The 288358-nt window shown below is 45.5% G+C and overlaps 12 protein-coding genes across 16 annotated transcripts; 5 read left to right on the top strand and 7 right to left on the bottom strand.

The window, feature by feature from the left end:
* Nucleotides 1-17971: 17971 nt before the first annotated feature.
* LOC136953713 (complexin-1) lies at nucleotides 17972-52137 on the top strand. Its single transcript, XM_067247111.1, has 4 exons — nucleotides 17972-18162; nucleotides 18991-19106; nucleotides 44831-45012; nucleotides 47920-52137. Exons 2-4 carry the CDS (start codon nucleotides 19076-19078, stop codon nucleotides 48115-48117), a joined length of 411 nt encoding a protein of 136 aa, XP_067103212.1. The 5' UTR covers nucleotides 17972-18162; nucleotides 18991-19075; the 3' UTR covers nucleotides 48118-52137.
* Nucleotides 52138-97733: 45596 nt separating this feature from the next.
* LOC136954359 (polycomb group RING finger protein 3) lies at nucleotides 97734-107708 on the bottom strand. 2 transcript variants are annotated; one of them, XM_067247972.1, is made up of 9 exons: nucleotides 107694-107708; nucleotides 107288-107405; nucleotides 106406-106502; nucleotides 104557-104612; nucleotides 104040-104150; nucleotides 102293-102381; nucleotides 100052-100189; nucleotides 98361-98441; nucleotides 97734-98231 (listed from the first exon to the last, which is right to left on the bottom strand). In XM_067247972.1, exons 1-9 carry the CDS (start codon nucleotides 107706-107708, stop codon nucleotides 98184-98186), a joined length of 753 nt encoding a protein of 250 aa, XP_067104073.1. In that variant the 3' UTR covers nucleotides 97734-98183. The 2 variants fall into 2 exon arrangements, with proteins under 2 accessions (XP_067104073.1, XP_067104074.1); XM_067247973.1 differs by lacking the exon at nucleotides 107694-107708 and having other exon boundaries at nucleotides 107288-107417.
* A 9338-nt stretch (nucleotides 107709-117046) lies between these two features.
* Nucleotides 117047-125078, top strand: LOC136954111 (solute carrier family 49 member A3-like). The gene is made up of 10 exons (XM_067247657.1): nucleotides 117047-117326; nucleotides 119369-119527; nucleotides 120369-120591; nucleotides 121106-121182; nucleotides 121286-121423; nucleotides 122090-122206; nucleotides 122366-122518; nucleotides 122953-123110; nucleotides 123464-123576; nucleotides 123946-125078. The coding sequence occupies exons 1-10, from the start codon at nucleotides 117180-117182 to the stop codon at nucleotides 124371-124373; spliced, it is 1713 nt and encodes a 570-aa protein (XP_067103758.1). The 5' UTR covers nucleotides 117047-117179; the 3' UTR covers nucleotides 124374-125078.
* Nucleotides 125079-125088: 10 nt separating this feature from the next.
* Nucleotides 125089-135279, bottom strand: LOC136954110 (nuclear cap-binding protein subunit 1). 2 transcript variants are annotated; one of them, XM_067247655.1, is made up of 23 exons: nucleotides 135128-135279; nucleotides 134337-134425; nucleotides 134107-134207; nucleotides 133861-134017; nucleotides 133584-133691; nucleotides 133288-133409; nucleotides 133097-133166; nucleotides 132526-132741; nucleotides 132238-132335; nucleotides 131785-131848; nucleotides 131520-131630; nucleotides 131016-131080; nucleotides 130671-130733; nucleotides 130477-130551; nucleotides 130168-130271; nucleotides 129920-130042; nucleotides 129593-129695; nucleotides 129289-129382; nucleotides 128945-129048; nucleotides 127928-128045; nucleotides 126410-126550; nucleotides 126092-126205; nucleotides 125089-125736 (listed from the first exon to the last, which is right to left on the bottom strand). In XM_067247655.1, the coding sequence occupies exons 1-23, from the start codon at nucleotides 135159-135161 to the stop codon at nucleotides 125623-125625; spliced, it is 2388 nt and encodes a 795-aa protein (XP_067103756.1). In that variant the 5' UTR covers nucleotides 135162-135279; the 3' UTR covers nucleotides 125089-125622. The 2 variants fall into 2 exon arrangements, with proteins under 2 accessions (XP_067103756.1, XP_067103757.1); XM_067247656.1 differs by lacking the exon at nucleotides 135128-135279 and having other exon boundaries at nucleotides 134321-134405.
* A 547-nt stretch (nucleotides 135280-135826) lies between these two features.
* On the top strand, nucleotides 135827-141997 carry bbs7 (Bardet-Biedl syndrome 7). Its single transcript, XM_067247379.1, has 19 exons — nucleotides 135827-135896; nucleotides 136120-136185; nucleotides 136289-136351; nucleotides 136470-136645; nucleotides 136847-137033; nucleotides 137142-137214; nucleotides 137312-137425; nucleotides 137661-137791; nucleotides 138372-138456; nucleotides 138610-138712; nucleotides 139329-139521; nucleotides 139737-139811; nucleotides 139921-139989; nucleotides 140143-140282; nucleotides 140612-140776; nucleotides 140983-141092; nucleotides 141200-141303; nucleotides 141511-141634; nucleotides 141761-141997. The coding sequence occupies exons 1-19, from the start codon at nucleotides 135861-135863 to the stop codon at nucleotides 141892-141894; spliced, it is 2148 nt and encodes a 715-aa protein (XP_067103480.1). The 5' UTR covers nucleotides 135827-135860; the 3' UTR covers nucleotides 141895-141997.
* A 479-nt stretch (nucleotides 141998-142476) lies between these two features.
* ccna2 (cyclin A2) lies at nucleotides 142477-146408 on the top strand. Its single transcript, XM_067247380.1, has 8 exons — nucleotides 142477-143045; nucleotides 143504-143738; nucleotides 143892-143998; nucleotides 144132-144355; nucleotides 144525-144729; nucleotides 144897-145010; nucleotides 145387-145520; nucleotides 145673-146408. Exons 1-8 carry the CDS (start codon nucleotides 142830-142832, stop codon nucleotides 145722-145724), a joined length of 1287 nt encoding a protein of 428 aa, XP_067103481.1. The 5' UTR covers nucleotides 142477-142829; the 3' UTR covers nucleotides 145725-146408.
* Nucleotides 146409-151411: 5003 nt separating this feature from the next.
* On the top strand, nucleotides 151412-160410 carry anxa5a (annexin A5a). The gene is made up of 12 exons (XM_067247303.1): nucleotides 151412-151486; nucleotides 154275-154359; nucleotides 155019-155113; nucleotides 155924-156037; nucleotides 156674-156764; nucleotides 157551-157630; nucleotides 157912-157962; nucleotides 158785-158878; nucleotides 159045-159140; nucleotides 159405-159463; nucleotides 159599-159721; nucleotides 160168-160410. The coding sequence occupies exons 1-12, from the start codon at nucleotides 151412-151414 to the stop codon at nucleotides 160225-160227; spliced, it is 1023 nt and encodes a 340-aa protein (XP_067103404.1). The 3' UTR covers nucleotides 160228-160410.
* Nucleotides 160411-164592: 4182 nt separating this feature from the next.
* On the bottom strand, nucleotides 164593-165367 carry fgfbp1a (fibroblast growth factor binding protein 1a). Its single transcript, XM_067248328.1, has one exon. It carries the CDS (start codon nucleotides 165365-165367, stop codon nucleotides 164708-164710), a length of 660 nt encoding a protein of 219 aa, XP_067104429.1. The 3' UTR covers nucleotides 164593-164707.
* A 2770-nt stretch (nucleotides 165368-168137) lies between these two features.
* On the bottom strand, nucleotides 168138-170059 carry fgfbp2a (fibroblast growth factor binding protein 2a). The gene is made up of 2 exons (XM_067247989.1): nucleotides 168954-170059; nucleotides 168138-168810 (listed from the first exon to the last, which is right to left on the bottom strand). The coding sequence occupies exon 1, from the start codon at nucleotides 170057-170059 to the stop codon at nucleotides 168962-168964; it is 1098 nt and encodes a 365-aa protein (XP_067104090.1). The 3' UTR covers nucleotides 168138-168810; nucleotides 168954-168961.
* A 1729-nt stretch (nucleotides 170060-171788) lies between these two features.
* Nucleotides 171789-216095, bottom strand: prom1a (prominin 1a). Of its 2 annotated transcripts, XM_067247771.1 has the most exons (28): nucleotides 215731-216095; nucleotides 203418-203476; nucleotides 198250-198455; nucleotides 189455-189575; nucleotides 189195-189258; nucleotides 188718-188807; nucleotides 187775-188004; nucleotides 187463-187537; nucleotides 187168-187231; nucleotides 186829-186988; nucleotides 186416-186568; nucleotides 186142-186265; nucleotides 185875-185978; nucleotides 184823-184907; nucleotides 183708-183854; nucleotides 182990-183061; nucleotides 182139-182231; nucleotides 181562-181579; nucleotides 180721-180774; nucleotides 180498-180578; nucleotides 180333-180401; nucleotides 179365-179454; nucleotides 177139-177254; nucleotides 176360-176383; nucleotides 175808-175876; nucleotides 174138-174234; nucleotides 173435-173467; nucleotides 171789-173326 (listed from the first exon to the last, which is right to left on the bottom strand). In XM_067247771.1, the coding sequence occupies exons 1-26, from the start codon at nucleotides 215954-215956 to the stop codon at nucleotides 174165-174167; spliced, it is 2664 nt and encodes an 887-aa protein (XP_067103872.1). In that variant the 5' UTR covers nucleotides 215957-216095; the 3' UTR covers nucleotides 171789-173326; nucleotides 173435-173467; nucleotides 174138-174164. The 2 variants fall into 2 exon arrangements, with proteins under 2 accessions (XP_067103872.1, XP_067103873.1); XM_067247772.1 differs by lacking the exons at nucleotides 171789-173326; nucleotides 173435-173467; nucleotides 174138-174234; ... (1 more) ...; nucleotides 176360-176383; nucleotides 181562-181579 and having other exon boundaries at nucleotides 177135-177254.
* Nucleotides 216096-217765: 1670 nt separating this feature from the next.
* On the bottom strand, nucleotides 217766-236227 carry tapt1a (transmembrane anterior posterior transformation 1a). The gene is made up of 14 exons (XM_067247106.1): nucleotides 236038-236227; nucleotides 234512-234642; nucleotides 232607-232725; nucleotides 227827-227989; nucleotides 227156-227291; nucleotides 226809-226906; nucleotides 226560-226629; nucleotides 225593-225673; nucleotides 225143-225252; nucleotides 224137-224196; nucleotides 223912-223980; nucleotides 223536-223612; nucleotides 222308-222480; nucleotides 217766-219936 (listed from the first exon to the last, which is right to left on the bottom strand). The coding sequence occupies exons 1-14, from the start codon at nucleotides 236225-236227 to the stop codon at nucleotides 219620-219622; spliced, it is 1794 nt and encodes a 597-aa protein (XP_067103207.1). The 3' UTR covers nucleotides 217766-219619.
* Nucleotides 236228-237036: 809 nt separating this feature from the next.
* Nucleotides 237037-281441, bottom strand: ldb2a (LIM domain binding 2a). 2 transcript variants are annotated; one of them, XM_067247422.1, is made up of 9 exons: nucleotides 281261-281441; nucleotides 270194-270296; nucleotides 254724-254896; nucleotides 250370-250492; nucleotides 247680-247763; nucleotides 245891-246014; nucleotides 243539-243592; nucleotides 242585-242718; nucleotides 237037-239039 (listed from the first exon to the last, which is right to left on the bottom strand). In XM_067247422.1, exons 1-9 carry the CDS (start codon nucleotides 281390-281392, stop codon nucleotides 238809-238811), a joined length of 1158 nt encoding a protein of 385 aa, XP_067103523.1. In that variant the 5' UTR covers nucleotides 281393-281441; the 3' UTR covers nucleotides 237037-238808. The 2 variants fall into 2 exon arrangements, with proteins under 2 accessions (XP_067103523.1, XP_067103524.1); XM_067247423.1 differs by having other exon boundaries at nucleotides 242591-242718.
* Nucleotides 281442-288358: the final 6917 nt, after the last annotated feature.

The raw sequence follows: 288358 nt of genomic DNA, 5'->3' as shown, positions 1-288358 counted from the left end.
CGGGCTTGAACTCCACACTCCCCTAACAACACCTGACAGCGTCCTTGACCTCCTAAATGGGACACCCATTCTGCTTTCTTAGAAACAATTCCGCCTTTCGTTCTCTTTTTATCACACACGGTAGTGCCGTAAAACAGTTCATAGAAGCAAAGCGTAATGGTTGTCAAAACATCTGTAATATCTCTTTGCCAACCTTTAAGATTAACGGTGTGTAAAATCTTGATAATCTTGTAAAAAGAATATACCAAACATATTGAAGATAAATTCATGCAAATATGTTCTGCGGTACACATCCACATATAATTCATCAGATGAAGTACTAAATTAAAACTAGAATCTGACTGTAATTCTGACTTCCTCGCTATAACAAGCTAGACAACAGCCTCTAGAGCTTTCTGTGTAACTTATTCAATGCAGTTTAGTAATCAGCAGCACCACCTCAAACCCACACAGCCTTCTCCGCCGCCGACACCTGTGAGCAGAGTGAGAGAGAAGCCTGTACCTGTGAGCAGAGTGAGAGAGAAGGCTGTACCTGTGAGTGGAGTGAGAGAAAAGGCCGTACCCAACAAGCCTCTTACCTACCGGCTGCCGATGCGGAGAGGCATTCTTGTCTCTGCTCCCTACCCACACACACACACAGTCCTTGTCCCTGTCTCCCAGCCACACACACACACACACACACAGTCCTTGTCCCTGTCTCCCAGCCACACACACACACAGTCCTTGTCCCTGTCTCCCAGCCACACACACACACAGTCCTTGTCCCTGTCTCCCAGCCACACACACACACAGTCCTTGTCCCTGTCTCCCAGCCACACACACACACACACACACACACACACACACACACACACACAGTCCTTGTCCCTGTCTCCCAGCCACACACACACACAGTCCTTGTCCCTGTCTCCCAGCCACACACACACACACAGTCCTTGTCCCTGTCTCCCTGCCACACATAATAACAGCATGTCCCTCCACAGCCCTCCTCCCCCCCTCTCTCTTTGAGACAGTGTCTCCTCCAGTAGGTCTCACACCAGGGTCTTCACCTTACTGCTGTGTGGACGCGTACAAAAACTAAACCAAACCGACACCCTCCACCTCCCCCTCCACGCGGACATGTCGAAGGCTGATGTTTCGGGATCGTTTCTCTGCAGGCGGCCCCGTCACGCGAGGGAGGTGCTGGGGAGAGATCCCAGTGGTGGAGCCGCAGATCCTGGAGGGTCGAGCTGAGAGGGGCCATCTTGAGACATGAGTGGAGAGATGAGAGGAGCACCTCTTCTGACGCCTGGATGGAGGAATTCCTCTGGGAGCAGACAGAACATGGATGAATGGATTGGAAGACGAGTCTTCACACTGAAAAGTGTTTGAATGCATTACGGACGATATGGACGTTCCCCGATTAACTCCAACCTCTGATAACACCAGTGGCGAAAATCTGCTATCAACTTTGGGGGGGACAATTATATGAAATTTTCTCAAGAGCAATTTCTGAGGGGGACACCAAAATTACAGCTGTAACACATAGCACAGTAAAATGTGCCATTGTGTCCATAATCAGCTAAGCGCTTTCATTGCGTATAAGTAATATGATTGAAATTACATATTTATGTTTACAGTGATTTATTGGGGGGAACAAATCATATTTTTCCCAGGATGGGGGGGGGGTCGTGTCCCCCCTGTCCCCCCCGGGATTTCTGCCTATGGATAACACCTCCGAAGACTTCATAAGTGTTGTGTGATTTGGCTTTTCTCTCTTTGGGAGATTTTCATTAGCTTTTCTGAGGATTTAGGTTGCTTAGTGGGTGCTGATATGTGGGCATAGTGTGGGTCAGATGGCTGAGTGGTTAGGGAATCGGGCTATTAATTAGAAGGTTGCCGGTTCGATTACAGGCCGTGCAAAATGACATTGTGTCCTTGGGCAAGGCACTTCACCCTACTTGCCTCGGGGGGAATGTCCCTGTACTTACTGTAAGTCGCTCTGGATAAGAGCGTCTGCTAAATGACTAAATGTAACTGCATCTGTGAAGCCCTCTGTGTCATTGCTTGTATATAGGGTTATAAAAATAAAATGTGATTGATTTGATTGAGATATGTTTTACTGTTACATTTTAGAAAAGCAATAATATAAAAATATCTACATGGTCGAACACAGGAATACCCTAATGTTAAAGCCTCTTGTTCTTTCAGGATAAAAAATAACTATATTTGTCCTAACTTCTTGCCACTGAATACTGTTGATACAAAAACTGAAATCGATTTTGCACACCATTCTTGGTTTTGGTTTTCATCAGTGAAGACAAAACGTTACAAAAGCCTTTTCACCATCGGTCCAAGACAAAGTATAGAACCGAGTGACACTGTAAAATCGACTAAATAATGGTTTATTCACCACTAGCAGGCCTGTGTGCTTGTTTGTGATCATTCTTATCTGAGCAGGGCCCTGCTTCCTAGGCATCAGATAGGCTACGGGAGCTCGTTTTCTTCTTATTCTTATCGGCTCTTCTCATAGCAGGAAGAATCTGTTATCTTTAAATCAGATATCTGTTCTGGTCCATCTCAACCGATGTGTCATACCTCAGAACGGTGCCGTGCTGCAGGAAGATAAAAAAAGGTAATGTTGTTTCGGTTTCAAGGGCTTCGCACACTCGACGAGTGTTTTCTGGAGCGGCTACATCAAAGCCATATAACATGCTGTCGAAATGGAAAGGGTTAAACCCTTCATACCGTACACACTTTGCTACACATGACAATCGCTCGAGAGTTATGGTTGCACACACGGCGAGTGATTCCAGACACATGCGTTCAGAGTGGAATCTCAAGCTACGCAAGTAGGCAGATTTATGACACGTCCTCTCGCACGTTGCTGTGTCTGTATGCGAGTAATTGTGTTTACTCTGCACCTGTGCTGTATTTCACACCGATACACGGTTAGCACAAGCACCACATGGTCTCCCTTCATCCCTTTGATATGTTAGGGAGATTTTGTCTTTCTCACCTGGAACGGTGAGACAACCAGTTTAGGTTCAGTTTTGTTTTTAAATATAGAACATGCCTAGAAATAATACAGGCCTAGACTACCACATCTGATGCATATCTTCAGATTAACAGGGAAAGATTATCCATAGGAAATAATAATTGTCACGGCCCTTGTTGTTTTTGGTTTTGCCCTGCCCTAGTGTTTCCCTGTGTCTGTCATTGTCTTCACCTGTGTCTCGTTGGGTTAGGGTTCTCTAGTGTGGTTTCAGTTCTCGTTTGTCTCATCATGTCCACCTATGTCTTGTTTGGTTCTGTGTATTTGTGTCCAGTATTTGTCTTGTCTTTGCCCTTTTTACTGTGATTATCTGTTTCCCCATTATTAATAAATCCCTTGTTTTGAAATCAGCCTGCCGACTTCTCCTGTGTTTGGGTCCACCATCTCCCCCACCCACACTCCTCGTAACAATAATATACAAATGTATCCAAAATGACGAAAGGCATTACCAAAGACTATCCAGAAATGATGAGTGAATACGTAAAAATGAAAACCAAGACGCACTTGTTCCGGGAGTATAACGGGACTTAGGAATGCTTGGCTGGACCGGATGTTAGTTTCCTCCAGGATCACAATGACTCGTATTGAGAGACTTGTTGCTCTTGTTGGTTAGTTGTAACGGTTTTTAAATTCTTGTACTCGCTGTGAAATATTTTTACTGTTGATGTGTACTGTGTACTGTCTGCTAAATGCATAAATGTAAATAAAAGCGTATACAGCATCTCACCCTCACAAAGGACTGGCATGCACTGTGCGACATTCCTCTTGGTTTTTATTTATGAGACAGGTTATTATTCCCTGTGTTCCTCCAGGCAGGATAGACGGAACCCCCACGCAGAGAAACCCAGGGGACAGGAGACCCTGGAGGCTTAGTTCACCTCCACACAACACCACCTCCGGGAGCCGCAACCTCCCACACGTCCATCCTGAAAGCTCCCATCTCCGCTTAATGTCTGCAGTAATGCCGAACACACACATACAAACAAACACACACATGTGCAATCACACGCACACATACAGGGACACACACATACACAGCGTCTATACACACACGCGCGCACACAGACACGCACAATTGAGAACTGCAAAGACGGCAGTCGCCTCACACAGATTCCATTTAATCTCACCAACTTTAGCAACAGTTGGGGGATTTAAACTGCAGCAATAAGAGAATCAGAGCAGCACTTTCCTGGGATTTCTCCTTGTTTGGCATGCAACTGTACTCCCCCACATCACCTCAATCACAGGAGCTTCCTTGGTTAGGATACATCAAAACACATTTGACAGTTCGACTTGTCTTTGTAAAACTACACTGGCTTCAATGCCAACCATAAAAATAACATGCATTCCGGGCCACATTCTGTATTGTGTGGTAACATTACTGTGTCAGAGAAATAGAAAATGATGACACAAAAATTATAAACTATTTGTATAGATTTAAATATACAGAATTACAGTGATACATTTAGATTTAGCAGATGCTCTTATCCAGAGCGACTTACAGTAAGTACAGGGACATTCTCCCTGAGGCAAGTAGGATGAAGTGTCTTGCCCAAGGACACAACGTTATTTGGAACAGCCGGGAATCGAACCAACAACCTTCTGATTAATAGCCCGACTCCCTAACCGCTCAGCCATCTGACCCCTCCAGCGAAGCAATAATCATTTATAGTGATTCTCCATGCAATTCCTTCTCCAAAGAACTGTCCAAGCATTCTAGATTGCTGTCCAAGCATTCTGGATTGCCTCGCTAAGTCTCCTATCATTTTTATCAATTTTCTCCATCTGTCATTTCCCTCCTCCATGTTCCTCCTCCTTTCACAGCCCTCGCCAGTGACCCACCCCGCAGCGAACCTCCCCGTCAGAAACTACACCAGGAATTGCTGTCTGTCTGTCTGACGATCCTCTGCAGCAGATCCTGCTGTCCTCCAAGATAGTGACGGGTTCATGCTGCTCACTAGAGAGGCCGTCAGCCTTGCTCTGGTGACCGCTGACTGAACATAATACAGTGTATTGTATTTCGGGAACGTCCCTGCTGTTGCAGAGTAGGAGAGGAGAACAGCAGTGGATGGCGTGTGCGGCAGTCAGCACAAGTGACTATGAAGTAGGGTAATATCTCAGAGTGTAATGAGGCTTTCTCCTCTCTCTCCGGGCCACCCATGGGCATCTGTGAGGAGAGAGGACTAACGTTTACAAAGTGCAGTGAATACATGGAGAGCAGCTTCGTAGCAACCTGTGTTTATCGCTACATCACAGAGGAGTTGAGGAAGTGAGAATCACAGCAGCCATCTTGTCTGGTCAGAAGCAGAACTTACTGAAGTGAAGATGTACCTTAGTGGTTTCACTATCCAGCTGCTTCATGTGGAGGGTTTTGGCATAACTTGTAGTAGATATTCATGGGTTTCGGTTGGCACTGAGAGTTTCAGAAGAACTGCAGTCTAACAAGAAAACACTTTAGAATGCAAATTAGAGCATGCCAGATTGTAAACTAGTATAGCTTTTCTGTTTTTATACAATTTGGACAAACAAAGCCCTCTGTCGCTACATACTTGTTGGTTGTTGTTCAAGTTAAACAGAACAAAAACACCATTACGAAATACAGTACATTGGATTATGAATTAAAGAAGTGCTTAAACCTGTCAGATATTAAAAACTTGAGTATTCTTGTTATTTTCCAGGGAAAATAGCACAGCAGAACAATAATGAAATGCATTGCATTACAGTATATGCTAAAAACTGACAATTTCCCATACCATGAATAGTAACTACTAGGGGTGGGAATCTTTTGGTACCTCATGATTCGATTCAAATCGATTCTTATGATCACGAATCGATTAAAAATCGATTAACGATTTTTTGCGATTTTGAAAAAAAACAAAAAAAACATTTGTGAATCGGTAGAAAGACTGAATCGCGATTCAAATGTGAATCGATTTTTTCCCCCACCCCTAATAACTACACAGCATCAGTCTCCTTCTTCAGGTAACCTGAGGGAGTGGATAGCTCAGGGATGGAGTATTTCACAATTCAAAATCAACCCCATCTATTAGATAAAATTGGATACACACAACCAATCAGAGCATCATAATGTCTTCTTAGTTTCTTATGAAAATGCCTCAACGGTGCTCTTCTGCACAGTCATCGTGTTAAACCCTCCCCATATCAAATAAACGGTTGTGATTGGCCAAGTTCATTCCAGGCCAGGTGGAAGTCTGGTTGAACGGGAGGATGGCCAGACCCATCTGCCAGAGCAAATAAAACATGAGCTACCAGTTTCGTCTGGTTCCCAGGGTAATAAAGGGGCAGTCCAAGGTTGAGTTACCAAAACAAGATCAATGTTAACATCCAATTACCCCTGGAAAGCCCAGCCTCTAACATACAAAGTTTCACTTGTACAACTACACAGCAGTCCTTTTCAATGTATTATGTTACGACTTCGGGTATTGCTACATGGTAGTTTATGTACTTGATATAATGTGTTGCTCAAATATCTTCCTGTTTGATCAATTTCCCACAGTTCATCTATGAGTCTGTGCAGTGAGATACATCTACACCCCCAACGTTTAAATGCAGAAGAAAGGAGGATGACAACCAACCAGAAAATGCTGCCCCCTGCCAGATAATTGACCCTTTGATAAGCACTGAACCTAGGACCAGCGTGAAGACTAATGACTAAATAAGCAGGCCCCAAAGCCCATTGAAAGCATTGTGTTTACTTCACAGCTGCAGTTCTCCCAGGTCTTATAGTTCACACTGCCCCTATGGTGGAGCAGGATGCTGTGTATGTTTGGCTACCTGGATTTCAAGTTTCAAGTTCTTTATGGTCAGGTGCACAGAACAACACAATGTCAGACTGGGCACTGAAATTCTTGGGACAAGTAAACCCAAGCAACCTGGCATAACATAACATATAAGTACTAAGAACATAGATGACATCTATGATAAGCTAAAATAGAATATAAATAAAATAATAATAAACCTCCTAAATATACAAAATAGTATGCGATATACAATATAATATACTAGACCTCTAATACACATAATGACCTATACCAACCTTATAGACCTAACTAACCTAAGACAAGACCTATACTAACCTAAGACAAGTGGGGTAAGTTAGTGCAATAGTGCAATAATTTGGCAGCTCTGTGATCCGGGCAGGGGGGGGGGGGGGGCTGCCCGGCGCGAGAGACGAAGGAGAAGATGGGGGTCAGATGGCTGAGCGGTTAGGGAGTCAGGCTATTAATCATAAGGTTGCCGGTTCGATTCCCGGCGTGAGAAATTACATTGTGTCCTTGGGCAAGGCACTTCACCCTACTTTCCTCGGGGGAGAATGTCCCTGTACTTACTGGAAGTCGCTCTGGATAAGAGCGTCTGCTAAATGTGAATGTAAGAAGATACACGTGTTTAAGAAAGAAGTCTTTATTGGTGAGAAAGTCCAGGCGGTGGACATTGCTCTGTGGTTACAGCTATGACTTCAGAACAAGAGGTTGCAGGTTTACATCCCGCCTGCACTGTACATCACCTTGGATGCAAGTGTCTGCCAAACTAATCCATCACAGCAGTGGTCTTCAACCCTGGTCCTCTTGGCCCACTGATTCTGATTCTGTCCTGTATGTTTTAGATGTCTCCCTGCTCCAACACACCTGATTCAAAAGACTCATTCATTTTAATCAGGTGTAGGTTGAATCAGGTGTTCTGGAGCAGGGAAACAATTTACATTTAGTCATTTAGCAGACGCTCTTATCCAGAGCGACTTACAGTAAGTACAGGGACATTCCCCCAAGGCAAGTAGGGTGAAGTGTCTTGCCCAAGGACACAGCGTCAGTTGGCATGACCGGGAAACGAACTGGCAACCTTCGGATTACTAGCCCGATTCCCTCACCGCTCAGCCACCTGACTCTCCATTTAAACACATAGGACAGTGGGCCCTGAGGACCAGGACTGAAGACCACTGTGTTACAGGATGATCGGGCCTCAAAAGACCAACACCTTGTTTCAGACACAAAGGGAGAGCCCAGTAGACCAAGCCCACAGAATTATTAGTTTTAATACAACATATTCAAAAAATTTATGATCGACTAATAAGATAAGCTTGGAAAATCTGAGGGTTTTATAGTGTTGAGATGAACCCACATGAATTGTCCTCATGCATATTGGATTCCTTATCTTGCCCACATCGAGCCTCATCCACCTTTTCCTTCCAATTACGACTTTATATTCTGAGAAATAAACCTTTACACGGTGAAGAAGTATATTTCTTTGAACTGCCAATGAGTAATAGGTCCCATTGCTCATAACCTGTATTCAATCTGCTTTTTTACCAAGAACTGAAGGAATGTGTCAATCATGGACTATTCATTATGCATGCCTACAGAAGTACAAAAGGAAAGAGAAATTATGTTAAATATATGTATTTACATTTAAAACATACCACGCTGTGTGTATGTGCATAGGCATGTCGTTTAAGGATAGCTCTATGCCGAAAACATCATAACAAATATCATAACAACATGAAAATGACATGCTTATCTCTTGCCTGCGAGCTATGTAGTCTGCGAGCCAACATCATACGCAATTCTAAATACTGTACTGCGATATTAATACGGATTTTTACCAAACTAAACTCATAGACCTACGTGTTGCCACTGAAGACCTGCTGGTTGGTATCTATTCTCCTCAAGATTTGTTTTTGGCTCGAGAGATTTACATACAGAATTTGGTATAATGAGACGTAGGTGTTCCATCTGCTTCTCATCTTTCCAACACTCTCGTGCAATTTGGCAGGATAATTGATCTACAAAGAAGGCGCTCCGCGCACGTGCCTCCGCTGTCGCGCGCGAAAGGATTTACGAAACCATTCGCAGTCCATCAGCAGAACCGTAATATGTGCACTTTAGGAAGGGCTTGGCAGAGAGGAGGGAGATGTTTATCATGCGTGTCACGAAGAGAATGACTGAGATCGTCTGGATATCACTGTCTGTAAGGGCTTTTTTGAAGCTATTGTTGTTTTAGACCTTTAGCCCGTTTCTGGAATAAAATTGTATTTTCACTTGTCTCTGGGGTCAGATGGCTGAGCGGTTAGGGAGTCTGGGTATTAATCAGAAGGTTGCCGGTTTGATTCTCGGCCGTGACAAAGGACGTGTGTCCTTTGGCAAGGCCCTTCACCCTACTTGCCTCGGGGAGAATGTCCCTGTACTTACTGTAAGTCGCTCTGGATAAGAACGTCACTAAATGTAAATTTCTCTGTAGATCTGTGTTATTTATCCTAGTTACCTATCATTGATGAAATGGCTCTGGCTAGAATCAATAGGATTTTTCTGAGGATACACAGGTACAGTTGTAAAACCAAAAGCTGTTTTGAAAGACCTTTTTGAGAGCCAGTGTACATTTAGACTTTGACAAAATTAGAAATTTCAAGGAATCCCAAACTATGCACCAGCCTTGCTCCACATAAATGAGGTGTGGGTGTAGCACAGTGCTACAGCCCAGACTGCAGATCAAGAGGCCACAGGTTCAAACCTTATAACTGTTGGATGAAATCGTCTAATTACAAAGCACCTTGTTTTAACCTATGGGTAAGTCCTATTGCTTGTTAACTGTAAATCAGAATTGACCTCAGAGTGGATTCTGAGGTGGGAGCTTTTGGTTATTCTTCAGAAGAACTGACCCAGAAAGTACATGGAACAACTGCCTCATGTTTTAATTATGAGAGGATACTTTAAAGTGGAAAAGGTACTCACACAACAAATAAAGAGATTTGGTTTTGGAGATGAATCAACCCTGAGCTTCTTAACCAGGGATAGGGTTATAATTCTTTCTTTTCTTACACCATCAGGCTCCCACTTGAGTCAGAAACTGTATTTTGTATTCAAATGAGTCTTGTGAGTGCTTGGGTCTGTGTGGTGAATTAAGACAAGTGCCAATAGAGCGGGCTCGCCTGTAGCAATCTCTCTCTGCATTCAAAGACCCACCGCAGTAATGCTGCAATCTTGACTTGCCATTGCTCATCTGGAGATTTGGGAACGCGCATCACATGAATATCAATGTTTAAAACACCAGGACCAATACTCATATTTAACACGGAGCAACACAGTCCAGATTATCTGCTCCATGCCATGCAGAAATAGATACACAACAACCTTGAAATACATGTCACATATAGTGTGATATGTACACAGCAGTGATGCCTTTATTCAGAATGTGTGTTTGTTCTGTCATATTCAGAATGTGTGTTTGTTCTGTCATATTCAGAATGTGTGTTTGTTCTGTCGCATTTAAGGAAAAAAACTGCTCAACACTGAGCTTCAGCCTGGCCGCATGTTTTCCCAAGATGTGACCTTTTTTGATGGACTGTCTCATGTCCTTGTCTCAGGTAATATGATATGTATTCACCCAAGCGTCACTAAGACTTCCTGAATGAAGAAGCTTGCTTTCACACGAAGATTGCTTTGCTGCAAACACTCATTGGCAGAAATATAGTCTCACCATTTCAAAGACTCCCTGTATTATTGTTGGGTCTTTTTTGTGCTTGATTTACCATGACAACAATATTAGTTTTTTTTCTGTGTGTCATTGCAATTTACAAGGTGATTTTAGTTGATCGTTGAAATAGTGATGTGTTCTGAACAGTTCAGCAATAAACTATATTGACAGGAAATGTTCTAATTTCAGTGGCTAAAACTGGCCTTTGCAAGACACTGGTACAGTTTAAGGAAGAAAGTCTGTATTGCTGTTGATAATCTACCACCAAGGGCAGCATCGGTTTCATATTATCATATCTAGCATGGATGACGAGACAAAATGGTAAGTAATTTATGTGATATCTCAAAGGCCTATCTTAAAATAAATTAGGTTCACAGGAAGTAGAATTGGCCATGCACAATTTTTTTGATGAGGCCTTGTGAATTGCATCTCTTTTTGAGACGCAATGCATGATGTAGGCTATATCTTTATCAAATGTGTGTAAAATTGCAGTAGGCACCTCAGTAACCTTGGAAGTAGTGACTTCCTTCATTAGGAAGAGACATCCTTTCCAACAGCTCGGACATAAAAAACAATTAATCAGAAATGAGGGCGAAACTTCATTTCACCACTCACATTTGAAGATAGTAATTAGGCCTACCAGTTAAACACAAACCACAAACACTGAACGGGAAAGATTTACTGAAAGCAATAGGTTTGTTTTATTGTGATTGATTCGTTTCTTATGATAATGTATTGTTTTGCCACGGCTGGAGGGCACCTGAGAGGCCGTCTCCAGCGCTCCTGCGAAACTCATTACGAGCCTCTGGGTCGTGAGGGTCCCCATCACACAGCGCTTATTTGATTTGGGGAGAAGGGCGAGATCATGTTATGTCTTCTAATGAGAGGAAAGCGCAGCGCCGGGAGCCAGCCGAGACAAGAAGGCGATTAAATACGACTGTACTTATTCAGAAATGTAGTTTTGTTTTGAGTGTAACACAAAAATAAACCAATTGCGGGTCCATAAACAAATGTTTAGTTTGTTTATTGGGTCGGGTCGGCCCTGCCTGCTGTGTTTCATTCATTGTGAAATGTGTGATTTCACATGTTGTTTACCCTTGATGAAAATTGAGATCAGTCCAACCTTTAACATTTTACACCTATCAGGGGATGATAATTACTGCTTGTGTGCTGTAAGTTAGCCTGTCACAGACCTCATTTACAACAGAGGATTTGAACCTGAGGTACTACATGGAGGAGGAATAATGTCCCCTATCAGGGAGGGTTAGTGGCCTCAGAAAGAGAGATCGTGAAGCCAGGTTAAAGAGACAGGGAATGGAGAATTGGACGTGACTTTGCAGTAAACAAAATTTTGCGCAATTTATGGCCTTACGGCCTCAATAGCTATTATAGCTGCTATTCTCACCAGCTAGAAAATGAACGTGCTGTGTGTTTTATGAACTGTAAAGTAAAGGTTTCATATTAATGATGATTCTAATGTGAGATCGGTGTTCAACAGGGTTGGCCTCTGTGAGTGTATGGGTGCCAGGGCAGGTTTTCATCTGGTTGAGGTCATGTGTAAACGTGCTCTAAATTTCACCCCAAAGCTGCCATTCCCTCTGTGGTTGGTCAGATGTTTAAGATTTTGGTCAAATGTGTGATAATTAAATATTAATATTTTCTAAAATTAAAATTGCATGAGGCCACAGCACGGAAAATCTCTGTTTCCGATTGATCACTTTAATCAAGGTTGTGGCCTGGAGTGGAAAGTCTTAGCGTGTTACTGTTAACTGAATGATGCATTGATTTTAATTCCAGGGAGGTGTGTGCGTGTGTGTTTGTAATCAATCCTAAACACAGAGCTGAAAGTAATACAACCCCTTGTATCCATGGACACATGCAGGCCAGATATCGAGTTATAAAACACTCATCTCACAATATAACTAAGCTTGATAATAAACCTTTCGCTTAATACAAATAACAGCTACACTATTAGACCTCACTGAATTCGACTGCTGCAAACAGATTTAAGCAGATATGCATCTTGAGAGAGGTTACTGAGGAGGTAAGCTCAGGCAATCAGTAGATTTGATTAGAGCCTTTTAGTTTTGGAGTTGGAGCGTCTTTAGAATCACAAACGGAAGGAGACTTTTGAATGTTCTTTGGCTAGCCAATCTGATAATATAATAACAGTATCCAATTATTTCAAACCTGGAAAGGGTTTATCACACTGTAATGACCAAGGAATTACATTTAAAAGTCCACTAGTTCCTCTCCTCATGTACAAACAATAACATGTAATTTTATATATTCGTTCCTTTTTAGTGTCTCAGCAATCACTAGAATGCAGGTGATGAAAAGCTGTGCCACACATCCTACAATCAGACTCCCTTCTTCCACATCCTGAGCACAGGAAGGAGAGGAGGGTGGGGAAGAGGAGAGGAGGGAGAGGAGGGTGTGGAGAGGAGAGGTGTGTGGGGAGGGGAGGGGAGGGGAGAAGAGAGGAGGGAGAGAAGGGTGGGGAGGGGAGGATGGAAGAGAGGAAGGAGAGGAGGGTGGGGAGGGGAGGAGGGAAGAGGAATGTCGGGAAGGGGAGAAGAGGTGAGGGAAGAGAAGGGAGGGGGGGGATGGGAGGGGAGGAGGGAAGAGGAGGGGGATGAGGGAAGAGGAGGGTGGGGGTAAGGAGGGAGGATGAGGGGTAGGAGGGAGAAAGGGGGGAGAGGGAGGAGGAGGGAAGAGCGTGCAGGAGAAAGGGGGAGGGGAGAGACTCAGGATTTAATATCAGTCTGTGCTCTACAGTGACTGATGACTTGCCAAGTTCAAAACAGTAGGGTCCTTTACAGACACTCCCACCAAGCAAATTAAACAATACCAATCTTGCTTTCTCTTCCCAAGACAAGGAGTCAATTACACACAACACTTACACTTCTAACAAACACAGGCCCCTCCGTCTCTTACTCTTTCCACCCTCTCCAGAGAGAACCAGACAGCTTGTCAGATTATACAAGTTTACAGCTATTCAGTTTATAAGTAAAAATGTCATCAATGGAGGAAAAAAATTGTTAGGATATCTCTTTGTAGTTCTGTTCTGTCTAGAACAATAAAATGATCTGTTGGTTATCTAACAAGGAGAATGAAAGGTATTTTGTTGGATATTAAAGAACCTGGAGTTTGTATTTTATATGTTAGTGCCTTGAGTCTGTTTACTACAAGGTCAATGCTCAAAACTCTGTATGAATCATATTGACAAAAGTTTTCCGAAGTGCGTAGTAATAATGTTTTATGAATGTTCTCCAATGCATACACTACTACAGTTCTTACTGAATTCTACGGACATTTCCTTGCTCTGATCATAAGAAATATCATAAACATCTGCTGCACAATCACAGCTGCATCTTTGACGTACCCCAAATCCAGTCCTTGTTTTTCTGTGATTCATCTTAACAACCCGTTCCTCTCCCCAGAGCACAACTTCAAATTACCGTTCATTGTCCAGAAAAAAACCTCCGGTGCCACAAAAACCAGATGAGAGAAGAGACAAGAAGTAGTCCCCGATGCCATCTCACACACAGGCCCAGTCCATATCCATACACAGATACGTCATCACATCCACACACAAACATATCATCACATCCTGCCAGGACTCGATGAGGAAGGGGGCTGGTTGTGGCACGAGGATCTTTGTTTTGCTGTGTTACCCAGAAATAATGCGAGAGGAGCCTGGGGAGGGCGAGGGGAGAGCTGGGAATGAGAACGGCAGACCTCTGGGAGACAGGCAGGTGGGTCGTTGGCAGCACCGCCGTCACGAGCGTGGGAGCCCGTCGAAGCAGAGTTTGGGAACGACTGACTGCATGTGTGTCCTTGAACAATGGGACCATGGAACAGCTAATTTAATGGCCTCAGCTTTGAGCGGTTCACAAAAGAATATTTCACAATGTGGAGTTCGGGGGAACCGAAGTGTCGTTTTTATATCCCATTTAAGTGAGCATCCTCTAATCAGAGTGGTGACGGTGTTACGTAATGAATTCATGCGCAGCATCAGTGTGTTTCTCCAGAGCCCCATTAACAAGTAGCAGTGAACTAATCATGGGAGCAATGATAGGAAAGGGCATGTTGTGACTCACTGTCTGAGAGCAGCCTGTCTGCGTGCATGTGTGTGTACGTGCATACGTGTGTGTCTGTGCGTGGATGAGTGTGTGCGCGTGTGTGTGTGTGTACCCTACACAGCCCTTTTGGCCAATGGGAGTTCCAGGATAATTGACCATGATAATCGGAGTGTCCCGTCATTACTCTTCCCACCTAGACTCCCTGCCACGGCGCTCCCCAACTCTCCTGCAAAGCCAGGAGCTTAATGACCCCTAACTGCTAAAAGAACACTTGTACAACTTACATGTCTACAGTAGCTATAGTACGCCGGCACCAAACACTGCCAATGTGGCAGTTAATGGCAGCCATTCAGTCTGATGCTAACCGTAACCAAGACAGTAGATCTGGATTTGACAAAATGAACTATTTAAGCTAACTCTTGATCATGGTTTCCAGTAAGATCCACGTTTGACTTTTAATGAAGTGCGGTTTAACTTTTCAGTTGAGGTATCCACTGTATCTGATATTTCGATGAAGTCATTTGGGTGTCACATCACCACACGATTACTTTCTCATTAAACTGATAACCCAAATCTCCCATGAACAACTTCAAGGTATATTATTTAATACTGAAAATTCAATAATTATAAGCGCACATCGAAAAGCCCCTTAAGCCTATAAGTGCAACTTCAATAAAATGCTGTTACACCAAAGGGACAGGCACTTCCGGGACGATGCTTCAGTAATTATCCAAGTTAGATATTAGACAGGTTGATATTAGACTTCATTGACACTCCTTGCACTGTACAATGCTGTTCAGCTGTTCAGTCATTTTGCAGACGCTCTTATCCAGAGCGACTTACAGTAAGTACAGGGACATTCCCCCGAGGCAAGTAGGGTGAAGTGCCTTGCCCAAGGACACAACGTCATTTTGCACAGCCGGGAATCGAACCGGTAACCTTCAGATTACTAGCCCGACTCCCTAACCACTCAGCCACCTGACTCCTCCTCCAATGCAACTGCATTCCTTAATGAGTTTGAGTGCTACAGAGAAATTAATTTTACAATTGTGAATTCCCGGATTCAAGAATTTCTGCAAAAAATAATTTACAAATGTCAGCACCTTGAGTGCATTTTAACGTCTGGGTGAATCACACTAGGAACCAAATTCAAATTCAGGCACAGAGGTGCAATCATGGAAAAGATTATGCAATTGTTCTACTCACAAAATGTTTATCCAAAGAAACTTTTATACCCACCCCCCCCTCCAGCACCCCTGCCCCCTCCACCCCCCCTGCCCCCCCCCCGCCAGCACCCCTGCCCCCCTCCCTGCCCCCTCCACCCCCCCTGCCCCCCCCGCCAGCACCCCTGCCCCCCCCCACCAGCACCCCTGCCCCCCTCCCTGCCCCCCGCCAGCACCCCTGCCCCCCCCGCCAGCACCCCTGCCCCCCTCCCTTGGCCTGACGGCTCCCCTCTGGAAACATGACCCCCGAATCTCTAATATGTCTACAGCTCCATAGCTGAAATGTTCAACCATCTCAGGCCAACTGCTCCAAGTTTCACCCATATTAGTTGTCTGCATTTATATCGTAAACTGCTGAACACCATTCCTTCTAGCGCTTTGAGGAAAAGATTTGGGTTGGTCCCTTTGTCCGAATGTCGAATCAAATTCACTTGATGAATGGGAATCAATATTAATTCTGGATCAATCTCAAGGGAGTCTTAGAGGTGATACATAGGTGACCTGAATGGACCTCATGTCAATCAGCAGTTTTGAGATTGAATCAACTACAAATCCCTAAACTGTGCTGAGTAAGGAACAGACCTTGAATCAACCGAAATTCAGTAGTAAACGTGGTTTCTTTTTTTATGATAAAATAGAGTTAAATTGCATCAGTATTGAGCTCTCTGTATGTTCTGTGGACTTAACAGTGAAGTTTTACTTATTTCAATCACAGTAAAACAAAAGCAATATGGCTGTTTGGTATATTTTTTCTTTATCTTCTCTTTTCAAGTCATAGGGCTTTGGAAAAGCCTCTGCAGGGACGTTCGGGGTACGTCTAATTACCTGTTTTTTGGCAAGCCTGTTCAATCCATTGTTATTGTAATTCTTCAAATGAAGCGAGTGAGAGCGATAAAAAAAACGTGAGAGGATTAAAAATTCCTTACACGCGCCCTAATTTCAGGAAAGGCGTCAGTCTATTACTGACTGAATACAGAAGGCCTTCGAAAAAGATGAAATTTACATATGCAAATACTTTAAAAAAAATGATGCTGCCTGTATTCACACAGTTCTTTAATTAGGTTATGGCTAGTTCATGGACTGCAGTACAAAGCGGCTACTTTACAAAATTAGAGTTGAATATCGTCGTGCAATTGGATATTTGGAATCCCTCCTTTAGACCTCCTCCTGACCTGAAGGAGATCGTAGTATGTTGGATTTTCTCTCTTTGAGCGAAAACGTTGACTTCAAACTGCCAAACACCCGATCAAAAAACGCAGCACATTTATGTAATTAAGAAAAAAAATAAAATAGTTATCCTGATTCAGTTCCAAAGCATGAAACATTAACCCGTTTGTTTTGCCCTTCACACTGTCTGTGTGTGGGGGCCTGATTTCACGTGGGCGCGCGAGAGTACATCCGCAGATAACGGTTTTCTGCTTTTCCACATTCAGTGGGTGGAGAAAAAGAAAAACAGAAAATGCCAGGTTTTGAACTACAGCAAGAAACATCACCCACGTCGATCTGTAATCCATGCTATTACCAACGTTTAGTCTTTGAAGCGTGCGTCATCTGCTCTGGCATGAATGCAAAAATATTTGAAACAAGCTTTAGAGTTTTGTATATTAGGCTACTTCATTGTCATGGCACCGCGTTGATTGGTCGCGGATAGGCTGGGAGTGTATCTGTGTGTGTGTGTGTGTGTGTTTGTGTGCGTGTGCGGCACTCAACAAACGATCCATTACACCAAAACAAGCCTACGCATTTTAGACAGCACATACCCAACACTCATAAAAGAAAACACATTGGGAGGTTTGGTGATCCTATTTAGGGTGGCTCCATAAACGAGTTGGTTCCCCTTTAAAGCAACACATGATCAAACCTACACATAGTAAAACATTTAGACCTGGTGAGAGACATAACATAGGCTAATTAAAAGGTTGGACGTGGTTAAGAAGGTTAAATACAGTCTAATGAGTGTTTGCTACATGACCTCGCGCAAACTAGTCTTGAACGTAGCCTAGTCCATTGCAACGAAAGGGGCGGGTGCATAACGATTGACCGACGTAAATAATTGATCGGTCTCTTTCGGTCTGAACGTGGGACGTTTCAGATAGGACCAGCACTCCATGTGATTCATTGAGTTCGTTCATCATCAGCCGCTGCAGTTCCCTTCCTAAACACTCATACAGCTACTGTGCACGAAGAACCAAGGACGTCCTTTCTTGCCTGGAAGCTGGAGGTGCTAGGAGCGAGCATTTAACAGCCTATCACAATCTTCCATTTTATGACAATTTCATTTTCGAAGATCAGTAAATAATCGTATTTGAAAAAAAAGATTCCAATCGCCAGAAAGGTAATTATGAATGCATGAAGACAATGCTTGCTGAACGGTTTACCCGGTTAACGGATGAGAAGGGAGCTATCCACAAGCTATGGTGCTGAAATCAGGCTTTGATCGAACAAGGAAGTGGTTTGAATCACCGATATCATTTGCACGGGGGTTTCACTATCAAGTACGCATTATATAATCGGATAAATGATACTATGATGGATATTTAAAAGCACGTTTGTGAAATTCATAAAAAGACACAGATTTGTGTAAATACCACTGTCATCAAAGGACACTGGTTTCTTACTAAGCTCATGTGCGATCGTTACACTTGGGATGGGTCATAAAACAACAGTACCAATTTCCCGTGTAAGAAAATTGAAAGTTTTTGTGTTCGTTTGGTATTTTTATATTCACCCTTAAATCATTGCATCTGGGGGGAATTGAAGACCTCCACGAGTATGAATAGTTGGGGACTGGTTTAAGTTATAGTGAGCGTATTTCAGCCTGGCATGAGCAACACGCTGGATTATAAACATCACACTCGAGTGAACTCAATGTTCTGAAAGTGAGTGCGATGGTTTCTTTTTGGTAAACTGGCTTCGACCCTGAAAGGATAGGTCTGCATGCTCGCAGTGTCCTATAAGCCTGCGTTTAGCCTGCGTGAATCTATTGACCTTGGTGTCCTTCATTTGGTCCTTTGTACCGTTATCGGTAGCCTTTTCCGTTGACAACCTCTCTGCAGTCGTCACCGTATGGGATTGTCCTTGTCTCTAACATGCAGTGATATGTAGTTTATGTTTAAAAGTTCGGTTGAGTAACAAGTTCCTACATTTCCATTTTCTTCCATAGATCTGGCCTTAAAGGACTATTTATTCTGTTCTACCTGCATGTAATATCGTGAGGATAAAGAAGGCAGGAACTAATAGCCATCATCATGAATTTTGTTATGAAGCAAGCGTTGGGAGGTAAGTGCCTTTTTTTCCGTCGATCGGCGACATGCGATTTAGAGTGAGGAGGTTGGTCAATTGGTGTGGAAAGCCCCTGGTCCAGCTGTTTGACTATTCGATTGCTTGTTGTCAAAAAATAAAAAAATAAAATTGAAATCCACATGTTATCTATATTTTGACTTGGAACTCCAGTGTCCAAGCCTCTACTATAGTTCCGTGTGGTTGCATGGTCAGACAGTTTGCGCATTTTCGCGTCTGCAGGGAATCTCTGTACACAAGGTTCAAAGCGCTGGGCCAACATAGCTGTTAACGTGAACCAGTTGCTGATATGTAACATATGTTGAATTATTAAAGGATATTCTGTTCAAGACAAACCATTTTCCACATTAGTTAAAAAAAATAACGTTATTGCCTTACTCATACACAAAAGTGCTGTCATTAGGAAATGCACTTCTCAGCACAATAGAATTTATGCACATAACAGCTAAATTAATTTCTTAATTGATTGTGGCAACGAGGCCAAACAATAGTATTTTAGGTGAACAGAACATATTCATTTGATATAATAATGGATACCATTGCCGTTTAAGGTGACTTATTGCCTAGGTGGCTTGTGTAGCTAGATGTCTCCAGTCTAGGTGGGCTCCAGTGACAGGAACCTTTGATAAATCCTCCAGAAGCCCTATCAGACTGAAGCTGCTCCACCATTAAAATATGAGCTAGCGTGGCATCCTCTTACACAACCCTTCATCATCAGTGTTCTCCGTCACCAGGGTGACCCCGTCACCAGGATGACCCCCTGGTCAGGCCTGTGGTGTTAGGTGAGAGAGATAGTCATGCTTCAGGAAGAGAATGAGGAAGGAAGGGAGGAGGGAGATTTGCTTCATCCAGCCAGGTGATGTCAGGGGAGGTGGGGGTGGGAGGGTGGGGGTTGGTAGTGGATCGGTGCCCCCCCAACTTCCCGGTCCAAGACACATCTCCATCGATCGAAGAAAATGACTGGAATTCACTGAGCTGCGCGTGAAGGGATTTTACGCTTGGAAAAACTGAGTGGTGTCAAGGTCCTCACCTTCAGCTGTTTCTGAAGACAAGTTTTGTTGTGTCGCCCCGGAATGGTTTCTCTGGGTAGTTGATGAAGTTTCTCTGCACCAGCCCCCCCCTTCCCCCTAAAGAGCCCCCCCCCCCCCCCCCCCCCCCACGCACTGTCACTGGACCCTGTCGTAGCATCACCATACAGCAAGGTCGTGCCTATGTGGTGTGTGGTAGACAGGGCTGTGTGTGGTAGACAGGGGTGTGTTTTGCGTGTTTGTGGTAAACAGGGGTGTGTGTGGTAAACAGGGGTGTGTGTGGTAAACAGGTGTGTGTTTTGCGTGTGTGTGGTAGACATGGGTGTGTGTTGCGTTTGTGCAACACCGAGTCTCATGTTACGGACAGCGTGAGGGGAGAACACAAACTCTCCAATCCTGGAGTGTTTGAATGTGGTCCGATGAGTGCCCTGGCGTACCGTAGGTCAAAATAGAACTGCGCGCTCTGCTTATTACAAAAGGGGCCGTTTACCGTGCATTACATCACCAAAACTGCTCATACAAAGACAAATGACACCCCACACATCCCTCTACCCCCCTCCCCCTCCCATCCTGCTACTCCCAGCCTTCCAGACCGGTCCACTCCAGAGCCGGGCAGAAGATACAAAAACAGAAAGATTGATCTTTAAACCGGGTTTTATATCATCTGGGTCGATGTGGCTGTAAATGCTCTGTGCCCTCTCAGGGCATCTCTCCTCCTCGGAGGTGGAGAGACCCCGCGTCCGTGACTGAAACCTGAGGATGAGACGACCAAGTCGTTGGGGATATTCCCGGCAGGGGTGAGGCAGAGGGTGGGGGAGGATGGGGGAGAGTGGGGATTTAGAAAAAAAGACCTTTGCCAGTATTAGGTAATAAAGTCAGGGCTGAGCTGGAATGATGAAGGGGACATTAGGCCCGTGTTAAATCATCCTGGGGCTCAAGGTCACCTCAGAGGGGAGGGAGACACCGAGAGCCCCAATCTTGGAGTAATCAGGGGGGTTAGCCAGAGGCCTGCCGAGGGACTAGAATGCACAGGGAGATTGTGTGTGTGTGGGGTGGTTATGTAGACACACACACCACATACACACGCACATTGACACAACAGCGTACCCATTCCCTTCCCCAATCGGTTACATCAATAGTCCTGCATGACCTCTCCTCTCCCTCCTCTTCTTTCCCTCCTCTCCTTTCCCTCCTCTCCTCTCCCTCCTCTCCTTTCCCTCCTCTCCTCTCCCTCCTCTCCTCTCCCTCCTCTCCTTTCCCTCCTCTCCTCTCCTTTCCCTCCTCTCCTCACCCTCCTCTCCTTTCCCTCCTCTCCTCTCCCTCCTCTCTTCTCCTCCCTCTCCTCCCTTTTCCCTCCCTCCCTCCCTCTCCTCTTCTCTCCCTCCTCTCTCTTCTCCCCCCTCCCTCTTCCCTCCCTCTCTATCCTTTCCTCTCTCTGCTTAGACAGGATGAAGGGCTGAGGGCACAGAACCAGCCTAGTTAGCCCAGTGGGCTAAAGGCTTGGTCCAGCAACAGTTGCTGGTTTAACTCCCTGGCTGGGAACTAAGCAGGCTTCGACTGGATTGTTTTTCACATCATAGCTTGACTTCTGGTTAGAAGCTTAGTCCACACATGCTGCTCATGTGCAATGTGGGAAGTGTTGAGGAACAGAAGGGATAATTCTGAAAGGAAGTTGACCATTCAACATGCAAAACAACTGTAATATTGCACTGTGAGCAGGAGCTCTAGACCCAGTCTGGTCTCTCCCTGGACATGTCTAGACTGTAGACTTAAAGAAGAAAGGAAAAAGCAGAGTATACATGTTTGATTCAGAGTATCGATATCAACAGGCTCCTGTTCTCTGCCGTGGAACAGAATCGAATCAAAATCAGATCACATTTTATTTGCATAGCCCTTTTTGTGAAACCCAGAGGGTTTCACAGATGCCAGGAGATCGGCTCATGTAACCAATCCAGACCCTCGAGAAAGACAAGGACAAACTGTCTCCAGAACAGAAGTGTGAGGGAGAGAGAGAGAGATAGAGACGTGTCATACACCAACACCATTCCAGGACGGCGGTGTGGCAGTTTCTGGACCAGAGCATCCATGTGTTGACATATGAGTCCCGTGGGCCTCCCTGCTGTACTGCTGAGATGCTAAAGGACTCGGAAACTGATGGATGGGCATAGCTCAGTGGTGGAGAGTTTTAAAGCAGATCAAGAGGTTGCAGGTTCGAACCCTCCCCCCCCCATAGCCTGTTCTACACTTCGACACAAGCGCCTGACGATTAAATATCTTATTTTCACTGTAAAAAACAACAACGCTGCCTTAACACCTTCGTTTTGCTGCTAAATGATCCAAAATGTAAAGCGCATACAGTCTAGCGTGCGTGATAACATGATGGTGATGATGCAGAAGGAAGGAGATAGTGCATTGCCCAAGGACACAACAGAACGCACGGCCAGGAATCGAACCGGCAACCTTTTGATTAATAGCCCGATTACCTAACCGCTCAACAATCTGACTCCCTGATTGATTGATCAGTCCTCAGCTCAGTACGGAACCAGCGGAGCTAAGGCGGGGCAAAGGCGGGGCTAAGGCGGAGCTAAGGTGGGGCTAAGGCGGTGCTAAGGCGGAGCTAAGGCGGAGCTAAGGCGGGGCCAAGGCGAGGCTAAGGCGGAGCTAAGCGGCTGTACCAGACTGCTCTAGACCGGCCCAGAGGTGAGAGGAGGAGAGGGCCGTCTGAACATGATCGATGTATTGGTGGGTGTCCATCAATCCCTCGACGTCTGTCCTTGCTGCCGTCCCTGAAGGAGACAGCGTGAGGCTGTGTGTGACGGTGTAATCATGATAGATTGAGGAGGCCCAAGCCGGGTCTTGGGGCTGTTCTTGGATGTGATTGGCCTGTGAGGTTGGTGACTAGAGACTACATTTACATTTACATTTAGTCATTTAGCAGACGCTCTTATCCAGAGCGACTTACAGTAAGTACACGGACATTCCCCCGAGGCAAGTAGGGTGAAGTGCCTTGCCCAAGGACACAATGTCAGTTGGCATGACCGGGAATCGTACTGGCACTGTTGAGATCCTCTGGTACCCATTCCCAGATCCTCTGGTGGACATTCTTAGACTAACTGGCTCATCTGGTTCCCTGTGATGGAAACTGTGAAACCATGAAAGCCTTGGGAGTAAAACATTGTTTGTGTTTTAGAGCTTTTCACTGTGGATCAGGGTCGTTTCAATCCAGTTTGTCCATTGAATTTGGCACTGTGTGTTGTTTTGTACCAGTGCCACAGTCTTGCTTCCTCACAAAGAAATCCTAGTTTCAAATCAAGTTGGACTTTCGAATCAGTTTGATCTAAAATAAATGTTTAGGAACACTGGCATAATTTAAGGCTATCATTTTAACATATGAATGATGTGAGGAAGTCTCAAAATCAACATGTAAAAAGCACAATCATAATAGCATTATAATAACCACCATCAGCATCAACGATAAACAAATAAACAGCACACACGCTCGCACGCACGCACACACACAGACACAAACACAGACAAACACACGCTAAAACCACATCACAGGGCTTTTGCCCAGTCATCTGTGCAACCAAATTAATTGTTATTTGTATTCAGGTTTTTTTATATATTTTTTTACCACAAGTACAAAAAAAACACATTTGGCTCCGTCAGACTAATTATGTTTCCAAGTGGCTTCTCTTCTCCTCTCTGGCTTCGAGGGGGGGCCTGGAATCCAAACAGTCGACCTGAGGCTGCGGGGAGCCAGGCGTGTATTACAGCACGCAAGCGCTACCACTCACTGATTCATGCATCGGCCTACAAATGGCTAATGGCTCACACTGAGATGGGCTGTTGTTGTTTTTAAACTGTATTTTCTCTGCCTTTATCAGCTTTTATTATTGACATGACTATTATGGAGAGACGGGAAACTCATTCCGATTCGAAGCCAGGCACCTTGTGTTAGAAATGAGCTCTAATGGTACGCGCTCTCACCAAGGGAGCTCCCGGGACGCCCCCGGACTGTTGTTTCAACGGTAACGGTCGACCAGGAAGTGTGTGGTGGGAGGACGTCACACTCCAATGAACAGGCTCCCTTGACAAGCTGCTGCTTGTCACAGTTCTTGATTGTGGTGTGTGCGTCTCAGGCGAATAAAACGGCACGCACACACACACACACACGTAGAAACACACCCACACACAGACATACACACACTCAGAAATTACACACAAACGCATATTTACACAGACAACAAACGCCGCCGTCCCTCCTACAGTAAACCTGCAGCATCGTCTGCCAGTGTTGACTGTCTGGCTCTCCTCCCCGGGACAGGCAGGATGTGTAGGGGGGTCAGAGGTCAGGGCCCAGACAGATCCCGCCCAGCCAGACCTAGAGTCCTCACCAGGGCCTGCTGCTTGTCCTCGGCCCAGCCCACCAGACAGATCCCGCCCAGCCAGACCTAGAGTCCTCACCAGGGCCTGCTGCTTGTCCTCGGCCCAGCCCACCAGACAGATCCCGCCCAGCCAGACCTAGAGTCCTCACCAGGGCCTGCTGCTTGTCCTCGGCCCAGCCCACCAGACAGATCCCGCCCAGCCAGACCTAGAGTCCTCACCAGGGCCTGCTGCTTGTCCTCGGCCCAGCCCACCAGACAGATCCCGCCCAGCCAGACCTAGAGTCCTCACCAGGGCCTGCTGCTTGTCCTCGGCCCAGCCCACCAGACAGATCCCGCCCAGCCAGACCTAGAGTCCTCACCAGGGCCTGCTGCTTGTCCTCGGCCCAGCCCACCAGACAGATCCCGCCCAGCCAGACCTAGAGTCCTCACCAGGGCCTGCTGCTTGTCCTCGGCCCAGCCCACCAGACAGATCCCGCCCAGCCAGACCTAGAGTCCTCACCAGGGCCTGCTGCTTGTCCTCGGCCCAGCCCACCAGACAGATCCCGCCCAGCCAGACCTAGAGTCCTCACCAGGGCCTGCTGCTTGTCCTCGGCCTAGCCCACCAGACAGATCCCGCCCAGCCAGACCTAGAGTCCTCACCAGGGCCTGCTGCTTGTCCTCGGCCCAGCCCACCAGACAGATCCCGCCCAGCCAGACCTAGAGTCCTCACCAGGGCCTGCTGCGTGTCCTCGGCCCAGCCCACCAGACAGATCCCGCCCAGCCAGACCTAGAGTCCTCACCAGGGCCTGCTGCTTGTCCTCGGCCCAGCCCACCAGACAGATCCCGCCCAGCCAGACCTAGAGTCCTCACCAGGGCCTGCTGCTTGTCCTCGGCCCAGCCCACCAGACAGATCCCGCCCAGCCAGACCTAGAGTCCTCACCAGGGCCTGCTGCTTGTCCTCGGCCCAGCCCACCAGACAGATCCCGCCCAGCCAGACCTAGAGTCCTCACCAGGGCCTGCTGCTTGTCCTCGGCCCAGCCCACCAGACAGATCCCGCCCAGCCAGACCTAGAGTCCTCACCAGGGCCTGCTGCTTGTCCTCGGCCCAGCCAACCAGGCAGAGCCAGGGCTTCCTGGCGTCGGCCAGCGGGGATCACCAGAGAGCTCCAGACCCCTCGCTGCCATCCTGAGAGCCCTGGTGCATCAGGGAGTCAGATGGCTGAGCGGTTAAGGAATCGGGCTAGTAATAAGAAGGTTGTCAGATCGATTCCCGGCCGTGCAAAAATTACGTTTTGTCCTTGGGCAAGGCACTTCACCCTACTTGCCTCGGGGGAATGTCCCTGTACTTACTGTAAGTCGCTCTGGATAAGAGCGTCTGCTAAATGACTAAATGTAAATGTATTGCAGACCACAGACTCTCTCATGCACCATACGTGCATGCACACACACCATACGCGCACATACACACACACGTGCATGCACACATACACACATCCCATATGCACACTCATGCACATGGACACACACACAAATACACCATACGCATACAGGCATACACACACACTATACACGCACACTCACAGACACACCCCAGACACATTACATTTCCATTTCCATTTAGTCATTTAAGTCATTCCCCGAGGCAAGTAGGGTGAGGTGCCTTGCCCAAGGACACAACGTCATTTTTCACGGCCGGGAATCAAACCAGCAACCTTCGGATTACTAGCCCAATTCCCTAACCGCTCAGCCACCTGACTCCCAGCCACATTACTCCCAAACATAACACCATGTGGTCTTTCTCCCGGCTGCAGTGAAAGAGCCTCGGGAGAGTGACTCATTTGTTTGGCTTGGTAGTTTGCAGTGATGCAAGCTTGCTTTGTCATCCGTATTTCCTTACTCAGGGGAGTCAGATGGCTGAGCGGTGAGGGAGTCGGGCTAGTAATCTGAAGGTTGCCAGTTCGATTCCCGGCCGTGTCAGTTGACGTTGTGTCCTTGGGCAAGGCACTTCACCCTACTTGCCTCAGGGGGAATGTCCCTGTACTTACTGTAAGTCGCTCTGGATAAGAGCGTCTGCTAAATGACTAAATGGAAATGTAAATGTACTCATGGCAATTTAGCATCTAATGGTTCAGTTTAACGTAGGAGATGGTGTTCTGGTGACGTTCAGAGTCTGGGACAGACATATGATCCGACAGCCATGTTGTGTTTGGGTAAGAAACACACATAACAGTAGTGGTTCTGTATGTTGTAGTGTTGCTATGAACACAATATATGATATCAGTGCATCAAATAAAATGTTATTTGTGTAGACCGTTTTACGAGCAATGTCACAGAGGGCTAGGGTACAGGGTGAGACTTTAGTCAATTGTGCGCTTAAAAAGACTAATTACTAGGTGAATACTGCGCATTGGAATATTAATTGGTTACAAACGCCTCGGATTCTGCCATGATTCCAAAAGGAACCACTGTGAATGTCAAATATAGACTTGTGACGTTGACTCTTGGATAACCACGAATTTTCCGCTCAGGGTTTCCAACGCGGCAGGCAGCCGTACCCTAGCCCTTCCAGGGACAGGAGTGCGTCATCTTCTGGCAGGGTTGAAAGGTTCGAGGTCCAGGACCGTGCTGGGTCTCCTTGACCGGCATCCAAGATGGCCGCCACCCCTCGTGTGTCATCTTGGCAGAGGAGGCCTTATCTACCACGGCCAGGTTTAAACCGACCGATACAGCATTCATGAGACCGCCTCCCTTAAGGTTCTCTGGGAGGTCTCTCTGTGGTTCTTCCCCGGCCACCGCCCCCCCTGCCTCCCCCCCGCCTCCCACCTCCCCACCTCCACCTGCTCTCTCTGTGTCCTAGAACAAACACAGAGGCTAATCAGGTCCTCCAGGACTCAACTACAGGTCTACTAAATGATCTCTCTCTGTTTGGTGAGCTAGGCTGTTTATCATGTGTACTTGTGTCTGGTTGGATTGTGTGTGTGTGTGTGTGTACACGTCTGCATGTGGGCTATGCACACACATCCTTGCCTTACTTGTGTGTGAGTGCACAAATGTGTAATTATCTGTAACAGTGAGACATAGGGAGTGTGTGTGTGTTTGTGTGAGTAGGGGGTGGATTTGTGTGAAATATAGTGCAAGGTAAACGTGAAGCGCTTTTGGATCCCTGTCGTAGAGCGATAGACCCCACGCTAGTTCTTCCATATAGGAGGGCCTGTGTTATCACCCTCTTCACACGCTGGTGGTACTGGCAGTTGATATGGCAGGGCTTCAGCAACAGCTCATGTATATTTCACCCAACAGAAACAATCAAATGACCATTCAGGGATGGCCGTTTAATGTAAATGTACCTGGCCGTCAAAAGCTGCCGTAGGAGTGGACCCTGGAGGGGGTCCCAAGAGGGTCAAAACATCTACTATTCAATTAGCTCAGTAATCCATTCAGTGGAGTATAGCTCTAAGCGTCATTAGATTACGTGCAAGTCTGCATGTTATTCAGAAGGGTAGGTTTGTTTTCAAACGTGGGTGGGACATCTCTTTCTAATAAAAGACGATGCCTAATAATGAAGCCTCCTCCTCCACCCTTTTGTAACTCCACGTGGTGGATTGTTCCTTTTCCCAGTCGAAGACGGGCACGGGCGGAGCCCCCTCGCTGGGTGTCTGTTTGCCGAGCGGGCCTTTGGCCGCTCCGCTCCACCGACTTGCAGAGTGGGACATGAGGGACATGTGGGGCTGGCTGGGTGGTGCTGGAGGGGGCAGAGCGATGCTCTGGACTCTGCTGGTGATGTAGAGGACTGTCACGCGCGCCATCTGTCCTAGAGAGTGTCCTCCAATCGGGCGGGGTAGAAACTGGCCTGGATCGTCACGGAACGAGGATCAAAGGGGGATGAATTTAGCTCAGTGATGGAGGGGTTTGACTGCGGATTGAGAGGTTGCAGGTTCAATTACCCCTCGTGGCGTGTCTGAAAATGTCTGCAAAACGAACACTATTTTGTTGTTGTTGCGTTGCGATCGTCCTCTGCTGCAGCGACAGCTGGAAGAAGTGAGGAAGGAGTGATGTTTCTGTCCGGCGGCTGAGGAGCCGGTAGGTTGAGAGCAGGATCGTCCAGAAAGCTCTGATATTTTGTTTTGTCAGGTTAAACGCTACCCCCCCCCCCCCTCCCCCCCCCCGGCACTGAGTCATCCTATGATTCATCTACCCTCAGAGTAAAGATATAAGTGGGTCGGGCTGGGAGTCAAAACTCCACAACTTGCAGGTCTGTCTCTTCCAGTCGTGGTATGCGGGTTATAATGGTGTGGTATCGCAGCCCTTCTGGCCACAGCATCTGTAGCCTGTTTACGTTCCGGGCAAATATGATTATGCTGCGATAAACAATTCAGAAACCCCACTGTGTTCTTTTACTGAATGTGAAAATATGAAAATGAGTCCTTCTGCTCTCCATGGCTCATCCACACCGAGTCTAATATGCCCTTCAACAAATCTGCTCTCATAATTCATAAGCTGTATGGGTGAGGGAGAGAGGCAGTTATTTACTGAGGATGTTATTTATAAAATATTGTTTCACTCATCGACGGTTCTGCCTGCCTTGTGGGACTCACAGACACGTTCGTGTGCAGGCTTGCACTTCACCTTAAATGATTGTTTTTGGTGTTTACCTAGCCAGATTGTGTAGAGAATGTCGACCAGTAAAATAATAAGTCATATTGTCTAAGCCTAGATAGTCCCCAGATTTTTGGGTTGGAAAAAGTTATTTTCCAATTTACGCTAGGTATGGACAAGTTGATTGCTTTGTGTGTGTGCAATAACATTGTCCAATTTTCAACTAAAGTTCCCTTGCTGCTACAGTATACTACTCTTTGCCCTTTAAACCTGAATAACGGAGACACATGAAGCTGGGTTTGCGACTTTGCGATTGGTGCCTTTGTCAACAGACACACTTGAGAGCCCTGGGTGAGTCAGAAAAGACAGCCGTGGGCAGTCGAGAACCAATGTGCTGACCTCTGAAAGCCTGATGAATTCCCTGAAGCTCTCTGCCTAAAAGCCTTGCCAGAGGTGGAGGAAAAAACAAGTTCAAACCATCACTGCAGCTGTAGGGGGTCAAGGTTTAGTTACTTTTTATAACCTCATTTGCAATGCATGCAGGGTATGGCTGACTGACTGGTTTTACAGGAATAATTTGGCAAATCTCTACTGAATGTGAAGGGAAATGTCACTTTGAAGTCTTTTGATATGTAGGCCTTGTTGCATTATTTTGCAGCGGAAAAAAGCTTACGTTATTAGCATAATATTATTAACGTATGTGCAAAAGAAATAAATTAAAAAACAAATAGGTTGACAAAATCCCTGCTGGCTGATTTCTGGTAATGGGTAAACACAGTCTAAGCTGCCATTGCAAAGGGAGATACTTCTCAAAAACACAGAACAGCCAGAGGACACAATAGAGCTCTAATTAGTTTGCAGATGTGAATTAGGAGGCAAATGCCACACTTGCCACAATTTGGGGACTTTTAATTGTGCCAGTGGCTTGGGAAGAAAGTGGTTGGAATTGGCCACTTAGCTCCATGTCCCTTGCTAATCACGAACAGCCGGCCAAACAAACCCGTCAGTTTTCGCCTAGTTTGGAGATGTCCTTCTCTGAACAATAGTGAATCAGATCACCACATCAAATGGATTATAAATTGCGGGGCTAACCTCAGACACACGTCATCCTCTTTTTCAAACACTAGGATCACGAGAAGATGAGCGAACCTCAAGTTCAAGTCTTTTATTGTCAGATGCACAGAACAATACAAAGTCAGACTGGGAACTGAAATTTGTAGGACAAGACAACACAAAGCAACCTGGCATAACGTAACATAAGTACTCAGAACATAAATGACACCTATGATAAGCAAAAATATAATAAACCTCCTAAATATACAAAATAATATACAATACAGTATACTAAACCTCTAATACACATAATAACCTACACTAACCTTAGACCTATACTAACCTAAAGACAAGAACCTCCGGCGCCATGGCAATAAGGCGTGGAGGACACAGCAGAGTGGAGAGTGTTTCGTTGTTTGGATTTGTTTGGTGGCGTCACGAGCGCAGATCAAAAACAGCACTCTCGTTGGAAGAACTTTCTAGATGGCGTAATCTCATTGCACTAAGCCTCTCTTTCCAGTCCTCGAGCAGTTGTGGGATTTTGTTACATTTACATTTAGTCATTTAGCAGACGCTCTTATCCAGAGCGACTTACAGTAATTACAGGGACATTCCCCTCAGAGGCAAGTAGGGTGAAGTGCCTTGCCCAAGGACACAACATCATTTGGGCACGGCCGGTAATCGAACCAGCGACCTTCTGATTACTAGCCCGATTCTTTAACCGCTCAGCCACCTGACCCCCCCATGGATCAGTCTTGTGTATGATTTTGAATAATTTCTATGGACTGATTACAAAATATAAACACCCTTTATTTTGGAAACATATTCAGAATGTCAGCAACGAAAAGAATCGTGTCTAACGCAAAAACAACCTGTGGGTCAGAGGACTTTTTCATGTCCCCGTTAGATAACTTTAATGACACGAACAAGGAAATTAGCCCACAGTGGTCTAACTGACCACCTAATAAGGGACATGTAGCCTTCACTAACAACCATCTCAACTCATAGAAGGTTCCAGACAGTGGTTTGTAAAGATCTGACAGGTTCCAATAGGAACCTCGACTTACAGCGGATGTGATGAGAGACAGGCACCTGGTTGAAAGGTCATCTGTTCCTAAAGGACCTCCCACCAGATATCTTTTGAGACAAAACTGACCTGGATAACTGTCACTTCACAACAGGTCACTCAATCGATAGCGACTGCGTGCCGGTATCGTTGTTATTTGGTGCCCAGTAAACAGTGACTGACTGTAGAGAAGCACTGACAGGGCAGCTAGCCGCTCGACTGAAACACAGGCCCCGGGCTTTTGTCCAGTACGACAATGGCTCAGCTGTATCTCCGTGATCCGCAACCAGGACAAAGAGACACTCCCCTATGGCCAAATGAGCTGGAAGAAAAAGCCTTTTGTGTTTTAGTTGAATGTGGTGACGTATCCATGTATGTTGGGGATGAGCTCACATGCACTGTACTGTACAACACCTCGGAGGAGGCATAAAGGGTTGTGTGGGTGATGTGTGTAATGTGCGGATTTCATATTGACGTGAAACGGTTTGGAATGGGCAGGGGACAATTTCATTGTACATTGTGGGCTAGGTTGCTGTTTGACAAATGTCAAATATACACAATTTTTTATTTTACAATAGGCAAATTTACATCTCAAATAAATACATTTATAGTATGGTTATCCATAAATGCATGAGCGGGTTTTGCACAGTAGCACATGACCATATAGAGTTAGAAAGCAGTATTGATTGCCAATACTATGACCAATACCATGTGGCTACTAAGAAGCAGTGGATCAATCTTGGCACGCTCCACAGATTACAGATTACATTTTCAAGACGTGTCATTTCAGCCCACAGGGATTCTCTCAAGCAATGGATCAGAGTCAGGGTGACTCTCAGACTTTCATTACAGCTGTCCAATTGCTGCTAATGCAGACATAACAACCTAATGACACCAAATGGGGGCAAAAATGAAGAAAGTCTGTGCTTCACAGATAAATGGCTCCCACAAGAGATATTGCTGTTCACCTCGCTCTCGACTTATTTTAGATTTAGCACCTGTGTGAGTTGATCTACATTCAACAAGTTACATAAAGTATGTCAGAGTTTTTATGTGTTATGTTCCATAGGGAATAATTCAGAATTCACAACAGCGCTGGCTCAAGCACTGAACCTAAAGAGTCGTTTGTGTTATTTATCTTGTTTTTCGCTTTCCATTTTGGTGGTAATGAGTCTCCTGAATGCTACAGATGATGAATGATACAATTACATCTCAAGAAACTGTGTTCGTTATTAAGAACCAGACATATTTCAAGCCACAGAGAAAAATGAGTCAGGTTTGATTAAAACGGTAAAACACACAGGAAAGGAAGAATCCTAAAATGAGGAATACACAGCAGAATAATTTGATTACTGAAAATATTGTGCCTCCTCACCTTGGGGTAGAATTGGGGTTTAAACATAAGTCATTTGGTCTTTCGTTGTGCTTTGTGCAAACATACAGTACTGTATTAACTAACAAGTGTGAGAAAAATAGTTTCACAGGATTTGGGGTAAACATTTTTATTTTACTTTGAAGTGCAGTAGTGATGGTGATGTAAATCTTAAACCACTAATTACCTGCCTGGGAGTGTTGATTAATTCCTGTGTGCTCAGTGACTGTGACAACAACATCCTCCTGTGCTACGTTTCACTGCAAAAAAAAACCTCAAAGAAAAACAAAAGAACAGACAGAACAGCTACTTATGCGATGTTAAATGTGCACCAACTTCAGCCCAATCTTTGAGATCTCTCAGGAGTTTTTCCTTGTCTTCCCTGAGGGTTTAGGTTGGTTACAGGTGCTGGTCTGTGGGCATTTGTGAAGCCCTCTGTGACATTGCTTGTAAAAAAGGTAACAAATTGTAACAAATTTTGATTTGAGATGCAACTGTGCAGAATCTGTCCCTATGTAAGCCACACAGGGACCTGTAGCTGGAGGCCAGGGTGAGGCGAGGCCTTCTGCTTCTCATCTCTGCCGTTTAGCACCAGCTGAGATGAGCGTCACGCTCCTCTGATAGGAGATAACTCCACATCTGACACCTTCCCTCTTCACACTCGCCTGCGTTACACCAGACTCACAAAACCTCCCAGGGTCAGAGGGACCCGCCCCCCCCGCCCCCCCCCCCCCCCCCCCCCCCCCCACGCCCCCCCCCCCCCCCCCCCCCGCCCCCCCGGAAGGATGAGAGGTTAATTTTCCAAGCGAGCAACTCCTGTCAGATGCATTAAAGTAATGATACATAAAAGCCAAGCGGAGAGAGGGCATTGTTTTTATGTACTCCGCAAGCTGCGAGCGCGTTTCTCTGAGTGAGAGGATGTCGTGAGTCACCCGGCAACAGACGCTGCTGCCTGCCATCCCAGAGTGCGGCGCGGACATCCAGCTCGACAGAGCGCCCGAGTGGCGGCTAGCGTAGCTGGCACGGACTCTGAGAGGAGTTGACCAGGGCGCGTGACGATGAGTAGAAGGAGTGTGGGTGACGAGGGAACACCTGATGCTCACTTCAGGAGAGAGCCAGGCCTCCACAGAGACGCCTGCTGCACGACGAGCTAAAAATCTGTCATGGCCGCGACCGTCCTGCCACTTTCACATCAAAGTCTTTGCAATTTTCTCTCTCTCGAAAAACACACAGAGTGTCAATTTCAGGGCACTCTTGTCGCAAGGATGCCTGACTCTTCAGATGCCTCTGACTTTAATGCTACACTTTTTGTTCTGTACTTGTGATGTCAATATTCTCCCTGTTTGTTGCTGACTGTTGCTTTCATGTCTTTCTTTGAATTCAGGCTCAGTCTAAGACCCATCCATGATATAACACCTCTTTGTTCTGCGCCTATTTATACCTCCAGTATCCCAGCTGCCCCAGCCTTCACTGCCTCCCATGATACACATTAATTGCTTGAGGACTCAGGAAGGTGTTTCGATAAGGTGGAACATAAATAGAGCCCACAGATCTAGATACTGTCAGTACCTCTTTGTCTGCAGGACAAGGTCAGCCACACACACACACACACACCTGAGTCAGCATCTTTAAAGCCACCGTCCTTCTCTGAGTTCTTTCTCTGTCATCTCTGGGGCCAGTCGCAGTTCGGTCTAGGCCTGACTTGGGGGATTTTGCTTTTGACATTTAGAGCTGGACGTCCTCCCAGCTATGGCGAACTGAATGCGGCTCCCAAATGACCTTAATACAGAGCTTCCCTCTCTCAGAGAAACACTTCAAAGCACCCGGGGAGATTATTGGCGTGGCGTTATTGGCGTCTACTGAAGGGGAGGGGGGAAAGCTCAAATGGTAGCTGTTAGCCGTTTTGGGGAAATATGTAGAGAATCGTTGAGGCTAACTTATAAATGGGAGAAAAATATGCTGTAAATCTTCAAGTTAGTAGTTGTTCAAAATATATGTTTAACACTTTCACAGCGACATAATCATGAATGTTTTCTGACGTTTAAAACTAATCTTCCTGCTATTGATGTTTGAAGAACAGTAGGCCTATGTAGTATGCTTCAGAGGATTATTTAGGCCATGTACTTTTTTAAGCGGAGGACATAAAAGGTTATGTTGCATAATATCTCACCAATATCTCATAGTGTCTCACTTTTATAGAGTCACGTCACAGTTCTGAAGGAGACAGACATGAAGGATGGTAGCAAAGTAGCCTATCCTTCAGACTCGGGAGAAATGAGTCATGAGTAAAACAGAGAAACGAAAGTCAGTAAGACCCACTGCCACGGATAAAAACTAAACTGGAAGGTAAAAAACATCTTCATGGATAGATTACTGATACATAATGTTAATCCACATATTTTTACGGAGAGAATTTTGTGGATCTCTGGAGACTTTGCTCGCAGACATGCAGCAACCTTTCAGGTTCCGAGATGATACACTCAGTGCATGCTGTGAAAGGGATCGGCATAAATTGGATTTTCATATATCACACACTTAGCCTCTCCCCATCCCCCCCCCCCCCACACACACACAGAAACCCACCCCATGAATGACAGAAGAGGGCGAATCCATCTCATGTTTATATAATGGTGTTAGTTTTTCTTAGAGAGATCAGATTGCCCTGTGCGATCGCTGACATTTGTGGCGTTGGCAAAGAGACGGTGATTAGTCAAAGACGGAGCCACTAGGGTCGGTCCACAGATTCATTTGGAATAATTCTCCAAAAGCTAATGGAGGCACGGGCGTTAACTGCCAGGATGGAATCACAGCGCCTGACGACTCGGCAGAGGCGGGAGGTGAAACCGGGGCTCGGGGCTGAGCCGAGGCTGAGAGGGGAGGAAGGGGCTCGGGGCTGAGCCGAGGCTGAGAGGGGAGGAAGGGGCTCGGGGCTGAGCCGAGGCTGAGAGGGGAGGAAGGGGCTCGGGGCTGAGCCGAGGCTGAGAGGGGAGGAAGGGGCTCGGGGCTGAGCCGGGGCTGAGAGGGGAGGAAGGGGCTCGGGGCTGAGCCGAGGCTGAGAGGGGAGGAAGGGGCTCGGGGCTGAGCCGAGGCTGAGAGGAGAGGAAGGGGCTCGGGGCTGAGCCGAGGCTGAGAGGGGAGGAAGGGGCTCGGGGCTGAGCCGGGGCTGAGAGGGGAGGAAGGGGCTCGGGGCTGAGCCGAGGCTGAGAGGGGAGGAAGGGGCTCGGGGCTGAGCCGAGGCTGAGAGGGGAGGAAGGGGCTCGGGGCTGAGCCGAGGCTGAGAGGGGAGGAAGGGGCTCGGGGCTGAGCCGAGGCTGAGAGGGGAGAGGAAGGGGCTCGGGGCTAAGCCGAGGCTGAGAGGGGAGGAAGGGGCTCGGGGCTGAGCCGAGGCTGAGAGGGGAGGAAGGGGCTCGGGGCTGAGCCGAGGCTGAGAGGGGAGGAAGGGGCTCGGGGCTGAGCCGAGGCTGAGAGGAGAGGAAGGGGCTCGGGGCTGAGCCGAGGCTGAGAGGGGAGAGGAAGGGGCTCGGGGCTGAGCCGAGGCTGAGAGGGGAGGAAGGGGCTCGGGGCTGAGCCGAGGCTGAGAGGGGAGAGGAAGGGGCTCGGGGCTGAGCCGAGGCTGAGAGGAGAGGAAGGGGCTCGGGGCTGAGCCGAGGCTGAGAGGGGAGGAAGGGGCTCGGGGCTGAGCCGAGGCTGAGAGGAGAGGAAGGGGCTCGGGGCTGAGCCGAGGCTGAGAGGGGAGGAAGGGGCTCGGGGCTGAGCCGAGGCTGAGAGGGGAGGAAGGGGCTCGGGGCTGAGCCGAGGCTGAGAGGGGAGGAAGGGGCTCGGGGCTGAGCCGAGGCTGAGAGGGGAGAGGAAGGGGCTCGGGGCTGAGCCGAGGCTGAGAGGAGAGGAAGGGGCTCGGGGCTGAGCCGAGGCTGAGAGGGGAGAGGAAGGGGCTCGGGGCTGAGCCGAGGCTGAGAGGGGAGGAAGGGGCTCGGGGCTGAGCCGAGGCTGAGAGGGGAGGAAGGGGCTCGGGGCTGAGCCGAGGCTGAGAGGGGAGGAAGGGGCTCGGGGCTGAGCCGAGGCTGAGAGGGGAGGAAGGGGCTCGGGGCTGAGCCGAGGCTGAGAGGAGAGGAAGGGGCTCGGGGCTGAGCCGAGGCTGAGAGGAGAGGAAGGGGCTCGGGGCTGAGCCGAGGCTGAGAGGGGAGGAAGGGGCTCGGGGCTGAGCCGAGGCTGAGAGGGGAGGAAGGGGCTCGGGGCTGAGCCGAGGCTGAGAGGGGAGGAAGGGGCTCGGGGCTGAGCCGAGGCTGAGAGGAGAGGAAGGGGCTCGGGGCTGAGCCGAGGCTGAGAGGGGAGGAAGGGGCTCGGGGCTGAGCCGAGGCTGAGAGGGGAGGAAGGGGCTCGGGGCTGAGCCGAGGCTGAGAGGAGAGAGGAAGGGGCGTGGGTCTGGGGGCTTAGTATTCAACGTGCGTTGTATTGAAAAATCCATACCCTGAGAGGATCCTGGAATGGTGTTCTTCAATAGGCTACTTATGATAATGCCTGTTGCCCTAGGAGATGGGTGCACTCCTATAGTTCCCCCAGAGGCCAGAAGGTTGAATTCAAGAGGGACGACAAGCTTGGCGATCTTATTGCGGGAAAGAGGACGAATTTATTTTAATAACTGAATACATTTTCATAAATATAATAGAATACAATTTACACCTATATATGGCCAGTTGAATTTATCATATATTTTACTTATCTTTCATCTCTGCATCAAATCGGGGTAATATTATGATTGATGCATTCATCTGTGTATGAGTTTTAACCTTAGACTTAACAAAAACAATGAGGTTTTGGTATTTATAGTTACTCCTTAAGGAAAGGCTGAGAAGAGACTCAAAAAGCCAACTATTAGGCTGAGAGCGGTAGGCCTATACAGTAGTGATGGGATAACTCCCTGAACTGCTGAACTGGAATGAGACCAGTACCAGCCCTCTCACTCATGCAGAAAATATAATTACAACAAATGCCAATCTAAAATGGATGACTCCGGACCACTGCTCCGCGCTGCCAAAATCCCTTTTGAAAGTCCACAGGCCGACATCTGAACGTGTTTCGGCTTTATATGCAAATTCTCATTTCTGACTGCTGAAAGTCGTCGTCAATGAGGAAGGTATTTCTGGGTGTTTCTAAGGAGGCTGCTGCAAGCGAGTCGGCACAATGTTTCTCACCTGAACGGTTACAAAGCTACAGCCAGGGGCGTCGTTAGACCCTTTTTACTGGGGCACGTGCCCCAGTATAAATCTCCTGTGCCCCAGTAAAATCTTAAGTTTTAGTTTTAGCAATTTACTTTATTAGTCAGTGCATTCATTTAGATTGATAATCTCTGAAAAAATAAACGCAGTATCCCAATAAACGCTTGTAAAAGTGTTTAACCGAAAACACAAACTAATGCACGCAGAATTCCATGTCAGCTCGCTCTTCTGAGCTTGCCAAATAGCCACTGCAGCACACACACAGAAGTCCAGGTGTCAGACTCGGCACACAAGTCAGAATTGAGGTAGTCTAAGAAAACATTAAAAACTAAAGATAGTTTCTAAATGACAGGCCTACCGATCATCTTATTTTGACTAAAACATAAAAGGAGGGGAAAGAACAGGTGATATTACATCATCTGTTCTTGATCTGGATAAAGACATTTACATTTAGCAGACGCTCTTATCCAGAGCGACTTACATTAAGTACAGGGACATTCCCCCGAGGCAAGTAGGGTGAAGTGCCTTGCCCAAAGACACAACGTCATTGGCCTGGTGAGGATTCGAACCGGCAACCTTCGGATTACTAGACTGATTCCCTAACCGCTCAGCCACCTGACTCCCTTAGACCCTGCTCTCTACTACTCAACATCAAAATAACATAAATGTCTTTGTGATTATTTCTTGCCTCTGTGTTGCGTAAGATTGTTTTCTGTAGTCCTCACTTTGAAACCTTTAATGATTTCTACATTCCATCCAAATGCCACACCTTTGGGAAATGTATGAAATGAGATAACGAATTTAACTGTTAATTGCTAGCCTAAACTTGTCAGCTTTTTAAAGTGGTAACTTGAACAGGTAGCCTACTGATTTGGAGGTGTCTCTTCCTGAGGTGTTATAACACTGATTTGAAAAGAAAGAAAAGAAAGGGTAAGATTATTAGTTCCTTAATGGATGTGGACTGTGTTTTTGTGGAAAAACCTTAGCATTATCAGCGTTTTTCTGTTGATGGAACAACAATTTATATACACAACTCCAACACACGGAAATTATTATAAAGTGCGGAACAATTTGTAAGATAGCTGAACGACCGCGTTAACAAGCTAATGCATAAATTGTTTTGCATGAGCAGTTCTAATTGGCTGCATTTTATAATTGTCAACTGGGTTTGGGATTGAGAGGGTTACAGATATAATGCAAATATAATAGCTTTATTTCACTTGCAACCTTTTTGAACCACCTACAGTTATATTGCAGTTTGGATAGGTGTGTCAGATCATACCAGAAACAGATATTAGAGTTCACACTCCACACTAAAGACCTTCTCTCAAAGCTCTCAAAAAGGTATCCTGGATTTGACCCGGCACGACCATCGTTTTGATCTCGTTCTCTGTAGAGTGTCTGCTTCATCCTCTATGCTGTGGGGGTTGGTTCCGTAGCTGTGTAACCCCCTGCGTCTCCAGGGTGACTGGTTACCCGGCGACACGAGTGTAATGGATTATGAAGGTTGGCAACGGCCCTCGATGATCCCTGTCAGGTGACCAAGTGAACCATCCCTGGCGTGGTTCGCTCAGCTGAAGGCCACGCTGCTCTGGAAGAGGCGAAGGGGTTATGAGAGATGAACTCTAGTTAAAGGAAGATAGCATTACCTCCAGTGCGACGACTGTGGCCAGAAATACACGACTGTCCCTGTGACTTTGTGGAGGGCGATGTAAATCTGGGTTCGGGTTGTATTGATGAGGTGACAAAAGGCCGTCAGTGCCCTGTGTTGACGGCTAAGAGACGTTTGATGGGTCCTTGGTTGTGGTGCTACTGAGGGTGAAAGCCACAGCGCTGCACTGGTCATCTAAGGCCTTGCGGCTGTTTTTCGGTGATAAGGCGGTTGATGAGGGATAAAACGTTACATTTATGTGCTTCCGGCCTCCCTTTTCTTTCTACTCCAGGAGATGAACTATATCACGCGGCCATACCTCACCTTAGCTCCCATGCTCTGGTCTCCTGTTTGTAAAAAAAATAATAAATAAAACCCTGGTCTCATTTCCAGCCTGGCAAGTCAAAAATCCTCAACCATAAAGACACTCTTTCACTCATTTATTCCCTTCCCCGTTGCGATAGATGTACAATTCCAGATAGAACCATTAGTTACTCACTGCAAGGTGTGGAGGCAGAGTCAGTGCATCATCGCAGCTGGAAGAGAAAGAACCGGAAAGAGTCCGAGAACGGGAAATTGCTTTAAGGAATTTAAGATAGGAAATGAATCTGGCTCTTCCAATCTAAATGGTAAATCAACTTCATCCACTGCAGTTTTTTTTCATTTTCATCCATGCAGCTGCTAAACCCACAACCACATACAGTCTGAGCTGATGTTGAAGTCAGCTGTACACCTTCCTATAGAGCACAGTTTCATTTACAGGGACGGTTGATCAAAATGACTTGATTACAGGATCTCGCATTTGTGACATCATCTTAAACTGCTCGTGTAACTGAGTTGGATTGGTTTAACTCACTCAGTGAAAAACAGACCACCCACACCTTCTAAGCGCTAGCTTTTTGGTGACACAGGTGGTTTACACACAGCCTTTGCAGAGGGTGTAGTCGATTTATGCGTGGAGCCAGCGGACCCAGGTTTGAATCCTAGTGTGGGAGGACACAGCAAGAAACCATGCCGATGGGTGCCGTGACGACCGTTATCACACACGTGCCATGACCAGCAATATTAGCCAGGTCGACCTGTCTGACACCTCCAACCCTGTCTGACAACACCAAGTCAGATAACGCCTGCAGATATCTCACTTCAGGTTGTCATTTCTATACAGATTTGTCTACTACTTTTTCACAACTCCATTTCCAGTTTATTTGCTTGCTAGCAAAACAAGCCCCTTCCTCCCCCCTCCTCCTCTCTTCCATCTAGCATGTATTGTCTTTCCATCACAATGAACAGAGGCTCAATCTTTCAAAGCTATTTTTCGAGAGCATGTCGGCCCTCCTGCTTGGCCTGAGGGGGGAGGTTAATGGTGATGGGAGGGCTCGGCGTGGAGGGGGGCCCTGGTGGTGGTGGTGGTGCTGGCTGGGCCTAGCTGCTGGCTGGGCCTAGCCCTGGGACAGGTGGAGGCCTGAGACAGATGGAGGAGAAGAGGCTTGCTCTCCAGGGCCTGCTGCTTGCTCGCTCTGGCTGGGGCAACGTGACTCTCCCCGCCGCTGGTCCCGCTCTCCTGCAGCCTGGGACAGGCAGCCTTCTCTCTCTCTCTGTCGCTCTCTCTCTCTGTCATTCTCTCTCTGTCGCTCTCTCTCTGTCGCTCTCTCTCTGTCGTTCTCTCTCTGTCGTTCTCTCTCTGTCGCTCTCTCTCTGTCGCTCTCTCTCTGTCGCTCTTGATCTCTCTCTCTTTCTCTCTCTATTGCTCTCTCGATCTCTCTCTTTCTCTCTATATTGCTCTCTATCTCGATCTCTCTCTTTCTCTCTCTCTCTTTCTCTATATTTCTCTCGATCTCTCTTCTCTCTTCTCGCTCTCTCTCGATCTCTCTCTCTCTTTCTGACAACAATCTCTCTGTTGCTTTCTTCCTCCTCTCTCCCCCTCCCTTGCTATTTATGACTCTCAGCACTCTCTTTCTCCCTTTCTCACACACACACAAACAGATACAAAGACATCCCCAAACATTCAGGACCAGCATTCTGCCAGTAATGGTACATTTTGTTCTTTTTCACCTACAGTAGACCACATCCACACACCCACACACTGTCACCTACTCTAGAAAAAGAATGCAGTTGCTCACTAAAACATGCACACAAACTGAAGTAGGCCATCCTCCTTTCCTTCACTCACTGACACATTAAAATTCCACTGAAAGATTTTACGTAACACTGCAAACTTTAAGCTACCCCAAGCAGAAAAAGATTAGGCTGCACTTCAACCTTATTTAAATGTAAGAGTATTAAATTACAGCAACATAAATTCATTGTATTTATTTGTTTTTACACAGTGGGAAGTGTACTTAAAATTTACTGATTTTATATTCACATTTTGACAACTTTAACACAGGGCTGTACATTTTATCAAAAGTTTAGCGTGAGATTTTTAATCTGTATAATTCGAGATAACCATCATCTCAGTATGAGATCGAGTCTTCCCGATTCTTTCTTTCCTCATCACCTTGCGCCATCGCGTCTAAAATTAACCCTCGGGCCGGAACTGACTTTATTTCGTTCTGTTCACGCTGTTAGCAACGTCCTAGCACCGACTGAGACTCTGGGGTCTAAGCAAAACCACTGGAGCGGTTCCTTTAGCATTCAAACGATACAGCTGGCAGCGATCAGTAACGCAAGACTTCAGGGACGGTTGGTGTGTCATGCTGCCTGCTAAGCACCAACTTTGTCACAATCAGACGAGCTAATTAGCCTCGAGAGCGGAGATTAGCCATGCGACGTACCGGGAGAAACACAACAGAATGTGCGCTAGACGGAAAGTGATTCAGAAATAAATATCAGATCATTTTACCCATACTATATGGAGGACATATGTTTAGATGCAGATGGTGTAATCAATACAATAGCCTATGCAGGCATCCCAAGTCTCCCGGAAGTTCCGGGGGGGGGGGGGGGGGGGGGTTGAGAGACACCTCTCTGAAATGAGTCTGCAGGTTGGGATGTCTGGCCTATTGAAAACAAGCATCTAACTAGCAAGTATCTATCTAAATGGGTTTTTCTGCATTATTATTTTTTCAGATCTCCAGCAGACATCTTCTTAACATTTCATTTGTATTAATTGCAGCATAATAGTGTTTGACAAGATGTAACTTCTCTGTGGGTTTGCAGTGGAATTCTTGTTCTGAAAAATGTCTGCTCTTATTCTGTAAAAACAAAATGAATGTGTGTCTCTGCAAAAATTAGCCCCAGGCCCTCAGCAACCATGGATAGATTGACAAGCGATGTCCACTGGTTCAAGATTTGCTGCAGGGAAAACACTGACAGTGCCAACTACTCTGTAAAGAGTTAAGACAGCTTGATTATTTAGACAGGAAAATACTTTATTCACGGTGAGATTTTTTTAAAATAAATGCAGACTGAGTGAATGATTTCCTTGTTACATTGACATATTTTGACATAAGATTTACCGTAAAGTCATCATCTTATCTATAGTTAAAGACAGCAATCACACTGCACACACATGTAGATTTAAATCTGAACAGGTTAAAGTGGAAATTCCATCAATTTGTCCAGTTTTTTCATCCACTCTAAAGCCTTATGCACTGCCAAAAGGGTAAAGCCCATGGATGCTGAATATCGCATCAATACACTGACACTGAGCAGTGCTGACAAGGCAGACACAGGAAACCTCAGAGTCCAACACTGTGAGATGCCAACATAACCAAGCACACGAGCTGTGTTTATTAATTAGCCGAGCCCAGTTCACGATGAGCAGAGATCTCCCCCCCAAAACAGGAAGTCGAGGATCAGCCAGCTGCCCCAAGGTCATGGCAGCCTCCTATCAGCTCATGGTCGGAGGCAGATGGCCGTGTCTTTGGGTTTCTCCTCTGGAGAGTGTCGCAGTCTGGCTCGCTGGAACCGTGCGCAGATTGGCAAAAGATGGAAGCCGTTAATGGCGAGAGAGGAAGGCTTGCAGTCGGTGAGAGAGAGAGGATGGGCGGGTTCTGAGTGAACACCAGGCCGTTGGGGAGACACAGTCCTCATTAAAATCAATTTCCGTCGAGTTGGGGCAGAGAGGAGTGTCACGGAGCCGCGGTGTGGGTTTGCTGGAGCGGACGAGGCCGCTGGTGTGACTCCAGCGCGTGAAGGAAAAGGAGGGAAAACTTTTGAAGGGAAAAGTCGCTTCTCTTACTCTGTCTTACCAGCGGACATGCTTGGTGGCAGACCTCAGTGTAGTGTGAACGCTCTCTGGAGACGCCACCTTCGTAAACATACTTCCTCTCCAGCAAAGTTTTGTACTTGCTGTTTTGTAGTGAAAGCTGTCTGGAAGCTCACAGTTGACTGAGTTCTACTTTAAATAGGAGTCAGGTGGCTGAGCGGTTAGGGAATTGGGCTAGTAATCAGAAGGTTGCTGGTTCGATTCCGGCCGTGCAAAATGTGTCAGAACTGAACCTTCGCATTATAATGCCGTTAAGATCACCACTCCTTCAGACTTAAACAACCATCAGTGTGATACGATGGCCGCAAACTCCTCCATTATTCCTTCCAGCCTCGTAACTCTATTTCAGTCCACTGCATGTCTCAACTGTCAAATGAGAATATTTATCTCCAACAGAGGAAATGACTAGATACAGTATAAGATTGCTTTGCAGAATACTGCCCCACCATACCCCCTTAAGCCCCCATCTTCCCCATAATCCCCGTCCCAATACCCCAACACCCCAGAAGCCAGTCCATATATTTCCCAGTCCAATGGATGTGCTGTTGACTAAGACGTGCCTGCTGCTGTAGTCTACCTGCTCTGTCTCTGGCATGTGAAGTTAAGCTCAGCCGGGCTAAGGGATCAATGGCAGCAGGAACGATCTAATAAGTTTATTATCAACCATCTACAAATCCTGCATGCGCTATAGAACTCTAAACCACAACAAAGCCCTTTGTTCTCACGTCTTGATCCCACTGGCCAGTTAGAACGTTGTTGAGCACGTCATAAAAGCTTCTGTCCAAGTTAGCAAGGGGCCTAGCACGCTAATGCAAGCCACCCATTAGGGGGATTTAATGATGCTTTTCCAGCAGGCTCTGTGATCCAGGGCTGTATCTGTGTCACTCACCTCTGCTTCTCTCCCATCGTATGATACTCTGGCTCGGGTTCAGTCTGATGCTTTGTGTTCTGCAACTTCAGAGGGGTTATTATTTGCGTAGCGCCGCGGATGAAGAGGCACAACACAAATGAAACACTTCTGTGAATGTGTATCTATCATCACCGGCTGATTGAATTCCGTCCGATCATTTCCCCCCCCCCACAACAGAGTCTGCGAATGTCTGAATCTTGACTTATGTTCTTGTTGTTGTCGCTTGTCTCAACAGGGGCCACCAAAGACATGGGTAAGATGCTGGGTGGAGAGGAGAAGGAGGACAAAGACCCAGACGCCGAGAAGAAAGAGGAGGAGAGACAGGAAGCGCTGAAACAACAGGAGGAGGAGAGGAAGGCCAAATATGCAAAAATGGAAGCGGAGAGAGAAAATGTCAGACAGGGGATCAGGGACAAGGTAAACATACTATGATGTGGATGATGAATCTGATGTACTGTTTATACCCGCGATCCGGTTGGCCCGTTTGGCACCGACGTGACTCATCGTGACACAAACTCGTAGTTTGCCTGTGTGCCAGCTAACCAACTATGCAGCACGTGAGAATATAAACTTTCTACTTTAGGGAGTATTTTACTTTGATGTTGGTTTGAAGGTATATTTGAGGCAGTGCAGCAGTTGGATACATCCTGATGGTATCTATTTACCTTTAATCCCATGTGGGAAACTTGTTTGAGAAAACTTGCAGTTTTTTGAAGCGTTGAGTTTTTGTTTTTATGGTTTGACTTGTCCCCACTGCAAAAAGCCGTGTTTTTGGGGAAGTGAGGTTGAATCCTCCTTGAGGATGCCCGTTTCGGGGGGCAGGAGACAGGAATGACAGCAAAGCTGTGGGGAGCACTTGCTGATAGAAACAGGAGACAGCAGAGAGGCCAGACACTGTCTGGGCCTGGCTGTCTTCCCTTCAGCCGACGCCAGCTTATGTTAGCACAACCCAGAAAGAGGGTTGAGTTTTAACATGAAGGGTGTTGAGGAAAGGAGGAGGAGGGATGAATGAGTCAGATGGCTGAGCGGTGAGGGAATCAGGCTAGTAATCCGAAGGTTGCCAGTTCGATTCCCGGTCATGCCAACTGACGTTGTGTCCTTGGGCAAGGCACTTCACCCTACTTGCCTCGGGGGAATGTCCCTGTCCCTGCTAAATGACTAAATGTAAATGTAAATCAGTGGTCATCCTCCACGCATACTGACCTGGTTCTGCATATATTTAACAGCTATGCAACTCCACCAGACTGCCTCCTATGCAAGCTACCAATATTACATTCATATTTGACAATCTAATTATATTTACAGATGCCCTTAGTCAAAGTAACATACAGCTATACAACCGTGACCTTGTGATGTACAGACAAATTCCCTACCAATGAGCTATACCCCTCACCCCTCAGGTGTTTGTTTTCCAACAAGACTTAACAGAGCTTGATGTACATCAATCAGTCTGTACTACTGATGATCTGGTGTTTGGGGTTACAAGTGTGTGGAGCAGCGCAAGATTGACCCATAAGAGATAGAACTCAACCTCAACTTCCTAGTTTGAGGCAAATCACTCCCTATGCAAAGAGGTCATGTTGTGAGCCGGGAGAGGAGGAAGGATCATCTCTCTGGTGGAGATGAAGCTGTCGTGAGGCTCTCTTGCTGCAGGATTTATACGAAACGTGACTGCTTCCCTGTTGACCTGTTCTGTGCGAGCTGTGATCCTGACTGTGGTGAGCTGAGACAGTCTCTGTTGGGTTTTCGTGAGTAGCAGTCTGTGATGCTCAAAAGAAACTACGAGAAATGGATCCCCTCGTTGCTCAAGCCTCAAAGAGATTCTCTTATTTCCTGAGAGGACCATCTTCTAAAATATCAAAAAGTAACTCAAGGTTGATTTGGCTGTGAAGTTTAATACTGATAGTCAGCCATTAGATATTTTAATGGAAGACGATTTTGTATCAGTAGCGGTTGTCGCTTGTTATTATAGTGCAGGGTTTCCCGCAGCACTTTTCAGTTAAGGCCGCCTGTGTTCTCCCTTCCATTCCAAACCATGACCAACGCCAGTCTCCCTTCTCTGCAGAATGCATTGTGATTTTGCGCCCCCCCCCCCCCCCCCCACCTCCCACCCCCCCACTCCGCCCTGCCACCTTAACTAACACATTTTCTGCGGGAAACCCTGTAGTGGATACCAACATGTCTATGTAGGGAGTCAAATGGCTGAGCGGTGAGGGAGTCGGGCTAGTAATCTGAAGGTTGCCAGTTCGATTCCCGGTCATGCCAACTGACGTTGTGTCCTTGGGGAAGGCACTTCACCCTACTTGCCTCGGGGGGAATGTCCCTGTACTTACTGTAAGTCGCTCTGGATAAGAGCGTCTGCTAAATGACTAAATGTAAATGTAAATGTCTGACTCCTGCCACTGAACCCAGAGACATACACATACACGTATGCACTCACAATTACACACATGAATACCCCCACCCACACAGACACAAACTAAACTCATAAATCACATACGGTAGCGTATCCTCACTCGCTAAAAGTGCCAAGTACTGCCATCCTTAAAGATATTTATTGGTCCATAATCATGTCCTTTATACTTAGGAGGGCAGCAAAGGGGTAACGGGAGAGTCTGACTCATTTTCTGTGTACCCTCCCCTGAATTCAGCCAGACTAAACAGACAGATCCAAAATGGTCATCTTGCTTTTGAAACTGAGACTTTTATTCATGAAGAAATGAGGCCACAAGGTCTGTGTTGTACTTGGCTAACGTCTGGCTTTGTCAAGAGAGCCAGCAGGCTGTCTGCCAGGCTATTGTTACATGAAGTATCTTGGCTGGCCAAATTGCACCATTTCAGGGCAGTTAAACCTTCACACCCTTGTATATTTACAGAATAATCAATGGAAAAGACCACACACACCTCACACACACACACACACACACCTCACACACACACACCTCACACACATTCCTCACACCTTACACAACCTCCCCAAACACTCTGTGTTGCAGTACTGGTGTGTCCTGTCTGAGCTTGTGTCACTGTGTTGCAGTACTGGTGTGTCCTGTCTGAGCTTGTGTCACTGTGTTGCAGTACTGGTGTGTCCTGTCTGAGCTTGTGTCACTGTGTTGCAGTACTGGTGTGTCCTGTCTGAGCTTGTGTCACTGTGTTGCAGTACTGGTGTGTCCTGTCTGAGCTTGTGTCACTGTGTTGCAGTACTGGTGTGTCCTGTCTGAGCTTGTGTCACTGTGTTGCAGTACTGGTGTGTCCTGTCTGAGCTTGTGTCTCAGTGTTGCAGTACTGGTGTGTCCTGTCTGAGCTTGTGTCTCTGTGTTGCAGTATGGCATCAAGAAGAAGGAGGAGAAGGAGGCGGAGGCCCAAGCAGCCATGGAGCAGGCGTCGGAGGGAAGCCTCACGCGCGCCAAGAAAGCCGTCCCCGCCGGCTGTGGGGACGAGGAGGAGGAAGAGGAGAGCATAGTGGACACGGTGATGAAGTTCCTCCCCGGCTCTCTGGTCGACATGTTCAACAAGAAGTAACCGTGTCGAGATCGTTCACCTCTTACTGTAACGTGATTCCAACTCCTCACCCCGCCTTCTCACCCATGCCCCCCCCCCCTCCCAACTCCACCCTTCCTCCAATCACGATTCTATGTATGGATCTGGGCAGCGTGTTGTAGGATTCGTCTTTGAGTTGATCTTTCGGGTCAATGTAGTTGTTACATTAATCACGTCTAGGGTGAGGCACCGTTGTTGGATGTGACAGGTTAAACCAGAAGCCAGAAGATTCTTTTCTGTAACATCTTCATCGACCGAGTGCCTCGACTCAAAGATAGATCTTACGTCAGGTTATCAAGACCTCCAGGTCTTAGGATGTGATCTGATGTGATCAGATGAATCATTAACAACACTTTTTGTTTGTAAATAGCCTCTGGTAAAAAAAGAAAAGACAACAAAAAAAGCTTCATCTATGTGAGTAAACTATACAGTATATGACTAAGAGTATAAGCCATATTTTTAACTCTAAAGAAATTCTCCAAATCATATCAAAATTTAATTGAATTATATTATGTTCGTGAAAATATTGATATATATATACACACACATGTAGATAAATATACATTTTTAATTGTTGTCCATTATGGGACTTACATTCATGTACTGTAGTGTCATAGATTCAATTGTGAAATATGACCACTAGTAAGAGTATCAACATTGTTAGCTAGAAAGGAAATTGATACTTCATTCGACACAAGATGTTTCTCAAGCATGCAGTTGTTAATTTTTGTGAAGTACAGATCATAAACAAATATCCGCCTATTTGTTATGGTGAAGTGAAATACATGAATATTTGAGGCAATAACTCTGGATTTCATAATTTATTCCATCAACTCACAACCATGTACAGTGGGGCTATACATGAATAAGTGTCATAACCGTTCTTCCATGAGATAATAGATGTCCTCAACAAACAAACTAAAACTATCGTCACAAAACAATTGGACAACATTTCTAACATCCTGTTATACTGTAATGATTCACAAGCTATTCCTGTGCTTTTCCAGACCTTTGAATGGCTGTGTGTCTTGGTCCCTGCTGAAGGATCAGAGATGACCCAGCAGACCGACTCAATCGGACGTAGAGGGCTATGTATTTTCTCTTACCATTTCCATATTTGTAAATATTTCTTATTTTTGATCTTTCGCAAACACAACTATGTTGTGAACACGCGTGTGTAAACAGACAGTGACAATGGTGCAATATATTGTAAATGAAGTTGTGCTGTGTCCGTTGATAAACACAGGGGAAAACACCTGGATCAGCAAGAGCAGACAATCTTCACTGTTATGTGTTCCAAGCTTATGTTGTAGTGTGCGCGAGTCAATGTAAAGACACGGCATTGTCTATCTAGTTACAGTGAAGCCTTTGTTAGTCAGAAGTGTTTGAGAAAAACGTTGATGTGGAGGTGAAGAGATGGAAATTGAGTATTTGTTTAATGTATTCGGTCGCACGTTTTATATAAAACAAACTAGTGTGGGTCCTTGTGGAATAGAAATACGATGTTAGTTTTACATGGGAAAACACAAGACAGAAGCGCAGTTGTTTGTCATGTTGTGATATAGAAAAATATGCAGCGCAAGACAGGAATCGGACTTTGAAACCATGTTTTTTCTATCTGCATTCCAGAAAAACAGATAGTTAGACTGTGGGGAACTGGGATTCTTCATGGATATTTACGTGTGCCTCTTTTCCCAAGGGTTCAATGCACTTGTGTGCGATGGAGGTCTTAGTAAAGACAAGCTACAGTGTGAAGATCCAGTATCAGGATCTGCATTCTAAAATGCTAGTCTCTTAACTGTTCCTCATTAAAAGCGTGTTTTTTTGGTTCTTTCAGCCGTGGCTTATTGGAACATTCCAAATATTTCAGACATTCCATTTGACTTTGCTCTGTCTACGACATCACTGTAGCGATAATGCCTTTGTTGCTAGTAGCCGAGGATGTGGTTTGATGATGTACTACTGGGGACAAAGTTTATAATGGCCTATTTAGGCTACAGAAGATACGTGACCAAGTAAATGTTAATAGCTATCTAGCCTGCCATGTAAAGAAAAGAACCTCGTTAAATTTAAGGATGAGCGAAAAGCGTTACCCAGTAGTTTGCTAACTAGATTTTTTTTATATAGTCTACGGAATTTATCCATAGCAAGCTGTAAAAAAAAAAAAAAAAAAAACCTTGACATTGATGCGATAGTAAAACTTATCTTTAATCGCACAGTTTTGATTCGCACAGAAGCAAGAAACAAACTAAAACATTAACGTACAATCTAACGGCTTTCAGAACATTCCTCGTTTGCTTACAAAGCACTAACATTTGCTGTTTCGCAAATGCTATTAAAAAAGATTACTGCCAGAGTTTGTATTAGAGTTGTGATGAAGCTAATTGTATGTAATGTAGCTGCGAAGTTTGCCTTTAGAAACCTGTCATTTTGGACTTGTGAGCTGATAGGAAATATAAAAGGATTCAGCATGACTAGCAAGCTCAACCCTTTCTGCCAACCGCCTGCCATGTTTCTGAATGTTTGTAGGCCGCATTACTGAGAGGCCGTTTATACAGCACATTAATCGTGATTTTTATGTGTACTTGTAAACTGCCTTCTTCAATCTCCACTTTATTAATGTGCAACTACAGACAGTAAAGACCAATACTTGTTGATCACTTATCCCTTAATCATTGGCACATTGACATAAACAGCATTCCAAACTATCTAATTTATTCATTTTTATTCTATTAAACCAAAGAATAGACTTTATACTTTCATTTAACTCATGTTTTGTTTATTTGAAATTCTCAGGTATTCTAGTTTCCCTTTCTTCCCTTCCCAAATCGATTTTTTCCCCCAAAGAAATTCCTAATGTAGTAAGAAAGCCATGGACCACATTCTAGTTGGGTCCAATTTTGTCATATTTATAATTCATAGTTGCCAAGCACACATCCTCTTTATTGTTTAGATGATTCATGATACCGTTGGTTCTGGATGATCTGATCTGCCCCATTTTTATACAAAGCTAGGTTACTGCCCAATGGTTCAATAGCACGTCCCAACAACACAAAGTTGCCAAATATTCTTCTTAGGTAGCTTGTGTAGCATCCTCTCTACCTGACTCAGATCACCACTGGTCAGCCACAGAATAGCTCAAAACAAACGATTATCCGCACAGCTTCAGATTCACTACTGTCACCAAAAGCAAAAATGTGTCCTCATTCAAGTTCATAAATACTGCCCACTTATTGCACATAAACGTCTTACTGGCAGCTGCTTAAACAAACTACAGCATGTGAATTCGTTTTGCATTCAAACAAATGCCATATCAGAAAGGCTAATTGTTGTCCAAGTCGCATTGTCTTTCAAGGTATACCCCCATTTATAAGAATTCACCATGGAACCATTGGTAAAAACTGCCTGACAAATTTGCCACTTAGAAATATTCCTTTGTCGTGATTTGAATGTATCTGTCTGAAGTTTCTCGTTAAGTCGTCGTTGGCCATGCCCTTTGTGTTGAGATTATCCTGGTGCAGTTTATTGTCTGTAGCCAGTACTGTTTCTGTCCACTGGTGATTGTACTTCAAAAATATGTTTATTTGGTGTTCTTTTTGGTGCTTTTTGTATTGTAAAATGTCCTCCTCTCCCTTTTCCCCATTCCTCTCTTTTCTCTTTTCTCTCTCTCTCTCTCTCTCTCTCTCTCTCTCTCTCTTCTCTTTGTTGACAAATGTATGCATGCTTATGGTGAGCAATGTAGGCAAGGTTGTTAAAAAATCGTGTGTCTTCTGTGTTGAAACGCTTCACCTGTTAGCCTCACTGCATGCCATTTTAGACAGATATTTTAGTCTGTAACATCCCTGCCAAAATGGAATCACCGCACACTGTAAGAATAAAGTGATTTCATATAATTGTTCATCGTCCTGTGTTTCTGCATAAAAGAAGATGGCTGCTTCCCATGTGCTGTAAATCACAAATCACCTACACAAACAAAGGCAGAGACTGTATGGATCTCTGCTAGATGAGACACACAGGAATTCTGGGAGAGCAGAGAATCCACATAAAATCCGTCAACTCGGATTCCACTGCATGAGGTACATGTGCAAAGGCTTAACCATGTATCCCTTGTAACTGTCTCTTTCTGTCAGTCACTGAACTAAGTTTCCCATCTCAACATGGCTGTTGTGCATTTTCACATTTTCCAAGGAGTTTGACATCTATTCAATAAAAGCGAAAGGGCTGTAAAAAGAAAGAACTGTGTCGTGCAAATGGTGATTGGATCCCTTTGTCCAATAGATTTAATGTAAATGTTAAATGTTGCAGCAAGGGTGGTAAAGAGACATCAAAGCCATGCAAATGAAGCCTCTCTCATAACCAAGTCTGTTTGTCGTAATTGAGTCTCAGGAAATCAGGCTACCTAGAACATCAAACCAGCCCACAAGAAAGATGGTGGACGTATGCCAAGTTAGGAGTATAGCTTTCAGGGTCATGGAGAAAGCTATAGTTTAGGATTCAGACATTTACATGAATCAATGATAAAGCCTTGCTGTGACATTTTGAAGCAGGTAGCCGGTGGTTTGTGTTGGTTTTAATGAAGGGTGTTTAAAGGTTGCTGGGATTATTTTTGCAATTATTCATAGAGTTTCAGTCCGTTTCCTTCCACTTCTCCACGGTATTTTGAAGTTCATTATTTCTTTCTGAAAGGTTAGTTGCAACTCCATCCATTTCTTCCACTTTGTTAATCAACCTTTTTGTGACTAAACAGATGAAGAATGACTTGTACCAGTACAGAGACCAAACTAATCCGCCCTGCATTTTTGAAATATGATTGTGTTAATAAGTCAATAAACACTTAACTGTTTTTAAAGACAGTTCGGAGAAGCATGGCGAGACGATGACTTCTAAAACTCAACACTTAACTTTCCTTAGGTTTCTCACACATGCATACAGTTGAAGCTTGATTTAATGGACTGCAACAGCATCTTCCACAGTTTAAACTACAACAAGATGGTTATGTGCTCAGCGATACTCTTGTCTCAAAAGTTTGCTTACAGGGAACAAGGGTCCCGTTTCAAGTGAAGCTGTAAACCCTCAAAAGACACAACGGAAGGCTGGTTTCATAAAATGTATAACCACCATTATCCACTTAAAAAATAAACAAATAAATAAAGACTAAGTGCTGTGTACAAACAAACCCGCAAATTATCCTCAAATCGCCACAGAGAAAGCTGCTGTTGTGTTGGGCAAAACATACTGTTTAGCACTCAGAGAAGTGTCAGTCGCTCCTTGGCGATGCTGGGCTCGAGGTCTCACCGGAGGAAATGGGGATATAAATCAATCCCATTAGCATTCATGCCCATGGGGGACCTTTTCATCCCCACCAGCCTGCCTGCTCTCCAAACACCACTCAGACTGCAGGGAACCCTGCTTTCTATTGGAGTCCTGCAGACATGCAAAGTCAATGTCAATTAACTGTTCTTTACCGGGCGCTGGCTGGTCTGGGCGGCCAGGCCGAGGGCCCTAACCTAGCACCCCGAGCTTTGGCTCGATAGAGAAGGATACTGTACAGCCTGCTGAGGCTGGCTGTACAGTACTCACTGGGGCTTGGATGGAAATCCTCCAAATTCTAGACGCGGGGCTGTTGTCGTGTGTGTGTGTGTGTGAGGAGAATGGAGGAAGTTGAAATACTTGATCACGTTTGGCAGCACTTGGGAATTTGGAAAGGCAGCAAAACAAGGAGCTTCCCTGCTTTTCCTTGTGGCAGCCGAGCGCCTTGGCAACGAGTTTTGACCATGTGAACATCTGCCACATTTCTGTTCTACATTTACATTTAGTCATTTAGCAGACGCTCTTATCCAGAGCGACTTACAGTAAGTACAGGGACATTCCCCCCGAGGCAAGTAGGGTGAAGTGCCTTGCCCAAGGACACAACGTCATTTTGCAAGGCCGGGAATCGAACCAACAACCTTCTGATTAATAGCCCAACTCCCTAACCGCTCAGCCATCTGACCCCCATCTGACCCACTTCTGTTCTCAGAAGTTCATGTCTCTCCTCTACATCAAAGAGCATTATGCATCGGAATTACAAGTCTTACCGCAATGCAAACACGCACCAATCCCTTTGATTTCTATTCAAAGTGTTTCAAACAGAGGCTACCCACAGACAGCCTTCAGTACACACATCCACATAGGTTCCCCTCCGTTTTGCATATTGATTGCATGCAAACGAACAATGGAGATTGACAAGGAGGGGCACAATCCCATTTCGGAGCCGTCAGACCTCCATTTGACTGTCAGCAGACACACAGAGGCCCCTTCCTTCCCCGGGTTTTGTCCCTGAAGCACAGGCAGACAGCCAGGCATCACCGAGGCCGAGGGTGTCCCAGATTGACAAGTCCACATTCAGGATATTGGCGAGGCAGGGGTGGCCCAGATGAAGCTATAATGGGCTTGGTTAATGAATAAAGTAGCCCAGAGACCTTCCCTGGTATTAGGGACAGGTGTGGGAGTCCATTCCCGTCCGCCGGTGACAGGAATCTGTCGAATTAAAGGGCGTTTAATTTCAGAGGGGACCCTGGAGGACGTCTTCATTTCATTGTGTTAAAAAAGAGCAGTGGAAGGCAGGAAAAGGATCCCGGAGTAAAAAAAAAAAAAGATATTAAAGTCCCGTTTGAAAGATCTTCTGACCTCAATTAGCGGGCTCGTCCTTTCAGAGTTGCAGGGACTGTCACAGAATAATGGCAGGCGAGTCCGGATGAGCCTTCCCAGTGCCCTGCCTGATTTAAGGCCCTTGGCAATTCAGAGCCACCGAATTTTGAGGTTGACGATTGCGAAAAAATGCATCCGAAAATTTCGCACTCAGTGTGCAAGGGCCTTTAGAGTCAACCCTACAGTTAGAAGACCCTCCAACTATAAAGGGAGTCAGGTGGCTGAGCGGTTAAGGAAGCGGGCTAGTAATCAGAAGGTTGCCAGTTCGATTCCCGGCCGTGCCAAATGACGTTGTGTCCTTGGGCAAGGCACTTCACCCTACTTGCCTCGGGGGGTATGTCCATGTACTTACTGTAAGTCGCTCTGGATAAGAGTGTCTGCTAAATGACTAAATGTTAAGGTTTTCAGTGTAACTTCCTGTCGGGGAAAGTGGACAGGAAGTGGTTTTAGTTTTCTGCCTAGTAACAAAAATTCTGAATACTAGAAGGATGTTGTTTTTTTACATGACATAACGTTATTGTTAATGTTAGCGAACAACGTTACTAGTGAAGCTAATGGCTTGGAAAATATAAAAACACAATATAAAGATACATACTGTATTTCCTTACACCAGTGTATTGGATTGGCACTGCAGAGACACGTTCCTATGCAGATTCAAAATGCTGCATAAATGAGTTTACAATAAGTGGAAACTGATGACTAAGTATACATTACAATGTGGCTTCTTCATAAAGATTGTTAAAACATATTTTCTTCACAAGGCTTTCATTACCTTTAAACTCGACTCAACATTATACTTCAGTACATTCACCGATTCACATTCTCCATATTTTCTTCTCAGAACACGCTGCTTGGGATTAAGCTCTGTTGAGCTGCAAAATTGAACTGCCAGTCGTCTATAGAAATATGATAACAGAGGGTATTACCCAGAACCTGACATCTGAATTTCTCCTCTGCTGCCAGGGAACCGAGCAGTAAGTAAATCACCCTTCCCTGCTTATTAAGGCTTGGAGCATGTAAGTAGGAAGAAAGGGGGAGGGAGGGAGGGTGGAGCGCTAACGTAAATGCAAGTGCATCTTCCCGTTTCAGCGGCATCCTCGTTCCCAGAAGAGGGCTTTTGATATCTTATTATCTAGCTGATTGATGATCCATCTAGATCACTCAGACCCAGTGTCCTCTCTCTGGTCTTCCCTTCCCCCACTCCTCCACCCTGCCCCGGCCCACCATCAGGCTGTTTCATCCAATCAGAACACCAATTACGTATTGTGGAAGCCTAATTGTCTCGGATTTAATATAAGACACTCGTTTGTTCCGCAGTCGAGAGACGGGTCTGTGACTGGGCGTGGTACTGTAACATCAGTCCTCGTCACTCACAGTAGATTACTCGCTGCAAAATTAACATTTGGGCTTTTGTTTTTGAAATTTGCTTTGTTGTAGCTGCGTTTGAAACATTGCAGCTCTTGTGATGTAGAGATGTTCAGACTTGGTGTGGTACATTTAAACTGTGTTCTGTAAAACGTGAGGTAGCCTAAACTACAAAGTCTCTGTTGATACAATGTTCGCAGTCACATGCTTGTGAAGATAATTGCATGTATTGTTTTTGTACAATATATAGATAAAATCGTATTCATTAATTCAGTCGGGGTTTGGGAATAGATTAGTATTCCATTACTTCGCTTATACAGTACATTGCTCACATCACATGCAATTTCCTTCACAGTTAACATATTTCAACAAAATAAGTTCTTCCATTCAAACGAGATCAAAAAATGGCAACAAGACGAAAACGGGGGGGTGAATACTGGTACCAAATTATAAACAGGAAACTGAAACAGCTGAGTTTGTCAGGAGTCGGGGTAAAGAGGGCAGGGGAAACATCAACGCTTCACTTGTTAAACTGACACCAAATCAGTGGGAATGAGCTGTGTGAGGATGTGTAATTGGGTTGGAGATGAGGAGAAAGCCAGACTACGCAGCAGTTTCAGTCCCACAAAACAGCTGGGAGCATTAAAGAACATAGGCCTACTGGTCCTACAGCACCCCGGAGAAGCGCCGGGTATATGAATATACAACACCTCAGTTTAGTTGTTACTTACTGGCCTCACTCTGAACTCCCGTCTGCCTCCGTAGCTTAATGCAGATGATATTGCTGATATAAAGACGTAATAGATGCTTGGTTACCAATCAAGGTATTTTCTCTTCAAGGTAGGCTACATAATAATAATACAGAATGGGCAGTTTTTTTCAATGTGCTTCATATCTTCGAATACTGCACAGCATGTACAAATACACTAGTATATATCTGTACATGAGTATGGCTCCCCCTTTCCACTCCTCTCCTCTCTCCCTCACTCCTCTCCTCTTCCCTTCTCTCCCATGGTCGGTTAGAGAGAACAGTTCTGTGGCTTCTTTAAAACAAACCGATGAGATAAGCTCTTCGCGTTTGCCAAAAAGCCAGATCCTGGCATTTAATTTTCACTTTGAGCATCGACACAAAAGAATACCAAAGCTACACATCGGCTGAGGGAGTTTCTTATTTCTCCAGGTGGCGAGGTGAGTAAATAGTTTTGAGTTCAGAGAGCACAGGGCACAATGGATCCCCCTGCAAGTATCTGTCTCTTTCTCTTTGCCATTTTTAATTGGATTTCTTCAGATGAATCTCAGGGGACGCTCGTTCACATATACCTTCACACCCCCCTGTTACAACTTGGCTGTGTAGAAAGATGATTAAATTGCAGAGTGATGCTGCTTGGGAGAAGCCTACAACTCATGTCAGGACCTGTTTTGATTGATTCTTGTTCGGAAAAGTCAAAACCTCCCTCCATCACAAAACCTAGAAGAAGTAAGCATTTATCGACACAGGTTTCTATGAGGTAGAATAGGCGACAAACTTTGACGCATATGAAAACCCACCGAAGTGACAAAACCCTACTTTTTAACTTCGACTTCAGATCAACTTTGTGATGTCAGAGTGTCCAGACGTCCTGATTGGTTAACGAAAATCGGAGATAAGAAGTGTTCTCTTTAGCAGTCTACGTTAATTCCCAAAAAACTATAAATCTTTATCTTCTCTGTAATTATCTTGATTATAATCAAGTGTTGAACACTCCTATGTAATTAATGCTGCTGGGAGCGGGAATCCCAATATAGCTTCGAGCAACAGTCTCACATCCTCGTTAACAATTAATGAATTCAACTATTAATCAGCAAATCATGGCAGATGAGGTGAAATGTATTCTAGGCTTCTCACCGAGATCTGTGGCAATGTACCAAGTCTATTAGTTTCAAATATTAAATACCCTGAAAGGCAATTTCGTGTTCCTGACATTCACGTTGAGGCCAGAACCTACACTTGGCAAGAACGTCACCAACGGTGGAATCCATGACGGAGGAAACCACACGAGCGAAGAGGAGAGCTGCGCACGCACTCGACATTTTTGTCTCCAAATCACCCCTAATCTGGTATCCTGATTTCTTCAAACATAGTTCGTGCATAAAACAGAGGGCTTCACGGGTGCCATAGATCAACCAACGTCAAAGAAAATGACAAAAAAACCTCCCATAAAGCTCTCAGAATGAAAGAATTGAAGAAACCTTTGGAAGAGCTGAGATCTTCTCATCCAGTCATCACTTTACAATCTGCTGTTAAGCGAACTTTAGTTAAAATATTTTGTTAACCTTTCGGAACCACTTTTCAAAAAAGTTTTGAAAGTTTGAAAAAATATGTTCGAAAACATGTTATTTTTTATTTCAACCTTTAGAAACTTTTTTTTCCTAAACTTATTTTCAAAAATATTTTTTTAACCTTTAGAAACTTTTGTTCAAATTTTTTGGTTCATCCTTGAGAAACTTTTATTGAAAAATATGAAAAAATGTTTCCCCCCAAACGTTTTTGTTTGTTTGTTTTGAAAATATATTTTTTAACTTTCTTAACATACACACACAAATCTCATTTCAGATGTGTCCTTTATGTGAATACAGGCGTTTTAACTACCCCTTACAGTCGTTTACCCAATGTACAGTATGTGTATGTCTGTCAGTCACAGAGACAGTCCTGTGAGACAGTTAGTAGGCTAGGTGTTCATCTGATCTCATCAGTTGACAAAGCTCACGAGGCAAGAGCAGGGAACCACTGAAAAGCCAACTGCCACGAAAACCTGTCCGACGTACCCCTGAAGGACGACATCTCATTAATTCTGTATTGTTTTACTCCACCGGGCTTTGAGATATCCCATGATTTATTCCTGATAAACTCTGACAGCTGCCAATGTTTTCTTCTCTCTCTCCTGTCACGAGCGCAGGGATTCCCTGTGCTCGAGCGGGGACGACGTACTAGACAGATATTTCCGTTTACGAGTTTTGGATCTCGTCAAATCATCACTATCGAGACGTTGTAGACAATCGAATGTAGAGTAGGTTTGCTGGGCACTGATGCAGAAACCTAGCTGCCCAAGCAAAGCCTGAATGGAAAGTAGGCTACAACTGCACTACAACAAGCAGGGAAACACAGGAGTCCCTGTAGACGACGACAAACGACTTCATGACTGGCGGCCTTTAGGGGGCTCTTACATGGGTCACGTTCTACTTTTTCAATACAGCACTAAGATTCAGAAATGTCAGTTGAATGTATCTTTTTTGCGGCTTGATACGAAATGACAAAAACAATACACAAAAGTTACTGAGAAACTAAGATACTGAGAAACTAAGATGCAGAAGTGAAACCACATGAGGCCAAGATAAGATGATGCCATGAACAAGGTTTTTTTTTGTAGAATCACCCCCACAATGAAATGGGCCTTTGACTGTGTGTGTGTGTGTTTGGCTGTGTATTCAGACACGCTGCCCTAGTTCTTCCTGCGGAACGGTTCACCACATCCCACAGGGAGGAGAGAGTGTAAATAAATAATGTTTCAGGCTGCTGAAACGATTGGCATGACGTGTTTGTGGAAGAAGAAAAAAATGGCTGGGTGTTTTGCTCTTAAATCTCCCTTCCAAAGTGGTTAATGACAATAGATCACCCAAGGTTGTCAATATTTTTGTCAACACGAGCAAGTTGAGAGCAGGATACCCCAAAAGATATATTGCTGGAGGAGAGTTGATGTCTCCCCTCAGGTCTTCCACCCACTTCTCTTAGGCAGAGATCACTCGACTTCCTCACCACAGTCCTACAGCTCATGAAGCGAAACAACTGCCGTAATGTCCTCGTCCGGCTATAGCGAAAGAAGCTATTCCCTATAGCATCGCACCGCACGTACAGTAGTTTCCAAAGAACCGCACGTACAGTAGTTTCCAAAGAAACTTGACAGAGAAGGATTCAAAAAAGGGTCAGCTTTGAAAAAATTTGAACTCTTTTAATCAAGCTTCAGTCGTTTGATCAGGGTTCATAGTCAGAGCACTGGCAAGAACCAGCCTCACAGAGAGAAAAGAGGTGGACTTGGATTTTTTTTTTTAAGATATGAGAGAATTCATTAATAAGGCAGGCAGACAACCCTCCTATGGTACCCCAGCCCTCATCCCCTCATTCCCTAGCCCCTCATCCCCTCATTCCCTAGCCCCTCATCCCTCATCCCCTCATTCCCTAGCCCCTCATCCCTCATCCCCTCATTCCCTAGCCCCTCATCCCCTCATCCCCAGACACCCTCGCTGGGTTGGCAGAACACTTGTGCTTTCGGGGGAGGCTTACAACCCTTCCACAGACGTTTGCGGTGACGGTGACAACATTGGATTTTCCATTATTCATCATACATCATAATTAAAAGGATGGAAATTAATGATGAGGACCACCTTTGGTTTTGCTTATCAATTTAATTTCAGTGTATAATTTAAACCATCCCCATGGAGAGCTCCCAGACAAGTAGAACGAAGATATGATTGAGAAATCAACGGGTTCGGTTTGTAGCACATGCCTAAAACCATGGGGCTTCCCCTCTGAGACAATTTACCCCCTTCTCAGACTCTCTCTCTCTCTCTCTCTCTCTCTCTCTCTCTCTCTCTCTCTCTCCTCTCTCTCTCTCTCTCTCTCTCTCTCTTCTCTCTCTCTCTCTCTCTCTCTCTCTCTCTCTCTCTCTCTCTCTTCTCTCTCTCTCTCTCTCTCTCTCTCTCTCTCTCTCTCTCTCTCTCTCTCTCTCTCTCTCTCTCTCTCTCTCTCTCTCTCTCTCTCTCTCTCCTCTCTCTCTCTCTCTCTCTCTCTCTCCTCTCTCTCTCTCTCTCTCTCTCTCCTCTCTCTCTCTCTCTCCTCTCTCTCTCTCTCTCTCTCTCTCTCTCTCTCCTCTCTCTTCTCTCTCTCTCTCTCTCTCTCACACACCACACAACACACACACACACACACACACACTCACACACACACACACACACACACACACACACACACACACACACACACACACACCAGTCGTTGTCATGCATGTCCATTAGTATTCAAGTCAGTGTGCAGGTAAGTGTCTAAACCAAACAACACATATGAATAAGAATACACATATATACAGTATAGATATATGATATATCTATATCCCATAAATATCTATATCTATATACTGTATATCTACATACATACATACGTGACCATACTGTGTGATATGTGGGAGACACTTACATTTACATTTCATTTAGTCATTTAGCAGACGCTCTTATCCAGAGCGACTTACAGTAAGTACAGGGACATTCCCCCCCAAGGCAAGTAGGGTGAAGTGCCTTGCCCAAGGACACAACGTCATTTGCACGGCCGGGAATCGAACCAACAACCTTCTGATTAATAGCCCGACTCCCTAACCGCTCAGGCCATCTGACTCAGTTGCCATGGTATCCCACCGTGAGACAGACAAACGGAGAACAAAGCTGCCCTCTGGGTTGGAAAGGAAGGTTGGTGTCCAGGCCTGCCAGAGACGGGCAGGGGTACCATTGAGGCGTGGCAGGACGCTACACTGCAGCGCATCAATCTCTCCCGTCTTTCATCCTGAAACAGAGGCACAACTGGGGGCTCTCTGATGAGAGATGGGCCCCCCCTCAAACTGCCCCCCCCCCCAAACCTGCCCCCCCCCCCAAACTGGCCCCCCCAAACTGGCCCCCCAGACTGGCCCCCCCAAACTGGCCCCCCCCAAACTGGCCCCCCAGACTGGCCCCCCCAAACTGGCCCCCCAGACTGGCCCCCCCAAACTGGCCCCCCCAAACTGGCTCTGGGAGGTGGATGAGAGGGCTGTTTGGCAGGTTGTTATGTTACGTAACATTGCCCTGAGACACGCTGAAACCTGGGTTAACTTTCGAGTCTTTCGATGTTCACGGATGACCTTCAAATAAGAGTTTTCCGCTTAACACAAACGTTTTCTTTATTCCCAATATCTCTGCCTTTATATGGAGGTAAGCAGGACATGAAAGGTCAGTAGGGATGTTCATCTCCATCGTTTTGTAGGTGAGATAAAGGTTACAAAATTGTGTCGGGAATGCACAAGTGAAATATATCACACAGGGTGGTTGTTTTGCTTTCCAATTCTCGCCATTTGCCCAAGATTAATTTTGACTTCCCCTTGCCACATAAACGGGCAAATGGCCTATTAGTTAAATGATGTGATCTTTCCTGAGTTCACGGCTCACTTTAATTGGTTAATTTACCTGATGCAGACCCACATGGCTGACTGACCTTGGAGTCTGCCTCTTTTACTTACACTGGTAAATTGGACGGAGGGCATCCTCACAGCCTTTTTCCTTATTTTTTCCCCTCATCGCCTTCATCCTTATTTCCTGACTACTTTTTCCATCATTTCCTCATTCCTTGTTTTCTGATTCCTTAATCCTAATTGCCCTTCTCCGTACTTCCTTTGATGCTTTGTCATTCCATTTCTCCACATTCCATTTCTCCCACATTCCATTTTTCCACATTCCATTTTTCCACATTCCGTATTTAAAATCTTTAATATATTCACATTTTGTATGTTATTGATGCTGCACACAATGTGCTTACTGCTTTTCTTAATTTAATGCGTCACACTCATGGTTCAGATGACACATTCTCAAGATCATCTCTGCAGCCATCTTGTAATCTGCATGCTCACAAAGTATCGTTTACAAAGATTTATACAAGCACAAGAAAAGAGCTTTTACTCTCATAAGCTACATCCACATCAGCTGGTAGATTTCCAGAAAAAAAGAAAACTGCAAATTCTCTGTCTCTCCTCACAGTGACACGGTTTAAAACGTGTTTACATATTCTGTGTTATTCAGTTGGGTCTCTCTAGAAAATATGTCCACAACAAGCCAAAACAATTGCTGCAAAGACTACAAGAGACATGGACTGAACTGTACTGGGAGTCAGATGGCTGAGTGGTTAGGGAAGCGGGCTAGTAATCAGAAGGTTGCTAGTTCGATTCCCGGCTATGCCAACCAAATGACGTTTGGTTGGGTGTCCTTGGGCAAGGCACTTCACCCTACTTGCCTCGGGGAGAATGTCCCTGTACTTACTGTAAGTCGCTCTGGATAAGAGCGTCTGCTAAATGACTAAATGTAAATGTAAATGTACCACACTGAGCATATTAACTTCATATTTTACCCCTGAAGTTATATGTTACAGCAAAACCACAAATAATTCCAACTTCATGCAATTCCATTATACTCTATACCGGTCCAAGAACCTTCCCCCAACTGCACACAGACGCAGAACAAACAAGAGAGAGAGAGTGGAACCTGGGATCACGAGGGGTAATCTACCGTTGTGTTCGTATCGCGGCCCAGAATATAGAGAGTCAGGTGGCTGAGCGGTGAGGGAATCGGGCTAGTAATCCGAAGGTTGCCAGTTCGATTCCCGGTCCATGCCAACTGATGTTGTGTCCTTGGGCAGGCACTTCACCCTACTTGCCTCAGGGAGAATGTCCCTGTACTTACTGTAAGTCGCTCTGGATAAGAGCGTCTGCTAAATGACTAAATGTAAATGTAAATATCCAGCTGTCAAACGCCGACAGGTTGAACTTTGCGCGAGTACATTTTTAGCATTCGACCGGTCTGTCTGTTACAGACAGCATGAGAGGAGATGGAGTTTACAGGGGAGTTCTGAGTAGTCTGGTGACTAAACACAGCCCTCCAGCCCACCACTACAGCACAGTGCTCACTGGGTGTACAATTCTGCCAGGCTGGGATTAGAGGGCTGTCAGCCACAACCCAGTGCTTCCTGGGTAACGTGAGATGTTGTCCTTCAGGAGACAACAGGAAGACGTGATGGCAGGTGGGTCTTATGGAACTGAAACATCTCCCGGCACCAATCGTGGCTTGACAGGTTTTTCAATTCCACAGAGCAACCTGAAACAAGCCTTTGTAACGAGACGGCCAGGCTTGTTTCATCCTGCAAAAATAACAAGTCTTGATCTTGTAGACTCTCCCTCATTAAATAAAGGTGTTAAAAGCTACAAGGTGAAGAAAGTGTTGGGAACATGTTCTGCCCCCCATAAATATATAAAGATATATATATATGTATATCTTTTCTTTCTTTTTTAACAAGGATGGCTGAGAACAGTGTTAGGTACCCAGTCACGTTGAGATGACAGGCCTTTGACTCAGAGCAGAACAGTCTGTCACAAGCTTCTCCAGTCTGGGCACGTCGACGTAGTAGTGAAACCTGCTATGATGACATCCTGGCTGTTGGAAGCCTGAACGTAGAGACAGCTCCTGACAGTGAAGGAGGAGAGAGGAGACACACAGGCTGGAGAAATTCACCTCCCAGTCATCCTCAGGCCAGAACCGGAGCCTGCCTGAGGTGGATGACTACAGACGGCTCTGGGAGACGAGGGGGGGATGTGAGGAGGACAGTAGGTAGGGACAGGTAAGAGAGGTGATGGAGGAGAGGAGATATTAACCGAAGAAGAGGAGAGGGTATGGGAGATTACAGGAGAGGAAGTGGGGACAGGAGAGGAGGAGAGGAGGCTGGATTCGATGAAAGGGGGAAAGAACAGAGGAGAATGGAGGGAGGAAGTGGGAGAGGGAAGGGAGAAGGGTTTAGGGGGGAGAGGAAGGGAGGAAGAGAGGGGCGAGGTAGGGATACAAAGAGAAGGAGATGGGGATGAGTAGCCTGACGTTGTCATACTCATAATTCTAGTCAGAATATGAGTCTGATACCGCTCCGTTGGGCTGAGTATGGGGCGGTGTTTCAACCGAACCCTGAAAAAAAATGCCTCTTAGCTCAATTGGATAGACCTACAACCAATCAGAGCAACGTAGTATGTTAACTTTACCTAATCCCGTAGGAAGGACGGCAAAAACATATTTTCGATCGACAAATGCCTTGATCACGTTTCTCTGTTCCTCTTTCAAAATTAATCCGCTGTCGATGTCTTCTAAAACAGACTCGATGGCAGAACGTACACATCTCAGCTCTCCAGCGGCAGACATGTTTGTTCAAAACGAATTCAACCAAGCGCTCTTTGGTGACGTGGTTGATTACGTTACTGTTGATCATCTGTCCATCACCGTATAAGCCCGCCCTGACAATTTGATTGGTCTGAACAGCTCCTGTTCGGACATACTTTTTTCCCAACCGAGCGATCCCAGACCCAACTTCCCGACCACATTTTTTGTGGGCGGGGCTAAGTTGGGCTGGCAGCCAGGCTCGGGGATGAGGGAAGGAAAGGGGGAATTAGGGAACGAAGAGCATTGTAAAAGACTACTGTTAATGTTATCATTTAGACTAATGTGTGCATCCACTGTCAATCAATAACCACTTTGAAACTGCTTTACTTATATCTGACATCCAGGATACAAAAATAAGCTCAGTAATTAGTTTGATGTAGTTCAACTTTTTTATTTTTTTTATTAACTGCAAAAACCGTCCCCGCTAAATTAAATGTGTCTAATTATACTGAGATGTAGTAATTCTTTTAAACAAGTTTGAAAATTAAGTTTTGGTTTTCTTAAGCAATATTTCCAAATACAAGCAAACTCTTATTAAAATGGAAACTGATTTGAGCTCTTCCTCTCTCTTCACAACCATGCACTTACTCACACACCCCAACCAAACATTACCCTCAATATTGCTTTGTTTATATTACATTTCAGAATAATATGGTAATATAAAATTCATATTCATCCTGGGGTTATATAAGATATTTCAACTCGCTGTAATAATCATCTTTATTCATTGGCCAATGTCATCATAATTCCATCCTGACTCCATCCTAGCGGATGTGTGGTTGTGAATCTGCGGTCTCACGCTGCCAGTAGGGGATGATGCGGTTCTGTTCTGGTTCAATCAGTCCTGTAAACTGCCTCATTACAACATCTTCCTACCCCTCACACCAATATAATTACAATGTTGTTACTTTAGTATAACTGTGTAGTTGCTTTGAAATTATTGAGGGATGGCAAGAAATGAAGAAAGGGAGGAGAGAGAGAGAGAGAGAGAGAGAGAGAGAGAGAGAGAGAGAGAGAGAGAGAGAGAGAGAGAGAGTAGAGAGAGAGAGAAGAGAGAGAGAGAGAGAGAGAGAGAGAGGAGAAGAGAGAGAGAGAGAGAGAGAAGCATAGAGAGGGATAATGAGGAGGCTAGAGAGAGGGCTGAGAGAGGGGAGTCTTCCCTGTGTAGCCTGGGTGCAGGTACACGCTGTTGGGGAATCTGATGATGACATTGAGTCTTTGAAGCCTGGGGCTGGTTTTGACAGCAGTGGGATCCACAGGCTCAGTGAGATGAGACAAGCCTGGGCTTTTCCCCAGAAAGCTAATGCTAATCACAGCGCTCCTTCCACCCCTCCTGTCAAATCATGTGATCGGGAACAGACAGACCTGAGACGTGGCGAAGTCAATCATCGGAAGGACACAACAACAGCAATCCAATCAGCTCGAGTCCATTGGATTTCATTTGGAGTAAATCGTCTCTCCTATCACAGAGGTCGTTCTCCACATTGCCTAGTCTGTCAAGGGCACAGCTGACGACGTCTCGACGGCTGGATTCCCCAAGGGGTTCTGGGTAACATCCTCATCTTGGGGTGTTTAGTAGCCAATCAGGTGGCTGAACGCAGGACCACGGCGTGCCACAGACAGCTGTCTCCAACCACACTGTGTGTTTATCACGACACGTCATCTGCCATTAGGTGTTTAGACACAAACGACTGTTTGTTTGCCTCCTGCTGTGCTCTACCCAACGTGTAATGTGTCTTTATATTTAGCTTGTGTCTCATTCTCCCCAAAGACGAGCTAAATATAGTTTGTCGGTCGTCGTTCCCCCCCCCCCCCCCCCCCCCCCACACACACACACACGTGATGATCCTGTGTGTGAATAACCAGAAGAGTTTGAACCAGAGGCCTCTCGAAGGCATCCAGTTAGAAATTTCCTTTAGTTTGTATTGGAGCTTCTTAGTGGGTGTCGTGTTGAAGTTGTTCCAGTGTCGAAGGAACTAAAACACTCAGTGTGGAGTAAATGTACAGCTCACTGTTAACGCAACAAGCTTCATTTCTCACCGGGCGAAATTTCATTCACAAATGGTGTATTCCTCTGACAGCTCATGTGTGTTGCATTTCCCCCGACAACCATTAATCCCTGAATGAGCAGAGTATAGCCTTCTGTCCCAGTCTACCCAGAGGGAACACCATCAAGGTGTTTACCCAGAGGGAACACCATCAAGGTGTTTTACCCAGAGGAACACCATCGTCCAGGTATTCTACCCAGAGGAACACCATCGTCAAAGTGTTCTACCCAGAGGAACACCATCGTCAAGGTGTTCTACCCAGAGGAACACCATCGTCAAGGTGTTCTACCCAGAGGAACACCATCGTCAAGGTGTCCACCCAGAGGAACACCATCGTCAAGGTGTTCACAGATCAAAAAACGGATGTAGGTGGATGAAATATTATGCATGGCAAAAAGCCCGAATGAAAAGCAAATCTACTCTAGTCTGTATTGTGTAACAGTGAGTTGATCTTGCTGTAAGAGCCCAAGACAGATCTGGTGAAAGGTGTCTGGAAGTTGGAACAGAGATGTGATACAATGTGTATCCCTCGTCAGTTACTGTGCCCATCAATCACGTTGCACACCGGCGAATAATCTTCCCACATTGTAGTTGACAAAGGGCAATCAACGATATTCATAAACTTGCACACACGCATAGATACACAACCGTCATTGGCATGCCGAAACTCCATCCATCTCTGTCTGTCTTTCTTTCTCTTTCTAACTCTGTCTCTCTCTCTCTCTCACACACACACACACACACACACACACAGCGCCACTGAGTCCTGGCGTCAGAAGGTAAGAAGCAGAGGTAACTGTGGGTGTGCAGGAGAGGAGGCAGGGTGATGGATGGGCTGGTAACGGTTATGAATCCATGGAGCAGTCACCAGCCACCACAGAGAGAGAGGAGGGGATGCTAGAGGGGAGACAGTGGTGAAGCGAAGGGGTGAGGGGGGGGGTGAGGGGAGGGGGGGAGAGAGGTAAAGCTGAGGGGCAAATGGGAGGTGAGACAAAATGGGGGGTCCTGAGAATGATGATAGATGAGAAGTGGATATCTCTCTCTCTCTCTCTCTCTCTCTCTCGGCAGTGCCAACAAGAATAATGTATCCACTGTTCACCTGGGAGCTGGAGGAATTACTGTGTGTGACAGCATTATTTTCAGTTATATTTATTTATATATAAATATATGTATGTACTATATATAGTGTGTGTATGTGTCCATGATTATGGTTGTTCTTGGGTTATTTCAGTATTTCCCCTGGAGTTGTTAGCAGTTGGAATCCAAAGAAAAGAAGGAACTGAGAGGCAAAGCGTTGTGTTTAATGGAATGGAATGAGCTACGTTAATTACCATTAAGATGTCTGCTGATAACGAAACCACTCTTTTCTACGAGTCAACAGCTTCTCAATGGTGTTGGCTTAAAACGGCACACATTAAACTGCACATGAAAAAAAAACAAAAAAAAAGTCTGTTTCCATGACAATATGAAGCTTCTATCTGCAATGGCTTAATGCCAGTTAGAAGACATTCAAGGAAGAACCAGAAGACAAACTAGATTGAACCTCAGTGGGTTTGATGACGAGAGTTTTTTTTCACACGGATGATGTTAGCGTTGGAGGAAACTATTTATCGTTCCGTCTTAGACCAGATAGGTAGGGTGCGGTGGGGCCGGTGAACTTGGGGGCGCTCGAGTCAGATTGGAACAGAGCTTCCTCTGGAGGAAAGACCTTTCATGAGCCCGCAGCTGTCAACTCACACTGACATCTTCTAGCTCTCAGTCCCAAAGACGCTGGACAGATGTGATCAAAGCTTCCGTCTGTGATTCCAGCCCCACACACCCCTCCCCCCAAAATTATGAATAAATACATTCTGCACTACTTCAAGGTCATTTGAGAGGAGAATCTAAGAAATCTGGGTGGTTTTATCGTGTCTGCTCTTAACCAATTTCAGTGATAGAGAGTGTATGCTACCATACAGCTGAGTTTTGGAATGCAGACAGCGATTGGAACACAGTAAACATTTGGAATGCTAAACTGCCGTTGTTGCCATAACAGCAGTGTCAAACTGATTCAGACCTCCTGAGAACATTTCTGACCCCCCCTCCACCTTTTTTCTCCCTCCCTCTCTCTCTCCTTATAATTACAAAACATCCTCTTTCTAAAGCAACATCCTTCAGTCCTGCTGACCTCCCATCACCCTCCTGTGACCATTCAACACCCCTCACAGTTTAGGAACCACCGTCATTACAGTCCTGTCCACACTGAGCAAACACGAACTGTGGCTGCAAGGCACGAGGAGTACATACCCCATAACACATCAACTCCTTGTCAGCATGCATGGTAACTGACAGCTTTCGATTTCTCATTGCGTGTTTATGAACCGGGCATTGAGTGTACAACAAACATTCGCACATACCATATGTTCTATCCCACTACGTACAGGCCAAACACCCTAGTCACACACCTAACAACCAGGGGAGGGAGGGAGGGAGGGAGGGAGGGAGGGAGGGAGGAGGGAGGGAGGGAGAGGGAGGGAGGGAGGGAGGGGGAGGGAGGGAGGGAGGGAGGGAGGGAGGGAGGGAGGGAGGGAGGGAGGGAGGGAGGGAGGGAGGGAGGGAGGTGACCCCATCATGGGAAAAACCATCCAGCTGTGTGGATCAGGCCTGGTTCCCCCCGCCATCCAGCTGTGTGGATCAGGCCTGATTCCCCCCGCCATCCAGCTGTGTGGATCAGGCCTGGTTCCCCCGCCACGAACGGCTTGATCTACGTCCCCGTTGTCATTTCCCATAGTTGAGTTCATATCTCATCCGCGGCGGCCCCGACGAGAGCGTTGATGTGAGGGCTCTGAGCCAGACACAGCTCTTCAGAGCCGTTAGCGACGGCTAATCCTCCTAATAACCGGCGAGTGGCCAGATGGGGCCTTCGGCAGCCACCTTCCTCGTTTCGGCAGCCTGTTGATACGGCCGCATGCAAGACAGGGTCGCTTTCCTTTCTTGGCGAGCAGTTGCACGTGTTCGGTGACACGAGATTCCGCAGCACACAGATGTTTCACGTTAAATCTACCGTCAATTTACCGCGACGTAATGTACCCTGCTGGACCGTATCGCAACGTGACGCACCGACCCGACACGTGTACCCTCCTGCTGCTGAGCGAACAAGCTCTCCTCTTCCCTTATCGAACCCACAGAGGAGACTACAAAAGAGATTCAACCAAAGATCTAATTGGATTAATAAGCCTTATGGCAAGGTGATATTGGAGAGAAAATAACAGGGCTTGTTTTGAGAAGGGAGCTTCGCCAACAATAAACATGCAACAAATAGCATTGAAGGGATGATTTACGCAACACGGCTTTGAATCGTAATTAAAATCCTTTGGGTGTTTCTCTCCAAGGTGGCCTTTGACAAGACCGCTGTGGACAATCGATTTTCTTCAGAATCCACCGTTCTGTTCTTCAAAGCATGGCAAGCACGACTAAAGGGCTTAGCGGGGGAGTCAAGGAACCAATTATTCATATTTTACCTTGGAAGTAGACCCAGTTTGAATGGCTTACATACACTTTGTAGTTCAGTGGGTTTCGTAAGGGCACTCAAACCCATTAGCAAAGATGACATTGGAGTGAGAACTCCAAATCCTGTGACCTGTTCATGTAAGATGCTCAGACATCTCTGGAGAGAACAGTGATGAGCACTTAACCAGATTGAGGTCTTTTTGGTCCATTGTGTTCCCTGGAAGCATTGCTGGGATGCTTTACCCGACAGTAGTTGTTACAGTATTCAACATGCCTCCTTAAAAATGACGACACAAGAAAGTCAATACATTTAGTCTTTTTGTAGTACATTTTCATTCATTTAGCCTGCACTTTTATGAACAAAGCGACAAAGGAAATGTGGTAGACATGATCGAATGAATACTATCTCGGAAAGATGTTGTTGTTAGTCTTTGTCGTTCGTCTTTAACTCTCATTACAGACAGAGTAAAAAATAGAACAACCACCCTATTCTATGAGGGAGCCGTTGCTTAGGTACCAAGGTACACGTGCCAGTAACTACGAACCTTTTGTTTCTCTCCCAAAAACATCAACAATAAATAAAAACAGCTTTTGTTCCCCCCCCCCCCCCCCCCCCCATCTTTTTTCATCATTTTTTCATTGAACTGCTGATATGGAGTCACGTGTGCGCGACATCTGCACAATGTCATGGAAATATTCCCTTTGTTCGCCATCAGGACACAAGCCCAGCGCAGGACACAATGACTGGCATTTCTGCATTGTTCATGACATTTACAAAGCGCCAGATAAACAGTGTTGTGTAACCAATCAGAACACATCAAATAGAAGAAAAAAAACATCCTCCAATTGAATTATCACAGCAGGAAAAGTGGCATGCTAAAGCTAATTTAATTCTAGCTCTGTAAAATGTCATTGACGAATGCCCCGAACGGCTTTAGGCTGCAGCATCCAGAAAGCCACGAAGGTGTGAATGAATTCGACGGGGAAAAAGAGACTGCAGTTCCCCCGTCCAGCTGCAGTAGAGCACCAGGTGTCAATCACTGGCCGTACTTATGAGGTAAAAACCCCTGTGGAGGGGAATATGTATGAAATATCCTGATGTGGAATAAAGCTCAGGTCTAACCATTGAAGTGAGCTGAGCCAAGGCCTGCTGCTTCACTGCCTCCCTTTGTTGCCTTCACATACATAAACAGCCAATATTTTTCAAGTGTACCATTGTAACAAAAATCCAGATTTCTTTTTTATGTGTTACCTGTATGTGCAGAGGGGGATTGTTGGCTGAAATCACAGAACTTTGAACACATAAAAGCGAGCTATGAAGCATTTGAGGTCATGCTCTCAACCAACAGTGTTTTCTAAAAGAAGCTTGATGTTTTAAGGGTTAAATCATTAGCAACTGTGTTATTTCTTCTTGCCAATATCGTCATTTGAGATTACTTTGTTGGAGATTGCAGACTTGTTCCTCAGGGTCATTGAATTGAATCACAAGGATAAAACTCTGCAGTATTATAAGAGTTCATCGGCATTGAGCAGTTAAGATCCTTTACCAGACCCAAACTACAACGAGGGGGCAAAGATGAAGGCTAGAAACCGCAGCCAAAACATAACCACACAAGTGCTTGCAGACTCAAACCTGCTCATGTAGGGGTTGTGAATTAAACCTCACACAGGTAGAGATGCTCCACCCTGAAGTACAATCACACACGTGCAAAAACACACAAACTTAGTTTTAAAAACGAGGGTCTTTGCCAGGTGGCGAAAGGGAGGATTCTGCTCACAGCCCAACCAAACCCGTCTCTAACAACGGCTCTCTCTGGCCTGGTAGGAACCAGAGATGAAAGTAAGATAGTCAATCTTCAGCTGCAGCCACACTGAAGAAGAAACTTCCTCTGTGGTGAGAAAAAGAAGGTGCTGAGAAACATCAAAGCCACATTTCTCCTCAATAATTCATGTTATGGGTGCTGCAAATCGTTGCAAGCAGTGTTGTGCCTGAACGCGTTCATTGAACGAAAGTCCATCAACTCGTTCATTATTTTGGTGAACGTGAACTGAACGTACTGTATTACTGGCTGATGAACGATACTGTGAACGCATTCATTCTGGTGTCTGTGAACGGCACGTTCAATCTTTTTAATTTTGTTCAATAAGGTGCCAGATTTCTAGAGACTTCCAAGCGAAAAAAACACACCGTTGACAGTACTGTATCCATGGTTGCCCAACCAGTCAATCGCTGCGTGTGCTTTCTTCTACTGTCTATGCCTGGCAAGTGTGAGAGCGCCGAAGTTGGGTAGAGGCCGAGAGCGGTATTGCAGACAGATAGAGATTTCAATCTGGCAACGGCAGCCACCAGTGTCTTTGTCCCAGAAACTGAAGGGAATACTACCTGTCAATAAAAGTAGGACAAACAAACACAACTTACTGTAAATCCCAACCTTAGAAAGGCTATAATGAATACAGGCAACAGTTCAGTGACTACTTCAGTTATCACACAACTTCCATCATCAGACGCACCAGGATCTCCAGCTACCAGGAGACCCACTGGCGTGTGGAATGAGGAACAATTAGCATACATTCCCTCAAACTCATTTCAAGTTTGTGTCAGCATGTAAAGCCTACAGGGAAGCCATGGCTGTCTGTGTTTCTGTATGAAGCAGCCAGTGAAGGAGCTGCGACAGAAACCATGCAGCCAGAGGTGGAGGGAAGCCTGATTGAGTGTGTGTGTGTTTGTGTGGGTGTCTAGATGTCGGTGTTTGTTTGTTTGTATGTGTGTTTGCAAGGGTATAAGTGTGTGTGTGTGTTTGTTTCTTCTCCAGACCTCCGGCACATCATTTCAGCAGACTGGCTTCTATTTTAGTCAGACATTTTAAACCCCTTCACTTTCCTCTCCTCAACTTCGGAGCCCCAGACTTCAATCTGAATACACCTCTTTTGTTCTCTCTGGGACTTTGTTTCTGCTTGTGTTTTTGAACACTTGCCAGTTGAGGTGCCCTGAAAATAATCTATTTCTCAATATTTAATACAGCCACAAGTACATTTTTAAATGCAGCCAGGGATTCGTTTTCCTATCAACAACACTGGTAAAAGTAAAAAATGTTTAATGAAATACGTTTATATCGGTAACAAATTTGGGTGTGTACATTTTTGCGCTTCATTTTAATTGGAGGAAAGCTAAGGTTATGTGGAGGATCTAGTATTATCAAAATCATACAGCATATTCATCCCGCATTACAAAGAGAATATATATACTCTAATTTTTCTCTGTACAGTGTTGAGATATCCGCCATATAGGGATTCACTGTAGACAGTAGTCTTACCCATAATCCGCGCGAGTGGCTAACCTTCCCTTCAAAACAGTCAATTAGCCTTTTGACAACCCAGTGGATCAGAATAGAAATTGGGATTTTGTTCAGTGGGCGATGTACTGTCACAACAAGCATAAAGGATGTTTCTGCAAGTCTAGGTTTGTCTTCACCTTTGACCCTTCATCTCCAGGATGGCCGTAGCACCAGCCAAGGAGACTGGTGATCAGAGAGATGCATCCAGGTGCTTAGAAAGACAACCAGAGGAGGACAAAACAGGTTAGGTGTCTGTCTGTCCTTATCTAACCAGGACAGAAATTATACTCTGAAAGGGAGAATTCGTTGTGAGTGAGCGTGAAGGGAGATTGCAGTCAGTCGGCTCACAGCTAGCTCCGTGCTGCCTACGGTCAGTCCTACCTGCGGTTTCAGGGGATGCACTGTCGTTATTCTGGATCAGGTGTGACAGGGGCTGATGTGTGACATCAACCTGGAGGTCCAATTAACACACAAAGGAACAAGTCTGGCGTCTCGGAGCCGGACTCGTCACTCAGTCTCAGAATGTTCCACAAAGCTGGTGATCGCTCCAGGACTCGCCGCAAATCCTCGCGCCCAGAAATGATTTTCCATGGAGGGTTAGGATGTCAGAGGCAGAGCAGTCATTATGGCAACCCCGGCTAGTACTGCCTCTCTTGTATACGCAAACAACATCCAGACTGAACAGTTTTCCTGTGGATAGCCCGGCAGTGGTAATATGTCAAGAGGGCTCGAAGGGTTTATAGTAAATCTCCAGAAACAATAAGATGAAAACCACCTGGATTCTGCTCCTCAACTATAAAATGGTATTATCTTGATATTGTTTCATGCCATTTGTCACCGAAGGCGATGTTTTATAGGATAAAAAATACTGATAAAAGTTTTGAAACACACATTTATTTAAAGAAATAAGTTTATATACGCACATTAAGTAGTGCTTCAGTTAGAGTTAGAGATCAGTGAGGGTGTATATATTTATATAGATCAGTAGGAGTTCCAGATATCACTGTGGTTTACTGTGTATGGTTTTGGTAAGATAAGACCTTTTTCCTCACCGACTCCACAGCCATTTTGGGTTCCTTTGAAACGTGCTGCTCGGAGATGTACAGAATAGATGATAGGGCTGGAATGAACCAATCGGAGTTGGGGAATGATTGGGTGGCTGTGACAGGTGCTTGACGAGAGATGATATCCAGGAAGTGAGTGAGTAGTCGTAACGTGGGTCCCGACTGAGCACCGTTCTGTTTACAGAACTGCACTTCACAGAGTCGTTAAAATAGCAAACACTTGACAAAACAACAATTGATATAGCTGTTGAATTTGCTTTATGGGCTGAGGGTTAGAGTTAGGGCTTGGGTGAATCCCGTAGAAGTTAAGGCCCGTGAACCCAAAGAACAGGAGCCTGCCAGTGCTGTTTCTTTTTCACAGCTTCTAATGACTACCGCCCTCCACTCCTACACGTGTCTCTTCTATGGGAACAAATGATGGGTGATTATGAATCGTGCTGCCGGATGTAGGCTGTAATTATGAGTTATATGTTTGTTGTGACTATTATACTATTCGACTGCACTATTTATAACTGGAAAAATATTTCCCCAGGCTTTGTCGCATCGTACTAGCATGATAAACCGCTGGATAATAACATGAGGAATCGTTCTGCTCTGCTTCAGGATTGATGGATCTTTGATCCATTTGCTGTCAGTATTCAGCAAACAAAACATTTGAAACAGCTCAGATATTTACACCCTAGATAACAATAAATGAGTCAGTACTGTACAGGCAGAGGCCAGGGCTCATTTGATTCAATGCGATTCTCAAAAAATAAATAAAAAATATCTCGTATGTTCTATCCATCTTCCTACACGCAGAATCAAAAACCAATGCCTCGTTTTCATCACAGTAATTAAAATGAACTTCTGCAATGAGATCCATGATATGCCAATTAATCATTATCCGCTGTCTTAGTTTCTCTAGATGAGCTCACGTTTACCCTCGTCTCCTTGACTCCGCTTCAAAGGCTTCTGTCAGCTGGTCGCCTTGACAGCAAGGGATGAGAAAAGAACCCCATTGTTAGTGTTTGGGCCACATTCCAAACATTCCAGTGGCTTTGGCCACAACCGTGTAATAACAGTGAACGGTTTTCGGAATTATATTATTTCGGGATTTAATCCACTAGGAAATGTTAGCTTCGAGAGGATGTGAAATTGCTTTTGTATCCTTAATATATCCGTGTAATTTGTGAAAATGGACCCACAGTAAACTCACTGGTCCATTTGTTAGCAATTTACCTTAAATATACACTCATTATTTTGTACTGTTTACTACTGCCATCGGTAACAAGCATGTAATGACATTATCATGTCATTACTACAACTCTACATGTAATTATAAAGGATCTACAGTTTTGATACACAAGAATTAAGTGTGGGGGAGGGCTAATCTGGGTGTAAGTGTGTTCCACAAAATGGCAGCCAAATTGTATTACCAAATCATGATCAACATTGTTAATATAGGTATTGCCGAGTTTCCTTTGACTTAAACAAGATGGCATCTCATCTGAAGGGCTGGAGTGATTCGTTTTTCTTTCCCCAGCCTCCCCCGAGGGCATCTATATGTTCCTCTAGACGTATGTGGAAACAGCCACCATGTTTCTTTACAGATGTGTGCTACAGCCGTAAGTGCCTCTCAGCTGTGACTCGTGTGATGGATCAACCGACGTGTTGCCATTGACGGGAGAAGACAAATCGCTCGCAGCTAGCGACCGGTTGCTAGTCAGCCGCACGTTCACCTGTAGGAACTGCTGTTGTGAGGCGGCAGACTCACACCGAGCGCGTTCGAACCCCTTCGCTTCCCGCTCTTTGTAGGTCACAGTCGGCAGCTGATTTGTATGCGTGTCAGCGCCGAGAGAGCTCGCTGCTGAGGGGGGGGGGCACTTCTCAATCGACCACGGTTCACTGGCCGGTCCGAGGCGGTCTTAACATTCACCAGGTCTTCCGTTACACCTCGCAGAAACACAATGGTTAGATTGTCATTTATTACAGAGGCGGTTACAGGTAAACAAGTGTTGGGTACACTACTAGGCTATCGTTTAGCCGAATACTTAACGAGACATTTTATTCATTGAGGAGATGCTTTTAATCCAAAGTGGCGTACAGCTAGTGCATATGGAAAGTACAGCAGATCATCAAGGATCAGAAGTGCATTGTTTTACAGCATATTATGTAGCTGTCTGTTGCCGACTATCATAGTAAACCACATCAACTACCAGGTGCTGTGAAGGAAAACACTGAATTTTTCAACTACTTAATTAATACAGTACCTTAAAAGGACTTCATAACTGTGTGTGTAGTGTACGCCACCAAATGTCTAACTCGTCTTTAATCAAAACAAACATGAGTTACACCACCCTAACATTTTTCGACTGTCGCGAGGAGGCAACGCTGTTTACAAACGTGGTTTCCCATTAGCCCCCCATCGTCGCTGAACAACTGTGACAGGACCACATGAATTATGGGTAGTGACCTTTCACACCAGGGTTGGAGGTTAGGGTAACTTAATGATCTTGAGTCAGCCTGTGGCTGAACAAATCAACCAAACGAAGATGTGGTCTTCCAGGCGGAGGGTAAACATGTCAGAAAGGCGTGGTGCGCTCAGTGTGACGCTCGGGGTTGGCCGCTGATTGCTTTCGTTTTTCACCCTCAAATCAAAATGTCACCCAGCGAGGAGACAGCGTCCATGCTGTGTTAAACGTTAATTAGGGGGAATCTCTTCCCCCCGTCTGTGTACCTACAGAGGAAAATGGAGCACAACTGTCCAGGGTTTTGAATCGTTTGGCGAAAACTTACAGTCAGGAACAGACCTGCTTGTGGAAAATAATGACGTTGGTTCTCTCTACAGGTGCAATATTGGGCAAGCTGAACACCATTGTTGTTGCTTCCATTTTGGTCATGTTTTCATTTAGCAGATGCTTTCATCGACAGCAATGTGCAGGGGGTGGATTTGAACCCAACATCTCTTAATCTGCAGTCAAATTCTCTAGCACTGAGCGATACCCATCCCCCATTTGTAATTTTGGAGACAATCACACTTCCGGATTCAGTCTCATTAAATGCTATTCCGAGACCATTTCGCCCATGGCTGTGAACCATTCTACAAGTGTTAGTGTACCTTTGGCCCACCAATAGCTCGCACTCCCATCACAGCCAAATTAGGCGCTTGCTGACTAGGTAGATAATCCCCCAAACCTTCTGCCTTCCGTAACAACATAACCCAGGCTTTGCTGGAGATAAGATCGATGCTCCCTGTATCAGCAAAGTCAATGGGAAGGACTAACCAACATCATAGCAACAGCCTGTGTGTGGAACAGCAGCAACCCAGACACATCATTTTGTAGCCCGGCATGAGAGGACGGGTGAATCACTGCCATTAATGATTAAGCAGGTTCTGTTTGGGTTTTTTTACGGAACATCTTGAAGACCATGCTGTAGTTCTGTTCCGACCAGCAGGGTAAGGTTTTCCTCTGACGTAAATGATGTCGCAAAGGACAAAAAGGAGCATTCACCTTGAACATTCTTCGTTGTTCATACAGCTTGATACTTGGCATTAATAGTCCGCTATGTGTTTTGATGCTCTTCCGGATGCTGTTCTTGCGTCCGCAGAGAAGACCAATCAGGCTTCAGTGAAACATTGTCCCCTCACGGCTGTGAGTCACTAAAGGTGTCAGATGATTAGCAAAGAAACCCAGGCCTCATTTATCACACATGGGGCAGGGAAGTTTGGATCTGATCATGATGAAGTGCTGAGCAATTTAGAGCAGGCGTTCAGGTCCAATTTGGCAACCCAGTAATGGGCATTCTGAAATTACATTTATAGTCCTGAATAGGATGCAGGTGCATCGAAATGAGAGGGAAGTTGTTAGGAGTTTTTTGGGTGGTTGGGGAGGGGGGGTTGGGGGGGGGGGGGGGGTTGGGGGGGCAGTCGTATCATTTGCAGTTCTGGCAGTTACATAACACACACCAGGCCTGACAGATCACTTACAATGGCAGCATAATGATTCCCCACCGGCCCCGAGCATCCACTCGGAAGCCACATTGTTTTCCACGCGATTCAAACTGTGGAACCAAATTTGTCTTAATGAGAGACTATTAACATGTGTCACAACCTATTATCATTAGCCGTCCTGTCTGTAATTACGCTCTGCCCAGCCACAGACAGGCTTCCTCTCATTTCTCAACCCACTCTCCCCTGAAAAAGGATCCACTGCTTTACAATTACCCTCAAGACTTTGGGCCCGAGACACTGTGCCCTTAACAATGGACTCTTTGTCTACATTGTGAAGCTGGAACTAGATGGATGAGGAGTATCTAGAACCGAAGATGACTTATAATTACAGCAGTCTGACAAGTATCAGAGCTGTACTCTGGTACCTGTGGACATAATGCCGAATGATTTTGAACAGACTTAGATGAACACAGGAAACATTTTGACACTACAGTATGTCTGACTTTTGTATTTATTTACAACTACATCAATATAACTAAGTGAAGTGTGCCAAAAAGTTATGATCTGAGAATCAAGAAGAGGAATCAACACATTCTGCAAATCATTGTAGGATGAACTCCCCTGAAGCTGCTGTCCAACGATTCGGTATTTACGGACCCAACTGTTCCCAAGACAAAACGGCATCCAGGTGAACGGGGTGACTGGGATGCAGTAATTAATCGCGTTACGTAAGCGATTCAAAGACATGCAGTCTCTGTCAGCTTAGCCTCTGCTAACTGTCACCTCATGGGGCAGCCTTGTGTCACTCATGAAAGAGTTGGCAAACGCAGGGTTGCAAAAACAACCAAGGATGTCAGATGTAAAAAGCTTGTGAGAAAATGTGTCAGCGTGACTCATTGGAAACTCTGAACTGGCCCTCAACGTATTACATCACAACAAAAACCTCAAGAAAACAAGACCAACACACAGACGGCCCCCTCTGTGTCTCCGTGCCAACAACAACAACCACCCCCCCACAAAAGAAATTGCATAAAGTTTTGAATCTCACTTGGCCTCGCTTCCCAGAACGCGTTTGGTTTCCGGTGAAAACTCGCAGCTCATCCCATATTCGCAAAACTAGTCCTCGCCGACGCAGGCGCTTTAAATAGTGTGCGTTGGAAAGAGGAGGCTCCCTTGCCATCTGTAACCTGACGCCCACTAGCTGCATTACATTCCTTCGCGGGGGTGGGGGGTTAATTAATGAAGCCCTCGTTTGGAAATAACGAGCATATGCATTAATCATCTCATCTATATTTAATAGTTGTAACAATTCCCTAAACCCGGGGCGTGATGCAACTCAGCTTTACACTTTTCTTTATTCTCTCTCTCTCTCTCTTTCTTCTGGAAAGAAGTTAGCACAGAATAAGTCTGCCTACTCCCTGTTGCTGTGGTATATAGAAGAACACACCCACGCACCCACATGTACACGCACACACACGTACACACACACACACAAACCCAACAGCTTCTGCATCTATCCAACCCGGCAAAAGACCGAGTTGGTTTCAGTGATCCATTTTCCAGATTAATTCCCTCCCTGTCCAATTTATAGGCACAGCCAAATGAGCCTCCACAGAGCGAGTCGTTAAGATAAATAAGAGGGTTTATAAACCCCGGACGTGGACTCCCGCTGAAACAGTCGAGAATTTGTGAACGTTCACAGTATTTGTTCAACCAAAAGGTGCTCCATAATGTTGTAAAGGTCACACTCAAACCATGACAACCTGCCACTACATATTGTCATGTGATTAAATGCCTATCCTTACAACAGACAAAAAAAAAAAAAAAGTTTCACGTTTGAAATTGATAAAATCAAAGCTAGACAGTACAACCACTGATGACAAATGTGCGTGTTAACAACATACAGAATGTTACACATTTTGGATTGCTTGGATGAGAAATAATTGCTCATGTACCATGTCCACCTTCTGTGCTCGTTATGGTAATAAGGGATGATAATTACCTTGTCAGATAGAAATTACTAGACTAGCAATGTGTATCTCTTAACTTTGCTGACCATTGGAAGAAAATACCTCTGTAGCAATCAGAAGACTCAGTGCATTCATATGCAAAACAATACATGAAAAATAAAAAACAGTACTATGTCCAAGTCTTTAGAATAGTTTAAGATTCTCTGCAGTGTCTGACCATGTATCATAGATATCTAGTTTGCATAGCCAAACCTATAAGCACATGGTCAAACTATACTACAGTACTCACAAGACTCTTTAAAATATTCACAATACATGCAAATAGAAAAACACAATTTATAACAGGTTGTTTTACCAATATGTGTGTGACCAATATATGACTACCTTACTGTGGGAAAATCTGCCAAGTTGAAAAGTGATTTTGAACAGGAAGATAACTTATCACAAGCCGACTAACAAATATTCATGAACGACCAAGGAACTTTAACAATTTAAAGCAATGTGTTAGGTTGGATCTGCATGTTTTATGTGTAAACTAAATGAACACTCAGAGTGGTCTGGTTTGTTAGGCTTCCTGTCAGAAAAAGAACAAAACTTAAGCTGACTGCGAAGGGCTTATGTTCAGCCTGTTGTGTATTTGTTGTGAGTTCCAAATAAACTATCAAGGCCATGTGCCAAGATTGTTGATATGGATTAGTTTGGTTAAAATATGCAAACCACTTACTATTGGAAAACACCATTAATTCAGTATGCCAGCTCCCAGAGCATTTCTACAGGAGGGGGTGGGAGGGACAAATGGGATGTCATCACCTAAACAGAAGTTTGCATCCTTTATCCATCATTCAACGGATTCATTATTTAGATGCATACATGATAGCTAACATGCATCATTTTGCTATTCCTAACTATGGTCCCCTATGTCGATTGTAACCATTTGGCCAACACATTTCCATTCTGATCTGAAGTCGTTTGCTACATCCCGGTAATCTATTCCAACAAAATCATTATTCAAAGCCGAATAAGATGCAATGTATTTCTTATGCAGACAGGCAACATGGAGTTAGGACTTTAATTAAAATGTGCTCTCACACCAACCAGGAAGTGGGAGGACGTGATAGAAATGGCTATGACGTCAGGGGTGGGTTTTCACACACCATGTCCCTAATATCCAAGTGGCTTCCCGAAATAACCCAGACTCAGAAGGCCAGTTTGACTCGCAGTATTGGATGTTATTCTGAGACACAGCGTGTTGGGAGGACATAGCCTATGCTACATCCCAGCTTGTGGAAACCAACTTGCAGTACCAACTGTTCTTTTTGACTAAGGATTTTGTGCTGACATGAAATTAGACGAGAATCAAATCCCGTGATCCATCTTCGCCTGAATCTTTACGTGTGGCACGGTGCCTTGCACTGCGTGTGGCACGGTGCCTTGCACTGCGTGTGGCACGGTGCCTTGCACTGCGACCTGAATCCAATTTCCGCTGAGGAATACCATCTCTTGGGCCTTTCTTGTGTCAAGTTTGCATGTTCTCCTCATTCTAATACAAGTTTCTTCCACAAATAACTACTTATACTACAATAAGGCTACTTACAGTATAACGATTTAGGTGGAGTAAAAAAAAAAACTGGCTATCATGTTGAACAATTACAGTATATCGTTACTAGTTTGTTACTCACTACAACCACAAAACCATAAATTGTGTTCATAATCAACGCTTTTATCATCTCATAATTAAAATGTATGTTGTGTGCATTGTGTAGGCCTGTGAGTTTGTTTGTGTGTGCGCACGTGCATTTCATAGCCTACAATACTGAAGTGTTAACAAACCAGTGAAGTGTTCACATAATTTGTTCTAGCCACAAAGGTCTGGAGACCTTTTGCAAACTAATTAGGTTGAGGCAGACAAGGAATATAGGACAAGGTGTGTCGGTTCGGGTCACCCTCCTCTGCAGCCTGCTGAGCAATCACCTTCCCAGCATCCACCTAACTCATATCAACATCCTGCTAAAAGGTCAAGCATTTGAGAGCTTGATTGAAAATTCTCGGTTCTCGAAGACCGCCGCACCCTACAATACCCATAACCCCTTTACCTGTGGGGCCTAATTAGTCGGCGACATGGATAAGAGGGGCAGGCGAGCCGGAAGCCTGTGGAGTCTTTGTTCCGTACCTCCCAGGAGCGAACTGATAGGATCGTCACCCGGAGCACACACTTATTTCAGAGACGTGACCAGAGGACCAGAGCTGTGAGAGGAACTGTGCCGGTGGGAAAAGCACAGTCCACTCCAATTTATTTATATTAAGTTGTTGTTAACCTTGCGTGTTCTGGGCGCTGTTTTGAAAGGCTACAGGCTCACGATAGGGACAAGGACTGATTCAAGCTCTCCTCTGCTTCGGTTCACTGATAGCTACTTGAGGCGTTTTGAGGTGGTTGTCGAAGTTACAACTCTCACTTTATGACTAATTTAAAAGCAAACGTCTAGTCTGATTAATATGTGATGGAAGAGTGCAGAGAGAGTATAGGTTGTATGAGGACAGGGTGTCTTTGTACGAGAAAATCCTAAATGAACTTTTATTCATGAGGAATGTCACTGTTTTGAAGAGTGTGGTTGTAATTCTGTATTCTCTGAAAGTAGTCATTAATCTCTTCTTTTGTCTTTGAACTTAGGCTACTAGATCTAAATAATAATAGATACCAAAGCATAAAACAGTGTTCTAAGAGACTTGCTAATGAACTCATCTGCATATTCCTAAAAAGAACCCCCGTACCAGGGCACTAAAACTGATCAAGAATAACTCATGTGTTTCACCTTGACATTTACAATGATGGTGGTTTTGAAAGGAGCCTTTCAAAAGCGGCTTCTGTTTTCCAGCCTCTAAGATTCTGACTAGACTCCGAGCATTGAATTGTACCATGCAGGTGCGAATAGCTTGCATAACTTTGCATATTTCTACCTGAATATTTAAATACTGAACGTTTTGATTTCTTTGAATATTTATATCTCCTTGATGTTGATCTCTTGATGTTCGTGACACCGCCTCTCATGTACTTGCAAGCTGCGTGCTGCTCAGAGGGAGTATTCCTGAGATCTCTGTTCCTGGCGTCGATATTGATGGAAGATCCAACACATGGGTCCTCTTATAAACAGATCCCTGGAGCACCGCAGGAAAAACCCGAAGGCCTGGATGACTAAGAACGACCTTTAACCTCTGTCCCCTACTAATGACCAGTTAACGTCATGTTATCATTCATGAAACGATGGATAGATCAATAATCCCCAATCTGTTTGTTATACATTTCCAGGGTCTGGTGCTTTTGCCAAGGGGAGTGTTTTGGACCTGGGAGTAAATACTACTTTTGGACCTGGGAGTAAATACTACTTTTGGACAATGTGGATTCACACAACGCTTATAGGATAACGTCAGTGTGGAAGAGTGATGAGCATTGACGGAATAGTGCCAGTCATTAGGGATGTCATTCAGCCCGGCCACACACGGAGCAGATATCAGGGTAGATTTCCTTTCCGACTCAAATGAGCCTTTATCCTTTCCCTCTCCCCCAAATACTTCCGCTCATTAGAACATGATGAGACCACTCGTCATTTCACCACTGAGAGGAATTTGTACCACAAGTGATTTTATTTTCTCACTATGCCTTGGGAAGCAGTGGAGGGTCAAATTTGAAGAACATCTATGAACGTCTGCTATTCTGGAGAACGAAGTTGTGACGTCGAAAAATAAGGCTACACTGATGTCAGTTAGTGAGTGTGACTCATCAACCAAGCGCATTAACATGCATGAATATTTTAACATCTACAGCTGCTCTAATCACTTGGGTCCAGAGATCTTCAATCAAGGTCGGATATTTATAATGCAGATAGGTCAAATGAAAACCATAAACAGCGCGTTCTTCCACCTTCGACGTATGGCAAGCGGAAGCTAATTGATAGCGACAGCTTAAACGAACGAACAAGTCCGAGGACAAGGGTTGACGCGCCTGCGCTTCCTAAAGGATCCCTTCTCATCTGCTGCCATGCTGAACCTGAGCCCCGGGCCTGTGCATCCCTCCTGGCCGGCTGCTGGTGCCGCTGAAGGCGGAGGGGAGCGGAAAAGACACCGTGGTCGTTTGAAGCCTGGTGGACAAAGTACTGTGGCGCGTCGTGTAGGCTAGTTATATTCTGTTTGATCCAGCTGGCACAGATTGATGGAAATCCAAAGAGGTATTAGGAGACAAAGGAAACCCAGTGGATGGATGGACGATTAATATTTAGTTCAGAGACCGCAGCTGATGCTTCCATCTGGTCCTGTGAGCGAGTGCGGGGTCTTCCCTGGCATGCTAGGCTTCCAGGTTTCGTTTGTTGGCCATATGCTCGGGTAACTGGCTGGTGAGGGTTGGGCAGGAAGGTCTGTTACCACAGATATCTGGGGTGTTTTCTTATTTTATAAACACCAAGACTGGGGAGTCAGGTGGCTGAGCGGTGAGGGAATCGGGCTAGTAATCCGAAGGTTGCCAGTTCGATTCCCGGTCATGCCAGCTGACGGTGTGTCCTTGGGCAAGACACTTCACCCTACTTGCCTCGGGGGAATGTCCCTGTATTCACTGTAAGTCGCTCTGGATAAGAGCGTCTGCTAAATGACTAAATGTAAATGTAAGACTACGCCACAGAACGAACCCTGGAGACTGTGTTGCAACAGACGACAAATCAGGAGGATTCCCCTACATCAAACAATAGGCTACTTCAATCATACATCCATTGTTGTTTGTTGTCCAATCACACACCCCTCCAAGACAGTTTATTTTGATAAGATTCGCAGTTAAAATCACTATGGTGATTCGCACCGGTATTCACGATTAGCCTAGAAAACCCTGACTTTCCCGTAGCCTACTTCCCAGTGTGTACTCTTGGGTGGACTAAGAGCTGCCCCTGAAGTGCTTGTGTTTGTCTCCCAGCAGGCCTGAGTGAGGGAGGCAGACTGAGGAGCTTCACTGTGTGGGAGGCAGCAGGAGGCAGGAGTAATCCTCTGCCTTAGAGTCTAAACAGCGCACATGAAAAGAAAGTGAAATTACCAAACCGTAATCCTGATCCGTTGGAGGCTCCTACCGTTAACGGGAGATGTGTCATGTAGTCTCAGAGGCTTCTCACATGTGTGTGGAAACTGTGGATTCTGAAAGCATTCATCAAGTCAGGACCCATGTGGTAAACTAGGTGAAGGACCCGAGTCTTTTGTAGAAGATCAAAGACATCACATTTCAGATATTAGAGTAATAATGTTACCTATTGAATCAGGGGAATGTCAAGCAGGCCTATTATGTAGTCTATTACGTTGGTGCCTCAAAACTGAAGAAATTATAAAGGATTTCACTCTCAACTTTAATCATACTGGTCTGCGTATCTTTCTGCTTTTCGTTTGCTTATAACCAAACACGTAGGCCTATTTTGTGTAAAATTCACAGAAAGTATAACACACAATGTTAAAGGGGTCACAAGGCACAGCTCGCGAGAAGAAAAAAAGATCACATTTACTACAGAAGTTAAAACAGAAAATCCTACTATTTCATCGATATGGCACTAGCAAATCCAAAGGCTTAATCTGGCCACACTTAATTTACATAACTATTATGGGTGTAGCCAATATGTACAGTCTCGGATACACAAGTTATCCTATTTTAGAACACACAGAGGACATCAAAAGGACACAAGCATGATGCAACTCTTACGCCACCACAGGCAAAGTCAACGTAACCATTTATACAACTTAAAGCCTTGGGGAAAAATTTTGGAAGTGCACTGCAGAATATAAAGGTTTCCATTGTACTGTGATGATGTAGTCATAAAAGGCATAAGATTAAAGCAATGGAGGGACATCTGTCATGCGTCTTTGCAAAAATAAGGAATAACACGGCTGGGAATCAGCACCAAGCCAAACAGGGCTGGATGCTGGAGTGTGGAATCTGGCATGTTTATACATTTTGAATCTGCCAGAAACCGTTTGTGAACTCGGGGAAAGCAGTTCAAATGGACGTCAACAGTGATGCTTGTAAGGTGGAGAGTGTGGCAGGGTGATTCTGCTCATCAACTTGCCACACACATATAGTGATATTTAGATAGATAGATATAGATAGAGAGATATGTAGATAGAGATCACATGAGAATCCCCTTAAATAAACACTTAAATTAGTTTCAGATAGTCACACTGAAGTATAGCTATCACACAGAAGTATATCACACAGTTCACCTGTAAACCCAGACACTGACAAACAGATAAAACGGATGGTATGACATACATTGGTTAGCATGGAGGTTTAGTCCGAAAACAATACACACCAAGCAGGCGGGGAGAACTATCATATGGGCAATCGGTGGACACCACGTGATCAGAGAACCGTGTCTATAGTAGCAACAAAGCATTACTATTAGCCTACACAACGTTTGTAATTGAATGTCACTCACCAAAGGTACCGTTGCAAAGCTGTTGAGTTTGTGACCCGGCTTCTGGTGTTTACCCGCACAATCAATCAGGCCAAGACGACCTTAGCTGCAGAGTACAGATTACGATCAAACCGAATCGACTGAATGAAAACCTATGACGACATTAGCACGAATTGTCACAACAAGCTGCACTGCTAGAATTGAACCACGCCTGATGTCTGCCAATTGGGAAATGCTGCTTTGAACTGTATACCGGGATTCTTTTAAGGAAGTGGGAAGTCACGATTAGATCGTACCTAAAATGTTCCTGGGTAAGAACTCCCCTTTCACCAAAAAAAAAGATCTACGTCGTATCATCGTCAACTTTTGGTAAACTTTTTTTTATTGCAGCTTAAGAAACGAGACTGTTTTTAAAGAAGCCTAACATTGTTAAAAAAAAAACGTCAAGATCTAGAACTAGGTCTATTTTGAACATTTTAACACATCCTTTCGAACTCAAGACAAAATTGCTAGGTTCTCAAAACGTACTGACCTTGCCTTTTTATTAATTAGGCTACCTTTACCAGACCTCCTCTATTCACCGATTATTAAAGAAGAAACCACAAGCCTGCTGTCTGGCACAGTTGGCTAATTACATTACTTTATGCTTGTAGGCCTATATTGCACGCATCTCTGAAGTCTCCCCTGGATACAGGCCTTGCAATCGCAACGTTGCTATGATCCATCCCCAGACGAGAAGATGATAACGTAATTACAGTCGTATGTTACACCTAGCCAGTGGAGCATGAAACTTGGGGGAACTATGCGCCTATATCTGTGCGCCAGGCCCACTTGTCAGTTGAAAACCCCTTGGAGTTCGTTATAGACCCCCCCTCGCATGCCAAAGTAAACACCACACAATTTTTGATGATGAATGAGTGACTGAATGAGTATTCTGGATTTAGCACACGAGGCATGCGCGCAGAAGACACTTTCAAATGTGTAAAGATCACACTGCGTCCAAAGCATGTCAGAATTGTCTCCACTGTTCTCTACGAAGGAAAACTTGATAGCTTTTCGTTCAATGTCAGATTGGAAATTGATTTAATTAGGACCCTGCCGACACACCTGCAAATGTCATGGATTCTCAGATTAAATTATTTTCAATCGGGATGCGGCCCGTGCACATCTTTGAGACAGATTTGAGGGAGGTGTCACGCCTGGCGTTGGGCTCGTGATAACAAGGTACATGGGTCAGCTCATTTCTCATTCAAAACCTGTTGCTTAGCAACCGAGCAGGCAACCAAAAAGTATTCAAGTAAACAGAATGTATTTATGGCACTTATTCAAACAAGTGAGCCAAGTGAATCTGCATATACACAATTATCAAATAAAGACATGCGAGTTTAATTGTGACTTTCATCTAGCTATTTTCTCTGTTACTTTAAAAGCTGTAAGTCTACAAACCCATCCAATCCGTGAGTTTAAAAACATTTCCCAGAAGTGTATTTAAGAGATCCGCAGTCAGAAAAGATGAATGACATCCTTGACAAGGCAAGATACAGCTACATCGTAATACTTTGTGTGAATATGCTGCTAATTGCTGTGCAGATCCGCCGAATGAATCAACTGTTCAGCGCTGTTTCCTGCGTTTATCTACAGCCCTGCCTGTGAAAAGCGCAGCTGCACACCTTCAGAAGAATATCCTCCGGAGAGGTAGCTCTGGAGGCGAAGCGGCAAAAGATGCCGGGGAAGGGAGGGGATGGGTGTCAGGGGAGGGGGGGGGGGGGGGCGGGAGGTACTCGTATCATATATATAGTTTTTTTGCACGGTAGGCTACTGCAGATTGACTACACAGTGGCTTCCATATGGAGATTCATGGTGAGTGGCCCTTGGGGTTTATCACGAGATACATTTCCGCTAGTTGGCGTTAGCGGTTAGCTACTTCCGGCGACAGATGACCTCTAGACTGTAAGCCAAAAATTGAATTAGACTATCAATCGGTCACTACACACCACGCCCACCAACTACCTACTTGCAAACCCTGTGTGGCATGGTGACTTAAATTGTTGTTTTTTGCTTGTCTATGAATTTCTTAATGGCAGCTTAAAGAAGAATTGATAGTGTTCTCTATGTACACCAAGACCACACCCCTAACATATGAACATAAAACAGGCTACAGTAAACTGCAATGCTTTTTCCTTTTCTTGGTTATTACACATATCATCCAGTTGGTTTGTGTCCTTTAGAATGACTCTCTTGTTTTGTAGAGACACCTGGCTAGTCAAGATGGTCGAGCTATTCTGCTCGACTGCAAGTGGAGATTATCTGGCATCTAAAAAGGCAAATAATTGCTTACTTACAGTGGTTTGTTTATCTCGGCAGCAGAAGAGAAAAGCACATTTCTTAACATTCTGGATGCAGTCTCAAGATCACAGCAAGACTAATGCAACTGCAATGGAGGCAGAATAAATGTGACTTGTTTCTCTCTCTTCTCTGGCACAGTCTGTTTGCAGAGTCTGCCCCCAAAACCACTGCAGAGAAAATTACCTCGATTGCTTTCGTAGAGAACCTTTTGATCAAAATCTTGAATCGATATGTCACCAGCCGCAAAGCTCTGGGGTAGAAAGAAAAGCAACTAACTGAGATAATTCACCTCTTGAAAGCTTTTTAACATTTTCCTGTTCTCCTTTGAAAGCATTTACACACCAGGAAATTACTGTATGCCTAACTGTAGCTCTGCTGCCAGACAACTGGTTAAAGTCCAACTGTACATCCACTTGGATGTACAACTGTTCATCCACTTGGATGTACAGTCATGGGGATTATTAGAGATGACTGTATGTGTGGATGTCCTTTCAATCCATTTATGAATGCAAATGATAATAATGGTTGAATTCCATCAATGTGTCATCACTGAATTAATCTCAACACAGCATGGCCACTTACCATCTCCATGAGATTGGTGGGAAAGTGACATGTATTTGGTTGCTTGGTAACTTGACTCGTTTGATCTTAGATTCATAGATGTTGTTTGATAAAGCCGAGAATGTTTTATTTTTTGTGTATTTAGGTGCCTTTCATCTGCAAACAGTCCAAACCATTGTCCAAATCTGGAATGTAAACATTGTCTGTGTCACAGACGTTGCACCATCATGGTTGATGTGTTCAGACTTAACTGTGAAGTTCTTTAAAGTGGAAAAAAATGTTTTCTTGCCAGCTCTGGGCTCCACATCCAATTGGGAACCGGCTGTCATATAAATTGCCTCTGAGTTTTGGTCTCTATTGTTGCAGACAGCTTGAGTAGAAGTCTTTTAGAGAGGTGCCACTGAGTTGAATTGCTTTAAAACCAAAAGTACGGAAGCACAGGTCAGAAGATGGGGTCACAAACAAGTGGATCGATAAATAGTTGTTAAGATCGCAGAATCAATAGGTGCGACCGAAAAGCTGATTTGTTGCAACAATGTATTTTCTTCATGGAGCCTAACCTAAAACAGACCAGAGCGCTGGGAAGATTAAGGAGTTCAAAAGAAATGGAAATCTTCACTGGTGTGAAAAGCAAGGAATGTTCTCTCCGGGGATACAGTGTTGATGAGGGCGATGTTCTCTCGGGGGATCCATCCTTGATGAGGGTGACGATGCCAGGATCCCAGCAGCCAGAAGGCAAGCTGCTCATTCTAGGAATTGCTCACTCATCCCACATTGACATCTTCTACAGGGCCTCAGTCCAACACTGATTACATTGTATTCAAACAGAAAGTTTATTCCTTCAGCAGATGCTTTTATCCAAAGCGACACACAAATAGAGCAGTTAGAAAATACAGCTGAGCATCAAGGTTGTTGATTATTGAAGATCATTATGTCTGTCAGATCTTCCAACACATTTGTTTATGTGGGCCCTGGGAGTAGATGTAACGTTTTGATGGTAAACATTTATATTTGTAATGGCTAGGCCTAATTGACCGTACAGTGGCAATGATTGAAGAGCAGTATGCATTATCTGGGCAACGTGACATTTGGCTAACTAGGGCTGAAGTGAGGTCCAACACAATGCAATTCCCAACAATAATAATGTATTCATAACAGATACTTTTATACAAAGCAATTTAAAGGCGAGGGGGATTCGAACTTGCAACCTCTTGATCATGCTCTTCCACTGAGCTACACCGATCCACCTGCAGTTTGTCTTGCATGATTTAGTCTGCACAAAATGTACCTATGAAATAACTACAGACTTGATCTGCTTGTACCCAGAACCTCTGACACTATGTAACTTGTTACACAGATCGATACAACATTTCTAACATACATTCTGCAATGAAAGCAGAGACAGTATTTATAGGTAAGGGCACATGCCAGACATGTGAACTAAGTCAAATCAATCAAGAGGGAGATCAATAGTATGGCTCACTAACAGCTCCAACGCCCTGATTAGGAGTAGCAGTTAAAACACTAAAGAGCCAGTGAATGTGTAGTATGAAGTCCATCACCACCAATGTTTCCCGTCTCTATAAATGAACTGAATACCTGTAACAACCCTGCGTTGTATAGGGAACATCTCTGGGGATGGCGGGTCCTAGGTGTGTTGCATTCAACATCTACACAGAGTCGTGACTCTGGCGTAAAACTGAGCTCCGGTAAACTGTGCTGTGGTGTTCATAATTGTTGGGGCGTCGAGCGTGGATGCGTCGGGCCGGGCGCGTGAAGTGTTGCTGCAGGTCTGAGGGGGTGTTGACAAGCGTTCCCACGGGGAAGCCACCGCCTCGAGCAGTGGTAATAAGGCTACCGCGCAAACTGCTGCTTCTCAGCGCGGGGACTGTCACTACCCAAAGATTTACATCCAGTGCGCGCGTGTCAATTTTCAAGACAGCTCCTCAACCGACACTAACTGTAACACAATATTTGTTTTCGGATGGATATATTAAATGTATACATTTAACACAGAACAAAAAGAATACAATAGAGTACAGTAGAGGAGAGTCCTCATCCATTGAGTTGTGGATGTGAGTTTTCAGTAGCATGAATGCGCGTGTGAACATTTCACATGTGAATGCGTTTCACTTGCGTCTGTGCAAGCGTTTCATATGTATATGTATATGTCAAGATTTTGAAGGTCTCCTTTCATGCACTCTTTGATGTTTTGGATAAAAGCGTCTGCTAAATTAATAAAAAGTAATGTAAACTGTTTCGGTCGCTCATACAGCTTCACCAGACATGGTCTATGAGGATGTCCTCTGACAATGGGCTGTACTGCCGTCACTCGTTCCTGGCTGGCTGACACACATAGAACTGGGCCTTCAAACTCTAAATAATCACACCCTCCGCCAATCCCGTTCTCCTGTGTTTGCCTCCACATGCCTTCCACCGTAGAATAAGCAAGGCGTGCCTCTCGTTTCAGAGACCTCAAGGTTCACAGGAAGAAACTTGTAAGACGGGGTTCAGTTATTCAACGATCTTGTGTTCGGAGAACGCACCAAACTTGTGGTTCTCTCGCATTGGCAGTGAGCTGTCTCGTTTATTTCATATACGGTCGCCTAGCCCTCCACCCCTACATTAAATGGTCTGATATGAAGTGACCATTGAAGTGAAGCATCTCACAATCGAAGTCGAGAGAGAATAAGTGTTTCTCATAAGAGGTACAGACATATCACTAGACACTCTTTAAAAGGCATTTATTGATGAAATACACACTAAAGGCTTTCAACAAAAAAAGCCCCTTTAATATTGTAGTATGTAAGAAATTCCAGCCCCGTTGTTGACCTAAAACTCCTTTCATGTGGCAATGGAAACCCATTTTATTACATGTGCAATAAATATTTATATTACAAAAAGCTGCAAGGAAAAGGACACCTGAATAAGTGCCTGTGTTTAACCCGGAAAACAAACCAGAGGAACATTTGTCAAAAAAAAAAAACACACAAAAAAACACACAAAATTATAAACAATGATGAGGAGAGACAAGACCAAACCTAAATCTACCAATTTCATAGTTCAGGTGCATTAGTGTGATCTGAGCCTGCCAGGAAGGCAGTTAGTGACCTGAGGAATTTACAGGAAAGAAAAAGCCCCCAAAAACAAAAAGAAGCAAAATTGAGTTTGAAACCTGGAGCCATTAGAGAACCGTATATTGCACATTTTCCTTGCAAATACAAATAACCACATTGCCAGATTTTTTTCTTTTTTCTTTTTTTTTGCCAAACCTTGACCAAAATGGAACACAGTTTGCTTGTTTGTTTTTACAGAGCGTTGAGCAGACAGGTTCACACAATAATACAAAAAGGGAGTGGAGTTATAATTTAAATCACAAAATCTAATGAATCGAATCTCGCACGCATTCATTAGAAGTTAATGAGCACAAGGAAGGACAGCAAATCTCTTAGAAAAAATCAACAAATAACCTGCTGCAGGAATCATCTTTACAGTATAAATAAATACAAATAATACAAAATTCAGACAGATGTTACAACGTTGTCAGCATGTATTGTATGGCTCACGAGGGGCCTGCCACTGTGAAGGTTAAGTAACTGAGGATCTCTTTCCCTAAACTTGAGAATATGCCAGAGCCAGCAGTTTTCCCCATTCATGAGACTTACCTATTCCTGTACAAAGTCAGACAATTTTCTCTCACTGCTTCGAAACAGGCAATTGAAATTCTAATCTCTTGATGAAATGTAAAAAAAAAAAAAAAAATTGTTCCGGAGTTTATCCGGGCACTTGCCTCTGTAAGAGCAGTGGTGCCCGTGGGAATGTGACAGAGAGCTTTTCTGCCTGGCTCAGCCTACTGCCAGCCAGCTCTGCTGAGAGGGTGCGGTGGGGCATGACCACCGTGGCCAGACGAATTGGGTTTCTGGAGTGTGTTTCACCCAGAAGAACCGATGTGTGGGTGTGTGTGTGTGTGTGTGTGTGGGGAGTATATGTTTCACCCAGACGATACAGAGTGTGTGTCTGGAATGTGTTTCACCCAGAAGAAACAAATGTATGTGTGTGTGTGTGTGGAGTATATGTTTCACCCAGATGAACCAGAGTGTGTCTCTGGAATGTGTTTCACCAAGGCTGGCCATGTGAATGACCCCGCTCACACTGCCTGGCCAACGGGGTGATTACCAAGGTTTAGAGCAAGCTCTGGAACCTCACACGGACAAACTGGAATCTTGCTCCCCGGAGTGGAGAGCGTTATTAGGAAGGAAGGTAAACAACCTGGAGACATGCTGACATTCTGGGGATCACTTGGGTGACATGTCCTGATTGGGTACAAAATAAGAGTTTCAGGTAAATACTCTGTTAGGACTTCATTAGGCTTCGGAACTCTTGCGAAAGCTCCCCAAATAGACTGTCCTTCCCCTCGAGATGGGACGGCAGTCCCAGAATTCTGGTTCTACTCCGTGCAGGTGCAAGTAACAGCAATGACACTGTTTCCAGGTCAAGTTCTCTAGCTAGACGAGGTCGAAACAGAGAGAGGAAGGGTCTGAGTCCAGGCCTGGACAGGCCCCCACCCCTGTGTCTCCATCCCACCTGGCAGCCTTCCAGCCTGGATACCAAACCCAGTCTGTCAGGGATCCTGTAAGCCTCTTAGCTTGGCTGTCAAGTGTAGCAGCACTGATGTCTCCATGTTGGGGCTGATAAAAGCGTGAACATCAATCCGTCCACAGCTCAGGAGGTGGAACGGACGGGCCCGCATCACCCCCAACACCTCACCATGAGAGAGCGCGCCAGGCTCTGGGAAGGGAACTTTGGAAACGTTTAAACGACAACCGTCACGTGGACTTCCAAACACCGCTCGCCTTGTCTACCGCCTAGAAGTCAGGGAGGAGGAGGGAGAGCTAGCGAGTCCACTGGCAGGCTAAGACAAATACACACTGCAGAGAGTGAGGGAGAGAGCTCCGATACAAAGTCTACCAGGACGCCCCAACATGTTCTCCAGGCAGAGCAGAGGGTCAAAGGAAAAATAACCCGACATGAAAGTGGGAAGCAGAAGTCACGCCTGTATTTTCTGTGGTTCTGTTTTATTTTCAATAAAACAAACCCTTTCAAAGTATCAAATGTTCTTTGCTATTCTCCACGTGTCGTACCCCGAGACTGCCAGGACCGCTGGGCAAGCCAAACAAATCAAAAAGAAAAAGGGCAGCGCCTTCTTTCACTGCTGAGAGACGGCTTTGACAAGAGAGGACGTCCCGACAGAGGACGCATCAGCACTTCAGCACGTAGGCGAAAATATCTCAAAGTAGAGACTTTAGAACACTGAAACAAGCCACTGTTCAACCCTAAAGCTGCTCCAGATAGACACAAAAACACTAACGAGTTAGCACCATAGCTGGCTTCAAAGGGAGAAAGAGACCCCAGTCTTCATTGTGGCAAAGCCCCTAAAATAAGACCCCCCACCCCTGCACCACCCCCCCACCACCACCACCCACCCTCCCAGAGATCACATCACAGGGCCCCTGAACAGTACAAAACAAGAAAATAAAAAATAAAAACAACTAAAAATACAGACCCACACAGTGTAACTAATTCGTTTTGTTCTGATTACACACGCAGAAGCCATTGGTACGTCAAGATGATGGTACCAAGTGTCCGCACTGAACTTTCTTTGCCTTGAGCAACGAGTAAATACAATAGCACCTTGTGTCGACATAATGCTTTTTTCCCCCAGACTAATGTATATTTATGGGCTTGAAATACAAAAATGGACAAACGATGAAAACCAACATCTGATAAGAGGTTGTGAATGTAGAGTTTGCAGGCATTAGTTAGTGAAATCTGCAGGTAACAGGAAAGGTTTGACTGGATACATATAAAATGTTTCTCGCTGTAAGACATTTAAGTGACCCGTGTAGGGGGGGGGGGTTAATGAAGATGCAGGAAGGAAGAAAAAAATCATTGTGCACTGGGGGGGGGGGGGGGGGGGGGGACTTTTCACCAAATGAAAATAGTTTTGGTTAAGCTGGTTTGGTAGAGATCTGTATGAAACTAATTCGATATGCAGGCCATAGAACCGTTTCTGAATATTTATGGGGTAAACAACAGTGGTCTTTATCACTACTGAGGTAACTATCTGAGGTCTGAAACGTAATAAAGGGGTCCAGTTATGACGAACAATGTTAATAGGTTGGTCGTTATACATAGAGACAAATTCTCCTCCAAAGTTCATGGACTCAAAAAAGCACCAAAGCCTACCAAAAGGCAGTCCGTTTCAATAACGAGGTTAAAAATTCACTTTTCAATACCTGAATTCATGTGGTCGATGTTTCCAAAGCTCATGAATCTAGACTGCTAAATACACACACTCCTCGCTGTGGGATTGAACATCACTTTCATTTATATCTCGTCACGCAAATTACGGGAGAGCATCCAGAGGAATCTATACCTTTGGCACTAAAGGTAGCACTGGAGACTTGAGCAGAAAGCTCTGTATCAGGTAATAGAGGATGACCCAGAGGAAATACATTCTAAGGAGTAAGACTTTAGCCCCGTAAGTTGCTGGGTGACTGGGGCATCGCGTGCGTGCGGATTCGTTTCCTCAATGCAAGGCTGCTAGCTAGCTAGCTAGGATTTACGGAGGAGGGAGGGTATAGACAAGAGGACGGATAATAAGGACTGTGGCATGAATACCTAAAGAGATTGAATCAACAGGACCGCTTGTTTCTCTGCCTGTTCCACGGTGCATGTATTGCATTGCGAGCCCCACAGGCAGGTTTGGGCAAAATCTCAGACGACATGAAGGATGTCTCTGTTTTATAGTGTTTGACTGCCATGTTGATTCAGTAACAGTGAATGGTATAACTGAAAACGGGGAGATGTACAAACTGGGTGAAAAGTTTTGATGCAGACTTGTTTTCAATAATGCTCAGATGTATCGATTGCCTTCGTAGCAACGCAACATCATATAACCCTTTCTTACATTACAGAATATTTCATGTTTGTTTCATGACTTTCATAGACAACAAAGTTGTCATTATATATATTTATATACTGTTAATGTGCCTGATTTGCATGAAGAACTCTAGTTCACCCTCACGCTACATACAAGTAGGCCAACACATAGATAGCACTTCAGGGAGCAACTCCAAACAGTCTAAAGTCTCTTTCTTAAGTCTTTTCAATCTCTCACATTATGACATTTTATGTACAATATTGGTATATAGAACATAAATTACTACACAAAATTTAGCCTATTCACAATTGACGGTCAAGAACCAAAAGCAAATTTAAAAAACGCAAAGATTTCAGAGACAATGTTAATAAACGGCTTCAAAGATAACATTTTTATATAACTTTATATACTTTCTGTGCTCCCAAGACGTGAATGTGACCTGAAAAAGAAAAAGGAACTGTTTAAAAACTCCCCCTCACCTTTTCCCTCCTCAGTTAGGGGTAAGAGTTAAGTTTAAAAGACGGTAGCACGATTTGTCGACATCTTGTTCACGTGTAAACAGAGCTGGAGTAGCGTCTTGGATCCTTGTCTCTCTTCTGTACAAAAGTATAAATATATGCTTTCTCTCAAATTTTTTCACATATCTAGGACGTAGCGGACAAAAAAAAGGGTTGTTCTGTTCCAAAAGCGCCAGTGTAGCAGTAACTGTGTAGGAGGTTGTTTCTGTGTGCTGGCTTTTGTGGTTTTCTGCTGGGAGAGTTTGCATGGTGTTGGATGTTTGATCGTCTCTGCATAAATGGTTCGATTCTCCACCGTCCTGGGCCACTGGGCCAAGAGCAAACACCTTCTCACTACAGTAAATCCATTTTAGGTCTGTAATGCAGCAAGAGGGGCGACTTCTGAAATGCAAACAAAGAACAGAATGTCAAGATATTCTACAGAACGCAGCCACGAATGCATAAATATTTCTCTCTGAATTTCTAACCACAGTTCCCCTCTTCCACCAGGCCCGCGGTTCCAACCATTACCTTAAATCTCCATCTTGTCACTACGACGAATTTCAAAGTGTGATCCTTCCCCAAGATTTCTTCATTGCATAAAATATCCAGCTGAGGACAGAAGATAGGCAGGACCGTAAGTCACAGGGTGTCGTTTGACCTTCGACCCTGAACCCCAGAGATCCAGAACATTCCTCCTGACCACAGAGGGACTTCCATACACAAACACATCAGACACACACAGCTTTTGATGACGGTGTGTGTATTTGGTTCTAGCCTTGGCTCTTAGTCGGGTCTCTTTTCGCAGCGAGATTTAAGAAGCTAAACGTCAGCGCCAACCCTTCTCCTTCTCTCTCTCACATTCAGTCAGCGTCAAACACTCCCTTTTCTTGGAGAGGGAACAAAGATGGCACCGTGCATTTGAAAGGCCCCCCCCAGCCCCTCTGCAGCAGACCAGGGGAACAGGCGGTTTATTTTTTCTGTGCACAAAAGCTTATTTGTCCTAATCAAAAGAACCGCCTGGAAACCCCTACTTCTCCTGCGAATTAAACATTGATATTCTAGCGAGGCTGTTTGAAACTACATCGGCCAATCAATACTGGCTGTAACGAGTGCTAAGGGCTGGAGGTGAGGGCTGCTGCTGCACTGCCACAGCACCACCTACTGGCTGGGAGAGGGATAGCAGGTGGAAGGGCAGGGATCGGACACTGAAGATGTACATTTTACTTTGATCATTTAGCAGACACTTTTATCCATCCAAAGCGCCCTACAAATAATTAATGGAAGTACAGCTAAAGGTGTATAATTGCTCAAGACAATGCAGGTTCAAATCCCCCTTCCTTTACGTCACTTTGGATAAAAGCATTTACAGAATCGATCCACTATGATATACTGACACTAAAACAAATTTTCTTTGACGACACCCACAACTGTGCAGGTGCCACCAAGTGAAACAAAAAAAAGAGACCCGATAGGGGAAGTAAAGAACCGTAGAGCGAGGAGAACGCGTTAGACCAATAAGCCAGTTCTTCCTAACCATATAATCACCATCGTCTGACATGCCGCGCAGCCGACAAAACTGGGCATGTTGATGCCAGCTTATGACTGTCTGTTAGCGGTTGGAAATATACATTCTATCAACAGCATCTCTCGGTACAACAGATTAACGACAATGACATGGTAGCATGGCTGACAGCTGTGAGGAAGGGTGGAGGCCTGGAGACGAAGACCACCCACACATCTCCATGATGACACAATGCAGAACCCCCCCCCTCCACGATTAGCTGTGTCCCGAAGTTGCTTGTCAAATTCCCCCCCCCCATGCAGTTTTGACAGGCTTGTTCAAGCACCGTCAGAAAGCAAATGATATTACAAGACCTTATTTGCCTGAGAACATCTGGTTCGAAGATGGCAGAAAAAGATAGCAGAATCCTTCTTTGCGAGACGCTGTGACAGCTGTGGGGCTCTGACAGCACGTACAACACTACCCTGGGGCAGTGGGCAGGTAGCTGGGGCAGGTAGCTGGGGCAGGGGGGAGGTAGCTGGGGGCCAGGTAGCAGGGGGGCAGGCAGCTGGGGGCAGGGGGCCAGGTAGCAGGGGGGCAGGTAACAGGAGGCAGGGGACAGATAGCAAGGACATCCCCTAAAGCTATCTTGACCTCATGAAACGATGTTAGATTGTGGATGTCCTTGCCTCAGGGTGAGGGTGCATGTGGTCCTTACCTCGTTAAACGATGTGAGGTTTAGCTTCTTGGCGATGAACTTCTTGAGGTGAAGGACGGTGGCCTGAGCTGAGCAGCGGATCCACTTACGCTTCAGGCCACGAAGCTTACTGCTGTTACACTCTAGACAGATGCTGACCTGTGGGGCGAGCGCACACACACACACGCGCACACACACATACCTTTTAGAAACAGGATTTTCCCCAAAAATGTCTTGAGACATCCACCACAAACTGAATGCACAAAATCGAAAGTGTCAGATAATCTTAAATATTCATATAACCTAAGTATCGATATAAACATGACTCCTTCTCCCTCCATGTTACCTCTCTCTCTCTACCCCCTCCCTCCCTCCCCGCCCCCCCCCCCCCTTCAAACATGTTGACTCGTGGAGAAGGCCTGACTGCGCTGCTGCGACAACAACACCTAAGTTGCAGCTGATTGTCTGCTTTTCTGTTGTGCTCGCCTTCAAGGGAAACCACGCAAAAACAAACACTTTGGCTGTGAGCTGCATTAAAGTTAATGGTCTTTCAAAAGTCTTCAGGGCAGTCACATTACAGGGAGCATTATGGAAATGTTGAGACAATTACTGAGAGGAAAAGGACATTTCTGAGTGATGGGTATCCAGTAAACATGTGGTTTTAGAGCCAGGCATCACACTAGATTACACATTTATCTATGTGAGGAAGACAACAGGACACAGCGGTAGCTGAACATACTCTATAGTGAAACCCACCAACACAAGTATGGCTGCTAGTTCTATCCTTTCACCGGCTTCTGATCTGGCAGTCCTTGTTCCATTAACATTACACATTTTATTCATTTAGCAGAGAGCTTTCATTCAAAGCAATTTCAATGAAGTGACTCTAAATGTATTTTTTTCCTGAGAGAACTGGAAGTATGGATTTTGTTCTAGCAGAGAGCTTTCCTGTCTCTTGTCTCCTCTGGGTGTTTGAGAGGATCAGGCCTCATTACCCCCCCCCGCCGTCACCCCTTACCCCCCCGCCGCCACCCCTCCCAGCTCTGCTCTGCACCCCAAGGTCATGTTTCAGAAGGTCATTCAGAAGACACCAGAGGAAAGTTTTCCAAAACCCAGTCATGCATCCTCTCTCCTGCTGCTTATCATACTGTGTGTGTGTGTGTGTGTGTGTGTAACTGTGTGTGTGTGTGTGTGTGTAGCTGTGTGTGTGTGTGTGTGTGTGTGTGTGCCATTACATTTCCCTGTCTGACCGTAGTGGCCCTGGCATGGCCAAGTATGCCTCTTCTCCCAATCCTTCAAACCATGTGACTCCTCTATACCCCACCCACCCCCCACCCCACCATCCTCTGTCTATTGCATTATATCTCCTCTCCTTCATCACAATCAGATTAAGTCATGTGGCCTGTCCTCTCTCCCTCCATCAGTTTTTACCCTTCACAATCAGGCATCCATCTTGTCTCCCTCTCCCCTTCTCCCTTACACAGCCTCTCCCCCTCCCTCCATCCCATCCACCACTCCTCTCTCCCCCTTTCACTTTCCTTCCTCTCTTCCTCTCTCCCATCCCCTCCCCCCAGTGTTGTGTATACATCCTGGAGTCGGGAAGCCATATTAGCTATTCCATTCACACGTCGGCGTCTCTGGGGAACAGCTAAAGAGCAGGACCCCCTGCCCAACCGTGCAATCTCTCCGCAATCTCTCCGCAATCTCTCCACAATCTCCCCACAATCTCCCCGCAATCTCCCCGCAATCTCTCCGCAATCTCCCCACAATCTTTAAGAGTGGCTCCAGAGAGCCGGCGTCGCCTTGCCCCAGTCTGAGAACCCGCCGCGTCTAGGCATTCATGTATTCATGCTTTTATGCTTTCTCTAAAGACAGCAGGTAAACAAGAAACGCTCTCTCAGAGAAGCCCACAGCCCAGCTCCCTTTTCAACATTGCTGTTTTGACGGCTTCTGCGGCAGCGACAACAAGTAACCTCTTCTGCATTATTGATATCATTCACCGAGCTTGAGAACGCGACGGAATACAGATGAAATTGAAAGGAAGCTTGCATTTGAAATGCGACGGTTGTCAATCGCGTTCTGGGTGTCACTGTAGCTACACAAACACCAAAAACACTAGATAAGCCTAGATGTAACAAACTAGATCAGACTTGAACATGTGTGTGTGTGAGTGTTGGTGTGGAGGGGGGGTGATGTGAATTATATCATAGAAACTGGACGAAGGAAATGGTATTTCCTGTCCCGACAGGAAGTGATGCGTACCTGTTCGTCACTCCGGTGGTAGTCGTTATCCTCCTCGGGCTTCTCCTCTGCCGTCTCCTTATTGGCTGTGTCTTCTGACTTCACGTCACCTGGCAAGAACCAATGAGAGGCAAAATTAGGAGACCGGAATGCTTCGAATGTGAACCATGCCGTGGAAACTTAAGAAAACAGTTTTTTTCCGGATTCAGCTAAATGATAAATAATACTTCATAAATATATTTATTGTCTTTGTGCACTACTGTAAGGGCCAATTCCTGTTGATTGAGAACAGGGTGTCCGCTAACTCACAGTCAACAGCAGGGTTTCCCGCAGCACTTTTCAGTTAAGGTGGCCGCCTTAGCAACACACGCCTGCCGCCTTAACTACGTTGTCGTCGTAAAATAAATAAATATATATATATCTTTATTTATAGCGATATCCGCCGTTGTCCTGTTTTCTCTCTTCCATTCCAAATCGGCAAACCCCACCCTACCACCTTAACTAACACATTTTCTGCAGGAAACCCTGAGGTATAATCTAGTGGACATACGCAGTTTGTGCTTAGCTGCTAGCTCTGGCTCTCCCCCACAACAGCACCTCCAGACTGCCTTGATTGTGGTTCAAGTGGGCAAGAACCGCTTCTGATTAACCTTCATCCAGGCCCCTTAACAACCCAGAAGCTGCTCTCATAAGTAGGCTCTGGGTCTGTCCTCGACCAGAGGACAGGGCCAGAGGTGGACCAGAGAGACCTGGGCTGCTGTAGCTGCTGCTAGCTCACAGGCAGCAGGAGCTGGGAAAACACATTTGTCTGATGGTGACCTTGTTCTTGGTTCACCACAGTGGCATAGCCACGAGGGGGCCTGGGGGGGCCTAGGCCCCCTCATTTACATGTCCACCCCCCCCCCCCCCCACACACATTTCTGATGACAAAAATGCCAATTGTAAATATATAAATGTTTTTGTGTCAAAAACTCATTTTAAGATGAAGCCTGATACACTTGTGAATGTGGACAAAGGACCAGGTTAAGGAGTAGGTAAAAAAAGACTGATTGATATGGGGTGGAAAGGAGAGGGAGAGAGAGAAATGGAGGGAGAGAGAAATGGAGGGAGAGAGAGATGGAGAGAGAGAGAGGGAGAGAAAAAGGAGAGGAACAAAAGCTTTCATTGTCCACATTCTCAACCACTCGCACTTAATTTACATTTTAAGCGTGTTGCTCAGTCCCAGACAGCATGGGAGAAAAAACACCAATCTGTCCTCCAGCTGAGTCTTAATTATCAAAATTCAGAAAGGGACTTAAGCGAGCAATTACCCTTTTAAATGACCCTCGGGGCGCCGTTTAAACAGCCCTCCAGAGGCAGGACCCAACAGCTGGTCGCTTTCGCTCCCTGCTCGCTCCCCAGTCACACCCGGACGAGGTGAGACCAGGGGTGAGGACAGCGTCCATCCTACCTCTAGTATGCATGTATATAGTATCTACTATATGGTCTAGTATGCATGTATATGGTATCTACTATATGGTCTAGTATGCATGTATATGGTATCTACTATATGGTCTAGTATGCTTGTATATGGTATCTACTATATGGTCTAGTATGCATGTATATGGTATCTACTATATGGTCTAGTATGCATATGGTATCTACCATACTAGTTGTGGGTATTGGGATGCATCGATAGTGTTCCACAAGCAGGAGGTGTGCAAGGTCTGAGACATGGTCAGACCGTACCACTGGGAGGTATGTAACAGGGGTGCTTGGCGGACCGTACCATTGCGTTGTGGATCTAGGTGTGGCTTCATGTGACACAGCTCTCCTTTGATGTCTCCTGGCACCTCCATGCCCAGCTTCTGGTAGAAGTCTCTCTGTTTCTTGATCTCCGCTGCACACACAGGAAGGGAGAGGATAGAACACATTCAGGGGAGAATACAGGCTCAGGGTTCAGTTAATAATAATAATAATAATGTTGTCACAGTGCTCCCTTCATTGTCAACGCTACTACATCAGCAGGGTTCCCCTAGGTTCATAACAGGTCAGTCTCTTCTTTCCCGCTATGGTCAGTATTTGCGTCAGCGACGGTGCACATTACATTCATTCATTGTTAATGCAGAGTTAAACCTCCAATCCCACTGTCTAACGCATGAGTAGGAAGCTGGATCTGCAGTCGTGAATGAGATGAATACTGAACATGCCAGAGTCACAGGGGGCAGGGGCAGGAGGGAGGGGGGGAGGGCGTGAGGGAGGGAGGAAGGGGGGAGAGGAAGATGATCTCATGGAGAGAGCCTTACCTTCTTGAAGTTCCGGAACCAACTTGTAGACAATATCTTGCATTGTTCTGTCATGGCTAGAGGAAGAACAGACGTGTTATAATTTGAGACATTTTCGTCATCCCAAATGTTCTCCAAGATTAGTCTCTGGAAATTATTCTCATTACAGATTGATTTGACGATGGATTTATATGATCCATCCATCCTGCTCATTATTTTATGTATTTTATGTTCCGTTTTGTAAAATGGTTTGAAAACAAAACAGCCTATCAATTTCACGGTGACGTGTTTAATCGGAAAAGCCTTAAACTCAATAAAATATTGAGTTTCAGAAAGGCAATCAGAGACAGATGTGAATCACAGCGGTTTCCTAAATGTCAGCGCGTGACATTCAGTTTGTTGGGAACCCCTCCAGCATGAAACAGGTCAGTTACCACGGAGGGGTTTTTGTGTGTGTGTGTGTGTGTGTGGTGTCTACCCAGCGATGGCCCTGACTATGCATGTCAATCCCCAGTCTCCGCAGGGACAGACTGGTGTGTATTGCTGTAGAGTCGTATAAAACCTGGAAATGATGTGTTTTCCCCTGCTGGAGAGTGAAGGTCAGTCTGTGCTGAGAGGGCACTGGAAAAACTCTCATAATTAGCTAACAGTCAGCCACCTTCCTGCCCTCGTTCTCTCCCTCCCTCCCAGCCACCCACCGACCCAGCCTCCCTCCCAGCCACCCACCGACCCAGCCTCCCTCCCAGCCACCCAGCGACCCAGCCTCCCTCCCAGCCACCCAGCGACCCAGCCTCCCTCCCAGCCACCCACCGACCCAGCCTCCCTCCCAGCCACCCACCGACCCAGCCTCCCTCCCAGCCACCCACCGACCCAGCCTCCCTCCCAGCCACCCACCGACCCAGCCTCCCTCCCAGCCACCCACCGACCCAGCATCCCTCCCAGCCACCCACCGACCCAGCCTCCCTCCAAGCCACCCACCGACCCAGCCTCCCTCCCAGCCACCCAGCCTCCCTCCCCTCCTCAGATCAGACAGCCCTCTGGTTGTTGCTGTGCTGCCAAACGCAGCCTCTCTCAGCCAGACAGCGCCCCCTACCTGACAGAGCGACAGGTGCAGCGAGCACAGTTAGAGCAACCTTCTGGTACTACCAGACATGAAGATGTCTCACTTCACATCCATCTCTCCAACTACAGACAGCATGTTTACCCCTTTTTCATGGAAGAACGCGGCAGAATGAGGCATATAACAGTAGGATATAACACTACCTACTGGGCGCAGTGACAATAAATCAAATATAATCAATGTTAAATGTAAATATAGTCATGTTGATTTCAGAATGGCTACAGATATATACACACACACACAGACGTAGAGTCTATAATAAAATCGACTGGTGTATCAGCCACAATGAACAGTATCCTCTGTGAGTGTGCTGTGTTCATGATGGATGGGGTGTAGTATTGAGATGCCCCTGGTGAGCCCTACGAGGCGTCTCTGGGGATGATTCTGAGCAGAAATCAAGTGAGAGCCAGGAGGAGCCGGTCCAGACCTGCTACTGGCTCATCTACTGAGAGCAGCTGCCACACTGCAGGCCCCAGGCACTTACACACTGATGAAACACAGGGCCTGGCGAGTGAGTGTGTGTGTGTGTGTGTGTGTGTGTGTGTGTGTGTGTGTGTGTGTGTGTGGAACTGTATGTGTTTTTTTCTGTGAACGTGTGTGTACGCACGTGTGTGTGGGCGTGTAAGAATGGGTGCGTGTGTGTATGAATGTGTGCGTGTGTTTATGTGTGTATGCGTGTGTATGAATGTGTGCATGTGTGCGTGTGCTTGAATGAGTGTGTGTGTGTGCAGGATGCATTGATCTACTCACCCGATGTACTGCAGAGGATGACTCTGGTGAATCACGATCCTACAGGTGGGGCAAGTATTGTTCTCTTCCAGGTACTTCACCAGACAGCTTCTACAGACTGGACACACACACACAGGGTCAGTACTACTGCAGAGTGAACACACACACACACACACACACACAGACACAGGGTTAGTCCTACTGCAGACTGGACACACACACACACACACACAAGGTCAGTCCTACTGCAGACTGGACACACACAAATCTAGTCGACTATTTCTAGACTAAAACCTGAGAGATAACAGTAGTATGCATCTATGTACTAGTAGTGTATATGTACTAGTAAGAGCTGAATCTCTGCTTCATGTTGATGTCTTGTTCAGTAAGCAAAAGTCTGTGCTATTGTTCTGACTCAGCCAACTGTAGTCCAATGTCTCCCCCTGGTGACTGAACACAGTACTAAACTGCCCACTGCTGATTACATGGACTGGCTGAATCCTCCTCTCTCCAGGATGGCCTCTAGGGAGAGACACCAGTGTGTCTGCTCACCAAGATATCACAGCCATTATTGAGGCAATTAGACTTGACACCGTTAATAACTTGGCGCCGGAGTGGTGAGTGAAGATCTTGATGGCTGTGGGCTCCCAGAGTGCGAACGTTTCTGACCACAGGACGGTGTCATTACAGGGAGGAGCTGAGGGGGTCCCACAGAGGCTGAAGTGACAAGACTGATGGCTCTCGTCAGGGGCCGGTAGATGTCACACTCACAGGACTGTGGGGTATTCTGGATCTGGACTGGGCTCCCAGACTGGGCCCTGTGATGTGCGTGTGCAAGCATGTGTGAACGTGTGTGTGTGCGGGGTCACAAATCACAGGTGTGTCTGTGTGGTCAGAACTCACAGGTGTGTAAGCACTCGGTAACCGTGGTAGCGTCGATCAGGTAGCCCTCACACAGACGGCAGGTGATGTGGGCGTTGATGTCCCACAGCCTGATCTTCCGGGTCAGCATGTCGGGGTTCTGAAAAGAGGACGAAACAAGGAGGTGAGTGTGTGTGAGTGAGAGAGGCATACGAGACAGATGACAAAGAAACAGAATGACAGAGAGAGATACAGAGAGAGAGAGTGTGAGAGAGAGAGAGAGAGAGAGAGAGAGAGAGGCATACTAGACAGATGACAAAGAGAGAAACAGAATGGCAGAGAGAGATACAGAGAGAGAGAGTGTGAGAGAGAGAGAGGCATACTAGACAGATGACAAAGAGAGAAACAGAATGACAGAGAGACAGACTGATATTTATCTCCTGCCCACCCCTAATGCTGCCATGTGTGGACTGAGGGAGGTCTGGAGGCCTGCTGTCTTCCTTCGGGCCTGGCAGCGTTAACTCAGCATCCTGGACACCCTGTTGTGTACCTGGAGGAACACACACACTTTTATGAGATTATTTTATTCAAAGTGAGAGCGGGATTTGAACCTGAAACCTCTTGATCTGCAGTTGCAGGTCTGCAGGTTGTACAAGTGTGGATATTACCTCACAATGGACATGGTTCAGTTGGATTTAATCAGCACTTATTAGACTCATTTCTGTTCCGGAATCTCATTAGCTGTGAGATAAACTAACTAAATCTAAATCTTATTTATACAGCCATTTTTACAAGCAAAGTCACATAGGTTTCACTGATGCCCTCAGATCAGCACCTATAACCAAACTAAACCCTTTACCTAAACCTGAAGAGAAGACAAGAAAAAACTCAACAACAAAAAGCAGTCAGAGGAGCTGGAAGGCTCCTTGTGTGGGCCTGGTGAGCGAGGGCCTTGTGAGCGAGGGCCTGGTGAGCGAGGGCCTGGTGAGCGAGGGCCTGGTGAGCGAGGGCCTGGTGAGCGAGGGCCTGGTGAGCGAGGGCCTGGTGAGCGAGGGCCTGGTGAGCGAGGGCCTGGTGAGCGAGGGCCTGGTGAGCGAGGGCCTTGTGAGCGAGGGCCTGGTGAGCGAGGGCCTGGTGAGCGAGGGCCTGGTGAGCGAGGGCCTGGTGAGCGAGGGCCTGGCAGGGAAGCAGTTAGCTCATTTATCAGTGTTGTGTATCTGGATCCACAATGTAGCTGCACCTCACGGCCACACAACACCAGCCTGCTGTCTGCTCACCAGACTGTGAAATGAGCAGACTAGAGATGCTGGCAAACAGACCATCTGAAAACTACACACACTGCTGCTACTACTACTACACACACACACACACACACACTCACTACACACACACTCAGTGCTCATATACACACACACACACACACACACACACACACACACACTACACAGTGCTCATAGACACACTGCTCATACAGGCTATACACACACAAACACACACACACGCTACACAAAGAAATAACTTATCAAGGGCTGTTTCAGAGTCATCAGAAGCATCATTTGCCAGTTCAGAGGTGCATCTTAAATGGGTGATTAGCAATGAAGAGCTTCTTTCTTGAGGCTGTCAGTGACATAAGACTAGGCCTTTGGATAACCCTGGACAGAGCTAGAAGGTACAGTATTAGATACCCTTCACATTTCCTGCACTCTCTCTCTCTCTCTCCCTCTCTCTGCTTTCGCTCTCGCTCATCTCCTCACACCTTCCGCTTGATTTGATGGAGGAAGACAGAAACCAGAAGGCTTTTCGTGAAAAACCAAAAACTTGAAAGAAACTGAGAAAACGCGTTTGTTCTCTGCATCAGATCTGCCTTAGGAGTCCAGGATGTAAGGAGACAGCAGAGCCGGAGTCTGGCTGGCGGGATCAGACGAGAACCCTGGAGAAGGAGGGACTTTAGTCACCCAGCCCCGCAGCTTCACACACCTTCACACAGGTACGACCCCTCAGCCCCCCCTTCACCCTGAACACACAGACAGCTGCTCCACAGAGATGAGGGCTGGGGATCATAACCCTAACCCTGGGGATCATAACCCTGGGGATCATAACCCTAACCCTGGGGATCATAACCCTGGGGATCATAACCCTAACCCTGGGGATCATAACCCTGGGGATCATAACCCTAACCCTGGGGATCATAACCCTGGGGATCATAACCCTGGGGATCATAACCCTAACCCTGGGGATCATAACCCTGGGGATCATAACCCTGGGGATCATAACCCTAACCCTGGGGATCATAACCCTGGGGATCATAACCCTGGGGATCATAACCCTGGGGATCATAACCCTGGGGATCATAACCCTGGGGATCATAACCCTGGGGATCATAACCCTGGGGATCATAACCCTGGGGATCATAACCCTGGGGATCATAACCCTGGGGATCATAACCCTGGGGATCATAATCCGAGCTATGCCCAAACCTCGTCTACGCACCCGTTACTGCTACTTCTACATGTGACTGGGGAGTGAAATAATGTTGTTGAGGAAAAAAATTGTTATGTCAGAAGGACATTATATAAGAGTCAGAGACCAGACAGACAGACGGGGGGGGTTAGTGCTGGAGGGTGTGGAGAGGTCACAGTGTTTACCCCGGGTTCACCCCACGCTAAGCTAACTCAACATCAGCCTGGCCTTGTCATGTCTGTTGACACATCCTAGTTCTGACCCGTTTACAGAACACTGTAGCCTTCACCCGCTATTCATAAACACTTCATTATCACACACACAGCATGGATATACAGAGAGTGAAAAGGAGATTGTGAGAGACAAGCCTCCCCCCCTCTCTCACTCACACACACACACACACACACACACATCTGATACAGAGAGAAAGAGGCAGTGACACACATACACGCGCACACACACACACAGTGATGAGCCACAGATGACTGTTGCTAAACTCCAGTCATTCATAAGCAGTAGTGAAGATGTAATCCTGCTTGCAAAAGACACACACACACACACAATCACACTACACATACACACCACACTACAAACACCACACACACACACACACATTTAGCATCACAAAGAGCCCCTGTTGGCTGCCTGTGGGTGCTGGAGTGTTTGGATGGAGGCTAGATTGGACGGCAGCTGGGGACAGGGCCACTGAGGCCTGGATCAAGAACAAGAAGAGGAGTCCTCGTCTGGTGGCTGGCTTGGAATCACTTCAAAAACCCTCTCCCTCTCTCTGTACTCTCTCTCTCCCTCTCCCTCTCCGTACTCTCCCTCTCTCTGTACTCTCCCTCTCTCTGTACTCTCTCTGCTCTCTCTCTGCTCTCTCTCTCTCCCGCTCTCTCTCTCTCCCTCTGCTCTCTCTCTTTCCCTCTCTCACTCTCTCTCCCTCTCTCTCTGCTCTCGCTCTCTCTCTGCTCTCGCTCTCTGCTCTCCCTCTCTCTCTACTTTAAAGAAACACACACCAACAAGTGAAACCATAAATAAGCACACACAGACAAGCAGAACCACAGACAGACACACACCGACAAACACACACACACAGAGAAGTGAAACCATAAAAAACACATACACACCACACCAACAAGCAAAGCCACAAACACACAAGTTAAACCATAAACACACACACACAGAGTGGTTCCTCCTCTTAATGCTGTTGGACGGGGACTCCTGAATGAGGGTGTTGGAGCCAAGACTCCTGTCAGACAATGACAGCATTCAGAGAGGGCGCAGTGACTGGAGCGCTCCCTCAGCCTCACCCTGGGCCTCAGCCTCACCCTGGGCCTCAGCCTCTCACCCTCACCCTGGGCCTCAGCCTCACCCTGGGCCTCAGCCTCACCCTGGGCCTCAGCCTCTCACCCTCACCCTGGGCCTCAGCCTCACCCTGGGCCTCAGCCTCACCCTGGGAACACGGGATCTGGACTGCTGGAGGACAGTGGAACAGTTAACGGCAACACGTCGCATCAACATTGCTTCCGCTGCCATGGAACTACAATATAGCGATAACTAACATTGTGGTTAAATAGGAACTGCTGTGTTATTAAATTGTATTGAGTGTTAACAGTGTAGGTTTATACAGAAGTGTAAGTAGGCCCAGATTGGGGAAGAGGTGTTGGGGGTAAGTGGATGTTGTAAAGGGGCAGACGAAGGCTGTGTCACCAAAATGAGATCAATGTTAACATCCACTTACCCCAGGAAAGCCCAACTTCCCCCACACCCCGTTTCACTTGTGTAATAACCCTTACTAAATTGTAATGAAGTGTAACTACATAGCCGTTCCTAAATACAAGTATATCTTAAAGTGTTACTACTGTGTTGTTCGTATAGGTGTTGCTATGTTTCATGGTACTTAATGCAACCTTAATGCAAAGTGTCGCCCAGTAAGCTGTTTGACTATCTGTGATAAGGCCCACAGAGCAGACACAGACACTGGCCCTTCTGAGGAGATAACTCGACGTAAACAAGGTAGAAACATGATCAAAGTGACTGGGCACCAACAGCAGCCTGGCACACTGAGATAAAACAACCTCACAAGGACCAGGAAGGATTCCTGAAGTCAGGTTTGTGTGAGGTCGTGTTTAGAGTAAACACTGATGAATGCTGACGTTCTACTCATTTAGCAGACGCTTTTATTCACAGCGGCATACAGACACAGCAGATGGATCAAGAATTGGATGCAACAGTATTTTGGCGAGTCAAGGAATACTATTCTAGACCCAGTGCATCTCAGGGACCAAGCATGGAGAACAACAATAACAACTCAATTACTGTGCAAGAACATTTCAGCTACAATAGTGCATAACACAGCACGGCAAAATCAATGTCATAAGTGCAACATCAAACAATTTAGTAGGTGCAGTCTACTGCCAGACAGTGGTAGAACAATTTCGAATGCTTGCACTGAAAAGGATTATTTTTTATACATAAATTACCTCTGTGTCCTTGAACTTTGGTCTGGCGGATTTGTTTTGAGTCACAAAGTAGGCTGGGCCATGGATCAAGGTCCTACGATATCTGGGCTGGGATCTGTCGAAACTGACAGTCTAACTCACACAGGTACTGTTGTGTTGCTGTCAGAAGGCCAAAGTGCTTTTCTATGCACTGGTGCTTTCAGCAGTAATCTCCTTAAAAGCATGATTATGATTCAAACTTATGTGGAACAAAGCTAAAATAAATGGATTTGCGATTTCATAATTTGGAAAGACTTTGGAGCCAAGTGCTTGTAATATGTGTTAGTTAATAAGTAATACGGCCTGGGTAAGTTAGGTACACTTATTATCACATTAATGTTGATTAGCATCTTATAAAGGCATTATTATCTGTCAGGGAAAGATTTTTTTACAAGCACCAGGAACTGAAGAGCCATAATTCCATGTGCTTCAGTTTAAACTGAAAGAAACAAAAGTAAGTTCAGTAATAACGTCTTTAGTCAAACTGCATTCCATCAAATAAAACCAACAACCAACAACCAACCGACTCCTGTTGTGGTTCAGGTCTGGCAGGTTTGGTATCAAGCACCAACAGACGGAAGCTGATTGGCTAGTTGACCGGCATAAGCCTAAATGTGGCACCTTTTCATGGCTGTGCGTGAGTTCAATTGGTTCAAATTCATCCCTCAGGATACACCCCACCCTGTCACGACATTGACAGTGCTTTTCACTGTCTGGAGACGGTGGTGTTTATGAAAGGTGGGCTGGACAGTCCTGAGTCAGAGGACCTGAAGACAAACAGGGTGAGGGAGGATGGACCCTGTACATGCTGTCACCACCGCCCGTAACCACAACACAGAGGAGTCTGACTGTCAAACATACAACTAAATGTTGGACTACACTCGGCTGGGAAAACTGATATTGGTATGAGAAGTGTAGTGCAATTAAACAGCAGGCCGAACCAAATAACTTGAGCAACAGCCAGATATCACTGTTATGCATTTAAATATAAACCTACAACCCTCCTGCTGTGTTCTGGTAAAGGCTGGATACAGGGAATACCAAGGTAGAAAAACACAACGTACGAACATTTAACTATGATATTTCGCAACAGATACCTGGTAGCTTGCTTCTACCTCAAAAACGGAAACACGCATGTTGTCCATAAGTGCCCTCATCTCAGCTGAACTCTGACCACATTCAATAGAAAACTTCACTGTCAGCGTGTGAAAGCGTGACTGCTCGGGAACAAGTGGCCTCACTCCTGGTCCTCTTGACCTCTCACCTTTGACCTCCAGGGTTATGACACCCTGTAATCCAAAAGGGCAGGCTGCTCTAACGACCCTGTACACAGACTGACTATCACCCTGAACAGGCATGTGAGACATGACCCTGGTGCCCCAGTAAGGACTAGAGGTCCTATTTGAGGGTGTAGGTCGGTTACTGGTGCTGATCTGAAGGCTTCTGTGTGTGCTTGTAAACAGGGGCTTTACAAACTGTGTGACTGTTAAGCTAACTCAGGGGCTGAAGGCTAGCCCAGTGAGAAGCAGGGCATTTCTAGGTTTTATGGAAGTATTCTATTACACTCCACATTCACCTCTTTGAGGAAGACAACTGGACACAGCGGTAGCTGAACATACTCTATAGTGAAACCCACCAACACAAGTATGGCTGCCAGTTCTATTCTTTCAACAGGCTTTTGATCTGGCAGTCCTTGTTCCATTAACATTTCACTTTTTATTAATTTAGCTGAGAGCTTCCACCCAAAGAGACATCAGATAGAGATGGAGCACATAGAAAGCAGAGAGGAAACCTCACGGATCAGAAAGGCACAGTTCTAACAGTATTTCCCTGGTCAGGGTCAAGGACTGTTCTATACAAGATCAAAGTAACCACTTCTCCACCCGGGGAGAGTCAGATGGCTGAGCGGTTAGAGAGTCGGGCTATTAATCAGAAGGTTGTTGGTTCGATTCCCGGCCATGCAAAATGACGTGTGTCCTTGGGCACGGCACTTCACCCTACTTGCCTCGGGGAGAATGTCCCTGTACTTACTGTAAGTCGCTCTGGATAAGAGCGTCTGCTAAATGACTAAATGTAAACTATGTGAATATCTCACCTGCGATTATGCATTGATGCAACATCTGCACAGTAACAGATAGGGAATTCAAATGATGATGACGCGTAAACCAAGGAAGGGAAGAGTAACTTCCCGTGGCTGTTCCTGACGTGGTCCACAGACCTGCAAATCACATACCGTGGGCACCGTTGATCTTGAGACATGATGCCTCTTCATTCCACCTGCTTTCGAGTTCACGGGCCTGTGATTAAAGGCGGTTTGAAGCTGCCGTCTTTGTGACAAGGTGCAAAGCCTCAACAAGATGCTGGGTTTATTTTGTTTTTGGAACCTTTAAGGAGCGAGATCAAAAAAGGGGGAAGATGTTGACTCAGTAGAGATAAATGTGCTAACCAGTGCTAACATGCATGGATAACTTCCCTGGATTGATGTGATCATTTACCCAATGCTTTTATCCAAAGCTAAGTACGGGGAGGGGTGGAGGTGGGGAGGGTAGGTGGGGGAGGGGGGGCAGCTGCATGTCCTCACTTCACCTGATGTGACTCACAGGTCTCCTCACAGTTCTACTCTAACTGGCAGAACCGACAAGTGCTTCTGGAGCCTTCCCAGTGCCCACCAATTACCCAGTCGGCCAACATGCCATTTGTCAAATGATCTTCTTTAACTCATCGTTTAGGCCGAACTGTGAGTGAATTCCGAGATATTGCTAAATAGGCCCTTCGTTTATTGGATATCTAAAATCCGGAAGATTCTGTCCTAATTAAACGTCACTTCTTTCTCTGCTGTCAAACACAGAAAGCTAGCTATTCCAGAGTGGTCAATCTTAGTAATTCTGTGTGTGTGTTTGTGCAAGAACTGAATTTACACAACAGTTACGAGTCAGTTTCTCAAGATTTTGACTTCCGCAGCAGTTTGGGAAGAACACATTGATCCGTTTACTTCTGCATTTGACTGGAACATTTTCGTCCCAATATCAGACACAACCAAAATCCTATTACATGATCAAAACGGTGTGATTGTGAATCAACTGTGTGATTCATCATTTTGTGAAGAAAAGAAAGATTTGACCTATCTGTATGTGTCGACAGAGGTATGAACTAAATGCATGGGTAAATTCAGGGTCAAATAAGAACCTATACATTGGGTGATGGTGTCACTTCATGTGGAATCCAGAAATATACAGAAGTGATATGGGGCATCCAGTTTACTAGGGTGGGATTCCACCCGGACAACTGATGAATGTGCTATATTCTGGCCTTTGACAAGCATGCACGGAAGATATCTACTACATTTGTTTATCAACAAATTCAGTAATGAAGAGAACTGAAGAATAACTACAGTATAAAGCAACTGGCGACTTGAATGTTGATCAAAGCAAAAACTACCAAAACAAGTCTCGTCAATACAGCTCGTTGAAAATGTAAATGCTTTGTGCCTTGTTCCTTGTCTAGTGTAGTCGATGGATGTCAGGCAACCGTAGATAGGGTCAGAAGACTTGTTGGCTGGACTGACTCTTTGGCCGAACCCCACAATGTCACAGTTTACAGCGGTCAGGTGGGGGCGAAATAGCCCCTACAAGCATGAACTTTCTTTTGTCTTGATTTGATCATGTGGCGAGAACTACCTCGCGGATTTACCACGAACTTTGAGAGCCCGAAGGGTTTTTTAATGGTGAACCATGGTTTTTCAAGAACATTCCAAGCAATGTGATTGACTGGTTTGCTGCTCAATAACAACGAAAAAAAAATGACATACTCGAGACCGTCTACAAGACACCCTCTCCTACAAACGGTGCAACGTGCTCCCGGCTAAGCCGAGATCCTCTTATAATGCACTTTTCCTTGAAAAGAATCCCGGTGTGCAACTGCAGGCCCGGCGCGGCCATACACTAGGCTACAACACAGGCATATAAAACAACACGTATAGCATGCCCATACCACCAAGCGGAAAAGACACAGCCACAAAATGAATAAGAACAATACAAATCCTTGCCATATATCGCCAATAAGCGTACTGTTATAGCAGCATTTCCCACATATTTTAAGTTAAACGAACTAACCTGTTTCGGAACAGTTCAGTCTGCTGGATATTGGGTTGAATCCGAGTTAAATCCACTATCAGTAAAACAAAGAGGCGAAAATGTCCGGGCAATCCCGAAACAGGCCGAAACAGCACTCTGGAGCTGTGCTGGGCATGCGCCGAATGATAAAGAGGAGGAGATTTAAATTAGATTGATCTTCAAGTTGGCCAAATCTTTTAGTGTCTCATGAATTTCATAGGAGTATTTCGGCAAGTTTATTACGACAATATATTTTATTCACTCACAACATCATTGAGTTGTTAATGAGAAACGGATTACGGCTCAGGTCATTTCCAATAACATTTTCAGATGATTTAGCTCAATGTTATCCTGTTATACTTTTGTAACAAGGGGACGTAATACATTTTTTACATTCTCTGGTCTACCCTCTTCAATTATACGCCTGCACTTCTGAAGGAATTGCAGATAACAGTGCTCAAACAAATGCACCCAATCGTCATTTAACAAATAAGTTAATATAGGTATAGTTATATTAGACTTGCTTAGTATTGTGGGAATGAGTTATGCATGAGACCGGTGTAACAATTATTTTATCAAAATTAAAAGTAACGATTTCCATCTCCACCGAAGCTAAACACGACAGGCACTAGGACTCAAAAAGCTAGAGGCTAGGGGGGGGGGGGTTGTCTGAGCAATGACGCCCCACTCTAAATCATGTTGATCGAGTTTTGACTGAAACCGGTCGGACTCGTTGCCTAAGTACAGTTGGCTAAACAATGCGGTAGCTTGCAACAAGTTTCATATTTTAAGAAAACTTAATGTACAGTTTCGGGGTAGTAAACGGGACGTTCCAAAGGAGGCTGCTTTACCCAAATACTCATGGAAGAGGGAGACATTTTCCAGTCCGATGTTTATCCTGTCATCAAACCTAATCGTGAACTGGAAAAACTAATTATTTTCAAAGTGTATAAGAGAAGATGGTTCATTCTACTCGTACTTTGCTTGCTAAATTGCTCCAACTCAATGGTAAGAAGATGTCTTTCTTTATTATTTCTGTATACCTGCTAGAATGAAAGTTTGGTTTGGGGTTTGTTATCTCTCAAGCGAAGAATAGGCTATTCATTTGGACAGGTATAGTTGAATAGCAGGTCCATTATAATCGACCACAAATTTTCTACCGATTCTAAGCATCCCTGCAAGAGTATGCTAAGATAAGTAACGTCGTATATCCATAGAAATCAGCAATTCGCTCCATATATGCTACTGCTTCAGTTTAGCAGAAGTGATTGCGCAAGTAGAAGCCATATGGTGCCTTACTGTTTTGGGGGCTGTGGGAAACGACCCCCCAGGCTCCGTGTCTCAACAAGGGTGTTTTGCCTGAGGGTCCCACTTAAACATTGAAGGTCGAACCATAAACACCTTCCTCACTATCCCCAATCCCCAACTGACACATATCTCCCAGGCAGCTATTGTTGACAGGGGACTGGTGACCGCAGGCTGTTAACCCGAGGCTCAGCTGTCTAGAAAACGTTTAATTGAAGGTCACGTCACGTCCCATTCAGAACGAAAAAAAAAATTCTTATTGGGATTTTTGGAGAATAACGTGCCGCTGAGAAGGAATATAACCTTAAAAATAATTAAATATTTATACGTACATGCAAACATAGTGTATATATAAGTGGCCTATATACTGTAGTCCCTATACATAGTAGATCAATAGCCATGTCTCTCGTAGTGATGATGCGTTAACCCTGTGTTGTGTTTTTCACAGTATGGCCATTAGGACACCGCAACAAACAACAATCATTTCACAGAATCCTCTCCAATGGAAAGTTTTGACATCTGCTTCTGAGGAAAATTAGATTATTATTATCTTAAATGAAGGAATAAATCCAGTCAGAGTGGTCTAGGGTCTAATTCTGGAGACAGAGCTGTCATTGTGTCACCTCATCAGCTGACCTCTCCTCCTCCAGCTGCTCACACGAGATTTCCCCCAACTTTTAGAAAAGAGAGAGTTGTGCTTGTCCTATGACAGTTATATTTAATTCATTCAGCAGACACTTTTAATGAAAAGCGAAATACAGACATGCATGTACAGCAGAAGACAAAGGATCAGAAGTGCGTAGTTGTATCAGTTTTTCAGTGGTCCGAGCCAAGAAACGGTCTGTGTTTCTCAATGCAAAGTAACCACATAATGGTTGTTGTAGTCCTGGTGAATAATTCACTTCCATCTGACTGGTTATGCATCTTTTTCAGGACAATATTGTTTTTGTGGCACTCTCCTGCATTCCCTGACAAACTCAGGTGTTCCAAGTTCTAACAGGAAAGCTTTGGTCCTATTTTAAGTTGAGTTAATTTTCACAGGAGGTAACTTATTGGGGTCAAGTGATGTTGTGAAACCGTCGTGACTTTCTCTGTTGCTGCGCAAAGCGTGACAGAGTTCCGGCCATTAAAATGTTTTGTCCATGTTTAACATTGAACCACCCGAGAGTGACAAAAGCTGATTTCTTTTAGTGTCCTATTTAGTGTCAGTTACAATCACATCCCATTTAATTTCATTCATTTAGCAGACTCAGTTTGATTGGTTGGTGTCAGTGTAATCACTCCATAAGATCCACTAGTGATGAGCTCAACTCAAACGTTGGTCATGAGACTGATGGTGACAAACCTGAGTCATCATGATTTCTCACCATTGGCATCCCACAAGGATCAGCTGTGGTTTCCTTTCTGTTCAGGTGTCACATGACACACACCACTGGCTGTGGTCACGCCGCAGTTTCAGTCAATCTCCGAATGGTCGTCAGTCCATTACGGAACTTAATCACCATCCCTTCATTGCTATTATGGAAGAATTATATTCTTTGTTTCGTTTATTTTTGCAGGGACAGCACACAATTAAAAATGATTGCACCACAGTTAGCTATAGCTAGCTAATTTGGAGCTAACTTGCATGATACGAGCAATGGTGATATGTTACCTCATGATGTTAAGAATGACGATAAATATCCTTTGATGATGATCAAACCATAAATATCAAAACCCTTGCCTGTTTGTTTTCACATCTCCAGCTATGGCTCACCTTCGCCCCAGTGGCAGACCAGGCGGCCAAGTTCATGGACGTGTCTCTGGACCAGATCAACTGGCTGTCGCTGGTGTACATGGTGGTGGCCATCCCTCTAAGCTTCGGGGCCACGTGGATGCTGGACACCCTGGGGCTCCGAGCCACGGTACGTTTCTAGTTTCGGGTTACCGTGGCGACCGTGTAGGCCGAGGCTTTACCGCAGCAGAGACATAGAAATGGCGCAAATAGAAAGCGCAGGAAATCAAGGATTAGTAAGTGACTAGTTCTAGCAGTGTTTTTGTGGTCAGAGTCAAGATACGGGATGTGTATTTACGGAGCACAGCTGCAAAGTAACCACAGACTACAGAGACATGCTGCTTATGACTCGAGGGGCATCACACAACCTTACGAGGAATGCGCTTGATGCCGTGTTTAGTGATTAACTCATGTCTGTTGTCCTGTGTGCTGTGTGTCATTATGACACATCTCTAAACCGTGAGATATGGGTCAGCAGGAGGAACCACAGGGGAGTGGAACTCTAAAGGAGGACACCATAGATTTATTTACAAAGATAAGGTGTACGATGTGAAACAGGAAGCTACCAGATTCTCCAGTGGAAACACCTGCTCCTTTGTTTGAGTAATAAAACCGAAAAGAAAATTTGATATCGTGTGAAAGTACCATGTTTAGAAACAGTTACTATCCTAGTGCTTACACCTCTTCAAAAACATAACAATGTTTAAAGACTTAATCATAACATACTCGCTCAGCAGAAAGTCACACTCTTCAAACTGTTTAGGTGCAGTTATATGGGTGTATGTAAAACCCTATGTGACATTGCTACACAAATAAGGGCTACACAAATACAATTTGATTTGATTTAACAACTTTTATCCCAAGCGGCATAAAGGGATGTGAGTGAGGATGTGAAGCAGGATATGAACCTGGGACCTCTTGATCTGCAGCCAAACGCTCTAACCACTAACCTCTACCCGTACCCGCCACAGCTGGTGCTGGGATCCTGGCTGAACATGCTGGGAGCGGTGTTGCGCTACATAGCGGTCCTGAAACTCTTCGGGACGGATGAAAGGTTCCTGTTTCCATTGGTGATGTTGGGCCAGACCCTGTGCTCCTTGGCCCAACCCCTCGTCATCTTCACCCCCACCAAGCTGACTGCGGTCTGGTTCCCAGATCACCAGCGTGCCACTGCCAACATGATCGCCTCCATGTGTGAGTTACTGTACCCATGGACCAACATGATTTAATATACACCAAATACTGTATGTAAATGATTTAGCATGCACTATATCATTGTATATCAATGATACATTGATACCATACACTATAAACTATACAAGTTAACTACCATATAGTACACAAGTTAACTACTTTACCATTTACATTACATCATGTATCGATTTAGAAGACTCTTTTATCCTAAGTGACATACAGGGGTGGATTTGAACCTGTGAGCCCTTGATCTACAATCAAATGCTCTAACCACTGAGCCTAACCTACCACATGAGCTAACTACAACACCAGACATACAGTTCTGATCACTGCATTCCTCACAGCTACAAGTGTTTGTCTGTAAACAGTCCTCAAACTGCAGTTACAAAGTCGGTCTTGAAATAACCAAAACCAGGAAGAGAACCTGATCTGTCAGTTCTCCTTACATCGGAAGATTATATATCATAGACAGACTGACTCTTAAACTCTCTCGTTTCCTCTTTTTCCTTCCCAGCGAACCCCCTGGGTCTTCTGTTTGCTAACATCTTCTCTCCCATGATTGTGGCCTCCACCAACAATCTAACTCTTCTGGTGAGAAAATTAAAAACCATGAGGGTTGTGTAACTGCTGATAAAGATAATTGGTCTTGACTTAAAGTGCTAATACACACATCTCTCCATGGTTACCGCCCCAGATGTGTGTGTACGCGATACCAGCCATCCTGGCTTGTCTCCTAGCAACAGTGGGGATACGAAGCCGAGCCCCCCCCACCCCCCCCTCTGCCAGCGCCGAGATGTCCAACTCTGAGCCCTTCCTTCAGGGGATCAAACTGGTGATTAGAGACACACACACACACACACACAGACCAGCATGGACACACACACACACACAGACCAGCATGGACAGACAGACACACACACACACAGACCAGCATGGACAGACAGACACACACACACACACACAGACCAGCATGGACAGACAGACACACACACACACACACAGACCAGCATGGACAGACAGACACACACACACACACACAGACCAGCATGGACAGACAGACACACACACACACACACAGACCAGCATGGACAGACACACACACACACACACAGACCAGCATGGACAGACAGACACACACACACACACACAGACCAGCATGGACAGACACACACACACACACACAGACCAGCATGGACAGACACACACACACACACACACACACACACACACAGACCAGCATGGACAGACAGACACAGACAGACACACACACACACAGATCAGCATGGACAGACAGACACACACACACACACACACACAGACCAGCATGGACAGACACACACATAGATAGACCCGTATGTACAAACAGATACACACACGCACGCAGATAGACTAGCATGTACACACACACAGACTGCTGTTTCCCACTGGATTCCCCTCCCCCAGGGTCTATGAGTATTCTGTTTCCCACCTTAACCTGTGTGTGTGTGTGTGCGTGCAGCTGATGAGGAACAGAGCCTACCTGATCCTGCTGCTGTGCTTCGGCTCAGGCATCGCTGTGTTCACCTGCTTCTCCACCCTGCTGGAGCAGGTGCTCTGCATCAGGGGATACACCAACGTAAGCCCCGCCCACCACTTGTCTGACTCCGCCCATGTAGTACGTGCTTTACCTGGTGAGCCACCAGGACACCCCAGAAGTTCATAGTTCTAACGGTGATCGGTAAACACCCAAAAAATTATACTGTGGCCGCAACAACATGCGACTCTTACCTTGTAGGATTTCTCCGGGCTCTGCGGGGCTCTGTTCATCGTGTTTGGGATCGTAGGAGCAGCGTTGCTGGGTGTCTACGTGGACAAGACTAAACAGTTCACCGAAGCTACCAAGGTCAACATGAGCTTCTCAGCGCTTGCTGGAACAGCCTTCGCGGTGGTGAGCATCATCAATAAATCCCTCAAACCTTTTTCTTTTACTGGGGATGTTTGTGTTTATATGACAGGGGAATTTCAATGCAAAAAAAATAAAAATGTAATAAGCAGACCCTTTACCCCAAAGTGATATGAATAGTGCATACAGAAATTATAGCACAGTGAAGCAAAAACCACGTCAATTATTAAGTGCAAAATTGAGGGTGGGATCTCACATCCTAACCTCATCCGACATCCCCAAGTCCCATGAAATACTTCACGGTTGACGTTGATGTTATAGGGCTGAGACATCTTGAGCCTCTTGGCCACACCCCTTGATGTGGCCACGCCCCTTGATGTGGCCACGCCCCTTGATGTGGCCACACCCCTTGATGTGGCCACACCCCTTGATGTGGCCACGCCCCTTGATGTGTGCTGCTGTTGTGTCGCCCTGACCAGGTGTCTCAGATGCGGGGCCAGAAGGTCGCCGTGGCAGCCGCCGCCTCTGCCTTCGGCTTCTTCGGCTTCTCCATCTACCCGGTTGCTATGGAGCTGTCGGTGGAGTGCTCCTATCCTGTGGGAGAGGCCACGTCAGCAGGCCTGATCTTTATATCAGGGTATGTGACTGGTACCTTGTCTTCACATCAGGCCTGTCCAACAGAGCTGAACCCAGAGTGTACTGAAAAGGGAATCGGGCTAGTAATCAGAAGGTTGCCGGTTCGATTCCAGGCCGTGACAAATGACGTTGTGTCCTTGGGCAAGGCACTTCACCCTACTTGCCTCGGGAGGGAATGTCCCTTTACTTACTGTAAGTCGCTCTGGATAAGAGCGTCTGCTAAATGACTAAATGTAAATGGGTGAATTATCATCCTCATTTCACTATGCAGGTCTTAACGGTATATTTGACAAGATGATCGTAGGGTTGCTGGGTTTGTTCCTGATCCTCTGGTTGTGTGTTCACGTCCTCCAGACAGATCCAGTCTGTTATCTACATCATGCTGCTTCAGTCGTTGACCAAGAGAATGGCCGACTCCCCCCTGTCGACCTGCTCTGTGGGGGGAGAAGCTGCGCTCAGCTGGAGGGGTAAGCTCACTTCACACACTTATTTCCTCATACTTTATTTTCAAATACACACTGCTCATGTGACACGACGTATCATTGCCTTGGGAACAAATATCTTTAGCAGTGGTTCAAAGGGTTACATTAACCCCCTCCCTCCCCCGTGCTTCTAAGACACTTTAGATCGGTTATGTTCAGTTACACTACTTTTAGTTCTCCATTGTGAAATTAGATCTTCTTAGGTTTAGATTGAAGTAATCTGTAATGTAACAGACAGTCGCACAGACACACACACACACCACTACTCTTCCACTCTCGCTCTCTGTCTCTTCCTCGTGGTCGTTGGCTGACTACCAGTGGTTGATAGTGTGTGTGTGTGTGTTCCCTCCACAGTCTCCATGCTGGTCATGGCAGGGATCTGGAGTGTGTTTACCTGCTGTTTCGTTATCTTCTTCAACACAAAGTACCGCCGACTCCTGGCCGAGGCACAAACCCCCCAGCTGGCTGATCCAGGCAGCCAGGCAGATGCCAAGGAGCAAACGCCCGGGCTGGAGGGAGGCGCTCTGAAGGAGGACGCTCTGAAGGAGGACGCTCTGAAGGAGGACGCTCTGAAGGAGGACGCTCTGAAGGAGGACGCTCTGAAGGAGGACGCTCTGAAGGAGGACGCTCTGAAGGAGGACGCTCTGAAGGAGGACGCTCTGAAGGAGGACGCTCTGAAGGAGGACGCTCTGAAGGAGGACACTCTGAAGGACGGACAGAGAGAGACGGACGCTACCTGTAGAATCTGGACCGTGGGATTAACAGGAAGTAGAGACTGTTAGGATGAAAGAGATTTAAATGACTTAAATCGCCTTCAGAAGCCTTCAGAAAGTGGAAGACAGATGTGGATCTGAAATATCCCTGACAGGATGTTGGAGTAACATCTGATGGATGAAGGTGATGCTAAATAAGATCAGATGGAGCCCAGAAGACAGTGGCAGAGAGGCGAGTAGGTCATCCAGCTTCCATGGAAATCCTCTTATGTTAAATTAAGTTGTATGATATTGTTCTGTTGTAAAATGACTGAGTGAAACTGTGGCCTTGAATGCTGTCGGCAGAGGGAGCGTTCGCACAGCTGAAACATGATTACCTCGTCTAACGACCTCGTCTGAAACACTATACTAACTCATGTCAACACCCAGGTTTTGTTGTGCTGGTACATTCCTAGACCAAAGAAATGTGTACATGTTTAAGTACCATTATATTTCTATAAACTGAGAACTGTATGTACTGTATGTTTTATACTGATCCGATTTAACCTTTTGTACTACTAAGAGCTATTAACATGCTCAGTGAAATTATACCTTCTCTTTAAAAAGCCTTCTCTTCTTCATTTAACAAAACATTCGTAACTTAACAGCCTGACACATCTATAAAGACATTTTTGGAGTTAAAAAAAGAAAGTGTATACACTTCAGTGTATTTCATAATTTCAAAAGTGTAACACAGTCATCTTCCAGGAACTATATCCCTCCATAGAGGACCCATACAGACAGATAAGACTCAACTGAGTTTAATCGTTTTCCAAATTCAATTAGACATAAAATACATGTAAAAAAGTAGAGGGCTCTGCATTCAGAATCAGTTGGAGCAAAATAATATGCTTTATCTCCCGCATTTCTCTGTTTTCAACTTCAGTCGTGTTTTAAAAGATCCACTTTCATCGGACTACAAGCAACCTGTGGTCAACATCGACCAAACAGAACTGGCAGAGGACCCACAAGGCAGATTCCAATGATACTATAACTGAACATAAAAAAAACTGAACAAAGATCACTCAAATAGTCTTACACAGATAATACTTTGAATGTTCAGCCCCCCCCCCCCCCCCCCCCCCCCCCCCCATAAACACACAGACACTCATTAAAAGTAAAAAAAAAAAAAAGAAAGTCTAATGGGAAAATCTTGATGCAAGAGCTGGTTGTTATGGTGTGTATCTATGTAGGTGTGTGCTCCATGTTCGCTGCACACAGCATGTTGTGAGGTTGAATACATGCGTGTCCTGGTGTGTGTTTGCATGCGTGTGTGTTCTCAGAGCTGCAGGGTGCAAAACTGCTGGTAGACAGCCAGGATGTGAGGGTCCAGCTCAGCCGTGAACAGCAGGTTCTCCAGGGTTCCCATGTACTGCTGGATCGTCCCGTGATGCTGAGAGAGAGAGAGAACACAGGAATGCAGGTCAACACCTAGACAGCCACACCCAGGACTGGCTAGAACCAGAACTGGCTAGAACCAGAACTGGCTAGAACCAGGACTGGCTAGAACCAGAACTGGCTAGAACCAGGACTCAGGATGGATTAATCATGTTTAACCTCTGGGATGTTTAACCCCAGGGATGTAAATAGAGATTTTATACAGCTGGCACTACAGTCACAAGAGGAAGGCATTAAGCATCATATCTATCTGGACAGTTGTGTTACATATATTAAACTAGTCTTCTTAAAAAGCCTCAGTGAGCTACTGTTGCGCCCGTACTGGCTGAGGAACAGGAAGACGAAGTTACCATGAGGAAGATCTGCTGCAGCCGCTCGATGCAGTTCTTGTACCAGGGAGAGCTGATGTCCACGCTGCCCGTCTCACAGCGAACCAGGTGCTCGGTCAGCATCATGATGAAGCGCTGGGAGGGGGGGGGGGGGAGTAGAGGAGAAAGGGAAGGAGGAATAGAAGGGGGGAGGTGGAGAGGGTCCCGGGAGAAGAGAGCAGAGGACCAGACAAGCAAAGTATTTTAGAATGGATCTTGCGCCACCACAGAAGACATTAAGCTACAACCATGACATGTTCCCTGCAGCAGAGGGAGAGAGGAGGCCTGAGGAGGCGGTACCTGGAAGATGACCAGGAAGAGGTTCTTCTGCTCGCTCTGGGCCGACTCCACCTTCTCCTGCAGACGCTCGATCTGTTCCTCCAGCTGCCCGTCCTCCTCCTCGCTGTTCTTCTCCATGTCCTCCTCGTCCCCGCTGTCCTTCTGCACATGCACACAGAGAGAGACATGGACACACAGTTAAGCAGACAGAACTTTGCCACAGTGATATTTCCACCCAGCCAGCAGCATGTTCCCAGCAGAACGACCCCCGACAGCCTGTCTTCAGATCTACCTTCTATTTACACATGAATAAACACGTCTGCTAAATTTACATTTACATTTACATTTATTCATTTAGCAGACGCTTTTATCCAAAGCGACTTCCAAGAGAGAGCTTTACAAAGTGCATAGGTCACTGATCATAACAACAAGATAGCCAAAAAACATCGCGAGTAGCCAAAACATGAAGCACACATTGTGAACAACCAAAGTAAGTGCCAAAGGGAAGAACCATAAGAGCATGTAGTTAAACAAGTCACAACCAAACAACATGAACAGCTATAAGTGCAAGTGTACCTGTGGGAAAAAGCAAGCAACAGTAATAAAACAATATATCACAGCGAGAACCAAAAATTTTAATCAGTTACCACTAACCACAAGAGCAACAAGTCTCTAAGCAAGAGTCATTGTGATCCTTGAGGAAACTAACATCGGGTCAAGCGAACCGTTCCTAAGTACCGTTGTACTCCCGGAACAAGTGCGTCTTGAGCCTTTTCTTGAAGGTGGAGAGACAGTCAGTGTCTCTGATGGAGGTGGGGAGTTGATTCCACCACTGGGGGGCCAGACAGGAGAAGAGCTTGTGTTGGGACCGGGCGGTCTTGAGCGGTGGGACCACCAGGCGGTTGTCTGAAGAAGACCGTAGGTGGCGGGTGGGGGTGTAAGGCTGCAGGAGAGACTTGATGTAGACGGGTGCAGTCCCGTTCACTGCTCGGAAGGTCAATACCAGGGTCTTGAATCTGATACGGGCCATGATAGGTAGCCAGTGGAGAGAGATGAGGAGCGGGGTAACATGGGAGCGTCTGGGTAGATTGTAGACCAGGCGGGCCGCCGCGTTCTGAATCCTCTGAAGAGGGCGGGTTGCACATGCTGGGAGACCAGCGAGCAGAGAGTTGCAATAGTCCAACTTGGAGAGGACGAGTGCTTGGACTAGCAGCTGGGTGGAGTGCTCAGACAGGTATCTCCTGATCTTCCGGATGTTGTAGAGGGTGAATCTACACGACCGGGAGACCGCAGCAATGTGGGCCGTGAGGGAGAGCTCGTCGTCCATGGTAACCCCAAGGTTCCTGGCAGAGGATGAAGGGGTCACCGTCGCAGATCCCAGGGTGATTGAGAGATCGTGGGAGATGGAGGGTTTAGCCTAAATGAATAAAGTGTCCAAACTGTTTCTCCTGGTTCCAGTCTCCACTCACCCGCCTGGATCGAAGCAGTTGCTAGGACACCAGGCCTCCCTCACTGCTTCCCAACCTCCCTCCCTCTCACCTTCTTGTGTTGCTGTTTCTCCAGCTTGTCCTTTGCCTCCTCCAGCTCCTTCTGGATCTTCTGGACGTGCTTGTTCATCTTACGGATGGTGGAGTGCAGAATCTCCCACACGTAGAACCTGGTGGAGACCACAGGTCACAAACCAGCGAACGGACGAACATGTCCAGATAACATCAGTACAGCACACAGGCATATTAGCACACCTCATCCAATTTTATGGAAGCAAATCAGTGACAATGTTTTGAATTTTAATAGGCATATTTTAAACTTGACCAGGGCTCAACTATATTCTACTGTACTTTGCTCTGCTATAGGCTTCTCCGTTTTCATCTCTACACCCCTGTCATAGCGTATGTGAAAAAAACATTTTGAAAGGTTGAAACAATATTTTCGGAAAACGTTTTTGAAGAAAACGTTTTGAAAGACCGACAAAAAAAACATTGAAAAAAGGTTTGCATCAATGATGAGTACTTAATGAGGACTCTACTGTACTCTGCTTCTATGTTCTCTCCTTTCACTTCGTGTGGGGGAAAACGTTTTGAAAGGTTGAAAAAAATCTTTTGAAAGGTTGAAGAAATCCTTTCTAATAAAGGTTGTGAAAATAATTTCGAAAAAAGGTTTTGATAAAATAGTTTTGAAGGGTTGAAACTATATTTGAGAAAAAATTAACTGTTTGCGTTTACATTTACATTTAGCAGACGCTCTTATCCAGAGCGACTTACAGTAAGTACAGGGACAATTCCCCGAGGCAAGTAGGGTGAAGTGCCGTCATTTTAGCACGGCCGGGAATCGAACCGGAAACCTTCTGATTAATAGCCAGGTTCCCTAACCACTCAGCCATCCGACTCCCTTTTAATTTTCCCGTTTAATGTGTCTTTGTGAGCATTTGGATGTGAGTTTATAGTAGTATGAATGTGTGTGACTGCTTCATATGTGAATGTGTTTCATACATGTTTGTGTAAGAACAGTCTGAATGATTTCCTAAACGGCCCCTCATACTGAGTGAAGGAGACCCACCTGGTGAACTCGTGAGCCATGTCCTGAGAGAACAGCCAGTTGGCCACAGCAGCACAGTCCACTATCTGGGTCCTGATCAGCTTATCCACCAGCACAGAGATCATCTACACACAGCCCAGGAACACACACACACACACACACACGTTACCAAAATATCTAGAATTGGGTTTCAAATTTCGTGCATTTTCCGTAACCGATAGTTGAACACGTTAACAAATCAATAATCGATTCATCATTAAGGACTAAGCTACAAAATGCACTCCTTCGCTCATTTTAAGTTGTATTTAAACGAGCGGCCCATAAGCGATATTATTTACTACACAAGACTATAAGTTGTGTGTGACCTGTGGATGGTTCCTCCAGACTTCATACACCACCCGGAGAATGTGGAGCTTTCCCTCGTCACAGTCCGTCAGGGCCTTCAGAATCTCGTGGAACCTGGAGAGGAACCCAACGTTAAACTGGGACGACGGTATATCAGGTCTATGAGGTACGGTGAAATTAAACTGGGACATGAGGAGTTGTCTAGAGAACGCCATCCTTCATCCGTCTACATGAGGTCTGGACCGGGCTAGTCCCAGAGCTTGGTGCACCCAGGCCCAGCCAGGAGCCCACTGGCAGGCAGGGGGCTGGCACAGTCCCACTCACTTAGCCAGGGCACTGAAGGAGTGGCTGAAAGACTTGGCAGCCAGGTGGAGCAGGGTTTGGAGAAACACCTCGATCTTCAGGGGGTTGAAGCTCTCTCCTTCGTCTGGAGATGGATGTGGAGAAAGGAACATGGTTGTTTTATTAGAGAATGGTATTACAGAGAACAGATAGACTTAAGGAAAGGAAAGGTAAACATAACAAAAACCTGTAAACCATAATTTCTAAGTAAAAATTGGACAAAGTACATGTTCTGTACGTAAAACATGTTTGACCCTTGAGGGTGACCCCTGAGGCTGACCCCTGAAAGTGACCCCTGAAAGTACTGACCATCGTCATCCTCCTGGTTGGGGTTGGGAACGTCTTTCAGGGCGGTCAGAATCTCCTCGTTGGATGCTCTGTTCTTGATGCAGTTGCTCACCGTTATGGCCATGGGGTATCCCGGCAACGCACCTAGACAACGGCATCAGAACCATCATACCTCGTTCAACTGTCATCCAGTCAGGCTTCGGTGAAGTTGGTAGTTAACAGTTACAAGGTATCCCTCTGGGATGCACCGTGGAAAAAAACAAACTCACTGTTGGCTTCGTCTCCGTATTTGTAAAAGAAGACGGGTTCAGCCGGGATGAGGGCTGAGAAATTGGCAGGAACGAGGTCGACGATCCTCTGGTGGTAAGAGAGTCTGCAGGGAGGACAACACAGACACTAACCTCAGCACCGAACAAGAGATACAAAGAGATGGTTCTCTTCCTTAATTTTTTATATAAATACATATGGGGGGGGCTTTTAAGAGACGTGTGGTACGCACACTTGTCCAGTGAGCTACCAGGGCTCCGTAACAACCTAGTTAACTTAGGTAAGCGTAGGTAAGGAGACTGGGTCAATACCTCATACATTTCTCCAGCACCTCTCTGACAAACTTGGGTTTGGGTTTCTCTGCTTCCAGGGGCAAGCAGTCAGCCCTGGGGAGGAGAACACACAGGATCAGGCCACAGCACCAGCTTGGTACACAGAACATGTCTGTGTTACATGTATGATGTATAGTGCAACATATATGTTGACGTGGACCAGTGTTCCCTACCAGTCATCCCAGCTCCAGCGGAACTGGAAGTTGCTCAGATGGTGAGAGAACCAGTTGAGGAGTCTGTAGGGAGAAACAGGTAGTCAGGTGGCTGAGCGGTTAGAGAATCGGGCTAGTAATCAGAAGGTCGTTGGTTCGATTCCCCGGCTGTGTCAATGACGTTGTGTCCTTGGGCAAGGCACTTCACCCTACTTGCCTCAGGGGGAATGTCCCTGTACTTACTGTAAGTCGCTCTGGATAAGAGCATCTGCTAAATGACTAAATGTAAACATCATGAGCGGTGAGATTCAGATGTGTACAGGGGTGTGCCTGCTGCTGGGTGTGTGTGTGGGGGGGGGGGCGTACCTGTCTATGCAGGTGGTGTTCATGGTGTCCAGTCGCATGTACATCATCTCTGTAGCTTGGGCGAGCTGGTAAACTGCTGTTATGGTCATAACCGGTATGTCATGTGCACGTTTAGCCTTCATCCAGTGACACCGTTACAGGAGGGGGAAATTTGAACCTGCAACCTCTTGATCTACAGTCAAATGCTCCAACCACTGAGCTATACCCATTCCCATTAAGGTTACCCCAGGTCAACTGACTGCCAGCATGCAGCCACAACTACACAGTCACATTATCTCAAGGATGGCACAAACAATATTGTACAAAAACAAGTACAAACCTATTAGTCCCCTGAAATACAGTGACTGGCCGACACTTCCCCATCTACAAAATCAACAATTTTACAAGCAATGTCACAGAGGGCTTCACAGACACCCACAGCTCAGCCCCTATAACCAAACTAACCCCTCAGAGACGGGTGGTTCTGGTGGGTGGAGGATGGTGGTTCTGGAGGGTAAAGGATACCACCTGGGGCAGGGAGCCAGGCTGCAGCTTGCACAGCTCTATAAGCAGGGTGGTGAACATCACGTCCATGTGGGGCGGGTTCGGCAGCTGGAACAGCTCTCCGAAGATCACCTGAATATCACAGTCCCAGGTTCACATTACCACAGCTTTACTGGCCACAATAAGATTTTATTGATTTATTATTATTGAAACTTTTATAATTTTTCCTGCTAAGAGGGACATTGATAACTTTTTCTGTTGTTTCAAAGCACAGTGACAGACGTACCTCTACGATGTGATAGTTGAGTGGGATCTTGTTCTTCCCAGGGTAGCTTAGTAACTGGGCAGCACTGAGATTCAGGAAGAAGAGAGTGAAGAGACATTAGAAGCCTGATGATGATAATCATAGATATATATAAAGGGTAGATGTCTCGTCCGCGTTGCCGGACAACGGAGTCGAACGTCCACACATGGCGGCCATCTTGCTACAGTCAACTCGCTCACCCATAACATTGTGTTGATGCTACATGTACTTTTTAAATGACCATAGCTTGCTCAATTTTCAAACGATTTTTAAACGGATTGGTTTGTTATCAACGTCAGAGATGGCCGCCATGTGCGGACGTTCTAGACTCCGCCGTAAGACATCTAGTCTTTATATATATCTATGATGATGATGACGATGATTCATAAGAGTAACCAGTAAGGACTCTTATCCGGTTAACAGAGCAGGTCTCACCAGGTCTTCCTCTCTTTCCAGTGAGACTTGATGATGCAATGCAGGTTTTCCTCAATAACAAACCTCTCCACAGAATGGCTGCCCGGCATCACAGGCCCCTGAGAGCGAGAGATTTTTTGTAAAGGAAAAATGCTTCATTATAAGAAACGAACTGAAAACCAAAAAATTTCTAACCTGGCGTACAAATACAGAAGATTATTCGTATTTTTAAGACAATATTCACGTCAAAAACATTGGGTGGTTAAGACTTTTTCCCAGTACTGTACATGGTGGTGAGTGTATACGCACCTCAGGGGCGTCAGTGTAGTCGAACATGCGGAAGACGACGCGGGGCATGGGGTAGAGGGCGTCGGGCATGTGGCCCGGTGGGGTGAAGGGAGGCAGGTTGTGCTGCAGAGCCTCACACAGCACGCTGTCAAAGGCGATGTACGGACGCAGGATGTGACGCTCCTGCCAGCGATCCTTCTTCATCTTTTGGATCTGGGCCCACAAGCAGTCTAGATACTGAGGGAGGGAGCAAAGCACAGGGAGGGGGAGAGAGGTAGGGAGATAGACAAGGGGGAGGAGAGAGGGAAGGAGAGACAGAGAGGGAGGAAGGAGAGACAGAGAGGGAGGAAGGAGAGACAGAGAGGGAGGAAGGAGAGACAGAGAGGGAGGAAGGAGAGACAGAGAGGGAGGAAGGAGAGACAGAGAGGGAGGAAGGAGAGACAGAGAGGGAGGAAGGAGAGACAGAGAGGGAGGAAAGAGGTGGGGGGGACAAACTTTTAATGACATTGTGAGAAACAGGAATAAGTTATCAAAGTGTGTTACTACACCACACGAGCAAACCATCCACGACCGAGAGCGCCGACACACCCACCTCTTCCTGTGGGTGGGGCTTCTCTGCAGTCCACACCTGCAGCATCGGAACGTGTGTTTTGAGTCGGCTCCTGAGAACACAAGACGATAAAGTCTCGAGGGCAAGTTCTCTCTGAAAACATTCAGACCGCAGACGGGGGATTGAGCCGGTTCGTAGCGGCGTGAAACTAAACCGGAGGAGGGAGAGCTTACTTCAGGTAGCCGTCGATCTGGTTGAGGAGCCTGTCCATCTCAACATCCTTCTTCTCGTAAAGCTCCTTCCCCACCCAGGGCAAACAGGAGAGCACCACGTACACGAACCAGTCCGAACGCACCTGGAGACACACACATCAACCACTTTGTGACACACTTGGATGAGGGTGATATTTTTGACTGGAAATTGAATAAATTATCAATTTGACCAGACGGGATTATGAAATCCACGTTGCTTCGTGAATGAAAAGAGCACAGTGGAAGTTCTTCCCACTCGTAACTAAGATGTGTTATACCTGTGGAACATCCTCCTCTTGCGTGACACTGACAAAGTTCTCAAACATGGCCACCATGGAAGGGGCGGCGATCACATGACAGTTCACCAGGTCACACAGGAAGCGCACCTGAAACACAAACATGTGGTACTAAGCTATTTACCCTAGGAGGAGAGGCAGGGAGGGAAAACTGAGCTGAAGCTGAACGAGGAAACAGGTTTCAAGGTCACAGACAGACCCCTAGGTAACATGTTAAAGAACAAGAATCTTCGAGACGTATATAGGTCACATCACCTACCAGGTAAACAGCTTCATTGTACAGGTTGGCCTTTAGCGTTTCCTTGAGTTGCCTGATCATGGCCTCCACAAACTCTCCACCAAAGTTGTAGTTCCTGGCGTTGAGGAGGCCCACCAGAGTTGTATAAACCGTCAGCTTTTCCGGCAGGAGTCGGGCACTGTCAAAACAGGACACACGGTCAGGTGTCTCAAATGGAAAACCGGGATTGTAGTAAACTTGGTTGTTGACTTCAGTGAAGGAACTTACACTGCACATAAAATGCGCAGGATTTTGTTTTTGTAATTTGGGAGATCTGCTTCCAAAACTCCAGCCAAACCCTCCAAGTTGCTCTCCAGGGAGGAGGTACTCTGTAAAAGAATATGTTAACTTAAAACGACGTTTTTTGAGACACTTTTGTACAAATTTTGTCTAGACAAATTGTACAGACAAAGGACATGCATAAAAACCTGCCAAGACTTACTGCTATGTTTCATTACCTTTTCTCCTACTCGACATATCAGTGATTCCAGGCGATCCTCTATTTCAATAGGCTCCGACGTTCTCCTCCTCTTATGAGCCTGGCCGCCTGAAACCAAATATATTTCAAACAACTGTGATGACACGGAATACGTAACATAATCTTACAACGTAGACTAGAGTAATACATTATTTAGAAATGAAGTTATTGCAGAGATATTTTCACTGCAAATTCATAAATCATTTTCATTTCCGTTCCCACAGAAAGCTAAAGACACTTCAAAACAACTTGCCCTGGGTACCGCCCCCACAATGTTAACACATGGGTGAAAGCTGCGCATAAACTGTGTTTAACCTACACATAAATGCCTCATGGGCTAGCTTGCTAAGTACTAGTGGTTAACACATCTATTACGTGGAAAGAACTAAACTTCACATATTGTTTCAGTATATCAAATACAGGTTGAATGTGTGTATTATAAAACATCCGTTGCCAGTTGACCACAAATGATGAGATGATTTAGCAAGCGTTAGATTCACATACATAGTAGGCTAGCAAGCTAACTAGCAACATATCGACTCGCTGTAGGTCGCTAGCAAGCCAATCAGCAATGCATTGTGAATGGTTGTGACATCGGAGACAGAAAATCCTGTACAAATATGGCTGTGTACGCCAACTAAGTACAAAATGTGTCTATTCTGTAAACCACAATCAGCATGGACCGATCATTATTCCCGCTTGTTAGCAAGCTACTGGTAGAGCTAGCTAGCGAGACGAGCTAACAGAGCAACTAGTACAGCAACAATTTACCATCATTCTCGTCGCTGTGTCGTCTTCTTGACATGTTGCTGATACCACCGGTTCGACAAATGTATGCAAGCTCCTCTCAACTACGGTGCAAATATATACCAGAATCCGAAGTAAGGTTATCAAACCTTTAGAAAATCAATGGTCGCGGTAACAAATAATAGCGGATTGACCCAAGCGAATCACATCCGGTGCAGCGTTGACAGATGACGCCAACTTCCTTTGACAAACCAACCAATAACAATTTAGATTGAACGTGTAAACGTGACAATTGTATCCAATAATATTCAAGCCTTTAGTAACATAGCAACGTCTATTTGTTACAAGTCATGAGAGTCGTGATGCTTGTGCTTGTTAGCTAGCGAAAAACATAAGCAAAATAAAACTTGTTTTTGCTGTGCTGGCAGCATTACCGTGGGAGATCTTAGTAACTAGCGTATCCCGGTAAGACAGCTCTAGCTAGCCAGATAAAACAATTTAGCTAGCTAGCCTTGATTACTATAAAACAGTACTGCATACCACTTCACCAGACACTTGGCTACAGTACAGTAGTTAATCCTCCCAGCCCCTGGATAATCCTGACCTGTCAAGATGCGTTTCTCCAACCTCGCAAGAAGGCTTTTCATTACAGTTCTGCACGTCAAGTAAAGAGGAGCCATCGATATACAAAGCTTGATACAAATACAAAAATATTCACATCAACTGCAGAGACCGAAACTCATTAAAGTAAAAAAAGATGGAGATTAACCTAAATCGTGTGGACTATTTGCAGGTATAACATTTAGAAAAACGATTGTTACATACCGTGTGTGTATTCAGTGTAATCATTGTCAAATACCGATTAACCTAACCCTTGAAGTGTAAGGTTAGATAACGTTAGCACACGTTAAATTTAGTATTTTTGATCCTGCTAGCAACAATTTGCAACCAAGCGTCAAGTGACAACGGTGATATCTGACAAGCTCTCATGATCACCGTATCGTTCATAATTCCAGGTCGGAGTGACATCTCAGAAAACGATGAGACTTCTTCCGGCTATCGGACGCAAGGCCACACAAAAGGTAGGATGTGGCAAATGCGATATCAACTTGTCCTAGCTGTACTATCCTATATCATATTATGCCACACTTCATTCTTGTCACCGTAAAATGTTGTGCGTTCCAGGTCGCGATAGCAGATCATGATGGTGTAATCAGTTGTTTTGGGATGAAGAAAGGTGAAGCTGTGGTTGGTATTTAGACTTTTGTCAACAATGAATAAACCGAGCATTATTCAAGAATGAATAATGCTGCCATTTTTTATGGAGTTTATTCTATGTAAATGCATCGTTTGTTGTCCATTCCAGCCTGTTTTCAAAACTCTGCCTGGGCAGAAGATATCCAGATTGGACCTGGGAGGGGCTCTGGGGACCCCCCAAGAGAAGATTTTTGTGTCTGCTGGCTCTGAAGTCAGAGGATTTACAAAGAAAGGCAAACAGTTCCTGACTTTTGAGGCTAATTTGACCGAAAGCATCAACGCCATGTAAGTGGAATGTGTCCATGGTCTGTGAGAAATTCAGATCGTTTTCCGCCTGGTTATTAAAACATGATATCACCAACGATGGCAATTTGTTCCTTGTGTTATGTTCCACACAGCACCCTGCACTGCAACCGGCATAGGCTAGGAATCATGCAACGCCTCAGTGAAAAAGCCAGTTAATGATGTTTACATCTTGTTTTTCAGGCACGTGGCAGGAGCGGACCTCTTTGTGTGTGCCAGTTACATCTACAATCACTACTGCGACTGCAAGGACCAAGACTACTACCTGTCTGGGGACAAAATCAACGACATCATCTGTCTACCTGCCGAGACGCTGGGTCGTATCGTACCTGTGTTGGCCTGTCAAGACAGAGTCCTCAGAGTCTTACAGGTGATCCAATCCTATATTCACCTGACTATATATTGCATATAATTCCAAGTTGGGTGATCCGTATTGATAACTAGGGGCCTTCCTTCATGCATGTGCTGTTCTCTGTAGGGATCTGAGCTTTTGTACGACGTTGAAGTCCCTGGGCCTCCGTCTGTCTTGGAGTTGTACAGCAAAGAAGAAGGTGCACATGTGACGGTCGACATGAAAACTCCAAACGTACTGAAGTCCCATTATGACATACGCTCATTGTTACGGCATTGCTACTTTCCCCACTGCAGGTAATATGGAGGACATTCTTTATGGAACTGTGGACGGCAAACTAGGACTGGTGAAGATGACTGATTCCTGCGCTATTTCCAAATGGGAGATTGACAATGACAAAAAGAAAGGAGGTATTTTATTGCTTGTACAGTAAACGTGTGCCATTGATGTGTAGTGTCATGTAGGAATGGACACAACATGCTTATTTACATTTAGCAATGTAGTCATTTTCATGATATTACGTTTTCATTCGTGCTAGTCGCTTGCTTGCTTATGTTAATTGTCACACAGTTGACATCACAAGCGTAGCTTGTGTTTTTCTCAACGAGTCTGCTCATGGTTGGCCTGCGTGCTTGTCTCTGCTAGGCGTGCTGTGCCTGGACTCGTTCGACATCCTGGGAGACGGCTTGAGAGACGTCTTGGTGGGGAGGGATGATGGGACTGTGGAGGTCTACGGCTTCGACTCCTCCAATGAGCCCTCTCTGCGCTTCGAGCATGTGAGTTCCTGCTGTAACTTAACATTTCACTCGGCAGACCCACTAAGCAGCAACGTACAAACAGCGTATGTAGAAAGTACAAGCATAAGATCGAGAATCCCAAGTGCGTAGTTCTGACAGTTTTTCGGTGAACACGAGTCAAGGAACTATCGGTATTTACATTTACATTAAATGTTGTCATTTAGCAGACGCTCTAATCCAGAGCGATTTATAGTAAGTACAGGGACATTCCCCAGAGGCAAGTAGGGTGAAATGCCTTGCCCAAGGACACAACGTCATTCTGCACAGCCGGGAATTGAACTGGCAACCTTCAGATTACTAGCCCGATTCCCTAACCGCTCAGCCACCTGACTCCCTGATTTACTAGCCACAACGCTAACCTTGTGTCAGTGTTGAGACCATGCACATTAACCAGTAGTTAACGTGTGAGGTTCTGACTGTCGTGCTCCAGGTACTGTCAGAGAGTGTGAGGTTCTGACTCTGTCGTGCTCCAGGTACTGTCAGAGAGTGTGAGGTTCTGACTCTGTCGTGCTCCAGGTACTGTCAGAGAGTGTGAGGTTCTGACTCTGTCGTGCTCCAGGTACTGTCAGAGAGTGTGACGTCTGTCCAGGGAGGCTGTGTAGGAAAGGAGTCGTACGACGAGGTCCTGACAGCCACATACACAGGTGAGACACATCTTCTACTTTAGGTAAAGCAGTACCGATGGGGAGATATATATTTCCATCTGTATATACATTCTCATTGGTGTGCATGTGTGTGCATGTGTGTGTGTCTGCCTGTGTGTGCGTGTGTGCGTGCGTGTGCACGTGTGTTTGCAGGCTGGGTGACAGGGCTGACTACAGAGCCCCAGCAAGCAGGAGCAGGACCTGGAGAGGAGGTGAAGATGAGCAAAGAAACCCAATCTAAAGTGGCTGCTCTCAGGTACCAGCTGACGGCTCAGCAACATCCACCAATCCAACATTAACACAGTATTGTGTCAGATATACCCTTCTAATTCTAAACTAACGGATATAAATGAGCTTAGAAGGAGAAGGTTCTATATAACATGGTTATCTATGTGTGAGTATAAAGCTGTGCCATACTGCTGGTGTACCCCCCTCACTTCCCACCCCCTCCCCTCCCACCCCCTCACCTCCACCCCCCCCCCCTCACCTCCACCCCCCCCTCACTTCCCACCCCCTCCCTCCCACCCCTCCCCTCCCTCCCACCCCCTCACCTCCACCTCCCCCCCCTCACCTCCACTCCCCTCCCACCCCTCCCCTCCCACCCCCTCACCTCCACCCCCCCCCCTCACCTCCACCCCCCCCTCACTTCCTACCCCCTCCCACCCCTCCCCTCCCTCCCACCCCCTCACCTCCACCTCCCCCCCCTCACCTCCACTCCCCTCCCACCCCCTCCCTCCCACCCCTCCCCTCCCTCCCACCCCCTCACCTCCACCCCCCCCCCTCACCTCCACCCCCCCCTCACTTCCCACCCCCTCCCTCCCTCCCACCCCTCCCCTCCCTCCCACCCCCTCCCCTCCGACCCCCCCCCTCAGGGCGGAGCTGGAGCAGCTGCAGGTGCAGGTCCTCCAGGGCAGAGAGCAGTACCAGCAGACCTCCCAGTCCAGCACAGCCGTCTCCGCTGTGCCGGTCTTCAGCGTCAACGACAAGTTCACGCTCTGCCAGGACGACGCCAGCTACAGCCTGACCCTGGAGGTGCAGACTGCCATCGACAACCTGCTGCTGCAGGTGAACACACTTGCTTTGGTGGTGGTGGGGATCTTTATTTAACCAGGAAGAAGTCATTGAGATTCAACATTTCTTTTGCAAGAGTGTCCTGGCCAGGTTCTGAGTTATTACACTTTCACAGACCACATGACAAACTGGTATTGTGGTCAAAATGTAACATGTAAAGATGGCGTGTTTGGAAGATGATAGTCAAACCGGATTCTCTTTTTAAACAGAGTGACGTTCCCATTGACCTGTTGGATGTGGACAAAAACTCAGCAGTTGTGAGTTTTAGTGAATGTGACTCAGAGGTAAAAGCTTTACAACGGTATGAAAGAGAAAATAAAATGATGACCTCATCTGCATACTTGTTAACTCTCCCCCAAAAATGACCCATTGTGACTTATTATTTTTTTCCAGCAACCAAATGGTAATTTCCTCCTGGCTACTTACAGATGTCAAGCTAATACTACCAGGCTGGAACTGAAGGTAAGCCATGTAATGTAATACCCCCCCCCCCCTCCCCCCCCCCTCCAAAAATAGCATCAACATCACGCATTCGTACCTTGGCTCCAGGCCCGTTAAGACCTTGCGGTACTGTGTGTTTGGAGTTATGTAGCTCACCTGTCCTCATGTTACCAGGTGAGGTCCATTGAAGGCCAGTATGGGACTCTCCAAACCTACATCACTCCCAGGTTACAGCCCAAGACCTGCCAAGTCCGCCAGTATCAGATCAAACCTCTGTCTCTGCACCAGAGGACCCACTCCATGGACCAGGACAGGTGAGGAGGAACACTCACACATACGCTCATAATGGAACCCTCGGCAGGAAATAGTTTTGGTTTGGTTGTACAGTGATGTGGAACCATTTTCACTGTATTATCTGGGAGCATTAAGGACAACAAGCATGGAGAATAACCGGAGATGTCGGTTTGTTTTCAAATGTGGGTGGTATAGCTTTTTTGGGGGTAACTGAGGATGTGGGTGTTCAGTATAATTTTCTTACAGACTGACTTAGCTGTTTACAAAAACTGCTAATGAAAAACACACAACCGAAGTTTGTTTCTCAACATTTTCTCCCTCCGTCTGGTATCTTCCTGTTCCCCTCCAGACCTATGAACACCCTCACGCTGGCTGGCCAGTTCAGCTTTGCAGAGATCCACTCCTGGGTGGTGTTCTGTTTGCCTGAGGTCCCGGAGAAAACTCCAGCAGGAGAGAACATAACCTTCTTCTTTCAGAACACTTTCCTCGGTACGCAACTGGAAGCCACGTACAGGTGAACGAAACGCAACATAAACATCTCAACTACAATTTTAAGTTGATTACGTCTGTTCGGTGTGACAAAAACAACGTCTTTTGCAAGAATCACCAACAAATTTGGTGGGTGGACCCTTACGGGTTCGTTATTTCACTGCATACGTATCTACATAAAGATGATTGATTCTGTGTGGTTTAACTCCCTTTCCTCTGTGGTGATTTCAGTAAAGGAGAAGGTCATTTCAAGTCCGATAACATTTCCACCATCTCTATAATGAAGGATGTCCTATCCAAGGAAGCCACAAAAAGAAAAATCAACCTGAACATTTCCTACGGTGAATCCACTCTGATCGGATCACTTTTGATTCATCTCATTCATAGCACAAACATACTTTGGGATCTGACTAGCATCCATTTGCTCATGTACAACCATCCTTTTCAGATGTAAATGAAGAGTCGGTGAGCCATACACTCAGGATGATTCATCCTAAACTTGAGTATCAGCTCCTGCTAGCTAAAAAGGTCCAGCTTATTGATGCATTAAAAGTAAGTGTCTGGTTTACAGTTTCTTTGCTTATTGGTTTGTTTATTATTATATGACTTGTGATTATATCTCTTTCTGTCTCCCTCTCTCAATCTGTCTGTCTCCCTCTTTCTCCGTTTCCCTCTTTCTCTCTATCCCCCCTATCTCTTTGTCTCTCTCTCTCTCTCTTGCACTTTCTCTCTCTCTCTCTGTTTTTGTTTCTTGTTAAGGAGCTGCAGGTGCACGAGGGAAATGCAGACTTTCTCATCCCTGAGTATCGCAATATTCTTGATGAGTCAGCCCACTTGTTGGAGGAGTACAAGAAGCAACCAGCTCATCTGGAAAGACTCTATGGTACCCCACAAACTAATGAAATTACCTATTTGGCTATTCTACCAGAGATTGTCCTTGTTTATGTATACTTGCTTGTGTCTAATGGTGGATCATAGTTAAATTAATGTTTTTGGTGCTTTTTCCTAGGTATGATCACTGATCTCTTCATTGACAAATTCAAATTCAAGGGACAGAATGTGAAGACCAAAGTTTCATTGTTGCTTGAGATTTTAGATAACTATGATCTCAATTCATTGATGGATTTCTTCAATGAGGTATAGTGTAATTGAGCTAGCATGTTTGCACCGTTTTGTAATAGCTTTTTCCATTTGTGTGTTTTGTAAATAGAACTTAGCAGCTTTTGTCAGTTTGTATCTGACTTGATGTATAGAATGATAATGTTACAAAGATACGTTTTTTCAGATATTTATTACGAATTGTGTAGTCTTATGGCTTTATGTTTTGATAAATGTTCTCTAATCTATTTAGACGTGACGTTTCTATTTGTATTCAAGTGTAAAACATTTAAATAAACAAGATATTTGTGGTAGTTGCTTACATGTGCGCGTAATAATGAATGAAATTGTAATGTACTTCTAAGAAGCATAGCCTAATGCATATAATTGAAATCAAGACTATTAACAATATTTACATTCTTCGTCCGTTTATTGAGATCGAGCTGAACACAAATATGCACTCCGTAAACTTAACTGTCTGTGAACCGCTAGCAGGTCGTTTGACTCACGTCGGTATCCGTAGATCTGTTCGGCTCGTCTCCTATTGGCTAGTTTCAATAGTCGCGGGCTACTTGAACAGTGAAAGACAAGCCTTCTTATGGTGATCAGAGACAGCAGACAAGTCTGAAGCGGGGCTGTAGGTCGTGCAATAACTAGCTTAGAAAATCAGCATGGCAAGCTAAATTATTTTGGAGTTTTAAGCAAAAGTTGCAGGTGGCTGCACCTACAATCTATCCCTGGTCAATTTCGCACTGACAATATAGCTGGGACAAGACTTTATTTGTGTTGACTAGCTAGCAAGCGAAGCTACGTTAACCCAGCTAGCATCCGGTAGCTTCCTAAGATCCTTTGTGTTTAATTCACGTCACAATTGAAGCACTGCATTTGCTTTAGCTACTATCTAGTTTGTTTCATTTTGAATTACGAAGTGAACTTTGCTGCTTTGAGTGTGTGGAGAAGTTTAACTGTGTCAGGATAGCATGTCGGGATCTCACGATGGACACGGGAGCGCGGCTGATGCCTCACAGCCCGAAAACCACAATCAAGAAAACATGTTAACTAGATTAAGAGGTTCCTTAAAAAACCGAGTGGACAACCAGGAGAACATTGTCCCGAAAGCGGCTAACAGGACCGTCCTGGGAGGTTTGCAAATCAACCAACGCAGCAAACCTCAAAATCAGCGCGGCACAAAACAGGTTGGTATATAAATGGCTAGGTTAACTAGCAGCTAAACTTGCCTAGCTAGCTCACAGGCAGGTTGATAATGAAGTTTTGCATCGTGCACAAAGTGTACTGTAACTTCATCATTGCAAATGCCCTTTTGTAGCAATGGTATAATACCATGTGACTATAATTTAGTATTTGTTCAAATGTCAATATTGGTTCACCATAAGGAGCCAATTTTAAATGTCTTGCATGTTCCCTCCCAAGTAAGTTAGACCGCCATTTTAAGAGCCATCATTCCTACTCCTGAACATGCTAAATGTGGCTAACAGGTTATGAGTTTACTCCATGTAATTAAATTAAAAGCAGATCTAGTATATGTTAAATACAATGCTGCTTTTTTTGAGAGGGGAGGGCAAGCTAGCATGTGTGTATATATGCGGACAAACATGATCTGATCACTTGCCCATGTCTCTTGTTTTCATCACAGGGTCCATCCTGCAAAAATGAAGAATCAAAAAGCTATGCTGAGAAATTGTGCGGGAGCAAGCAGCCGGCGTTCCAGATTCACCTGGATGAGCCTGATGGTGCCTGCTCCAAAAAGCAGTTGTGTGTCAAAGCAAAGCCCACTGCAGAAGCCTCCCTGAAGCTCAACCAAGCTGTAACTGGTCTTAGACAGCCTCTTGCCACCATTTCTGTGCCCCTTCCTTTGGATGACAGTTTTGGTAAGAATCCTATCAGTCCAGCATAAGACCATTTAATCTAAATGTTGATTGAACGTGCGCTCAGGCTCTGCCCCCATGCGATTACATCCACCATGGTAGAAACATAAAGATTGTCTCTAAACCAATTATTTTGCAATAAACATCCAATTGCAGATTCTCCAATGGATATGTCTGTGATTGAAGGTGAAGAGAAGCAAATAAATGTGAATAATGTCACAGACTACATTGACGAAATTCACACTTACCTTAGGGAAATGGAGGCAAGTAAATTACAGCGCTCAGACATGACCAGCTACACACTACGATTGTAGGAATCGGCTTTCTAACATTCCCTGTCAGCGCGACACGGTAAAGCTGAGGCCTAATCAACCTTTGCTATTCCTGTCCGGCCAGTTAAAGTCCAGACCCAAAGCAGGCTACATGAGGAAACAGCCCGACATCACCAACAGCATGAGGGCCATCCTGGTGGACTGGCTGGTGGAGGTCGGGGAGGAGTACAAGCTGCAGAACGAGACACTCTACCTGGCCGTAAACTACATCGACCGCTTCCTCTCCTCCATGTCCGTCCTGAGAGGGAAGCTGCAGTTGGTTGGCACCGCCGCCATGTTGTTGGCGTCGTAAGTACCGAACCACAAAGGCACAAGGATGCTTCCCTGGTCTCCTAACTCCTAAAGATGTCTATTGTGTGACTAATTGGTTACCATGTTAGAAATGTCTGGTGCATTTAAAAATATATTTTTAGACCGTTCAGTGATTTGATCCCTCACTAGTACCCTTCCCATGCAGGAAGTTTGAGGAGATCTACCCCCCAGAGGTTTCTGAGTTTGTTTACATCACCGACGACACCTACACCAAGAAGCAAGTGTTGAGAATGGAGCATCTGGTGCTTAAAGTGCTCTCTTTTGATCTGGCCGCTCCCACCATCAACCAGTTTCTCACCCAGTACATCCTGCACCAGCCTGTGAGCCTCACGGTAGAGAGTCTGGCCATGGTAAGTCCAGAGTGGGTTTTTTTGTTGTTACATTCAACATTGCGTATTAATTTTAGATGCAGACTTGAAATTTGTTTGAGTTGTTTTGTATCTCTCCCAGGGCCCCCTACCTCCTCTAGAGTTGTCTCTTAAAATAATTTGTTTCTCCCCCCCCCCCCCCCCTCCAGTTTCTTGGAGAGCTCAGTCTGGTGGACTCTGAGTCCTTCTTGAAGTACCTTCCATCTCAGACAGCGGCTGCTGCCCTCACTCTGGCCAACCACACGGTCACTGGAGGCTCATGGGTAAGTATGCAGCGCTGCCCTCGGCACGTCTCCTGTGCTGCTGGTGGGAGAGGGTTCCCAGGAGGGGCTTTCATGTTAATGAATCTGAGTCTGATTACCAGTTCTCACACATCGTTCCCACACTCCCTTAAAATAAACGCAAACTTGTTTGTGCCTCGGTGGGATTCTTCTGATGGCAGGTTCTCAATTGTGTTTGGTGAGATTGTTGTTGTTTGAAATCTACTGTTTCCCACCCACTCCACCCCTGTATGGGCCTAAAAAACAAATGAATTCTCTTAGTTGATTTTGCCTTGATCCCTTATTAAAAATTTAATTTTGTAAATCTTTTTCACATCAGTTTGCAGTTTCCTAACTCTGTTGTCCTCCCTCCCTCCAGGAACAGTGCTTGGTGGAGGTAACAGGATATTCCCTGGAGGACCTGATGCCCTGCCTACAGGAGCTACACCAGACCTACCTCGCTGCAGCTCAACATGCCCAGCAGTCTGTCAGGGAGAAATACAAGGGCTCCAAGTGAGTGGATGATGATGATGAGTTCTTTTAGAAACTCTTATTCAATGTCTTCCTAGTTTATTTCCATCTTGCTTAGGATAAAAAGGCTGATTGCAATTGAGTTTTTAATCGGTATTGGACTTTTTGTTTGACATTTCTCTTGTTTTCTGCAGGTATCATGAAGTGTCTCTCATCGAACCTCCAGAGAAATTGCTGCTGAATTGAGTTATCTGACAGAACTGATGTAATTGTTTTAACCCTACACTTATTTTTTTTATAAAAATCTACTCATACTGCCGTAATATCAATAACTGAACCCACAAATTCCGTTTTGGAACGTGCGGACAAATTAGTGGTTATGTAAATTTTATACGTGAAATCCTTAAGGATTGTCCCCTTTTTATACGCTTGATGCAGCCAATGAGCTTTGTAACCTAGTTAATCAAGCATTGGTTGAAATGTCATGCTCGTCTTGTTTTTAAACTACTAGACGGCTGCTTTTCCAGTGGTCCTTAACCGCTGAGCTGTGGACATGCTTCCCTCGCTTGCCCCCCCCCTCTCTCTCTTGTCTGTCTTAAGTACTTTCCCCCTTTTAATATTGACACCTGTGAATATTTACTGTCAAATTTCTCCCACACCAACCATTTTGGGGATTTTTGTGACTGTTTGTAAGAGCTCTATTGGAGTGGTTGCCGAGTTAGCATTTTAATGACACTTTTATACTAGTTACACCCTCACCCAAGTTGAAAAGGTGCATGTCTAAATTGTTATCCCAAACAAAGCAGAACCTTTTATTTTTCTATTTACATTTGTGATTGAAGGTCTGTCTTGGAGTTCACTAGTTTCAGTCAAGGCACCTTCTGCTCTGTGAAATATGGCTCTTGTAAATAAATTCCGTGGTCCAACATAGACATTGTTGTCTCATGGCGTTTTTTATGTACACCATAAACCTAATATTTCTTATGAACTATAAATATTTTAGGATTTTATTTATGGAAATTTCTTGATGTTGTGTAGTGGTCTGATCTCAGGGTGGCAGTATAACACCAGTCTGTGTTTGGAGAATTTGCAATGTATTATCAAACCATATTATATTCCATATCAATGAAGAATCAGTGCCTCAATTTCAGGAAAAAGATGAAGATGAAAGCACACAGCCCAAATGATTATTAATGAAAGATGTGCTTTGAAGATTCAGACATTTTAAATATCTTAGCTTTATCCTCCATTCAACCAATTCTGTGGTGCAACAAGTTGACTTGTGATGGAATCAGGGTGTCCTAAATGTATTTCTATTATATCTGACACCCCTTAGTCTTGAATCCTATACCATGATGATGCTGAGTAATTGAAGACAGTTTTATATCCTTAAACTATTCCCAGTCAAAATAGCAAACTGCTTGTTTTGAATGAGAGCTGTAAGCAGACAATACTACCTCGAGAATAGAGATAGAAATACCAAAACATTTCTTTCTAATCATCGGCCTCGAGTAAGGGTTGTTTCTCCATTATCCTCTGAGAAGCCGACTATTAATTACAGAAGCTACAATTGGCTTTTGCTGCCACTTTGATAATATATGAAACAGCATATATTACTTTCTGTGTGCTCTGCTTGGTGCTTATTATTTTAATAACCAAACAGTAAACGCTTGACATTTTCTTTTTGTTTACATTATTCAGAATTACCAGGCCAGTGTGGTATTTACATATTTGAGGGGTTTACACACAAACAATAGTCTCTTGCATGTATGTTTACTTTAATCTGTCAATCAAACAAAACCATAAGGATGATTAAGTAACATTGATGTTTGTTCCTCGTTCCCTTATAATTAGATTATGTGATGAATAACTAGTGAAGTCAGGTAGCCAATGGCATTAAGGGGACTTAGAGCACTCAATCTCTGCCTCTCGCTCTCTCTCTTTTCTCTCGCTCTCTCTCTTTTCTCTCGCTCTCTTCTCTCTCGCTCTCTCTCTTTTCTCTCTTTTTCTCTGTGTGCAAGCAAAGCAGTGATAAATGTGGAGGCAGGCTGTGTGTGAGGATCCTGTCAGGATCAGGGAGTACGAAGTCTGTTTCACGTCAGAGCGGACTGCCGCCGGACCCTTCCACAGGTCTCCCGACAGAAGCTCCTCCACGCTCACTCTCCTCAGGTCCTCCTAGAAGGAAGACGCCTCCAAATCCTCCGGAACATCTGAAACATGGACAGAGCAGACGGAAACTGCTACAACCTCCCCCACATGGATTCAAAATATTCCTCAATTTCGCCATCGCCCACCGACACTGCAGAAGCCCTTGAAGGACTAGCATTTCAGGCTTCCTTGTAAGTACTGCCTCACCCCCCCTCCCCCACCCCCACACACAGCCAGAGAGAGGGGCGTTGAACCCAACCCCCATGCCCTCCCCCAGGAGGTACCTGGTGGCGTCCACCTCGCTGCCCTTGGCTCTGGGCTGGGGCTGGAACCTCAGCCTCTACCTGGGGCTACTGCTCGTTCTGCTGCTCCTCATGTGCCTCCTGCTCTGGATTCTCCTCAAACAACTGAGGAACTCTGTGGGAAACTCCACCCTGCAGCCCGGGCGCTCATTCAGGGAGCCCCAGCGCGGTGTGAGGGGCCCCCGCGGACTGTGACAGGTGGCTGGGTGGTTCTCCTGACGCGATGGAGGTTCAGCCTCCAGGAGCTGGAGCTAGCGAGTGGGATTCAGGCTCCTAGTACCAGGAGCTGCCAAGATCAGGCTCTTAGTACCAGGAGCTGCCAAGATCAGGCTCCAGATACCAGGAACTAGCATGAATCAGGCTCAAGATACCAGTAACAAGCCAGTTTGGGAATCCAGAATCAGGAGCTAGCGAGAGCGATTGGAAGCAGTAAAGGTGTTTAACATGTGCCTTGTTGGGAAGAACAAGCCTGTGACCGCAGCCTGAGCTATAGCTTGTTGGGAAGGATGAGACTAATGTGTCTAATGGAAAGTGTTTGACTGGAGTATGGAGGGAACATTGGTTGCTATGCATCTGTTACAGAGGAGTCAAGGACAGAAAAGCCTGGCAATGCCAACAGAGGAACAAAACAATCATGTAATCCTGTGTATGTAACGTATTTGGACTTCTATGTGTTCTGATGTTTCTATTTTTCTGTTTGATATGGTGATATGACACTGGCTATAATGTAACTTTCGAAATCTAAACCTCATAAAGGGTTGTGAATTAAACACTGAGTTATGTCTTTTTTTGTGAGACAAATTGAGGTGAGGATATGAGGCAAGAGAATCGCTAAACGGAAGCATATATATTTCTAGCATCAATATTAGATTGTGGACTTTCTGATAACTGCGTCTCCGTGCAACCGCTCATGCTGCCCACAGGTACCCCCTTCATGTCTTCACTGCGTCAGCATCACAACAGTTAACCAAATCACCAAGTAAAAGGAGTCAGTTGGCTGAGCGGTGAGGGAATCGGGCTAGTAATCCGAAGGTTGCCAGTTCGATTCCAGGTCATGCAAACTGACGTTGTGTCCTTGGGCAAGGCACTTCACCCTACTTGCCTCGGGGGAATGTCCCTGTACTTAGTGTAAGTCGCTCTGGATAAGAGCGTCTGCTAAATGTAAATGTAAAATGTAAATGTAAAAGGCACCAGCCCTTGCAACATATACATATTGATTCATGCTGATTTAAAAAAGCAACACATTCCGGAAGCTAATTTGCACTTTTCTCATCTCCATGGTCATTTGGATTGAACCAAACGAGTTAATAAAGCAGATGACATATCTGAAAGGAGCTGTGTTACTTATTTACCTAACACTCACTTCCTATGACGCATAAAACAGGAAATATGACTCAGGAAGAGGAGTATGACTGAAAAGCGAGTAATCTAACTCTCACAACCTCACCCACGTACTCCTCAACCCCTCACATCCACACCCACTCACCCCCTCACAACCTCCCTGCCAAACACCTCACCCCCTCACCCACTCACCACGTCTCCTCACTAAAAACCAATACTAAATTAAGCTATGAGGTACAGTTCAGCCACTACATGGGCCAATAACGTAGTTTACATTTAGTAGACGCTCTTATCCAGAGTGACTTACAGTAAGTACAGGGACATTCCCCTGAGGCAAGTAGGGTGAAGTGCCTTGCCCAAGGACACAACGTCAGTTTGCATGACCGGAATCGAACTGGCAACCTTCGGATTACTAGTCCGATTCCCTAACGCTCAGCCACATGACTAGTTAATGTGAAAAATAATCTAAAAAGCTTCCTACCCTGAAGGACAGATGTTAATAATGTGGCTTTATTGCAGATAACATTGTAAAAGATCCTGGTCCCTGTACATCCGGATACTGTGAGAAACTCCTCGTTTATTCTAATCAATCGATATCATTAGGCTCTATTAATGCTGCATAGAACACTGTTGCCGTATTTTATCCAAGTCAAAAAGATTTTTTTCACACCAGCGTTGCTTATGAGTTAGCAGATGCATGCTTTTTCACTGAGTTTGTTAATCATTTCCAAAATAAATGTCCTAAATTAATTAATTTTGTTATATGTGTCATAGGAAGTAGTGCTAGGTAAATAGCCTACTGTGTAGCCTAAATGACGCAGCTCCTTTCAGATTTTTCATCTTAGTTATTTCCTCGTTACATTCTATTCAAATCATTCATTCATTAATTTAAAATTTAATTCCTAAACTTCCTAAAAATAATCATGAGTCAGTTATCAACAGAAACAAACCACATGAATAAATCCCATCGATATAATTGAAAAGAGCGTATATGACAGTGCCTGTGGCAGCTGCTGCGTTCGTGAGCGACAGTTAGGTAGGGCCTATCCGTAGCCCTGGAGACAACGTTCAGACTGACTAATGTTCTCCGTCACAACTTCCTCTGCAGGTCTTAATGAAAGTCAGACATTTAGTAGCCTTCTCTCTCTCCCTCTTTCATAGTTTTCTACTCTTCGAAAAGTATTCATTTTGTTTGTTGTGGCTAATCTTAATTCCAGACTTGCAATTTGTGAGCCAAAAGCTATTAAGCGAACAGACATATTTTATCTACCCGGATACAACCACATGCCTCCAAACCAATTGGATGGCAGCACTCCATTGTGTGGAAAGACAATGGCCCCAAACGTATACTTCCGCAGGCGACCACCAAAACGAATCCTACTAGGTATGCTGAAGTACTGAAAAAGCAATAATGAAAAGTGCCTTTGACTCATCCAAATCTCATCATCTGATTTCAGAAGCTCTCACAGTCAATATCCATGGAAATTGATTCATTTTCATTCCACGGGCCATCGCCATGGAGAGGAAGGGCCCTTCAGTGGTGGGACACACCCATTTGTCAATTTAATTTATTGTCGATCAATCATAACTGGGAAAGCGAACTGTCAACTCTGCAGTTTGTTATGGTGTCCCCTATGATTGCCCATGGTAAATAAAACCCCCTTTATCGATTCGCTGTGAGAGGAAAGCGCGGATGTAGGTTGGTAAACTTGGTCCGAACTTTGAGCGAGCTTTACAATTTATCAACAGGTGGCAGCACACTATACATCTGTGTGCTTGTGGTTCATCAACATGGTGCTGCAGTCACGTGGAGCTGCCTAGCGAGTCATAAAGGTGTGTGGAGTCCGTGTTTCTGCGCCCTCGTCCCAAAAAGATAACTTTGTCCCTTCATAGATAATTTTTTATGTAACCTTTTTAACATTGCTGAATATAAGAAAGCAATTTTTAATATGTGTCATCTCGAATAAGCAACTACATGCAGTTACCTTAAGTACAAAACAAATTAAGGTGCACTGATAACTTATAAGATGTCAATGTGCAGGTATTAAGTTCGCATTTAGATTTGATCAGTGCCATAGCTGAGACATTTCTCACATTTCTTTACATAACAGTATGTTATCTTAGAATAAAGAGATTTGAGTGATGCGTCATGTATTGCTGTTGGTATTTGATGGCATCTTCGAGGCTCTGAAGTTTGAGAAGAAACCAAACCTTCCCGTAAGTCGATACGAGCGGATGGACACATCCTCTCTCCTCGGGCAGCAGCCTTTAATTAAGGTTCCTGAGAGCAGAACAGGCAGGGCGACCGGGGAGAGATACACTTCGCTGATGTACTCTGCTAAATTTCATCCCTATCGCAGATCTCTCCTCTATCAGAGATCCCACTCCGCGCCACGGCTTCACATGAGCCACTCAGAGTTCAGATAAGGGATCCGGGTAAAAGGTATAAATGAACTGGCCACTCTTTCACCACCATCATCAACGGCATCAAATATTTACTGGTGAAAGTTAGACAGGAAGAGACAGAATAGCTCAATTGTTGATATTGTTCCTTGCTTTGAGAGCCAGACCAAAATGGTGTGTCTTTATTTGCCTGTGATTCCTCTCCTTCATCCACAGTGAACAATCCTGATCTCAAAACTGAAAATAAGTTGATTTGTGATAACTGTCTCACTTCATCTCATATGATTTTACAGCTGAAGAAACAGAGCATAATAATAAAACAAACTGTAATACTGATGGATCCAAACACTTATCTAAAGTCCTGAAGTCAAATAAACCAAATAAAAACAGGTCTAAACACCAGCATTCTGAAACAGATGACATAATACTCATCTCCCATATTTTACTTCTGGATGTCGCTATAAGTCTCTACTGGTAAGGCATGTTATTGTCAAAACACCACAAAAAACAAGGTCACGATCCTTGATTTGATTGACACCAGGTGAAACAGGAGCTTGTGTTTGGGCAGTGCTCCAATTATCTCTTCCACACAGTCCTGCTGTCTCTGTCCAGCACCTTGTGGGCGTACCAAGCCTCGGAGTAAAGTATTAAAATCAATAACATCCCAACACAGTCTGTTGTCTCTTCGCTGTACTTCTCAGAGGAGAGAAAACACCTGTAGGTAAGAATGCTTTTCATATCTGATGACACTGATGACAATACAAGGCACAGTTAACTAGACCTTAGACATAGTTTCTCTCAAAAAATAGATGGATACCATTTCATTATTGCTATAGCAGCCATAGCAATGATGAAAATGTATTTACATCTTTATTATTCATTATAATGAATGATACATGTATAACTATACCTCAAAGGCAGGAAACCAAGACTTGTCATGCATGTTACTTTATGAAATACATATTTCAGGAATGTTTATTGAAAAGATTTGCAGATTCTAATGTTTCTACCATTATATTTTCTGTTGGTTTGGCACCTATTGCATCTTGCCCTATTGCAGAGCAATACATAATGGTAAGTTTCTGTTTTGTTAGTTCATATCATTGAGTTTGTACCATTATGATTGTTACAAATCCAAATCTATGTAGTTGGTTAATTGTAATGTGGTGTAGTATTTCACATTCGGCTGTCTTTGGTCACAGTGAAGTAGATAGGTCCAAACTATACATATCCACACTTACTGTTACCACCACATTTACTGAATCTTAAAGCATAACACTGTAAGGCTTTTCAGGACATTTATGGACCAGATACCTGGAAATGTGAAGGGACCCATTGGGTCCATTATAGATACTATTATCATCCAACTTCTTTCCATCAAAATCAATTTAATATGCGTCTTGGAGGACTCGGAACTAAGAAACACATCCAAGAGTTAACTTGAAAATTGGATTAATCAAGCAAATGTTGTAACACGTGTTGTGCCGAGTTCACACCCCCTGCAGAAATCTAACCCATTGAACGCGTTGCTTCTGCATTGTTGCGACTCTCTTAGCCTACTTGTAGACTTTGCTATTCACTTCGTAATACATTTAGCCTACGTTTCGCTGAATGAATACATTTTTATGGGAGTCGTTTAAGAAAACATTTAGCTGTTGTTTTGTTATTGAAAATAATCGTGGTTTGTTCGCGTGGGCGACATGTGCAGTTTTCTCGTGTAGACTATTTGTCTATATATTCGTTAATACAAAGTATACGCTCTTATCACCCCACGTCTTATATTTGAAAGTGGGTTAAGTTTATCATCTAATTCTAGAAAAATGAGCAAGGGGGGATTGGAATTAGGCAGGGGGTGTGAATTCGGCATAACAGGTCTTCTGCCGAATCATTCACAACACAATCGGATGTCATGCTACAGATGACTCTAGAAATTGGTAGACGACCAGTTGTTAGGCTAGGCTACCTGTGACGAGTGAAAAAAACGTGGGTGCCTAAGACCTTTGCACAGTTAGGCCTACTATGACACTACAACAAGATAAGCCGAAACAGATTTTGCTGAATGTTTTCGGGTGATACAGCATTCTCTAATACTAAAATCAGTTTGGACCAGTTTGGCTTTCCTCAGTTAGAAGCAGAAGCTCATCTACTTTCAAATCTCACACCTGCGTTACGATTGTAATATGGCAGAGACCGAAGTTGTTATATTGCTTTTCTCCTCAAATGACATTTTCCTATCATAGATTAAGCCAAGTGGATGTGAGAGGAAACTGATTTGTTTACGTGTACCAGTTCTACAGGGCTACGAAAGATAGCTTTTTAACATTCACTATTTTCTGAGTTAGCATCCGTAGTTAATATTTAAAAAATTTCTGTGAAGATTCCTCACATCTTCAGATCAAAACTGGAAAAAAAGTTTTGGTTTCACAGAAAGATCTCTCGGGGAAACTCGGCAAGCCCCCATAGCCCTGTTTGATGCATGGTCGCACCCATGCAGCAAAATGAGACATGATTAGCCTACAAACATTAAATTCTTCAACATCTGAAAAACCATGAAAACGAAATGAAAATAATAACCCCACACATATATGGCTTCTCACTACAGGCTACCAGAGGCAGTGTGATACCCTTTGTCAACTTCAACGCCAAGAAAGATGCTGAATTCCTGCACAAGGCAATGAAAGGGATTGGTGAGTCCAAATCCTTTTTATTAACATTCATTTAGCAGACGCGTTTACCCAGAGTGATATAAACTACGGAGGGATTTGAACCTCTGGCCTGCAGACTGGCTTTGAATGCCAACTCAATTTCCAACACTGCTGTAAATGTTTTGTCTCATGTCTAGACAGGCCTATGAACTGTTTCTCTACCCAGAGATGTTGATGACTACATTTACATTTTACATTTAGTCATCTGCTACAGTAAGTACAGGGACATTCCCCCCTAGGCAAGTAGGGTGAAGTGCCTTGCCCAAGGACAAAACTTAATTTTGCACTTCCGGGAATCGAACTGGCAACCTTTGGATTACTAGCCCGATTCCCTAACTGCTCAGCCACCTGACTCCCTGATGACTCTCACCTGATGACTAGATCGATTGTGCTCGTATCCAATGATGTCATCATCGCCGATGTTGATCTAGACTAGGCCTAGGCTATATGTTTATTTAGCCTATTAAAGGTTAAACTCGTCCACATGCCAATGTAAGCGAGCTTGTTGTTTGGGATTTCAAGTCACTGTGTGAAATAATGTAATTTCTGACCTTTTGTTAGAAGGTCAAGGCTTCTAGAAGTGTTCAAAAACTTCCTCGCGTTAGAGAGGAGCGTCTCTGTTAACAGCGCTGTTTTCACAGGCACTGACGAGGATGCCATCTTGATGCTCATTACGGCTCGTAGCAACAATCAGAGACAGGATATTAAAGCGGCGTACAAGAAGGCCTTCGGAAAGGTAGGCTACGTTTGAGTGCCTGACAACAGGGGAGATTGTAGACCATTTTAACTGGGGGGGGGGGGGGGGAGGCAAGCTGGGGCCAGTTGTACTGTTAGAGGGGCCACATTAAACTTTAGTGTTGTCAAATAGTTTTCTTCACTTTTTCACACACTGACAGACAAAATGCCATGTTTATAATTAGTCAGACTCGACATGTAGGGGGGCCACAAGAGGGTCTAAGCTTGTTGTCACTGGCCCCTGTGACAACCTATAAATGTGACAGCCTATAAATGCATGATAATGATATTACTACTGGTGGTTGACAATAACATGTCTAGATTTCACAGTTGTGGCAGTTGATCCCATTCTAAATCATTTCCAGGAAATCACGCTGTACAGCCGTACTGTATCAATGTTCCACCCTATTTAATCTCACTCTCACTTGTCCTTATCAACTCTGCAATGATTTTCAAAGTTTACAATTAATGGCAAATTGAAGTTCACTCAATAACTTTTTTTGAGTAAGCCTTAAGTTCTTCTTTGAGAAATATGCCATGGTTGGCTAAGTTCTGAAAAGGGAAGTCAAATTGTACATTTATTGCAGTGACTTGTGATGCATTACACAACTGAGGACAATCATTCCCGTTCTTTCTCAATCAAACACTGTTTTGTGGGAGCTGTGCGCAAACATTTAGGTCCAAACACCTGTTGATTAAAATGGGTTGAACAAACATGCCACATTTCATATAACAATCCCCAAAACAATCCACAAATAAAAATAATACAATTCTCCAGTGTTTTGCCTGAATGCTAACCATTTCCCTGCAGGATTTAGTGAGCGCTCTGAAGTCTGAGCTGGGAGGCCTGTTTGAGAGCCTCATTGTTGCCCTGATGACTCCACCCATTCTCTACGATGCAACAAAAATACACAAAGCCATCAAGGTACACTAGACATAGATCCCAGGTTTGACATTATTGACAAAATTGATAATTTTGTGGTGCTGAGGTCAGGTCGGAGGTCATATTAGATTATAATTATATGCAGCATATCAGAAGATGTCATATCTATAGGTTTTAGATCTTCTGCCGACTGAATCGAAGTCAGCTATGAATAGGGGTTCAGCTATGAAGTAAGAAGTATCTTAACTGACATCATAAGGCCTACTGAGGCCTACCTAGCTACTGAGATGCATTTATATTCAGCTCCAGTCTCAATATTTGTATTCTTCTCCATATAGGTCCCGAGATATTTCCAGCAAAGCAATAAAATTGATTAGAAAAAGAAAAACAAAGCTCCTTGGCCTGTAAAAAAACAAAAAACATTATATTATGTATACATACATAATGTAGCGCTTTAATGTTCTCTGAGAGGCAGTTTGACATTTCTGCTATTGTGAAATCAGTATTGATTTATGTAGTCTTTGATATTAAATTCCCCTTGAGATCTATGTCAGCTTAGCCTGTTTCCTCAAACCTAGCACCAGCGGCTAGCAAGCTAGCTTGTTGCCAGGTGACCGAGTGCTGAGCAGGGCTGTGAGAGAGAGAGGGTCATTCACAGGGAACCGTGTGACATTGCAGGGCGCTGGGACTGACGATGAGGTGTTGATAGAGATCATGGCCTCCCGAACTGGGCAGCAGATGAAAGACATTGCCAAAGTCTACAAGAAAGGTGAGTTTCACTAAAGCACTCTGGGAGTCAGGTGGCTGAGCGGTTAGGGAATCGGGCTATTAATCTGAAGGTTGCCAGTTCGATTCCCGGCCGTGCAAAATGTACCAAATGACGTTGTGTCCTTGGGCAAGGCACTTCACCCTACTTGCCTCGGGGGAATGTCCGTGTACTTACTGTAAGTTGCTCTGGATAAGAGCGTCTGCTAAATGACTAAATGTAAAGCAGAGTCATTCATATTGAAGGCTTAAGGGTCTGGAATGTGATGGAGAGGAACTGGCAACGGAATGTCTAAAATTGACAGACTAAGCTTGTGATTTAAGTTTTTAATAATACTGCAGTTACGAAAAGTTATCCAGGATGTCAATATTTAACTGGTTTTATATTTAAAACCAAATTATAGTCTCACACATCCACATCCAACTATTTGGAAGAATCGCTGGAAGGTCAAGAACCTGCAAATAATCCAAAGTTCTTAAATGAAAGACCCCATTTGGTTTAATAAACAATGTAGCACCCCAATGACTCCGCATTCCCAGAAGTTTGACAAGTTGCAAGGTTGGTTAACGCCTTAGACAAGACTGACAAGACTACCTGGACACGGTGTCCTGGCCCATAACACATAACCTAGACCTATAAGGAGCCCCAACCTCCTTGATAATCAGTTCCGCCACGTTACAGCCCTACCACAGAACACTCTGCATCTATCAGGGTGGATTGCTGGCATTAGCGACTATTGTCAGAGATAATTGTAAGCAATCCTCAGCCTCCTTGTCTCCTCTTTCCCAGAGTTCAGTAACAAGCTGGAGAAAGATATCATGGGAGACACCTCAGGTCACTACCAGAAGCTGCTACTGATCCTCCTCAAGGTAAACGAGAGGAGCATTTAGAGATGAAAGAAAGAGAGAGATCCCTCTTTCCCGGGAAATGTCATTATAAAGTAATGAGAGGTACGTTAAAGGTGGAGACCGGGGCGAAGGAGGAGGATGAGAAGAGGGTGTCATGTGCCTGCCTCGACGTGTGATTTTGTAACAGAAATCTTCACGGGATTCCAATTAGGAAGATGCTCAGCTGGAATGAGATGGGTTGGTATCACTCTTCACCTGTGACACGCTGACCTTCTGCCTCTGTTGTTCGTTACGTCTCTCAGGGCAGCCGAGAGGAGGGGGTGGACGAGGGCAAGATAGAGAAGGACGCCAAGGTAGGAGGAAGCAATAGTTAAGACAGAGAGAGATTTGATTCGTACAAAGCATGTATCGATTGCTGTCCTCCAACTCTAATCCTATTCTTAATCTATTAAATTCATACCAGATGGAAAATCAAACCTATTTGTAGGTTATGTAAAGTTTTTTTCCTCAAATGTAGTATAACCTAAACAATGTGAAAACCAGATAACGGAACCATAAATGTTGTGCGATCAGTTAGAGATAATTCAATTACGTATCCGCTTTTAAAATGTTAACATGCTCAAGTTGGAGTCATACTCTTAGGGGAAATTAAATAAGTGCACCACAAATGTCTATGATAAATGATCATTCAAATAAATCAATTATAGATAACCTTCATCTCCAGGAAGAGAAATCTATCTCCAGAAGAATGAGTCATTTATGGATATTGACTTTTTGTAATAGCTAGGTTGTCTTTTTTAATGATTACAAATACATGCGTGTGGTCTCTAAGAGGCCGAGCAGAATCCATTCTCCCATAACCACTAACTATTCAGGGATAAGAAATGGATGTCATTACTTCAATGGGGTCTATAGATAAACACAGAGATATAGAATTTTCTATGGGCAACACATGAATAGCCAACAGGCAAACAGCAGATGACCGTATTTAATAAGAAATACATCAGCGTTTTGAAACAGACCTTTTCTCCATGCCGCAGTTGCGTGATGAACAGTCTTTAAACTTACTGAGAATAGGAGAACACAATCATTCTGATTGATGCTTTGGTTATTTTACCAGGGAATATACTGTGTGTGTCTTGTTGTTTTTTCCCAGTGAAGTATTTCTCTTGCAGGACCTTTATGCTGCAGGGGAAGGGAAGTTAGGCACAGACGAGGAAAAGTTTGTCAATATCCTTGGCAACAGGAGCATAGAACACCTTCAGAAAGGTGTGTGCTTCCGTGTGTCTGTGTGTGTGCCCATTTAGCTGTTCTGAAAAATGAAAAAAAACCAAAGCATTAATTTCATTCAGTCGTAAACCTTATTGGCTTTTTACTGTCTAGCCAGTGTTTGCCTTGAGATCAACATATTATAAGATGGTGTTTTTTGTTAAAGTTTTTGATGCCTATAAGAAGCTGTCGGGCTCTGATATTGAGGACAGCATTGAGGGGGAGACAACTGGAAACCTGGAGAATCTACTTCTGGCTGTTGGTGAGACTCATGAGGATTTGAAACAGCGACAATGCTAATTTTTAAATGTACAAAAGGCTGTTTCACTTAAGCAGGGTGTGTAACTGAATTCACAGATATCACGGTTTGTAGCCTTGGAAATCTATCCATATTGTACATATAATGTCCGGTACATACAAATACATTCACTTTTTAAATGATGTTTGTTGAATCAAAAAGGTTTTTACCGGCTGGCCTTAAAAGAGGCATTTGATAATTAATTTGATCTTTCTCTTTTGTCCCCAGTGAAATGTGTTAAAAGTGTTCCAGCCTACTTTGCAGAATGTCTTCGTGGGTCAATGAGGGTATGTATGTATATGGGTCATGATGACATGGAAAAAAGAAGATATATATAAAATATATAATCGCTTTACACAAAACACCAAGCACTTGTACATTTCCACCAGAGCTAGTGTGAAGGTTTGATTTGTCGTCCTCAGCGCGCTGGCACGGATGATGAGACCCTGACAAGAGTAATGGTCTCCCGGAGTGAGATCGACATGTTGGATATCAGAGCCTGCTATAAGAAGAAGTATGGAGACCCTCTCTACTCCACCATTCAGGTATGGAACTGTAGAGGAGTAGTATTGTAGTATAGACTGTAGTATAGAGGAGAAAAGTATCATAGACTGTACGGAAGTATATACTGTTGTCTAGAGGAGTTTAGTAGTATAGACAATACTACTATGGAAGTATAGACTGTACTGTAGTATACAGTAGAAGTAGCATAGACTATGCAGTCTATCCTAACGCCACCCAGTGGGTCAGTCAGACCCGGTCTGTGGTTCATGAAGAGAAGTCGTTCAGGTTCAGGTTCATGAAGAGGAGTCGTTCAGGTTCAGGTTCATGAAGAGGAGTCGTTCAGGTTCAGGTTCATGAAAAGGAGTCGTCTGTAGTGTCTCCTGACCCGGCAGGGTGACAGTTGGACACCTTCTGTGTGTGTGTTTGCAGTTGGACAGTATCTATGTGTGTATTTACAGTTGGACACCATCTGTGTGTGTGTTTACAGGAGGACACAGATGGGGACTATGGGAAGGCCCTGCTCTACCTCTGTGGAGGAAAGGACTAGCTACAGAGCAACACAAGCTAGGGAAGAAAACAGGAGAGGAGAAAAGGAGATGAGAGAGATTCTCACAAGACGGTTATTTTTTTTGTTCCTAAAAATAATAAGTATCAGCTACAATCATACTGTTTCCTTGGTCTCCTTGACCTTGCTTGTTCATGTGCGTGATGTCATGTGTTGATGTTTCTACGCGGGTTCCAGATACAAAGTTTCTGTTGAATTATTAAACCCTTCATGTTGACTCTGGTCTTCCCCTCGTTAATAACCAATGAATCGGTAATCCGGAGATGTGCTGCACTCGTCTTTAATATTAATGAGATTCTATTAGCTATTCATTGACACTTTTAAATACATAAGAGATATTAGTTTCTTTACTATGTCTTTATCCTGTAACAAGGTAAGCGTACCCATGTCATATCTAATTGCCCAAGTGCATGTAATATGGTTTAGCCTTGTGCAATGACAGTCATTCGCCACTAGGTAGCACCACAGTCCAGATTGAGAAGGGAACCAATTGGGCAAATTGAACCCTTTGCTCTAATGAAGTCAGAGTGCAGTTTGAAATGTAGAAATATGAAGAGCAGGTGAGTTATTGACCCCTTGATATAATGATAGATTACGTTCCACTAATAGCTAGAGGTCTAGCCCTCAGAAACAACCTATGATAACTTTTTACATAACACAGGTTTGCCAGACACTTGCACAGTCTGACACCAGCATACTAAATCATTCAGCAATTCGCTTCAGGTTCCACCTCGAGAAAATCGTTTCATGTTTTAGCAGGCTCCTGCTGTGAGCGTCTGTAACTTTTGACTCGTTGAAAAAGCAGCATCTTTCATTCCTGGATTGACTATTGTATATTCTGTTACATTCAGGGTTGTATTATTCAGTCGTGAAACATAACAAATTCATAATTGCTTCAAGTCAAAGCAAAAATGAGGCTGTCACTAAGTACTCGGTGACAAAGAATAACCAAACAGATATTACGAGGTCAAGAGGAAAATACAAAATAGTGATGCTGGATGTCCCTGACTGTTTTAGTGCCCCGAGCTAAAACAGATAATTACAGCCTTCAGGTACTATGGGAGTCAGGTGGCTGAGCCGGGCGGGGGAGTCGGGCTAGTAATCCGAAGGTCGCCAGTACGATTCCCGGTCATGACAACTGACGTTGTGTCCTTGGGCAAGGCACTTCACCCTACTTGCCTCGGGGAGAATATCCCTGTACTTACTGTAAGTCGCTCTGGATAAGAGCGTCTGCTAAATGACTAAATGTAAATGTACTAAGATTACCCGATAAGAATGGGTCCTTGCAGTTTGTTGACATAGATACTGACATCCTTGTCAGGTGTGGTTGGTTATTGCTCCACTGTCAGGCCCTGGTGTGATGAAAGAGGACAGTTTGGGGTCAGTATGGGGTCAGAAAAGTCATGTATGTTGAACTTGTAGCAGCTTGCCAGGAAGCTGTCGTGGTTATTTAGCGCTGCACCTGGTAAATATAGACCGTTCCTTGACTCTGATCGTCGAAATACTAGTCGATGAACGATGCACTTAAGATCACTTGATCCTCTGCTTGCTTTCAGTATAAATATTTATGCTTTCAGAAATAAAATGTCATTGGTCTTGGATCCCAGGGCCAGTTTGACAGATTCCAATATCTCCGCTGGTCTGCATAATAAACTATGCAGGATTAAAATCCAATGTCATGGTCTAGCACAGGCGTCAAAAACTCCCAAAAATCACGATTTCGGATTAAGACCCCAATTATATTTGATCCCAGAGAATGTGAATTAAAAAAAAATACAAGTCTAATAGAGTTTGTTTTGCATTACATCACCTTATAGAACTTTGTGTGTGGCCTACCACATCTCTGGTTCACTCTGTTTTCCTACAACCCATCCCCAGAGCCAAATAAAGTTGGAATCAGAACTTTAAAAGAACATTGGGGAAGTGGGCTTTTATTATACACGAACAATGACATTTTTGTAAGGGCTCCAATAATTCCCTTAATCGTCATGTGTACACCAACCCCAACTCTAAGGCTCTTTAAAAAACAATCTCCTAACTGACACACACACGCCTCCAAATCTGTCGATCAGAGTGGTGGCAGGGTGTGTTTTCCTTTGACCGTGGCTTTGACCATGGCCCGTGTTTTAAACCAATCAGGGTACATAGAGAATCAGGCCACCCTGGTCGGCTCACAAACAATGGCGTTGGCTCCACCTACTTGCAGGAAGTGGAAAGGTGTCATGAGGTTGAGCGCCCAGTATGACTTAGTAGACCTGTGTAGTGTTTTTAATGTGTGTGAGTGTGTGTATTACTGTAGTACGGGCAAAGTGAGAAAAGGATTTGTGTAACCTGAAAACTGAACAGCTCCCCGGGTCTGTCCAGGAGTTCAATATCGTCTCAGAGGAAGTGAACTAGATGCTATGACTATATTTAGCTCTACTAATTATTTGTATAGTTTGGGATATTGTAGGCCTACTGTCGAACTCATGCATCCTCAGACGGGTAGTGAGAATAGCCAAGGAATAGCTGCTACAGCGATTAAATGTATTAGCCCAATTAAAATAAACGAACTATTGGGTCACTCAGTTTTACCAGACGAAAGAGACACAGAGTTCTTATTCCTCCGTCTGCACGTCGGGTAATGATGCTAGAAAGTCCTAGAACTGAAGTGCCCCGAGGAACTCTTTCCGTTGGTGGCGTGATGATTGATGTTCTGAAGCCGTTTGTGATTGAGTTGTGATTGTTGCTCCTTCAGATGGAGCCTAGCTGTAACGGTGCCTGGAGCGATGTGTAAACCATCGCTGCAGGTTCAAGAAGTATAGGCTATACTCTTTTTGTCCTCCACATTTTTGGGGAGTGTGCGGGCCTGCCACGCATTATCCAGCTATGTACGATAGGGTTGTTTTTTTTTGGTCCACTGGTTAAAACCCCCAAAATTATCCTGTACGGTGTAGTTTTTTAAACTGTTAACACCTGTGGTAACATGTTTACAAACACATTCTATCCACACTCACAGTTCACATTAGTAACAAGTTAAATGCCGTTCATCTTTTGGTGCATCCTATAATAGTCAGAGTTGGGGTTACGTTAGGAACATACTGTTTTACAGTTATGCAGGTGTTTATGTACAGATCCAAAAGTTAAACAGCAACTGTAAACAAACAGGTATTAGCCTACCGTTTAAACTACTACAGGACAGCTTTTGTGTTGTCATTTTCAAATTATTTATTTTCAGAAGGCCATTCATCAATGAATATGAAGTGGCTCCTGGGAAGATTCATATAGTGTAGCCTAAGTTGAACAAGTTTCAACAGACATCGTTGCGATGTGAAAGTGTCCTACAAGAACAGCGAGTGATTGAAAAAGCTGTCGGTGTACATTTACATTTAGTCATTTAGCAGACGCTCTTATCCAGAGCGACTTACGGTAAGTACAGGGACATTCCCCCCGAGGCAAAGGCACTTCACTTCATGACATCGAACTTGCAACCTTCGGATTACTAGCCCGACTCCCTCACCGCTCAGCCACCTGACTCCCCATATGGTGTAGTCATAGTTCAGTCACAATGTCTACATGTCAGAAATGTTCCACAGAAAGATTGTGTGAACTAATTTCAGGGCCGTAAGGATTGTTTTTTTCTGACCTGATAGGCCTACATTACTGAAAGATTATATGGGCATAACATATCTCAACATTGAGATACATAATTTAACATGTAGGCCTATTTTGTTCTAAACAAGGCCCAATCATGTTTTATGCATGATATGACAGTAGTTCTCGTTTTAAGATTATTAATATTGTTTTATTTGTTGATGTGTGTCCTTGTGGAGTCCCCCACCAAGGGAGACACATTGTAAAGTAAGATTCCCACCCCTATAATTTATACCAAACTATATCATACTGTATCTAATATTTAGCAATAGGCCTACTCTGCAAAATGAACCGGTGTTACTGCATGATCTGGATGTTATGGCTACATTACAATGTCAAATCAGATGTAATGAGATTTCGCTTCCAAGGCTTACTGTTTCCATAGCCAACTGCCCCTGCCATGGAATGTGAGTCAAATCTCCTTGTGAGTTTAATTACAGTGTCTTTATCCAACCTGCTCAAACTACTAAGCTTTTGTCCACCATACTGTGCATAGGAAGTATCTGCTGCTGTGTGTGTGTGTGTGTGGGGGGGGGGGGGGGGGGGGGAGGGTACATTCTTAGTGCATTATTTCTTAAGTTTCAGCTTGAACAAAAACTATAAACGCTGTAAATAGCTATATGAATCACTAATAAGTGTAAAATGACAAGATTCTTGTAAAATTGTATTTATTATGTAAGTATCTTTAAAGAAAACAACAATTCAGTAGACAAATGTCAGAAAGCGGCGTGGAGAAAAAACACTTGGCGTGGAGAAAAGACTCTTGTCATTGAACTTTCAATGAACAATAAAGAGTAAGAATTCCGTTCACAGTCTTTGTAATTTAACCTCAGCAATCATCACTCTGGACCATGGAGAAAAAGAAAGTACAAAAACTGGACCAGGATTGGTTGCAATAGTCCTCCGCCAGTTTTCGCTTATCAACCCGATCAGGACAAGCTCTTAAACCTGACGGCTGCGGCAGAGATGAAGGCGGGGTAGGCATACCTATGCTGTTGAGTTTGAAATGTGCATCGCTCGGAGCTTTTCTGCACATACCTGCTCGAATTAATGAAGTGGTGTGAACGCACAATTTCCTTTGTTTTCTTAACGCTCTAGCAATCTGCTTCCAGTACATTTTCGAATTTGACTCGTACTGCGGGCACAAGGACGGTTTGGCGGAATATTCACAATCAAAACTCCTTTCGTCTTTTTTGCAGCTTATCCCAAGCGTGAAAGCATCGTCGCCTGTAGCTACCCAGGTGCAGTGCGTGTGATTTTTTGTGGAGAATTTCCCCTTCAAAACACTTCTGTTCGGAGATTTGTGACTGCTGTCCTTGACTGGAGAGAGGACAGGGGTCTTTAGTTCACCTTCCTTTTGTATCCTTTCTTTATCTTTTCCATCAGTTTTTCCTTTTCTGGCTTGGCCTTTCTGACAGTTTGCCGCTATAAACTGTTGTGACATGCACGCCAAAAATAACAGGAGTGCTAGGTTTGTGAGGAACGTCATTGTCATGGTAGCACACAAAAAGCAGCGGGACAACCTGTAGAATTAATATCATATTACAATTTACACATCACAATAATTCATACATTCTTACTGACGGTCTAGTAAATGTGATTATGCAGATTGGTCGAAAGTTTTAATATAGCCTAATATAGTTTTGGGGTTATCATTCAAGAAGCTCACCTGTAAATCCAGTGAAAATAATTCCCGTTGTGACACCTGGAGAAACGGCACGTGGGATTTATAGCACGCCGACACACCCACCTTGAATACTAAATTTCTAAACTACATTTCCTCTTCCATGTGGGGTGACAGAGAGGGAGAGAAAGAAAGAGAGAGAGAGAGAGAGAGGCTGGGGTTCCATATTACATGACTCTGGGTGATGCTGGATTTGCCCAGGATAACGTGAGCAAAATACCAGCTATTTGCTAAAATCCGCTTTATCAGGATCTACAGCACATGGGCAACAGTCTACATTTTTTGACCACACAAAAACTAGTGACACAAGTGCGCCATTTGCTGGAATAAAATAGATACTGCACTACGAAATGACGTGTGTCTGAAGCTGAACCATATAATTAGCATTATTAAATAATGTGGAAATATTAGGGCTAACTGCATATGAAGAGGACAAACGTTAAACCATAATACACGTATTTAGGAGACAGGACCCAAGTAAGACTTACAAGAAGTAGAAACCAACTTTTATTGATAATCACATTAATCTACATACAAATGTAGACATCCATGATTAAATTTGACATTCAGCGGCTTATCTGCCTTGGGAGAGCCCATTCATCAAACCCCTCTTCTGGGAAACCAGGTTGAGCACCACTAAGGTCACACCTTCTAAGTCATCTTCTCAAGGAATTAAAAAGGGTGCTGGTCAGAGTCCACATGGTCGAGCCTGATGCTTGAATGTGACGGAGGGTGAGAGTAGGACTGCACAAGCTGAGGGAGCCTCCTGCTTTATAAGGGCTCTGTGGGACTGTCATTGAAAGCCAGGGGCCCATGAGAAACCAACTGGGAGGGTGAAGGTACAATAGTCCAAAATATACTGATTAGGTGTGGAAGTAAGTTTAAAGCAATCACTTTTTTTTAAACCCTTTTTATGAAGGCTTGAAATATCTTCAGTGAAAAGGTTTATTGTACAACTTATGCGTGAATTGCAAGACCCTACACAATGACGTTTCAAACATACATATACAATATACAGTATATTGTTGCACACCTTGACTTTAAGACAAACATCCTCAAGCCCACCACACATGTGAGTTACAGTAGCCTGAGTCATAGTAGTTGGAAACTGTTGACAGTTCAGAAAAGAAAAAAATTGTTCCCAGAAATCTGATTTTAGGAATTTACTTTCTTACACACAGGACACACATCTGGAACCAATCCCTAACCTGACACTTTGTTTTGCCAAAATAAGCAGAAGGGGAGAGTTAATGTTTGGTTAATCTCTGGACAGTAATTCCCATGCACCACCTCCCAAGATGGAGAATGTCAGACAACATGCTGTATCGAAACACAACAATTAAAAAAATGAAATGAAAAAATGTTTTAATTGCTAAAAGGCATGTTTTAGGCTACTTTGGCAGATATAAATGGGACATTTGTAATACCTGACAAACACTAAATAGGCCAAGTGCGCCACTCCTTGGAATAATCGGCCTACTGCACTACGAAAAGACGTGTGCCTGGAGATGAACCATAGGCTACAATTTGCCTAATTAAATAATGTTGAAATATTCACATTGCATGAAGAGGCAGGACAAACGTTAATACAATCCATACAAGGACGTAGGCCTACACTTTAGTAAAGACGCTATAGGGGCATGTACCTACGGTAGTTAGGGTGACCAGACGTCCGGATTTCGTCCGGACATTTCGGTTTTCCAGCCCTTTGTCCGGACCGCTGTTGCGTGTCCTCCTTTTCGCCCGTTTGTCCTCCTTTTTGACCCTTCCTGCCCACCGTCGCAATTTACCACTCGCGTAGGCTTTCAAATGCCAAAAAGAAAGACATCCTTCAAACTTACGTGGAGTTCAGAATTCAATTTTGTCACTAAGAGCAGCAAAGACCAATATCATGCCTTCTGTAAGCTCTGTCGCATTGATGTAAACTTGATTAGTAGGGGGAAAGGGGCTTTAGAGCGGCATGCCTGCGTTACGCCACGGAACAAGGACAATGCTAGTTCTGCCGGGCACTCTTCCTTAATTAACATCATTTTTTGCTCCCAACACAACAGCGGATGATAAAACAACCGCTGCTGAGCTGTATATATATAGGCCTAGTATATATTTTAATTTATATTACAATTGAAATAGTTTGGGGAATGGTACTGACTTATTTTCTTATTTATTTTTTGACTAAACTTGTCTCACCAAAGACAACAGAAAATCAGTGCACTTGTATTGATGTATTGAATTTGTATTCAAATGACAAATGTTGACTTCCTAAAATGACTAATTAATTGAGACTCACACTCACACGAGGCTCACATGCATAGGGTAGCCCTAGAAAACAAACCAGACATGTAAATTTACAAATTAATGTCCCATAATAACAATTTGAGTTCCAAAGAATGTTTATATTACATAAAGCAAAAAAAAAAAAAAACTGTACATCTGCTCTAATTAATGCTAAACGGTTCACCGTGTGCTCGCATTAGGACTAGCTAACTAATGTTACCTTTGCTACCAAAGCTGAAAACAAACCCTTGAAACCATACACGGTTTGTTTAAGGTTGTTTAAGGAGACGGGAACCAAGTAACTAAGACTTATAAGAAGTAGGAACCAACTTTTATTCATAAGCACATTCATCTACATACAAATGTAGACATCCATTCAGACATTTTTGTAACATTTCAGTCCAATGAACTATAGTGAAGTTGTCATTTTCAGACACTCTACGTTAACTCAAAACCTTGTTGTTATCCCGCAAAGTATATTCGATACATAGTATAGAGTGATACAAACTTAAAAATAAAAAAGGTGAAACCAATGGCTTATCTGCCTTAGGAGAGTCCATTATAGAGTCGGAAAACGTTTAACTGTCTGATTTGACACGAAACCATAAAAAAGTTAAGGTTAAAAACCATGTCACTTTGAGTAGGCTATCATTATGTAAATTTGAAAGATGATGGATACACATAATCTGTCCAAACCCAATGCTAATGTCAGGTTGCATTATGTTTTCAGTCATCGTTGTGAAACTTGGAATGACGCTCTCCCAAGCAAATCGGAACAGTATCAGCCTTGATGTAACATTCATACATAACTCATGGTGAAATAGTGGCAGCGTATAGTTTGACAGAAATGTCATAACTGTCGTTCTCCTGAAGAGGGCGTCATAGCTCTTCAGCGTTTATCAAACCCCTCTTCTGGGAAGCCGCGTTGAGCACCACTAAGGACCTTCGAAGTCATCTTCTCAAGGAATGAAAAACTGTAAAAACAACAAAAACAATTGACATTTAGAAAGATTTACGTATACATTCAAGACACAAGTATGAGGTTGTTTTCACACACAAAAAATCTTCATAACGTCACAGTACAGTGTCAACTATTTGAACGATGACTTTTACTCACCCTCTGTATTAATTCTGAAACCAACCAATCACGTAGGTACAGACCCCCTGGAGTGATCTCCAGCAATATTCTTGGGCCATCTTCTTGGCATTGCTTTTCACAGCCGCCTTGGTAGGCTTTGGAGGGGCAGGCTTAGGAGTCAACATCTTCTTTAGTGCGGGTATTTTCCCTACTGGCTTGCCTGGCTTGGCCGGAGCAGCTTTGCCTTGTTCCTGATCTGTCTTGGATTGGTCCGGCTTGGCTGCTGCAGGTCTTGCAGGTGCCGGTCTTGTTTGATCTGGTCTTGCCTGTTCTGGTTTAGCTTGCACTGGCTTCGTAGGGGCTGGTTTCGCCTGCTCAGGTTTGGCTTGCTCTGGCTTGGCTTGCTCTGGTCTGACTGGTTTCGCCTGCTCAGGTTTGGCTTGCTCTGGCTTCGCTGGCTCTGGTCTGGCTGGTTTGGCTTGCTCAGGTTTGGCTTGCTCTGGCTTTGCTTGCTCTGGTCTGGCTGGTTTTACCTGCTCAGGTTTGGCTTGCTCTGGCTTTGCTTGCTCTGGTCTGGCTGGTTTGGCTTGCTCAGGTTTGGCTGCGGCTGGCTTAGCTCCTATCTGCTTGGTCGTGGGTGCCTTAGGCTCTGGTCTGCCCTGAGTGGGCTGCCTCTCCTGGGTCCTCTCCGGCTTCTGTGGGGCGGCTGCTTCAGATGTGGAGGCAGAGGAGAAGACCAGCCCAGACTCTTCAGGCGCCCTCTTGCACATCTGGGGCTTGATAGACTTGGGTGCCTGGCAAGCGTTTGGCAGTTTCCTCAGGTCCCACATGATCTGGGTGAAGTAATGCCTGGGGTTGTTGTTGTAGGAGCGACAGGTCTGAGGTTTCCCCATGTACTCGCACCAGTAGGAGCTGTTCTCCCCCCGGCACGATATCCGCAGCCTGGTGAATTCGCCCTGGCCGGTGACGATCATGGTGCAGGCATCGTTCCCCTTGTTGGTGAACTGGATGGGGTCCTCCCACACGTTTTTCCTGGTCTCCGGTGCCCCGTTCACGGGGGCCCTCGCGTTGCCGTTCTCGCCCTGCCCCTCGGCCGCCCAGAGGCAGCAGGCGAGGAGCAGCAGGGTTTTGGTCAGAGTCCACATGGTCGAGCCTGATGCGTGAATGTGACGGAGGGTGAGAGTAGGACTGCACAAGCTGAGGAAGCCTCCTGCTTTATAAGGGCTCTGTGCACAAAGGGGGCATTCAGGTGGGGGGGCGGGGGGGGGGGGGGGGGGAGGTTGTCTAAAAGAGGTCTCCTGAAAGAGGGAGGGGGGGGCGAAGGAGGGGGGGGCAGTGCCTGCTTCGCTGTGAGACCATAATTTATGCTTGTCTGGGGACTGTCAATGAAAGCCAAGGGCACATGTGAAACCAATTGGGAGGCTGACATGAAGGTACAGGGCAAAGGGGCTAGAGAACATTGATGGCCTCACGTTTACCCAGGTGCTGTATAATCGTTGTCTATACTGTAGGCCATGAAATGTTTCATTGATGATTATGCTGAGACAACCGGATAATTCCCCAGACTGGCATTCATTGAAAGACCTTTGGATTTATACCAACGAAGAGTTTATGCAACAGGGTTTTTGGGTTAAGTGTAGTGAACATGTCAAGTCGTTGCCTTAACATGCCATCGTTCAAGAACATTCAAGGCTCACTGCCGTTTAAACGTTAGTTGAGGTTTGCAACCCTGCATCACAGCCTATAATTTCCATCCAAACATAAACACAATCGCATTCTCAAACTGTGAATGTGGGAAAACTTGGTGGGAAATGGACTCTTCCAACTCACAAACACAGATGCTGGTGGGGGTGGGGAAAGGCTCATTTAGAATGTAACACAGGAAGTAATTATCGTGCCAATTTAGCGTGAACCAGAATAGCTGGTAACATTGCTGTCCGGGTTAGGACAACAGCCTGTGTGGAGCATGGGTGTGCTGCAGGACCGGGAGGAGGAGGGGGTTCACACGTGCTTTATTTTCATAGCAATCAATCCTGCCGAGGGATAAAGAGGTCCTTGTGAGTGATGCAGGACCCGCTATGTAAACACCCCGGAGCAGGTTAGCTCTGCTGGTTGGAATCAAAGGATTCGTACTCCGTGACCACAAGCCGAATGAAGGTCTGCATGTCAGCTGAATACGCGAGGCTGCAATGTTGACGCCCTGAATCGATCGCCACAGACGGCCAGAGGAACGATGAGGCTGTGAGCGTAGAACCTCGTATTCGTCTCATCTGGTAGAGGATGCGACTGCCTAGGAAGGGGGTCGCAGGTTCGAATCCCCCCTGTACGTAAAGTGCTGAACAAACACATTATTGTCATGTGATGATAGATGTGTTCCATTTCTCCTCTTCCCAAGACACACGTATCTATTTGCACGTTAGGGGCGAGGAAACGTGGTTTCGGAGGCCTTGTGGTTTCGAGGATGGATGTTTGAGTTAAACATGCCTGCTGAACGACTGGGGAAAACCGGTGGCCCAGCCAGCAGAAAAAGCTAAAATACCCCAGTACAGTATGTTCTACCCAACAATGACAACATTACATAAGACTGAGGTCTTATGTAAAATATGGAAGGTGACTATATCATGACAAATGTTCGTGAACATGTGTGGATGCCAGTTATTACGTGAGAACAAAACCATGCAATCCTAAAAAAGGAGCTGCTTCTCTGAAATGTACCACTTTTGATAAAAATGTAGCACCACTGCCTGTGGAAGAGTTGATAAACATTGAGCACCACTGCCTGTGGAAGAGTTGATAAACATTGAGCACCACTGCCTGTGGAAGAGTTGCAAAAGAAACCAAAAACATGAAGAATCCCAGGAGTTAAATCGAAACTGGTAATAGTTTATTCACAATTTTGTACACTTGTAGTTAGTCACCATCCAAGGATGCTCTCCAACGACACAGCAGATAGAACAGTGCCCTGGGGAACTCCACACCACCTGATGTTAAACAGTTCATCTTTCCAGGTGTGCTGCAGCTGCCAAGTGAGGTGGTACATGGTTCAAGGTGAGCAGTTTGCAGACGTGTACCTCTGTGAGAGCCGTCGTGAACATTGACACTGAAAGTCAGAGGAGTGGACCGGCTTATACAAACCAAAATCCTCTTGCTTTACTCTATAAAGCCCCAATTAGGATTTGGGCTACTTTCTTTTGATTGACAGCACATGCGGTTCTCTGGTTAAGTCGTCTATTTCATTTATTATTTTCTATGCAAACAGCAGGGAAAAAACATCATGTCTGTAAACAAGTAACAGATGGTGATAGTATTTGAATGGATTTTACAATGTTTGAGTTCAGCACGGCCTAGACCAGCCTTTCCGCCTCACACAATTAACAATACACCTCTTATATACAAATACCCCCCACAATACATTCATCCATTCCATACTTCACAGATTCAGATGCATCAATGTTGTAGCTATTTTGGGATAATAAAAACTAATTAAAAACAACTTTGAAGCAATATGTTATTCTTATGACCCAACTATAACCTGAGAACTACAGTAAAAATTGAATTTGGCTTCAAATAGCAGTTCTCCACTTGCGTCTGAACTCTACAATAGCCCAAAAGATATCGATTAACATGCCGTGTTAGTAGTCTACATGGTAGCTTGCATGACTGTTAATCAACAAAATCAACTAAGCAGTGTTATATACTCCTGATATTTGTGCCGAGGTGTATAAAGGTTAAACTAGTTACACACCTCCCAAGATGGATGCCAGACAACATGCTGTAGCGAAAGACAGTCGGCCTTAAAGGCTGCCTGATGTTCTTCCAGCGTGCTTCAACCTACAGCATCGTTGATCACAACCTCTGACTGTCTGTTGCAAACATACAAACGTCGAGCAATATTGTTCTCACGCCACCCATTTAAAAAAAAACTGTCCGTTTCCCATGGTATGAACCAAACAGCTATTTCCTCAAAGTCATAACGAATCTTTGCGAAGAGCAAAAAATAGCAATACACTTTTAGCAGCTCCACACAACATTACAAAGATGTTTCAGCTATAATTTACAAAACACTAAGAAGTACAAAAGTTTTTTTTTTCCTTTTTATGTATGTTTTAAGCAACAACAGCTGTGTAAATGATGACTATGTCCTCCATGTGAACTTGGCCCCTGCTTGGTGTGAGAGGCATACAGATGCAGGTGTGGTTCTGAGAGGCCTTCCGTACTCAGGAAATAAGGGAGCGATGGCTGGTAACGACACTGTGTCCGACAGGGCGCCTCTCTGAGATCGAGCTGGTTATGTTCAGAGAACGCGGGGAGTTGGAGAAGGTGGAGGATGGCCGGGGGTGCGCGTTTCTTCTGTAGCAAAGACCTCTTTTTAATGAGAGCTTTGTCTTGTCCAAGGGCAGGGTTTGGATATCCTAAAGGAAAAGACACAACACTGCTCTCAATGATACGGTTTGGTAGCGGTAGGTCAATGTATAATAATAATTTATGATTGGAAAATTGTCGATAACATCTCAACTTACAATCCAATGTTTCAGTTCCAGTTTTCGATGGCACTGTAGGGACAATGACAAGACATCTGAATGAGTAAAATCCTTTTTTTCCAAAACAATTTCATTTATAATTCAATTTATTTCATTTGTAGATAATCCAAAGGCTATTTCTGATTCTTTTGTAAGGAGTAAATGTGTAAGTTGTCAACGAAGAGCAAGTAGGACTTTAGTCAGCTGTGTAGTATGTCAATAGTGGTGGCAAACACACACGCATGACACCTGGTCTACAGTAAGTTTACAGAGCAGTTATAAGTGGTTAGACACAAATACCATCAAACCATTTAAAGCTTATTACTGATTCCAAAAACAGCAATCCTCACCATGAGGGTTTTTCTGCAAAGTCACTGCAAGCAGACAAGCGCTAAAACAAGCTGTGAAAAGAAGAGGAAGAAAAGGAGGAAGAGAAGGAGAGAGAGAAACGAGTCAGCCAGCAGACACCGAGAGGCGAGGCAGTGCGAAAGCTGTGATGGTTTAGGATGCGCTGACGGCAGACAAACAGGAAGCTGACGTTTTAGGACAGGCTCGACGGACAGACAATACAGGAAGTTGATGTTATTACGCCGAGCAGGGCAGACAAACAGGAAGTTGAGATGAAAGCTGTGTGAGGAGAGAAGGAAGGATAAGTGCTGAGGGGGTTTGGGATGGAGCCCGGCGGTCGGTCTATTCTCAGTACCTTTCCGGGCGGGAAAATCCGTCACTTTCACCAGTCGATGTGCCGAGGGGGGGCGGATGCCCGTGGAAACCTAGTCATAGTGTCATAGGCAGGGAGGCTAGTGGCACAGGACACAGAGGGGGCAACATCAACGCCAGGCAAAACGAGACTGACAGGATGCAGGTTTTTGTTGTAAGGGCCTTGCCTTCCCTCTACCTCAAGTGTGTCTCTTGAAGAGAGTTTGGCAGGCCGTGTCTTTCCCAAACCACAGAGAGCAAATCACTTCTTTGACACTTAAAGAGTGTCTTTCACACTTGGTGTGTCTTGGGCCATATGGAGATGGCACGATTGGTGATGGTGAAGGGTGTTATGCCTTACTTTGGAACCAGCCTGAACTTGGCCGACAGACACCTGGCTGGAGTCAGGTGGCTGAGCGGTGAGGGAATCGGGCTAGTAATCAGAAGGTTTCTAGTTCGATTCCCGGCTATGCCAACCAAATGACTTTGTGTCCTTGGGCAAGGCACTTCACCCTACTTGCCTCGGGGGAATGTCCCTGTACTTACTGTAAGTCGCTCTGGATAAGAGCGTCTGCTAAATGACTAAATGTAAGCAGGGGTCTATACGGTACGACTGACTACCTTCAGATCCAGAAATAGTTTTGTCATTGATGAAGCGAAGTCATGGGGAATTTGAGTCTGCTATGATACGGACGAGATTAGAAGTCCCAGTTTAGTCTGAGTTTTCCATCCTTTGGTGATGCTCTCTGTGTTTTGGGCACTGTTGCAGTAAGCATCTTCAGCTGTCCAAAGACATGCCTGTTTAAAAATAAATAAACGGTATCTGAAACCCATGCAGTTAGGAGTGTTAGGCGCCACCTTCGGGGGCGGCCTTTTTAGTGACACACCAAAAGCAGCCATGCTTGCCTGTCTTTGAACAAAATGATCAGGTGTATATTCACCGGGGTTTGAGGTACTCTACAGCAGAGGAAACATGCAGAGAACACGTCATTCAGAGCATGCCGGTGGGTTAGTAGAATCCTCTCAGACATCATGCATTTCACACAACCCTCCTCCACCCACAAACACCACCTCCTACTCCTCCACCCACAAACACCACCTCGTCCATCCACAAACACCTCCTCCTCCTCCATCCACAAACACCACCTCGTCCATCCACAAACACCACCTCCTCCTCCATCCACAAACACCACCTCCTCCATCCACAAACACCACCTCCTCCTCCATCCACAAACACCACCTCCTCCATCCACAAACACCACCTCCTCCATCCACAAACACCACCTCCTCCTCCATCCACAAACACCACCTCCTCCTCCATCCACAAACACCACCTCATCCTCCATCCACAAACACCACCTCCTCCTCCACCCACAAACACCTCCTCCTCCACCCACAAACACCACCTCCTCCTCCATCCACAAACACCACCTCCTCCTCCACCCACAAACACCAGCACGACAGTGGAAAGGCCTGGAAGCTAGCATATGACAATCCAACACTTGGAAGAGTGGGAACAGGAAGGACTCCAGTGGAGCTCCAGGGCATGCACTGTGTCTCAGACACCTTCACCCCCCTCCTGACTATCACCCCCCCAGACGCTTAGCCAACCCCCTCATCCAACCATGCATGCAAAGGTTTTTTTCTTTTTATCTTCTTTTTATTTATTTTTACCTTGTCATTACTGGGTTATGGACACCTTGCAAACGGTCATTATGATAACCATTATTACCTATTTCCATACTGAAACAAAACATTGCATACACAATAAAAAAAATTATGAAAAGGATAATGGTATGTAAGACATGGCATGCTATCAACCCCCCCCGTAATTAAAAAAACTTTTTTTTCTAAAAAGGAAAAACGTTACAAACATCATAGCTAAGCCTTATACGGACAAAAAGTGTATATAATGTAGAAGAAGGAACCGTAGCGTTTTACGTTTTTACACCGTAACTTACAAAAACAGAGGTGGACTTCAGCTTTTGTAAGGTAACGATTGAAAGAGCCCTTAATTAGCAATGAGGGGCACTTAAAGAAACCACACGCACAGGGAAGCCCATAAGCCCAATACCGGAGCACGTCAAGCAAAAGAAAAAGCTAAAGACCAGCACCAAGAATTTGTCAATAAAATCTACGTACAAAGACCCACAGAAATGGTGAGTGTGTGAGCACTGGTACACAGGAAGAGGATAGGAAAGGTAAAACCGGTAAAATGAATCTTACGTTTTCATAGGAATTGTCTCAATGCTACAAAGATACCAAAAAAACAAAACGTACAGACGTTAATGGTGACGCACCAGAAGATACATGTAAAACAGTTCTGGTCACGTGACAACTGGCGTCAACGACCAAGACACTTGGTGACTTGTGTATCGCATTTGTCTACATCTGTAAGTGCTCAGGCAAGGCGAGGGTGACGGCAAGATGCATTAAAACATATGAATGTGAATATTATCCTAATATTCAGAATTCTTTCTTTTTTAATAAAGTGCAAAGTGCTTGACAGATCCATGAAAAGAAAAAAAAAAGGAAGGATGAAAAGATGGAAATAGGGGAATGGTTATCACAAAGTAAAATGCCAAGTCCCAGAAACAGAGGAACTGCAAGAAAGGAAGAGAGAAAGAGAGATGAAGAGAGAGAGAGGAAGAGAGAAAAGGCACAAGTTACTTTTCCTAATAATTACTATAGCCCTACTAGTTACTACTATAGTAAGATATCATTTTTGGGAGGCAAATGGTTAACCAGAAAAGTACTACACATACAAATAACCAAGGAAATCAACTGAAACTAAACAGACAAATCCATGTTTACATGTTCCAGTACTAGAATAACCATACTCCAGAACATTATTTGGTCGGTGTGGCATTTCAAACTTCACATTTTTGTACTTTGTACTCCTGTATGTCGCGGTGGAGCCACGAAAGTACAAAAGTAGGATGTGGTAAACACCGGGGCATCGCCACATAAACGGCCACTGTCACCACTGGAAGAGAGATACTCACTCGTCGTAAACGTCCTCGGTATCCATTCTGCGGTAGAACTTGGACAGCTTGACTGAGAGGATCATGCTGGGCAGCAAGAACAGGCAGCTACAGCCCAGGCCAAACCAGAACGCGTTCTACGACACAAACACACAACATGTTGATCAACATCTCAGGGTACTTGTGTCGGTTCTGTCGTGACGACCTATTGAGGGGTTGTTAACGCATTTGCACAGGTGTTGGCGTAGCTTAGTGGTTAGAGTGTTGAACTGAAGATCAGGAGGTTGAAGGTTCAAGCCCTCCCCTGTATAAAACCGTCTGCTAAATAAACACGTCATTACTATTTTTATGGAAAAGGTGTTCCAACCCAACATATTGGCACTGGTACAAACAGCAAGTCTTGAGGTTCTCTGTATAATATGGCAATTTTTACAAGCATGTCAACACTGTGGATACTATGGATCTAAATTATATACTCTATAATTTGAATTGTCAGTTTGTTTGTTAAGGACAGAATACTCCAGAGTTCCTGAGTCTTAAAGGTCAAAGTAATCCCAGTAATACATACATGCATGTGTACACACACACACACACACACACACACACACACACACACACACACACACACACACACACACACACACACACACACACACACACACACACACACACACACACACACACAAGTTCTGTTGGTTCAACATGGCTAAGTGTCTCATTCCCCTTCACTTCTATCAGTTTGTGGAACGTTGTTGTCTTCATTACGCCTCACTTGTCGGCCTCCTCACCTTCCCCACACAGGACTCCCCTACTAATGGTTCCCGTAACAAAAAACACAAAATAAAGGAGTTGAGGCTTAACGGTGGGGTGGTGGGGAGTGGAAGAGGGGGGGCACGGAGGTAGCACCTTTAGCCCAGGAACAGCAGTAAAACTACCCATCCACCCAGAAACTTCCTGTTCTCTGTCTAAGTCCATTAGCCTCTGGGGTAAGCTATCGGGGCTCCAGGGTTCCCTGGGTCGTTTTCTCCGTATCATTAGCAGGTTTGGAGGCTTCCTGTGACAGCCGAGGGCTGGTAACAGGCCTCATGCAGGCAGGACAGACGGGCAGATGGTGGATTATGTAAGCCTGGTTTTGATTTCCTGTTTCCTACCTGTTCCTCGGCTGTTTCTGGGCTCCCGGCAGTTCTTTGCTGGGGCCCTGTGAGCTCTAATCATGTGCTGGATTCCTGAGCCCGACTCACTCGGTTGGGGGTGAAGTGTGTGCGGGGGCATGAGGGGTAGACAGGGCCCCATTTGTCCGTGGGGCAACGTGGAGGGTCATTCCCCCCCCCCTCTCCCCCCATCAACTGAACCACATAGTGACGACACACACACAAGTGCACACATACATTACACAAGTGCATGCACAGACGCACAAGCGCATGTAAACACACACACACACACAATCGCACACACACAATCGCACACACACACCAGAGCTTGGCTCTTCAGGTTGAACATATCAAGCCATCAGTGGCAGCAGGTCCACAGGCAGCTCTTTATGCAGATGTGTGTGGTGGGTTTGGAGGAAACACTAGGAGCTGTGTGGGTCCATGTCAGTAGAATGTACTGTGTGTGTGTGCGTGATCCAGTTCAGGTTCTTGCACAGCAGAGCACATGACTGTGAATGTCCTGTACCAGTCCTGTACGGTACATACAGTACATGTGAACCTCCCCTGGAGACAGACCCCCCCCCCCACACACAACCACCCAATGACATTGCTTATAAAAAGGGTTATACAAATAAAGTTGGATTTGATTTGAACACCTCCACCCACCTCCTGAATTCCCCAATTCCCCACCTCCCCACATCACCCCCTCTCCCCCAACACTCCACATCACCTCCTCTCCCCCCAACACTCCACATCACCTCCTCTCCCCACAACACTCCACATCACCCCCTCTCCCCCAACACTCAACATCACCCCCTCTCCCCACCAACACTCCACATCACCCCCTCTCCCCCAACACTCAACATCACCCCCTCTCCCCACCAACACTCCACATCACCCCCTCTCCCCCAACACTCAACATCACCCCCTCTCCCCACCAACACTCCACATCACCCCCTCTCCCCCAACACTCCACATCACCTCCTCTTCCCCCACATCACCCCCTCCCCCCCCCACATCAGCCCCTCTCCCCCTGGCCAGCGTGGGTCCCAGGGTCTGGGTGGTGAGAGCCAGCGACAGCCCTGTGTGTTGTTACCATGGAGTCCAGCAGGACGCCGCAGGCGATGATCTCCACTGTGTCCACAACGTTGCTGAAGGGCTTGCAGCCCGCCACCTCCATGGCCAGCTGGAGGGGAAAGACAGGGGGACAGTGGAGGGGGGGGGGGGCAGAGGAGGGGACAGTGGAGGGGGGGGGGCAGAGGAGGGGACAGTGGAGGGGGGGGGGGGGGCAGAGGAGGGGACAGTGGAGGGGGGGGACAGAGGAGGGGACAGTGGAGGGGACAGAGGAGAACAGTTTACTAGTCCTGTGTGTTAATCCACCAGATCAGTCCTTATGCAGTACCTTCATTACATCTCCTACAGAATAACCCCCATTGTGTCTTCATATGACTGTATTGATTTATATTATTATATTGTAGGAATGTCTCTTGTGCTTAGACCAGGATGAAAGCTGTCGGTACTATATATGGCATATTATACAGACTTGATCTACAAAGTACCATGAACACACACCAATAGTAAATCCTTCAATTTAAAATGTCAAAGGACATTACAGCAAGACTAGCTATGTTGTAGAAGTCTTAGCTCTCAGAAAGACGTGTGGTGTATGATACTTGAGTCTCTTTCATTGTTTCCTCAGCTATTTCATTCTTCATATTTCGCTATTCGTTTTACAGCTGTTTATATTGCACCTGTCAACCTTGGCACAAGCCAAGAATGCTTTCATCCCTCTCCTTTTAACTTTCAGAGCTCTGGAAGAGGTTCTGTTTATATGTTGTTTTGCTGAAGGCAGAGAATCCACAGAGAGAACTTCTAAGATTTCTTGTTTTTTTTCCCCTTCTGCTGTACTATTTTCAGATAAAAAAAAAAACACAATTTCACAACACTGAAAGCTCCAGCTAACCCAGGCCGGGTATGTCACAACATAACATTTAGCCTCTAAAGCATCATAAGTCCACAACAAAAGCCTTTAGCAATTAGAGGAATTGAAACATTACTACTTACCGAAGCATTGACCCACTCTATGTACTGACTAAAGTAGCCAACAATGATGTCCTTGTATTTCTCTGTTTCCTGAGAAAGAAGCATATAACTGAGTTAATTCGAGAACTTAAAGAAGAAGAGTTAAAAATGCAAAGCCAACGGTGACAGAGAAGACTGTTTAATCACCTCATTGACAATATGTGTTGCATTCTGGGAGATGAGATACTGGGCTGCTTCAATGGCTGACAGCACAACATTGATTTTGTTCTGGACAAGAGAACAGGCATCATGAGTATTAGTTGGAATATAAGGATATGCAGCCATATACTGTATACTAACTACTACTGCTATTAACTACTACCACCACTAATAGTCTTTACGTGAGCATGTAGAGCTGTGGAGAGCTTACCGGCAGGTCAGAGGCAGTCCTCTCTAGCAGTCGGATACTCTGGTTCAACGAACTCTTTAAGGGACATGAACAGCATACATTAACAACAGAAAGGTCAAGGGTCAGACACAGGGTCATGCTGACACTCAAAACACACTTCTGTGAAACACCAGGGGGAACCAGGGGCCACGGAGGGGTGACAGAACATGTTCTGCTAGTATGGGGGTGGAAAAAGAACGTTTGTGTCTAAACTGAAGTTGTGGATTACAACTGACTGAAACACAGTGGCAAAACATTTAACTTCTAAACAAACACAGCTGATCAGCTCTAAAAATATTTTGCGCTTGGAATATCCTTAATAAATCCATAATATAGAAGAATACCAAATATATTCCGAACATTAAAATACACTTAGAGACCCAATATTACATAATTTTAACATTACTCGATATATATGTATTATTGGTGTAGGTTAATTTCATCACATGCAGTTGAACATGCAAATGCATCTCCCAGACATCTGTGGTATTAGATCCTGATTAGCCAGTTATCCCAATAACCCACAGGTCCCAAAGAGTGATTATACATGGCCCGAAATACACCCCATCAACACAATACAGACACCTCACAGCACATGTAAACCTCCTCTTTAGGACCAAATCAGCACATCTCCTTAGTCAGGCTTCCATCAGTGGCTATAAAAGGTTAGGATAGTCGTGCAGGAACTGCAATCACAAGCAACACGCGTGTAAGATCCAGATCTATCATCTCTGTCATTCAACGTGATAAGTAAACAAGCACGGATTAAAGGGCAGAGGAAAGGTGTTTCCTGGACACAGTCACTCCAGACACACTTGCTTACCCTCGCCCTAACATATTTCTGGACAGCCGTTAATTGAGGTAGAAAGCGTAAAGAGAAATAGAGAAAAACAGGTGAGAAATTGTGGCGAGAGAGATGACAGAGCTTGACTGCAGTACACGAAGAAGCCACAGTGCTAAACGGGGGCGCTGTTTCAGGACAGAGCAGCGCCGCGATAGTGGAATTGACAGGAAAATTCGGGACTCTGGGATGACAAACTGTTAATGTGTGTGCAACTGAACAGGTCCTGGATATCTTCCAGTAGTGTTGTCTTACATCTCGTCTCACTCATCATCATCCTACACTATGGTAAAGGCACTGAGACGTCAGCAGACTGAAAGATCTGCTGTACTGTTGTTTGTAAAAAGGGCTGTGAAAATAAAGTTTCATTAGATTTTTTACATCCTCTGATCCTAGTCTAGCATGTCACCGATATACCATTTCCCAGCTTCCCTCACCACTTAACCAGTAGGCTACAGTCATAACATCAGTACTGACTAGTCGAGAACAGATGGGTCCACTGATGGATTTGCTGTATTGAAAAGATGCTTTGAAATGAAGAGAATAGGGCATTGATTACCATGGCCTGCTCCATAGGAAGCACGTGCTGACTGTGAAGCTGGCGGAGAGTGTTGGCGTGGCGCTTTATAGAAGTCTGCAGAAGACCCCTGGGCTGGAGACACACACACACACATACATTTGAGAACAGAATATGTTTCAACGCACTGAGGCTCAGTTTCACAGACATAAGAAACATAAAACAGACATAAAAACTTTTCTTTTTTTTTTTTTACAATTTAGATTTTCAAAGAAATTCTCTTTTAATTTAGGACTAGGCTTACTCTATATGTCTTGGAAAAACTGGCTGTAAATGAACATATCACAGCATATAGTTGATTAACATGCCACCTCATTCATCAGGTGGGGGAGGCCCGGGAGGGGGAGGAACAGGGAAGAGAGGGGGGTTGAGGGGGGACACCAGGGGAGAGAGGGGTGAGGGGTGGAGGGGAGCAGGGGTGCCTAAGGAGTGATGGACCAACTGCACAACAGAGCCCCACTCTGAGCAGCCTGGAGCCTGAGCCCAGGGCCCGAGGACCCCCGCACCGGACCCAGCCCCGATCTGGGGCATGAATAGGGGGCTTGTATCAGCTCCCAGCCCCCTAAGGGCCGGGGGGCGAGAGTGTTCAGACTGCTCCCAGAGACTGGCCCAGTGTTCAGGCCATGCCGTTAGACACGGGACACGCAGAGTGGTCTCCACAGTTTGAGCCTGAGTGCTGTACCTGCTCAGTCCTGGATTAAGCGGTGAGTAAATGCTAAATCAAATCAAGCAAGAGGGGCAGGGGCACTGAGGAGGCGTTGTGTGAGGCAGGAGCAGGGGGTTTATGTTTAGGTAGAAGCGTTGATACAAGCTGGTGATGAGGCTCTTCTTACCATCAGGTCTGTCTGGGCCTCCAGCTCGTTGGCGTAGGAAAGTAGATCCACCAGGGTCACACCCTTATTCACCTGGAGATGAGAAGACACACACAGACATATCACCACACACACTCACCACCAAGATACACACACAGACATATCACAACACACACACCCACACACCACCAAGATACACAGACATATCACAACACAAACCACCAAGATACATACACACACCACCAAGATACACACACACACCAACCATACATCATCGCAAACCATCAAGACACACATCCCCAACAGAAACAACCTCTGTCATCGACTGCTCAGTAAGCTGCTATGCAGCCATGATATTTTCTTTGGGAGACTCAATGTTCAGACTGACTCAAGCTACTTTAGATTGTACTTAAACCGCGGGACGAGACATGTACAGCTTAAGCAAGCAAAGCTAATAATATATAAGGAACACGCAGTCTGTGTCAGTCCTGCTTCTTTGCTTTGGCAGAGGAAGCGTTTGCTATCGTGTTCTAGTGGAATACGTATGTGCAGCACTGTGGTGCAGCACTGTGGTGCTCTGTAGGGAGATAAGGTGTTAGCATGGTGCCTGGGGTTTGTCACTGGAAAGGCTTGTTCCACTTATGTAACTTCTGGAAAGGAAATGAGAGGATCAGCCTATAGCAAACATATAGTGTGTGTTTGTGAGTGTCTGTCTGTCTGTGTGAGTGTGTGTAGCTACCTCCTCCAGGTATGCAGCGTAGTTGATGTCTCCCACGCCCGTCTCAACGAACCCCAGCAGGTTCTGCCTCCCCTCGGGCTCCAGCAGGATGATGTCCCGCAGGTCCACCTTCACGCTGTCAAACATGCGCGACACATCCTTGGTGTACTGGGGGCAAGACAGGGACCACGATTAGTTTTCCAACCGAAGGAAACCCAGAACAGGGATGATCGTTGAACATGTAAGACCTTCTTCGTAAGACCACGTGTAAGACCCTTTTAACTTGATTTGAGGTCTTTTTGTATATGCCGAAAGCATTTCCCCCGAAGAAAACTATATTTCGAATCGGTTATGAGACAATAAAACTACAGCAGGAACAAAACAGACCAATGCTCAAAACAAACTTGTTTACATATTGGCTAAGAAAGTTATGTAACCACAACATTCTGGCTATAGATGCCCTAGTAAGACGCCACAGACCAGATCTAACCGACGGGCTGACCCTGGCAGCATAAGCTGTATGTTCAATCCTCAGTGGATTCTTAGTTTGCCCCGAGATCGTCTAGGCAACACTATTCAGACTCACAAAGTACAGATTAGTCCTCTTGTTTCAGGCCCTCGTGTCTCTCCAACTTGAAAAGCGCACACCACAACCAAAACACCTCATTGAAAACCAAGTGAACATCCAATGAATGATCATTTCCATGCTAAAACACTCATCTCATCCGCATACGTTTGCGATGCCATGTAGAGTGATTAAGTAAACCGCATCAAAAAACAAAACAATCTTCGAACACTGCCATCTTTACTTACTTATATATAACATAGGAGAGCTAATCTTGCCAGCTGGCAGGTTAGCACTACACAGCCTTCATGCTTTAAGGATAGGACTGGCATGGAGTAACAAAGTCCAGTGACACAAGCTGAGGTAAGAGTGAAGGAAAGCTAGTGCTAACGCTAACTAGCCCCCTTTTTATCCTTATAGCAGCTGGAACTATTTCATGCTAATTAATCCCTACCGGCAAGATAATAATTAATTAGTAATTAAGACATACATTTGTGAGAGAGAGTGAATGTGACTTTATAGACCATCAGGGTTGAATGGTGTGGGTGTGCTAATCTGAGTGAATACTGACCATAGTAGAGTTTAGGAAGGTGGTGATGTTGAAGACTTTATCCAAGCGCATTGCAGAGTAAATACCTTTGCTCTCCTTACAATTACTGAGGGAGACAGAGAGAGGGAGGAGGGAAAGGAAGAATGATAGAAAAAGAGGGAGAGAGTTTAAAGAAGCATAAGAACACATAAAAATACAAGGAGGACAAACATAAGGATTTGTTCTCTCATTCTGTGGATTTTTGTCATTTTTCTCTGCTGCCACATAGTGAGCAAAGCAGGACCGTCCAGACAGAACCTGCATCTCTCTCTGCTCACGGCCACTTAACAGTCTCACACTGCTAACTTTCCTTTGAGTCACACTTTATCAATCACACAGGCCTATAAGCTCTGTGTGCCAGATGTAATCACATTACAAGCACACATACAGCCAGGGGCTATGCAGTAAGGCTGAAGGAATTGTTCCAGAGTGTTTCCTCTGTAATATCTCAGTGCTTGCTGATAGATGAACTGAGGATTGCTTTGGCAATTTGACTCTATTAGGAAATAAGAGGATAACCTCACATTGCTCTGAAAGCAGATATGGCTGTTTAACTCTGTGGATGATGAAAGCTTCTGAAATCAGAGAGAAACAGAGCGAGCGAGCGAGCGAGAGAGAGAGGGGTGAGCGGAAAGGAAGGGATAGCTACTAATGTGCTAAATATCTCTCCTTCCCAGATACTGGATCTTCATTAGAAGCAGACATGAGTCACATTACAGGTCGGCTAGCATCCCTCCCCAGTCCTGCTGATGTTCCATCAGTCCTTATCAACTTAACCAGGGTGGCGAGGCAGGAGACAAAACTGTAATATTCAGTTAATGCTGCACGCCAATCATCCTGTTGGATAATGAAGTAGACATGTTGGGACTAAAACGGCACTAAAACTTCAAAACTAGATCCTGGGTTCAAATCCAGCCCAGGCGATTTCCCACATATCCCCCCTCTCTCTTTCACCTATACTTGTCTTATCTCTCTTCACCATCTCTGTCCCAACAGTATTAAGTGGTTTCTCTCCTGGGGCAGGGTGGGTGTACCTGTAGAGACTCTCCACCGTCAGGTCCAGATCCGAGTCGTTGTACATGTACCCTGGGATGAAGTTCCTCCAGTCCTGGTTCACCAGGTACGGGGTGTCCAGCACCTGCACCACAACACACTCACTCCATCTGATGCCCTCATACCCACATGGGCCGTTAGCGCAACAACATGCTGATTATTCCATCTGCTGCTTCTGAATGTATACATGTGGTTTAGCCCAGCTGGCCTCAGCTGGCAGCAGAGGTGGTTAGAGGAGCGGGGCTGACCTTGAACAGCTGCTTGGTGTGGAAGGGCTCACACAGAAGCTTCTCGGAGTTCCCCCCCACCAGGAAGGAGGCCGTTACCACTCCCATGAGCACCCAGGAGAACAGGAAACTGAAGCCAACACCCCTGGACACACACACACACACACACACACACACACACACACACTCAGTCAACATGTCTGCTATACACGTACACAAAGACAGAAAGGACTCACATACAGACAGGCTGACAGACTGACACACACACACACACACACACACACAGCCTCCTCACGCCATGAGCAGCGTTCCTCCTGTATTGGAGATGCAGCCTCGCGTGGTGGGCGAGGCGTGCTTGTCGTATCCCAGGGTGCCGCACAGCAGCCCCAGGTAGTTGAAGGTCAGGATGAGGACCACCATGCAGCACAGCGCAATACAGCAGATCCACCTGCAGGGGGAGTCGTGTGGTCAGATAACTCAACAACCAACTTTAACAGACCCCTGAGAGGTGAGATGAATCAGAATCAGAATCTGAATCAGAATGGGATTTACTCGCCATGAAAGGCGAGATGGAGATGGAGGGGTGAGTGGGGTAGGGGAGCATATATAAGGATTGAAATAAAACAATAGCCTAACCTATAGGATGCGAACAGTATTTATCTGGTATAAAACACACTTGCGTAAAACAATATAAAAGGAGTGGGTCACCTGTAGAAGTCCATCTGGTCGACCTCAGGGAAGTAGTCCTCTATCCTGGAGTGTGTGTGGCTGATGAACATGGTGAAGTTGGCCAGGGAACTCTGCACTGGGAACAGCTTGGAGAAGCTGGTGATGTTACTGCCTATCCCATCCAGCATGCCCCGCACTCCTGAGAGAGGGAGGGAGGAGGAGGGAGGAATAGAAAGGGAGAGAAATAAGAAAAGGGGGAGAGAAAAAAAGAAGAGATAAATCAAATATAATTCCAGAGAATGAATCATTGACAGGTTGACTGATTGGTTGATTCATTGATTGGTTGATTCATTGATTGGTTGATTGCAACTCACTCACCGTCTATAATGTTCCTGGTCTGCTCAGTCACCAGGCCCGGGGTGTCGTTGAAGGAGGAGTAGCCCTGCACACAGACAGACAGCAGCGTGAGAGAGACAGAGTGAGACAGTGTCAGAGAGAGAGACTATCAGAGAGAGTATCAGAGAGAGAGAGAGAGAGAGAGAGTCAGAGAGAGAGAGAGAGACAGTGTCAGAGAGAGAGAAAGAAAGAAAGAGAGAGACACAGTGTCAGAGAGAGAGAGAAAGACAGTGTCAGAGAGAGAAAAATAGAGAGAGAGAGTCAGGGAGAGCCTTACCTTCTGCACTATGTTGCCGAGGTCCGTTTTCAACAGGTCATTTATGCCAGCAAGTTCCAGGTTCACGTCCGATAACTGAAACACACATCACAAGCTCACACACCTGTGGGAATCAGCACGGTGTTCACTAGGCTGAGGTACTGTTGAAAGAGTATGAAAGAAGTCAAGAAAGAGAGGTAGAATAATAGAGTTAGAGAAAGATAGAGAAACAGAAAGAGAGAAAGAAAAAGTAGGTAGAACAAGAGTTAGAGAGAATGAGAAAAAGAGAGAGAGGTAGAACGAGAGAGAGAACTGGGCTGGTGGCAGCTGTACCCGTGTGAAGTTGGCGCTGAGGTGGAGCTGTGCCAGCGAGGCGTTGATGCTGCGGCAGAGCATGGCGCTGGTGGCGTCTCCAGCCTCGTCCTGGCAGCCCGGGTCGGCCAGGGTGCGGGCCAGGGCAGAGCGCACCTGGCTGAGGTTGGCCTGCAGCCTCGCGCCCCCCTCCTGGAGCACCTCCAGAGACACGCTCGCACTCTCCAGAGCCTCCTTAGTGTCCCGCATGGCTGAGGGGAGAGGGAGGGGGAGAGGGAAGGGCACATGGGCAAGCTGAGTGTGTGAGCACACACACACCACACAGAAACACACATATGTTCACTGTGCACATACGGTACAACACGCACACACACCTACAGTTACACACATTGGGATACGGTACAACACAACCACGGCTACAGTTACACACATGGGACACCTGGAAGTGCACAGGAAGAGGAAGTTGCAGGTTAATCAACACGAAGGAGAGGTAGGATTTGGTGAGGTCACACTTTCTCTGGATCAGGAGGATTAATGAAGGTGGCATTCAGGGCTTTGATTGGTCCATGGAGAAACAAGGATTTCTAGCCATTGGCTCAACGGGAGAAGGAAAGCACACACGACCAATCACAAGTGACAACCGGGGTCAAGAAGTCAGGGGTTTACGGGTCACCAATCACTACCCTTCAGCTGTTACCTTTAATTGCCCTCTCGATTTTAACTTTGTGGCAAAAAGTATAGTGAAAAAGAATGAGGAAGAGAAGGTTTCAGTGTTTTTTCCTAATACATGTAGTTAAATATTGTAGTTACATAAATGAAAAGTTCAATAAATACTAAGTCGTAAATATGGAAGCCAGATAAATGATACAGTCACATCACCCAGTTCATTGTTAGTCAGTTAAAGCCACATATTAAAAACACAGCTGGAGATCCCAATTCAGGAAGTGACCTCATTTAGTCCTACCTCCAGCCATGTGGAGCGCTCTGTCCAAAGCAGGGCAGACCTCCTTCCCCAACTGGTCATGTATCCTTCCGCCCAGGAGCGGGCCTACATCTGAGAAAGACAAGCAGGTTTAGAGATGGTCTGGGGTAAACAAAAACATTTCAATCCATTTTTTAATAAGTCAGTGTATCGTGACCATTGCGAAAGTGGTAACGTATTACGGTGTAGTTCATTTACATTTAGTCATTTAGCAGACGCTATTATCCAGAGCGACTTACAGTAAGTACAGGGACATTCTCCCCGAGGCAAGTAGGGTAAAGTGCCTTGCCCAAGGACACAATGTCATTTTGCAGAGCTGGGGATCGAACCAGCAACCTTCTGATTACTAGCCCGATTCCCTAACCGCTCAGCCATCTGACTCCACACACAGACAACACAGGTACTGAGTTACAGTGTTGAGATACTGTATGACGTTTAGGTCACAGAGGATTGACTTACTGTCTAGGTCGTAGATTACTTTGTTCTTGGCGGTGGTGTATTGTGATATTAGATAGTCAACTTGCTGCAAAACAACAGGAAACAGTGTTACAGATAATGATCCAGGGTGTATGTTCGTGGGAAATAGGGAAATAACATGAGCTACACCTGTATCCAGTCACACACAAACACACACCTGTATCCAGTCACACTCAAACACACACACACCTGTATCTAGTCACACACAAACACACACACACACCCAAGGAGAATGCAACTACCGTTGGTGTGTCGTTAGCAAACGTCTGCAGGTCTCTCAGGTTGCTGTTGACCAGCTTCCTCATGTGTTTCAGCTGGGAGCTCAGGTTCTGATTGGCTGCGTACGCACACAGCACCCCGGCCCTGCGGACAGACAGCAGCCAGACACATCAGGGGCCTGGTCCAGAAAGCCATTGTGCCGAATAAGACAGTCTTCTGTCAGGGAAAATAAGCCTGGGTCATATGTTAAACTCTCTTTAAGGAACAGGCCCCAGCTTGAATACTCAGGGAAGAAAAGCCATCCACATCTCATTAATACTCTGAGGTATATTTATTTATAATCGAGTCCTGTAATTGCTAATCCCAACCAGCAGATGACAGTCTCTACCCTGATGCTGCAACAGACACCTGTTAAACTGTAGAGAGCAGGAACACACAGCATCTCACAGCAAAATCCACTCTGGCATCTCACTGAGGAATAATTTACGCAGCCATTCCTAACCATTTCCACTTTGCGGCCCACTTCCAAAGCTCAAATGTTTTTGCCCCCCTATATCACACGTTTTATAACACCACGAGAGCCGTACAGTTTGCTTTCATGGCTAAATGTATTTCAGCGATCAACAAAGACAAATTGTCTATCAGCCCCACAGTGAGCGAGAGGTAACCTGCCTAACTACAACCATTCCTATAATTCCATATAACCTAACGTTAAATAGAAAACTGCTGTAGGCCCCTATTGGCTATATGCGCGCACACAGTTACACGTATGTCCGTGGGAAAAATAGGCAAGGTGTAGAACTTTCCATTAAATTAGAAACGTGACTTTTAATAACCAGAACAGGTTATGTTAACATTATTGCTCCCTTATTAACCCTATGTCTCCCGTTTCCAGATTTTTGTTAGAAACTGAGAAAGACATGTTACATTACATTATCCATAGGGAACAAATATGACAGACCAATTAGTCTATCTATATGTTAAAATGAACGACTAGCAAGCAAGCTGACAATCATATAAATGAGTACATTATAATGTAGCTAAAAATTGTTAGCTAGCTAGCCTAGATAACGTTACTGCTCAAATTCGTTAGCTAACTAGATAGCTAGCTAGAGAGAGCTAGCTACTTTTACTGTGTGAGTTAGAAAACCTTACATTTGTAATTGTCGAAAAGTACAATTTGAACTATTTTTCCCTTATGCTTGAAGGGCAGCAACATAGAACCCAGTGTACATCGTTAATTGTCCTTTTGGGAAGATAACCCGAACTCCTCCTAAAAACGCATTTGTGTGCAAGGACTAACGTGACTGCTAGCTACCACTACCAGAAGTTTTTGACTTGGCTTGTGCAATATGCGGAAGTGATGCGTGCATAGTGGATTGCAGTGGGCGTATGGTTCCCGCGGAAATGTCAGTTGGGCTACCGTGACCGTTTCGGTCATGATGAATAAAAGGCAAAATGTATTTTTTAAATTAGTAAGACTTTTAAAAGTAATTCAACAGTATACATCAATATTTTTCAAATGTATTCATTTTTCATATTTTCATTGGTGTGGCGGCCAGTCTGAATCAGATGTCTTTCTGATAGTGATTTCACTCAATAGACACAGCATGAGGAACGTTAATAGGGTTGAATTTGGTGATGACTTTTGGCTCTGGAGGAGCGAAAAATATGTGAGAAATACAAGCAAAACACGTCCCTGAATAACTTACTAGACAAAATGAACTTCCACTTCAAACAGTTGAAGGTGGCATGTTGCATAGCCTGATTAGAGGTAGGCTACATCAAGGTAAACCCAGCTTGTGTATTATGATTTTTTCGATGACTCATCCTGTCCCAGGTGAATACTACTTCCTCCTCTACTAAGTCAAGGCTAAAGTGTGTGTGTGCAAGAGAGAAGGATCTTCCAACTCCCAGAATTATGACTGGATGCTCAAAGTAGGTTGAGGTCCAACTACCATGTTTTGGGTTAAAGCATAACCTGTGAGAAGTGCCCGACAAGAAGCAAAAACAATTATTATGCAAAATATGAATAACGAATGGGTAACTAAGGAAACAGAATGACTCATTCACAGAAAAAACAATATGAATTAGTCACTCTATTATTTCAATATACTTTCTGTGAGAGAACACAGTGGATGTTGGAATGAATCCAGAAGAAAAAGAGCAGCGTTTCAACCCATTCGAGGGTACGCCTCAAATCCCCTTTAGAAACAGTGTTCAAATTAGCATTAAAAACAATTTCACTTTCTCTTTTGGGGCATTCATCTAACAAGCTTTGCAAACATGTGTGTGTGTTTTCATTTGTTTGTGTGTATGTGTGTGGTTTTGTATGTGTCTGTGTGTTTTAATGTGTGTGTGTTTTAATGTGTGTGTGGGTGTGTTTTCCTGTCTGTACGTGTGTGTGTGTGTGTGTACTACGCCTGTCCCTGTGTATGTTAGTCTTGCCAGGGCGTCATGGAGAATCGTCCGTGGGTGGAGGACGACACAACACTCCTGCATGGTGTTAGGCTAATGGATCAAAGCCGATGATTTTCTGTTTACAGGAGAGACACAGCTGGAGTTTGTCACAGCCTGTGGGTATTCATTCCACACTAGAAGGGGTCATCTCACTTCCTCAGTGTGTGGTTGCCTGGTCAGTCTGTGAGTGTGTGGGGGTGTTTATGTCTAGATAATGGATCATGATTGTTTTGTATTGGCAGCTGTATGACACAGAAGCCTGAGAGAAGGGACTGTGTGGGATATCTACCCTGGGTGTTGTGGCGATGTGTGCGACAGATAGAGAGGTAATTCGATACTCAAGACTATTATTATCATGGTCAATGCTGAAGCAATCTTGAACGGAGTACTGGGCACTGATAAGACAGAGGCATGTGGATCAGGGTTAAATCAAAATGGCTGCGAAATGACAAAGAACTATTGTGCAACTTGTCTCTCTCCATCCCTTTATTTTCAAACTCCAATTCACCCAGTCTCTCTCTCCACCTCTCTCTTTCTCTATATTTTTTTTCCTCTCTGCCGTCCATCTATCTCCCTCCATCTCTCTCTCACTCATTTTCTCCATCTCTTTCTCCCCCTCTCTTATGGTCCAGCAAGGTCAGCAGAATCTCCATTGATGAACAAAGGGTCTTTGAAGAGAACACTGAGTGCATTCCAACTAGACTGGCCATGAAAGCAAATGGCCTCTCTACCACACAGGAAACAGCTCTCAGCGACGCAGCAGCTCAAGAAACGGAACAGCGAGGATCCTGAACAAAACAGACCCCCGAACTGAAATGTTTAGTTTCAATCTCTAAGACGACTATTTGTTCTTGCCAGTTAGCCGATTAGCAACACAATCTCAACCACAAAGCGCTAAAAAGACAAACAGAGCATCAGCAACAACAACACAATTTCCGCCATGACCGTTGGAAATAACTTTAAAAGAGGAGTAAACTTGTGCAGAATTTTAGCCTGGAATATAGGGCATCGCTGTGTGTGGAACGTACCACTGCACGGTCTGGTAACTCCGTGGCTTTTCTCTAACGAACAATGGGCAGCATTCAGCGGTATTGTGTTGAGGACAGGACAGCAAGCCCGCACTCCTCCCGGCCTATGGCCGAAGCCAGGCCGATTTTCTCTCCTCAAGCTCCGCTGCTAAACAGGAAGTGTCAGGTGTTTCCTTTAGATGACTCGTGGATAAAAGGTAATAATAATAACTTTTTAAGACCTCAATTGTTCATATAGAACAATGCGCGTAAAAGTCAGCTTGAATCGGATGGATTGCTTTTTAAGATCGACAAGCAAACGCCTTAAGCTTTGACAACAGGAAATGAAAACACAAGTTCAGTGGAACGGTATTTAGTCTAAAGGTCAACACTCAAAATATGTTCAGTGGCAACTTGAATCATGCTATACTGGGGTCAGATGGCTGAGCGCTCAGGGAATCGGACTATTAATCAGAAGGTTGCCGGTTTGATTCCTGGCACCATTTCACCCTACTTGCCTCGGGGGGAATGTCCCTGTAAGTCGCTCTGGATAAGAGTGTCTGCTAAATGTAAATGCAATGCTATACTATTTGGTCAGTGGGGCCTTCAAACAGGTTCACACAGTACTGCTTTTGAAACAAACACTATTTTGGACCTATGAACACACATTCATTCCAGCAACTCAAAACTCCCCAAGACATGAACATTTACCCCAAAACGGCTCCCATTACAATGATATTTAGTATTACACGCTTATCATATCGTTTGGTTGGTTCGCGCAAGACAACATCTCCTCGTGTTACATTTCAATCATTACCAGACCTCTCTTTCCCAGTTCTGCAACACTTCCCATGAAGAGTTAACCACACGCTACATAATTTAGCGTTCAAGCTTAAGGCCTTTTACAAACAGGGATGGTGAGACGAGAGAATGGAACGTGATTTTACTCCATGGTGAGTCATGAGAAGATAGTGAGTCAGTACCAAGCAGACTTCAGAGAGCATTTCCCCTGCAGGGATTCTGGCTGGTTGATTGAAGGACAACAACCATTCAAGCTAACAGTAAGCAGTGTCCGACATGCATTCTGAGGCCAGTGCTCAAGTCATCGAATAAACTGTGACTGGGCACCACCTCAGCTGTGTAAACAATCGGGGAAGAAGCACTGTCCCTGGTACATTTCGCAGTCCGCTATACCCTGGGGGTCTGTCCTTGAAGGCTTTTGTCTTAGCACGTGTGGCCTTATAGAGGCTTGGGCTGTCATCGACACACACACACACACAGTGTCTCTGAGGTATGTGCTCTCGTCAGTAAGCGGTTCAGTCTCCCTGGTCTGTCTCTGGTCGCCAGCATCTCCAGTCGAGCCTGGTGTCACCTGTCTCTGCCTCACGGTCACTAACTAGGCCAGCCTCACTGGAGACAAATATAGCAGCGTGTCTTCAACATGTTCTCATGCACTCTGGCAGATGTGACGGTACGAGAGCACGCCACCACACAGGCAGACAGACAGGCAGGCAAACAGACAGACAGGCAGGCAAACAGACAGGCAGGCAAACAGACAGGCAGGCAGGCAGGCAGGCAGACAGGCAAACAGACAGACAGGCAAACAGACAGACAGGCAGGCAGGCAGGCAGGCAAATAGACAGGCAGACAGACAGGTAGGCAGACAGACAGGCAGGAAAACAGACAGACAGGCAGGCAAACAGACAGGCAGACAGACAGGCAGGCAAACAGACAGGCAGGCAGGCAGGCAGGCAGACAGACAGGCAAACAGACAGACAGGCAAACAGACAGACAGGCCGGCAGGCAAACAAGACAGACAGACAGGCAGGCAGGCAGGCAGGCAGGCAGACAGGCAAACAGACAGACAGACAGGCAAACAGACAGACAGGCCTGTCTGTCTGTCTGTCTGTCAGACCTCTGGTGCCCCTACACCACACAGATAAGGGCACAGTGACCACAGCGAAGCCTGAAAAAGCTCTTTGCAGAAAAAACTCCCGTTTCTGACCACAGAGACGGGGCTGCCACCTGACGACTGAGATAACAACTCGACACAAAAGGACTGAGACATCACAGCTCTATTTCTGGACCATAAATCCTCCCACACGTTCTCTGGGAGCTAGGAGAAGAAAACCTTATTATCTTTTCATAAGCACTTTCTCCGCTTAACTATTTCTGCTCTCTCCTGAGCAGTAATCTGAAGATTTTGGCAGGGGGGAGGGGGGCTTCTTGCTAATGCAGAACTTTCAACAGCCTGGATTTGTCACAGCTATCTTCTTTTGTAGGCTTTACATGATTGACCTCTGAACCAACAGTTTAACAGCTATCTGCATGTACTGTACAGTACAGTATAGCACAGTACTGTATAGTATGGTTTAATACAGCATAGAATACCTCCAGTAGGAGCATATCATACGTGATACCTTCATAATTACTGGCCTCCCCACCCCAACCTCTCAGACCTCAACAACAAAACCTTTCGCGCAGGCCACGTATCATTAGACTTGACCCCAGTTATCCCCTACGAGAATACAGACCATCCTACACTGCTAAACCGGTAGTTAAATGATCACGCTAATCAGCATCATGCATTCCAGACATCTGTCTCTGCAGCGGGCCTTATGTCAGCTGTGGTGACAGCATCTCTATGTGATGTCATGGCTCAGTGGTAGAACGTTTGATAGCAGATCAAGAGGTTGCAGGTTCGAATCCCGTTCGTGTGTTAAGCCATCTGCTGAACGGATGTGCTATTCTCTACAGCTGTTACGCTCTATTAGGAAGATGGCATGGCTGTATAGAAGAGAGCAGATGTCTTTTTATTATAAGACACTGTAATCCCCCGACGCAGCATCTTTGCCTGACTAGAGTGGAAGAGTTTTAGGGAAAACGGTGTGTGAGTAAAGTGGAACACAAGGACAAGAGTTCCATAACCACAGCAATAACTTACTGTATTCGTATTTAACAGAAACAGAAAACGCTGAGCTGATGTGACTGTGCAACGTGCATTGGTGGTTGAAGAACTTTATTGCTAGAGGTCTAAAAGCACAGCTGTGGTTCCTGAAGAACCCAGCGACTGTCTGTAAAAACATCTTCTTTTTGTGAGGTTCATCACAATATCAAAGTATGTACGATGGAGTTGAAGATAATGAAACCTTGAGGCAGTGCAAGTATGTGTGTGCGTGTGTGCGAAAGGAAGCCTGAATGTGTATGTGAGTGTCAGAAAGTGTGATTTGGTGTGTGATTGGGTGTGTGTGCGAGTGTGTGTGCGGTAGTGAAAGAAAGTGTGACGGTGTGTGTATGTGTGTCTGGGTGTGAGAGATGTGTGATGGAGAAAAAGGGACAGAGAATATGAGAGATACAGAGCATATGTTTTAGTGTGTGTGTGTCTGTTAGAGTGTGTGTGTGAGTGCGAGCGTGTGTGTGTGTTCAGTGCAACACAGTCACACCAAGCTGACAAGGCTAGGGGAGTCAGGTGGCTGAGCGGTGAGGGAGTCGGACTAGTAATCCGAAGGTTGCCAGTTCGATTCCCGGTCATGCCAACTGACGTTGTGTCCTTGGGCAAGGCACTTCACCCTACTTGCCTCGGGGGAATGTCCCTGTACTTACTGTAAGTCGCTCTGGATAAGAGCGTCTGCTAAATGACTAAATGTAAATGTAAATCTATATGCTCAGGGAGTAAGCAGGGCACAGAAGAGAATTTGTTTCCAGACATTAATTGGGTCACTTTGTTAATTATTCATCAGCACACACTGTAATATCTCTTTTTAGAGAAATAAGGCAAGAGTACAACACCATGTTTCGTAGTGTTGTAGGAGAGTACAGTAGTGTATTTGCTGTAGAGTAACACAAAACGAGTTTCTCCATCGGTCGGTCTATAGTAACTCTGCTGCAGTAATAGTTAGAGACAGCGACAGACAGAAATAGACCACAGAAATGCATTCTGGGTAACCGTGGGATGAGCTACGTTTCTTCCACACCAACAAAACAATGGTTTCACCCCTGCTTCTAACCCTGAGGTGTCTGTGTCTTCAGTGATGGGGGATGCGCACGTTCTTTAACCAGCGCCGATGCTGTTTTTGAAAGACGAGTCATGAGCGACCGTCTTTAAAATTGATGTTGTCGCTCGCTGCCGTGTTTAACATACCGTCCACATCTGCTGTCGCGACGCGTGACTTCAGATTGCGTAACGGCTCATTAGGAGAGCTTCTGGGGGCTGGGATTCCAATACGACATGACTACACTCGTTTACGCTGTGATCATGGCTCAGAGGGCCCCTGCTGCAACTTTAATACTACTTATAATTTATCGCTTTAACATAGGAGTCTGCTCTCAAGACTGGTCTGAATCATCGACACTGTCTCCCCTGACAGCAGTCTGGCCGCTTCCTTCACATTTACATGTCATTTATCAGACGTTCTTATCCAGTGCGACTTACAGTAAGTACAGGGACATTCCCCCCGAAGCAAGTAGGGTGAAGTGCCTTGCCCAAGGACACAACGTCATTTTGGCACGGCCAGGAATCGAACCAACAACCTTCTGATTAATAGCCCGACTCCCTAACCGCTCAGCCATCTGACTCCTTCAGGAGAAATCACACTGTACATCCTACAGTTAGTCTCCTCACCAGTTGAGCAGACCTTCAGAAGTGTTTGATTATGTGAGGAGAAGGGGGGAGGGGGGGCGGGAACTGTGGCAGGGGTATTCTCAAGTGTTCTGGAAGGTTCTGCAGTCTTTCACTCTGAGGTTTGGTATCCTTGTAGTTCTAGAATCTCCACATCCCAACAGCTGTCGGATCCAGTGCACCTCTGGAGACATGGGCTCCTCTCGCAAGAGCTGTCACAGTGTGCAGAAGCTCCCTCTCCCTCTCCTCTCTTCTTCCTCTCTCCACTCCTCCTCCCTTATCCTTTTCTCCCCTCCCCTTTCCCCTCCTCCCTTCAACTCTCCATGCTGTAACTGGTTCATTAGACCTGCTCAGAGCACTGGCTGGCTGAAGGAGGGGGGTTTAATAAGCACTCTGGGTTTCAGACATTTGTCTCTGGGCAGCTAGGATTTCGCTGTGGAATTTCTAATAACCCCCGTCCCAATAAAGCAGTAAAGAGGAGAACATCAAACAGACAAGCCTCTGGGGAACCTCTCCTTCTCCTCTCCTCTCCTCTCCCTCTCCTCTCCCCTCCTTTCCCTTCCCTTCCCTTCCCTCTCCTCTCCCCCTCTGCTATCGTCAGAGACAGGTATCTGCTATCGTGTGTGTGTGTCCTGTGTGTGTGTGCCCTGTGTGTGTCCTGTGTGTGTGTGTGTCCTGTGTGTGTGTGTGTGTGTGTGAGGTGCACGTTGCCTGCTTGAGGAGAAGGACTCACGTGACGACCAGCGAGGCGGTGAACAGCAGGCTGGAGAGGAGACCTCTCTGACAGTCTGCGTTCTTCCTCTGGCGTTGGTGCATCTCCCCGCCACAGTTGTCACAGCAACGGCACATGCAGAAGAAGATGCCGACCAGGGGCAGGAGCAGGATGAAGACCAGGCCCAGAACCACACAGACCAGGAAGCCGATCTCATAGTAGACCGCCTGTGGGGGGGAGGAGGGAAGGGGGGAGGAGGAGGAAAGGGAGGAGAGGAGGGGGGAGGAGGAGGAAAGGGAGGAGAGGAGGGGGGAGGAGGGAAGGGGAGGGGGGAGGAGGAGGAGGAAAGGGAGGAGAGGAGGGGGGAGGAGGAGGAAAGGGAGGAGAGGAGGGGGAGGAGGAGGAAAGGGAGGAGAGGAGGGGGGAGGAGGAGGAAAGGGAGGAGAGTAGGGGGGAGGAGGGGGAGGAGGAGGAAAGGGAGGAGAGGAGGGGGGAGGAGGAGGAAAGGGAGGAGAGGAGGGGGAGGAGGAGGAAAGGGAGGAGAGGAGGGGGGAGGAGGGGGAAAGGGAGGAGAGGAGGGGGAGGAGGAGGAGAGACAGGAGATGAAGAAAGACAGAACAGAAGATGTACGTTAACCTTAACTGTGGAGAGGATTGATATGAAAGTGACACGTCAGATTCAGTGATCCGTGAGACGCCCGGACACTGACCCTCCGCAGCAGCAACATGAGAAGCAGCTCTCTGCTCTGCATTGTTACAAGAGCCAAAGTGAAGCACTGAGCGATGTGATCAAACAGCTCATTAGAGAACGGAGAGTAGGGATAGAGCTTCTAAAGCTAAAACACAAAACAGGTTATGATCAAGGGTACAGCTAGCTAGCTAGGGGGAGAGGTAGGGGGAGGAGGGGATGGCAGGGACAGTAAACAGAGACTAGTGATCTGAGTAAGTAACTCAACTCTAATGATTTTTTTCTGGATGTATTGTATTGATGTGAATGCATGGATTTGGGTAACCTTTGTACAACTAAGTGTTTTCTTTTTGGATTCATAGAATAAAATTGATCTTTTATGAATGCATATTTATGTATTTATTTAGTTAACATTTAGTTAACATTGAAGCTGATGCAACACAAGTTAAACTCCCCAGTTCCAAAACTGCAACATGAAAGCAAAATGGCCACCGATGGCAGTTTATCAACAACAGCTCCCATTTCTGTCATGTGCCGCAGCTGTCAAACTGATCTCCTCCCATCCAACCCAACCGAGAGCTTTGAAATTGTGGAACAAGTGAATGAGTAATTCCTCCACCGTATGTAACAAGTCACAAAGATGTTGGATGTCTTGTGGATGTGAAGGGATCAAAGTGAGGCGCTATCACAGCTGGAGAATAGAGGGCCCCCTCTCTCTGCCTCCCTCACTGACACACTAATCCTAATCTCTGTAAGAAGTCAGAGACCCTTGTCTGGTACAGAGACCCGGGGCTCTGGCGTTTAACACCACTGCTCCTAAAGGTGGCTTCTCTCTCTCTCTCTCTCTCTCTCTCTCTCTCTCTCTCTCTCTCTCTCTCTCTCTCTTCTCTCTCTCTCTCTCTCTCTCTCTCTCTCTCTCTCTCTCTCTCTCTCTCTCTCTCTCTCTCTCTCTCTCTCTCACACACACTCTCTCTCTCTCACACTCTCTCTCTCACTCTCTCACACTCTCTCTCTATTTGTCTCTCTCTCTGTTTCTTCTTTTCTTCCTACCCTCCCTCCTTCTTCCTTCCTCACTCATTTGAAATCTTTGCGAAAACTTTTTTTTTAATCTGTCAGCTCTGCTTGGTTATTCAACTTCCAAAGCCACTGTTTGGCTGAGTAAGACTCCTAGGGTTTGTCCAGTAGGTAGAGAGAGGAGGGAGAGAGAGAGGGTGTCATGGCCACAGCCGTGCCCCCCTGTTGTTTTTGTTTTTGCCCTGTCCTAGTGTTTCCCTGTCATTGTCTTCACCTGTGTCTCGTTCTCGTTAGCGTCATTGTGTCCACCTGTGTGTCGTTTGGTTCTGTGTATTTAGGTTTCTGTTTTGTGTCCAGTTTTTGTCTTGTCATTACTACCCCTGTCCCTGTGAGTACCCTATCTGTTTCCCGTTTTTGACAATAAACCATTTGTTTCTACAATGCCTCGCATTTCTCCTGCGTTTGGGTCCTCCCCCACCTCTCACCGTGACAGAGGGAGGGATAAATAGCAATCCAGTTTCACCTACAGCCCCTAGGCCTCTTGACACTGCATTACCAGAGCAGGAGGATACCTGAATTAGATGTTCACATAATAAACAGAACCTGTGTCTGATTAGAGTCAGTCATTGGTGGCTGGTATGCATTTTCTATGATGATAGATTAAAAAATAAATAAAGAAAATCATTTAATTTTCTTTTTACAAAACAAAATTCACTTATTTCTGAAACACTATTAGTTGTATTATGCCACCATGTTGCGAGGCTTTAGCTCTAAAACTCTTGACAGGAAATATTCTCAGAAGACCTGGGGAAGATCCACTCAACTATGTGTGGCCGTGTGTCTTTCTGGTTCTCCCCACTGTGACCTGTACTTCATCACAACGTTGTCTGCCTCGTTCTCAAGGTCAAAGGTCAACATTCCCAGTGGCCCAGCGACCCTCCTGGCTGCTGGCCTAAAGCCCAGCTGGCTCTGCCGAAGCAGGACAAACACTCCTCCTTCAGGGCACCTCTTACATTTACATTTAGTCATTTAGCAGACGCTCTTATCCAGAGCGACTTACAGTAAGTACAGGGACATTCCCCCCGAGGCAAGTAGGGTGAAGTGCCTTGCCCAAGGACACAACATCAGTTGGCATGACCGGGAATCGAACTGGCAACCTTCGGATTACTAGCCCGCTTCCCTCACCGCTCAGCCACCTGACTCCCATCTTGGGCTCAGGGACAGATAGGTCACAGATTGTGATGATGACGCTAAGCTGCCAAGCCTGTCAAGCCTGTCAAATCCTCATACCCTGTCAATAATCCCCTCATGCTCCGAAGTGCCCTCCGATTGACGTCCTTGCCGCGGTGGAGGGAAGCCACCATGACATTTACATTTACATTTAGTCATTTAGCAGACGCTCTTATCCAGAGCGACTTACAGTAAGTACAGGGACATTCTCCCCGAAGCAAGTAGGGTGAAGTGCCTTGCCCAAGGACACAACGTCAGTTTGCATGACCGGGAATCGAACTGGCAACCTTCGGATTACTAGCCCGACTCCCTCACCGCTCAGCCAACTGACTCCCTACGACGTGTACAATGATACCCGTATCAGTTTTTGAATCATGTCGGTCCGATGTGCTCTGGGAAGGTGATATATGAGAGTGTATATTAGGTGTGACAGTTCTGCTCGTCGAAGTGTCTTGGTAGTTTTGGTCACATCAGCGATAGCAGGATCCAGGGAGTGTGTGTGGGTCAAGCTGGCTGAAGGTGTTTGTGGGTTTAGGTTGGTTACAGGTTCTGATCTGTGGGCATCTGTGAAGAACTCTGTGACAGAGCTGAACAAATATGATGTTATTTTGAAACGTCTAACGACTTAATGAAGTTATTTCTAGGACACACCAGGGATGCTATTTAGACGCAGGGACCCGATGAGCTACAGGGATGGGAGGAGGGCAGGGAGGAGGGCAGGGAGGGGGCAGGGAGGAGGGCAGGGAGGAGGGCAGGGAGGAGGCAGGGAGGAGGCAGGGAGGAGGGCAGGGCGGGGGCAGGGAGGGGGCAGGGCGGGGGCAGGGAGGGGGTAGGGAGGAGGGCAGGGAGGAGGGCAGGGAGGGGGCAGGGAGGGGGCAGGGAGGAGGGCAGGGAGGAGGGCAGGGAGGAGGCAGGGAGGGGGCAGGGAGGAGGCAGGGAGGGGGCAGGGAGGGGGCAGGGAGGAGGGACTGGATGATACAGCAGGATGGGGGTTAGGCTGGTTGTACTGACACATGACGTGCAGACTTTACCTGGAGTGTCAGCACTATGTTTTCTGGCTGAACGGGCCAGATCGGATGAAGAGAACATGCAGAAGACAGAGGCAACGCAGAGTCAAGAACGAGCAAAGCCGTCAACCAAACACTTGTGGATGAAACAGAAAACAAAATTAAATAAAAAAGAACAGACTGTCATGCATTCTGTCTCCACAGTGTTAAGAACACTTAGATGGTGATTTTATATTTAAAACAACCATCCACCTGCAGATTTAGAACATATGTGTCTGATGTTGCAGAAAAGATTTTTGTGCTGCCTGCAAAACTTTCCAAACAGTTTATTTTGTTTCTTTGGTGAAAGGTCTACAGATCTTCAAAGCAAATGTCTTGTTAATTAAAGTTGTTTATGAGAAAAAAACACAAATGATTTCACTCTCTGTTTTCGAACACAGCGCCAGCAGCAATTATCATTTTTTACAGAGCTAAAACAAAAGATTGCTGGCATAGGCTTCCACTAGCAATTAACAGGTTGCTTCAGAAAAAGATGCGTTTCAGACAAATCCAGACCTTCGATAATATGCGTCATTTCGATGTCATAAATACAGTAAAAGGAATAGCATACAGTGACAAAGTGAGAGTAAAAATGCATAAATTCACATTATCAGGCATTCACACACACTATCTCTCTCTATCACACACACACACACACTATCTCTCTCTATCACACACACACACACACTATCTCTCTCTATCACACACACACACACACTATCTCTCTCTATCACACACACACACACACTATCTCTCTCTATCACACACACACACACACACACACTATCTCTCTCTATCACACACACACACACACTATCTCTCTCTATCACACACACACACACACACTATCTCTCTCTATCACACACACACACACACTTTCTCTCTCTATCACACACACACACACACTTTCTCTCTCTATCACACACACACACACACTTTCTCTCTCTATCACACACACACACACACTATCTCTCTCTATCACACACACACACACACTTTCTCTCTCTATCACACACACACACACACTATCTCTCTCTATCACACACACACACACACTTTCTCTCTCTATCACACACACACACACACTATCTCTCTCTATCACACACACACACTTTCTCTCTCTATCACACACACACACACACTATCTCTCTCTATCACACACACACACACACTATCTCTCTCTATCACACACACACACACACAGACTGTTACCTTCTGATACTCGGACTGGATGCCTCCAAACCTTTCCTTGGCGAATTTGACGACGAGATCTGAAACGACAGACAGGAAGCAACCCCAGAGTGAGACACATCTCCTAACACCTCAGTCTACCCAGACAGCACAGCACCACACAGATGTTCACAACTCCAACTGTGAACAACCGCTCGACTCTAAAATAAATCGTGGGTTGGTGACAAACATTACAGCACCGCAGATTCCACGCTCTGATGCCGTATAGACCAACGTAAAACATCTATTTTGTAACTTACAATAAACTATTTCCTCGGGAGAGGGCGTGAAAAGCTACTCGGTGTAGAAGCAGTTCAAACACAGCTATGACTGTAACGTTATTTATGTGACATGGTACATGGAAGGGAATACAGCGTCATCTTCCATCTTGAGTGAGTATGTGTAGGTGTGTGTGTGTTGGTATATGTGTGTGTGTGTTGGTATATGTGTGTGTGTGTCATATGGAAGCGAGAGGTAGACAGTGTGACGTGCAGCGTTCCTCCTGCAGCAGAGGCGTTCATATCTCAGCTCTGGATGATGACAGATGGGGCAACACTGCTGACAGGCAGACAGACGCCAGGATGAGAGGCAGACAGACAGACAGGCAGAGAGGCAGATGAAAGGTAGAAAGAGGCAGAAGAGAGGCAGAGGTAAATGAGGCAGAAGAGGGACATACAGAAGCAGAAAAGGAAACAGAGGCAGAGGTAGAGAGAGACGCTGAGAAGCATGGAAAGGCAGATGAGGTAGAGAGGTAAATTATAGGCAGATAGAGACAGGGGTAGAGAGAGACAGAGGCAGACAAGTGTCTGTTATCTCGTTACAATGCAGGACTTCCACAGGAAAGAATGGCTGAAATGTGGTCAAATAGACGTACAGCACTGAGAAGATAATCATTGACAGGAACTTTTTTTGGGGGGGCTGAGACAAAACATCTATTATTCAAAAGATGAAGTTTGTGAAGAGATCGTCCCTTAAGGCCTCTCCTGTACCCAATTATTCCTCATAGAAGATGAGCACCATCATCATGTGTCTCCTGGAATACCTTTGTCTTGACATTGAATTACTTTGAAAAAAGAGCATAGTTAGGCTCACCCAACCGAATAATTCTTAGAGAAGAAAACAATATAAAGTTGCTATACTCTCTGAGTAGGCAGTTCAACCAAAAACTTTTTAATAAACTATTAAACGTATCAATATATTTTTTGGCCGATACTGAAAACTACTACAACCAACTCAGACAACCTGTGACAATAAATAAAACATGATACAGGGTTAATATTCACCAGAAGATGGTCCAATAAGCTAGCTAGCCAGCTATCTTCGTTAGCTGGGTCTGAATCCTGATCTGGGAGCCAGTCTAGCTAGCTGCGGTTGGACGGAAAACGTTCTGCGTTGTATCTCGCCCCTGCCCTCGTCATGACGATGATGACTGTGGTCAGTGTGTGTTGGGAGAGTGAAGTTAGCTCGGGCTAATCCCGTTAGCTGGCTAGCAGCAGGGGTATAGGGCCTGTCTCCGGGTCGATACGATCGCTACAGAGCAGGGCCTATACCCCTGCTGCTAGCCAGCTAACGGGATTAGCCCAAGCTAACTTCACTGTCCCAACACACACTGACCTTTCCCTCAGTAACCGTACGATGGGGCACTGTGGCCATCTTTCTCCGCTGACAGTTTCCTAAGAATCTGTTCGGCAGTCTAACTTTACCCACACGGAAAGGACGGCGTGTAATCGTCCGGTCAGTATCTACCCATAATATCACCAAGCCTGGCAACCTTCGAAACGGCTTTCAGCACCGCTCATCACATTTACATTTAATTCAACCAGCAGACGCTTTTATCCACTGCGACTTAAAAATAGGAGGCTTGCTGTCGAGGTAACAGCTGTGCTGTGTTTTGGGGTCGGTAGTAACAGTGATACTTGAGACTTGACAGAGAAGAGACAGGCAGGGGTCAGGCTACTGTTGACTTTGTGCTTTTCTTATTACCCGTCAACCTCTCTTTGAGCTGTGGTTCTGGAAAACCTAGCTGACCTGGTTTGAACAGCGAGCCTGAATTCCCTTACCCCTGGCGGATGTAAACATTCCCATCGGCGCAACGGTAAACAAAAGAAGGGTGTCTATCACTGCAGCACGCAGGAAGCAAGAACTGGGGTCTTCACGGAACCTTCCGGACTGCAAGCAAGCTCCTGTTTCATCATTAATGAAACCCAGAGTGATGAGATATCTAGGACATACTAGTAGCTGTCCTCTTCCATTGTTCTAGTTCTGGAGAGCGTCTATGATCCGTGTGACCTCCTATTACAACATTCATAACCAATAGGGTTAGGGTGGGAGCCACCTGTTGATGAGAGGAAGGGTTCTGTGAGGTGTGGATTTCAGACCATGAAGGATGATGCAGCATCTCTCAAAAAAAGGGACTGAAGTCTCACGGCACAGATTGGTGAATCTGCGCTGCCTCAACTGAGTGTCAACAACTGGTCTTGTCTTTCCACAACGATGTCGTTCCCTTCCTCACACTCCCTTAGTCTTAACCAAGCTCTACAGTATGTGTATCTCTTTCAAACTACAACCCTGGGTGTCAGATGGCTGAGCGGTGAGGGAGTCGGGCTAGTAATCTTAAGGTTGCCAGTTCGATTCCCAGCCGTGCCAAATTACGTTGTGTCCTTGGGCAAGGCACTTCACCCTACTTGCCTTGGAGGAATGTCCCTGTACTTACTGTAAGTCGCTCTGGATAAGAGCGTCTGCTAAATGACTAAATGTAAATGCAACCCTGCATCTTCAACATACTCTTACAGTAAGTGGTGTGTGGTTATTGAGGCTAAAATCTGCTGGTACAAGGTGGTTCAGGAGAGGAGGTGAAGACATTCCAGTAAAGCTAGTCTTTTCCCTTACCGTCAAACAATGAGATGAGGAATGTGTGTGTGTGAATGAGTGAGTGTGTGAATATGTGTGCCAGGGGGAGGCTAGTGATAATGAGGCACTGTCAGGAAGCACAGCGAGAGAGGGAGAGGGAGAGAGAAAGTGCAAGCGACAGAGAAAGAGAGTGAAAATGACAGTGAGATGGAGAGAGACAGTGAAAGCGACTGTATGAGAGGGGAGAGAAAGAGAGAAAGAGAGGGGGAGAGAGAGAGAGAGAGGGAGAGAGAGAGAGAGAGGGGGAGAGAGAGGGAGAGAGAGAGGGAGAGAGAGAGGGAGAGAGAGAGTGAATGGTAAAAGGGTGAAAGGAAGCGGGACAGAAAGAGAGAGCGAGTGGAGAGAAAGGACAGTGGACAGGACCCAAGCCTGGGCTGAGTGACAAGAGGAGTCTAATACCCCATCCATCGCTGAAAACTCCTGCATTCACACTGATTAGGTTTCCAACCCACGACATGTCTCTCTGTCTCCGTAACGCCATCTCTGTTAGCCCCCCCCTCTACCTCTGTAAGCCAGCTAGCCCCCACCCCCCTGTAAGACCCAGAGACTGATGCTTTTAACTGCCATGGTGATAAGACTTCTTCTCTCTGCTTTTGAGTGGAGATTAAGTGAAAGAGAGAGAGAGAAAGAGGGAGGGAGAGAGAGGAAAGACAAAGAGAACCTGGCATGATAAATATTTCACTGGGAGATTTCCCTGAGGTAACCCCCCTTCAAATACACCGCCAAGAATCCAATACAGACTGAAGATGTCTCATTTCTGCAGGGTTTCTCTCTGAAGAAGTTTCAAGAAGCTGGATCTTTCCGAGAGATGTATGGCTCTTTGGATCGTTACAGTGTCTGAGTGTTGCCACCGGCAACGCCTCCAACGAAGACATTCGACAACATTTCACTTCCGAAAGCCGTTTCACATTGTTGTTCCTCCTTATCAGTCTGCTAGTTAGGGGCATGCTCATTGACTTAGACCAAGGGTTATCTGACAACTAACGAGCTGTACGTCACTCCAAATCGCGATCCTCAAATCGAATGCACCAAACTACGGATCGCCACAAACGACAAAACGGCGTCAGATGCTGGAGGGCGCGAGCCAGGAGAGAGCGACTTTCATGTCGCTGCGTTCTGATAGGATCTCTCCTGCCACCCACAGTGCAGTGTTAATCCTGTCAGCAACCCTCTGGGTGCCCATGTAAAACACAGCGATTAGCACTGTGGTTTAATTGATTTGACTGAATGTTCGATCCTACGCACAGGGAGATAGAAATAATACAAGTTAGCAACACTCAGCAGAGCTGCACATTGTCTTGGAGGATTAAGCCTCGCAGACAGAATCTTTGGATATACATTCTTAATAGCATTAATGCTCGCCACGCTAATGAAACTGTAGCGCAAGGCACAAAATGTCTGCCACGGGTCACCAGCATGGGCGGAGGAAGTGAGACATGCAGTGATGAGATGTGTAAGTTAGTAGACTACAGTACCAGGCTGAGTACAACGGTACTTAGGAATGGTTTGCTGGACCCCAGAGAGGGGGGGGGGGTGAGAGGAGACAACACTGTAACGAGGGATGAATGTTTGAGGACAAGAACGAACCAAATTACACGGTAGCAGAAAGAGTGTCTGAGTGTATTTGTTTGAGGAGAGGAGGAGGAAAACAGAAATGCTCTCAAAAGAGGGGGAGTTAAATTTATATATAGAGAGAGCGAGAGAGAGGAAGAGCGAGAGAGAATCTGGCATGTCAAGGCCTGGCCACGCATCCTGCAACATTTTGGGAGAAGTATTTACATATGGAGCATCTGTGACAGATAGGGACTTGAGACTGAATGAAGAGGGGAGTGGGGGAAACGTTTAAGTTACCAAAAATAAATAAATAAAACTCCCAGCAGCACCGATAAAACTAATTTCACCCCTGCTAAACCCTCCTCTGCAGTCTGGGAGGACACCCGTGGATAACAGGATTGTAAAAACTGCGTATCTGCGAGGTACATTTTCACGACACGCTCGCTCAGTCCCTCTGCGCTCGCAGCAGAAAGCAGACAGCGGCGGGACAGACGGGCACGCCAAGCGGCTGCGTTCTTCATGACAAAGCTATCAGCGAGCTAGCAGAGCCCAAACTGCAGTAAACACTATACCTGGCAAGCGGCTCCAATTATCTGCTAACATGGCAGACAGGAGTCGCAAAACTGGTCCAATGCTTTGACCGGTGCTGGCGTGGGCGCAAGTTCTATGCTTTTGATCATTTTTTGTAATGTTCGATGAACTAGAAACCTATTCTGGATCAACGAGACACCGCCACTATGCTATACAAACACAGACTGTCGAATCAGTCACACGCTGATGTGATATTCAAGGACACAGGGAAGATATCGAGCCGTGGGTCAGAGTATAAGAAAAGAAAAAGATTATGTTCTGCTCTGTGTGACCTGAGAAAGACAGGAGAAAGTTAACACTCATCCTTTAACCACAGGTTGCTAGGGAGACAGGAATCCCTCGTGACGATCACAGCCAAAACTGGTCTTAGTGCCTGGAAGATGGAGGCGAGAGGATTGCTATCTTCTTTCAAGAGCTTCCAGAGTAGCGTCTTAATAAAAAAGGTATTAAGTATTTTGGGAAAGACGACCATGATAACCCACAGCGAAAAAATATAACCCAGCCGACTCCATTAGACAGGTTACCATGTGGACTGATAGGGAAAGAAGAAAATCGCTTTGAGGATATGTTTTGTTACGTTTTTATTAAACAGATAAAAATACTGGGGTGGTGAGAGAGTGTGTGTGTGGTCATGTGACTAGGCGGTGTGTACGTGTGTGTGCACTGGAGGCAAACTGAGATCTTAGTGAGACAGCTGAGACCATCACCAACAGAGAAGGCAGCTTGAGGTTTAGTCACCGTGAACACACTCTCTCTGCACAGCCCCAACACACACAGTCCAGTTCCCTACTATACCACACAGTCACACTGACACACACACACAAGCCCACACACATTTATGGGCCTACAGCCTAAACCACATAGACTCCCCACATAGACCAGGTCAGGTTCAAAAGACGCTTAACCCTTGTGCTGCCTTTGGGTCACATGACCCAAAGGTTCATAACGAACCACCGTTGTGTTTACCCAATTTTACCCAATACAAAAAGAAATAAAAATAATTTTCTTTTATCCATTGCAATGTGGGGGGTCTGAGACAGCCCGACAGTTAAAAGAAAATGCTTCACTTTGTTTTTGTAGGAGGTAAATTTGTCGCAATACGACAGTGGGTCGCAATGACTGATGGGTCAGAATGACCCGAAGATAACACAAGGGTTAAGAAGGTATTGATGCTCTTTGAGGAGACTTTTTATTAACTTATCATTCATTTGTCCAAATAGTATAAACTTGACCTGTGGTTAACCTAACCCCTGCTGGTGACGGGTTAAAACGTTTGAAGGAAAGTGATCTAATTATTCCCCTTCTTAGCTATGTCTGCAGTGTCGTACTCCCAAGCCAAGCTAAGTATCATGAAGCTACTTCTGTCTACAGAGCACAGACGTGTACTGAGACACACCAGACACAATCCCCGATCAAGCTTAGAGAGGCTAACACCGAGCGGGCGCAGCCGCGATGACGGACACACGAGCTCTCGGAAGGCCTGACCGATCCTCGGCGTGAGCTAAATCTGACTGTCCCTGAGACAGGCTGGGCCGTCTGCACACAGCCTCCCAGAGGCAGGGAGGCAGGGGGACATTAAAGGCGGAGGCAGGAAGAAAGAATACAGGAAGTGGCCCGAGACGGATTCGAACCTAGGCCCCTGCCGCACATTAGCCTTAATGGTACACCCTCTTACCCGGAGAGCTCACCTGGGTAACAAAACAAAATTGTTTTGGACACATTTCCAATTTCCCACTGGAAATCATCAGTGTGTTTTTTTCTTTTTTACAACCGGACACCGGACAACCGACCAGGCCCTGCCCTGCTCCCCCTCCCTCTCCTGTACTGAGGCCACCACAGCCTGGGCGTCACCCCCGAGCGCCCAGCGACCGCTCCGAGGGGCCTGGAGACGTCCCGGGGCTGGGGGGAACACGGGGAAGCTCTGCAGGGGGCTCCTCGCTGGGGCACAGCTGCAGACACAGCTCACCCCGGCCCCCTGTGCCGGCCCCCCGTGCCAGCCCCCAGGGGGCACGGGGGTGCCCAGCCAGTGGAGCTGAAGGATGGGGGAGATGCATGACTTGCCATCCGTTCACCAGGAGCTAGCCTGGGCACCCGGCTTCCCAGCCCTGACCCACATATAACCACCACAAGAGACATCTCAGATCTCTGTGGTGAGGCAGATCTCTCTCTCTCTACTCTATGTATCTATATCTGTGTATCTATGTATCTCTCTCTCTCTATACTATCTTTTTTCTCTCTCTCTCTATCCATGTTCCGCTCTCGTTCACGTTAGTCTGCAAACCTACAGTTGTGAACCTTGTTTTATATATTTTTGGAAGCTGTGGTGTTCGTTCCTCATGGGTGTTCTCCATGTTATCTCCCTGCAGGTTTAATACTATGTATCCCCTCTCTCTTTCAGCTCTGGTAGAAAAGACCCGGTGTCAAAGCTGGCCTTATAGCATTACCTTCAGCCTTCTGAAAGAGCCGGCTATCTTAATGCCACTTCCCTTATCGTGTGTAACGTCCGCGCTCTGCTAGTACTCCAGTGCTTTAGTAAAAGGCAGGCTTGATGAGATCCAGCACTTGCCTCTTGGATCAGGGTTTCAGGAAATACCTTTTCTGTGTCATTTAATCAATGTGTGTGCCCTCCTTTAAAGAGCATGCTTCAACGCATGGGATCAGGAGACTGAGTGAGTGGTCATTCAGATCGTTGGGGAGGGAGAGGAAGGGGAAGGGAGGGTAGAGTGTTACGCAACACATATTCCAGGGGGCAATTAAGAGTCTCTCAGCGCTGCCTGAGTTGAGCTCTTTGTCTTGGCTCTTTGGTGAAATCCCTTCCAGACCGGTGCGAAAGAATGTAGCTTCTCCAAAGATAAGCACTTCTTTCATCAGGGGCGATCTTCCCCTCTGGGGAACGATACACCGGCAGGGGTTCCGTCTCGTCTCCTGTAATACCGCACTGATGTGGAGCGCTACGCAGAAGCAAACCCCCCCTCGCTGGGGGTTTGAAAAAAGGCTGTGCATCAGCCTGTCTGAGAGTGTTAATCTTGAATTCTCTTGCGCTGGCTTAAGTTGTGCAAGAAATGACTGGGATGTTGTTAACGATACAGCCCAGTGGAGACGTACTCTGCCTTAAAGCTGCTTAGAGAGGTTGTGAGGCCTCGTTAGAACTGAATGTGTTTGTGAGACATTTTATTTGACTTTCACTAACGAAACTCATAAGCGACCTGGCTTTATCTGTGGTGCGCACAAAGAACATAGTGTTCATCCCAAATTTTACGATCTAAGAGCTCAATAAAAGAATAATACATGTTATGAGTCACCATTTAGACTAAGCCTTGCCATTGAGCCACTGCAAAATGTGCCAGACAAGCCGAATGTTGTTGGATGCTCTTGGACATTGTCTTGTTGTTGGTTTTGCCAAAATATCTTGTGGTGACCAGCAGTCTTCTAGACAGACATCTTCAGCACTGCAGTAGACCTGTAAGTCTCTGATGGTCTCTAAAGGGCTTGTTGATGCGTACATCGTCTCTTAGAGATATCAGGTGGCAAACTGGAACCAGCTGTCCAGTCGTCGAGTATGAATGAATGTCGTCATGCCTCACACACCCAACAGCATTCACTTTTAAAAGAAAAAGGTTCAAAGTGGCTTAAAACAACCACATAAATCTTTTCTTCCTGCATTTCATTACGAGATCAATGGTGTGGAACTGACAGGGGCCGAGCACATAATTACAGGCCAGGAACAATTACAGAAAACAATCTATTCCTGCTCAGTTTTACATAACGATGCAGATCAGCTTCACAGCAGTCTGTTAGGTACCTTCACGGTATTTTCAGTTGAATCTGAGAGGTGACGCGAGCCACATGTATCACACAACAGGCCCAGCACACATTATGGAATATGTACATATGTACGAAAACAGCACCACCCTGAAAGGGAGAATGTCGAGGCCTACTTAGCTTTGTGACAGAGTGACACTTTGCTCCAGGCGTTCATATGGTATTGGGTTATGTGTGTGTGTGCGTTTATGTGTGTTGTCTGTGTATGTTTGTGTGGTGTGTGTTATGTGTGTCTATGTGGTGTGTCTGTGTGTACGTGTTTGTGTGGAGAGGTATGGGGGTGGGGAGTGAGGGTAATTCTATGCTCATGGATGACCTGGGGTATTATTACGCTACGGGCTTCACAGTCACCACCCTGACGTGACAGTGTGTGACAGTAAGGACCAGAGAAACTGTGCCACATATGAAAATCTTCCAGATATTGTGCTGCTTTGAGCCTGGGCATGAAAGCAGGTTTAAATGTAAAAGTAAACGAATGTATTCATTTAGCAGACTGTCCAAATTAATTTAGTGCTTTCATCCAAAGCGACATACAGCACAGGGAGGCGGATTTGAACCTGTGACCTCTTCTCTTTACCACCGAGCTATAGCCAGTCTCACACCCACTTCCATCCAGTTTTGTTGGATGCTCTGTAGTTCCGTTACGCCAAAACATGTGGTGGCGACCGGCAGTCTTCCAGACAGGCCTTACATTTAGTCATTTAGCAGACGCTATTATCCAGAGCGATTTACAGTAAGTACAGGGACATTCTCCCCGAGGCAAGTAGGGTGAAGTGCCTTGCCCATGGACACGTCATTTTTTCTGCACGGCCGGGAATCGAACCAACAACCTTCTGATTAATAGCCCAACTCCCTAACCGCTCAGCCATCTGACTCCCTTGGTACAACCATGGCAGGAAGACGTCTTCAGCACTGCAGAACAGCTCAGTCGTCTCTAGCAGCCTTTACAGGCCTGTAATGCATAGTTCACAGTGAGCTTGTAAAAACCGAGTAGGCTAATGGACGCTATTGTACAAAATTGTGGTTGGATGACATCTACAATCTGTAATGGCTTGTAAAAGGCCTTTAATGCATTACTTAGCTAGTGAAATAGACTGAATTTAAGGACGTTATATTTGACAAGTGTACTGTACAGTATATCGGTCATCCAGTCTTGGTTAAAGGCAGATTGAAAAGCCTCTGACTCAAAAGGCAACCTCTTGCTTACTAACATGGACGGAAACCAGATTCCAATCTGCCTTTAAATAGTTATCCCGAAAGGCAAATGGCACGGTTTGAGGCAATGTTGAAAGAGCAGGCTGTTTTCGTTTCTTGTTTTTTTTCTGTGAGCAGTCAGTTTGTATTTTGCTGAGTGTACTTAAAGACTGGCCTGTTGTCTGACCAGTGTCTATGAACGGCAGATAGACTGCTAGCAAACTAGGCTGAAAAACAAGTCCTCATTACTTAGCTTGGATCCTAACAGTTGACCCCTCAAAGGACCTCTAGCACACTGAAAAATCTGTCTGCTAAAACTGCTACATAGCCTCCAAACTCTTAGTTCACACGCCATCATAGAGCGTTAGCGCATTAGATAGTATGTAGGGCAATGTTTGACATCAAAATACACTATGATGTCTGCTGCTGTTTCTCTGGAAACGGTTCTATGTCCTTAACCTTGTGGCTGGTTCCAGGCGGGCTGCCAAATCAATATTACACCTGTCACAGTTTCGGAGGAAGCTGGGAAGGCAAACAGACGTGGAAAATCGAGACACAAATGAGAAAACCTTCAATTTGTCACTGAGGACTTTTCAACAAGGACGCGCATTACTGTGGTTAGCATAATCCGCCTAGCCTTACACTGACAGCTTCGTAATGCTACAGAGAATTTTTTTAATGCTACTGAGAATGTGCCGCCTGTAGGATAGATCATTTACGTTCTGATGACGTCACCCCTTTTTCCTTTGAAAGAAAAGTTGCAATGCACAATTCAATCTATGGCGACAAATAAATAAATTACAAAAAAATCTAACTGACAAACATACTAATGCTATTTCCCAGCCTCTCGGAAGAAGAAAACATAGACTAACACCAATAAAAACGTTAATATAGCCTAATACGTATCCTATTTTAACCTTGTTATGTGTGAATCAGCATGAGTGGACAGGCATCACCCATGATCTTCTCTAATCATACACACTAACTGGCCTGTATGACAGACAATATGAGACCCAATCGACATTGATGCACTGAGTTTCAACCCTGCACGACTGTGCCGGTCCAACAAGGTTTCTCCCGAGCCTTTCTACGCCAATCAAAACGGGTCTGACAGATTGCTGGATTATCATTCTAAATCTCCATGCTTGAGTTTTATTGGTTCATTAATTAATTGGCATATGGCTGTCACTCAGCATGTTGTGGGGAAACACAATGTAAAGACAGAACCGATGTAATTAGAATTTCCCTTGATCATGACCCGAACTCTAATCATGATCAACCATGCCCGAATGTTTAAATACCAAATTAGTCATGCACGCTAAATCATGTTGATGTGATTGGGGTATTGAATTCAATGTTTATAGGAACACTTCCAGTGTGCTCAGTGATTAATTTTAGGATTGGCTATAGCCTACATCAGTCTGGTAGATGGCATCTGACATGTAATTGTAGGCTAACTGTTTGATGAAACAAACTCTTAAAACTCCATTGACCGAACATTATGAGAACTTCGTATGACAAGGAAGCTTTTGACAAACTGGAAAATAAAACCGCGGTACCATATGGCCCTCCGGATTATGGGATTACCTAATTAGCAAGGTGACCCTAGTAGCCACTGTAATCTGTGTTTTTTTTTTCAATTGACTATGAACACAGACATATTGATGATGACTGAACCAATAGGCCTAGTTCTCCTTCTACTTTAGGCACACCGTATTTTTGTTTGGAGAAGGTTAGCCTTAATTGCATTAAATGCCGAACCAGCTCCAATCAGTAATCGGTAATCCCTCTCAGTCCACATTGGTGGATGACGTTTTCCGGAGCACCGATTGTCTGTTAAGTGACCGACCAGTGGCAACATGATAGTCAGCGAGGGTGCTTCTTTGAAATTCGGACACTGTTCAACCACAGGCGAAAGAAACTAGCAACCTCTTTCTAGACAGGTTTATGAACTTGCAACTAATATAGCAGACATGCACTGCTGTTGTTGCATTCAGTGGACTGTGAAATCCATCTGAATCTTATTTAAAATATCTGCAACGAAATGCATTTTAACATGGCGACTGTTCCAAGACCTAAAACATGTCACAAATAACATTTATGTACTCTGTAATAGTGGCACTCCATGCCTAATTATGTCTCAAATCGTTATAGCAACAAGAAAACATTTGGGACAGCTACGTTCCGGTTCAGACCGAGATTGCACTAACGACTCGTTGCTTACCTTCAGGGAAAGGGTTGGGCTGCACAACGTAAAGGAACGCGTGCACCATGTGGAACAGTATCCCTATTACTCCCGGTTCGTAATAGGCCATGGTCTCGTAAACTCCCGAGGGGACATAACCAAAATCCAACTTTTCCGACGTTGGATGTTTACGGGGCTCCGTTTCTTGCAGGAGTTCGCAGGACGTTAGTCCGCAAAAGAGGAGAATGAGACCGGGTTTCCACATCGCGTCAAGTGCAAGGCTTAAAGTAAACGGGAAACGCAGATTACTGGGGAGATATATAGAAAAAAATCGCTAGTTTCTTATGTCTACAGAGGCAAGGAAATAAGAGGAAATGCGGGGGACGAAAGCAGTGCCAAAATGGATGGACTACAGGTTAAGTCCTGCTGCCTGCTGAAGAATTCGTGATAATCATCATTCCCACGGTCAGTGGCTCCTCAGAAGGACGCAAGACAGGCGCTTCTTCCCTCCGGTCCTCTACACGGTCTCCTCCTGCAAGATAACACCGAGTGTCGACTTGGCTCGCGCAGCATCTGTGCGAGGAGGCGCGGGAACAGTTGGCAGCGCGAGAGTGTGCGTATACGCGCGCCGCCGCTCTACTTGCTGTGAGGCCCGGGATACTGTCTGGTCCAATGGGAAGCGCTCCTCCTGTCGGGTGAGGGAGGATGAACCATTACACATACTATAGGCATACATTGTTTACAGTGAAGGATATTAATACGGGAAAAGATTCTTTAAAAGAATATACGAATAAAAATGAAGTTTAATAATTGTAGAGTATTCCTAATAAACATTTTAGGCTACATTGTATGAAGTAGGGCGTTCAAGATCCTGTTTTGACCTACCCCGTCCCCAGAGAATGAGAAAACAAAGGACAATTCCCAAAAGCCCCTGAAATGAATAGGCCTGCCTACTCCACTGAATTCCACATCAACAGATGCCAAAATGGCCTCTCTTTCTGGCTGCCCCCTTCATCACAGGTGTTCAGTGTCCTTTCAACCTTCACCCCCCTGAGGGGAAAGAAAGGATACGATATACCTGGGGTAGGCCGCAAACACAGGACCTCTGATTGGTGGAGCGGAGCCCGGCTAAGCTCACACCCAGCCGGGCACAATGAGGTCCTTGTTGCTCTCCCACCCTGAGGCCAGGGCCTCTGGATGGGGGCTTCTGGATGGGGGCTTCTGGACGGGGGCCTCTGGACGCGGGCTTGGATCACAGAGTCAGAGCACCTTCCTTCAGCGCACGCTCAGGCTCATTAGACCTGCGGCAGGAGGTCCAGCGACCTCAGGTTAGCAGGAAACATCCGAGAGAGAGAGAGCGAGAGAGAGAGCGAGAGAAAGAGCGGTGTTTCCACACAGTGGTCTCTCTCAGGACAGGAGTCAAGTATGACACATAGCAGAGAATGTGTTGTTAAATCATCTTTAGCTAATTGTACGATTATGTATTCCATATCTTTAACACCACAAACATTTTTCTTTGTCTGTGTAGGCTACTTAATTTTAAAAAACTAGGACATAATTATAGAAGTAAACTTCATGGAAAGTGTTACATCTAAAGAGCCGTATGGAGGGGAGGGATTTGAATCTGCAACCTCTTGATCTGCAGTCAAATGCTCTAACCACTAAGCTATACCCATCATGTTTGGTGGATGTTTACCGTGTACAGCCCTAGCCGTTACTCGACAGACTCCAACGAGAGTACTACCTGAGCAGTTCCTGGAAGCTGAAACTGAGAGGAGAGCAGGGGGATGTCCTGAGGTAAGAAGATTAGGCCTCAAAGCCAGGCTTGGATGGAGGTGGATATACACCGGCTACCTGTCTGAATCACTGCCCTCTTCATGGGAGGTGAGGTCATCGTTGTGCGAGTAACAGCTTATTAGCTAAGTAAACACTATTTAATCACCCCTGCATCACCCTGCCTCCTGGTTCCAGTCAGACAAATACAGTTGACCAACTGTGTGTGTAGGACGAGGAAAGTATGTAGGCCTGACATCCCTCCCTTTAAAGACGCACACATTTGACTAACTTAAAGGTCGAACTTATAAAATAACTTTTATTAGATTTTTTGTTGTCCATACCACAAAGGAGGGCAGTTTTATATAAACGTTGCTTTATGAACCAAACAGAAAATTAAGTGAACCGTTCCATCATTGCTTGCATAAGAACACTAGAAAATGTACCAGGAGGAAGTTCAGTGGTGACAATTTCCATGCACAAAAATACTGTATAATAAAATAATATTACAATTTGCAGCTCAAAAAAATATAACTATCTGTCTGTATTATTACAATGGCAAAGAATAAAACAGTTATTCTTCAAACTAAATCTGATATGCATTAACCAGCCGTTGTCAACCTTCCTCCTCTTTCTGAGAATAGCCACACTTTACAAGACGTCACAAAATGAGCATCTTTAATACCAGTGTAAAAACCCCTTTCATTACCCTGTGACACCCATAATGTTAAATTATTATGCAACAACCTTTATGTACAATAAAACAGATACAATAGCCTCTTATTATTTAACACAGTGTCATAGCTACTCTCATGAAGTTACCACGGGGACTAGTCTCCTAGCGACACTTGTGAAGTTACCTAGGGGACTAGTCCCACATATAATGCAAAGTGTGGTTTAAAAATAGCAGGAAACACAAAGTGCTTTTTCATGCTGGCATCAATTCTTCATTTCTGCTTAGTCTGTTAGCTGGTTTCAAGCAGTGGCTTTGATTCCTCTTGAAACAAAAGAGATATCAGCATTGCAGTAATGAATTTATGGTTCGGTATTTGAATATAAAATCCTACACTATAGTCAGTACAACAATGTATTTAATATTACATTCTGACAAGTTTTTTAATCAAAGGGTTGCAATATGATCTATTTTTTGGTCACTGTTATAGGTTGGCAAACATAAGCCTACAAACATAAGCTTATATTTCATAACTTTACCAATTTAAAGCTAAGCCAGATGATTGCAAGACGCTTTCACTCAAAAAATTGCAACGGAAATGGTCTCAAAACGCCATGGTCAGAAATGACGCCGTGTTTTGGCGGCATTGCTTCTTAAAACCAAAGTATGTAAACATCAAAAGTGTCGGAAAATGTCAAAGGAAATATCCAAACAACTCACTGTTATGAGCGTGTTTAAGACAACAGGGTACTTCAGTGCAAATTGTCTCGACAAACCAGAAGATGGTCGATGGGATGAACCCCACCCCTAGAGGCCTTCACACAAGGGTCCTCAGGATAAACAACTCTTAATCACCTTGTAAATGTAGCCTCTATATTAGGCTCTTTTTTTTTTTTTTACTCATTGAAACTTACTTGGATTAAAACCTTGTGCAAAGAAAATCCGTATTCTGGAAAGGTGTCCTTCATGTAATTAAAGGAGAGTTAAAAGCATGTTGTCATTTACTCTTTCACCACCTACTAACTGACTGTTCTAAAATGGTACCGTTGGCAAACGACTGGTTTTCAAAGAATATGTTTGTGTAAACAATAAAAAGGCTCCAGATTTAACTTCTGAGGTAAAGTCTTCTGGATTTTCTTCTGTAAGTTTTGTTCTCCGTCTCCGTGGCGCGTAGCTACGAGAGAACGTGGACCTCAGGTCCCTGGTTCCTCTGACAGGCCCAGACGTCATTTTCACCTGCCACCCGGAGAGTCCGGCTGGAGTCCCTGAACTGTGCCTCCTCTCAGCAGGCAAGGCTTCAACACCTTCCCCAGCCCCCAATAACTTACCAGACTTGTTTAAATGTCAAATAAATACTCTTCGTTACGCTGACTGTGGCCTTGAGAGCTAGGCTGCGGAGGCTTGGGATCGTCGTCTCTTCTGAGTGGTTGTCCCTGGGGTCAGGGGTCGTCAGGGAGACGGCTCAGTCAGTCCCCGTCGACCTCAGTCGATGCGGTTCCCGCATATCGTGAAGCGGTCGATCTCCAGCAGGTCCTTCTTGGGGGTCTGCGGTTTGAGTTCAGAGGCTTCCTGCGTCTCCTCCTCCTCCTCCTCCTTCTCCTCGCTGGTGGAGGGGGACGGGGTGGCGGTGGAGGGCTCCAGGTCAGGGTCAGGGTCCTTACTCCTCAGGGGGGCTGCCTGGGAAGGACTGGGTAATGTTTCTGCCCTGGCTGTGGGTTGGCTGGTGATGGAGGAGGAGGTGGAGGAGGTGGTGGTGTTGGTGCCAGGGCTGGTGGGGGCCTTTTCTTCCCAGGCTTGACCTGAAAAGCACGAAGACAGAAAAACCGTCACCAGAGTTTTAGCACAACAGACACAGTCCACAAACAGCATCCCTAACTGAGGTTTCAGAACAATCGAAGTGAATGTAGAACAGATTGTAGCATATTCATGAAACAGTTTAACCACAAATATTTGTACTTTTGGTCTTGCCTTAAAATAGAAATACAAAAAGGACAGTTTAGTAAAAGATACACTTAGCCAACATTGATGCCAACATCGCTTTCAAATGTGGGTTCATAGCAAGAATGTCACAGAACAGAGCAGCCACATGAAGCTGATCAAGTGACAGAAAAAAGGAAAAATCATGATGTTCCACATTCAGAGGAGTTGAGGGTAGCAAGATCATGTCTGCTTCAGCTCCTCTACAGAAACAGCAACTCTGCCCGGGGGTCCACCATAATTCACACGCATCCTGAAATACAATTTATAGTACCAAGAGGGCAGCCGTCTGTGTGTGTGTGCACACATTTAACCAAATACATTTCTGTTCCTGCAAATGAGGTTGAAGATATCCGCCCTACATTCAGACACGCAGGCTTTCTGGAAAATGATTCAAGGCTTCACACAGAAAAGCAGAACGAAACAAACCATGATCTGCAACAGCAGTAAGTGATAATGAATCAACGTGAAAATCCTGTTACACAGTGTCAGACCAACACCGAGTAACATGGAGTCAGGTGGCTGAGCGGTTAGGGAGTCAGGCTTGTAATCTGAAGGTTACTGGTTCGATTCCCAGAACGTTGTGTTCTTGGGCAAGGCACTTCACCCTACTTGCCTCGGGGGGAATGTCCCTGTACTTACTGTAAGTCGCTCTGGATAAGACAGTCTGCTAAATGACTAAATGTAAATGTAAACACCGGTAGGTTATTACTCTGTAAAGGGCTTCAGGAAGTCACTAAATTGACTATTAATTCACCTGTCCATGAAATTGAACCACAATTTCCACAATTTCTACGGCAGCTTTCCCAGTGAGACGTAAGGAAGAGACATCAAGAGTCAGATGGCTGAGCGGTTAGGGAAGCGGGCTATTAATCAGAAGGTTGCCGGTTCGATTCCCTGCCGAAACTCATTAAATCTTTCATTATAATTTACGAATGGCATTGACATTGACAAACTCGGCCATCTACCAGTTCCAGACTATGCCAACACCAGGCCCTGTAAGTGAAAGAGACTGTCCATTCAGGCTTCAGTAAGTCCTGACTCACATAATACGGATTGATGTTTCAATAGTCATGTAGTGCGTGGAGATCCTAAACATAGTAACGGCAGTGCTGTGGAAAACGGTTTGTGCAAGAATCCTCCAGAGGGTGAGCTTTGATGTGCCGTGACACTCTGTGGAGGCCTCGCAGCACTAAAGCTCTCAGCTTGGCACAGCAGACACAACGGGTCGAGCCAGCGACAGACACAGAGACAAACACACTCAACTTAGAAGTGACAACATTTTTCAGTCAACTTTTCTTTATGCACCTGTGTGTGTGTGTCATTTTCGGTGCTTCATGTGTGTTTTTACTTAACCCTTGTGTTATCTTCGGGTCATTCTGACCCATCAGTCATTGTGACCCACCGTCGTATTGCGACAAATTTACCTCATACAAAAACAAAGTGAAGCATTTTCTTTTAACTGTCGGGCTGTCTCAGACCCCCCACATTGGAATGGTTAAAAGAAAATTATTTTTATTTGTTTTTGTATTGGGTAAAATTGGGTAAACACAACGATGGTTCGTTATGAACCTTTGGGTCATGTGACCCGAAGGCAGCACGAGGGTTAAAAGTTACATCATTTCTCATTCAACTACAGCACTGTGTGCGTGTCTGTGTGTGTTGGTTGAGTGTGTACGTACACACTCAACAAAGCCCCAGGGGTCAATTATTTGTGTTGACACAACACATCTCTCCTCTCTTGAGGCTAAAATGGGCAGGCTGGGATGCTAAGAGGAAATCATCATGTGAATGGGGTTAACCATGAGTAAAGTAGGATACATAAGACAAAACACTATGAAAACCCTCTCCTGCTCCCTACCTGACACCTGCTGTGTGTGTGTGTGTGTGTGTGTGTGTGTATGTATGTGTGTGTGTGTGTGTGTATGTGTATGTGTGTGTGTGTGTGTGTGTGTGTATGTGTGTGTGTGTGTGTGTATGTGTGTGTGTGTGTATGTATGTGTGTGTGTGTGTGTGTGTGTGTATGTGTGTGTATGTGTGTGTGTGTGTGTGTGTGTGTGTGTGTGTGTGTGTGTGTGTATGTGTGTGTGTGTGTGTGTGTGTACAGTAAGTATGTGTGTCAAGCCCCAGGGGCTTCCTAAAGTTGGAAACACACGAGTCATTCAACACCACAAAGCCCCTCCCCCTCTCTACCTGGGGGGGCGGGGCACTTGGTCCTGGTCCTGCTCGGGGTCTTCCCTGACGAGGAGGAGGAGGGGGGGGGCGCGGGCGGGCCAAACAACTTGTCCTCCATGTTGGCTCTCTTCACGTACACACAGGACTTCCCCAGCAGCACGATGCTGTTCAGCACCTTCAGAGTCACCATCCTGGACAGGAAGTAGCAGGATGTAGTATCAACAACAACAACAACAACAACAACTACAAATACAGTGTAAACATCAAGTACTTTCAAGTGTGTTGTCATACGCACTGTTACTGACAGTGAAACGCTTGATTTTCAAGCTTCCTCGACAATCCAGTCGTAGAGATATAAATAAATGTATACATGAAACAGCTGAGCCTAAAGTAATGTAAACGTCTAGTGAACACAGAGTAGCTTGGTGCTTCACACGGGCTGAACAGTCTGGCAGCGGCCCGAGCCGTCCTCCCCAGTCCCACACAGCAGGGCCAGAGTGAGGACCAGAGTCAGGGCCAGAGTCAGGGCCAGAGTCAGGGCCAGAGTCAGGGCCAGAGTCAGGACCAGAGTCAGGGCCAGAGTCAGGACCAGAGTCAGGACCAGAGTCAGGACCAGAGTCAGGGCCAGAGTCAGGGCCAGAGTCAGGACCAGAGTCAGGACCAGAGTCAGGGCCAGAGTCAGGGCCAGAGTCAGGCTCAGAGTCAGGGCCAGAGTCAGGCTCAGAGTCAGGGCCAGAGTCAGGGCCAGAGTCAGGGCCAGAGTCAGGACCAGAGTCAGGCTCAGAGTCAGGGTCACAGCTGGGTCAGAGGTCACAGCTCCCAAAACAGGGTCAAATCCGCGGTCTCATCGCACAACGGATTAACACAAACCCCTTCCGAATCTGTCCGATTCTGAGACCGGCCACTTGGTCTCTGGGAGGGTGAGAAGGGTTTGACATCCGACGCAGAGAGACATGCTGATGTGGGTATGTGGACCACCAGGCCCCAGGGGGCTGGGCTCACGAGAGCAGTCTCTGCCCAGGCACGGGGGCTGGTCGGGGCACAGCTATTGTTAGCTCTTGGTGAGGGGTGGTGGGAGGTGAGGGGTGGTGGGAGGTGAGGGCTGGTGGGAGGTGAGGGGTGGTGGGAGGTGAGGGGTGGTGGGAGGGAACATGACAGCCATGTGGGGGAGAGAAGGGGGAGAGAGGAGCTGGCTAAAGGACTAACATCTTTCAGTGCAGACGGGATGTCTTAGTTTGAATCTCACCCCAGGTAGAAGAGGAACACACAGACGTAGGACAGCGCCCCCTGCACCTTCACAGACGTCATCACCACTCGGATGAGCTGGGGAAACATCCAAAACAACCTCAGGATGCAGACATAACAACGCGCTCTGGGATTATAGCTCAGTGTGCTGTGTATCAATAACCTAAATAGGGTTAGCGGACAAAAAAGTTAAAAAGGTTTTAAAGCTTGGGCCGTTGCATTATCAACAGCAAGACGTAAATCCTACGGATTACAGTTCGTATGAACAAACGTATATTAGAGAGCGGATCTTAAATTAGGATTCAACATTACATAACCCGGCGGCACCCAACAGCGAACAGAGCAGACATGAATGATGATGATGTTGTAGTTCTCACCAGAACTGCTAAAGGCAGAGGGATGAAGCCCATTCTCCTGGCCACAGAGTCGCTGTAGTCGGTACAAGCCTGCGAATCAACACACACGCATATTCATTAAACCCACCGAACAAAACACTGTGATTAACGCTGTGGGTGGAACGTCGCAGGCTGGCGTGTGCATAATGGCGGAGGTTTATTTATGAAGGTGGGGGGGTGGGGGGGTGGGGGGGGGGGGGGACGTACGTTTTTCTGTCGACTGCTTACGAGATCGAAGGCAAGACTGGCTCGGTATTCACTGTACACCTGGAGGTATGAAAACAACTGAATGTACTGTCTTTGTCACACACACCCACACACAATACTGTAGAAAATTGCCTGGCAGACAAGTGCAGGTAGTCACTACTGAGCAGAGTCTTGAGGGAAGAGGTCAGCTGTGTAGAGATGTGGTTGGCTGTGGGCAAGGCTGTACTTAACAATGGGCTGCCCCTCCTCCGGCCTCCACACGCACACAAGGATGCACGCACACACACACACACACACACAAGGGCACACACACGGATATACACATGTACGCACGGACACACACACCCCCCAACACACACACACATGGATATACACATGTACGCATGGACACACACACACACACACATGGACATACACACACACACACTGGCACACACGCACAAGCGGACACACACACACACACACACATGGATATACACATGTACGCACGGACACACACACACAGTCCCGGAGGCACAGGATGTAATCTGCAGTGTTATTGTTCTGGAGCAGGGCTGGGAACTGGAGCTGGGAGGAGAGGAACCATCACAGGCTACAAAAGGAAAAGGCTCCCAGCAGAGACGGATGGCGGCTGGCTTCACACTGAACACCGCTCCGACAGACTAAGCCACCGTGAAATCCAGCCAGGCCCAAACACTGAATAATCCCTCTGACGAGAGCAGACCCTCCCAGAAGAACAGCCTCGATTCTCCTCCTGCTGTCTCCAACCGCGAGGGAGACCTTCTCCTCCTCACCACAGGCCAATTAGAATTATATTCAATTAACTCTGATGAATTAAAAGTTTCTACACGAGATTCATAAAAGGGTCATGTCTTTCGACGGGAAAGTGTGAATAAAATGAACTGTAATTGAAAAAATATTATAGAAATCCTAATCCTCAAGTGGTGAGAATGGTCCATGCCTTGTGCGGTTCTTATCTGCCTTCTGATTAAATATGGGAGCTTACGTCTGCGGTGATCTCGTTGAACTTGGTGATGAAGGCGTGTTTGACGATGTCGACCGCAACTTCTGAGCTGATCACCATGAAGACGTCTGGGAGTAACACCCACAGGTGGTCTGGAGACACACACACACAGATCCCATAGGCTGCACTTAACGCGTACATTTACAATACAAAAATTACTCATTTAACAAACGCTGTTATACAAATCGACGTACACAACACTCCTTAATACTAGCTATCGTAACATCGCTAGTCAGTAGCACCAGTCGTGTTAGTAGTCAGCAGGTTAGCATGTTAGCATCATGACCGTAGCTAACATCTCTTTACTGCCAGTAGCTAGCTCTCCACTGTGGCCCTGCCCCCCTCACTATCCTCTCCACTAGTGTGTGAAAGGCATTTAGAAGGATCATCTTGTCCCAAGGTGATACAGAACCAGGCAAAAGTTTCAGTTACCTTGGTTCCAGGCGAACTGCTCCATGTTTCTGAGACACACGATGAGCAGGAGAACGTAGTGAGTGAAGCGCTCCTTGATGTCTGAGGAGAAAAATCGATGATTTTACTTTAAGTTACATTTTATTTGTTTAGCAGACGGCTTTTGTACAAAAGCGCCGTATAAATGGTGCATAGAGAAAGTACAAGCAGAAGATCGATGATTGGAAGCGCACATCATTTGAGTCAACAGTATATTTAGAGCAGCCATTCCCGACCTTTTACACTTAGCGGCCACAACCCACAGGTTGGGAATCGCTGATTTAGAACGGCTCTGTAGAATTCTAAAACACTGGCCTTGTGAAAGCCTTTGGACAGTAAACAAGTCTCGGGTTTTCAAAAGTGTGATGCAGCCTGCGGAAAGCAACTCTCCAAATGGGTGATCTTTAAAGACGGGAGCAAATTGCACGGGCGAAAAAAGAAATTAATTTGTCTTATTTTGGGTCCTTTCATTCCAGCAGAAGAAGAGCAGCAGAGAGGAAAACACACTGGGAGGAAACACACTGCCTCGAGCAGAAACACACTCATTCTGAATGCATTAAAACCATACAGTATCTCTTCTCTCTTATCAAAGCTGAATAAACAGCGCTGATTACCGCTTCAAAAGGCATCAGTGATCCGTAAAACGACATCAAGGAGACATCAAATCAATTCCTGACATCCTACTGTTAGTATTATCACCTTAGGGCTGCTCCGAGTCGAACACTTAGCAACAGGATATGTCTTTGCATGCCAGAACTCATCACTTACACAAGATGATGAGCCAGATGGGTGAGCGGTTAGGGAATCGGGCTATTAATCAGAAGGTTGCCGGTTCGATTCCCGATCTTACATTCTCTGTACTTACTGTAAGTCGCTCTGGATAAGAGTGTCTGCTAAATGACTCAATGTAAATGTAAGATGAGATGTGTTTATAAGTTTGTCAACTTACCACTATTAGACATCTGAAACAGGTTGTTCTTCTCAAACTTCTTGAACACACTTCCTTTGATCTCAACGAACTGCACACGCACGGATAGAGAAAAGGAGGACGTCATAAATGATGACACGTTTACATCCCATAATAATGAGGAAAGTGATAAAGGAAGACAGCACTCCGCTACGGTGTGTGGGTGCGAGTCTGTGTGTGCTAGAGTGTGTGTGTGCATGCGTGAGAGTGTGTGTGCGTGTGAGTTCTCACATTGTTAGACATCATGATGGTGAGCAGAGACTTGTTGTGGGAGTTGAAGGCTACGTTGAGCGTGGAGGCTTGGACCATGATGAGGATGGAATGCAGGACTGAAGGGAAGAGTGAGGCTGAAGGAAGATAACACACTAAACAGGCTGTGTTTCCAAGTCTCTCAACCCGGTAAGAACATAGCATTAAGGGTTAGATTCCGACTACTTCCCCCACCTCTTTCTCTCTCTGCTTTCATGTCTTATCTCCTACTGTCCTAATAATAATAAAAGTTGCAAAAAATATAAAATAAAAAACACTAAACAGGCAAGAGAGAGAGAGCGGACAACCTTTCACCCCAGGAAGGATACAGACGTAGAACACAGCCATGAGGAAGTGAGGGATGACCCCCAGGCTGTCTCTCTTCCTCTCCTTGGGCTCTGTGGCCGTCCAGTACAGCGCGTCCAGGATGTCTTGGCCGAAGGAGGAGAAGAGACGGTCAGCCACCTGGCAGGGACGGCACAGCCACAGTTACACAGACGGCACAGCCACAGTTACACAGACGGCACAGCCACAGTTACAAAGTTACACAGACGGCACAGCCACAGTTACACAGACGGCACAGCCACAGTTACACAGTTACACAGACGGCACAGCCACAGTTACACAGTTACACAGACGGCACAGCCACAGTTACACAGACGGCACAGCCACAGTTACACAGACGGCACAGCCACAGTTACACAGACGGCACAGCCACAGTTACACAGACGGCACAGCCACAGTTAAGCGGGGTTTGAACGTGACACTGTCAGTCAAGCCTGATCCACTGAGGAGGCTTTTTGAAGAGGTAAGGTAGAATTATGGTTAACTCAATAACTTTGGTACCTATATACGAGCATGTCGTATATAGGTACCATCCTCTGCGGACTGGGCCATCAAAATACACAACAGTGGGAACCAGGCGTACAGAGGATCATGGGTAGTTTGTAGAGGATCGAGGGTAGTGACTAGTGCATCATGGGTAATGTAGTCCCCGTACCTCTAGCATGTTGTAGATGATGTAGAGCTTGATGACGGACTGGCCCCGGATCATGTGGTACATCATGGAGTAGTCTACGTAGTGCATCATGGAGTAACACAGCAACAGGATCAGACCCTTCAGGACGTCACACACCTGGGCCGGCTGCAGCAGCCGCGAGCTGCTGGGCGCACACACACACGCACACACACACATACACACACACACATGCGCGCGCACACACACACACACACACAGGTAAGGACACACAGACACATGCACACACACAAACAAACAACGTTACAATACTGCGGTAGGATCTTAAACACAATTTTTATTACCTGTCTAACTACTGTTGTAATGAATATGGTTGACTGACAGCTTCATGCATTACAAAAGGCCAATACCGGGAGGGATATTAGCAGCTTAATGACATCAGAAGTCAGTGACCTAGGTTAGCTGAACACAGAGTGAACATACAGGAAATGTGCCAGTACATCAGAGCAGCTGTGATCAGCCTCAGTGGATATGGAACGTGCAGTGGGGAACTCAACGGTAACATTAAAACATGGAAATGACAGACGGCAACTTGAGCCAATCAGAAGTCTGCAGCAGATAAAAAGAGGATGCTGAGTGGCTGAAAGGGCATGTTAGGGTGAGATTAACAACCTAATTACAGGTGTATCTGTTCATTTATTATTATTTTCAGCTAGCAGTAAAATGTATGAAAAATCGTATAAGCTTATTTACATGGGAGGGGGGGAAGGTTTGACGACTACTTTGTGACTTTAAGGACTAAATACAAGTGTAAACATTAAGGTATAAGGTGTTACAATAGGGACTGTTTACAGTGTTACATTAATTACTGTTACATTTCTACTGTATGATATTGGACAGCAATGTGATTTGATTTGAGAAAAAACCTTCACACCTATCCACTTCCTTAACACATACTAGTACACTAAGCTAGTACACTATACTAGTACACTAAGCTAATACACTATAATTGTACACTACGTTGGTACACTACAGTAGCATGCTGTTAGCACAGTCCATGCCCATGCATCAGCTGGAGGGAATGTGGAGTTAGCTAGCTGTTGATTGAGATGCTTGATTTCAGCAAGTGCCTGGTTGATTTTCGAAATTGCTGTGTGTGTGTGTGTGTGTGCGTGTGAGCATTAATGTGTGTGTGAGACACAGGCATCACCTGAGCCTTGAACCACACACAGATTGGAGAGGATGTGACAGTCATCTGGGTATAACGAAGCTCTCTTTGTGTTGCACTGGGCCGTATGGAGTGACTGAGACAAAATGTCACGTTAAATCCACCATCAAGAAGTAAACAATGAAAAAAATATTCCTTGAATGCTAGCCCCCTCTAGTGGTGAAGAGTGGCACACCACCACCTACTGAGACAGGAAGTGGCTGACCCCTAACGCGACACTGATGTTGCTGTGGGAGTCCATAGCTGGCGCCCCCTGTGGTCTGTCTGTGAGCCAGGCCTGTGCCACCCTCTCACCTGACACCAGCACCAGGCCAGTGCATCCGATAGCTCACCACAGCTGACAAACGCTTGAACCGGCCAACAGCACATCCTATGTGTGTGTGTGTGTGTATGTGTGAAACACAGAGAGAGAGAGAGAGAGAGAGAGTAGGAGAGTGACTGAAGAGAGAAGAGAAGGAGAGGGGAAGAGAGGGAGGGATGAGACAAAGAGAGACAGAGAGAGAGGAGTGGAGGACAGAGTAGGAGAGTGACTGAAGAGCGAGGAAATGGGGAGGCAAAGAAAGTGACATAGAGAGTGTGTGTGTGTGTGTGTGTAGGAGACAGACAGATGTGTGTGTTGTGGAGTGTTTGGAGGGGGGCTCGAGGGAAGTCTGTCTCTGTAAAGGTCAGTCAATGATGCTTCAGCGCCCTGCTGACGAGCATGAAGGCCAAGCAGCACCATCAGCAGAGGCCAGTAGGGCTCCAGTCGCACCAGCCCTGTGCTGGGTGACCAACAGCCTCTAATAGAGGCCAGGAGGTTCTGGGGGAACAGCCTCCATAACGTACTTTTCTTTTTTCTCTCTCAATCTTTCAACCTTTTTTTTATACACAGTGAAAGGAGAGGAGAGAGGAGAACAGATAAGCCTAAAACAGAGTAGATTAAAGCAGAGCAGACAATAGAGTATAGTAAAGTCCTCATGAAGTACTCACGAATGATGCAAACTTTTTTTTTTTTACTTTCTTTCCCAAAATATCTTCCAACCTTTCAAAAAAAAAAAAACTTGCCCCAAAATGTTTTGAAATGATAAAAAAAATAATAATTGAAACTTCTTTCCACAAAATATTTAGAAACCTTAAAAAAAGTTTTGAATTTGTTTTTTTTTTCAAAACATTTATTTTTAAGTATAGTAACAAAGTATTTGTACTTCGTCCCATCTCTGAATCTAAATAGTATGGTTCAGCCTGACGTTCAGCATGAGTCCCACAGAAATATGAGCTCCTACATACATTTACATTACATTTAGTCATTTAGCAGACGCTCTTATCCAGAGCGACTTACAGTAAGTACAGGGACATACCCCCCGAGGCAAGTAGGGTGAAGTGCCTTGCCCAAGGACACAACGTAATTTTGCACGGCCGGGAATCGAACTGGCAACCTTATGATTACTAGCCCGCTTCCCTAACCGCTCAGCCACCTGACTCCCTCCTCCATTAAACACTTTCATTGCGAAGTTCTCCAAGCATAACAATCTATTTACTCTCTCATGTTCTGTAATGGTGATTGAACGCATGACTGGAAGCACTGACAGCACAACCATCTGTCGCTGCAGTCTTCTGAGGACAGCCAATCAACATGCTGCAGCCAGCTAGCTAGCTCAGCGCTTTGACGAAGCCAGAAGCGATTCTTCAACCAGCTACTACTCCCCCTTCTTTTTCTCTCACTATCTGACATGATATTACACCCAAAAGGCGTGACCACTGACATTTATACTGCAGTGATAACTAATACCCAACATTAACAGAGCAGTCCCTCCTAATCTCATCATATCTGTGAATTAGCCACCTATAAAATGGCCATTAGATATGTCTCAGATTGAAGCGTAGCTTGTTGATAATCCCTTTTGATTTTTAGCGGCTGACGGGTGGTTAGAGCATTTGACTGCAGATCAAAAGATCGCAGGTTAAAATCCCCCTCCCCCAGTACTCAGCGCCTTGGATAAAAGCGTCTGATAAAAGAACAAATGATTACTATTAAAAATGAATACATTTTAATTAATTAGCCTGTTTTCTGACCCTTAGCTATGAGGGGGAGGGGGTTTTTCAGAGAATCCTTGTGGATGGCTCATGGCTTTAGAATGGAGCATGAACACAACACTCAGCTGAACAGTAACAGACACGATGGTGGGTGGGGTGAAGCGTCCAATCAGGACGAAGCCGGAGGCGTTCAGGGGAACGTACCTGCTCCTCCTGCAGTACGGGCAGACATGAGCTCTGCATGGAGGGAAGCCACACAACACAGGGAGAGTCCTGGGTTTGCTGTGGGAGATACTGTAGGCCTGCTGTACCTAATGTTGTGTTGTCGTCGTATCGTAGTGTGTGGAGCGACACTTTAAACTTAGTGTTGTAACCACTAAGATTTTTTTTTTTTTTCATATAGAACATCACATTGTGTGATTGTTGTAGTCAAAAACAGGACATGCATTACTGTGGTCTTATCGTTATCCAATAAAGAAGAAGAGTAGGAGAAGCACAACAGTTCTCATTGGCTGGCGGCAGCTTGTCGTGGCTGAAGCTGCCCTTTCATGCTTACTACAGGGTGATCTTTGCTCCACTAACATGATGAACTCTCTAGGACTGCACTGTATATTTTTATACTAACATGTAGTACTGGCTGCCTATGGGAGTCACTTTTACAGTGAGCAGTACTGTACATCGGGAATCTAAGAGTGTGAGGTAGAGTCCACTTCCTGCTTTTACAGTGAGCAGTACTGTACATCTGGAATCTAAGAGTGTGAGGTAGAGTCCACTTCCTGCTTTTACAGTGAGCAGTACTGTACATCTGGAATCTAAGAGTGTGAGGTAGAGTCCACTTCCTGCTTTTACAGTGAGCAGTACTGTACATCTGGAATCTAAGAGTGTGAGGTAGAGTCCACTTCCTGCTTTTACAGTGAGCAGTACTGTACATCTGGAATCTAAGAGTGTGAGGTAGAGTCCACTTCCTGCTTTTACAGTGAGCAGTACAGTACATCTGGAATCTAAGAGTGTGAGGTAGAGTCCACTTCCTGCTTTTACAGTGAGCAGTACTGTACATCTGGAATCTAAGAGTGTGAGGTAGAGTCCACTTCCTGCTTTTACAGTGAGCAGTACAGTACATCTGGAATCTAAGAGTGTGAGGTAGAGTCCACTTCCTGCTTTTACAGTGAGCAGTACTGTACATCTGGAATCTAAAAGTGTGAGGTAGAGTCCACTTCCTGCTTTTACAGTGAGCAGTACTGTACATCTGGAATCTAAAAGTGTGAGGTAGGTTAGCTTCTGATTCATGGGTGTCATGGAAACCCTCTGGTGTGGCTGTATCCAGTCTAATCACCATGGATACACTCCACATTCATCATCATATTTATCATCATCATCATGGGTGTGTGTGTGTGTGTGTGTGTGTGAGAGAGAGAGAGAGAGAGAGAGAGAGAGAGAGAGTAAGTGAGTGTGTGTGAGAGAGTAAGTGTGTGTGCGTGTGTGTGTGTGTGTGTGTGTGTGAGAGAGAGTGAGTGTGTGTGTGTGTGTGTGTGAGAGAGAGTGAGTGTGTGTGTGTGTTCTCACCGGAGGCCGCAGCAAGGCAGGGTGAGGACTCTAAGCAGGGCCAGCAGGACTCTGAGGGGCAGCAGGGTGAACACGTACAGGAAAGCATCCAGACACAGGAAGAAGCCAAAGATCATGAGCTGCAACACAAACACAACGCCGCGGGTCACACACCATGCTGACGAGGGGTGAGAGACACAAAGAGAGGCCTGCATGGTTCCACTGGGAGACTGTGTGTGTGTGTGTGTGTGGGGAGGGGAGTGTGTGTGTGGGTGTATGGAAGGGGGATTGGGTACAGTAAGTTGAGAATCGTAGGAGGAGGGGGTTGTCATTTTTATACCATTAACAATGAATCAGCATTCAAACATATTATTAGCCATTCAGATCGAATGTGTGACAAGTTTTAAATGTAGTTTCAAAACATAAACATAATCTGGCATCAACGTTTCAGTAAGTGCACCCTGATCATCTCTTCTGGTTGTGTTCAGTGTTTGTGTTCCTATCCTGGGTGCTACCATCAGTCTGTCAACATCACACTCTAGACTTGAACCACTGGTTTTTACCAACTGACGACAGTCAACAAAAAACCCAACAACTTTAGGATGAATATTTACGAAAAAAAACCTTCCCAGCATTTTATTATGTTCTCTCTGACATGTAATTGGTATTTTTTATAATAATCTGAACTTCACAATTCGCAGGTTAGTCCTACATAAAAATAATTAAATCTTCCAAAACTAGATATCGACTTCAAGGTCAAAAGCAAATTATCACTCCTAAACTATGTACATTTAGTCATTTTTTAGCAGACGCTCTTATCCAGAGCAACTTACAATAAGTAAACTATGAAATCCATACAAACATACTACCTTCTCAAACAGGAAATGGAACAGTGCAGCCATTTTCCAATGAGGAGAGGGATCATAAAGATATCCCCGTTCCAGCGTGCCTTAACCTTACGAGCTCCTTAGTAAAAACCAGCTGCTGCTGTAACAACACTTCCTGATTCCAGGGGGGGGCTGGGTGAGCGAGTAACAAAGATACTGTTTCATTGGCCGATGGCGGGGCTTTGTAAGCTGTTGGTCATTACGCTGTTTGTTTGAACACACATTTCCTGGTCCCCTGGTTTTGGAATGCCCTGACTAACCAGGCTAGCCAATAAGGGCTGGAGTTAGTCTGTAGATCAGCCTGCATGCTGAAAGACGTTTGTTCAATTGCCTCTGGAATTTCTGAGGGTGGGAATGGGATCCGAAGATGTAAAACACTGGGATTGTGTGGTCTATTTTACTTAATAATTTGGAATAAATCTTTCAAATTTTTCAGCTTGAAGGAACATAAATTAAGTATTGGAATTTAAAGTATTCACTTGTTGTTTTCCTTTTTAAATTCCAACGTTTCACCCTATTGTAAATAATACTTCAATACCACCCCCTAGTGGCTTTACTGAAAACATAAAAAACATACAACAGCGCTTAATTCATAATAAGTCTTGATACGTTCTAATTTATAATTAAAGATCTGGTCCTCCAACTGTCAGCATGACAAAACATGATTAACACGTTTCACAAGAAACACCAATGCTATGTTTGTCACCAACATTATCAGAACATTATCAGCAAACAGTTCTGAACTGACCTTTGTGAGCTGATGCGTGTGTGTGTGTTTGTACATGGTATAGGTGCTTGTGTCTGTTAGTGCTCTCGCTGTGTGTGTGTGTGTGTGTGTGTGTGTGTGTGTGAATGTGTGTGTGTCACAGCTCTCGCTCTGTGTGTGAAACAGAGAGAGAGAAAAGGGGAGAGAGAGAGAGAGAGAGAGAGAGAGAGAGAGAGAGAGAGAGAGAGAGAGAGAGAGAGAGAGAGAGAGAGAGAGAGAGAGAGAGAGAGAGAGTTCATAGGGGTTCCCCTGAGGGACCACACTGTCCTGTACCTTTTCCAGCTCTTTGGGAATGCGCATGCACGTGTACACGCGCTCTCTGCGCTCCGTGTACTTTGCCTCGTTACGCTCCAGGAAGTAGCCTCTCGTGAGCTCCGCACACATGAAGCGCCCCAGCGACGGATCTGGAATAACATTATGACAACAGTTACTTACGCTGTGTTACCACCCGCCTATTGTCTCGCACTACCTCACACGGCTGGCTGGTACAATGGCTGTCCGTGGAAGTGTTTTCTACAAAATGCTACTGTATACTGTGGTGTTGTATGTATAGATAGTGGAGAAATCTGTAATGCCCAGACAATGGATATTTTCAGACAGTAGGCCTACTTAGTAGAAGTATACTGAAAACATTGGTGAGAAATAGCCTACCAATTTTCAGTCTATAAACTAAACTATTTACGTGATGACATGAACACAAAAGCATTATTTGTTTTAAAATGGGACTAAAATGATACAGCATTACACAAATCTACACTTGTGTTGCTCAATGTGGCGTCAACAGATATTTTCTGCTGTTGGGAAAAAGCGCCCCCTTTATTAAACTAGATGAAGTTCGCTAAAGTAAGGACGTTACCCGAAATGACCCCATACTGTCATTCTATCTTTTCCAATTGACCTGATACATTGACAAACTGTCAAACATGCCATGCATCACATATATAACACAATAGCCATCTCCAAAGATAATAAAGTATATTTTGACAGATTCTGTAATGTGGAATGATTTTTTACAACTTTTGTGTTTCATTTTGGCGCGATAACGTTAGCTTGCCTCTACTAGCTACAATAACTTTATACACGTCTCTCAAAGCAAGCCGAACAACAACATTGAGCGGGCAAGGAGGTTCAACAAGTTAGCTAACTAGCTATCAATAGCCATCCTTCGTAAGTGTGATAATGACATTGGAAGCCAGCTATCTGCAGCTGAGTGAAATATTAACCCGTTCTTCGAAATTGCTGTACCCAATACTGCGAGAACTATTGAACACTGGCATTGCTTGCTATTTAGCCTAACTGAGCTATATCTCCCTTTCAACTTCCCAATAAAAAGCGCAATTGTCATTCAATCACACACACAATCGCCAGATTAAATAATGGACACACATACATCTTTCAGTCAATACAACGACATATTTTATAAGCCGTGTACGTTGACAGGATAGCGTATAAATTGAAGCTATAAAACGCTATTTTGCCAGCTTTCTAGTATTGGAAGACAGGTCACAAGTTGGTTAGACGCTGACAGCTCCGTCATTCTCAGATGACGTGATTAGCTCCACTCAGTCTGATTAAGCCAAGGCGCTGTATAGTACATGATGAGAACTACTACTAGCACGTTTTAGACACTATTAGTGTCTCTGTTCTACCCATACCTTCTTCGCACGCACGTACATATTTCAAGATAATTATCTTACTTTCCCTTGCGCCATAGATAACAATTAAGCGGTCTGGGACGTTAGTAAACTAGACAGGTTTCACCTAGCTGCTAGCTAGCAAGATAATTTACTGTACTGTACCTGAGAGATCGCGTTGTTGTTCCCGCCTGACAGCATTTATATCATAAAACCCTAACGTTTCCGGCAGATCTGGAGTAATACCGATTTTACCAGACCTCCGTGCATCATCCCACAACAGGTTTTCCTTCTTCTTGACCTTAATTTCGGATTCTTTTTTATCTGACAGCCCGGTCCCCAACGAGTCCGCCATCTTCACTTTGCCCTGCTGTGGCAGTGAAACGAGCGTCGTTGTGTTGATGTGGACCAAAGCAACGTCATCACATTCTCGCTCAGTGGGCCAGAAAGTAAACAATTAATTACCACAAACACACTGTACTGTAGCTCAAAAGAAATGAAATGCAGGTAAACATAATAGGCTGGTTAGCATCCCCGGACAGGAAACGTTTAATATCATAACTAATCACATAGACATGCTTTCTAAATTTTGTAACGGCAAAGTAAAGGCTTTCTTCACTGATTATAATAAAACCACATATAGGCCTAACCTACAGTAAAAGCCAGAACAGTTTGATAAAACATGTTTTTATTTGAATGTAACGTTAGCCTATAATGTCTTATTTGGAACCTGTCTGGAATGTAAATTGAAATCCACGTGATGGCGACAAAGTCCCACTTAACGATCACCATCTAATTTCACCTTGAATCTAATAGCCTAGGCCTAATCAATAATAAGGCCATAACCTGAATATAATACAATAACAAACACATTACCATTTTAAAAGTAAATACTCCACGATATATCGTTATTTGTGTCAACATGGCAACGCTTTTAACACTTATGTTGCTCCAAAAATGAAAGACAACCACAGGCATCAATCATGACCCTGCCCTTCAGACCCTAAAATGCTAATTATTTACATTTGCAGGCTAATTTCGTCCAGCGTTTAAACTATTTTACAAAACAAAACAGACTAGATCGTTAAACATAACGCTGATAAACAGTGTTAATTGTATACAGTCGGCCTATATTCAGAAACAAATTCAGCCAATTTTGTAAGCACTGTTTATTGGCACACATAATGGCAAAGCATACATACCAGACATCAGATATGACACAAAACATCTCTGCTATATAATGTACAAATGTGCAGAGCACTAATAATACCAGCTCAAACCTATTCAGAAATGTGTTGGCTTCCTTACAAATGCACAAATAAATACACAAAGATCCAAATGTATAAAGACATCCACTGTTGTCTTCTGGACGTTGAGAAACCAAATCCAACCAGTGAGTCTCGGAGATCAGGGAGTATTAATTAGTCTGAGTTAAATGAAGAACACAAAATCAGGGATTTCAAATACTTTCTTTAGAGATTTGTGGGTGCTGGTTTTCGCTGTATCTTACTGTAGGATATGCGGTTATATTTTTTATATTTCGTAGACCAAAGAGATACACGTGATATAAATAAAGGTTGTTGTCAAAAGCAAGTTCTAGTTGCTGAGTTGGATTCTGGGATTGTTGAGGATGTGAGCTGACTTTACATTGTTCAGACATACAACCAGCATCCAAGTAGCTCTATAGAAATTTGAAATCCCTGCAGAAAGCTTGTCAAAACAGCTGCCATGTACAAAATAGTCTCAGTGGTTATTTGAAGTGGATAAAACAGGTCACACCTCTATATACAGAGCTACAAACCTTGTAACAGTGTTCCCAAACTGATGAACCAAATAAAAACTGGACCAAAGTTTCTCAAAAAGTACATATATTAAACAAAAATATATAAATCATGCAGGAAAAGCTTTAGAATATCAGTTTGGGAGTAGGTCATTAAAGGGAAAAATTCAAATTCCAAATAGGAAAACAAAATCAACCTTAATGCATTGGTGTCTCTTAGCAAAGTCACATATAGTACTGATTGGCAAAAATTACAATGTAATGGCAAAATATTCTGGGAGAGGCAAAATAACACCAATAGACTACAAACACAATTGAACAGGTTTGCATGAAATCACAATCTGCAACGACTGCAGTAATTCGGAAAAGCAATCCCAGGGCACCAGTTTCTCCATTTAAAACAAGTCCATAGTGGTGAAAGAGTCTGTTTCTGTTTAATTGGAAATTTTGAAGGAAAAAATAAAAACAGCAACATAAACAAACCAACACCCAAATGAATTTCCAATAAAAATGCTAATGTTTGGGACAGAGATTCGGTGATCGCCAATGCATGTTGGCTGTGGAAAACCTTACCGGTTCACTTTCGTTGAAGCTGTTGCTCTGAAAAGAGAATCTCAGTCTTTGTTTTTTTTCCTATTACTTCCCTGGTCATCTGTCATACAATGGCCATGACCTACAGGTCAAAAGAGCATACACACAGTAGACCGCTACAGGTAAAGTTCAAGAATTGAGAATATGTCCATAAAAGCAAGCTCAGACTTTGTGTCATTCTCTGGGCATTCCAGCTGAGGCTTTATTGGGGAAAATGGCCACCCTCCATAGTTTATCTCATTGGTGCATACAGCCTGTATGCATCTCCGTGAAAAAAGTAGTCTTTGTCATTGTGGATATTGCTGTGCAATGTCATCAGTTAGTAGCATCTCCAGGATTTGACAGTGATTCAGAGACGAATTGTCCTGGTATTTTGGTTGTAGGCCTAATGAGCGTGACACCATCGACCAGAGGTCTAGAATGTCACCAACAAGCTTTAATTTCTGAAAATGGGTGAGGTCAGAGGAGTCTGCCCTAGTGTGCGAAATGGGTAAAGTCCACGGGGTAGGCCGAATCTAGACTTGTTCGGACTTGTTATCCTTTCATTTTTTTCTTTTTGCGTTTCTCACTGAGAGGGCTGAGGCGCTGTGCTCTCGGGCTTGCTGTCCTGGTTGCTAGGGGGCTTGGTGGCCCATGGGCTGTTGTTACCGAGCGCCGGTGAGCTGTTGAAATCGTCCTCATCGTCGAGGCCGTTGGTGGCGTCGTACTGCGTGTTCTCCAGCCTCGTGATCAGACGCTCGTCTTCGTCGCCGAACTCGCCGCCCATCAAGGTAGGCTCACCCACCACCATCACGTCCTGTTGAAACACGACACAGCGACGGAGAGGGAAGAGTTAAAAGTTGGTACAGTGGAAAAAAAACAACAACAAAAAACAACAAAATGAGTAGGCCTACTGATGACAGTCCACTGCAGTAATTGTAAGATGATACGAGACGAAGTGAAGATGAGAGACAATTAGAACAGCCCTAGGCAACAAATAACGGAACCATATATTTCAGTTTCAAGTTTATGGGTTATCGTGATAATTATATTGGGTGATAAACGACACACCCTCACCAGATGTTGGCTGTCCCTACAGAACTGGGCATTGCCAGGGGAAAGGTTCCAGAATGGCTGACTGTTCCATCAGTTTCCTAGCGCTAAAACTGCTAATAGATCATTAAACTCACATAGGTAAAACTAACGCAAACATTCGAACCCGGTTTATGTGTTACTTCTGCTGCTGGCCCATTGCTGGCGCGTTAGTTTGTTTATCTAGAAAGCGTATTCAGAAGCACTTCTACCTGTGGCTGTGTGTAGCCTATTCAGTAAATCCGAACCCTCTGTGCGGCCACTCTCCGCAAATGAAACTCGCCCATTTCGTAGCTAGCTCCCTGCCTCCCCGCCTTCTCAATCGATACTAATCATGTAAGACATATTTCAAAGTGATGACCCCCCGGAGCTTGTTTGTTATTGGTCGTGGCAGGGGATGTTGCTGGTACAGATGTCTGTCAGCTTGGCTGTGGTAGCTGAGCCTGGCCGAGCTCATCCCCTGGAGACGTCTTCGACATGATGTCACTCTGGATGGGTCCTGATCAGCACCCTTCAGATTAGATGCTCATCTGAAGAGCTCAGGGTCGAAGCTAACTGGTTGCACTACTGTGTTTGGTGATTGTTACTAGCACGTAGGCTAACGCTTACAGCATTGGGGTATGGACGGCACCTAAAGAATACGTGAGACAATAGATGATTGATTGGTTTGGATTTGTGATGTGACTGATTGCGTCATGTACGTGGAGACTGTTGTGTGAATCTCTTGTTGTGGAACAGCTCTGCCCTCCACCATCCACTGGACCCTGGGACGAAGCCTCACAGTTAAATGGAGCGCTCGCTTCACTGCTCATGTGTGTCCACGTGGCTGGAGAGCTGAAGCTTTCCGCATTCCTCAACACACACACAAGAAAACACAGTGATACCAGAGACACACACACACACAAGAAAACACAGTTATACCAGAGACACACACACACACACAAGCAAACACAGTGATACCAGAGACACACACACACACAAGCAAACACAGTTATACCAGAGACACACACACACACACACAGACAACAACATACATAGGTACACACATAAACACAAAGACAGGCACGGCACAGACACACACACCAACAAACACAATTACACACAGAAACACAGGCACAGCCACACACACACACACACACTCAGATACACAAGTTTGAAGAGAGAAGATCCATGGGGCCAGTTTGTTTACTTAAGAGAAAAGACAAGGCTCTCTTCACCCCCCCCCCCCCCCCACCACCACTACATCATACTACGCCTTAATCACGCTAATTAATTTAGGTGAGCTTTTTGACTAAATGACAATATCCACACTGATTTGTCAATTTGCATAGCTAATTAAGTCATTAGCTAAAAAATTTGCTGATTGCCAACAAACCTTGAATTCACCATCTGTTCCTATGAGGATGGCTGTCAACCTACCTATGGCCAATTTGGGCCAGTAAAAGCCCTGTGGTTGACAACAGCTGGTGACGAGACTAGCTTTAGGGGGTGCTAATAGTGATCTAATTAATAGCGTTTTGTCTACTCATCTCATTAGCATTATCTTAAGAATTCCCTCGACTGACTGGACCAGAGCACTTTAATGACGGTTCAGACGAATCTCTTTTCATCGTAGGGAACAACTGTCTCTGTACGTAAATGGGGACTGCAGCTTTTCAGCCAGTAACTTAAACAAGCGGAATTTCCAACCAATTACGAGTTTAACAAAGAGATTGAAGAGGACACATAGAAAGCGGGATGTAAAGGACTAAATAAATCCATTCAGCAGATATTTATCCATTCACTTTCCAGTCACACTTAAAAACACGATAACAGTTCAGGGCCCACAGCCAATCAAAGTTGCCCCCGTAAACATATGGACCTATTAGAGCCATTCAGAACCCTCACCACAGGGGTGATCCGAACCAAAATCCTCACTGTAGTCCAGCAGCCACTAGAGGGCGCTGTTTAACATGTAACATCACCCCCCTCGCTTCTCTCTCCCCCCCCCCCCCCCCCCCCCCGCGCCGTTCTGCCCTCCTCCCTCCTCTCCCCTTCGGAGGGTCCGCTCCTTATTGTCATTGGGCTCACGTAGGCTTTTGCTCAGCCTCGAACGAACAACTTCTCAGACAAAGCCAGCAGGCGTGCAACATATGTACCCAGCATGCTACCACAGCGCGTCTGCTCTTAAAGACGCATGTCATCGCAGTGTTTCTTAAGAAAAGAAAGAGGGGGGGGACAGTGTGTGTGTGTGTGGGGGGATAGTTGTGTGTTTTTGTGGGTGTGCTTGTCCGAGAGAGAGGAAGAGATGAAGAAAAGGGTTGTGTGTGTGTGTGTGTGTGTGTGTGTGCAGTATTTGTGTGTGCATCCAAAAAAATTATAATTTGAAAAAGGGAGGGTAAGAGACAGAGAAGCAAAGAAAAAAAAGATGAGAGAGAGATATATAGAGACAGAATTAGAGAAAAGGTAGAGAGTTAGAGGAAAATAGAGAGGGGAAAGACATAGAAAGAGGGGGGGGGGGAGAAAGAGGGAATAAAGAGGAAGAGAGAGAAAAAAGAGAGAGAAAGAAAGCGAGAGGAAAAGGGAGAAAGTCAGAGAGAGAGAGAGAGAGAGAGGCAGAGCCAAACAGAGAAAAAGAGCGAGACAGAGAGAGGCAGAGCGAGACAGAGAGAGAGAGTGAGAGAGAGAGAGAGAGAGAGAGAGAGAGAGAGAGAGAGAGAGAGAGAGAGAGAGAGAAAAGGGACAGAGGGGAGAGATATGCTTTTTGTGGATTAAGAACCCCAACCTCTAAGGACATGGGAGGAATAACCCAACCCATAGCACAAAGTTCACTGCTTCCCACTGAGTAAAAACAATAGCCAGCCAGGCGGACTAGGCAGACAGCAGCTAAACCTTTAGGCTATATACCCAAGGATGGATCCCATGGTAAACAACAGAAAGCCAATATCGTCTTCTCCCGAGGCTCTATGTGGAGGTGTTTAAGGGTCTGTTTAACCTCAACTGTGTCAGATGTCTCTGTTACAGTTTACTGACACAGAATAATCCCTGAATTCTCTACGTAGCCTATAAATAGATAGGTTCTGTTTGTCTTTTGTTTTATCTGTATGTCTGTCCGTGTGTGTGTGTGTGTGTGTGTATGTGTGTGTGTGTATGTGTGTATGTGTGTGTGTGTGTGTGTATGTGTGTGTATGTGTGTGTGTATGTGTGTGTGTGTATGTGTGTATGTGTGTGTATGTGTGTGTGTGTGTATAAAAAGATAGGAAGACCAAACCCAGTGGCATTGATGCTTACAGGTACCTGACTGGAGAGGCTGAAGTTTGTGGCAGGGCTGCGTTTCTTGTTGGTGTTGCCGACGCCGCTGTTGGCACTGCTGGCTGAGTTCTTCCTTTTCCTCCTCTTCGTGGCGGTTTGCCTGGCGGGCTCAGCTTTGGCACGACCAGCAAGAGAAACAGAAACAGACAACATAAAGCAACACACAAGGTAGCACACACACACACGCGCACGCACGTGCACGCACGCGCACACACACACGCCACGCACCCGCCATACACGTCTTTCACACATACGCATTCAACACACACACACCACACACATAACCATCCTGAACTTCTTACACACACGTCAAGCAGACACATAACACACATGCACAGACAGAGCGGCTACTCTAAGGAGACCCATGCTTGGTTTTCTTCCGTGGTGAAATCTCACACGTTAACATCTCCCGTGACATGCACTAGTAAGAAGCAACCTGGGTCATGTGCATAACCGCTCAACAGAGAACTGTGCTGCTCAGTGTCATATACATGTGTTTAAGATTCTGACCTGTGGCAAAACAGCTAAATTATACTGCATGTGCTCAACTGAGAAAATGAACACATCCATGATCTAAATCTGTAGGGATATGCCATCTGTAGCAGTCTTCTCTCTGTCTAATCATGTTTGAGAGGAAAGGTTTGCGTCAGTATTTAATGTCAAACTATTACCACGTAATGATACAGCATGTCATTTTTAATAAATCATTTTCAGCAGTGAGGATTTTCTTAGCAAAGTATTTAGTGGATAAAAATGTGTTTAGTGTTTGAATGGTCGGATTTCTTTCTCTGCAGTTGAGCATCCATGATGTATATGCACACAAAATGTATTTCATGGCATTCTGTTCAGCAAGAGAATGCCCCTCCCTTAAAACATGACGTTACTCTAAGGCTACGTCTATTAAAAGCTCACAGTAGAAGACAGAAAAGGTACCTTTTTTGTGATTTGTGGGAAATATTTCCGTTTTGAAGTTCTGTGGGTGTCCAGCTGAAACCGGAACCAAAATGAATTTGGTTTTATTAACGTTGTTACTGTATTACTAACTGTGTCAAACATAGAGAGACAAAATATGTCAACAGGCAGACTGGAAGATAGTTGTACATTCACTGCAATGTACATACAAGGCTGTTTCTTCCAATGTTATTAGAGGAATCATGCTTCAATAAAACAAGTATTTGTACATCTATAAATAACTTTTAGACTGCCGTGACTGGGATTATCTAAGCAATCTATTGACAAGTGAAGTGATGAGACTCGTATTAGTATTAGTACTGTAGAGGTAGAAATGCTCCTTAACTCTAAAATAATTTCTGAAACACATCCGTTGTATTTATTTGAAATGTCCAGGGTGCTTGTGAAAATAACAGCATCCTTTATAATCCCTGTGAGACAAATAACCATCGTGTGATCTTCAAAAATGAAATACATTTTTTGAGGTTCTTACTAATCACACCAAGGGAGATGCTTTGATATTGAATCTGCTCAAACTAGCAAAAGTCAAACTCTTCTGGTGACCAAGGAGAGGCTGCGGGAGTCTGAGAAGCAGCCGTCTGACAGACGCAGAAGATTCAGAGGCTGACACACTGACACACCGAGGCCCACACGCTGTCAGGCCCAGCCCTGACACACTGAGGCCCACACGCTGTCAGGCCCGGCCCTGACACACTGAGGCCCACACGCTGTCAGGCCCAGCCCTGACACACCGAGGCCCACACGCTGTCAGGCCCGGCCCTGACACACCGAGGCCCACACGCTGTCAGGCCCAGCCCTGACACACCGAGGCCCACACGCTGTCAGGCCCAGCGCTGACACACTGAGGCCCACACGCTGTCAGGCCCAGCCCTGACACACCGAGGCCCACACGCTGTCAGGCCCAGCGCTGACACACTGAGGCCCACACGCTGTCAGGCCCAGCGCTGACACACTGAGGCCCACACGCTGTCAGGCCCAGCGCTGACACACCGAGGCCCACACGCTGTCAGGCCCAGCGCTGACACACCGAGGCCCACACGCTGTCAGGCCCAGCGCTGACACACTGAGGCCCACACGCTGTCAGGCCCAGCGCTGACACACCGAGGCCCACACGCTGTCAGGCCCAGCGCTGACACACCGAGGCCCACACGCTGTCAGGCCCAGCGCTGACACACTGAGGAGGACATGTGGCCCATTGTCACTGACAACCTTTTTTGGCTTCCCTGATCCTGCGAGAGTGACGCACTAAAATTCGCTTCCATTTCCACCCAAAAGACTTATCAGGGCAGAAACGCTTCCCCTCTCCCTTCCTGACTACGGCTGGACCATTCTCCCGGCCTGGGAATAATGGGAGGAAAGACGAAAAACAGAGCTAATAAGGAAACCGCCATTACGGTTCAGCAGAACAATTCAGTTTCAGTCTGGGTCAAAGTATCGACGCTGGAGTGAGAGACAGGACACCTCTCTATTGTTTAAAAAAACGGATCTTAAAAACAAGAACATCTTGGATTACAATAACAACCTTTAGTTAAAATGATTCTTTCTGTAATATACCATATGTGCTTGACTGGTATGGAAGTACATATTAACCAAAACTTATTGTTACAAAAGCATATAGTGTTTAGGTGTTAAGTAACTGGTGACAGTGTATCATTTTCTGCATTACCATGCAGTTAATGTATGTAAACTACATGACAATAATCGTCTCCCACTGTGCACAATGAAGTCGCTGACAGTGGGCTCTGAAACTCAGGAGCGTTCTGACTCTAATCCTGTGAAACTCCATTTTCCTTTTCAAAGTGAACAGTCTGCACAGTACACTTGGGAAGACGCTGGCGAGGGAGTTGGATTTGGTGGTTTGATTACAGTGGACCCTCTTAATTAAAGTTCAGCTACTCTCCTAGTAACACAGGTTTGAGTCAGAGGGTTTGTACTGGTGTTGGTTTTTAAAAGACATCTCGTCACGACTCGGCGAACATTGCAGTAATTTGTAGCCCTCAAATGTGTCCAGAATTCTGCTGTTTTTTTCCTCCAGCTTAAGACTGCGCACGACCAATTTAAACCAACTATTATCAAGAACCTCCCCCCCTTACCATCCATCAAACTCTGACACGGCCGCTAGGTCGCAATTAAGATTCAGGAGACATTTCTGATTAATTTCAAACATGTAGAATACATTTTTCAAGCACTGTGAAATACGGATAGACATTCAGTAACACAAATCATGCGATCAAAACATTTCATTACCTTCTGTTATTTGGACTGCTTCTGTCAAAGAAGCGGGCTTGGTTAGGTAGGCAGTGCAAATGTTACCTGGTGGAGCCACCATCCTCTGCCACTTTTGGAACAGGCATGTCTTCAGACAGTCCCTAGGACTGAGGTTGTAGGTCTTGTGCCTGGACATGAGTTCCTGCATGGGCTCCAGTATGACACACAGCTGTGGACCACAAAGGTGCACAAAGGAGCATTTTAGTTTATGTTACACACACCCACACACACCTGTGTCCCAGTGTTAGTTTGGGCTTGTTTCTACAGCGCGGTGCTGAGTGGTAGGCGATGGGAACAGCTCTCTAAGCCCATGCTCTCTACTGATATTCTCTTCCTGACACTGGAATATCCTCCGGCAGCACAGTGAACAATCCCTGGATTTGAGCCTGAAAACAAGAGCTATTTACAGGCAGAATGGTAGGAAGCCTGCAGCCCTAATACATGGAAAGGCTTAAACAGGCTGACTGCAAAAAACAAGTAAAAGAAGGACCGGTTTTGACCCTTAGCCAGGAAGCCGTCACCCTTAAGGAAGAACTGATAAATGGTGGGAAAGCGCCTTTCGAAAGACAATAAGGACGGCGTTTGTGCGGGGAAAGGGTGTATTTTACTTCAACACTCAGCAATGTTCAGATAACATAAAATCAGTTCAGCTGGCGGAAGACCGATGTTTACACTATATTCTTTTTGGGTATAAAACCCTCCCTTCACCTGGGAAAGCCTGCCAAGTTCTCCACCAGACCAGCATTTATTACTGAAACACAAACAGGCTGGCTTTTGTAATGAAGCTGGCTGAGAGTAATTCTGAGATTCCAAAATAATTTGGATAAATCATTGGAGAGAAAAAAAAAAGATTGGATTATAGATGACTGGATTATGTTTGGTTTTCGTCAGCGAGATTATAAAAAGTAAATGCATTCCTGAAAGGTTTCTAATTGTGGCAGTAAACTAGAACCTTGAAGGTCTGAAAATGAACAGCAACACAGAGACCCTCTTCAACCCTTCCTTCCCTCCCCCCCACCCCTCCTCCCCTCCTCACTCCCACTAACACAAAATGTAAAGAATGGTCATTAAAATATCCCCAAAAGCTCTTTCTCTCTCCGCAGTCATAATAAACAGTGGATGTTCCTTGGCTACTGCGCAGCATTTCACAATTATGAGTCTCAACAGGGAGTGTTCATTAATGTTATGCTAATTTTCTCTATCCAATTAATTCGCTCCCTCTCTCGCTCTCCCTCTCTCTTTCGTTCTCTTGTTCTCCCATTTGGAAATCGTAGCTGTCACTCAGCCGTGGACTGAAAAAGAGCAAACAAAGCCCTCTGAAATAATGACTAATGTATTCCTTCTCAGACAGCTTACCCAGTACTTTCGCTAAGTATATGTTATAAATACATCAGAGAATGTACCTAAAAAGTAAACAAGGACACACATAAGGTTACCTCTGAGGGAGTTATGCGTTGATTAAAGGAATATTGACTCAAGTGGAGAGAGTGTTCACTTTCGCTTTAGTACGGACATGTGAACAAAACATACAGGCAGACAGAGAGAGAGAGAGAGAGAGAGAGAGAGAGAGAGAGAGAGAGAGAGAGAGAGAGAGAGAGAGAGAGAAAGAGAGGGAGAGAGAGAGAGAGAGAGGGAGAGAGGGAGAGAGAGGGAGGGAGAAAGAGACAGAGAGAAAGAGAGAGAGAGACAGGGAGGGAGAAAGAGACAGAGAAAGGGAGGGAGGGAGAGACAGATAAAGGAAGGGAGGGAGATACAGAGAGAGAGGGAGACAGAGGGAGGGAGTGAGGCAGACTGGCAGACAGACAGGAAAACAGACAGGCAGTGGGGCTCTTACCCTGAGGTAGTTGAGGGTGAAGTTGGTCAGGCCCATGCGGGTGATGTTTTTAGAAAGCTGCTCCAGCACCTGAGGGTCTTGTGCCTGTGGGTGAAGGCCAGTACAGTGAACACTTACTGAAGAACTCGTTCCTAGATTGCTAATTACTGTGAAAGAAATTAACCCAACAGCTATTACTGCCGGCAACTATCCTTCTATCAAAATGCCATGTCCGTTGCTTGAATCCACAAGCAAACTGTCTGTTATTGTCCTGGTAGTTCACACACAGCCCCATCATTCATGAGGTTATTACATTTAGTCATTTAGCAGACGCTCTTATCCAGAGAGACTTACAGTAAGTACAGGGACATTCCCCTGAGGCAAGTAGGGTGAAGTGCCTTGCCCAAGGACACAACGTCATTTGGCACAGCTGGGAATCAAACTGGCAACCTTCTGATTACTAGCCCGACTCCCTCACCGCTCAGCCATCTGACTCCCGTTATGTGTCACCTTTTTAGAGTCTGAATTAAATCTGAAGTTGTGTTCTATTCTGCTAACGTTGTATTCTGCTAACGTTCTATTCTACTAACGTTCAATTCTGCTAACGTTCTATCTGGCTTCTCAGCTCCTCTTTTTCTTTTCCTATAGCAAAAAATAAATAAAATAAAAATAAAAAAATAAAAAAAAGCTGCACATATTGACAAAGCAAGAGATGGCCCAGTCTCAAGGCTCACTCATATTCACCACCTTATGAAATATGCATCGCTCCATCTCAGCTTGCATCGTGGTGAAAAGACAGTCAAGAAGGAAAATATCAAGCCTTCCTCTACTGTACACCACACCAGGAGTGAAGGAGAGGAGATTTCTTGTTTAAGATTTCTATGTTTCAAACATGGGAAAAGTCATTTTTGAATCTACAGGCTGATCTGGCGCCTATTCAAAAATAATAATCTCTGGAGATCTTTTAAATGGATGTTTATGTAGGTGTATGTGATTTTGATTTAGAAAGTGGGTATACACAGCAGGATTTGACCGTAAGACCATTCCTCGAAAACCATGGTTACCGACAACAGCATTGAGCACCATTCCAGAGCTGAATGCTTAAAACTGCATGTGTGCCTGTGTGTGTGTTAATGACAGACCTCTTCAGTGCCTGTGTGTGCCTTTGTGCATTTCAGTATATTTCTGTGTATATATACAGTACTGTGAAAACATCTTAGGCACCAAAGATTTTTTACAAAAATATGATCAGAAATATATATTCTTTGTCTTCTGTATCTGTGCTGCAATAGAAAAGTCCAAAAAAAGCATTGCATTTTAGCTTTACTTTTATAGTTTTTTATACGTTTTTTAAAACTTTTGCTACTATATATGCATATACAGTCTGTGTGTGTACATGTTTGTGTTTACACATACATACGTGTACATTTACATTTAGTCATTTAGCAGACGCTCTTATCCAGAGCGACTTACAGTAAGTACAGGGACATTCCCCCCGAGGCAAGTAGGGTGAAGTGCCTTGCCCAAGGACACAACGTCATTTTTGCACAGCCGGGAATCGAACCGGTAACCTTCAGATTACTAGCCCGACTCCCTAACCGCTCAGCCATCTGACACATACATGTGTATGCACAATATATGTGCATATCCTACACATCTTACATATATATGTGTGTGTATGTGTATATATATACACACACATACTGTATATACACACACGCACATATACTGTATATGTGAGCAGGGACTGCAGATTCTTCATTTCTGAGTCACAATCCTGTCTCTGTGCCGCATTAGTCGAGGCTTTTATCACAACAGCTAACTCACGTTTGCGCATCATTCACACGGAGACACACACATCCGGACTAAGCCCTCCACACCCCTCTCTCCTGGAATAAGTGTGAAGACCCATGGGGGGCAATTTAATGGTGTGTGAATTTTATATGAAGATTTTAACCAAAAAGAAGGCTGGCTGTACCAAAAAAAAGACACTTCTAAAATATACCTTTGGGCCCAGAGGGCCGAGGAGAACGTTTCAGAGGAGAACATGTGTCTGTCAGGTGTGGAAAGTGCTATGAGGTGTTGTTTAGGTTAGAGGTTGAATGCATATGCAGAGTAAACATATTATGTACGTGACTCATATGAGGACATACCAGATTATGAAACGTATGGATATGTGATTAGTATAAGAGGGGTGTTGCAGGTACCTATAAGTTTCTCCTTAAAGTGCCCTTTCTGTGTAATGTTTATAACACTTACGGAATTAAAGTGATTATTCAGTTGAACTTGTTTTTGTTGTATATTTATAATTTTTAATTTCCCGGCAAGGGTCTGTCTTTTATCCAAAGCCGCCTTTGATGTCTCGCAAATAAATTGGTTTATAAAATCCTGTCCAAATTGGAACACTTTTCAAACTGCTTTGTCTCCATTTAAATTCCTGTGCTCATGAATAGCTAGTGACTTTGCGGTGGCCCAGGCAGTACAGAATACTAGTTGGTGTCTTGGTAGTGTAGAAGACTGGAGGGGTGTGTTCAAAGGGACACCTGAGAGGGCAGGAGTGGTCCAACACATGTTGAAGATGTCCGTGTGTGTATGGGAGTGTGTGTGTGTATATGAGTGTGTGTGTGTATATATGAGTGTGTGTGTGTATATATGAGTGTGTGTGTGTGTATATATGAGTGTGTGTGTGTGTGTGTGTGTGTGTGACTTACGTGCATGGCCAGTATGCTGCGGGGGATGAGCTCTCTGTACTGTCTGATGGTGAAGTGCCAGGTCTTGATCCTCATCAGGTCATCGAAGGCAAACTCTAGGATGAGACGTCCCTCTGTGCACACCTGTCCACACACAATAACACAGGTCACACACACACAACAACACAGGTCACACACACACAACAACACAGGTCACACACACACAACAACTTGGTTCACTTTCCAGTGATGCATTCATTTAGCAGTCACTTTCATCCAAAGTGACGTACGGAGAAGGAATTAAACCTGTGACCCCCCCCCCTGATCTGCAGTCAAATGCTCTAACCACTGAGCTGTTTCTTATCTCACAGTCCCACGCCTTCTCTCCCTGACATGCAGTCGTCCGTTTAATCAGCTCGTTTAATCAGCTCCAAACAAAAGGATTTTGTTTCATAAACAACAACTGGATGTTCATGTGTAGCAGACCGGCTCCTGGTAGCGTACAGGCTGCTCCTGTTAGAGGAGCAGGCCGGCTCCTGTAAGAGGTGCAGGCTGCTAATGCACACTTTTTTTGGAGCTCTACTCAGTTAGAGTGTCTGCTTTTCCAGACCACAACGACTTTTAAAAAGATATAGAGAAAGGTGTGTTTACATGAGAGACAAAGGATCTTTGGGTCAGAGTGAGCTTCCAATTAAGAGACAGAGAGGGAGAGGGAGAGAGCGAGAGAGAGAGAGCAAGCGAGAGAGAGGAAAAAAACACATATTTTGCCTTTAGCAGAATTCAGCGCTTAGCCGGGGCCCTTGCGTTTCCCTATGTTTCGTTGCTGTGGCAACCGGGGGAGAGGAGTGAGCCAGAGCAGGCGAGGAGAGGAGAGGAGGGGAGAGGGAGGAGGGAGGAAGGGGAAAAAAAAATCAGCTGATTAGTTGGCATGGCAACCGAAAAGATGTAATCCCAGCAGACACACTCTAATCAATGCCCCTAGCACAGATGGTCTCTGGAGGATCAACAAGAAAGAAGCTGGCGGGCAAACAGGCCCCAAGTCACGTGGGTCGCTGCTAGCTAGCTCCGCCACGCCGGAAAAAGAAAAAGTATATATATAAAAAAAAAGGATTTTTTTTTTCTCCGCATGCAGCTCCTAAACCATTGAATATGTGATTTAACCCCTTCCAGTGCTGTGGTAGTCTGCTTCCTCCTCCTGAGAGGAGAACATGGTATCTCCTCACACAACCAGCCAGGGCTTAGCCTTCCTGTTAGCTGCAGTCAGCACTTATATTTATAGATATCTCAAAAATATACTCATTTTCCTGGATCCGAGCTCTCTATCGGAAACACGTTTGGCTGCATTTGCTCTGATACTGTTGATGGGCAATCTGTCTGAAAATGTGGATGTATTTAGTAGATTAGAGTGGATTAGTGCAGCGTGAAGAAATGTTTGAAAATAATCCAGCATTAAGTGTTTAATGGACAATGGAAAGGCCTTAATTCTACTTTGATTATAACTCTAACTGTTTATCTGACGGATGACCTCGGGCCCAGAGATAAGAGCAAGTTCAATATACGATACATCCAGTGATGTAAACACCACTACAACTTCCAATCACAGAAGTGACTGCAGACAAACCCTTCCCACAGTTACATTTACATTACATTTAGTCATTTAGCAGACGCTCTTATCCAGAGCGACTTACAGTAAGTACAGGGACATTCCCCCGAGACAAGTAGGGTGAAGTGCCTTGCCCAAGGACACAACGTCAGTTGGCATGACCGGGAATCAAACTGGCAACCTTCGGATTACTAGTCCGACTCCCTCACCGCTCAGCCACCTGACTCACAGTTGATCAATCCGATTACTACATGACCTAAACTGCCTTGTCATTCAACTACTGTATCTCTCCACAGTGTGGATCATTCATACAGAACCCTTGTTGTGATCTTTCTGAGGATTGAACCAAAGTGAGAACGGCACGACCCTGCTGAATTAAACTGATGAGAACCCACTGAGAACCCCTCCTTTGCTTTTAGAGTGGGGTCGTAAATCTCTTTCCAAATCAGACCAGCCAGGATCACCCTGGTAAGTGCAGAGAACCAGCGAATCCTCACAACGTGAGCATCGCAGCTCCCACCACAGTACATCCCCAACAGTACATGGCTGACGACCATCAACAGTCTGTGGTTGTCGTCGGCCACAGGAAGTGGTGCACTGTACACGCTGGATAAGTCAACGTGCATGGAGTCCCCCTTGTAAACGTGACTTTTCTCCTGATGGAGGTAAACACTGGAGGCTTCTCCAGTGTCGGAGGGCGATGGGATGAAGCTGTCTGGCTCCTCTCTCAGCCCAGGGAGTCCCTACCTCCTGGGGCTGGCTAACAAGGCCCTGGCCCCGACACACACACACTCACACAACCCAGGTGTAGTAAAGCCTGCTGGGTAGTGAATAGAGGTGATGGGATACCAAAAGGGCTCAGCGGGGGGTCTTGTTGGCCAGATCAACACCCTGCCACCTCACCCCACCCTGCCACCCCTCCCCCTTACACACACACACACCTCCCCCCCCACACCTCTACCGTCCTCACACCCCCAGTTTACACATCCAGATCATTCCCAGCGGGATCACAAAGGGCTCCTCCCTCTGGGCCAAGGAGAGAAAGAGAGAGAGAGAGCGGGGAATGATTTCTCCAGGGATGAGGGATGGGGGAGGGAGGGAGGGAGGGGGGGAGGGATGGGGGAGGGAGGGAGAGAGGGAGGAGGGGCACGAGGCAGACCTGATTGAGATTCAGTACTCCAGAGCTCAGGGACTGTGAGCTGAGAGAGACCGTCTCTCTGTTATTGCAATTTTTTAATGAATTATTTTTTTCTTCCCTTCCACCTAAATGGGGTTTGTTAAGTAAATGTCATCTCGGTTGTTTAGTGTACTAAATGTATACAGTATATACATAATTTGGCTCGATCTTTCTAGAACTAGTTACAATATTATTTTTACAGTTTTGTTCATTTCACAATTTCTTCACGCCTCTTTGGTTTTTACTGTTACACGCTGCTTCTGGTTACACAGTGCTTCCTGTTACACGCTGCTTCCTGTTACACACTGCTTCCTGTTATACGATGCTTCCTGTTACACGCTGCTTCTTGTTACAGGATGCTTCCTGTTACACGCTGCTTCCTGTTACACGCTGCTTCCTGTTACACTTTGCTTCCTGTTATACGCTGCTTCCTGTTACACAGTGCTTCCTGTTACACAATGCTTCCTGTTACACGCTACTCCCTGTTACACACTGCTTCCTGTTACACTCTGCTTCCTGTAACACGCTGCTTCCTGTTTCAGTGCAGAGGCTCGGGGCATTGTGGGTAATGTAGTTTTACAGGCGTGAAATGTGTGACTGTTAAAATCATGCAGTGTGCCTCACTGCTGTGTTCAGACTCATGGTACATGGCATCTCTTTAGCCTCTCTTTCTAGCGCCTTGATTGAAATTCAGCAGACAGCAGAGCGTCCCCTCTGGTAGACGGCCATGTTCACGTCGTCTGTACCTGGGGTGTGCGTGCTGTACATAGAGCAGGTGCACAACCGAGTTGAATCTCTGAAACTCATTCCACGGTATGAAAACCGTCCGCCCGCGCCATCGAAGAGCTTTCCTGTGGCGCAGCTGCTTCGTAGACGTGGTCGTCAAGACAGAGGACTCCAGTGTGAACCCAGGAGTGGCCAGGGGGGGAGGTGTACCCGGGCCAGGGGGGGAGGTGTACCCGGGCCAGGGGGGGGAGGTGTACCCGGGCCAGGGGGGGGGTGTACCCGGGCCAGGGGGGGGGGTGTACCCGGGCCAGGGGGGGAGGTGTACCCGGGCCTCTATATATACTGTGTATATATATTTTTTTTTCTGTATATTTTTTTTAAAATATTTATATATGTGAAAAATTTCTATATGCGGAGCACCCCACCACCACTCAATTTCTTGTTGGTCGACTTCTGTAGAAAATGTTTTTTTTTATTTTTATTCTGTTGCAAAAACTGCATGTGCGTAGTCCTGCTACGACGCGATGCCCCGAGAATGACCTTGTCCGCTTCCTCTTGGTCTGCTGCCTACAGTTCTCAAGTGATGCAGACACAGCCAAACACAACACACAGTCACTTCACAGCAAATGCCTTTCATCTGCAGGCCTTTCATCAACCTTTACTGAGCCAGGTACTGCACACCATATCAGCCTTGTGATTGCAGACGAGCCAGTTTCAGCCCTAATTGAATTACACACACATCCAAAGAAAGATTTTTTATTCTCCTCATAGAATTGATTTGATCTTTGACCAGTTAAATGCCTCACTTGGCCGATTATCATCTGGTGTGATGAATTATTCACACTCACAGGTCCTGGGTCAGGTCTTACCTTTGTAAACATTGGTTTCCCGTGCTGCGTGACCATGGTACACTGATCGCAGTCCACCGTGATGCAGGAGTTGTGGAAGGACTCCTTGGCGTGTTTCAGGATGTAGTAGAGGTCGGTGACTCCGCCTTCGAACACCGTGGAGAAGTAACGTGGGATCAGAGTCCGTCCGATGGCTGGAGGGAGAGGGAGAGGAGGAGAGATAAGTCCCTAGTCATCACTGGGTTGAGAGGACCTCTAACTCCAGTAATGAGTTGCTGACTAAGAGAGTCATTTGAGGACTGCATCACATTAGATCAGCCACTGTACGGCGTATGGTACCGGTGTGTGGAGGGACGCCAGTTTGGTTAACGTTTCTCTGCCGGTAGATCCTTACGGTGTAAACCTTACAACCCCACAGTTCTGCTTTCACGTTTCTTTCCACATGCTGTTAGCAGCATAAAAAAAAATGAAACAGCAATGCCAAGCAGTACATACTTTTACCAGCAGGTTATAAAATGACTGATTTGTTTGTTTCACCGTCAACAAACATAATTAACAATCGGTGGATGTTTGTATAGAGGAGTAGTGATCAGATAGACGACACAAGAAATACATGAAGGGTTCAGTTATTCATCAATCCAAACGAGACCAGGAGAAGGAATGTGGAAAGTATGTCAAGAGCCTTCTGCCCTCAGGCTAGCTTGTGTCTTTTGTCAGTCTTTCCTCTGTTTAAAATAATATAATGGGTGATTTAAAAAGATCAGGCTTTTGGATACACGTGATATTATGCAAAATCCGGACAAGTGCCTTTTATCAGTCAGGCTACAAGACTATCTGAATATTCAATTTGTTAAAGATGACGGTCTATCCAAAGCACTGCAGGTACAGTGTTCTCGAAAGTGAACTGTTGTTGAAATGGAAGTCTGCCTTCGCTACCAGGACCATGCTGGGAACCCTTCATCCTTCACTTCCTCGTGCCTAACAAGTCTCTGTTATTCTGTCAAATATTCATCATTATAGCATTGCCTGTAAAACGTAGCGTTACATTACACAGAAGCACGGCCTCTGATTTGAAGCAGAAATAATCCATCTCAGAGTCAACACTCTGCTGGGTGGAATTATATTATATAGAAAGGCGAAGGAAATAAAACTTAATTTAGAAATGTCCCCCCAGACAGTGGAGGGACACTCCCTAGGTTATGACTGAGCAGTGGGTTCTCCAGAGAGAGGGAGGGAGGGAGGGACAGAGGGAGAGAGAGAGAGATTGAATGAGAGAGAGAGAGAGTACCCGTGACTGGTATGTTTTTTCAAATTCGATAAAGTCGGGCATGACTAAATAAACATAACATTTTACGCCATGTGAGCTATGGCTTGAGGAGGAGAGGATGGAGGAGGAAGGAGAGGAGGTGGAGAAGGAGGGAAAGGAGGTGGAGGAGGAAGGAGAGGAGGAAGAAAGATTTGCGTTCTATGTGTGTAAATAACACACATAGAACACACATCTTTCTCTGATGTCAACCTTTTTCCTCTCCACTCCCCCCTCCCCACATCCACCATATCTCTCTGCCCCCCTCCCCACATCCACCATATCTCTCTGCCCCCCTCCCCACATCCACCATATCTCTCTGCCCCCCTCCCCACATCCACCATATCTCTCTCCCCCCTCCCCACATCCACCATATCTCTCTGCCCCCCTCCCCACATCCACCATATCTCTCTGCCCCCCTCCCCACATCCACCATATCTCTCTGCCCCCCTCCCCACATCCACCATATCTCTCTCCCCCCTCCCCACATCCACCATATCTCTCTGCCCCCCCCCCCCTTCTCTTCACCGTTGAAAAACAAAGTGAGCCAAGTAGTGTAGCTGACTGCAAATGCTTCGCGCCGAGGAGAAGGAAAAAAAGAACGAAGAGAGAAGGAGAAAGAGAAGGGGGGATAGGTACATGGAGACAGCGGGGAGAGGAGAGAGGGAGGAAGGAGGAGGGGAGAGAGAGGGAGGAATAGAAGAGAGAGGGATGAGGAGAGGAGAGAGGGAAGAGGAGGAGGGGAGAGAGGGAGGAGGAGGAGGGGAGAGAGGGAGGAGGAGGAGGGGAGAGGGAGGAGGAGGAGTAGGGGAGAGAGAGGGAAGAGGAGAAGGTGGAAGAGCGGTTTAACAGAGGAAAGGAGCAGCGAGTCTTTCCTTCTAAATGCAGAATCAGCCTCACAATGCACCCAGCTTCCAGAGACACCCTGCTAGATGTGGAGCAGGCACGATGGCCTCCAAGGTTTCAAGCTCCAAAACCAGTTATTGCCCCATCAGTATTCTAGGCCCCTAAATGATCTACTGTACATACTATAAGAGGGGGCAGCAGGTGGTCAAATATTTCCAATTAAATAGAAACATCGCAAATTCTAGATAATTATCTTAATGAAGCCTATTTACATTTAGTCATTTAGCAGACGCTCTTATCCAGAGCGACTTACAGTAAGTACAGGGACATTCCCCCGAGGCAAGTAGGGTGAATCGAACTGGCAACCTTCAGATTACTAGCCTGCTTCCCTCACCGCTCAGCCACCTGACGCCCTTATTAGTCTAGATAGGCTAACTGCACTGTATGTATTGTAGTGTACATGGTCTCAGTGGGGATGAGTTATGTCTTGGTGTCTACACAAGTCAGGTGTCAGGGAGTCAGGTGGCTGAGCGGTGAGGGAATCGGGCTAGTAATCCGAAGGTTGCCAGTTCGATTCCCGGTCATGCCAACTGACGTTGTGTCCTTGCTAAATGACTAAATGTAAATGTACACAAGCACATTTGTGTTTCCTCCCCAGAATCGCCCGTCTAGGGCCCCGTGGTAGAGAAACGGGCCCCCAAGCTTGTTGAGATGATTACTGTTCTCACGGTAACAAAACAACACACTAATTAATGACAACAACAAAACAGGAATCTCTCTCCTCCTTGTAGTCCAACACACAGAGAAATGAGTCTGTTTTGAATCTTTCCCCTCCTCGCGCCGGTTCCACTCTCTATGCTTCCTTCGTCTTCCCACCAGCTAGCGTTCTGATTGGCTCGTCTTCAGATGTCCTCACTTGAGAGACAGGATTAGCCCGCGCTCGTTTTTGGGCGAACACGACAAGCAACATATGCCTCTCAAGTAATGTGTACCCAAACACACAATTTACAAATAATTAACGTGGTGTTAATTAGCCGCATTAATTCATGCCACTTTGTGGAATTGTTCCCCCCGCGAGCCGCCAGGACGCCTGCCAGGAGCCAGAGCCAGAAAGAAGCTGAAATATTCTGCTAGCAGGCAGGGGAGGAGGAGGGGAGGAGGGGGTGGGGGGAGTAGGAGGGATGGGGGGAGGAGGAGGGATGGGGAGGAGGAGGAGGGATGGGGAGGAGGAGGGATGGGAGAGGAGGTGGAGTAGGGGGGGGAGGAGGTGGAGTAGGGGGGGGGAGGAGGGATGGGGGAGGAGGTGGAGTAGGGGGGGAGGAGGAGGGATGGATGGATGGTGTGAGGGGGTGGAGTAGGGGGAGGAGGGGATGGGGGCGGAGGTGGAGTAGGGGGGGGAGGAGGAGGGATGGATGGATGGGGGGAGGAGGTGGAGTAGGGGGGGGGGTGGGGATGGGGGGAGAAGGTGGAGGGGAGGAGGGGGGGGGCGCTGGCGCATTCACACTCAGGCAACAGAGAGAATACACACACACACACACACGTGTTGTAGTCCTAAGCCACACTTGGCTTCAGTTTGATGAAGACAAACTGGTCACATTGGAATAAACTTTACTGTGAGGCTACAATATTGAAGGCTGAATATTATTTAACCATTACTTCATGGTTTACCTTATGAGATCTATTCATTTGTGGGTGTGGGGGCTGGAAGCGTTTGTGTGTGTGTGTGCATCTGTGCATGTGTGTTTGTGTGTGTGCTGTAGGAGGAGAGAGAGAGGGTAGAGAAAGAGAGAGAGCGAGAGGAGAAGGATGGGGGTTGGTGTGTGACCACTGTGAAACATACAGAAGACATTGTATATAATGAAGCACCCAGGGACTGGACTAGGCTAAGAGCACAAAAACCCTCATCCACACACACACACACACACACACTCACCCTGACATGGAAACGGCAATGCACACACACACACACACACACACAACACACACTCTGCACATATGAACATAAAACCTTCTGCCACCTACAAAAACTGTTTTTAATTAGATCAGATGAGATTTCTGAATATGAGGTTAAAAGATAAAAATTCATCTCAATCCGACAGAGCCGGTGAGAGGATGAAGGAGGACTTGACTGTTGGTCAACGAGCCCCCTGGTCCCCTGCCCCCCTGTCAGAGCAGGACAGGCAGCCTCACAGTGGGGCTCATGGAGGTAGATTGGAGCCCATTACATCCCAACAGGAATCCTGCAAAAGGTAGAACTGGATTTGGAACGAGGGGTGGGAGGAGGGGAGGAGAGGGGAGGAGGAAGGTGGGGGAGGAGAGTGATGGGAGGAGGGCAGGAGAGGGGTGGGGGAAGGTGGGGGAGGAGAGTGATGGGAGGAGGGCAGGAGAGGGGTGGGGGAAGGTGGGGGAGGAGAGTGATGGGAGGAGGGCAGGAGAGGGGTGGGGGAAGGTGGGGGAGGAGAGTGATGGGAGGAGGGCAGGAGAGGGGTGGGGGAAGGTGGGGGAGGAGAGTGATGGGAGGAGGGCAGGAGAGGGGTGGGGGAAGGTGGGGGAGGAGAGTGATGGGAGAAGGGCAGGAGAGGGGTGGGGGAAGGTGGGGGAGGAGAGTGATGGGAGAAGGGCAGGAGAGGGGTGGGGGAAGGTGGGGGAGGAGAGTGATGGGAGGAGGGCAGGAGAGGGGTGGGAGAAGGTGGGGGATGAGGGGAGTAGAGGGGAGCAGACCCACTGCAGAAGAGCATCTCTAGAAGCCCAGCAGGAGAGCAGACGAGCTGGAACCTTATGGATGATGCCGGATCAGGAGGATACTGTTTTTGTTCACCGTGTCTGATTGCTGAGATGATTGGAAAGGCATTTCAGTCAATGTTAAATAAATAAATATGCACGCGTATGAAATAAGTAAATATGGCTATGAATTCAGTCCTGAAATAAATGAGGCAATACAAATTGAAACAAATATAAATGTAGAAATTAGTTAATATAAATCATTAAAGAAAGTGAAAAAGGTTTTTGATTCCAACTCAAAGTTAATTATGTTCATAATATAAGAAAAAAACCTGTTGTGCGTTTGAAGCCAATGATGAGCAGAATATCTCAGTCAGACAGTAGAAATATATACACTGCCGGTTTACAGCATGAGATGTAGATTTAAAATCCACTTTTCTGGTCAGAACTGTGTGTACTGAGGCTCTAATCACATCTGGATGAAAAGCCGTAATCAATAAACACAGCAAAATATAACATCTGATATTGAAACTCATAATTGACCAGTCAATGAAGTGACCCTCTGTATTCAGCAGCAAACAACACAACTCAGAGATTCAAAGATCTCTTCAAGAGACACATTTTGTCAGGATATGCCAGGATATGTTTCAAACAACCACACCTGTCCTGACTGGGAATGCTGCACTAATCTCAGTCTGTGTGTCAGGACAGCGAGGTAGATGACCTCTGCCCTTAAGGCCACTGGTCAAAAACCAGTACGTTTCTGGAAAATAAATCTGCATGCGAGTTGCAAGGCGCACATGTAGTGTAGCGCAAGCATGAAGCACAAAAACACACACACACACACACACACACACTGTGCTAGAATGTGGGAATCACTGCCCAGAACATGAAATATTCATCAGTCATAAAACTTTAATTCAATCTCTCTCTCTCTCTCTGTCTCTCTCTCTCTCACACACACACACACACACACACCCACACACACACACACACACACACACACCCTTTTCATTTTCCTCTTCCTGAAAGTGTGTGGGGGTATCCTACCTTTCTCTCTCTCTCTCTCTCTCTCTCTCTCTCTCTCTCTCTCTCTCTCTCTCTCTCTCTCTCTCTCTCTATCCCCCTCACTGTCTCTGGTAAACACTTTTTTTTCAGCTCCTCAAATCGTCGCAGTTGGAAGCGTCATTAAAACCTGTCCAAATGCATTAGCAAAAGTACACCCAAGTTGGCAGAATTTAGAAACTGGAAACTATTTTCTAATTTAAAAAAAAAAATTTTTTACGGTTATTAAGGCTGGAGACCTATCCCCTGTGTGTTTAAAATACCACATATTGGGGAACTTGGGGAGACACATATGCAGAGAAATGCAGGTCCCTCAGATCCTCAGGATTCCTGGACTGGTGAATGCTCCTGTACACAAAACAGACACCCTATCCTCATTATGACCCCAACATGGCAGCCACCACTATGACCTCACCGCACGGTTAACGTGTGTTAGGGTCACAGCTGTTTACAACCATGAGCCTTGTGCGTTTTGTTTTAATATCTACAATAATTATATCTTACTGACAAAAGACTCATTCTGTGAAAAGCATATCTGGATACTGGTTTCATACATTCTCACACTCCCTAGTGTGGAACAGTGCAATTATTTCTCTTTTTTTACAGAGAATGAGCAGAGAGAGAGACAGAGAGAGAGAGACAGAGTGAGAGAGAGAGAGAGAGAGAGAGAGGGAGAGACAGAGTGAGGGAGAGAGAGAGAGATAGAGGGAGAGAGAGACAGAGTGAGGGAGAAAGAGAGAGAGAGAAAATTAAAATGAGAGAGAGAAAAAGAGAGGTTAGCAAAAAAAGGGAGAGAGAGAGACACAACACCAGTCACCCTCGCCCACCCCTGCGGCACGCCTGAATGCTGCCGGCCTGGAGAAGGAGGAGGAGGGGGAGGAGGGTGGGGGGAGAGGAGAGGGATAGTAGGGGGAGGAGGAAAGGGAAGGAGGGGAATGAGGAGGGGAAGAGAGGAAGAGGGCGGAGAAAGAGGAGGAGGGGAGCAGGTGGGAGGGGGAGGAGGAGAGAGAGGAGAAGTGGGGAGGGGAGGAGGAGGAAGAGGAGGGGGTGGAGAGAGGAGGCTGAGAGAGATGTGGGGAGGGGAGGAGGAGGAAGAGGAGGGGGTGGAGAGAGGAGGCTGAGAGAGATGTGGGGAAGGGAGGAGGAGGAAGAGGAGGGGGTGGAGAGAGGAGGCTGAGAGAGATGTGGGGAGGGGAGGAGGAGGAAGAGGAGGGGGTGGAGAGAGGAGGCTGAGAGAGATGTGGGGAGGGGAGGAGGAGGAAGAGGAGGGGGTGGAGAGAGGAGGCTGAGAGAGATGTGGGGAGGGGAGGAGGAGGGGGTGGAGAGAGGAGGCTGAGAGAGATGTGGGGAGGGGAGGAGGAGGAAGAGGAGGGGGTGGAGAGAGGAGGCTGAGAGAGATGTGGGGAGGGGAGGAGGAGGGGGTGGAGAGAGGAGGCTGAGAGATGTGGGGAAGGGAGGAGGAGGAAGAGGAGGGGGTGGAGAGAGGAGGCTGAGAGAGATGTGGGGAGGGGAGGAGGAGGAAGAGGAGGGGGTGGAGAGAGGAGGCTGAGAGAGATGTGGGGAGGGGAGGAGGAGGAAGAGGAGGGGGTGGAGAGAGGAGGCTGAGAGAGATGTGGGGAGGGGAGGAGGAGGGGGTGGAGAGAGGAGGCTGAGAGATGTGGGGGGTTCACATCCCCTAGAGGACGATCCTCCTCCCCTCTTCACCTACATCCATAATTCAGGAGGGGCTGGCCTCATGCCTCTCCCAGCCCACAACACAGCCCTGCGAGCAGGCTACACCATGCAGCCAGGGCCCCCAGGACCCCCACATGCACCAGAACTCCCCGGACGCCTCCACCAACATCACACAGCAGCATACTGGAAGTACCGTACTGTAAATGGGTCTACGTGTGATGCATCTTATCCTTCTGAAGTACTGCCTACGAGATTGAATAAACTCAGTTGTTGCTTCAGAACAAACTTCAATCTGTAGCCGTTGAGTAAAAAAAATGAAGTAAAATTTTGTTTTTGGAGGAACCTTGGTTGTTGAACCCAGGTATTGACCGAACACACTCTGTTCATCACCACAGAAAGTTCCTTGGAGGATGATGCAGTTCTCTCACTGGGACAACCACACAAACACACACACACACACACACACTTGCACACACCCACACACTCACTCCCCAACACACATGTACAAACAAACACACTCGCTAACAAACACACACGTACAAAACACACACACACACACACTCCTCAGGAACCCAGTTGAGTTTGTTTAAACAAGCCTTCCACCCCTCCGTGTCTGTGCTTGCAGTGCCTCCCCCCAGACAGCTGCTCTGGACTGGGCCTGCAGGGTGAGTGTTCCCCCTGGCTCCAGGCAGGCCCTGGCCCTGCTTCAGATCACCTCCAGATTATCTGAGGACACACTGAGAGCAACCGGCGTCCGCCATTATCATTGATTAGGGCACGCCAGGAGTCTAAGATGAACGAGAATTGAGTGTGTGTTCGAGTGTTCGTGTGTGTGTGTGTGCTTGTGTGTGTTTGCATGTCTGTGCATGTTTGTTTGTGTGTTCGTGTGTGTGTGCATTCGTGTGTGTGTGTGTGTGTGTACATGAGTGTGTGTGTGTGCAGGAGAGGTTGGGGGGGGATGAAAAAGGACCACATAAACATTTAATACCTTAAGTGAGGCCTTGAAGGCTGGTTCATAGGAGCAGATAAGTCTAATGCAAGGCCGGCCCTGCCTTATCCCTGGCGGATCCATCTCTCCATGTATTATCTATAAAGGTATGGATTTTTTCACGTGCCAATGCGTGTGTGCAAGCTTGACTGCGTGTTTGTGTGCATGTGTGTTTCTGTAGTGCATGAGTGTTTCTGTAGTACATGAGTGTTTCTGTACTACTTGAGTGTTTCTGTAGTGCATGTGTGTTTCTGTAGTACATGAGTGTTTCTGTAGTACATGAGTGTTTCTGTACTACATCAGTGTTTCTGTAGTGCATGTGTGTTTCTGTAGTACATGAGTGTTTCTGTAGTGCATGAGTGTTTCTGTAGTACATGAGTGTTTCTGTAGTACATGAGCGTTTCTGTAGTGCATGTGTGTTTCTGTAGTACATGAGTGTTTCTGTAGTGCATGTGTGTTTCTGTAGTACATGTGTTTCTGTAGTGCATGTGTGTTTCTGTAGTGCATGTGTGTTTCTGTAGTACATGTGTTTCTGTAGTGCATGAGTGTTTCTGTAGTGCATGAGTGTTTCTGTAGTACATGAGTGTTTCTGTAGTACATGAGCGTTTCTGTAGTGCATGTGTGTTTCTGTAGTACAAGTGTTTCTGTAGTGCATGTGTGTTTCTGTAGTACATGTGTTTCTGTAGTGCATGAGTGTTTCTGTAGTACATGAGTGTTTCTGTAGTGCATGAGTGTTTGGACGTTGTTAGTTAGTTGTTTTGGTTTGCGCATGAGAACCTAAATGATCCCATTTCATTGCGTCTAAGCATGCGCATGTGTTTACCTTTGAGTGTGTGCGATTGTGTGGGTATTTTTGCAGACAGTGTGTATTTTCCAGGTGGAATTTGTTTATACCTTCCAATGTAGAGATTTATTATTGATAACATTGAATCTTTCTCTGTCTTTCAATTGCTCTCTCTCTCTCTCCCCCATTCTTTCAACCTCCCTCCGTCTCTATCTTTTCCCCTCTCTTTCTGTCTCTCCCTCTCTGACTCTCTCATTTTTTGTCAACCTTTCCCTATCTCTCTTTTCTTACTCTGTATCTCTCTCACTCTTTCCTTCTGTCAACGTCTCTCCCTCCCTTTGTGTCTCTCCTTCCCTAGCTCTCTCTCTGTATCTCTCTCTCCCTCCTTCTCTTTCCTTCCTGTCTCTCTCAGGAATCTCTCTCGCCTTCCCTCTCTCTCTCTCTCTCTCTCTCTCTCTCTCTCTCTCCTTCCCGTCTCTCTGTGTATCTCTCTCTCTTCCTCCTCTCTCCTTCCTGTCTCTCTCTCTCCCTCTCTCTCTCCCTCCCTCTCTCTCTGTATCTCTCTCTCCCTCCTTCTCTCTCCTTCCTGTCTCTCTCAGGCATCTCTCTCGCCTTCCCTCTCTCTCTCTCTCTCTCTCTCTCTCCTTCCCGTCTCTCTCTGTGTATCTCTCTCTCTTCCTCCTCTCTCCTTCCTATCTCTCTCTCTCCCTCTCTCTCTCCAGATCAGTTCCAGAATGTTCGTAGCTCAGCTGTGCATGTTGCATTTGTCTGCATGCGTTCATGAACTCTACAGTTAGTCACCACCAGAATGATTTCTCAAATTAAATTTATACACAAGAAGGAACCAGACAAAATATGTTACTGTAATAGACAGAAAGAATATTGAGGTGCACAACTGTTGTTTGTATGTCGATTCAATTTAATACGCAGTTTTGGCAAGTTAAATGCGCTGTAGCTTATTCCATCATGATTTTCCTATTCTTCCACCTGAACCAAACAATGTACACTACACACAGACATGTACACACATGCACAGCCCTGGTGTGTGAGTAGACACGCACACAAAGACACACACACACACGCAGGCACACACAGCCATGGTGTGTGGGGTAGAGGAGGCTGAGTGGAGAGCAGCAGGGTGGAGGAGGTGGAGGAGGGCTGGGAGGGGCTGTCCGCGGGAATCTATTGTTTCCCAAACTGGGAAAAGGAAGCTGGGTTTGTTTTCATCTGGGGCAGAAAGTGGTGAGAAAGCAGGGAGATAAGAGACATGCCCATCCTACAGGACAGCTGGTGCCCTCGGATAGGTGTCCCCCTTTCCTGTCGCCCGCATTCGGTAGTTGCCACCCTGAACCTGGCAACCAGGAAACCCCCTGTGTGAGCCGCACCCCAACCTGATGGCCAGAGACCTCCATCAGTCTGACACACGGAAAGACAAGTCAGAGGTCTCACACACGATCACACTGAAGACTACTGTCCTCTCTCTCACATCTCTCTCATCTTGCTCTCTTTTTTCTCTCTGTCTGTCACTCTATTTCTCTCCTGTTCTCACTCAGTCTTTTTCTCTCCCTGTTTCTTTCTTCCTGTCTTTATCTCTATTTTTCTGTCGCTTTCTTTCTGTCTCTGTCTCTCTCTCTTCCTGTCTCTCTCTACCTCTCTCTCTCTGTCTCTGACTCTCTCTGTTTGTCCAACTCGTCGCCGTGGTTCCCAGACTTGCCCGCTTGTCAATCAAGAGAGGTGGTGTGTCCTCCGCAGAGCAGGACAAGGCTGCTTCATCCCTCCTGTCAATCATCCCCACGACCCCACACACCCCTCCCCCCTCTCTCCACCCTCCTCTCCCCTCGCTCACCATGCCCAACCCCCCCATCTCTCCCCAGCCCCTCCTCCTCTCGCTCTCCATCCCTTCCCTGCTCCCATCCCCCCAGCTCTCCCTTGCTCCATCTCCCCATCCAGCTCTCCTCACCTGTCACCCCCCCCCACACACACACACAAATAGGAGCAACTTCTTCCCCCACATACACCTTCCTAATAACCAGCCAGACCCTTCCTTTTCATCTGCCCATCACACACACACACGCACACACACAAACTGACGTAGACACACATGCACAAACACGTAGCAAACACACGCGCACACACACACACGCGCACACACACAGTATGCATTTCACACTGATAAGCGTCAAATCCCAACACTATTCTCTCTACATGCCCCCCCCCTTATCATTGCCAGCCTAGTTTTTTCAGTACATTCAGTAACACCCAGAGCTGTAGCATTCAGTACACCCAGTAACACCCAGTAACACCATGTAACACCCAGTAACATCCGGTAACATAATGCACAGTATGTTACAGCCAGTAAAACTATGTAACAGTCTGTAACACCTAGCAACACTATGTAACAGTATGTAATACCTAGCAACACTATGTAACAGTATGTAATACCTAGCAACACTATGTAACAGTCTGTAACACCTAGCAACACTACATAACAGTCTGTAACAGTCTGTAACAGCCTGTAACACCCCATAACACCCTGTAAACTCCAGTAACACCCAGAGCTGTAGGATTGATACTACACAGCTCGGTCCCTGTCTGTCTTTTACTCAATAATGATCACCATGCTTCGCCTCTCATCCCAGTCTTGTAGACCCCCCCCCCCCCCACCCCCACCTGACTGCACATGCCCTGTTATAAATAATACATCAATAAAGTATTCATTAAGCCAAATCAAAAGCACCTTACAGTACAGGGAGATTTGAACCTGCACACTCTTAGTAATCTGCAGGCAAGTGCTCTAACTACCGAGCTAATATCGTCCACCTGTTTTGACTTTCCCATGACACGTCAATATTGCAGAAATACATACATACATTAAAGTTAGAGTCACTACTTCATAGGAAGGTCCTCTAAAGGAGCGTTTGTAAAATAAAATTCATTCTTTTTTTATGTTTGAGCTCCTTAAATTAAAAATGTAGATTTTTGATCCAGATCGAATGTGTGTCTCTTTTTGAAGGATTGCTCTTGGATTGCATCATGTGTTGACTTTCATCACATTCTCAATATATTGCGAGGGTTTGAATACATTGGGGGAGTTTTAAAAGCATTTTTAAAAAGCACCAACATATTACCCTGTGGAAGCAGCTTGTGGTTTCAAATAACGTAACATCCCTTAATTTACCTTTGAATCCATTCAAAAGGGGATTTCTAAACCAAACAAACTAATTATGAACTGATTTGAACACACAGAAATAGATAAAAATGACAGATTGTTGTATGACCAGATTAATGGTTATTAATGTGTTATTCTTCTCTGAGTTGAATTATCATGATTGTCCCTACATCTGCTCTGATAATTAAGCAGTCGCCATAACAACCTCGTCATTAGTTAGTATATACTGTACAAGGAGGCGGAGAGAGACACATTCTTTCTAAGTAGAAGCGAGAGAGAGAGAGAGAGAGAAAGAGAGAGAGAGAGAGAGAGAGAGAGAGAGAGAGGAGGAGGGAGGGAAAGGGTGTGGGATATGGGGGGAAAGCAAGAGAAAGAATGAGAGACAGAGTGGAAGAAAAGGTGTGAGGGAGAGGAGAGAGAGAGGAGGGAGAAAAATTGAGATGTTGGCAAGATGCACAAAAGGGAAAATATAAGTGATGGTGTGGGAAATACAGAGAGGAAGCACTCACATAATCATAAGATATTATGACCATATTTATGGTCATAAGAAAGCTTTATATTAAGTGAATCCTGAAAGCATTTTCGGATTCATTGTAAAAATATAATAAATGCCACTTTGAGCTTTGGATTCAAAACTCAACAGACAACCACAACAACAACCTGTATTTCAATTGAAAGAACGAGATGAATCAGTAGAGAATGGAGTCTCTATCACAGTATCATTTTAGATTTAGATTCAATCACTCGGTTGTTTGTTGCTATGTGACAGCAAACACAATTGAAAAGTGAGCCTGGGAGAGAATGAACTGGAACAAAATGCGTTCCTGAACAAATGTAGTCGAATCAAGAGATGTTTTGTCTAAAAGCTTCAGACTTGTATTCTCCACTAAAGGGCCAGTCAAAACGTCCAACACACTCCTCTACAGTAGCTGCACCAGATAATTGTTGGATGAATTAATGAAATGTTATTACATATTATTACTGTTGTTAACATGTTAATAACATGTCTTTAGAGTGTGCACTATGCATCACAAAAACGTTTGGAGAGTCAGACAATGTAGCCTTAAAGCTGCACTAGGTAATATATTATACCTTAAAGCTGCACTAGGTAATATTATAAAATAAAGTAAAACATTTGAAACAGCGCCCCCAATATTTCTGAACTTGAATAATCGAAACTTACATGCTTTCGTTCATCTTGAGTTTGATTGACAGTGGTTTCTAAAAATAACCTAACAAAAAAGTATTCCTTAAAGAAGGAGATAGGCTGGAACAGGGTTGCTGGAACGTAATTGGTTAGAAAGTAGCGGGCCCCTCCAAAAATGTGAAATTAACATTCCACTGGCAGGGGACTGTTTGTGTTGCTCAAAAACTCTCAAAGGACCTCATTATATTCACATAGTTTTTATAGGGGACAAAACTTTTTTTTTACTGAAAAAATCTATTGTACCTTTAAATCAACATAATATTCCTAACTATAGCTAACATGAATTTATTCAAAAGTTGTATTTTGAATGGTTCTACAGTTTACACGACCCTCTGTGTAGTTCCAGGCATGTACAGGTGGGGGAGTCAGGTGGCTGAGCGGTTAGGGAATCGGGCTAGTAATCTGAAGGTTTCCAGTTTGATTCCCGGCTGTGCCAAATGACGTTGTGTCCTTGGGCAAGGCACTTCACACTACTTGCCTCGGGGTAATGTCCCTGTACTTACTGTAAGTCGCTCTGGATAAGAGTGTCTGCTAAATGACTAAATGTAAATGTACAGAAACTGCTTTGGCAGGTAAGTCATCAGTAAAAGAAGAAGAGAGGGACTATTTCAAGTTTCACACCTTTTGACTGACAGTGGCTAATATGTCATCCATCTTCTGTACCTGGTGACACAGACATCTGCGCATATATATATATGTAAGAGTAGTCCATGGATACCGTGAGTGAGGTTCATGTGTGTGTTTGTAATTACGTGGGTTTGTGTGTGATTGTAATTATGTATGTGTGTGTGTCAAAACACCTAAAACTAGAATGCTTCTGACTGGCGGTGAGTCATCATCGCCATAGCGTTAAGCTGTCCGTTCCCAGGGGAACAGGGTTACCATCCCAACACCAGGGGGGATTTTTATTTTTACATTTGAAAAGAAAGGGTCCACAAACAAGCCTCCTCTATTCCTCCTCTCCTCTCCATCTCTGGGCTGAGTCATAAACCCTCTTTCTGTCGCCCCCCTCTGTCTGTCTCTCTCTCTCTCTCTTCCCCCCCCCCCCTCTGTCTGTCTCTCTCTCTCTCTCTTCCCCCCCCCCCCCCTCTGTCTTTCTCTCCCTTCCTTGGCATCTTTCTCTCTCTCTCTCTCTCTCTCTCTCTCTCTCTCTCTCCCTTGCTTTCCCTTTCCCTCTCGGTCTGTTTTTGTATATTCCCTTCTCTCTGTATCTCTCTCCCTCTCTCTGTATCTCTCTCTTTCTCCATTTCTCACTGTATCTCGTTCCTTCTCATTCCCTTTCCCTCTCCCACTCTCTCTGTACACACCAAGATTAATTCTCAGCCTACAATATACGTTCCCCTATCTTTGTCTGTCTGATATTCAAAGTGCAGCCCGTATCAAACAGTGAGCACTGTGTGGATGTGATGAAAGGACAACACCGCTAACATACTATCTACCACCTTCCTACCTATAGAATACAAGACGGCTATTTGTCAGGGAACCTCATGTGTCATTGTAAACAAGGTCTTCCTCCAGATCTACCGGTGACGTAATAGAATTTAAAAAAAGCTTTTGTTCTCAATGCAGTGCCCACTTTAAACTGTCACGTACTGTATCTCCAGAATGAATATATTACCCTTCTCAATGTAGTTATGCTAGCCTTTTCAGCCTAACTCGTAAAAATGCTAGCCTGTCCCATAACGTGTCAGAAAGGGGGCTGTCTGAGCAGGAAGCAGGTTGAGACGGTCTTACTGTATCTCTTTGGCCCGTCCTCCAGACAGAATGACAGCGTGAGCGTGGCATCCTCCTCAAAGAATTCGGTGGCGAAGGCATCCCACCAAAGGCTGTCGCTCTCCTGCGAAGGGGGGAGAAGACGAACGGGTCGTTTAAGCGTGGTGACATCAGAGAACGAAGCCTGGAATGCTGTGGCCCAACCGTAAACACATCACTGGTCCTCAAGGAACACCTGTCCTGCATGTTTTAGATGTTTCTCTGCTCCAACTCACCTGATTCAAATGAATGGTCATAAGCAGGCTTCTGCAGAGCTGGATAACGACCCGTTTATTTGAATCAGCTGTTTTGGAGAAGGGAAACATGAACACCATCCAGGACAGGTGTTCCCTGAGGACCAGGGTTGGGACCAGGAACTGCTATGCAACTACACAGCTACACTTTACATTGAGGTTTCATTGACTACCATGTAACTGCATAGCTACTATATGGTAACAACACAGTTACACTTTACATTAATTTTACATTAACTACCATGCAAATACATTGCAGTACCTAGGCCCCATGGAACAACATTGTAGTTACAGTGAATAGAAGGTTTATTTTAGTCTGGCACCATCAGAGATAGAGACCAGGATTGGAGTTCTAGAACTTGTCTTAGAAACCATGACGACATTGATACTCAGAAAAGCCAAAACATTTACAAACACATAGTATGAAAACACTTTTAAATGAATTCCATTATGAGTAAGGAGTCTAACCGACATTTAAAGAGCGATAATATTCCCTGCCCTTTATTTTCTCCCTCAACAAAATCCTACCAAAATGTGAAACAGATGTCAGTACTAAGGCCTGTCGGCAAAAAAGAAAAGAAATCCGAACTCCAAAGCAAACCAATTATCATAACTAAACTATTAACGTATCTTTTCAGACAAATCGACAATTTACATCCGCACCCCAGAAATCACTTACGCTAACTAGCAAACACAGTGCCTTTCACCTGCCTCACCAAACACACAAAGCATTAATCTACCTCACCAAACACACGATGCCAAATTAATGTTCCCTCCTTTTGAGGAATGACAGTGATCGCCCCCGACATGTTTTGACAGATCGTCGCTCTCATTGGTCGCTGGTTAAGAGATCCCTAGTACCTCCCAGATGTTGACAATTAGTGCTGTCAACATCGCACAGCGTCAAGTCCAATAAACTGATGACCTGGACCTGGTTCAACAGGTCTCATATCTCTGGGCGCCCGCTCTGAGGAAGGAGGCCGTCGGGGAGAAGCGCTTCGTTTAGGAGACCAATCAATAGGTGATTATGGGCTGGAGAGATCGTCCGCTGGTCAACCAGCAACTTCCCAGTGTTCAGGTCACAGCTTCTTGCGGCGTGAGAGCGCTTCAGAAAATCAACGGTTCACCCAAACGTTTTTCTGTTTTCTCAGAGCAGAATCTAGAATCAGCTTTATTCACCATGTACGTTCACTCAAACAAGGAATTTTCAGTGTCAGGAAGGTGCATACAATAAACATATACGAATCAGTACCTTTACTGCAGCAATGTTTTTTTACTACAGCAATACTTATTTTCTACAGGGAATGCTTAAAATCAAATCTGCATTTCCCAGCCAACATTTGTTGTTGCAACTGATGTTTTTTTCAGAATGAATGCAACATTCCCACAGAAGCCAGCATTTGGTTACAATCTGGAGAGTTTAGATACCGGCACGAAGCTCAGCAGTGTGGCTCCACAGCAGAGAGCAGAGAGCCAGGCGGCTGGTACTGGGGCCAAGGGCCCGGGGGGGTAGTGGGAGTGTTAGGGGGGGAGGGTGGAGGGGGAGTTAGGGGGAGGTTGTGGAGGAAGTGGGGAGAGGTGGAGTTAGGGGGAGGTGGAGGAGGTTAGGGGGAGGTGGAGGAGGTTAGGGGGAGGTGGAGGAGGTTAGGGGGAGGTGGATGAGGTTAGGGGGAGGTGGAGGAGGTTAGGGGGAGGTGGCAGGCCGTTTCTGGGGCATTGATGCCCAGCACACACCAGGAATCCCCCAGAGGATAATCAACAGCAGCAGTCACACACGCCACTGACGGGTTCTGTACTGACACTGAGCTGGATGAGTGTGTGTTTGTGTGTGACTGTGCCTGTTTGAGAGAGACAGAGAGAGAGGCACAGAGAGAGACAGAGAGAGACTACGTACATAGTAACATGTACAGCCTACATGTACTATATAAGCGTCTAATTCTGTTTCTGTGTGTGCGTGTCTGTCCGTCTCACTCCGTGTGAGGCGCGAGTCTGTGCGTGTGGGATTCAGATTTGTCACACTCAGCAGGATGAATGACCCCGACAGATAATCCCGCATCGCGAGGGGCTCCTGGGAGCGACAGTGAAACTGAGGGTCAACAAGGCACTCTCACACAGTTCCTCCTCCCAGCCCCTCAGCCCTCAGCCCACGACAAGCATCCCCATTCAATAACGCTTCCCCCGTGGCGCCCGGTTTAAACTACTGTATGTCACAACGCACATGCTTGTTAGCGTCACCACAACCTTGTCTGTTGCGCTGGGGCGCCACATGCTTACCGTTGTGCGGTTTTGCCGGTTGCCGGTTGTGTGTTCTATGTCATTTGTGCTGTTTGGTATCTGAAGAATCATGATGTCTTTCCTCGTGTAGTTTGTGTTTTGTTTGTGTGTGTTTTACATGGTTCTGGCCTCTATTTTATTTTAATATTGTCCTTAGAAGAAGGCTTGTCACTTCCTTAACCATTCTTGCCAGTGAGAATATGAGTAATTAAATTAAAGGTTGTAGAGGGCAAATATCATTCTTTATCTGGTAGAGAAATTATAATGAAATCAAAGCCCTCTCGGTAATGTTGAGCGGTATCCAGATGCTTCCCTCAGCGGTATGTGAGCAAAGGCAACAAAGGTCTTAAAGTTGTACAAGGCTGGAAACAACAAAGGCCGTTTTCTGCTGGCTGCAAAAGAACTGCTAACGTTCGGCCCTATCCTTTGCGTTGAGTCGCAATAACAGCGTGTCTATAGCCATGCTTTGATGTCAGACGACTAACCTTTTCCAGGACTTAAACAACAGGTGAGAGGATTTTGTTAAATGTCAGTTGTCGTTTTTGATTTAAACTTCCTGGATTTGCTATAGTGGCATCCTCCTTCCTCTCGCTAGGCGAAAACAGAACGGTGTTCTATGTTGAAGTGTCAGTTTCAACTCAATATGCTCCATTCAGCTAGTCCATTGACATTTCACTCTGGCATTCAACCATACAAACAAGGGGCTCTGTTTCTGAAAGAGCAAAGTTGACAGAGTAAGAACTGGAACAGTGCTCTGTCTATCTGTGGTTCCTCAGCCTCGCGAGAAGGGTCTGTACGGACCTCCTGATGCCTCCTGTTCAAGCTCTTCAGCGTGTGTGTGTGTGTGTCGGCGAGACACACTAAAACTGTAACAACAAAGCACACATCATTCAGTTCTGCTTATAGTTGAATGTAGGCTGTTCCATTTATACCCACACACCCACTGATAAATATCTGCATAGCTATTATATATATTTTTTTTATGTTAAAAGTACCAATCAAAAGTTTGGTATGGAACCATCTTTTCATACAAAATTATTTACTTCCTCGAAATCTGTCATCCCCTTTCTGGCATTCCGTCCTGCTCCAGCATGCATTGCTGGACAGTAACCATGGCTTCATCTTCGCTATAGTGACTTCCTGGCGGTTCAACGCCGTCCTCGTCCGCTGCGTGCTGTTTGTTGACAGACACTACAAATCAGCTGCAACACACGAGGGACCTCAGGTGAACCGACATGACGGGCCGTGACGCCCGCCGACCGATAAAGCCATATTGATTTGAACAGATCGTCTCCGTATAAAGGGATTTATCAATGTGTCAATGGGCTCGTCGCAGCTCGCGCGCCTGCTCTCTCTGCAGCGCGGGCTGGGACAAACAGAATGGATTTATGTGAAATCCACAGGATTAGAGGGCCACCGCAGCGAAGGATTGCGAGTAAATAACAACAGGCCCGGGGTTAGCATGCACACACATACAAATGGATGCACACCACCCCTAGTCTCAGAGCAGGAGTGAACATTCACACTGTAATCCTGTACAAGTATATAAGCTACACAAGCATAGAACAAGCACACACACCACAAGTGGCCACATCCAAGATACACACACACACACACACGGAACTCTTGATCTTGGCAAACACTCCATAAACCACAATGTCAATACCTTCATCTTGACAGAGTTCCCAGCTTACTCTAGTTAGCCTAAACGGTATTTTTTCCGATGCTGATACATTGTGAGAGAGGCCTCCAGGACTGAAGGGGTCTGCAGCCGAACCTTGAATGTTTGAAATCCCGTCCACACGGTGGACAGGTCACTGCCTCAGTGTTTGACTCACAAATTACATTCTATAAATACGTTCTGGGTTCGTGAAATACAGTAGACTACATAGACTAGGCAGTTCAAAGGGGATTTCTGATGTTAAATAAAAAAAGAATTTTGTTTTTGAAGCAACAACAACAACAAAAAATCGAGATACCACAAAGCAATGCACATGTTGTATCAGTAATATAAACTCAATTGAGCCTGTCGGTTTGATGGTTATATGTTAACGTATCTGATTCCTCCTTTGAATTTGTTTTCTGAGATGCACAGCAAGGCAAACACGAGAGGTCGGCCCCATTAGGACTAACAGCCACGCATTATGCAAATGAGGAGAGGAAAACTAGTGTCCTTGAGAAAACGCTCCATGTTTAAGCACAAAATATCCTCAACCCTCTCTCCTCCCAGACAACAAACCAGTACGCTCTAATTAGACCAATGAACACACAGCTGGCTGTCTCCATCTCAACACTGCCTGAACTCAGACAGTTTGGTGGTGAGACACATCAGGACTCGGCCCCATCATCTGCTGTTTTGGAATCAGTGCATATTGTTCTGTGTAAGTGGATGTTAGTCTACTTGGACCAATTCAGTTCCTCGTCCTCCTGTGTGTTTCTGAAAGTTGATTGAAGGAGTCGTCAATGGCCACGCTGAGGGAGAGTGAGTATGAGTATGAATGGGAGAGAGGGTATAGGTGGTTGTGCATAGGAGAGTGTGTGTGTGTGTGTGTGTTGTGTGTGAAAAAGACTGAGCTTTAACAAGGTGTGTCTTTGAACTACATTAATACGTGTTAACTTGTCAGGCCTCATCCAGCACATCTCTCAGTCTCTGAACGTCAACAGGATTCCTTCCTGATACCGTGTCTGTTGTACACAAACTTCTTCCTGTTCCTATATATCCATCATTACAATAGGGAGAGAGGTGTAGCTCAGTGGTAAGACCACGAGATCGCAGGTTCAAATCCCCCCTTGTAGGTTGTTTTGGGTAGAAGCTCCTGCTAAGTGACAACATTGATACTACAATTTCAAGACCAAAACAATCAAATACTGCACACTGCAATGGAGAGATGGGTATAGTTCTGCTATGGGTATAGCTCTCTATCCTGCAGACCACAAGATCCCAGGTTCAAATCCCCCTTGTACTTCTGCTGATTCACTCATTACTAACACTACATCAATCAAGACCAAAACAATCAAATACGGCAGACTACAATAAACAACAGGAAGTAGATGGGCTCGGGCCTTATCTGTTATCAACACTGCAGCCTGGAAGGAACCAAGTCACAGGAAAAAGGTGGGACCATTGTCCATGCTTCCTGCTGGGCTGAGCGCTACCTCTCTGTTTACACACCCGCTTTTTCTTGGTCTAGTCGACAGTTATCTGGAAACATCCTCTCACCACCACCTGATACTGGGTCAACCCTCCGTTCAGGATAACGGTCACCGCTTCAATAAATATTATTGATCGTTCACTAGGCTGCCTCCCAATTAGAGATTATTGGAGATAGTCCAGAGCAGCCAGTGAATGGAAGTTCATGGCGTAATGGATTTGTCATTATGTTTCGATGGCAATGTGACCTGTCCTCGAGTGACGGGTCAAGACGTCTCATCTCAGAGCACATGGAGAACGCAATTTACGCAAGCGTTGCCATGGATATCCACCAGCAATACTAACGTGTTGTTATTAGGGGTGTAACAATATATCGTGGAACAATATATCGCAATACAAAAGTTGTACAATATGTATCGTAGAGTTATGGCAATATTTTTACAAAATGACATCCGTTTGATCCTATTGGTTGAGCTACCAGCACGCAACCTACTCTGCACCTGCGTCATGCGTGCATTCACTGCATTTACAGAAATCACTTGAACTGAGTTTACTAAATTGTATGTACAACAAACAAAATTATTGAAAATGTTAAATGTTTTGGAAATAAATCTCTTAATTGAATTTTGGTTTCATAAAAAAAAAAATTGTGATACGTATTGTATCGTACACCCAGTATTGTGATACGTATTGTATCGTACACCCAGTATTGTGATACGTATTGTATCGTGAGCTGAGTGTATCGTTACACCCCTAGTTGTTATCCTCCTAATCAATGGAAAATGGATAAAAGGACAGGAATGGACTACACGAAACTGTTAAATAATCCACCTGATGGTGGGTTGCTGATAACATTGTTAGTAGCTAAAACAGGCATCAACATAGATCCTATAGACGCATCCCATGTGTAGAGGTGAGCAGAGAGAGTTCACAGAAAGGACACCCCGGTATTTCCTCAAGCCATAAACCAATCATCTACCAATCAATGTTAAGTGGATCCACATACTGATTGTTAGTTAATCAATGGAAAGTTTAGGACTGAAGTTTAGGACTGAACCAATCTAAACCAATCAGGAGCCAGAGCTTTACATCTCACTGTTGCGTGGACGGTTCTTTAACCTTATATAAGCGTTTCCAAACTCAACCCATCAGATATTACAGCAGGTATTAATCTGGGTTTTCCATTAAAATTCTTCTCTATTTTGCTCAATCCTCACTCTTTTTCTCTCTCTCCCTCCGTCTCCCTCTCTTCCTCCCCCTCTCTCTCCCCCTCTCTCTCTTTCCCTCTCCCTCTCTCTCTTTCTCTCTCTCCCTCTTTCTCTCTCTTCCTCTCTCTCCCTCTCTCTTTCTCTCTCTCTCTCTCCCTCTCTCTCCGTCTCTCTCTCTCTCTCTCCCTCTCACTCCCTCTCTCTCTCCCTCTCTCTCCCGGCTGATAGTTTTGCTTACAGCGTTCCGCTTCATCCTCTGCTCTCCCGCTGCATATTAACGACTTCTATGCTAATGAGCTCACACGGGCTGAGGTCGTTCAAGCCCCTCCTCTGAATATTAAACGGGTGCTTCATTTGCATACGTGTGAGTGTCAGATTCCCCCACAAATCATTGCAGCAGTCTTCATACGGAAGTCAGCGCCCCGAGGGACAGTCCCCAAACCCAGCGTGGTTACAGTACTGCCACTTCGTATGGGTGCAGCTCGGTGGTAAGAGCGTTTGATTGCAAATGAGGAGGTCGCGGGTTCGAGTTCCCCCCCCATATGCGTCGCTTTGGATAAAAGCCTAAATTACAGTTTTTCTCGATTGCTAACACAGAAAAATTGTATGTGTAAGCCATCCCCACAAAACCATTTTGCCAAATCCCAGAAGAAAGACCATGTACCCCAATCTTTACCCTTTTTGACACATTTCTCAGGTTCATTCACACTTCTTTGCAAAAGTCTAAACACACCTCTTACTTTAAGACACAATTATCACCATTATGTCATTCAGAAAACACTGCCATTTGATAAGTAAACCCAAAACAGCGCAATTCAAACACCCTTACCAACCAATTATCCATGTGTAAGCACTAACAAGCAAATATACTCAACAAGCAATCAGGGGTTTGGAATGAATACAAAGGTAAGCTCATCTGTACTTTGAAATCATGGATGAAAATATCAGAAGAAAAGGAAGAATTGTCCAAATGAGAGGAGGTGGACAAGGGAGAGGAAGAGGCAGAGGAAGAGGAAGAAGAACAACAATCTCAAATGAGATCCATGCCACACTATGACAGAAATCCCTATGATGATTTGTTTATTTCCTTGTTTTCTTAGCCTTTGTTCCCCAAATTACAATTTACAGCAATACATTTGTGTTGTTGACTAAAAGTACTACTATTTGTATACTGTGACTACTACAGTAACAAGAGCTCAAAATGCAATTGCTGTATAATAGAAAATAAACAGCATGTAAGAAGGACAATTGCAGTAATTGTGAGTTTTATGATTTACATCATGTCAAACTCATGAGGTGGAACATATCTAAAATTCAGGGACACGTTATAGTCAATGGTTCTTGAAAACCTTTTTATAATAGTGTTTTCAATTCCTCCCAGCAGTGTCTAAAGGGTATTCAGAAGGTTGAATTTATTTGAGGGATTTGTGTGTATTTTGAATGCAAAGTTAGGTTTATACGACAGATAATATGGTTTTGACTACAGTGTTTGATTTTGGGTCAAAAGTCAAGGGTTTGGCCAAAACAGTGTAAGTATGAAGATGTGTGTTTAGAGTTTGGAGAAAACACAGTACACATTCAAGAAATATGTCTTAGCAATTGAGAAAAACTGTAAGACTTTATCACTATTATTGGTAGTAGTGTTGGTACCCACACAGAACACAGAAGTGAAGGTCGGAGCTGGTGTTTCTTGTGACTGGTGAAGGTGAAAGAAGAGTAACATGGCTCATGTAGAAAAGATGTGTGTCTTCATGGGCTAGGGATAGCCGCTAAGCGATCAGCTAGACGCATAATGGCACTGGGACCCGTCCTGAAGGTGTATTAGGCTTTCATCTACAGTCATCGGTTCAAAGGTGATCATGATTGATGAGTATTTGCCATGAGGTGTAAAAAAAGGTGCTATAAACAGAAATTTTCTGTTCTGTTAAAACGCGTCGTACAGTACAGCTCTTGAAAAGGTAATACTGAAAGTACTATGAAGTTTATCGTCACAAAATCTGAGATAATTGCCAAAGATTGTCTGAAGTATTTTACTGGAATTCAGATTTGATCAAATATATCACAATCAATGCCTGAACCACAAACAGATTTAATCAGAAATGATGTTCTGGGCTTCTGTCAGCCAAGAGAAGTGTGGTAAAACAGTTGGTTGTTTCTAGGGACAAGCAGACTCGTATTGAACCTCGTATTGAACAGGGCAGGGCTTGCACATCAATGACTCATGCAAGTCATATGGCCTGCCAATGAAATAAACTTAAAGAATGAGTCATTAACTGAATAATAGCAATTACTGAAGATATATCATGCTGCTATTATGTCTTTTTTCCCACCCAACAACCATATAAACTGACCTCATGTCTCTGGGAAGCAGAACACAAAGCAGGAAACCATCCCTTTTGTTTAGAGCCCTGAGAATGTTGTAAAATATCTATTCAAATCTAGCTCAACATTCGATATCTAAACACCATGCATTTTTTAAAGCATTTTAAACGTTTTTGTGCTGTACATGACATAAGTGAGTCAGGGGGAAACACTTGAAATGAAAAAAAACGAGTTCATCAAATGCAGCTCTTTTTCAGTTTGTCCCATAATGATCCTGGACGTAACCAACAGGAAGCATCCCCTCAACAGTAACCGCTGGATACGGTCACAAGAAACGCACCAGGAGCAACACTCGCTGTATTTACACTGAACTGACCCCGCAATCATCTACTGATGCTATTACTATATGAAGAGATTCCTGTTGAAGACATGGGAAGGTGTTGTGCCTCGTTCGTACAATAGGAAGGTCAGCAAAATGACCTTTTGAGAGACCTTCCAGTCAGCCATTCAGAGACTGTGCTTGTTGTGGAGCAACCTTCAACAAGCATATACGCACGCATAAGACTTTCTCTGCTTACAAATCACTGAACTGAAGATTTTGTCTCATGATCTGATGCCTGTATCCTACTGGAGCTACAATATCTTCCTTATTCTCACGTTCTAATTTCCCCCCACAATGAATATCTCTCTCTTTTGTGTGTGTACTGTATATTAGTTACTGCATACATTTGAGTTCTCAGGGTAAAATAATAAGCTGCTGTTTAACTTTAGGATATAAGGGAGAGAAGAGAGGTTGTGTACAGTTCCATACAGATCCTCCTTTGATTCCTCACCTGAATTTAGCAATGTTATCATAGTGGTATTGGTTTGATTATAATGTAATTGAGTGTGTGTATGCACATATACACACACACATATATATATATATATATATATATGTGTGTGTGTGTGTGTGTGTGTGTGTGTGTATTTGTGCATTTGTGTGTGTATATGTTTGTGCATGTGTGTGTATGTGTGTGTGCTTGGTATCTGTCTACGGCAGAGTTCCACTGGGGCTTGGACCACTATGTATGAATAATGCATGTTGTTGGGCCAATGCTTCTCTGCAACGTTGCCTTGGCCCTCTTAAAGTTGCACCAGCCCTGTGCCTGCCCAGGACTGGACCTACTCTACTCAACTATCATAGTCATAAATCACAATGTCCTGTATGTCTTCCTATACAACAGTGACAGTAAGGTGTTGTGATAACGATGATGGGTGAAGCTCTGCTCCTTGATGTAAGTTTGAGAAGGTAACTTTCCTTCCTCGGTATACATGCAGGCCACATAAGTGGCCAACACTATGCACCCATCTTTACTGTACATTGCGTGTTGTAACTGTACACACACGTTCCGAACAGACGCGACTCTTCGCTGCATTACCCTTTTTACATTTAGTTTTACAAGTCAAATGCAACTTTTATGCATTACAAACAAGTAGATATCAGGTTGCTCAACTACGCTCAAGATAAAGTGAGTCAATATAGTTTCAAGCCTTCATTTTATACCTTTCAAGCATGCCATACTGTTTTGGTGTTTCGCAATGTGACTCGAATGCTACAAATTAATCTCCATGTAAAAGCCACGAGCTACGGAATGTTGAGCACATGTGCAAATACATCACATCTGTATTTACAAATTGTCACCATCACCTAGTGATAAGACACTGTGCCGATCCGAAACGAGGAACAGTAACACTTTATAGTCCTCCAACAAACACAGGTCTAACTCAGATTATCTCCTAGATCCTATCTTTTTTGTTCGGGAGACTGTAATGTTATGTAGTATTACTGTTAACTGACCTCTGTGCGCGACTGAAGTCGTTTGTTCATTTCGTAGATCCGGTATTCGGGCTGCACCATGTAGGGAGAATGCCTTCTGTAGAAGGGTCCGAACGGGGACGAGTAGAACGGGTCGTGGGGTGGGTTCGACATGTTGATTCCTTGCCGCGGTTACCGAGCTGCACAGCGCAATTTCAACATCCACGCAAGCAGCGCACATGGAGTGCGACCCTGTCGAAGACCCCGTTGAACCAGCGGCAATCCAAGCCGAGCAGCGCTCTGCACGTTGGGCTGACTAGTTCGCAGCTATAGCGGGGAGGATGGATGGGAGGGAGGGAAGGGACTGTGGCTGTGGGAGGGGAGAGGAGAAGGAGGAGGAGGATGGGAGGGAGGGAGTGGGGAGAGGAGAGGAGGGGATGGGAGGGGGGTGTTTTCTCATTGGACGAGTTTGAGGGCTGTATGGTTTCACTAAGGGTCGTTTCCTGCCTGACATCTCCATCTTTCTTGTGGACCCCCTTTCCTTCGGATAGGTTTGTATTTTGGGGGGATTTATTTTTGACAAAACTTGCGTTTTAGTAAGTTGTTTGGTCAAAGCTAATTGATACAGATAACTAGGCCTACAACTGCATAGGCTACTTCACTATACACCATGTTCTTTAAAATCACAACAGCTGAAACAATTTTTTGAGGACAAAAAACCTTTGTAGACCAAATAAACCATACAACCGACATAAATACAGAAAACGTGAAGTGCAGTTCCACAAATTCATATAGCCTACCAGATCAGGCAAGGCCTCCACACGGTGAGCCGACTGCTATGTAGCCTAGTTCAACTTCGACAGCAGCCCATCGTGAAAGTAGGCTAGTCTGGTTGATCAGATAGGCATGGGCTAATTGAGTTAATAGATAATGCTGATGTTCAACATGATTAATGGCTTTTTCTACTCAACTTTTAGCTTTTCGTGTCGAAAAGCAAATTCTGAAAGATTCGTTCCAAAACTTCTGGTTCTCATCCGTTCAGGAGGCTTTGACATTAGACTGGCCTACCGTCTGACTTTGGTAAACGGCTACACGCCAACCAGTATACAACATAACCGAATATCAATCTTAATTGCCCGCGATAGGATTTAATGAACTGTATTTCCAAAATGTCCGACTGTGTGAAGCAGTCTGAATCGATCCAGATAAAAGTTGTAATCCAAATGCCGCAGGCATCTGGTCGGGTAATTAAAAAAGAAGTTTAAAAAATCTATTAATAAACCTTTAATTAAAAACTTACAAAAAATATATCTCAAAACCTTTTCCATTGACATTTCTAGCAAGATGTGGTTTCTTGCCTAAAGCATTTAGGCCTACTGTTCAAGTGTGGTTGCATCTTTGAGCTGAACATTCTCAACAGAGTCAATCGTTTATGTTTTCATAAATCACGATTATGAATGTATATGTGAAAGGGGGGACATTTTCCAGTGTTGTTTTTAGGGATCGTCTAATTAGGAAGTCGTGATGCAAGAAATATGGAGAAGGGGCGGATAGGAGAGGTGCTTTCGTTAGAAATGCCAAGGTGAGCGAAACAAAACACTTGTGGATGAGAATCGAAATGGGTCAGGGCATGTAGACACTGCTTTTCTGGTTCCTTCTTGGTGTTACTATGGTAACATACCCTACCGCTCAAAGTGTACCGCGGCAGAAGCTTGCACCTGAGCACGATTTACCTCGCTACCTCAGAAAAATGCTTCTTTTTAACACAAGAAGCTTATCGTTCAATTGTCGCTACATCTTAACTCTTCAGTGTTGGGTATGTTTGTGTGGATGATAAAAAGGTGTTCTTGGGGAAGTGGTGGCCTAGGTCTGTTTATTTTATTTTTTTGGCTACTTGCCATAATCACCAGCCAAGTTGAAAAAGTTTGAATTCGAACACAAACCTTGATATTGTGTTTGCTTAGTGTTTTTTTTTACAGTAGGTATCGTTGGTTAATCAGGATAGGCCTACATCCAGACTAGCTTTCGTAGGGAGCCGGGATGAACAACAACATTTCAGTAGGCCTATTCTATTGTTTTGTTGGAAAAAACGTAGGCTACAAGAACTATGGCAAATTAATTATGTGAATTCAGATTGGTTTTCAATTAATTAACCTATATTAGCCCTGTCACAAAGTCCCTTTAAATCTGTCTTTGTGTTGAAACTAAGACCTGAAGCTAGATGCGTCAACAAAGCAGGGATGGGGTCCTATTCTGAGCACACACAAACTGTTTTCCAAATATGGATGAAATATACCCCGGATGGTGAAGCGGATTCTCCTATGGTGGAATCTCATTAGCATCGTAATAGCTTGCAGGTTCATTTGCATTTTGCCGTGAGTGATTTTTTCCCCCTCTTCTCCAGCACTGGATGGAATAATAAGGGTAAAAAAATAAATAAAAAATCAAACTTTGAAGCTCCATATTTTATTTCATTATTTAAGTTAAACAAATTGTAATTGAAAAGCTGTTTTCAATTATGCCATATCCTCTTACTAGTGACAAATGAGATTTCCAGTCATGTTGAGCAATTATACAAAGACACACAAAACTACAAACTGATATTTGCACTGAGGGAAGATGAATTTGTCCAAACGGAATAACCCAACACGTTTTATTCATTTCAGTAAAAAAAAAAGAAAAAAAAAAAGTGTCTTAGTTGACTCCAAGGTGTTGGTAAGAGGTAGTAAACAACATTCAGTTCTGATAGAACGTCTAGTAACACCGTGAAGAACAATCCAAAAGTGTTGTAACACGAAGTAGTAATTCAAGTTTTATAAGTGTTGGCTGTATGTCTTCTGTCATTTCTTGATTCTTCTTCCTGCCTGTGTATACCTGGCAGACATCTGAAACGCAATCATATGATGCTGGATTAGTTTGACCAGTCGGCATTCTCTGAAATTGAAAAATGTCTTGTAAATGTTTGTTTTTTTATAGACCTTCATTGGTGATTTGTAGCCGAACAGCAGTTCAGCTTGGAAAGAGTTAATATTTTCAACCAGCTCTGACACACACACACACACACACATTCACCCCCCACAAACCCCCTCCACCCTTGATCTCAGGCACACACACAAACGCACACACACACACACAGAAACCCATAACTCCCTGCTCACTCCCTCTCCACCCCTCCACCCCCTTCCCCACCGCTCTCTCTCTCTGCTCTCCCCTACCCCCATCCTTCCTTTTCTCTCCCTAGTCCTCCTCTCCCTCCCCCGCACTCCCTCTCTCTACCTCCACCACCACACCCTGGCAGCCTTCCTACTCCTTCCCTCACCCCCTCTCCACCTCCCCCTCCTCTCTTCTCTCCCTATCCTCCCTCTCCATCCATCCCTCCTTCTCTCTCCCTCTGCTCCCCCCCTTCTCTCCTCTCTCCACCCCTCCTTCCCCCCCTTCCCTACTCTCTCTACCCCTCCTCCCTCTCCCCCCCCTCCCCCCCTCCCCTCCAGGTCAGTTAATAAACGCGCCTGAGCCTGAGTTGGGCTGTCTGGAGGACATGCAGAGCAATGTCTCCTGGGAATTGGCTCATGCAGAATGCTGCTCCGCTGAGAGAATGGAATTTTACCCTCACTAGACTCCCAGTCGCACCGCTCAGCAGGAAACCTGCAACATACACACACACACACACAGAGACCCACACACACAAACACGCACATACACACACACACTGCCACACAAACTGGATAAATCCGTCCGTTTCCCAAAGTATTAAGTGACCAATCTGTCATAACACCACTCTGTGTATCATTAGGAAACCATCGTTAAAGTAATGAAGAGGCAGGAACACTTTAGAGGACTGATCGTCTATCCAGCCAACTGTGTCCACTTCACCACAGCTAATAGGCAAACACAGATGTGTAAAGTGGGGACAAAAGCTGCATGGTTCTGTGGTTTTACAGAACAGGTTTGAAAACAGGACTCATTACCACGTGTGGATCAAGTTGAATCGTTGAGAAATTCACTTTGCTCCTCAAAAACCCCACAGCCCCATCTGTTGGTTTCTTCTGTTACAGTTAAGAAGGCTATGGAGAGAAGAGGAGGGGAGGAGGGATGGATGGATGGATGGAGGAGGGGAGGAGGGATGGATGGAGGAGGGGAGGAGGGATGGATGGAGGAGGGGAGGAGGGATGGATGGATGGATGGAGGAGGGGAGGAGGGATGGATGGAGGAGGGGAGGAGGGATGGATGGATGGATGGAGGAGGGGAGGAGGGATGGATGGATGGAGGAGGGATGGATGGATGGATGGAGGAGGGGAGGAGGGATGGATGGATGGATGGATGGAGGAGGGATGGATGGAGGAAGGAGGAAAGGAGAAATAAGGGAGATGAGGAGAGAGGGAGGGAGCATCTGAAACTAGAAGCATCGGTCAAATCACCTTTTCAAGAACTGAGAGATACAGTACATTAACTAACCCTGAACCACAAGCACCTCCTATCTGGATGTTACAAAAGGGATATAAATATATACTGTATATATTTATATATATATAGTTGATGCAGATATGAAGATGGGGATAGCTCTGGGGTAGAATGTTTGACTATAGATGTAAAGGATGCAGGTGCAAATGATGCTGATACACAAAGGAGAAAAGTTTAAGCTAAACTCTTTATTATTAACATGGAAACATGAGGAAACACTGTTGTCAAATTATCTGTTATTATTATAAACATAACTGTGCAAGAATGACAATGTTTACCGGAATATTTCCCCCTCCCCATATATAATATTTTTCTAGCTGCTTCCAACAGTGACTGTAATCAACTGAACTGAAACTATTTCACATCCACATACTAGGTCCCTGTTAAGATTATTGTTAGTCATACTCGTTCACACACACACACATGCATATGCACACACACACACATATGCACACACCCACACATATGCACACACCCACACACAAACATGCATATGCACACACACACACATATGCACACACCCACACATATGCACACACCCACACACACACATGCATATGCACACACACACACATATGCTTACACACAAGAACATGACCCCACCCTACCCCACACACACACGTATGGTACAAGCATACACACATGCTTACACACAAATACACACCAACGGACCCACCCTTTTGAATGCACACACAAGCACATGACCCCCCGCCCATACACATACATACACACACACACACACACACATTCAGCAGAATACCACATCCTGCATCTTGTAAGCTGACACAGTTATTCTCAGTTCGACAAAAACATCCAATTAGTGATCTCACACACAAACCAACATCATCAACCATAAAGCAAAAAATCTTCAACCTGTATGACAGGCTCTTTCAATTGACCATAATGGTCAATTACTACTACAATCACAAAATAAATTACATCTTTTTTGTTGCAATTATTAATTGGAAATGGATCTTGCATGGATTGATTGGCTATTTGTAAACTAAGGTTAAAGAAATAAACCTTTTTCCTTTTCCCCCAGACTCCCAGGTTGGGTTTGTTAGAAGCAGCTCAGTGGAGAGGATCTCTCCCCTGCTTCACTCGTGTGTTTGTAGTGAAACAAGCCAATGCTTCTCTCTCTGGGATTTAAGCCTTTAAAAATTCCTCCTCGGATTTGCAGCGCAGACATAGCTCTGCCTGACGCCCACACACCTTCCCTCCGTCCTTCCTCCCTCCTTCCTCCTTCTCATCCTCCTTCCCTCCTTCCCCCTCCCCTCCCCATGCTCTCCTCTCCTTCCTTCTTCTCATCCCCCTCCCTCTCCCCCCTCCACACCCCCCTCTCCTCCTCTCATCCACCCCCCCTCTCCTCCTCTCATCCCCCTCCCTCTCCCCCCTCCACACCCCCCTCTCCTCCTCTCATCCACCCCCCCTCTCCTCCTCTCATCCCCCTCCCTCTCCCCCCTCCACACCCCCCCTCTCCTCCTCTCATCCACCCCCCCTCTCCTCCTCTCATCCCCCTCCCTCTCCCCCCTCAACACCCCCCCTCTCCTCCTCTCATCCACCCCCCCCCCTCCTTTCTCCATGTCCTCAGTTCATCCCCCCTGCCTGTCTCTCCCTCTGACCACTCTGCAGAGCTTCTGGATGTTTCTCTGTGGAGCTGGTGCTGAACTAGACAATGTGGCCTGGGTGCAGCCCTGTGGTGGCACAGATGGGGACACAGGGGGGGGGGGAATGGGGGGCGAAGGGCCGCCCGCCCAGGGGAGGGCACAGCGGGGGCACATGGGGCACACGAGTGGGACCAAGAGGTAAGGCCAGGCACAATCTGGGTGCTCAAAATGAAAGTGTGGATTCACCTAAAGATCCCTCCCTCCTGTTCATGGACCTGACCAAAGTCTTGGACCTCATGGTCACCCACTGTCCGCACTACCCAATCACAATGTGGTCCCAAAAAACATACTTCAAAAAATGTTGATCTAGATCAGACCTTGAAGGAGTTGGGGAGGGGTGCAGCTGGACTGCCCCCAGAAGGTGTGATTAGTTTGTAGCAGCGATGAGAATATTAGTGCAGAGGTGAGACCAAACTCTCCATTTTAGAAACAAGAGAGAAAATGACCCGTCGTAGATGTCCTACCACCAAACCTCCGTGAGCAGGTCTCCACAACCTCTCCGCCCAGAGTCCTGCCACAACACAGGCCATGCAGATACAGGAGATGTTAACTACCAGATTATTTTATACTGGCTAATTGTTCACATCCATTGTTGGACAGCTCAGTGGCGGAGCACGTGACTACAGATCAAATGTATGTTCATCGCTGTGCATTCAAGTGTCTGATGATGAATTATTATGCATTACTGTGCGTTCTTATTGTTGTGTACATCAGGTCACAGCGATGAATGGATCCCCGGGTTTCTTGGTGTTTACTTCCTCAGGAAGCTGGGTGGCTTGTTGCTTGCCTGTTGTTAACCGTGTCCAGGTGTGGAACAGATAGATGCTTGGATTGGAGCCAGCGGCTTCAACCGCTTCATATCAACAACGTTTGGACCCGAGACCTGGACAAATTGTTCTCCAACTAAAATAAGTTTTAAAAAAAAGATTTCCACACAGGAGAAAATGTTTCACTTGTGTTTTTTTTCGTATTTCTTCCTGTCTTCCCTCGTCTAATTTCCATCCACTTTCAC

The sequence above is a fragment of the Osmerus mordax genome, chromosome 12 (assembly GCF_038355195.1).
Source record: "Osmerus mordax isolate fOsmMor3 chromosome 12, fOsmMor3.pri, whole genome shotgun sequence".
NCBI classification, from domain to species: Eukaryota; Metazoa; Chordata; class Actinopteri; order Osmeriformes; family Osmeridae; genus Osmerus; species Osmerus mordax.
Note: the sequence above shows the minus strand (reverse complement) of the source record. Positions and strands in the feature narration are given on the sequence as shown.

What these genes read in the sequence shown, in the direction of transcription:
- LOC136953713 (XM_067247111.1), top strand. Translation starts at nt 19,076, where the DNA reads ATGAATTTTGTTATGAAGCAAGCGTTGGGAG. An exon ending in TATGAAGCAAGCGTTGGGAG is followed by an intron (nt 19,107 to 44,830) that starts GTAAGTGCCTTT and finishes TTGTCTCAACAG; the next exon opens with GGGCCACCAAAGACATGGGT. An exon ending in GACAGGGGATCAGGGACAAG is followed by an intron (nt 45,013 to 47,919) that starts GTAAACATACTA and finishes TCTGTGTTGCAG; the next exon opens with TATGGCATCAAGAAGAAGGA.
- LOC136954359 (XM_067247972.1), bottom strand. An exon ending in GGTTCCGGAACTTCAAGAAG is followed by an intron (nt 104,151 to 104,556) that starts GTAAGGCTCTCT and finishes CTGTGTGTGCAG; the next exon opens with CGGAGATCAAGAAACAGAGA. An exon ending in ACCTCACATCGTTTAACGAG is followed by an intron (nt 98,442 to 100,051) that starts GTAAGGACCACA and finishes TTCTGTCCTCAG; the next exon opens with CTGGATATTTTATGCAATGA.
- LOC136954111 (XM_067247657.1), top strand. Translation starts at nt 117,180, where the DNA reads ATGGAAGAGGGAGACATTTTCCAGTCCGATGTTTATCCTGTCATCAAA. An exon ending in GCATCAGGGGATACACCAAC is followed by an intron (nt 122,207 to 122,365) that starts GTAAGCCCCGCC and finishes CTTACCTTGTAG; the next exon opens with GATTTCTCCGGGCTCTGCGG. An exon ending in CTGGAACAGCCTTCGCGGTG is followed by an intron (nt 122,519 to 122,952) that starts GTGAGCATCATC and finishes CGCCCTGACCAG; the next exon opens with GTGTCTCAGATGCGGGGCCA.
- LOC136954110 (XM_067247655.1), bottom strand. Translation starts at nt 135,161, where the DNA reads ATGTCAAGAAGACGACACAGCGACGAGAATGATG. An exon ending in ACAATGAAGCTGTTTACCTG is followed by an intron (nt 133,692 to 133,860) that starts GTAGGTGATGTG and finishes TTTGTGTTTCAG; the next exon opens with GTGCGCTTCCTGTGTGACCT. An exon ending in AAGAGGAGGATGTTCCACAG is followed by an intron (nt 133,410 to 133,583) that starts GTATAACACATC and finishes GTGTGTCTCCAG; the next exon opens with GTGCGTTCGGACTGGTTCGT.
- bbs7 (XM_067247379.1), top strand. Translation starts at nt 135,861, where the DNA reads ATGGAGATTAACCTAAATCGTGTGGACTATTTGCAG. An exon ending in CCTGACAGCCACATACACAG is followed by an intron (nt 138,457 to 138,609) that starts GTGAGACACATC and finishes GTGTGTTTGCAG; the next exon opens with GCTGGGTGACAGGGCTGACT. An exon ending in CACTCCATGGACCAGGACAG is followed by an intron (nt 140,283 to 140,611) that starts GTGAGGAGGAAC and finishes GTTCCCCTCCAG; the next exon opens with ACCTATGAACACCCTCACGC.
- ccna2 (XM_067247380.1), top strand. Translation starts at nt 142,830, where the DNA reads ATGTCGGGATCTCACGATGGACACGGGAGCGCGGCTGATGCCTCACAG. An exon ending in CTTACCTTAGGGAAATGGAG is followed by an intron (nt 143,999 to 144,131) that starts GCAAGTAAATTA and finishes CTGTCCGGCCAG; the next exon opens with TTAAAGTCCAGACCCAAAGC. An exon ending in GAGAAATACAAGGGCTCCAA is followed by an intron (nt 145,521 to 145,672) that starts GTGAGTGGATGA and finishes TGTTTTCTGCAG; the next exon opens with GTATCATGAAGTGTCTCTCA.
- anxa5a (XM_067247303.1), top strand. Translation starts at nt 151,412, where the DNA reads ATGCGTCATGTATTGCTGTTGGTATTTGATGGCATCTTCGAGGCTCTG. An exon ending in AGAAGAAACCAAACCTTCCC is followed by an intron (nt 151,487 to 154,274) that starts GTAAGTCGATAC and finishes TTCTCACTACAG; the next exon opens with GCTACCAGAGGCAGTGTGAT. An exon ending in CATAGAACACCTTCAGAAAG is followed by an intron (nt 158,879 to 159,044) that starts GTGTGTGCTTCC and finishes TTTTTGTTAAAG; the next exon opens with TTTTTGATGCCTATAAGAAG.
- fgfbp1a (XM_067248328.1), bottom strand. Translation starts at nt 165,367, where the DNA reads ATGACGTTCCTCACAAACCTAGCACTCCTGTTATTTTTGGCGTGCATG.
- fgfbp2a (XM_067247989.1), bottom strand. Translation starts at nt 170,059, where the DNA reads ATGTGGACTCTGACCAAAACCCTGCTGCTCCTCGCCTGCTGCCTCTGG.
- prom1a (XM_067247771.1), bottom strand. Translation starts at nt 215,956, where the DNA reads ATGTGGAAACCCGGTCTCATTCTCCTCTTTTGCGGACTAACGTCCTGC. An exon ending in ACCGCCTCGCTGGTCGTCAC is followed by an intron (nt 189,576 to 198,249) that starts GTGAGTCCTTCT and finishes GTCTGTCCGCAG; the next exon opens with GGCCGGGGTGCTGTGTGCGT. An exon ending in ACCGAGGACGTTTACGACGA is followed by an intron (nt 176,384 to 177,138) that starts GTGAGTATCTCT and finishes GTATCTTTGTAG; the next exon opens with CATTGAGACAATTCCTATGA.
- tapt1a (XM_067247106.1), bottom strand. Translation starts at nt 236,227, where the DNA reads ATGGCGGACTCGTTGGGGACCGGGCTGTCAGATAAAAAAGAATCCGAA. An exon ending in ACAACAACGCGATCTCTCAG is followed by an intron (nt 234,643 to 236,037) that starts GTACAGTACAGT and finishes ATGTTATTCCAG; the next exon opens with ATCCGTCGCTGGGGCGCTTC. An exon ending in CCATCATGATGTCTAACAAT is followed by an intron (nt 226,630 to 226,808) that starts GTGAGAACTCAC and finishes GTGCGTGTGCAG; the next exon opens with TTCGTTGAGATCAAAGGAAG.
- ldb2a (XM_067247422.1), bottom strand. Translation starts at nt 281,392, where the DNA reads ATGTCGAACCCACCCCACGACCCGTTCTACTCGTCCCCGTTCGGACCC. An exon ending in GCAGCATACTGGCCATGCAC is followed by an intron (nt 247,764 to 250,369) that starts GTAAGTCACACA and finishes CTTCACCCACAG; the next exon opens with GCACAAGACCCTCAGGTGCT. An exon ending in TCCCACAAATCACAAAAAAG is followed by an intron (nt 242,719 to 243,538) that starts GTACCTTTTCTG and finishes GTCGTGCCAAAG; the next exon opens with CTGAGCCCGCCAGGCAAACC.